Source organism: Monodon monoceros, unplaced genomic scaffold, assembly GCF_005190385.1.
Source record: "Monodon monoceros isolate NGI ecotype Baffin Bay Population unplaced genomic scaffold, NGI_Narwhal_1 Super_Scaffold_7, whole genome shotgun sequence".
NCBI lineage: Eukaryota > Metazoa > Chordata > Mammalia > Artiodactyla > Monodontidae > Monodon > Monodon monoceros.
The window spans coordinates 87,446,837-87,735,194 of NW_021703784.1; the positions used below are offsets into that span (position 1 = coordinate 87,446,837).

The 288,358-nt window shown below is 35.4% G+C and overlaps 1 pseudogene; it reads right to left on the reverse strand.

The window, feature by feature from the left end:
• Window positions 1–38,519: 38,519 nt before the first annotated feature.
• Window positions 38,520–206,115, reverse strand: LOC114887595 (annotated as a pseudogene).
• Window positions 206,116–288,358: the final 82,243 nt, after the last annotated feature.

A 288,358-nucleotide genomic window follows, 5' to 3' on the forward strand; every position in this document is an offset into this window, starting at 1 on the left:
TGGGGAAACATGAAGCCAGATCTAGATTTAACATATCAAGAACAAAATTCTAACTTTTGAAGAGTGCTGTCTCATGTGTTTGAATTTAAGCAACTCAAATGTGATTCGCAATCCTAATCAAGGAACTAACATTTTGGTTATAATAAGGGCCAGTATGTTCTACTTTATATTATTGCCTTCAGAAATGTTTCCATCAATGGTAGGTTATTCTGGGAAAACTCCAGTAAAGAAGGTAGAAATTGTTATTGATTTATTTTGACATGAGATCTTTCTTATCATAATTGAAGATTGGGAGATTATACATTTTAAAGGAGAAATGAATCTATAATTTTAGACATGAAAGGGACTTGCTAAACAGTTAATCTGATATGTCAGCTTATTTTACAAATGAGAAAGTCTACTCCACTGAGGTTAAGTGATGGTCAAAGACTGCAACTATTACTGAGTAACACAGGAGAATCCATAACCTTCTGTGATTTTTCCTCCGGTGCTTTTTGCCATGAACTTTTTACTGAGATTCTCACAGGGTTGGAAATTAAGCCATTTTGGATGTTTATCTGTGTTTCAGTCATCCAGCAAGCTTAACTCTTTCTGTTTGTATGAAGCAAAGACAGAAACCTAGAAAATGGCAGCAGAATTTGCTTCTTTATATATAACACCAGATGGACTTCTTTACTAGCCAACTGTTTATGCATTAACTCTTATTTCAATAGAAATAAGACTGCTTTCAGTGCAGCGAAAATTTTGAAATATTCCTAGAGGTAGGAATATTTCTAAAAGCTCCCCTTTAACACTGCTACTTCAAAGTATGATCCTTTGCACGGCATCTCTTTGTGAACTGTATGTTGCTGGTTTATACGAAACAAGTACAGAAATTGGAAGAATGTATATAGAAAATGTATAACAATTTGTATCTGTTGCAACTTCCAAGTGTATTATCAGATACACTTTTATTGTAGAGCAGAGTATAGAATAATTCAATTGCTGTTGAACTCCCCTGATGAGGTATATGTGGTAGTCATGTGCTGGAGGACTGTTTTTTGGTCCATTAAAGGTAGAATATATTTTTTAAATGGTCCTTTACTGCATCGTTTGAGCAGCACTGGTCTAGAGAATTGAGAAGTCCAGGCCTGGTAGCTTCTTGCCACTGACTGCTTAAATATTTGTTTGGTTTCAATTCCCCACAGCCTTGTCTTCTCAAGGTAGCACACAGTTCAGCTCTCTCTATAATTATGAAATTCATTGCCTAAAGGACAGAAAATGCTAGTGACTATGGTCTTATTTCACCTGTGAGCCGAGCAGAAGTTACCTACTATTAACGGGTATGTTGGTTGAGAAGGTAGAAAACTGTAACACAACCCAAGAGACTTGTTTTGATTTTCTTCCAGACTGGAGGAAAGGAAACAATGGGAAAATATTGTATTCATTTGCTAATTCCTAGGGGAAAACATACACTTTTCCTGGGAGGTGGGACATATTAAAGCATTTGCAGCTTCTCAGCAATGTAGTTTTTCCCAGGGGAGAAAAGAATGGGGAGAGAAAGGCAGAAAGGATTCCCCTCAGGGACAACACTAAATGCCTTTTGAGATGACCCTGGAAATCAGGGGGTTTGAAATATGCAAGCCACCTCTCATCCATCTCTAAAAATGAGCTCTAGGGATTTTGTAAGGTTTCAAAATATGCTCTTGAAAAGAATAGGAAAATAAATAAATAATATCTTTCATCACCAGAGAAATATTCTATAATCACTGTAAAAGTCAGCAGGGAGGGTCAGAGAAAGTGATGGAACATTTGTGTTAGAGCTGAGAGGGTTGGAAACATGTTTTGCTTGGGCAGCAGGCACTTTTAGGGAAGTTGTTGAGGCTGTTTGAGCTCATTGTTTATGTAAAACTCTAAGAAAGAGACCTCAGGACGGAAAATTCAGGGTAAGGATGTAAGAGAGACTTTATGTAAGATCTAAAGTTTTCCTAAGCTCTGTAAGAAGAAATGCAAAATTTATAATAATAAATTTCATTTGTATGCCTCATTACAGTTTGGAAGAGTGTTCATGTTGATTTTTCTCATTTCCTACAAAAACAGGTAAGTAAGAGAGTTATTTCCATTTCACCGATGAGGAAACTGGATTACCAATATGAATCAAAGAAGCAGGACTCCACAAACCAAATTTTGCTGTGTTTTGTTTTTTTTTTCCTGTAATAATCTGCAAGGGGACATAGACTGTGTTATACTTTCCTTACCCCCCTCTCCTTCTTCCAAATTCAGGACACATGGCAGGTGTTGGTGAATAACCGTTCCACTATTAAAAAATATGTAGACTAACCTTGACCATTATTTTTTGAATTCTTATAACTTTTGTCAAGGTGTCCTGCTTTTAGTCACAAAGCATTCCTTCTAAAGACATTCTAAATATATTCAGTCAACTATAGATATTCAGTCAATTTGGTGACAGACCAAATTACATGTCATGTTTCACTGTTTAGGTTGCCTTTATTGTTTTGATGTCTTTACTTCACAAGTTAGAAAATGGTAACCTGAATAAGTTCAGGGATGTTTCAAGATTATTTGAAAAATCAAAGGAATATCAGTATGGAGATACCTGGGAATTTATCAGAACATAAGTAGAGGAATAAAATCTAGCAGTTCTACCAAGTTAAATGATAATAGGATATAATAACTGTTATGTTTAAAGGTTAATTGGGAAGTTATAAATATTACACAATAGAATTTAGAAATATTTCATTACAAAGGAATTCACAAAACTCTGGCTTATTTTTTGCTTTCATTTTTGAGTGAATCTTGAAATAGGTATTACATGTGTTCAAAAAGTAACTCAGAAGCATAAATGATTTGATTGAAGTCAATAAAATCTAAATGGTGTTTTTGAAATTCTATGGGGGAATTTTTGCTTTAGTTTATCTCATATGATTTATGATATTTTTGATAGTCATTGATTGTGTTACATTTTTAAAATTTTGCTGTTAGCTCTAATCATTTTCCTTGCCTGCTAAATGTACTACTTCCATGTCATTCTTTCTCCCCTAACTATACCAGTTTGGTGAACTGCTTTGAAATCAACATTACCAACATGCTAGCTATCCCCAGCTATAAAAAACTATTGCATATTTTATGATTAATATATCTACCCTCAAGATACATTTTCAACAGGTAGAAAATATATGATGGGATGTTTCATGGATAAAGTCAGTGAGTATCTTTTCCCAATGAGGTAAAATTGATTCAGATCCTTGCTCTCATCCCTTTCATGTGGAAAGTCGTGGTTAAGGACATTCTATAATTCCCAAGGAATGTTTCTGAAGTCTTTTTTTTTTTTTTTTTACAGATACTTGCTTTTGATAGTGACCCATATGGACTGTATAGAGTCAAAAGCAAAACCCTGGTGTAAAAAGAGCAGGGAAAGAGAGAAAGAATAATATGTTAATAGGAAGTGAAACCCAAAGAAGAATAGACAGAAACCTGTGAATGGGGAAGAGTTGCTAGAAATGTTCTGTCTTCCATTTGGAAATCACAATTCATTCTTCCTGCAAAATATACTGACAGTCTATTCTGTGGTAAGCATTGTGTTGGAAAATAGAGGTCCACATTCAACACAGTGCTTTTCCTCAGCCCTTATATCTAGTCAGGTGGGCATTCATAGCCATCCTACTTTTATCCATCACTGTTATTTCATCCACTGTCCAATCCTTCATTATCTCTTGAATAGATCATCATAACTCCCTATTTTTTAATTCTCCACCATCCTCCCAATTTTAATCTTCCCATCCATGATAATTTTTCTAAAAGGCAGATATAATCTATATTTAGGAATATAACCTAGTGTTCAGATGAACACATTTTTTATAAGATCCAGGTCACACTCTTCAGTATTGCATCTGAGGGCTTTTAAACCCTATCCTACATATTTTTTGATACCTCTGCCACCTCATTTCCACATATTTGTCTGCTGCTGCTCTCATGTATTGGCCATAGGTAGATTGGGGTCAGTGCCTTAGGAGCCATGTATACCTTTTTTTTTTCTGTTCTCATGACCTTAATAATATTGCTCTCTTTGCCTGAAATAGTTCCCCCCCCCATCAGGCTTTCAAAAGTATCCTCTTTTCAGTGAATCTTTCCTGACTTCCTTACACAGAGTTAATTGCTCTCTTTTACGGACTCCATCATAATTTTATCTCCACTATAGCAAAACACATTGTGTTGCAATTATACTGCCTGACTTCTGTGAATTTTTGTAAGTTGAAAACTCTGTATTTTCTTTTAGATTGCATATATCTAACTTAGTGACTGGCCTATATCAGATACTTAATAAATATAAAATAAATGAATGAACATATCTTGACAGTAGCTTTAGCTTTTATGTCTGCATATGTCAGTATACCATAAAGAAAGTATATTAATCTTTATGGGTTTTATAAAGCATGTAATTGAGTTTAAGATACAGCTTTTTTTCTATGTAGAGAGGAAAAAACAAAACAAAACCAGTAAATCTTTCTGCATGTCTTACCCTACCCACAGACAGAGACAAACACGCACACACACACCACACGCACACACACACACACACACATGCTCATAAGAAGCACCATTTGGAGGAGGCAGTTTCCCCAGGTTAAACTATCAATCCCAAAGTCTTGGACAGTGAGAGGGTAGAGAATTGTCTGTGTTGGGGAGACCAGTCAGCCCACAGCATTCTTCATTTCTTTCTCCAGCAAGCCTTTTATGTTGCCCTGACAACATTCTGCCCTTGCCAGGAAAGCCACTGGGCTGTTGCTGGTGATTTCCCTGATGAAGAAGCATGCGGTGATTGTCTCAAAGTAGGAGAGGTGAGAGGCAAGAGAACAGAATATAATAATTTTCTTTCAATTCATCTATTTTCCCTTCATCTTTCATCTGCTCTAAGTAGCAGGCACCACCCACCTGTCCCCACGAAGCCAAGACACACATCAAATTCAAGTTGAATTTCAATCTGTTCAATCTCTGAGGCCCATAATTGTGGACCTTAGGGATCCATAATTGTGTTTCACTTCTCTAATTTCTTCAGGGATGCATTTGATGGGGGAACATGACAGGCCCATGCTAGATTGCCAGTCTTGAAAGAAACAAACCAAACTGTTAATTATGAGGTAGGCGCGGAAGGATCTTAATGAAATTCACATATTTGATTTTTTTAAAACAATATGATATTACGACGAATCATTATTTCTCAGTTTCATATTGTGTGCTAAAAGGTTCTTTAGGGATTATGGAGTTGAGCGTTTCATTTTGTCTATAACTAAGCTAAGGAGCAAAGGGATAACATTATTTGAAAAAGGCCGTGGAACTAGTTGATGGCAGGGCTTGTGCTTGATTTGGGTTTTCTCCAGCTGGCCAAGAATACTTTCCACTGCATCATATTGCTTTCATTAAAATGAGATGAATTCTTGGAATAACTAATTTAACTTAGGTGAATAGGTGAAGTATGAATTAAGCAACATGAAGCTATATGATATCCTTAGACAAACAGGCCCTATGTGATCCAGGTCAGGAAAATTTTAGCTGTCTTGGACTGTGCTTTAATGAAATCTTTAGGCTGAAAGGGACCTCTTAATTTCAATCATTTCAAATACATAAGATCATTTATTTTGTTCAACCTATGGGATATGAACAGTATAAAATTAGAGCCACTCAAAAATTATGATAAAAACAGCTTTGTTCTTGCAAATTTAACAGTTTAAAGTGACAGTATCATCAGATGATGAATTGAATAAGCATATGTTGTTCAGTGCAATTACCATCTATTTTATATGATAAGGTGTTTATATGGGTTTAATTATGGGGTTAAGAACAATTAGAAATCCTGAACTAGGTTATTGCTGTCTATTCCGCTGGTGTCTTTTTTTCTTACGGGGTGCTGTGGGGAGGTGAGGGTAACAGGAAATTATCAACTTGCTCTTTTTTATTAGGTGCACAGACCTCCAGCTTTTGGTTCATTGGCACTGATTATATTTTATACAAATTACTATGGAAAATGATTCTTTGATAGGTGATTGCAATCAGGATGATAATATATAATTTTGAATAATCAAAGAAGTTTGATTAATTTCAGTGTTGATCGTAGCATAATCTCACGCTAGAATGAAATGCTGTTTACTGTCATTTGAGATGAGTAATATCCCACGGTGAATTGAGCCCTTGAAGTTCTCCAAACTTTGAACTGAAGTTATCTAACATTTCTAGTTATTTCTATTGATGATTATAAAAAATGTTTTAGTGCTTTCAAAAGTCTAAATCCTCAAACTCATTATAATATATAATAGCTCTCTAAGAAGGATATCTCCAAAAAGTACTGTTAAAGACGATTGTTTCCTTATTTCCTTCCACCAAAACCTTGCATATCCACAGTGTTATTCACTTCCTCTTGATATGATTGGATTTTTACTCTATTGTGTTTAATTAATTCATAATTTTTATCTACAATCACATTGCAGTTTTTATTTCACTGGTGTTCACATGTGACTTTCATCTTTTGAGGCTTAAAAGTTAGATGTCGTTAACCCTAACCATTAATAATCAACAAATCAACTTTGCTTTTGGTTGACCCTCATCTCTGCTAGACAGTCCTTTTATTGATTTTTGGATATAACCTGGGTCATTTACCACTATATCTATTTGAGCATTGCTTATATTTTTATTTTTATCAGTCACCAGATTCTCAACTAATGACCCAGTTTTCTACCTTATTCAAAGTGGTTGTGTCCTGGATGATCCCAAGGCCAGATCTTTTTCAGGGTAAAAATACTTATTGTGTTGCTTATAGTAAATACTTAATTCGTCCTATCAGCACTCTAGCACAGATTTTCCTGAAAGGGAGGTAGAATCGAGCTACCTCCCTTTCATGAGGTGAAATGAGGTGATGCATGAGGTGTGTGGGTTGCTGAGGAGGCCCGCAAAGTCACTAACACCACTTCATATACTCGGTGACTCAGTAGAATGAGGACTGGGCTGATAGAATGTGAAGAGAGAGAAAAGGAATGTGGGGTGAGGAAAATACAGGCCCTGGCTAGTACCTTTGACTGCAGGTTGGAGGAAAGAGGGCAGGAGACTCACCCTGCACAGAAGGGCTGGAACTACACACGCAAGCTGTGAACCTTATTGTGTAGAGAGAATCAAATGAGCCTCTCTCCATCTGTCTTGTATTAGGACCCCCTCCCCAAGTGCTCCTTTGTCACCTCTGTTCTTTTTTCCCAAATCTGTATTCCAAATTTTGCAGTTTGAACCCAAGTTCTGTCTTCCGTCATTATTTATCTAAAGCATTGCTTCTCTTCCAGTTATCCACACTGTAACACACTGTTGAATTGTTGTTTCAGCGCTTACCATTTTCCATAATTAGTGCTTTTATTAATTTTGCATTTGTTTGTATTTGACTTCTCCATCTACGTATTAACACTGTGAGTGCAGAAAGCTTTCCTATTCTGTTTACTGCTCTATTTCCAGAGTCAAGGAGAAGATTTCATCTATAATGGATATTAAGAAAGAAACGTGTTGAATGAATGAGTAAATGTTCTAATGTTCCCTTATTGACCCTTACTTTTATTTTTATGATTCTATCAAAGATTATCTGCTTTATACTTCTAACAGGATCTGCAGATTTATTCAGTCTAAGTTCAGTGTACATGATCAATCCCAGGCTCCTAAAGATAATGACCTTCATATGATATTTCCTTTTTTAAAATGTTCTTAAAGCTCTCCCTCTCAATTTTTAAAATAGAGTTTACGACATGGACACTGAAATCTTACTGCTTGGTATCGTCTCTACAATTTCACAACTTCCTAGCTGGGGCACTTGGACACATTCCTCAGGCTTCTGGCATCTCAGTTTCTCATCTTCTTTGTTGATGTTAACAGCGCTACCAAATCGGTTTATTCTGGGAATTAAGAGTTCAGTCATGATGGTTCTCAGAAAACCACCTGACTCATAATAAATTCACATTAAATGTGAGCATTTTTATCATAAGAAACTAATTCTTATTTTACTTTAAAATTTTTCAATAGACAGGGAGAAGCTAAGAGAATTTGAGAAAATATTTAGATGACTTTCTTTTCCATAGTGTTAGTACTTTCCTATGACCGATCTTTATTCCTCCCTTTTGGATACATGAAATAACCGTGTATGATCATAATATTCTCTTATTTTTAGGCCAGAATAGTTATGATTTTTTTTTAAGTTGCAACTACAAGCATCTGAACTAAACAACAGCAACTGGACTTTGTTTAAAGCCCTATCCTTTCAGTTTATCATTCCAGCAGTCTACATTACCAGCTCTATTTCCTTATCTTTTTACCCTTACTCCTAACATCTAGCTTCTTCATCCATCAAATTAATTTTTCTGGTAAGAGTGTCATAAAAGTCTTCCCTGAAAACCCACAGACAACATCCTTCTTTGTCCTATCAGAAGGATAATGAGTACCGGTTAATGCATGAAATAACTGGAGAAGAAGTAACTCTTGTAGCTCCAAGGCCAGGAAAGAAACCACAGGGCAAGGCAAGACAAAGCTGAGGCCCACATATAGAAGTAATTTTGAATTAAACATACTAGATTCTATTCGTATGGTTTCTTACTCCACAGGCGTATGAAAGATGAATTCCTAGAAACAAATGCGAATTAAGAGTCAAGTTAAAGAGCTGCATTGTCTCCATACAAGATTACTGAATTAATTAATTAAAAGGCAAAAGAAAAAAGAAAAATCTTGGAGTGCAAAACAACAGTATTCAGAGACCAAGTTGTAGAGTAGAATACAGATACAGGTGAGACTGATCTTCCAATTCAGCATGATGATTTTAGCTAACTCATACGGAAAAGTGGCAAAGAATATTATATAAGGAAGATGGGAATTGATGGTAGAACCAACTCCATTATTGCCTGAGAGATAGGACAGCATCAGCATTTGCTCTCAGAAGTCAATGGATTGGGTTCAGAGCAAAAGGTAAGCAAGTGTGCAAGAGGAAAAATTGCACACAAGAGAAACACTGGTGACTATTTCAAAACAAAATCAATACATTGAGTAGAAACATTAATTTCAGAGAGAGGATTGGGATCAGTGAGTATTTGGACTCGGTTGATAGAGCCTGAGCTAAATGTTACATTTTATTGTTTTAACTGTAACTCTTTTTTTCCTCATACTTTCTCCTTCATCCTGGTGCAGCCTAACAGTCAGTTAGCAGCCTAACAGTTGCTATTTGTCTCTCTTCCCTTCTGCCTAATAATAATTCGTGGACTTTTTCTTTGTCTTCATTTTATTCCCTCTACTAGAATGGGAAATGTCTGAGACCCAGGCCATAGTAATTTACTCTTCTTTCTCTTATGAAAATTAGTCTTCTCGTGCTTCAATCATCATCCCTGAAGAATGGCTACCACACTTAAATTTATGAGTCCGATCAAGTCAATGATTTCTAATTGTGTTTGGTCTATTGTCAAGAATCTATTTCTTGCACAATGAAATATGTCTAATTGTTTCCTCTCTTAAAATCATTCTCTGTTTTCCCATTTCTGCTAATTGCTATACTATACTCTTTTCTTTCTTTCAAATCAGAATCCCTCGACTCAGATGCCTTCCCATTTTTTTCTCTTTAACTTGCTACTCATCAGCAATCTCATCAAATCATCTTCTAGATGGTTTCTCAGATTTGTCTTTTCCATTCCATTTTGCTGTTTCATGAGCTGTTTTCAAATCTGAAATGTTCTCCTCTCTTCTAATACATTCAATAATTTCAATTCTTGAAATTTTTGTCTATGCTCCATTCTTCTTAAATATTTTTCTAACCTGCCTCCTAATCTAGCTTCATTTTCTCTAATTCCTTTTGACTTATTGATCTTATTATTAACATGTTATTTATATGTGTGATCTTATTGCTGTCCATGTCAAAGAGAGTAAAATTTCTTTGTGGGTAGATCCTTTATCTTAATTTTTTTTATCTTCTCTTTATATTGGATAAAAGCTGTTAAGAGAATTACAGTAGTTCAAGGATTTTAAAATGAGAAAACAGGCAAAGATGTACTTAATGGTGGTAATCTCAGTATAAAACTATTTATTCAAGCCCATTCATACAATCAATCATTAGTTAATATAAATACACCCATTTAAAGATTCATTCATTTATTTTTGAAAAACATGTTTATGTTGAGCACGTGTTATGTGTCATGCACTGATGCTGGCACTTCGGGTATTAAGAAAAGAAAGACATAGTCCCTGACCATATGATCCCCAATATCTAGTAAGGAAAACAGTAAAAAAGATTTTATACTATCATCATAATTGATATGATACAGTTAACACATGTTCTGTGAATAATACATAGGAAAAATATTGAAACTTCAGATAAGCATATTACTTTACAAACTTTATAAGCATATTACTTTATCAAACTTTTGATGATCTCTAATTAAAATAACATTAGTAAAGAAGTCATCGCTATTTTTATCTTAGAAAATACATGTACAACTATGGATATAGTTTCTGGCAATAATTGATACCAGTACATATTGTTTTAATGTTACATGTTTATAATATTATCATAGGTGAAATGAGGTAATTAATGAGTTAACTAAAAAATTAAAACATAAAAATACTATCATGGTAAACTTGATAATACTATGTGAAAGCTTTACTTCTGTTTGAAATACTTATAAATAATCAAACAATTATAAATCAGAGAATTGTAAAATCTACTTTCCTATAATTATTTAATAAGAATTTTGCTATTACTACTTTAAAAATTTTTATTAAACTGCTTGTAATAAATGTAATAATTGATTTTTTCCAGTAGAGAATCTGGCTAATAAATTATAGAAATTTGTGTGATTAAAAACAATATGACTTGAATATTAAAGTATCTTTATTTGTTTCTAAATAATAACATATTATAGTTGTACTGTCTCAGATTTTACACTTATCTGTATGTTGACTTTTACTAAGTAAGCTAAAGGAAATTGAGGCATGTATTATGTTTTGACTCCAATAATGATGCAGTTCCAAGAATTTCTAAATAAATGGACTTGTATCCTTTTTTCATTTTTGATAGAACCAATTTACAGAACATTTTTCCCCATCATTTATCTTTTTAGGCTCTTATTCTTGTTTTAAAATTGTTTAATCTTATGGTTTCTAGTATCTCCATCATGTTAATTTCTGAAGATTTATCCTCTTAAAAAGTATCACTAAAAAATCCTCTCTGACTTATTTATATTCATTATGTGTGGTTCTATATCAAATGAAGACTAATGCTAAGTAAAACAAATGGGATCTTTCGATCTTCATCAGCTTTTTCATGCTAAAGGCTATGTTAAAGAAAGTGAAATGTATCCCATGCAAAAGTTATTTGTATAATGTCTCATTAAAGATGAAAAAAATAAAGATTTGTAAAGAAAATAACTCATTATAAACAAAGAAATTACTTAGAAAAATATTCTTAGAATATAAAAGTTATTTTCTTGGACATCTAGATATAAACTTTTCAAGGTAAAAATGATTCAACCTGGTTCTCTTGGGTATTTTATACTGAATTTAACTTACTGTCATTCTCCATCTTCAAAGTTTCTCTCTTTTTCTTCTACTTTAACTAATTAATGAGTATTGATTAGTCAGATTATGATATTATGAACATAAAGCAACTCTCTTCACCTCAAATCCAGGTTTTCGCTATTCAACAAATCCTGATGATGTTGAGTTTCATTTTATTTGTTGGTGAAACTTGGCGTTCATCAATAGAGACCATCTAACTAGTATTATCCTTATATCTAAGAATGGTTTATAGAAATACCATAAAGATCCTTCCTTTGAGCAAAATTTTATAGAAGTTAAGTGTACTTTGAATCCATTAATAGGCATGGAGTTTGTTTTCTAAAATATCAGATGAACTTATTATGGGCTAGTTTTATTTTTGGCATGTTCCACAGATCGATAGTACAGTAAATTCCTACTTTATTCTTAAAAGTGACAATCCAGGGCTTCCCTGGTGCCACAGTGGTTGAGAGTCTGCCTGCCAATGCAGGGGACACGGGTTCGTGCCCCGGCCCGGGAAGATCCCACATGCCGCAGAGCGGCTGGGCTCATGAGCCACGGCCACTGAGCCTGCACGTCCGGAGCCTGTGCTCCGCAGCGGGAGAGGCCACAACAGTGAGAGGCTCGCGTACCGCAAAAAAAAAAAAAAAAAGTGACAATCCAGCAGAATAAAAGTGTTTTGTTAAATGTCATTTAATTATATCTTCAAGGAGATAAAATGCTAGTTTAGAAGCTTGGTTTTTGATATAAGAAAAAGGGAAAGGGCTTCCCTGGTGGCGCAGTGGTTGAGAGTCCGCCTGCCGATGCAGGGGACACGGGTTCGTGCCGCGGTCCGGGAAGATCCCACATGCCGTGGAGCGGCTGGGCCCGTGAGCCATGGCCGCTGAGCCTGCGCACCTGGAGCCTGTGCTCCGCAAGGGGAGAGGCCACAACAGTGAGAGGCCCGCGTACCGCAAAAAGAAAAGAAAAAGACATAATATCACTGTTAAAAAAACTAAAATAAGAAACTTAGGATTTCACACACAAATGGATATGTCTTTTTTCCACATGTTTTATTTTAGTTTGGAGCTGCTGTTTCCTTGAACAGGTGCTTGTCAAGAAAAGAAAATGATTTAAATGGATATTTTACAATTTAAAAAACAAATTTAATTGCATTCTCAGTGCAATAGTTTTATGAATGCTGTATATATTATCTTAAAAGATAAAATATAATTGAACACAGAAAAAAGTCTTTATGACTAAATTATAACTAGAAAATTGGCATACAATTATATTAAAACATTTAGAACTGTTTTTCACCCTCCACACCATGAAATTCATAATTTTAGCTGAAAGTACAATGTCCTTTACTTCAGAGAATCTTCCACCTCTTAATTTGCAGACAATTTCACTAGAAAAATGTAAAGAACAATTAACTACAATTAAAAGTTTAAGAAAGTACCTCTATTCACATGATGTGTCAATAGAATCGTTTTCAGCATTACAGTAAATCCTCCTTTAAAGGAAGAATATTTGATGATATCTTTAGAAACCAAATCTATTATCTTAGTTAATATATTGGGTTTCCTATTGTTGCTGTAACAAATTAATACAAATTTAGTGGCTTAAAACAATGCAAACGTATTATCTTATAGTCATGGAGGTCAGTAGCATGAATTGGGTTTCACAAGGCTAAAATCAAGGTGTTGCAGGCTGTGTTCCTTCCATAGGCTCTAGAGGAGTGTCCATTCCCCTGCCTTTTTGCAGGTTCTAGAGGCCGCCCATATTCCTTGGTTCCTGGGTCCCCTTCTTAATCTTCAAAGCCAACAGTGTAGCACCTTCACAACTTCAAACCCCTCTCTGACCCTCCTTCTGTTACCATATTTCCTTCTCTTATTCTGACTCCCCTGCCTCTCTCTTTCCCTTATTAGGACCCCTGTGATTACATTATGCCCACCTGGATGATGGAGGCTAATCTGCCCATCTCAATATCCTTAATTTAACCACATATGCAAAGTCCCTTTTTCAGATAATATAGTCGCAGATTCTGGGGATAGGGAGGTGGACATCTTTGTGGGGGAGTCATCATTCTGCCTACTGCAGTTACATATGTGGAAAGGTTATTTAAGAATCCCAATCTGTTTCATTTACTTAATTTTCTTTTCTGGTAATACAGTGACAATGATGAAAAGGAATATTGTCATTTATATTGTTCTTATATTCCCCAGCTTGTGACCTCAAGAGGATTATGAATTTTAGTGGCTATATTAATGTCCTTGTAAATTGCAGACAAACTAAGTCAATAGAGCCTTTTTGAGGAAAGGAGATAAAATATTATTAATAGCAATTAATTATTGACACTAGGATTATTTTAAATATTTTTAAAAATTGGCAAGGATTGTTCTAAATATTTTAAACATTTTACCATTATTCTCCCCATATTACAGATGACAAAATTGAGGCTTTGAGAGATTAAGGAACTTGCTCATCAAACTTACATTTAATAAGTGTCAGGCCTCTGTCTACTGAACCTGAGTTTCGAACAACTGCAGCATATTTGTTAATTTGCTGCTCATCTTCCTTCTGAATTTATTACATCAGTGAGAAATCTTAATCACTTTTGTAATTTTTCAGTCTATGGTCAATACATTTGCTGATATTATCCATTTTGAAATGTCAAGTAAATACCTTTAAGTCCTTTTATATTTGAATACTTATGTTTCTCCAAAAGTGATCTTGAATTAAATGCAGAGGAGTTACTGTTTTTGATTTTATGATTATGATTATTTTCCTAACAAACTTTATCCTACCTGATAAGCCAGAAGAGTATAAAATATGTCAGTTTTAGAGTTAGGAAAGATGTACTTTCGTACAAATAATTTAAAGATGACATTAAGGAGAGAGATCACTACCAACCAGTTAGGAAAATATTGATTGAACACTGACTGGTATTTGGCACGTTCTGTGCTCTTTGCTTGTACCGTACTATCTCATTTAATCCTTCACACTCTCATAGATTAGGTACCAAAGGTAGCATCATCTTATATATGAGGAAATTAGGGCAAAAATAATTGAAGTAGCTTATGTAAAAACACACTGTTACTAAGTGTCAGTGCTGAGATTTTAACCCAGGAATTTGGCCTCAGAGGCCATGATTTTAACCACTACACTCCTGCTTCCGAGTTTCAGACCTCACACTCAGAGGAGCATGGGTGAGGAATAAGGGTTTGTCTCAGGGAAGTTGTGCAGATGGAGGATGTGTCAAATGCAATGGTTTGTGGACCATACCAGTGTCCAGCCCACAGTGAACATTCCTAAGGGTTCAATTTGAAGACTCACTGGACTCACTTTTTGCTAAGTTAAGTAAGAAATTAGTTGGGAAGAAATGCCTCATGTAGCGTATGTAGAAAGACAAGAGGAATAAGAATAGAAAAACATGTAAAGAAATAAGACACTTCTATTCAAAACACATGTCTCACTTACCACATAAACTCCCATCATTTTTTAATGTATGGCATGTGTTTTAATAGCATGGAAGGCATTCATGCAGGGCCAGCTTCATGGGCCTGTGTCTTATGCAGTCTCAAGACCCTGCATTCAGAAGAGCCCCACACTTGGTTTAAGACTCTGGTGTCTCTATCATGAGTAAAGTCAGATGGGGCAATTGAGCATGTAAGTGAGCAGAAGAGATCTGTCCAATGCATGCCTGCTACCATTCCTACCACCCTCTTCACATAGAGCATTCGCAGTGCCCCAGGAGCAGAGAAATCTGGTGGACTCACAATGAGTAGGGGTCCATCTAGACTCAAACTGAGTACAAGGTGTGTTTGTATCACTCAGTGAGTAAGCTGATAGCCCCAAGAGGCTGTGTTTTCTGTTATAAACAGAACTTTCTTCAAATGCAGTAAGAAGGCAATGGAGCACTGAGAAACACAAGCAACAAAGGAAACTTGCCTTAGTCTTTCTTATTTTTTGTTACTTTTCTGTGTTAGCCAATCATGTACACTGAGAATGATGATAAAAGAAAGGGAAAGATAGCACAACTGAAAGTTCCTTTTCCTTTAAGTCCTTCCTTACTCATCAGTAGGGCAAAGGTAGAGTGTGTTGATGGAATATGTGTGTATTAAGACATGAAATAAAAACATTTGAGTTATTTCTATGCAGCGCTTTCATGGTTCTGATAAGAACAAAATATGTGTGTTTGTTGGAACTACTGTGTACATACTGTACAATATTGGTGATTCCACATATGAGTTAAATTCTCTTATATTTGTGCTTAAAACTGACCTTACACAGTGTAAAGATAAAGTTAAATTCATGTTAATAATTTAAAATTTAATTTTTTCTTTACTTACAATGACATTAAATGAAAAATGGAAAATTCCATGGCAGTTAGAGAGAGGTCACAAAGAAAGGAAAAATCTTTATGTTTTTGTACCTTTAACAGAAGGTTTTTTGTTTTTGTTTTTGCTTTTGGGGTTTTTGTTTGGTTTGTTTTCTGTTGTTGTTGTTTTGCATTTTGAACGTCTTTATTTTGCACCAGGCCCCACAAATTATGTAGGTGGATTTGCATCCAGGGAATGCTGAGTGGCCCAACAATCTCGGGAGAATACCTACTCTAGTAGGTCTTTCCATGGTCATGAGGAAACTGCAATAAGTATTCAGAAAAAGGAATTCTGAATGAAAGAATATTCTGCATTTTTAGCCACTCCCACAGAGGACACAAACCAGCAATTTGTAGGCATGGGGATTCACACAGCAGCAGAATTGGGAGGGCTGGATCAATGGGAAAGAAGAGGGGGAAGGAAGGGGTTTCCTAGCCACCTAGTAGGTTTAACAAGTTTTTTAATTCTTTGGTTTATTAATATAATAATATTTTGCAAGTATATATATATGTATATATGATGGGAAAATATCACCAGCTTTAGTGATATGGAATTTCACTAAATTAATTCATTACAAATAAATAGCTTGCCACAAAGTAAGTGCTTGATAAATTTCAGTTATCACATCATGGTCATTATTATTTAACTCTCAAAATAACTCTGAGGAAATTATCATCATTATCTTCATTTTATAAATGATAAAGCTGAAGATTAGAGAGATTAAGTACCCTATCCACAACTCCATGTCTAGTCATGGGCAGAACTGAACATGAAACCCATATTCATAAAGAAGACTCTTTTGCCTTCCTTAAATGCCTCATTTCTAATGATGTTGTCCTTCATGCCACCTTAGCCACTGACATCTGTGTTCATATTGTAGATCTTAATAATAGCAGATCGCACCTCCTCCATAAGCAAGATTTTAAGTACCTTACTCTCTGACCACTAATTTCTAATTTCCTGCTCTTTCGCTCTAGGTATTACTAAAAATTCTTTGTAACCACCCTGCTTGATAAAATTTAGAGACAATTCTATAATCTTTTCCTGTTCATTCGCAGTCTCATGGTCTCACCTCTTTTTTGTATACAATTATAGTTCACTTACAACTTTCTCCCTCAATTACACTCAACCTCACAAAATTTCAACTGTCTTTTAAATCTGAGTCATTGCTGCTACACACATGCAACATAACCCTAACCCTAACCCTAACCCATCATGCTTTAAATTTGTTTTCTTGAATTTCAAATTTCCCCTCAGTGATTTCTGACAGTCTTAGTTTCCTTAGTTAGTTCATTCTCCCACACTCCAGAGGTGATCAGTTCACCCCTTGTGTTTACTCCTCAAAATTCCAAAGATACTCCCATTCCTGTCTTCCTTATTCTTGGTTGTTGACCTTGATTCTTGAAAGAAAATATGAGCAATTAGAAGAGCTGTTCCACATGCTGCCAGGACTATCTAACCTCCCTGCATCTAGTCTGTGCCCCGTGCCACACCTCCTGCTTCTGTGGATGCTGCTGCGCCTCTTCTTCCCTCCATTTAAAAACGGAGGAGCGGGGCTTCCCTGGTGGCACAGTGGTTGAGAATCTGCCTGCCGATGCACGGGACACGGGTTCGTGCCCTGGTCCGGGAAAATCCGACATGCCCGGAGCGGCTGGGCCCATGAGACATGGCCGCTGAGCCTGCGCATCTGGAGCCTGTGCTCCGCAACGGGAGAGGCCGCAACAATGAGAGGCCCGCGTACCGCAAAAAAAAAAAAAAAAAAAGGAGGAGCCCTTCCCTCCAGAGCTTTATTTTTGAAATAGTTGAATCTTTTTCTCTTACATTAACTTATTTTTCCCTTTCTACTGGATCGTTTCTATCATCAAAGCATTAATCTCTGTATTGTAAAAATAAAAACAAATTAAGAAAACAAAACAAACCCCTTATTTAACCTCACATCACCTTCCAGTTACTACTGCATAACTCTTTCCTTGTCTACAGTATAAGACTTTGAGTTTGGAAGTCCACTTTCACACCTCCAGGTCGATCTTGAATCCACTAAGATCCAGTTCCTATCTCAAACATTCTACTAAAAGAGCTTTTGTAAGAGTTATTGATAATCTCCACGTTAGTAAATCCAAGGTACGTTTTGTCTTCATTTTTCTAAACTTCTCATCAGCAATGGAGAGAGCTGATCGTTTTCTCATGTGATATTCTCTCTTCCCTTGAATTCTGGGTTCTCTTCCTACCTCTCTGGCTTGTCTTTCTCAGCCTACTTTCTTGGTTCAAATATCAAATTGCTGGAGGGCCAGAGAGCTCATTCTTCAGAACACTTTTTCTATGTATCACTTCCTGCCTAGACAATCTGATCCAGTCTGCTTATTGTCTTTAAAGATTATCTTTATGTTGACGACTCCCAATTTGCATCTACAGTCTCCTCCTTTACCCTGACCTACAGAAAAACATATCCATTGCTGACGTGACCTTGTATTTAGATGTCCACACAGACCCTGTGAGTGCAACCTCATTTGGAAATAAAATTTTGCAGATGTAATTAGATAAGATAAAATGAGATTATACTGGATTAGGGTAGGGTCAAAATCTGATGTAACTGATGTTTTTATAATGGGAAATTTGAACACAGAAACACAGACTCTCAGGGGAGAAAGGCATGTGAAGAGAATGGTTGGAGTGATGCATTTACAAGGCAAAGATTGCCAGCAACCACCAAAGGTAGAAAAGGCAAGGAAGAATTTTTTCCTGGAGCTTTTAGAGGAAATATGGCCCTGATGACACCTTGATTTTAGACTTTTAGCCTCCAGAATTGGGAAGATACCTTTTCTGTTGTTTTAAGCCTTTCAAAGTTGTAGTAATTGTTATGGCAGATCTAGGAAACTCATTACATCTAGATATAGACATAGATATAGATAAACTAATTATATATATGTGTATAAACTAGTTATATGGATAAATAATCTCCTATATATCTCAGGTTTAACCTTCTGTGACTTTTTGAACATTAGTTTTTAAAAATTGTTAATAATAGTAATTAGCAATAGCAATTAATAGTTAATAAATATTAAACATACCAGGTTTTTTGATAAGTTCTTTTACATGTGAATGTTACTTAAAGGTAACATTGTCAGCTAGAGAAGAAGCTGTTATTTTCACTTTTTAATTAACCAAATTGCGATTTCAAGTAGTTAAAGTAATTTCAGAAAACCAGCAAGTGGCAGAGCATGGACTCATATTCTGGCCTCTGTTGTTCCAAAACTCAGGTTCCCTATAGTAACACTCCATTTGAAGTAAGATTTTCAAGGTACAGTTAAATATTCATTTTAACTGCAGCATGTTTCAATATATTGCCACACTTAACTTTTAACAAAAGCTAGGCACATTTAGGCCATCTATAAATATTTATTGAATGAAAAAATACACCCAGCATTGCAGGATTTTTTATATGATAATATTTCTTTAAAAAATTGTTTTGGCTGCAATGTGTAAAAGTACATTTTAAAGTGGGAAGAAAAACTGATTTTATGTCATTGTATCTCTTACCCAAAAACCAGGCTTTTTTCCTAATGAAAGCAGCTGCTTCCAAAAAGTATAGAAATCAACACAAACGTTTATAGGGGCCTCTAAGACCCATAAACTACGCACCAGGCACGAAGAGCTTTTCTTCTAAGAATGCTCAAATGGATTATAAAACAATACATTACTTTTATGTTCTCAGGGCCCATTAAATCTCCTTTAATGCAGTATTCTTTTGAATCAGTAAGTTTTGAGTATGCAAAAGCAGTGGCACTCGCTCTGGTTTTCATTGCAGTGGAGAGTTATTGCTCATTTGCTTCTATCTTTGATTGTTACCTCCATAAACAGTGTTAATTCCTCAGTATATAAACATTGAAATAAGAATATCTATTTTTTTTTTTTTTACTAAAGCAAGGAAAGAGTTTTAGTCTTGTTCCCTTGAAAAAAATGTGAACTCTGACTCTATGCTTATGCCTACGGTCAGAAAAAGTAGCATGCAACTGATCAAATGCTTGACTTCCTGAATATCATGGATTCAAGAATCTAAAAGTATCTCACTTGGGAATTTAACAAATAAAGGAAATGTCTGATGTGAGGTGAATTATATCCCCACAAAATATATTTTGAAGTCCTAAGTCCCAGTACCTATGATTGTGACCTTATTTGGAAATGGAGGTTTTGCTGATGTAATTAAGATAAAGTTATACTCCACTAGGATGGGCCCTAAACCAAAATGACTGGTATTCTTATAAGAAGAGAAAACAGAGACAGAGGTGAGTGCCATGTGAAGACATAAGAGACATAGAGGGAAGATGCTTATGTGGATACAGAGGCAGGCATGGAAGTTATGCTGCCACAGACCAAGGAATGCTCGGGGCTCCAGAAAATGGAAGAGGCAAGGAGGGATCTGCCTGTAGAAGCTTCAAAAGGAGGAGGGTCCTGCCAAGACCTTGAAATTGAACTTCTTGCCTCCAGAATTTTGAGAGAATAAATCTCTGTTGTTTTAAGCCACTCAGTTTGTGGTAGGAAACTAAAACAGCATCTAAATTTTTGCCAGTACTTCCAGGCTGAAGTGATTATACACGTTAAGAATCTTAGTGTGTATGTTTCCTATCATTCTAAGGAATGTAGGGCCTTAAATCTAACTAAAAGAGTTTGTAGCTGCTGAAGAATTATTCATTTTCAATAAATGAGTAGATATTTATTACACAATATTGAGGCCTCTGGATTGACTTAGCTGCTATGAGGGAGCAAATATAAACCATGGATCACATTCCTCAGAAAAATCATGAGAGGCATACATGAAACACTTGAAACATGCTAATTTTTTAAAAATCAATTCCCTTAAGTAGTTATTCTGACATATTGCATGTGGCACACTGCCCTCTTCCTGCAATCTGGACACCATCTGCAATCTAATATATTGAACATATGGTATTACTTCCAATTCAGTTAGTAGAAGATACCTATTGCTGTTAATATCAATCATATTATTTGAATGTTGTAGTTGAAAGATGTCAGGGTGATTGTGGCTTGGTAATGCCAGCTACTGATGTCCAAGGAAGACAAACTGTATACAAATTTCAGTCTTTGACTAAGCTAGACACATCTTCCAATCTTCCAAACAATGTGTTTCCTACTTCTGATCTTCATATGGCATCTAAGAAGGAGGCAAAGTCAGCCCTAAGTCTTAAACCAATGGGTCACAGTTCTTAGTAAATCTGCAGGATCTTAGCAAAGGCACATGGACCTCAGCAAAATCAAGGGCAGAGGCACTCTTTGAAGGTGGAGCTGAGCAAAAGTAAAGGCTAGCTTAATTGTACACTACAGTTTAGAGAAAGGGCATACTTTTTGCTGTTGTTTTTAATGTAGTTGACCACCATGGAAGTTATCTTTGCAGAAACAGGACTTGGAAACAAAAAATACTAAAGCAGTTCTTTCCACGGTTAACATGCAAGGCAGCTGAGTCTCATGTGCTCAGTCTATAGAACAAACTTTGTTTTAGCAAAGTTTTAGGTTTGAATTTTATGACTATTCAAGATAAATAGCAATACCTCAGCTGATCCAAACTTAATTCTTTATTTAGGATCATAGTGGAAACTTTCTAGAGATGAATTTTGCATTCAGGTTGAAGAGGCAACCTCACAACCTGATTTTAAGATAGCTCCTGATTTAAGTTAGCTTGGATGGAAAAATCACCCTTAAGATGTAAGTTTCTTAGGACTAAAGAACTGCATAGCAAGAAGTAATAGAAACACTCTGTGGCATGGGATGGAAAATACCCCCTCACAATCTAGTCATAGTGCAAAGCAGAAGAATTGAGGAATTTGACTCACAAGACAAATATGGGGGAAAAGCATTCAGTCTTTGACCGTTAAATATGTTGTTGGTCCTGTAATTTCATAACATGATGCGTGCTTATTTCATTGTTGTTGCTTTTGTTTTGTTTTGTTTATGAAAGGGTTTTAGATTTTGTCAAATTTTTTTTCTGTATCTGTGGAGATGATCATGTGGGTTTTGTTCTTTTTTTCTTATTAATATGATGATATCTTACATTGCTTTTTTGTAATTTAAGCCAACTTTGCATTCTAGGGATAAATGTTTTGAATCCAGGATAAAAGATGACTTAACTGATTGATGTGCAACCCTTTCTATACGTTGCTGAATTTGATTAGCTGGTATATGGAACATTTTGCATCCATATCCATAAGATATGTTTATATCCATATCCATTACTTTTCTTGGTTTGTCTTTGTCTGGTTTTACTAAGGTAATACTGGCCTTATATGATGAATTGGAAGTGCTCTAGTTTTTGTAAGGATTTTGAAGGATTGGTAAACATTTTTTTTAAACATTTGGTAAAATTTATCAATGAAGCCATATGGACCAAGATTTTTTTTTTTTCAAGAACACTGCAGAGTAAATTGAAACACCACAACTTCCTATATCAATGGGAAGTATTTTATTTACTAATTCAATTTCTATATTTTTATAGGTCAATTTAGATTTTCTATTTCTTCTTCAGTTAATTTAAGTAGATTGTTTCTTTCTAGGAAACAATTTTTCTAATTTTGTTGCATTGAGTTTTTTTCTATTGTTTTTCTATTCTCATTTCACTATTTTTGCTTTAGTCTTTAATTTTTCTTTAGTTCTGCTTGCTCTGGGTTTAGTATTCTCTTCCTTTTTTAGTTTCTTAAGATGGAAGTGTAGGTTATTGATTTGAAACCTTCCTAATTTGTTAATAGAGACATTTACATTAATGAATTTCCTTCTAGACACTGTTTTAGCTACTTAAGCTATATATATTATCATTTTCACTCATATCAAAGTAATTTCCATTTACCCTTGTGATTTCTTTTTTGATCCATTTGCTATTAAGGAGTTACAACGATTTGACTGTTAAGTATTGTGCTGTTTGATTTGAACATACTTGTGAATCTCCTAAATTTCCTTCTATTAACCATTTCCGTTGTGATGAGAGAATACACATTTTGTAATTTCAATACTTTTTAGATTAATGGAGGCTTGTTTTAAGACCTAGCATATAACATGTCCTAGAAAAAGTTTATGTACCTTGGAGAAGAATTTATATTCTGCTGTCATTGAGTGATGTGTTCTACAGATATCTGTTAGGTCTAGGTGGTTTATGGTGTTAAGTCTTTTATTTCCTTATTGCTCTTCTGCCCAGTTGTTTTATCCATTGAAAGAAGAGTGTCAATGTCTCTATTATTTTTAATTATTTATTTCTCTCTTCAGTTCTTCCTTTATGCTTTATGTATTTTTGAGCTCTGTTTGGTTTTTGTTTGTTTGTTTGTTTTTTTGTGGTACGCGGGCCTCTCACTGTTGTGGACTCTCCCGTTGCGGAGCACAGGCTCCAGACGTGCAGGCTCAGTGGCCATGGCTCACGGGCCTAGCCGCTCCGTGGCATGTGGGATCTTCCCGGACCGGGGCACAAACCCATGTCCCCTGCATCGACAGGCAGACTCTCAACCACTGCGCCACCAGGGAAGCCCTGAGCTCTGTTTTATATGTGCATAAATGATTACAATTGCTATGTCTACCTGATGGATTGATCCTTTAACATAAAAAAAAGCCTCTTCTTTATCTCTAGTAACAATATGTCTTAAAATCTATTTTGTTAGTTTTAGTTATTTGATTTATCTTTTTTTATTTGTCTTTCGGTACTAATACAGTGACTATTTCTTTCGTTTGCTGTTTACACAGTATACATTTTAAAAAATTTTGTTTTACTTTAAATCAATTTGTCTTTGAATATAAAGTGTGTTTCTCGTAGACACTATATAGTTGGATCATTTTTAAAATCCATTGTGTAGGGGCTTCCCTGGTGGCACAGTGGTTCAGAGTCCGCCTGCTGATGCAGGGGACGCGGGTTCGTGCCCTGGTCTGGGAGGATCCCACGTGCTGCGGAGCGGCTGGGCCCGTGAGCCGTGGCCGCTGAGCCTGCGCGTCCGGAGCCTGTGCTCCACAACGGGAGAGGCCACAACAGTGAGAGGCCCGCGTACCGCAAAAAAAAAAAAAAAAAAAAAAAAAAAAATCCATTGTGTAAATTTGTCTTTCCATTGGAGTATTTAAGCCACTCCATTTACATTTAATGTATAATAGTTACTAATAAGATATGATACACATTTGCCATGGCTATTTGTTTTCTATAGGTCTTATATCCTTATTGTTCCTTTATTACTTCTTTTCTGTGTTTTTATATTAAATGCATATATTTCTAGTGTACTATATATTTTAATTTCTTCTCATTTTATTTATTATGTTTTATGAATTATTTTCTTTTTCAGTGCCCTGGGGTCACAATTAACACTTAAATTTAATACAATTTAGCTCAATTTAACAACTTAAATTCAATACTATATAAAACTTTACTGCAGTGTAACTCCATCCCACCTTTTATGATGTTACTGTCAAACAGATTACATCTTTATAAATTATAAGACCATCAACATATTTTTATAGTTAATTTGTTACGAAGCTACGTTCATATCATATAGGGGAAGAAAATAGTAACAAACAAAATACATGTGTACCACATGTGTACCCATCCCTTATATTTTTATATTTACAAATGTAGTTAACTTTACCACAGCTTTCTATTTCTACTTGTGGACTTGGATTACAATCTGGTGTTCTTTCAGTTAGCTTGAAATACTTCTTTTAGTATTTCTGGTAGGCAGACCAACTGATTTCTCTCAGTTTTTGTTTGGGGATTTCTTAATTTCTCCTTCCTTTTTGAAAGATTGTTGTGCTGGATATGGAAATCATTATTGATGGTCTGTTTTTTTTCTTTTAATTTTTATTTATTTAAAAATTTTTAAAAGTTCACCCATTTATTTCACCCCACCATCCCCCATACCTTGTTCCAATAATATTTTGAATAAAATTAGTGAGAGTAAACCTCCTTGTCTTGTTCCTGATTTTAGAGGAAAAGCTTTCAGATTTCACCATTGAGTATGTCAGCTGTGAGTTTGTCATATATTGCTTTTATTATTTTCAGTTATTTCCCTCTATACTCACTTTGTTGAGAGTTTTTATCATAAATGGATGTTGAATTTTGTCAGAAGTTTTTTCTGCATCTATTGAGATGATCATATAATTTTTATCCTTCATTTTGTTAATGTGGTATATCACCTTCTGATTTGAAAATGGTGAACAAGCTTTGCATCCCTGGAATAAATTCCACCTATCATTGTACATGAGCCTTTAAATGTATTGTTGGATTCAGTCTGCTAATATTTTGTTGAGGACTTTTGCATTTATGTTCATCATGGACATTGGCCTGTAATTTTCTTTTTTGTGGCACCCTTATCTGGTTTTGGTATGAAGGTAATACTGCCTTCTAAAATGTGTTTGGAGAAAGGACAATAAGTGGCGCTGGGAAAACTGGACAGCTACATGTAAAAAAAATGAATTTAGGACACTCCCCAACACCATACACAAAATAAACTCAAAATGGATTAGAGACCTAAATGTAAGGCCAAACACTGTAAAACTCTTAGAGGAAAAAAACATAGGCAGAACACTCTTTGACATAAATGGCAGCAAGATATTTTTTGATCCACCTCCTAATGAGAATAAAGACAAAAATATACAGGTGGAATCTAATTAAACTTAAAAGCTTTTGCATAGCAAATAAAACCAAAAACAAAGCAAAAAGAGAACCCTCAGAAAATATTTGTAAACAAAGCAACTGACAAGAGATTAATCTCCAAAATATATAAACAGCTCATGCAGCTCAGTATCAAAAAAACAAAGAACCCAATCAAACAAATGGGCAGAAGACCTAAATAGACATTTCTCCAAAGAAGACATACAGATGGCCAAAAAGCACATGAAAAGATGCTCAACATCACTAATTATTAGAGAAATGCAAATCAAAACTACAATGAGGTATCACCTCACACCAGTTAGAATGGCCATCATCAAAAAAATCTACAAACGATAAATGCTGGAGAGGGTGTGGAGAAAAGGGAACCCTCCTACACTGTTGGTGGGAATGTAAATTGGTACAGCCACTATGGACTGTAATGGAGTATGGAGGTTCCCTAAAAAACTAAAAATAGAACTACTGTAAGACCCAGCAATCCCACTACTAGGCATATACCTGGAGAAAACCATAATTTTAAAAGATACATGCACCCAAATGTTCATTGCAACACTGTTTACAATAGCCAGGACATGGAAGCAACCTAAATGTCCATCAACAGAGGAATGGATAAAGAATATGTGGTACATGTAATGGAATATTACCCAGCCATAGAAAAGATCAAAATAATGCCATTTGTAGCAACATGGATGGACCTAGAGATTGTCATACTGAGCGAAGTAAGTCAGACACAAAAAGACAAATATCATATGATATCACTTATATGTGGAATCTAAAAAAAAGGGTACAAATGAACTTATTTACAAAACAGAAGTAGAGTCACAGATGTAGAAAACAAACTTATGGTTACCAGGGGATAAGGTCAGGGGAGGGATAAATTGGGAGATTGAGATTGACATATACACACTACTATATATAAAGTAAATAGCTAATATGAACCAACTGTATAGCACAGGGAACTCTATTCAGTACTCTGTAATGGCCTATGCGGGACAAGAATCTAAAAAAAAGAGTGGATATATGAATATGTATAACTGATTCACTTTGCTGTACACCTGAAACTAACACAACGTTGTAAATCAACTATACTCCAATAAAAATTAAAAAATAAATAAATAAAATTGTGTTTGGAAGAGTTCCCCCCCATTCTGTTTTTTTTTTTTTTTGGACAAGTTTGAGAAGGAGTGGTATTAATCCTTCTTTTAATATTTGGTAGAATTCGCCAATGAAGCTGTCTGGTCCTAGATTTTTGTTTGTTGGAAGGTTTTTGAGTAATAATTCAATCTCTGCTAGTAACTGGTCTGTGACAGTCATCTTTTTTCTATACTTTCTGTATAGAAAAGACATACTTTCTGTATGCCTTCCCACTGGAAGGAGCTCTCTGGTGTCCATGAATTTTGAGGAAAAAATACATGTTAATCTTATTGAGGATCCCTTATATACAATGAGTCATTTTTCTTTTGCTGCTTTCAACATTCTCTCTTTTTTTGGCCTTTGACAGTTTGACTGAAATGTGTCTAGGTGTAGATCTCCTTGACTTAAACGTACAATTTTATCTATTTTTGGGTCAGACTTTCCTATTTCTATGTGTGTCTCATGTATGTTTTTTGGTGAAACTGGATATTTTAAATAACACAATATAATAATTCACATTCCAGTACCCACCCTTCCCAGGTTTTTTTGTTGTTGTTCCAGTTTACAGTTGTTTCTATTTGTTTACTGACCTTAATAGGTGAATTCTGTTAAGTCTAAACTCTTTGCCATATGTGGACACTGGAGTCTTTGCTTATTTAGCTTATTGGTCAGCTAATTATTGGACAGAGCTTCCCTTTACTATTTTAAACCAATACACCTCCCATCCTTTGCCAAGGGACACTCAGTATGTGCACACACAGGTGCATGCCCCTATACCCCTGAGATGTGTGCAGCCTTCTTCTACACCAGGAATACTTCAGAGCTTTTCAAAGCCTTCTATGAACATGTCGTTTCCCAGATTTTCCTTTTTTTTTGGCTAGCCCCTTGTATGCCACGGCTTCTATCACTCCCTTAGTAGCTGCAGTGTTAAACAATTTCTGCTCATTGTTTTTGACAAACACCCTGGAAATAGGGTTTTTCTCACTGATCTATCTCTGAATTAGATCAAATCAAGACAATATCCATGGATGTGGCATGTCAAAGGACTAGTCTGAAAGGTTAAATCATGATAATCTCTGAGAATAAAACTTGCTGGGGCACTGTTGACCTCTTTGGCTCCTAAAAAGGGCTTTGAGGCTGTTCTTTTCACGGATAACCTGGTCTGATGCTCCTGGTTTTCAAGACTACTACAGAGCAAGTGGAAATACCACAAAACTCATTATTTTTACTGCAATTCAACCAGTATTTTCTTGAACAAACATTTTCTGGATTGTTATATCTTTCAGCTAATTTCTGAAAAAGCTGATTTTGACAATTCCTCCAGTGTCCTCATTACTTTTATGAAGCAGCAGATTTTTAAAATGTAAATTCTGCCATTCTAGAAGTGCTTCTGACCAGTGTTGCTAGAATTTTAATATTGGGTTTGTTTTTACATGTGTTATTTTTTTGCAAAACTTTATGATGTCTTTTGAGCCCACTGCAGTGCACCTCTGATAAGAAATATTGAACTTGTGGCCAAACATAAGATGCTGTGTAATATCAAAATCAGGGTAAATATTTCAGTTCTAGGTATAGAATGGCCTTAAAACTGATATCATTTTTGAAATCGTTTGATAAATTTTGGAGTTTTCTGAGAGAAAAATGTATATCAATCAACAGTAGACCAAGGAAAATAGCTTAAAGAATGGTTAATATTAGGGATTAAACTTATATGTCAGCAGGACTCTCATACATACCTGCCCGTATCCTCCCTTGAGAGAGTGACCATTTATCTGGAGAACAATTGCCTTGAGGTTACCAACAATGGATTAAGAGAGCCTAACCTTGAGAATGTTATTTGGGATTATTTCTTCCCAACTCATGATATTTTCTTCTATGTGAAAGTATTTCTATTTATGGAACACATCTGGCCCTTTTTTAAACCAATTTCCTAATCATTACATCTGAGAAGACGAGTAACTTAGCTGATTATTGGGTTTGGAAGGAGAAACTATGCATAACAGCCCATGCCTCTTTTTCATCCTCTCTTTTAGAAACAGTTCTGCCTCTAGGAATCAAGATCTGTTCTCTTCCTCCAAGCTGTGAGTTTTATTAGAAAGTTACTCCTTGGGAAAGCCCTTCAGGAGTGAAAAAATGGTTGCCTCATTATTACTTGCTTCTGTATTAATAAGTCTAGTTGGCTTTAGACAAAACATTACATTCTTATATATCACTGTTTTCAGTTTATTCAGAACTTGTGCAAGAAAGTGGGCCATTTGTTTTGGACCTCTTCAAAGTCCCACTGTTAAAGTCTGTAGTCAATATGCAAAATAAAACTACAGACCCACAACCAACCAATGTTATCAGACTTCATAAAAATTATAATAATCTTGAAAATCTTCTGTTCACAAAGATATAAGCTTGAGAACAAATCCTGCATCTTACTAGTCATGTGACTGAGCAGTTCATAGGAACCCTTCAAGTCTCCAGTTTCATCATCTTTCACATAAGAATATAGTGACACTGACTTTATCACATTTGGGGGTTATTAAAATGAGATAATGGTTCTAAAAATATGTTTTGATATTTAACAAATACCGCAAACAAGCATATTGGCTCTGAGAGTTGGTGGATAGAATATACCCGGCCAGAAATGAATGAAATGGAGAGTTGTCAACAAAAACATTGATTATGCATGAACAGAGGATATGAAATGGGAATGGTAAATCTAGGTAAGTTGGAAAAGAGGCATAGGTCTTAAGGAATAATTGTCCCATTGAACTTTAACTCTTTTTTTAATGTTTCTCTTTCCTACTAGACTATGAGCAGAAATATCTTACTTATCATTATTTTCCCAGAGCCTGGCACAGAATAGGCACTCAGTAAATTTGGCTTCATTGAATTGACTGACTGAAGGTAAATAATCTGGCTAATGAATGCATGCCAGATCCTTTTTACCTGTAGGTTAAGCCAGGTAGAGAAGCAATTATAAAACAGACTAGGAATAATGCCAAGCTTCAAAAAAAAAAGGTAGGAGAGGACTCGTTTATCCTGTGATCTTATGCTGCCTATTCTCCAGTTTTAATTTATTTTACTTATCTATTTTATTTTAGATACTGTGTCAGGTACTGAACATACAGGGAAGATTGAAAGGCATCTTTTGACCTTAAAAAGCTTAGATTCTTGTGATATAGAAATTGTACTAAATGAAATATCCAAAATATGCATGAGAACAGCAATTTACCAAGCAGTTTTTGTGTGCCACACCTGTACATGGACATTTAAAGGATTATCTCTTTAAATTCACACAATAAGCCCATGTGATTGGTAGTTAATACACTGTTTTACAGATGAGGAAACTGAGGCTTAAAGAAGTTATTTAATTTTCACCTAGGGTATGAAGTTTTGGAAATAGCTTTGCCAACAATTGAAAGTAGGTTTGTTGAACTCTAAATTTTAGCACTCCTTCTAATGCTACATACTGTTTCCCATGAAGAAATCATGAAGTGCCTTGGGAACATAGAGATGAAAATGGGAAAATATAGGTTTATAAACTCAATGATAGGAAAAAGTAGCATGATTATATGTAATCATCCTCAAGGAATATGCATTTTAAAACAGGATCATGGAGAAATGTCAATAAATATGATAACTATAGATATATTTGTGATAGAGCTTCCTTGATGAGGCTGTCAAACCATTTCATATGTAACCAGACCCTATCATAGACCAGCCCTCTGGGAAGCAGTGGTGGTAAAGAGGATGAGGGGAAGTCACATTGCCTCCTACATGGTTCCGTACCATAGAGGTGGCTCATAATCCCTCCTGGGAAATACTGGTAGCCAGAGAACAGTGCCAGAGGCAAGAAAAGTCTCTTTCTGAGCCCTGTATAGAGGATTCCTTCCTGGATTTCCTATGACCATAGCTGCCCCATGGGAGAAATTGCCCATGGGGTCAAAGAACCATGACCATCTTGTCACATGACTTCTGCTTCTAGACTTTTAGGGGACACCTAGAATTCCCAGCCTGAAGAATACTTAGCTCACTGCCCCAGAGCCTCTTCTGAGAAAATAGGCCATCAAGCACATCTCTAAGCATAAGAAATGGCCAAGGAGCAGTTAGTTATTTGTGGAGTATGTGAGCTTGGATGAGTGGGCTGTGGTATCCATGCATGTACCTGAATCCCCTTGCAGTATTGAGTACAGTTCATGAATAGAAAGAGAAGGGGGCAGTTGAGTCAGGGGCTAAATTAGCTGTCCTTGTGTTACTACAGAAGACTTTGAGAATTCTAATCTTGGCCTTTCAAGTTATTTTTAAGATGTGTTTTTAAAATATTTTAAGATTATTGAGATAAGATTACATTAAGAGAGAAGAACATTTTATTAGAACATTTTTGAACATTTTATGTATATTTTATATACATCAACTTTATATAAGTATATGTAAATATATGTAGATATTTATATATATATATACACACACTAGTTCCATGTTGTCCTAAATGTCAGGAGCAGAACTATTAGAAAGGATTCTGCGGAGTCCACTAAGGAAATCTTCCCCTGAGCCCTAGAATTTGAATTGGAGAGCCATTGTATTGAAATGTTAAATGCCTGAAGGGGAACTTTCTTAATTCTTCCCTCCCTCTAGGGCCTAAAATTTAAACCTATACCGGGGCAGAATTTCTTGTAATTTAGGTTGTACCATTTTACGTTTATTTCACTTCTACATTCTCAATTACTCTTTCCTCGGATTAATTTTTAATATGTTATTTACTTGAAAATTAAGTGCAGTGTAATGTAGTTGCTAAGAAGTAGGCCAAGGGATTGAGTGAGTAGTAGATTTTCTGTTAACAATTCTGCATGATATGTAGCATGGAAAAGTAATCAATTTTGATTGGAGATATTGTCTCCAGGGAAGCTAGTAAAAATGAGCTTTCTTTGCTTCTTGAAGCAATATTCTTGAAGCTACTGAGATTAGGATCAAAAGAAGTTCTTGGTTATACTTTGGGGGCTTCCTCCTCATTACATCTAACTCTACATATCTTTTCCAAATGTGTACTTGCTGCATTGTTTCAGAGGACTTCAGCATTTCTCAAACAGAATATGAAAGAGCTTGTGCCTTTCGTTTTTATTTCCCCTTACATATCAGAGGCAAGGACATATCAAAATGGAAGTATTTACTGTAACATAATTTGTGACTAATGCTTGAGTTATCGCTGTTAGAGTATTAAGATTTTACAAACGTGACATTCAAAACATCTAACATTAAACACAACCATAAGAATAAGAGAATAGTTACATTCGTTCCAGTTATCTGTCTGGTTAGTGATTATCCATTTAGGCAGGGTCTGTACATTGAATCTTGCACTTCTCTGGAGACTTGGTCAGCATCAGCTTCACCTCATATTTTACTAAAAGGAGGCTCTTTCTTTGCTTATGCAGCATCACATATCTTCCAGTTTTCTTTACGTCATAAGACCTAAGATACAAAGATTTGTCTGAAATATATAAAAGACCTAGGCTTTGCCTCTGACTATAGTGTGAGCAGTTTGGGGGACCAGGTTTTTTCTTCACTGTACTCCCCATCTCCAATAGTAAAATCAGGGAATCCTATAATATTACCTTTTAAGTCTCATCTAGGTAGAAATATCTGATACCAATATTTTTTTCTCTCTAGATTAAGTAACAGATCTTGAGATGAACTTATGCATGCCTACGCATACCTTGAGAGTATATTTTAAGAAAGCTTCTGTTATACAATTTAAAAACATGTAAAAATGTTTGATTTGCATTTAACTGATGTAGGATATAGTCTTGCAATCCTTATTAGGCAGGAATTAAGTAAATTATACTTGCTTAGGTCTTTAAAGGCTCTTGGTCTGGTTTAACCTAAATTTCTATTCCAGTACTGATAGTATTGGTGGGAGGGGCAGGAGTATTGTGGATATTACGATCATGGTTGGTAGGAGGGTTATTTGTTTTGTAGAGTCAAAGTGCCATTTTATTTTCATGTTGTTTGTGGAGGGGAACATGGTCAGTGCTGTGGAGTATGTGAGTCGCATGTAGAAGTACAGGTTAAGTAGTGCTGTGATGGCTAGATTTGATAAAGATTTGATAAAGGACTGATAGAGGCGCAAGTTTTTGTCATGTCAACAGGATTAGGCCTGCCCTTAATGGGATGCCTTGTGTTACCTCGGGCACTCAAAAGTGAAAGGGGGATAGTCCTAATTTTATGTCTAGGGCTAATACTTTTGTATTCATTGGCTGGAATAGAGTAAGTTAATGATGACTGCTATTATAAGTAATATGGATGTGATGGCTTTTATTAAGAAATACTTAGTGGAGGCTTCTATGGCTCACAGGTTAAAGTTTTTTATTATAATGTGGATAATGGCTAGTATATTTATTTCAAATCCAATTCAGCCCAGCAATCAGTGGGAGCTGGTTATTACAATCTTAGTCGCTAAAACGACAGTTGTTAAAATAATGACAGAGATAATGAGGTTTATTAGTACGGGAAGGGTATAAACTAGCATTTTCAGGGTACAGGCCCTATAGCTTATTTAGCTGACCTTACTATAGAATGGGGTGTAATATGGTAGCATGGAGAATTTTTTTTTTTTTTTTTTTTTTTTTTTGCGGTACGCGGGCCTCTCACTGCTGTGGCCTCTCCCGTTGCAGAGCACAGGCTCCGGACACGCAGGCTCAGCGGCCATCGCTCACGGGCCCAGCAGCTCTGCGGCATGTGGGATCCTCCCGGACCGGGGTACGAACCCGTGTCCCCTGCATCGGCAGGCGGACTCTCAACCACTGCGCCACCAGGGAAGCCCGCATGGAGAATTTTGAATTCTCAAGGGTAAGTTCGATTCCTATAATTCCAGAAATAAGAGGGCTTGAACTTCTATTATTTATTCTATCAAAGTAACTCTTTAATCAGACATGTTTCTTATGTTTGTGGGGAGATGCTTGCTATTATGATGGGTAGTGATACGTGTCATATGCACAGGGCTAGTGTTAAAGGCAGGACATTTTTTCAGAGTAGGTGTTTTAACTGCTCATACCAGAATCGAGGGTAGGATGCTCGAATTCATAGGAAGAATATTGTTAATAATAGTGTTTTGATGGTGAAGTCGACTGTATACAGCTCTGGTGTCTGTGGGTTGTGAAATGCTCCTAGGAACAGAATTGTTGTGAACAATTTATTATAATGATGTTATCATATTCTGCTAGGAAAAATATACCAAAAGGGCCTGCTACGTATTCTACATTAAAGACGGATAAGAGTCCGGATTGTCCTTCTGTCGGGTCAAATGGGGCTGGGTTAGTTTCTGCCAGGGTAGAAATAAAGCATATCTTGGCTAGTGGCCATGATGGGAAGATCAACCATAGTTGTATTGTGGTGAGGGTCGATAGGATGAAAGACCCATTTATTAAGAGCACAGATAAGAGAATAATTGCTAGTGTTACTTCATATCAGATTGTTTGTGCTACTGTTCGTAGGGCTCCGATTAGTGCATATTTTGAATTGGAGGCTCATCCGGATCATAAGATAGAGTATATGGCTAAACTTGATATGGCTAGTATGAATAATACCCCTAGGTTTATATTAATGAGCAGATATGGCATGGGTAGAGGGATTCATATTGTTAGGGCTAGAGTCAAAGCTAGGATTGGTGCAATAACAAATATGGAGGTGGAGGATGTAGCTGGTTGTAGTGGTTCTTTAATGAATAGTTTGATTTCATTGGAAATGGGTTGAAGTAGACCATGTGGTCCTACAATATTTGGTCCTTTTCAGAGTTTTTGCTCTACTAATGTTAAAAATGCTACGGCTAAAAGAATAGGAATAACAAGCGTTAGGATATTGATTATAAACATTTTGTTAGGGAGAGGGTTTGAACCTCTGAGTATAAAGCTTAAGTTTTATGCAATTACCGGGCTCTGCCACCCTAACTAAACCCTGGTCTCGCGTGGTTATTTTGTGTTTGCTTATGAAATTGAGATTACATCATTAATTGTTTTGAAGGCACTTATTCAAAGTGGGCCTTATTTCTCTTGTCCTTTTGTACTGGGAGAAATACATAATAGATAGAAACCGACGTGGATTGCTCCGGTCTGAACTCAGATCATGTAGGACTTTAATTGTTGAACAAACGAAGCTTTAATAGCGGTTACACCATTGGAGTGTCCTGATCCAGCATCGAGGTTGTAAACCCTTTTTTCAATATAGACTGTAGAATAGGATTGCACTGTTATCCCTAGGGTAACTTGTTCCGTTGATCAATTTTTTGGATCAATAAGTAATATTATGCTTTGACTAGTGGGTCTAAGTTTTAATCACTCGGAGGGTTTTTGTGGTTCGAGGTCACCCCAACCAAAATTGTGAATCCATGTGAAATTTTGTTATCTCTTGGTGGTTTAACTATGTTTTTTTGGATTGATTAATTGAAGCTCCATAGGATCTTCTCATCTTATTTTGTCATCTCCGCCTCTTCACAGGGAGGTCAATTTCACTGATTAAAATTAAGAGAAGTAAAACTCTCGTGTGGCCATTCATACAAGTCCTTTTTTTTTTTTTTTTTTTTTTTTTGCGGTACGTGGTCCTCTCACTGTTGTGGACTCTCCCATTGCAGAGCACAGGCTCTGGATGCCCAGGCTCAGCGGCCATGGCTCACGGGCCTAGCCGCTCCACGACATGTGGGATCTTCACGGACCAGGGCATGAACCCATGTCCCCTGCATCAGCAGGCGGACTCTCAACCAGTGTGCCACCAGGGAAGCCCCATACAAGTCCTTTTTTAGAGAACAAATGATTATGCTACCTTTGCATGGTCAGGATACTGCGGCCATTTAACAATTCTCACTGGGCAGGCGGTGCCTCTAATACTAGTGATGCTAGAGGTGATGATTTGGTAAACAGGCGGGGTTTGTGTTTGCCGAGTTCCTTTTACTTTTTTTAAATCTTTCCTTGGGTGCACACCTGTGTTGGATTAACAGTATGTTCAATAAATAGTCTAGTGTTGGGTTATATTTGTTTACTCCTAATTATCGGTATATTATTAGTTGCTGATGTAAACTTGTGAAAGGAGAAATACTTCTTGTTACTCATATTAACAGTATTGCTTCTATAATTGTATAGATTAGTCCAGTAATAAGACTAGGAGCTGATTTATTTAATATTGAAATTAAGATATATTGTCGAGCTTGAAGGCTTTCTTAATTGGTGGCTGCTTTTAAGCCAACTATGGTGCTGTTTATTTTTACTCTTTAGTTAAGGTTGTACCCATTTCTTAAAAGCTGTACCTTTTTAGACTAATGTTTAAATATACATTAAAACTTATAAGGGGTTCTTAGTATTTTTAACATTGAACTGAAATTCTTTTCCTGGACAGCCAGCTATCACCAGACCCGTTAGGCTTGTCACCCTACTTATAAATCTTCTCACTATTTTGCCACATAGATGAGTTTTTTCTAGTAACTATTCATAAGTAGCTTGTCTGGTTTCGGGTAGTTTAACTTAAGTTCTCTTTTTTAAAATTTTGCTAGTTAAATCATTATGCAAAAGGTACAAGGGGTAAGCTTTGCTTTTTGTTACTTTTAATGTTTCTTTCATCATTCCCTTATGGTACTTTCTCTATGGCTCCATTAGTATTTAAATTTCTATCTCCTATACTTTAGATGTTAGGTGAATGTTTTATTTGATTGGTTCGTGCTAGTATGATGGAGGGTTGTGGGCTAGATTTAGTTCAAGGCATTCATAGGCTATGAAATCTTCTAGGTGTAAACTCGGTGCTTTATTTAAGCTATGCTTTGGTTTATCCAAGCACACCTTCCAGTATGCTTACCTTGTTACGACTTATCTCCTCTCATGTAATTGACTAGCATCTGTTAATAAGTTGTGGTTTTGTCATAATACTTGAGGGAGGGTGACAGGCGGTGTGTGCGTCTTCATGGCCTTATTCAATTAAGCACTCTATTCTTAATTTACTACTAAATCCTCCTTTGGTTTTTAAGGATTCATAAAAAGTTTCGTGCAGATAAGAGAGTGTTCTTTGTGTAGAAAATGTAGCCCATTTCTTCCCACCCCATGGGTTACACCTTGACCTAATGTTTTTACATGCTATAGTTGTTCTTACTTTTACTCCTTTTTAAGGTTTGCTGAAGATGGCAGTATATAGAATTAGCAAGGGCTGGTGAGGTTTACCGGGGTTTATCGATTATAGAACAGGCTCCTCTAGAGGGGTGTGAGGCACCGCCAAGTCCTTTGAGTTTTAAGCTGTTGCTAGTAGTACTCTGGCGAATAATCTAGTTCTTGTAATTATTTGGGTTTAGGGCTAAACATAGTGGGGTATCTAATCCCAGTTTTGGCCTTAGCTGTCGTGTAATCAGGATATGCTAAAGTCACTTTCGTAGTCGACTTTTACTTTAATTATGGTTTGTTATAGCTAAATTAAGATTTAACTTTATTTTGTATTACTCTTTAACACGCTTTACGCCGTATTTCTATTAACTTGGGTCAATCGTATGACCGCGGTGGCTGGCACAAAATTTACCAACCCTAATTAATATGGCTTAGTCGAACTTTTGTTTATGGCTTAATTTTTATCACTGTTGTCTCCCATGGAGGTGTGGTTGAGCAAGGCGTTGTGGGCTACTGACATAGTGTGCTTGATACCTGCTCCTTTTAATCTTAGTGATTTAGAGGGCATTCTCACCGGAGTGCGGACACTTGCATGTGCAATTCTATTAAAAATTAATAGAAAGGCTGGGACCAAACCTGTGTGTTTATGGGGCTAGAAAGCCCATCTAGGCATTTTCAGTGCCTTCTTTAGAGGTTGTTTAAGCTACATCAACTTGCTGTGTACAGGTGGTATTTATATGGCTGTGTTGTGCAGTTTGTGTCAGATTTAGTATTAAATTTTTGATAAAATGGCTAATGAATCTGGGGGATGTCTGTCTATATGGGTGGTGAATATCTAAATACTTTATTGGTATGATGGGAGTGTTTTTGAGGCTAATCTGTTTTGATGGGAGTTTGTTTTAGATGGGGTGGGGGAGAAGAGTGGAATGCTATTTCTATTGTACATGTATACACATATAATATTGTTATGTTCTGTAACCAATGACTTAATTACACACCATGAATTACTGATGCTAGTAAGTAACTTTCAGTTGAAGTCCAGCTACAATTTGCTTGACTGTGTTAAGACCTTTTAAGGTCATAGCTGAGTCCAAGCATCCCCCCTAAAGCTTAAAAAATACCAAATGCATGAAATCACAGTTATGTGTGAGCATGGGCTGATTAGTCATTGGTTCATCGAGATGTCTTATTTAAGGGGTTAGAGTGGGCGATTTTAGGTGAGATGGCCTTGAAGTAAGAACCAGATGTCTGATAAAGTTCATTAATAGAAACCCCGACAGATTATGGGCCCAGAGTGAGAAGAGGGGTACCTGCCAAGCGGGTTGATGGTCCTGGTGATTAAGCTTGTGGTCTAATGGACGGGAAATGCATGTTGACTGGAATTGATTTGACTTAATGTACTGTGTACGATTAATTATATGTACTATGTAATACTAATAATAGGATGTGAATGCTTATAAACATGGGGTAAGTAATGTAATGTACAATTATATATATAATGTAATGTACGTATAAATGTATATACTTATTAATGTGGTAATACAGGTATGTACTATGTACATAATAGTTTATGATAAAATGGGCTGTTTTGATACTGATATAGTACTTAACAATTCTGTAAATGTCTTATAATATAATTTCAGGGAATAGTTTAAGTAGAATTTCAGGTTTGGGTTCTGGCAGTGAAGCTCGGGGCTTCTTCCTTGAGTCTTAGGGAGGTGTGTTGTTCTCCTTTTCTAGATTACAAACCAGGGTAATATGATATATTACAAAGACTCTTCTTTTCGGGAGATTATTTTCAATGATGCTATTTACTGGTATTAGTACTAGAATTAAAAGGAAGTATAAAATAGATGCGAGTTGTCCAGTAATGATGAAGGGATGTTCTACAGTTTGTCCACCAATCCATGTTAGTATTAGTAGGTTTTCCACTAGCACACAAAATAAGAATTGGCTAAGGGGTCGGAATGTTACACTTCGTTGTTTGAATGTGTGAAGTATTGGGATAAATGCTAGAATTAGGATTGAAAGTAATAGGGCTAAAACTCCTCCTAGTTTTTTGGGAATTGATCGTAGAATTGCATATGCGAATAGAAAATATCACTCTGGTTTAATATGCAGTGGTGTGTTGAGTGGGTTTGCTGGGGTGTAGTTGTCAGGGTCTCCTAGCAAGTCGGGTGAAAATAGGACTAGTATTAGTGAGACTAGGATTAGTAGTAGAGTGCCTAGGATGTCTTTAATTGTGTAATAAGGGTGGAATGGAATTTTGTCTATGTCAGATGGGATTCCTGTGGCGTTGTTGGATCCTGTTTCATGGAGGAATAGTAGGTGGACAGCTGTTAGTGCTGTAATGATGAAGGGGAGGATAAAACGAAAAGCGAAGAATCATGTGAGTGTTGCTTTATCTACGGAAAAGCCACCTCAGATCCATTCGACAAGAGTGGTACCAATATATGGGATTGCTGAGAGCAGGTTTGTAATGACTCTTGCCCCTCAGAATGACATTTGTCCTCATGGTAGTACATAGCCTATAAATGCAGTGGCTATAACTGTAAGTAGTAGAATAATTTTCTACTTAACAATCCCTGCTTTAAGATGAAACATCAATCTCAAGGACAAAAAAAAAAAAAAAGAGAGAGGAAAATAGTAGCAAGCATGCTCAACAGCATATAGTTAGGGTATGAAAACAAGGAATTATCATTAAGAGTAAATGAAATCAAAGTTAACACAGAGCATTTCTGCAAAACTATCTGAGAAAAAGTTGATAATGGAGATTTAAAAATTTGGAGGGGACATGAAATCCATAATTATACTAAATACTGATGGTATCAAAGAGTTTTCAAAAATTTATCATTAATTAAAATGTCAAAAATATGCTTTAAAATAAAAAATCTATCTTTCCCAATTATAATGAATATGGAATAGATAAAATAACATAGCACATTTAGAAAATTGAGAAGAATGCCCGCATCTCTGGTAAAACTAACATTATGACCTATTAGGCAAAGAAGGCCTAAAATAATTAAATCAATCATTTAAATATCTAATTGACATTAGATAAATAAACAAGGGTTATGTCTATACTTAGGGCAATTTAATATTAGTCTTTTCAAAATAAACATTATATATTTATTTTCCTTTTATAAAAAAGATGTCCACTCATTCATACTTAATTCAACCATTTATTCAACAAATATTTTTCAAAGACCCAATGGGTGTCATAAAATATGAAGAATATTGAAAATTCAGAAGTACATATGATTATGACAAAACCATACCCCTAAGAAGTTTCAACACTATTAAAGAAGGAAAGAAAAACAGAAGATGTTAAAACAAAGTAGAAAAAATGAGAGAAGTGCCTCCACAAGGAGATTCTACCACAATATTACAGAAACTAAGAAGATGAGTAGCTAATGAAGAAAGCAATTTTGAGGCAGAACACTTTGAAGGATGAGAAGTCAAGGTGGGGATTGGGGGTGGAAGAGTAGAGGTAAGACTTTCCAGGAAAAAGGGATTAGTTAAAAGCATTGGTACACATATTTTGCATTTGTAGCCCATTTTAGAATACTAGATATTTTTTTAGTAGCACATGTAAAGTGATTAAAAATCTCATAAAAACATTATATGAGAGAATAATAAAGAGAACACAATCACCATACACTGTAACAGCATTCCAAATTGTCTATAAAGGTATCCACAGTTATTGCATTGTTGAATTGGTGTTCCTTCAATATTGTATTACTTTTTGAGTTGAACTGTTTACTGCCCTGACCAAGCTTTCTTATATACTTACAAAGCAATTATTATTGATCCCAGGGAGCAAGGATTTGTCTTTGGTGTGGTTTGACATTACATTTCTTACCTCTGTCTTATGGCAAATCACATTCTGTTCTACCCCACTTTGAATGACCTCTGCTAAATAGTCTCTCTAACAGGCCTGATCATAACTGCAAGTATTTTTAGTTATATCAAAACACATTTTTTAAATGCAGCAAAATTTGGCCACATACCTTTGAATTATTTGCTGCTCACTGATGAAGAAACATTGTACTATATTTAATGAGTGCTGAGCTCAGCTCATCTGAAACCTATCAGAAACTGAATGGTTGAAGTTCACCTAGAGTATATATGAAGTTGACTGGTAGAAGTTTGGGAATAAAAAGGGTTCAGATTGTAAAATTTCTTGAATGCTCCACTAAGAAAATTAAGTTCTCTCTACTAAGCAATGGGAGATATAATCAAGCAAGGAATCAATCTACCCAAACTGTGCTTTAGGAAGATTAATCTGTGAAGCTAAATATACTATGTAAGCCAAGATAAAATGGAGAGATCAAAGACAGGGTGTTCCATTAGAATGTTGTCTTTGAGAGCAAGTACCAATGCTATTAGCTTAAATAGAAGAGATGGCTGAGGGAATAAAATGAAAGGGAATGTCTATAAAAGTTAAAACGAACCATATCCAACACTACCTGTGATGTAGAAAATCTACAATACGTTCTCTGTTTGGTAACATTTGCTATGATAATTAAGCAGGAGGTGACATCACTTTTATCATTATCAAACCATCATTTTAATTATGTCTAAAATTTGTCTAGATTATAACCAAGTTTGAGGATATCAGTAAATTATGTCCAAGAATATTTTTCTATTATTCTTCAGAGTGAGTTATTAGCTGCTCTGTGTCTTGGGGAATTGCTAATCTTTAAGACTGCCTATGCATTAGCTATTATGGAATCTAGAAAACTATAAGTTAATAGCATTGTTTCCTCTGTTTAATGTGATTTAATGGTAATCAATGTCACTCACCAACTCATTAAAAAGCCTTCTCCACAGCTCATCAAAAACTAAAACCTGGGGGATTTGAAACTTTCCAGTCAATTAAAAGACAACAGTACCCAACCGTTTTTTCCAAATACAATTTAAAATGAGCATATAAAAGCATAGCTAAGTGAAAATATTTATTAGTATTTGGAAACTCTGCTTTAATTTGATATCAATTTTTATAAAGAGGCTTAGTCTTAAAAAAGAACAATATATAAATTGAAGCCTATTGTTCAAAGAAAGTTTGAACTTTTGGCACTCACAACTTAAACCAAGAAGTTTAGAACAGTCATGCAAAGTTAACTCTCTGTCAGGGAGGGGAAAATTTCTCTTTAGTTCTTGTGGCTGGACTAATAAAAAATTTGGCACAAGACAGATTAACAGGAGAAAAAGAAATACATTTCAATTCATGTTCATGGAGGTCCCATAGAAATGGGACCTAAGAAGTGGCCAAAGCAGGCAGCTTTTATACTTTTTAGACAAAGAAACAATAAATTTGTGAGCAACTGATAGGGCAAAGAAACCTAGGTTTTGGGTGCCCAATTAATGAAGAATCTGAACAGAGTTTGGGCTTGAGGAAATAAATAACAGGTTTGTTTATATAGGCTACTTAGCCCCAAATTCCCTATCTTCCTATCTTTGGTGACAAGGGTATCCTTCTACCTTTAGATGCAGGGAGTGCACCTTTCATATAGGAGATTTCCTGTTTTTAGGGAGACAGAAAAGAGGGTCAGAGTGTCCCTCTTGTACTGGCCATTTCTTAAGTCACTTTAATTCAAAATAATAAGTATGCCATTTTGGGGTGGCCTCCCTGGACCCCAATACTTCTAAACTGCCAAAAAAAATCCTCTTCTCATTCTTAAGGGCATTTCCAGTTTGATCTTCTTCAAAGTAGGGAGACAGAACTAAAAGACTATGACTCAAAAGTTGTATAATAACCTACTATTGGTAAAAGCAAGTATAATACAACCTCCACCCCAAAATCTGAATTAAATTTCTTGATTAATTCAGTGAAGTTAACTTTTTCATTGTTTTGGCTTTATTCCCTGTTTTGTCTCTGTAGTCTATAATACCATACAACCTACCATATTTTCTTGGAAATGTGGTCTTAACTAGAGGGAATATTTGTGAGTTTTGTGGGAAAATTAAGTAAAATTTACCTTTTCCTTCCCATGAGTTTTCATGAACTTTTTCCAGAGGAAAACCATTTTTCAAAGGGGTAAATAGGGACTTCCCTGGTGGTGTAGTGGTTAAGAATCCGCCTGCCAATGCAGGGGACACAGGTTCGATCCCTAGTCCAGGAAGAACCCACATGCCGCGGAGCAACTAAGCCCGTGCTCCACAACTCCTGAGCCTGCGCTCTAGAGCCCACAAGCCACAAGTACTGAGCCCACATGCCACAACTACTGAAGCCCATGTGCCTAGAGCCTGTGCTCCATCACAAGAGAAGCCACCGCAATGAAGCCCGTGCACTGCAATGAAGACCCAACACAGCCAAAAATAAATAGATAAATAAATAAATTTTTTAAAAGGGGGTAAATAAAGGGATTTGAGAGCTATATAACTCAGCTACTCTGTGTATACCTGAACACTCCCCACTGCTTCCAAGTGAAGAGGACTGCTGGAGGTGAAGTAGGAAGGGGATTTTTTTCCTTGTATTGGAAGAGCATGCAGTTCTACAGCCAGTTGCACTGGAGCAAATCTTCTTGCTTTATTTGTAGGGAAATTTTAATTGCCAGAACATATAGGAAACTTGTCCTGTCTCACCAGAAAAACAAAACACAACAAAAAGCAACAACAAAACAGGATTTCCAAAATAGCATTGATTCAATGTCACAGAAAACTTTCCACTTATAGGCTTTTATTCTATTTCTAGCCAACAAAAGTTTAAAGTAAGATATAGAAGATACTCTTATAGTAATTGTGTTGATATAATTCCATGTTAGAAACTTGTATTGGAATATTAACTTGTAATAATTCCTTTCTTGGCAAATGTAAACACATTTTTATTAAAGATCATGAGTGGTAACTCTCAGCCCTCTCATGGTATGTCTTAAGAAAGAACTAGTCTTTTAGTCTAAACTATTTTTGAAGAATGGGAAAACACTAGAATGTTTTTAAAGTTATCACTTTCTTATTTCTGTTACAATAGAGGTTGTAAGGAAATATTTTCTGACAGTTTGAAATTAAATATAGGCTGCTGGAATAACTAGTTCAAATTTCTTTTTGTGTCTTTTCTGGTAATTAGGATAGAAACAAATATCCAAAGGGGAAAACATACATATTTCCATTTGTACATACATATTCACAACTGGTGTACTCTACAGAGCCAGTTAGAGGAAATGTCTTTAAAAATCTCTTCAAATTCCTGCTAAACTCTCCTGATTTGAGTAAGTTCACTAGCTAAAACAAAAATTCATAGGCTCAGATAAACAAAGTTCATATTAATGTAATGCTAATATACAAGCAAAATTGTGATTTCTTTTTGTTCTTGTTATTGTACATAACTACATTAATTATGGTCTGGAGAAGTAGCCATTGGATTTGACATTTTCTAGTCAAACAAGGTAACATTCTCTATGACAAGTGGAGACATAGTTATCAGCTCCTCTACTATCATCCTTTCAAATTGGATCACACCCTCCACTGTAATGAATTTCATTATTCAACAAGTTGCCTCCATTGCACATATGCCTCTGTCTGCACAAGGAGTGAGGGAATGGGACAAAAAGAGAAAGACTATCTCACATATGACTAAGGTTGAGGAATTAAACGTTAAAAGTTTTTACCACCCCAAATATTTCCACCGATGATGTATTTTTTTGTTTCTTTTCAAGTTATTACCAGAAAAATGTAGTCTACTAAAATATGTTTATTAAGTAACATTCAATTTTGTTTCTTATTTTCTCTTTGTCAAAGCCTTATGCATCTGCCTATCTCAGCACTTGGTCAGAATGAGATCGCCACTTTTGCCACCTCAATTAAACTCCACCATCAAGTATGATAATACCAGCTGATAAATACCAGCTGATAAGAATCTTATTAATTGCAAGTAAATGCAATATTTTAGTAAGCCTGATTGATCATGAAAAGAGGGAAATAAAAACATAAGGAACTGAAAAATAGCTCCTCTGTGTGACAGGCACTATGAAAAGTGATGATTTCATTGAGTCATTCCATCAACCAAATGAACCAAGTACCGCTTTTATACAGATTTTACAGTTGAAGAAATTGAGTCTTAGAGAACATATCTTCTAAGATTCTGGAGATAGTGAATGTGGGATACAAGCTTAACATGCATGCAGTCTGATGACAGAACCCCACACTCTTACTCAGTAAGATACATTAATTTGAACAGATTTATCACAGATAAGTATACTGTTTCCATTAGCCCTTAAAAACTCACATTATTAACTTATAGTTCTTAGGAGAATCAATGCTATAAACTGCTAAGTAAAAGAACTGCTAGTCCCTAAACCCTCCTTTCTCACTGAAATAATAAATTGGTTTAAGAGATGATCTGTAAGTTCTTTATTAAGATTTTTTTGCTTTTGTTAGTGTTTTAGTTTTTTTACGTGAACAAGCCAATGACTGGGCAAGGACACGAGTGAACAAGATTTAAATGATGTAAATTTTTTCCTGCAAAAGTTCACTATGGAGAGAAAAAGACTAAAAAATCAAATGTCTGTAATTTATATAATTGGAGATCCATTTTACAAAAATGTAAATAGCTTGAGCAATTTTTAATACTGCAACTCTGCTCTTTTAAAAAATTTTTGGCCTTTAACGTGTTGCTGAAGAGATCTTCTGTTTCCACAGAAAAGCACTTGACATAGGTAAAACAATTTTACTACAACAAGACATCTCTATTTTTTATTGTAATGTCATTCACTTTAGATGCAACTTTAGTGTTTACTTTTTTAAGACAATCTTTTAAACCAAATATGTGAAAAGCTAACAGGGGCTTTGATACTAAAATATGTTCAATATAACCTTAGTAGTGACTATAAACCATTTTGTTCAATTTAACTTTAGCTCTAGGATATATGGAGCACTTATTCATTTGTAAGTCATTAAATAATCATTTATTGATCATGTCTTAGTCATTACGCTAGACAATGGGGATACAATGAGGTAAGAAATTAAAAATAAAATCTGTCGTTCATGATCATTATTGTTCTATAGAGTAGACAGATAGTGAAACAAACAATTATCATATAATATGTTCATTCTATAGTAGAATTTGATATAGGGTATCATGAGAACATTCAGATGAGGGGAGCTGATTTTGTTTAGTGTTTGTACTAGGTTGCATAGTGCTCCTTCCCTACCCCCCAACTCATGTCCATCTGGAAACTCAGAATGTGACCTTATTTGGAAACAGTCTCTGCAAATATAATTAGTTAAGATGAGGTCATACTGGATTAGGATAGGCTCTAAATCCAGTGACTTATGTCCTTATTATGGAGGGGGAAATTTGAATACAGAGACATAGAGAGGGAAGATAGCCTTTGAAGAAGGATGTAGAAATTGGAGTTATGCTGTCCCAAGTCAAGGAATGCCTGAGGCCTTTGGAAACTCGAAGAGGCAAGAAAGCTTTCTTCCTTAGAGCTTTGAGACAGAACCTGGCCTTGCTTATATCTTCTAGCCTCCAGAACTGTGAAAGAATAAATTTCTCTAGTGGTAAGTCTCCTAATTTTTGGCAATTCCTACAGTGACCCTCAGAAACGAATACAGATCTTGGTACCAGAAGTTGTATAGCTATTTAACAAACACCTAAAAATGTGGAAGTAGCTAGGAATTGGCTAGAAAGGCTGGAAAAATTTTGAGGAGCATGATTAAAAAATCTTAGATTGCCTTGAGAAGGCGGTTTATAGAAATATGAATGTTAGAGGCAAATCTGGTGGGAGATCAGAAAGAGTAAAGAATAAACAGTAAGTTAGAGAAATCTTCTGTTGTCTTAAATTACATATATCATCATTCACAGAATCAACAGGTAGAAATATGAACATTAAAGATGTTTCTAGTGAAGTCTCAGAAGGAAAGAAGAAACTTATTACTGGATATTAGATGTCAAGTGATCTTTGCTATAGTGGCAGAAAACTTGACTGAATCGAGTTCTAGTATTGTGTGGAAAGTATAACTTGTAAGCTATGAACTTGGATATTTAGCTAAGGAGATTCCCACCAAGCTCTGGAATGGGTGGCCTGTTTGCTAATTTAGTTTATAGCAAAAAGATAAATTGAGAAAAGAACTGTTAAGTAAAAATGAACCAGTACTTGATGATTTGGAAAATTTTCACCCTATTGAGATAGAATGCTTGGGAAACATGTCCATGGTTGTGCCTTAGTAACTTTTGCTGAGGAGATTATGTGTGTGACACACATTATGTGTGTCACCCAGCTCATGGGTGGTGGGTTATGGAATAGAGATGGGTTATGCAGGCACGATCTTTAAAGAACCTTCTTGTTTAATGGTATGGATTCCTTAATGGTATGGATTCCTTCAACATACATGGTAAACTGACAAGTTTTTTTTTCACATTCTCATCAATTCATGGAGGGAGGGGAATGAAAATACAAAGAGAAAAAGGAAACATGCAAACTGTCTATTAAAGAAGAGCTTGTTCTTGTATTTTTAAATGCATCCTAGTATCAAATCATGGTGGTGTTAATACTTCCTGCATTATATTTAAAATATGATGTGACCCGTTTTGTTTTAACACGTTACTATTTACAATATGCCAACCCCTGCAATGATTGTATAATGGCAATGGTGTTAGATGCCCACTTGAAAACATGCGAGGGTTACCTTGCTTTCCATAAATTCTCTGAGAGGTGCTCAAACAAAACGGCCCAGGGCTTCCCTGGTGGCGCAGTGGTTACGAATCCACCTGCCAATGCAGGGGACACGGGTTCGAGCCCTGGTCCGGGAAGATCCCACATGCCGTGGAGCAACTAAGCCTGTGCACCACCTGACAAGATTTTTGAGAATGTTTCATCAACAGAAACACTGTGAGCTTGAACTGAAGGGGATAGAAACAGCATGAAATGAAGGAAGGCTGTTGGTCTTCTAGGATTATAGGCAGGAAACAAGTTGAAAAAACTATTCAGGTACAGTCATGAGCTACCCTTCAAGCAAAAGCAAAATTACTTTGAGGGAAGAAGCAGAAGCCAGATAGGTCGACCCAAAGGCACAAATAATGGACTTAGTTCTGTAGGCCCAGAGGATGAGCTGTTGAGGCCTCCTTACACCCAAAAAAAGACCTTCCATAAATCCAAAGGGAGATCAAACCAGAGAATTATTCTCAAATTGTGAAACCTAATGGAATTTACTTTGCTGGATTCCAAAAATGCTTTGGGTCAGTAACTCCTTTATTCTTTTCATGTTCTCCAGTTCAAAATACAAATGTCTATCCCATGCCAGTTCTATAACTTGTACTTTGGAATCAGATAATTTTTCCAGTTTCACAGGTACAAAGATGGTGAGAAATTTTCCCCCAGGATTAATCATATCCAGAATCTCACCTGTAGATTATTTAGATTATTATTAACTTTTTAAATTTAGAGTACTTAGATAATGAAATTTGAAAAATTTTAATTTGATATGTATGTGAGATTTTGGTATAGAGTTAATGCTCAAAGAGATTAAGACTTTGGGGATATTGGGATTGAATGAATGTATCTTGCACGTAGGATGGATGTGAATTTTTGGTGGCCATAGGGTGGACTCTACTGGGTTGAATAGCATCTCCTAAAAATTCATGTCCACCCAGATCCTCAGAATGTGACCTTATTTGGAAATAGGGTCTTTGGAGATTTAATTAGTTAAGATAAAGTCATACTGGTTAAAGTGACTCTAATTTCAGTATGACTGGTGTTCTTTTAAGAAGAAAATTTGGTTAGAGAGAAAGAGACACACATAGGGAGAAGACAGCCATGTGAAGACAGAGGTTGAGATTGGAGTTCTGCTGCCCCAAGGTAAGGAATGCCTGAGACCACCAGAAATTGGAAGAGGCAAAGAAGGAGTCTTTAAAACCCTCACAAAGGACAGGTCCCTGCCAACACCTTGATTTCAGAGGTATAGCTTCCAGAACTATGAGATAATAAATTCCTGTTGTTGTAAGACAACAAGTTTGTGGTCATTTGTTTTAACAGCCTGAGTAAACTAATACCATGTAGAATAGATCAGGGAAGGCTTCACAGGGAAGGAATATGCAAACTGGCTTTTGAAGAATAATTATGTTTTTTTACAGGCAGGAAAGACTAAGATGTTTAAGAAATAGATGCCCAAGTCTTAAAAAAAAAAAAAATATGTTTAATTTCTAAAGCAAATGGTGGCTTCAGGAGTTTCACAAGAGTAATACAAAAGTGATAACATGTCAACTGTCAGATTTATAAGATTGAATACCATTGGGGCAAATTTGTCATGAAACACCCAGTGATACGGCCTTTGTATGTCGTAACTTTTTAAGAAACTGCCGAACTGTTTTCCAAGGTGGTGATATAATTTGAAATCCCCACCTGCATAATAGTTCCAATTTTTCCACATCCTTGACAATTCATGATATAGATAGTCTTTTCAATTTTAGCCATGGAGATAAAGTGGTATTTTATTGTGACATTAATTTGCATTTTCCTAATGACTAATGATGTTAAACATCTTTTTATTTTTGCTATTTAAAAACAAAATAAAGTAAGTCGAATTCAATGACTTACTTTAGGTAAGGTAGGTCTTAAGGTAAGACTCCGACCTCATTAGAAATAAAGGGAGACAAATTCATCTTTCACAAACTACTGCATTACTGCATATTTTTGTTTGAACCCCTCTACTCCTGATCTAAACTGTCCCTAGAGTTTAGTAAAAAAAAAAAAAAAAAATGAAGACACGTGCGAATATTTTTACAAATATTTTTGATCTTAAAGACTTGCTCTCCTTGGTACTCACTAAAAGATCTTATACTTAAATTCTCAGTTTCGGCCCTTTCTGCTAGGTTTTCTTTTTTTCTTCCTTAGTTGCTTCCAAACTTATTTAAAGCATTCTTTTTCTCCTTTAATATTTATTTTTTATTCATTTATTATTTTTTAAATAAATTTATTTATTTATTTTTGGCTGTGTTGGGTCTTCATCGCTGTGCACACAGTTTCTCTAGTTGTGGTGCACGGGCTTCTCATTGCGGTGGATTCTCTTGTTATGGAGCACAGGCTCTAGGCACGTGGGCTTCAGTAGTTGTGGCTCTCAGGCTCTAGAGCGCAGGCTCAGTAGTTGTGGCACACGGGCTTAGTTGCTCCATGGCACGTAGGATCTTCCTGGACCGGTGCTAGAATCCGTGTCACCTATGTTGGAAGGCTGATTCTTAACCACTGTGCCACCAAGGTAGGCCCAATTTTTATTTTTTTATTTTTTTGGCTGTGACACACCTCTGGCGGGATCTTAGTTCCCACACCTGAGACTGAACCTGCGCCCTAGGCAAAGAAAGCATGGAGTCCTAACCACTGGACTGTCAGAGAATTCCCCCTTTTTTTTTAAAATTTAATTTTATTTATTTTTTTAATAGCAGGTTCTCGTTAGTTATCCATTTTATACATATTAGTGTATATATGTCAATCCCAATTTCCCAATTAATCACACCACCACCACCACCACCCCCAGCCACTTTCCCCCCTTGGTGTCCATACATTTGTTCTCTACATCTGTGTCTCAATTTCTGCCCTGCAAACTGGTTCATCTGTACGATTTTTCTAGGTTACACATATATGTGTTAATATACGATATTTGTTTTTCTCTTTCTGACTTACTTCACTCTGTATGACAGTCTCTAGATCCATCCATGTCTCTACAAATGATTCAATTTCATTCCTTTTTATGGCTGAGTAATATTCCATTGTATATATGTACCACATCTTCTTTATCCATTCATCTGTTGATGGGCATTGAGGTTGCTATCATGTCCTGGCTATTGTAAATATTGCTGCAGTGAACATTGGGGTGCTTGTGTCTTTTTGAATTATGGTTTTCTCTGGGTATATGCCCAGTAGTGGGATTGTTGGGTCATATGGTAATTCTATTTTTAGTTTTTTAGGGAACCTCCATACTGTTCGCCATAGTGGCTGTATCAATTTACATTCCCACCAACAGTGTGAGAGGGTTCCCTTTTCTCCACACCCTCTCCAGCACTTGTTGTTTCTGGATTTTCTGATGATGCCCACTCTGACTGGTGTGAGGAGATACCTCATTGAAGTTTTGATTTGCATTTCTCTAATAATTAGTGATGTTGAGCAGCTTTCCATGTGCTTCTTGGCCATCTGTATGTCTTCTTTGGAGAAATGTCTATCTAGGTCTTCTGGCCATTTTTGGATTGGGTTGTTTGTTTTTCTAATATTGAGTTGCATGAGCTGTTTATATAGTTTGGAGATTAACCCTTTGTCCGTTGATTCATTTGCAAATATTTTCTCCCATTCTGAGGGTTGTCTTTTCATCTTGTTTGTAGTTTCCTTTGCTGTGCAAAGGCTTTTAAGTTTCACCCATTTGTTTATTTTTGTTTTTATTTCCATTACTCTAGGAGGTGGATCAAAAAAGAGCTTGCTGTGATTTATGTCAAAGAGTGTTCTTCCTATGTTTTCCCCTAAGAGTTTTATAGTGTCCGGTCTTATATTTAGGTCTCTAATCCATTTTGAGTTTATTTTTGTGTATGGTGTTAGGGAGTGAATTCACCTGTGAAGCCATCTGGTCCTGGACTTCTTTCTGTTGGAAGATTTTTAATCACAGTTTCAATTTCATTACTTGTGATTGGTCTGTTCATATTTTCTATTTCTTCGTGGTTCTGTCTTGGAAGTTTATACCTTTCTAAGAATTTTTCCATTTCTGCCAGGTTGTCCATTTTATTGGCATAGAGTTGCTTGTAGTAGTCTCTCAGGATGCTGTGTATTTCTGTGGTGTCTGTTGTAACTTCTCCTTTTTCATTTCTAATCTTATTGATTTGAGTCATCTCCCTCTTTTTCTTATTGAGTCTGGCTAAAGGTTTATCAATTTTGTTTATCTTCTCAAAGACCAGCTTTAAGTTTTATTGATCTTTGCTATTGTTTTCTTTGTTTCTATTTCTGCTCTGATCTTTATGATTTCTTTCCTTCTGCTAACATTGGGTTTTGTTTGTTCTTCTTTCTCTAGTTCCTTTAGGTGTAATGTTAGATCGTTTACTTGAGATTTCTCTTGTTTCTTGAGGTAGGCTTGTATAGTTATAAACTTCCCTCTTAGAATTGCTTTTGCTGCATCCCATAGGTTTTGGATCGTCCTGTTTTCATTGTCATTTGTCTCTAAGTATTTTTTGATTTCCTCTTTGATTTCTTCAGTGATCTCTTGGTTATTTAGTAACATATTGTTTAGCCTCCATGTTTTTGTGTTTTTTACATTTTTTTCCCTGTAATTGATGTCTAATCTCATAGTGTTGTGGTCAGAAGAGGTGCTTGATATGATTTCAATTTTCTTAAATTTACTGAGGCTTGATTTGTGACCCAAGATGTGATCTATCCTGGAGAATGTTCCACACACACTTGAGATGAAAGTGTAATCTGCTGTTTTTGGATGGAATGTCCTATAAATATCAATTAAATCTTTCTGGTCTATTGTGTCATTTAAAGCTTGTGTTTCCTTATTAATTTTCTGTTTGGATGATCTGTCTTTGGTGTAAGTGAGGTGTTTAAGTCCCCCACTATTATTGTGTTGTTGTTGATTTCCTCTTTTAGAGCTGTTAGCAGTTGCCTTATGTATGGAGGTGCTCCTATGTTGGGCGCATATATATTTATAATTGTTATATCTTCTTCTTGGATTGATTTCTTGATCATTATATAGTGTCCTTCATTGTCTCTTGTAACATTCTTTATTTTAAAGTCTGTTTTATCTGAAATGAGTACTGCTACTCCAGCTTTCTTTTGATTTCCATTTGCATGGAATATCTTTTTCCATCCCCTCACTTTCAGTCTGTATGGGTCCCTAGGTCTGAAGTGGGTCTCTTGTAGACAGCATATATTTGGGTCTTGTTTTTGTATCCATTCAGCAAGCCTGTGTCTTTTGGTTGGAGCATTTAGTCCATTCATGTTTAAGGTAATTATCTATATGTATGTTCCTATGACCACTTTCTTAATTGTTTTGGGGTTTTTTTTGGACGTCCTTGTCTTCTCTTGTGTTTCCCACTTAGAGAAGTTCCTTTAGCATTTGTTGTAGAGCTGGTTTGGTGGTGCTGAATTCTCTTAGCTTTTGCTTGTCTGTAAAGCTTTTGATGTCTCCATCGAATCTGAATGAGATCCCTGCATGGTAGGGTAATCTTGGTTGTAGGTTCTTGCCTTTCATCCCTTTAAGTATATCATGCCACTCCCTTCTGGCTTGTAGAGTTTCTGCTGAGAAATCAGCTGTTAATCTTATGGGAGTTCCCTTGTATGTTATTTGTTGTTTTTGCCTTGCTGTTTTCAGTGATTTTTCTTTGTCTTTAAGTTTTGCCAGTTTGATTACTATGAGTCTCGGCATGTTTCTCCTTGGGTTTATCCTGTATGGGACTCTCTGCACTTCCTGGACTTGGGTGGCTATTTCCTTTCCCATGTTAGGGAAGTTTTAGACTGTAATCTCTTCAGATGTTTTCTCGGGTCCTTTCTCTCTCTCATCTCCTTCTGGGACCCCTATAATATGAATGTTGTTGTGTTTAATGTTGTCCCAAAGGGCTCTTAAGCTGTCTTCATTTCTTTTCATTCTTTTTTTCTTTATTCTGTTCCACAGGAGTGAATTCCACCATTCTGTCTCCCAGGTCCACTTATCCATTTTTTGCGTCAGTTATTCTGCTATTGATTCCTTGTAGTGTATTTTTAATATTGGTTATTGTATTGTTCATCTCTGTTTCTTTGTTCTTTAATTCTTCTAGGTCTTTGTTAAACATTTCTTGCATCTTCTCGATCTTTGCCTCCATTCTTTTTCTGAAGTCCTGGATCATCTTCACTATCATTATTCTGAATTCTTTTTCTGGAAGGTTGCCTGTCTCCACTTCATTGAGTTGTTTTTCTGGGGTTTTAGCTTGTTTCTTCATCTGGTCCATAGCCCTCTGCCTTTTCATCTTGTCTATCTTTCTTTGAATGTGGTTTTTGTTCCACAGGCTGCAGGATTGTAGTTCTTCTTGCTTCTATTGTCTGCCCTCTGGTGGATGAGGCTATCTAAGAGGCTTCTGCAAGTTTCCTGAACCCATCTTTTCATTTGGGCGTGTTCATATTATGATCTTGTGTCTAGGGAGGCCTGTTACCCATTCAAAACTTGCCTGAGAAAGACTGGTACTAGAAGACAATAGACATGTATGACCTCATGCTGTCCTCTGCTGGTTTCCTGCACAACTGCACATCTTGGATGGGGACAATTTCCATTCAACACAAATGGTAACTCTTCTGTTTCCAGCCCTGGTAGTGTTGTAGGTCTCCTGCAGAAGTGGGGGAGTGGCTGTGGCTCACCACAGGGACAAGGACACTGGCAGCAGAAGTTCTGGGAAGTACTCCTTGGTTTGAGCCCTCCTGGAGTACATCATTATCTCCACCCCCCCTAGGGTTTTTTTTTTGTATTGCATCTTGATTACATGCTAGATTTAGATTACATTAAGAAGTAGGGAAATTATCCTGAAGTATTTTGGTGTCACCTCTCTTCCAGCATTAAACAATGCTACAGCCCCCTACAGTTCTGTATTAACAATACTATGGTTCCCTAGTATACATTTGAATAGAACCACTAGGTGATATTATCTTGGCTTTTTTAAAATCCCTCTATTGCATTTTTGGTAACTTAGATTGACTAATGCAGGAGTGACCTAAGTGTTATCACTTTGTGACTAAATATGGGAATGCTGATCAAGATTCCCTGGTTTCAAATTCCATCTCTACCATTTACTAGATGTGTGACTTTGGGTAATTTGCATAACCCCTCTGTGCCTGGGTGTCCTCATTTATAAAATGGAGATTATAATGGTATCTTCCTCCTATGATAATTAAGCATGCTATAAATAAATAATATATGTAAGTCACTTAGAATATATAATATGTACTAAGTACATGGTATAATGAGTCTCTGTTATAGAAAATACAGTTAATGATTTTACCTTCTGGACACCAGTGTAGGATTTAATAAAATAATATAAGCAAAAGTACCTGGTCCATGGTGTTTCCAATAAGTGAAGCACCCTTTTTCTTTAATACACCATTTCCAATGCAATAAATTCCAAGAGGTTCTCAAATTATGTTTTTGTGGCTGGTTATTGAAAATCTTATCAATATGAAGAAATGGTGATACACAATGATCTATATTTTTTTTATTATAAAAGTTACTCGAATTATAATAAGGCAATCTTGGTAGATTTTCGTTATTCTCTTAACATCGTTTCAGTTCAGCCATAAGGGGCCAAGTGCCTATTCCAAAGTATTTCCTGGAATGTCAGATCAATCAAAATGCCTAGTGTTCTCTCCACTTTTTTGATTCATATATATGGACACTAGAAACAAAATAAATGAATAAATGAATGAAGTTTCTTGATTGCTGAAGGAGTTGTAGCTTTGCATTTCTTAATTTCCATACACTTTTAAAGGTCAGCCACAACACTATGTATGAAAGGATGAATACACACACTAAAATGATCTGTGGTTAATTAAAATTAAAAGGGTTGAGAAATTTAAAGTTTTACTTTTTAACTGCTTAGAGTGTTCTCATCTTTTAATACGTGGTTGGGACAAATGCTTATTGATGCTGGTTGATGAAGGCATTGAAAGAGAGAATGACCTTTATTTAAGGGAAAAAACATTTCTGATGGAAATACCTCATATTGTTTCCCCACAGGTAATTTTTACTTACAAAGAGATCTGTAAAAATGTATTTTCCCTATTTTAATTATATGACCATTAAGAAGAATGGCTTTCTTTTGCAGGCAGCTAAGAGAATTTCTAGTGCTTTAATGTATTTGGAGAACCCAAAACGAGTTATTATTTTATTTTTAATTCAAACTTGGCTTTAATTTGGTCCTCTAGGAGACATACTGGAAGGCATTTGGTTTTGAAAAAATAATAATAACAATATTAAGGGTTTATGTTGTCCACTACTTGTTTTTTTTCCCATCCCCTAACGGCTGAAGAGGCCTCTTGGTGAATTTTCCAAATGTCTGCAGGTGCCAAATGTGTCAAATTTGCACCTGCAGAGTTGCATGATTGTGCTTCTGTAAGCTTCATGCTGAACAGTATATGGTGAATGCAGTAGAAACAGAGGGACTGAGGGACAGCTGGAGTTTGTGAAGAAAAATGAAAATAACAACAGAAGTAACAACAACAAAAATCTGGCAGATATATCAATGTAGTTCTCATCTTTCATTGGATTAGGAAGTGCAGTATGTATTTTTAAACGTAGAATCAGCAGCGGTTGAATTATAACTAGGAGAGAAATTGCACAGACTTCTCAAATCAACAGTGTAACTAAAGTAACCTGGAATAATGATGTATAATTCCAGGTGCCTCTACAATAAACTAGGCACAAGTCTCCCAGGGTCAGCCCTCAAACCCCACCATCAGTCTTGTCTTCCCTAAATTCATTATCTGTTGTATACTTTCATCAAGTTCTATAGATTCTCGCTTCAACTTGATCTGCTAATTACAGAAAGTTCCCATTCCCATAGCCAGCAATTAGCCTCCTCATTATTTTAAACCTGAGTTATTGCACAGATGTCTTGCCACTAGCAAGATAGGCAAGATAATGTAATAGAAATCATATATATTTTTTAAATATAGTTCTGATTGTAACTCTATCACTTATTTGTTTAACCCCTCCAAACCTTAGGTACCTGATATAAAAATAAGACCAACAATTCCTTTCTCTAGAACTGTGTAACAATCAAAGAGATAAGACAAATGAAGTTTAAGTTGACAGCTAGTAATATACTAAACTATGGGTTAAAAAAAGAAAATAAAAACAGTTTATGTTAACAAATCCAGTATAGAACCTAGTATCTTATGAAGATTCCCTCTTACTTCTGACTCAAACCAAAGGTTGATTTCACAAAAATATTCTGCATCTCACACACATGAAAAGATGCTCAGAGTCACTAGTCATCAGGGAAATGCAAATCAAAACCATCTCACACCTGTCAGAATGGCTATTATCAAAAAGACAACAAATATAAAGTGTTGGTGAGGATGTGGATAAAAGGGAACCCTCATGCACTGTTGGTAGGATGGTAAATTGTTGCATCCACTATGGAAAACAGTATGAAGGTTCCTCAGAAAATTAAAAAGAGAACTTCTATGTGGTCCAATAATTCCACTTTGGATTTGAAAAGATATATGTAACCCAACGTTCACTGCAGCATTATTTACAATACTCAAGATATAGAATAAACCTCAGTGTCTATCAATAGCTGAACAAATAAAGAAGATGTGGTATATATACACAGCCATAAAAAAAATAAAATAAAATCTTGTCTTTTGTGATAATGTGAATGGATCTAAAGGGTATTATGCTGGGTGAAGTAAGTCAGACAGATAAAGACAAACACCATATGACTTCACTTATATGTGAAATATAAAAAACAAAACAAATGAACAAACAAAACAAATCAAAATCAGATTCATAGATACAGAGAACAAATGAGTGGTTGCCAGAGGCGATGGTGGTGAGAGGGCAAATAGGTGAAGGGTATTAAGAGGTACAAACCTTCAATTATAAAATAAGTAAGACATAGGAATATAATACACAACATAAGAAATATGGTCAATAACATTATCATAACTTTGCACAGGGACAGAGGGTTACTAAATTTATTGTGGTGGTCATTTCATAATGTATATAAATGTCAAACCACTATGTAGTACACCTGAAACTAACATAATATTGTATGTCAACAACAAGAAAAAATACATTCTACATCTTTTTTTCCTTTGAAGGTTGAAAAAATCCAAATATATTAAATATTAATTAGGGATGTAACGACGAATGTTTTACTTATCTTCCACTGCCTCTCCAGATCCATTCCCCATCATTAGATAAACTTCCATTGCCCTGAAATAGAAGTGAAAGTGTCAAGACCAATTAGAAGGATATTGTCATGATTTAGACAACAGATAATGATAGCTTGAACTACAAATGGCTATGCTGAATTATGGTCAAATTCTAGATATTTGAACATTGAAATAAGAACCCATGCAATATTAGGGAAAGAAGAACAAAAACACCCCAAAGTTAGCAGAAGGAAATAAATCATAAAGATCAGAGCAGATATAAATGAAAAAGAAATGAAGGACACAATACCAAAAATCAATAAAACTAAAAGCTGGTTCTTTGAGAAGATAAACAAAATTGATAAACCATTAGCCAGACTCATCAAGAAAAAAGGGAGAAGACTCAACAGAATTAGAAATGAAAAAGGAGAAGCAACAATCGACACTGCAGAAATACGAAGGATTATGAGAGATTACTACAAGCAACTAACTATATGCCAATAAAATGGACAACCTGGAAGAAATGGACTAATTCCTGGAAAAGCACAACCTTCAGAGACTGAACCTGGAAGAAACAGAAAATATATACAGACCAATCACAAGCCCTGAAATTGAAACTGTGATTAGAAATCTTCCAACAAACAAAAGCCCAGGACCAGACGGATTCACAGGTGAATTCTATCAAACATTTAGAGGAGATCTTAACACCTATCCTTCTCAAACTCTTCCAAGATATAGCAGGGGGAGAAACACTCCCAAACTCATTCTACGAGGCCACCATCACCCTGCTACCAAAACCAGACAAAGACGTCACAAAAAAAAAAACTACAGGGCAATATCTCTGATGAAAATAGATGCAAAAATCCTCAACAAAATACTAGCAAACAGAATCCAACAGCACAGTAAAGGATCATACACAATGATCAAGTGGGGTTTATCCCGCCTGAATGCAAGGATTCTTCAATATATGCAAATTAATCAATGTGATAAATCATATTAACAAATCGAAGGAGAAAAACCATATGATAATCTCAATAGATGCAGAAAAAGCTTCTGACAAAATTCAACACCCATTTATATAACATCCTCCAGAAAGTAGGCATAGAGGGAACTTACCTCAACATAATAAAGATCATATTTGACAAACATACAGCCATCATCTTTCTCGATGTTGAAAAACTGAAACCATTTCCACTAAGACCAGGAACAACACAAGGTTGCCCACTCTCACCACTCTTATTCAACATAGTTTTGGAAGTTTTAGCCACAGCAATCAGAGAAGAAAAAGAAATAAAAGGAATCTAAGTTGGAAAAGAATAGGTAAAACTCTCACTGTTTGCAGATGACATGATACTATACATAGAGAATCCTAAAGATGCTACCAGAAAACTACTAGAGCTAATCAATGAATTTGGTAAAGTAGGAGGATACAAAATTAATGCACAGAAATCTCTTGCATTCCTATACACTAATGATGAAAAATCTGAAAGAGAAATTAAGGAAATACTCCCATTTACCATTGCAACAAAAAGAATAAAATACCTAGGAATAAACCTGCCTAAGGAGACAAAAGACCCGTATGCAGAGAACTATAAGACATTGATGAAAGAAATTAAAGATGATACCAACAGATGGAGAGATATACCATGTTCTTGGATTGGAAGAATCAACATTGTGAAAATGACTATACTACCCAAAGCAATCTACAGATTCAATGCAAGCCCTGTCAAACTACCAATGGCATTTTTCACAGAACTAGAACAAAAAATTGCACGATTTGTATGGAAACACAAAAGACCCTGAATAGCCAAAGCAATCTTGAGAATGAAAAATGGAACTGGAGGAATCAGGCTCCCTGACTTCAGACTATACTACAAAGCTACAGTAATCAAGACAGTATGGTACTGGCACAAAAACAGAAATATAGATCAGTAGAACAGGATAGAATGCCCAGAGATAAACCCACACACCTATCGTCAACTAATGTATGACAAAGGAGGCAAGGATATACAATGGAGAAAAGACAGCCTCTTCAATAAGTGGTGCTGGGAAAACTGGACAGCTACATGTAAAAGAATGAAATTAGAACACTCCCTAACACCATAGGCAAAAATAAACTCCAAATGGATTAAAGACCTAAATGTAAGGTGAGAAACTATCAAACTCTTAGAGGAAAACATAGGCAGAACACTCTATGACATAAATCACAGCAAGATCTTTTTTGACCCACCTCCTAGAGGAAGGGAAATAAAAATAAAAATAAACAAATGGGACTTAATGAAACTTAAAAGCTTTTGCACAGCAAAGGAAACCATAAACAAGACAAAAATACAACCCTCAGAATGGGAGAAAATATTTGCAAACAAATCAAGTGACAGATGATTAATCTCCAAAGTTTACAAGCAGCTCATGCAGCTCAATATCAGAAAAACAAACAACCCAATCCAAAAATGGGTAGAAGACCTAAATAGACATTTCTCCAAAGAAAATATACAGACTGCCAACAAACACATGAAAGGATGCTCAACATCATTAATCATTAGAGAAATGGAAATCAAAACTACAGTTAGGTATCACCTCACACCTGTTAGAATGGGCACCATCAAAAAATCTGCAAACAATAAATGCTGGATAGGGTGTGGAGAAAAGGGAACCCTCTTGCACTGTTGGTGGGACTGTAACTTGATACAGCCACTGTGTAGAACAGTGTGGAGGTTCCTTAATAAAGTAAAAATAGAACTACCATATGGCCCAGCAATCCCACTACTGGGCATATAACCTGAGAAAACCATAATTCAAAAAGACTCATGTACCACAATGTTTATTGCAGCTCTATTTACAATAGCCAGGACATGGAAGCAACCTAAGTGCCCATCAACAGATGAATGGATAAAGAAGATGTGGCACATATATACAATGGAATATTACTCAGCCATAAAAAGAAACAAAATCGAGTTATTTGTAGTGAGGTGGATGGACCTAGAGGCTGTTGTACGGAGTGAAGTAAGTGAAAAAGAGAAAAACAAATACTGTACGCTAACACATATACATGGAATTAAAAAAAACATTTGTTCTGAAGAACCTAGGGGCAGGACAGGAATAAAGACACACATGTAGGGAATGGACTTGAGGACATGGGGAGGGAGAAGGGTAAGCTGGGACAAAGTGAGAGAGTGGCGTGGACATATATACACTACCAAATGTAAAATAGATTGCTAGTGGGAAGCAGCCGCATCTCACAGGGAGATCAGCTTGGTGCTTTGTGTCCATCTGGAGGGGTAGGATAGGGAGGGTGGGAGGGAGATGCTAGAGGGAGGAGATATGGGGATATATGTATATGTATAGCTGATTCACTTTGTTTTAAAGTAAAAACTAACATACCATTGTAAAGCAATTATACTCCAATAAAGATGTTAAAAAAATTTAATAAAATAAATAAATAAATGCATAAATTCATATTCAAAAAAAAAAAAAAAAGAGAGAACCCATGCAGTTTGAGAAGATATCCACTGCCTGGGAAGAAGAAGGTGAGGGAGGAGCGGCAAGATCCAAAGATGATTCCTAGGATTCTTGTTTGAGGAACAGAGTAAAAGGCCAAGTGCTTTAGGAGTTTGAAAAGCCTAAGGGAAGAACAAAATTTGGGGAAGATATTCATAAAGTCTGGAAGGAAATAGAAGAAACAATTAGTTTTTCATCCACAATGGCATTATTTTAAATAGAGTTCATTCCATTCTTCATATATCTGAACTTCCTGGATTTTAATTAGGAGGCATGCCTTTTATATTAATATTAACAATTCATCACTTTTTGTGCTGTCCACAAAAAACTGACTCAGCACAAAGATAAAACACATTAAATATAAATAATAAAAAATATGCAATAAAAACACTAATCAAAAGAAATCTTGAGGGACTATGCTAATAAGTTAGACTTTGGAATGATGACTATTACTAGGGAAAAAGAGGACTACTTCATGTTAATACACAGGCCAATTCATCAAGAGAATATAGCAATCCTAAATGTGTATAACCCTAGAAACAGTGCTTCAAAATATATGAAAATATCAAAATATTTACAAAAACTGATATCGTTTGAAAGGAGAAATAGAAAAATCCACAATTATAGTACAGAATCTCATCACTCCTCTCTCAGTAATTGAAAGAACAAGTAGATTAAAAATCAATAAGCACATAATACACTTGAACACACCAGCAAGCAACTTGACATAATTAATGTTTTTAGAACACTGTAGCTGCCCATCAGAGGATGTATACTTCCTCTAATACACATGGAATATTCACTAAAATAAATCATATCTTAGGCCATAAAAGTAAGTCTTATTACATTTAAAATAATTAAAACCATTAAATTATATTCTCTGACCACAATAAATCAATAGCAGAAAGATGACTGGCAAAACTGAAATACATTTAAAAATTAAACACCATCATTTAAAATAAGACATATTTTAGAGAAAAAATCACAAAGAAAATTAGACAATATTTTGAACTACATGAAAATGAAAACACACCCTATTAAATCTGTGGTATTCAGCTAAAGCATGCCTTACAGGGAAATTTGTAGTAGTGTTTATATTAAAAAAGAAAAAAAGAATTAAAATTAATTATATAAGCTTCTACCTTAGGAAACTAGAAAAGGTGAGTAAATTAAATTCAAAGTAAGCAGAAGGAAGAAAATAATAAAGATAAGGGTAGATACTAATGAAAGATAAAACAGAAAAAAACAACAAAGAAAATTAATGGAATAATTGGGTTGGCAAATGGAATTGTTTACAAGGGACATGAGAGTGATTAAAATATTTCTAATCTTTTTTGTGTTATTTGTTAAATTATTACATACCGTGGTCAAAACTAATCAAACTGTATCCTAAAATAAATCTAAACTTTATCTTAAACTTTATCCATCAAAAAGCATACTTTAAAAATTATTTACATTATCCAATATATTCCAAATACAAGGCCTTTATTGTTTATGTGTATATTAAGATATCCTTAATTCAATGACTGGACTTTTTACTTTCTTGGAATATTTGTAATAAGCTTTTTATTTTAGAATAGTTTTAGAAATATAGAAAAGTTGCAAAGAGAATTTCTATACACCCCACATGTTGTTTTCCCTATTGTTAGTATCTTACGTTAGTATGGTGCATTTGTCACAACTAATGAACTGATTAGTGATATAGTGTCATTAATCAAACTTGATACTTCATTCATATTTCCTTAGTTTTTACCTAATGTCCTTTTCCTGTTCCAGGATCTCATCCAGGATACCATGGTGCATTTAGCTGTCATGTTTGCTTAGGCTTCCCTTGACTATGATGCTTCTTAGACCTTGCTTTTGATGACTTTGTCAGTTTTAAGGAGTACTGGTCAGTATTTTGTAGCATGTCCCTCAATCGAGATTTCTCTGACGTTTTGCTTGTGTCTGGGGTATGTATTCTTTGGAGGAAGACTATAGATGTAAAGTCCCATTTTTATTGCATTATATCAAGAGTATATACTATCAACATGATTTATTCTGTTGATGTTGACACTTATCATCTGGCTGAGGCAGTGTTTCTCCATTGTAGAATCATTCTTTTTCCTGTCTTTCCATACTGTACTCTTTGGAAGAAAGTCACTATGAGCAGCACACATTCAAAGAGCAGGGAATTGTGCTCAGAATCCTTGGGGGCAGATTATCTCTATAAATGTTTTGGAATTCTTCTTGACAAATCTATTTTGTCTGCCACCATGCTATAATATGAATGTTTGTGTCTCCTCAAAATTCATGTTGAAATCTTACTGCTCAATGTGGTGGTAATAGAAGGCGGTATACCTTTAGGAAGTTCTTAGGTTGAGTAGAGCTCTCATGAATGGGATTAGTGTCTTATGATAGAGGTCCCAGAGCTCCCTAGCCCCTTCTGCCATGTGAGGACACAGTGAAAAGATAGCTGTCTGTAAACCAAGAAGTCCTAACCAAACACTGAATCTGCTGGCCTCATCATCCTGGACTTCCCAGCCTCCAGAACTATAAGAATAAATGTTTGTTACTTATAAGGCACCCAGTTTATGGCATTTTCTTATAGCAGCCTGAATAAACTAAGATACCCCCATTTAGTTATTTATGTATTTTATCATTTATTTATGTAATAGCCACGGACTCATGGATATTAATTTTAAACTTTGGGTGACCATCCAATGCATTAGTTATTTTGTTGCTTACATTGTTACAGCTTTGGTCACTGAGAAATCTTTCAATTTGCTCCTGTGCCCTTTTGACATAGTCTCTTGGTTGTGTGTCTTTGTTTGTTTGTCTGAGTGCCTTCTTATTTTCTGGCACTAAAAGATGGCCCAGGCTTATCTTGTATGTTCCCTGTCTCAGCCCTAGAATTAGCTATTTCTCCAAAGAACTATGTTTCCTTTTATTGAAGAATGATATTAGAAACCAAGATCTGGGCATTGGTTATACTCATTTCTACCAGGATGTGGTTGCTTTTGTCAGAGCAAGAAAATATGAGTGTCTTTGTGAATTTTAATTAACAGAAATTTATACTTTTAATGTCCAAGTTTTAAATTTGTTAATCCTCTGTTTAATAAATCTTTCACTTTTGCAAACCCAGGGTATTTATACTATGATTATTTTTTAAAAGCATGTTGTTTTATTTTCCACACTTATTTACGTTTTGATTTTCAATATGTCTGACTTTGTTATTTGTGTATATCATGATTTATGAGTCCAATTTAATTTTTTTCCATATGGATATCTAATTGACCTAGAATAATTTATTTAAAAGACTAACCATTTTCCATAAATAACTGGTAATGAGTTTGTATCCAGAATAAAAGAGAACTCTTGCAAAGCAGTAGCATTAGGGACAATAACCTAAATGAAGTCTTGTCACAAAACTTCAATTTTTTTTTTAAATTTATTTTATCTATTTATTTTTGGCTGTGTCAGTCTTCGTTGCTGTGTGCAGGCTTTCTCTAGTTGTGGCTAGCGGCTGCTACTCTTTGTTGCAGTGTGCGGGCTTCTCATTGCAGTGGCTTCTCTTGTTGCATGCAGAGCATGGGCTCTAGGCACACGGGCTTCAGGAGTTGTGGCACGCAGGCTCAGTAGTTGTGGCTCGCGGGCTGTAGAGCACAGGCTCAGTAGTTGTGGCACACAGGCTTAGTTGCTCCGCGGCATGTGGGATCTTCCTGGATCAGGGCTCAAACCCGTGTCCCCTGCATTGGAAGCAGATTCTTAACCACTGCGCCACCAGGGAAGCCCTTGAATTTTTTTAAATATGAATTAAGTGTTTATTACAAAATACAAAATATTAGTTTCTCATTGTCAGTGATTCAAAAAAACAAGGCCATGAGCCCCGGGTGGAGCTGGGGGTTAAAACAAGGATACCGAGTCATAAAATAACTGTGATGTGAAAACTTCCTCTATTTTATTAGTTGTCAAGTAAATGAAAATTAAAACCATAATGACATACCATTACATGATGATCAGAATCGTTAAAGTTTAAAAGTCTAAAAGTATGTAGCGGTGGATATATGGAGCAACAGGAATTTTTACTCACTACTGGGAAAAACTTTAGCATTATCTACTAAATTTGACATACTTAGTTATATACCTTGTAGAAATGGTGCACCTGTGACCAACAGACATGTACGAGAATGGTCATAGCAAGTTTAATTGTGTTATAGTCATACAATGTAATACTAAAATATGATGAAAATAATGAGTAAGATGTGCAGACTTTAAACAATATGTACATTATAATTTTACTTAATAAAGTTCAAAGATAAGTAAAACGTATATTGTCTTAGGAATCAGGAGAGTGTTTTCTTTGGGGCAGAAAAGAGACATGCTTAGGAGGAGGCTTGTCTATCTTCTTGAGTGTCGGTGTATTTCTCACCTTTGGTGGTGTTTACATGAGTGTATTTAAGTCAGTGATAATCCATAAATCTATGGGCTTAAAATTGTGAACTTTGTGCACATGATGGTTCAATTAAAAAAATGAAAATGCATTGTGTAAAAATAGGAAAACCTGGAATTAGAAGATCTAGAAGCAAGGTGGTATGCCTTCTGTCACTGAATATTATGGGATTTGCCTCATCTGCAAATCAAAAAATTGTCACTTGGAATAAAGATGAATTTTGGGCTTTGTGAGGCAAAGATGCCAAAGGCATACTATTTTAGAGGTAAGTTGTGCCACAGAGAAAAGTGTCAGGAATTAAAATAAACAACAAGTATATTCTGATTTGAAGTGTGCTTGTTTTAAGGACCTGGCAAATGTTACATTCCTCCCTTTAAAATGACTGCTAGATACAGAGAACAGCAATAAAGGCGATAATTACAAGGATTTTTTCTTTGTAAATCCATATTTCATGTGCATTAATACAACTTAATTTATAAGGATTAAGGTTATTTTGATGAACACCAAAGCTATTAATGATTAATCTAGTTATTTTAGAGTGTGTCTGCTTGAGATAATGTTTTGCAATCCTGACATTAGCACAATCCATCTGGCTCTTATTTATGCATATTTAGATGGAAGTGCCTAGAATGTTGTATGCTGAACACTAATCATGTATTTAACAAATGCATTATTGCCAAGTGACATATTTTTACTCGCTTGTTAAAAACATGTCTCTTAGTAAATATCTTCATCTTTTTATTCCTTAGGTGAGTTTGAGTTTATTTTGTATCATGAATTTAAGAAGTACAGCACTTTTATGTTTCTACTAAGTTCATTTTTCCAATTTTTACCACCTATGGCCTAAGCATGAATAATTTCATTTGGATATTATTCTGTACTATAATAGTAATCCCTGACTTTATTTAACAATACAGTGAAAGACATTTCTTCTGATAAATGCTGAAGTATATATGATTGCTTGTTCCACAATGCAGATAGGACTTTTGTCATTTTCTCCAATATCTCCATATTTTATCACTGTAACATGAATATCACGAATAAACATCCAAGTTCTTCCAATCTCTTATCAGCAGTAACATCTATAAAATGGAGTGGAACTATTTAATTAAGAATGATAAATAGTATGAAAGTTCCTCAAAAAATTAAAAATAGTACTACAATGTGTTTTAGTATTCCCACATTGGGGTACTTATCCAAAAGAACTTAAATGAAAATCTGGAAGAGATATTTGGACTCAGGTTCATTGCAGCATTATTCACAATAGCAAGATATGAAAACAACGTAAATATCCACTGATAGATGACTGGATAAAGAAAATGTAGCATGTACATACAATGGAATGTTATTTAAGTAAAAAAAAAAGGGGGAATTCTGCTGTATGCGACAGCATGGATGAACCTTGAGACACTATGCTAAGTGAAATAAGCCAGTCATAGAAGCGCAAATATTGCATGATTCCACTTACGTGAGTTATCTAAAATAGTCAAACTCATAGAAGAATATAGTAGAATGGTGCTTGCCAGAGGCTGGGGAGGGGGAGATGGGAAGTTGCTGTAAAACAGGTACAATGTTTCAGTTATGTAAGTTGACTCTGCTGTAGAGACCTGCTATTCAACACTGCTTATAGTTAACTGTACTGTATTTTACACTTACACATTGGTTAAAAAGTTAGATCTCATCTTAAGTGTTCTCTGAACAATTTAAAAAAGGATAAATTAAAAACTTAACGTACATAAAATTATGACTCAGAAAGCAAAGGACCAATGACAACATTTGTTATGCGCAATGCTAATTACATGCATAGGAAATGCTTTTAACCCACTTCCAATCACTGTTTCTAGATACAGCCCTGTCACTGGAACAGAATATGCAGTCATTGTACCTGCCATATTATTATTATTTTTAAGAGTTACTTTTTAAATTTTTTATTTTATATTGGAGTATAGTTCATTTACAATGTTGTGTTAGTTTCAGGTGTACAGCAAAGTGATTTAGTTATACATATAAATATATCTACTCTTTTTCAGAATCTTTTCCTATATAGATTATTTTAAGAGTATTGACTGGAGTTCCCTGTGCTATACAGTACGTCCTTGTTGGTTATTTATTTTATATATAGTGGTGTGTATATGTTAATCCCAACCTCTTAATCTATCTCTCCCCTGCCACCTTTCCCCTTTGGTAACCCTAAATTTCTACTCTAAGTCTGTGAGTCTGTTTTGTAAATAAGTTCATTTGTATCATCTTTTAGATTCCACATATAAGTGATATCATATGCTATTTGTCTTTGTCTGACTTACTTCACTTAGTATGATAATCTCTAGGTTCATCCATGTTGCTGCAAATGGCATTATTTCATTCTTTTTTTTATACCCACATTTGTGTCTGTGTTACAGTTGTTTGATGTTGCAGAAATCCATCTCTGGATAGATGTACACATACTTTCTAAAATGATGAATTCTTAGCAAATTCAAGACTAAATATTAATTAAATTTCTATAACTTTTCTGAATTTATCTAATTATTATTTGGATCAAAATAATGTGTTATTTTTGTCATATCACTAAGTTGAGATTTCACAAAATAGATTGAATTTAAAATCTATAACAGTCTTTATGCTATATGACCTAACATAAATTATCAAATATATTCCATATTTTATTTTTATTAAATAGGATTTATTGTTTGTTTTTCAGATGATGAAAGACTGTCTCAAAGTTTTAGCAAATTGCCGAAAGTTTCTTAACTAATACACTGAAGAATTGGCAATGATTCAAAGATTGTCTTACCAAAGACAATGTCCTTTTCACTATTCCATTCTATTCAAAAGTATGTTTGTAGGTCATTGGTACTTCTGGATATTCCACCCCCTCAAAAAATCAAATATATTTAAGAAATGATGCATACAGCCTCGTCCTCTTGGAGACGTACACAACACGAGTATTATTAAGTTTCAGAGAATTTCCGCAGTGAAAAACTTAACTTTGTTTAACCAAGGGATTTCCTAACATATTTTACTCCAATCCCTTTTCACCAATTAATATCCTAATAGAACAAGTTTTCTAAGGAAAATGCTAGAAAACTTAGTGTTACATCACAGTTGCCTGATTTTTTTAAAAAAAATGATTTATCATAATCGTGATTGGAATACTGATGCTTGGTATAACATAGATGAACTTGAAATACTATGTTAGGTGAAAGAAGCCAGATGCAAAAGGCCATATATCTTATGATCCCATTTGTATCAAATGTCCAGAATAGAGAAATAATACACAGAGATAGAAAGCAGATGAGAGGTTACCAGATGCTGAGTGAAAGGGGGAATGCAGACTGACTGCTAGGGAGTATCGTGTTTCTTCTTTTTGTGGCTATGAAAATTTTCTGGAATTATATAGTGGAAATTTCTTATTTGAGGATTGTATGTCAATAATGCTGTTATTAAAAATTTAATAGAAGCAAGAGGAAATATACATGGTTATTAAGCATAGTAGGAACTAAATAAATTCAAATTCAGGTTGATTGGTAACATTTTTATTTAAAAAATTAGGGAGTTTGAAAAGTAACTACATTTTTCACCTATCATGGCCTTGTGAACCAGACTGATCAAGTTATGATATTAAGCCCAATCAGGCCTTAGCGCAAGAACCCAAAGCACTCCACCCATGAACCCTAATAAAGGCATGTGCCCCAGGTCCTATCTGTCTCTCTGCCTATACCCTGCCTTGACCCCCTGTGTTGCCCCTCAAACCATGCCTAGTACTTCTTCCAGGACCAGTGAGTAATACATCTTTCTATTTCAGTTTTTCTCATGGTCTTTTGTTGAACCAGGGTTTAACATCTTGCACCCCAGGGCTCTACTTAACACATGTTAATTTAACAAATTCATAACATAGGTGACTTATAATGATAAAATTGGAAACAGACTAAATGACCAACAGTAAGAATCTGATTAATCAAGTTATGCTTTATTTACCAGATGCACTATTATGCACTCATTAAAATGTTTTTTTAATATGATGATACACCAAAATGCTTTTTTAAAAACTACTAAGTAGATAGTGATAATAGAGAAGTTTGTGTATATAATGACTTAAAATATGTAAAACATTCATGAAAGACATGACTGAAAAAAACCTCACAAAGTTACCAAATTCAAATAGTGATGATTTTTGATTGATGAGACTGTGCTTTTCTCTTGCTTATTGATAAATTTATTTCTAAAATTTGCCCAATAAGTATGTATTTTATAAATACATAAAATATTTTAGATACTAAATAGAAGAGTTACAATCTAACATAAGAGAATCTAGTAGGGTCAAATCAGATATGTTTTAGCAAAGTTTGAGAAAATAATGCCAAATGCCAATAAAAATAAAATAATGTCAGTGATTTACATTTGCACATGTATTAAACTATAGATATATGTTCTAAGAGGTTTATATGCATTAATTATCTAAATTATGACAACCACCTTATGACATAGTACTGTTCTCAACTTCATTTAACATTTTAGGAAGATGAAGCAATTTATGAATACGAAAATTTCTCAGCTAGCAAGTGTTGGTGTCAACATTCGAACCCAGGCAGTCTGGCTCCAATACGCTAAATGCTGCTAGAATAAAATCAGCAGTGTTTGTGCTCTATGTATTCTAGTATCCCTAATAACTTTTCTTACAAATAAGAAAAAACACTAACAGTATTTTAACCTTCAGAGCTTTAGTCAAAGAAATGAAGATTTATACAAACACAAATATAAACATAATGATTAATTATCATGACTTTCTAAATGCCCTTTGTGAATAATTTACAATGAATGACTTATTTGCTCTGCAGAAAAGATTTGCAATTGTTAATTAAACCTGACTTTATTTATATGACTTATATTTTAAGGGTAAAATTTTGCCATAGAGGTTGTGATAATCAAGGCATTCAGAACCTAAAGATGGTGCCTTGAAAAAGGTAAGGACAAAATAAAACAGAAAGGTTCGAATATATTCAAGCATCTATTCTAGACAATTTGAGTCTAGACACATAAGAATCATTATTTTAAGTCTACAGTTCCTTTATTTATTTACCTAATGTGTTTTCCAAGGACTTTACATCACTAAGTTCTCCGACAATCCTCCTCCATTCTAGATGTGAATTCTTGCCAAAAAAAGTGATAAAACAATCTGAAATTTCCATTATTTTAAAGAAAGTTCCAGTTTTAAAGTTATTAATGTCACATGAAATAGCTTTTCTTAATAAGCAATTCTTTACCACTTAACCTTGACTCTTACTCAAAACACACACACACACACACACACACACACACACACACACTTCTAGATACAATTGCCTTTAAAATGCTCTAGTAAATGAGGGGGGTTATGTATAGAATTCTAGTAGTGGCTAATCTCAACTATTAAATATATTATCTTTCTTTTGTACAAAAAGCAATATGATATTGACTTTGAAAGTTTGTGCATATATTTTATGTCTGTAAACACGTACAGTGAGATACAGCAATGTGTCGTGTAGAGATTAAGAACCTCTTAGCAGCTCTTCTTTGAGTCTTTCTTTTGGATTGTTTTTCCAGATCTAGCAGTATTACTTCATTTACTGAACTAGTTATTGTCTAATAGGGCTCTAGAGGACTGAAAGAGTTAATAAAGCTTCCAAATGACACAGAATCAGTAAAAATTTATTACCAGTTGAAAGATTCTTACAGACTACACATTCCTAAGACCTTTATGGAACAGCACTTGATAACTTATAAGCAGCCAACTCTCTAAGCAAAGCAGGTCTATTCAAATAAAAGTATGATTTGTTTAGACAAACCTTGCAGCAAATTTTCCAAACTTATAATCCTAGGAAATGCAAACGTTGCAGAAAAATTTCTGAGACATTTAATTCACCATATTTTTTTTCTGATATTAGTGTTAATTATGGGCTATGTATGCTACCAAATTTTTACCCCACTTTTACTGACTGTATGAAATACTTAGGGATACAGAGCAACACAAATAAAATATCCCTTTGTAAAGAAGTGAAGAAAATCTGAAGCCAGATTCTCAGTTTTGTGATACTGAAAAATAATTTAATTATTCTGGGCTCTATTTTGTCATTTCTTTTATAACATGGTTATTTCTGTGTTCTTTGCTAGCATTAACATTCCAGTGATTGTAATTGGGTTTGTGTGTGTGTGTGTTTCAGCTCCTATTTTTAGAAGTTGAACATTACATTAGTCATTGTCAAAACTGTTCTAGATGATAAACTCATACAATTAAATATCACATCATGCCACATCAACAACACTGGTCACCTTGCTTGCAGCAGTATGATAGGGTTTATTCTTCTTTGTCAAGCATGGTACACTCTATTTAAAACTCTTTTATTGTGTACCTCTTTTGAACACAGCACTCCCCAAAATGACGAAGAAGCCCAGTATATATATTTATGGTGTAGAGTCTTATTGTAATGTTGGATCAAAAAGTCAGGTAAACATTTACAGAATACCAAGTAGAGAGGGAGAAAGATATAATGCACACAAAAATGGCATGGTAATGAAACAGGCATGAATTGAAATTCTCACTTGCTGTCTTAATTGTGTAAACTTAGATCATTAACCTCACTTATTCTTGGTTTCCTCTGTTATAAAAGGTAGATGATAACAACTGAATTATAAATTTTTATGTAAGGACTAAAGGGGGTAATGTATAAAAAGTGTTGGCATATAATAAGGATGTTGCTTAGAATTTTCCTGATTTTCCCCATTAGAACCTCCTCTTTCACATTCTAGTAAATGGCAACTGCATCCTTCCAGGTACTCAGTCCAAACCTGGACTCACTACTGACTCCTCTGTATCACACATATTGCATCCCATGCCCCCAGAAAACTTGTTTCACTTTCTCTGTATTTCTCTCTATCCACTACAATTACCCTGGCCCGAGCAGCCCTCATCTCTTACTTAACTGTCTTCTTTTCTACACAGTTTATTCTCAATACAACCATCAGAATGATGTTTTAAAAAAGTAAGTCTGATCAAGTCACTCCCTTTCTTAAATCATTCTACCATCTTCTCAACTCATTTAGATTGAAAATCAAAGTTCTTAAAATGGCTTATAATGCTCTAAAAGGATTAGACTTACACTCTCAGTGTATCCCCACCTTTTTTCTGGTCCCATTATCTACCATGTTATCTCCCTGCTTCTTGTTCCAGCCAACATGGCCATATTCCTGAATATGCCAAGCAAGCTCCTGCCTCAGGACCTTTGCACTTGCTCTTCACCTGCTTTAAAGACATTTGCCTGGTATTTGTACGGCTCACTTCTTTCTGGTACCACTTTAAGCACTACCCTTTAGAGAACTCTTTTCTGATCATGTAATTTACACTAGTCACATGTCCTGTAATCACATTTTCTTTAACTGGCCTTAATTGTCTCCATAGTCCCACCTGACACAGCAAACATGTCCTTACTGGTTTATTTTCTGTCTTTTCTACATTAAATATGAGTTTCACGAAGGCAAGGTCTTTTCTTTGTTTTGCTTTCTTCTGTAACCAGGCATCTGATGAACATCAATAGATGATAGGAGCATGATGAATAACTCTTTAAATAATAAATAAGTGAATAGATCATACAGTAGAATGTATGTTTGTAATAATGTTCCAGGTGTAAAAGAAAGAATCTGAAGCAAAAGAACTAAGAAGAGGAAGTGATTGTCCTTGCAAAACATATTCAAGGGAATTCAGATTTTAGAAGAACTGGTGCATCACATAAACACGCAGAGACACAGTGACACACACACACACACACACACAAAACTGAAATAGTATCTCCTTCCTAAACATTAAACGGAGTGCTACTAGCACAGAAAAGATGCTCAATAACAATTTGCTGAATGGATGGGTGAAGTAAAAGATGAATGGAGACGGATGGGTGGATAGATGGATGGATGGGTGGATGGATGACAAATAGAAGAAAGACACTAAACTAAAATATTGTTGTGTTTAAAATAAGTGAAGAAGAATGTGGAGGCATGCTAGCTACATTATCTCACACGAATAAGAACATGACCTTAAGGTAGTCATGGACATAGTAAAGATACTATTTTTCTTACTGGAGGAAGTTTATAATAACAGGCACTTAGAGAGACCTTCAAGATGGCGGAGGAGTAAGATGTGGAGAGTACCTTCCTCCCCACAAATACATCAGAAATACATCTACATGTGGAACCGCTCCTACAGAACACCTACTGAATGCTGGCAGAAGACCTCAGACCTCCCAAAAGGCAAGAAACTCCCCACATACCTGAGTAGGGAAAAACAAAAAAGAAAAAAACCAAGACAAAAGAATAGGGACAGGACCTGCACCTCTGGGAGGGAGCTGTGAAGGAGGAAAGGTTTCCACACACTAGGAAGGCCCTTCACTGATGGAGATGGGGGTGGCAGGGGGAGGTTAGCTTTGGAGCCACAGAGGGGAGTGCAGCAACAGGGGTGCAGAGGGCAAAGCAGAGAGATAACCTGCAAAGAGGATCGGTGCCGACCAGCCCTCACCAGCCCGAGAGGCTTGTCTGCTCACCCACCGGGGAGGATGGGGGCTGGGAGCTGAGGGTCGGGCTTCGGAGGTCAGATCCCAGGGAGAGGACTGGGGTTGGCTGCATAAACACAGCCTAAAGGGGGCTTGTGCACCACAGCTGGCCAGGAGGGAGTCTGGGAAACAGGTTGGAACTGCCTAAGAGGCAAGAGACCATTGTTTCAGGGTGCGCAAGGAGAGGGGATTCAGAGAACAACCTAAACGAGTTCCAGAGATGGGTGTGAGCCATGGTTATCAGTGTGGACACCAGAGACGGGTACGAAACTCTAAGGCTGCTGCAGCCACCGAGAAGCCTGTGTGCAAGCACAGGTCACTATTCACAACTCCCCTCCCTAGAGCCTGTGCAGCCTGCCACTGCCAGGGTCCCGTGATCCAGGGACAACTTCCCAGGAGAACACACGGCACTCTTCAGGCTCTTGCAACGTCACACCGGTCTCTGCCTCCGCAGGCTCGCCAAGCATTCTGTACCCTCCCTCCCCTGCCCCTGGCCTGAGTGAACGAGAGCCCCCTAATCAGCTGCTCCTTTAACCCCGTCCTGTCTCAGCGAAGAACAGATGCCCTCAGGGGACCCACACACAGAGGCGGGTCCAAATCCAAACCTGAACCCCTGGAGCTCTGCGAACAAAGAAGAGAAAGGGAAATCTCTCCCAGCAGCATCAGGAGCGGCGGATTAAATCTCCACAATCAACTTGATGTACCCTGCATCTGTGGAAAAGAATTAAACAAGATGGACTTAATTGATATTTATAAGGCATCCATCCAAAAACAATAGAATACACTTTCTTCTCAAGTGCCTCTGGAACATTCTCCAGGATAGATCATATCTTGGGTCACAAATCAAGCCTTGGAAAATTTAAGAAAATTGAAATCATATCAAGTATCTTTTCCAACCACAGCACTATGAGACTAGATATCAATTACAGGAGAAAATCTGTAAAAACTACAAACACACGGAGGCTAAACAATACACTACTTAATAACCAAGAGATCACTGAAGCAACCAAAGAGGAAATCAAAAAATACCTAGAAACAAATGACAATGAAAACACGACGACCCAAAACCTATGGGATGGAGCAAAAGCAGTTCTAAGAGGGAATATAATAGCAATACGATCCTACCTCAAGAAACAAGAAACATATGAAATAAACAACCTAACCTTACACCTAAAGCAATTAGAAAAAGAAGAACAAAAATCCCCAAAGTTAGCAGAAGGAAAGAAATCATAAAGATCAGAGCAGAAATAAATGAAAAAGAAATGAAGAAACAATAGCAAAGATCAATAAAACTAAAAGCTGGTTCTTTGAGAAGATAAACAAAATTGATAGACCATTAGCCAGACTCATCAGGAAAAAAAAGGGAGAAGAGTAAAATCAATAGAATTAGAAATGAAAAAGGAGAAGTAACAACTGACACTGCAGAAATACAAAGGATCATTAGATATTACTACAAGCAGCTATACGCCAATAAAATGGACAACCTGGAAGAAATGGACAAATTCTTAGAAGAACATAACCTTCCGAGACTGAACCAGGAAAAAATACAAAATATAAACAGACCAATCACAAGCAATGAAATTGAGACTATGATGTAAATCTCCCAACAAACAAAAGCCCAGGACCAGATGGCCTCATAGGCGAATTCTATCAAACATTTAGAGAAGAGCTAACACCTATCCTTCTCAAACTCTTCCAAAATATAGCAGAGGGAGGAACACTCCCAAACTCATTCTATGAGGCCACCATCGCCCTGATACCCAAACCAGACAAAGATGTCACAAAAAAGAAAATTGCAGGCCAATATCGCTGATGAACATAGATGCAAAAATCCTCAACAAAATACTAGCAAACAGAATACAACAGCACATTGAAAAGAACATACACCATAATAAAGTGGGGTTTACCCCAGGAATGCAAGGATTCTTCAATATACACAAATCAATCAATGTGATACACCATATTAATAAATTGAAGGATAAAAGCCATATGATCATCTCAATAGATGCAGAAAAAGCTTCTGACAAAATTCAACACATATTTATGATAAGAACCCTCTAGAAAGTAGGCACAGAGGGAACTTACCTCAACAAAATAAAAAATAAAATGACAAACCCACAGCCAACATCGTTCTCATTGGTGAAAAACTGAAACCATTTCTTCTAAGATCAGGAACAAGACAAGGTTGCCCACTCTCACCAATATTTTTCAACATAGTTTTGGAAATTTCAGCCACAGCAATCAGAGAAGAAAAAGAAATAAAAGGAATCCAAATCAGAAAGAAGAAGTAAAGCTCTCACTCTTTGCAGATGACATGATACTATACATAGAGAATCCTAAAGCTGCTACTAGAAAACTACTAGAGCTAATCAATGAATTTGGTAAAATAGCAGGATACAAAATTAATGCACAGAAATCTCTTGCATTCCTATACACTAATGATGAAAATCTGAAAGAGAAATTAAGGAAACACTCTCATTTACCATTGCAACAAAAAGATTAAAATACCTAGGAATAAACCTACCTAAGGAGACAAAAGTCCTGTATGCAGTAAACTATGACACTGATGAAAGAAATTAAAGATGATACAAACAGATTGAGAGATATACCATGTTCTTGGATTGGAAGAATCAACATTGGGAAAATGACTATAATATCCAAAGCAATCTACAGATTCAATGCAATCCCTATCAAACTACCAATGACATTTTTCACAGAAGTAGAACAAAAAATTTCACAATTTGTATGGAAACAAAAAAGACCCTGAAGAGTCAAAGCAATCTTAAGAAAAAAAGAACAGGAGGAATCAGGCTCCTGGACTTCAGACTATACTAGAAAGCTACAGTAATCAAGACAGTATGATGTTGGCACATAAACAGAAATATAGATCAATGGAACAGGATAGAAAGCCCAGAGATAAACCCATGCAAATATGGTCAGCTTATTTTTGATAAAGGAGGCAAGAATATACAATGGAGAAAAGACAGACTCTTCAGTAAGTGGTGCTGGGAAAACTGGACAGATACATGTAAAAGAATGAAATTAGAACACTCCCTAACACCATACACAAAATAAACTCAAAATGGATTAAAGACCTAAATGTAAGGCCAGACACTATCAAACTCTTAGAGGAAAACATAGGCAGAACACTCTATGACATAAATCACAGCAAGATCCTTTTAGATCCACCTCCTAGAGAAATGGAAATAAAAACAAAAATAAACAAATGGGACCTAATGAAACTTAAAAGCTTTTGCACAGCAAAGGAAACCATAAACAAGATGAAAAGATAACCCTCAGAATGGGAGAAAATATTTGCAAATGAAGCAACTGACAAAGGATTAATCTCCAGAATTTACAAGCAGCTCATGCAGCTCAATATCAAAAAAAACAAACAACCCAATCCAAAAATGAGCAGAAGACCTAAATAGATATTTCTCCAAAGAAGATACACAGATTACCAACAAACACATGAAAGAATGCTCAATGTCACTAATCGTTAGAGAAATGCAAATCAAAACTACAATGAGGTATCACCTCACACCAGTCAGAATGGCCATCATCAAAAAATCTACAAACAATAAATGCTGGAGATGGTGTGGATAAAAGGGAACATTCTTGCACTGTTGGTGGGAATGTAAATTGATACAGCCACTATGGAGAACATTAAGGAGGTTCCTTAAAAAACTAAAAAGAACTACCGTATGACCCAGCAATCCCACTACTGGACATATACCCTGAGAAAACCATAATTCCAAAAGAGTCGTGTACCACGACATTCATTGCAGCTCTATTTACAATAGCCAGGTCATGGAAGCAACCTAAGTATCTATCGACAGATGAATGGATAAAGAAGATGTGGCACATATATACAATGGAATGTTACTCAGCCATAAAAAGAAATGAAATTGAGTTATTTTTAGTGAGGTGGATGGACCTAGGGTCTATCATACAGAGTGAAGTAAGTCAGAAAGATAAAAACAAATACCATATGCTAACACATATATATGGAATCTAAAAAAATAAAATAAAGTGGTTCTGAAGGGGCAGGACAGGAGTAAAGATGCAGGTGTAGAGAATGGACTTGAGGACATGGGGAGGGGGAAGGGTAAGCTGGGACTAAGTGAGAGAGTGGCATAGACTTATATATACTACCAAATATAAAATAGCTAGTGGGAAGCAGCCGCATAGCACATGTAGATCAGCTCGGTGCTTTGGGACAACCTAGAGGGTTGGGATAAGGCAGGTGGTAGGGAGACGCAAGAGGGAGGAGATATGGGGATATATGCATATGTATAACTGATTCACTTTGTTATAAAGCTGAAACTACCACACCATTGTGAAGCAATTATAGTACAATAAAGATGTTTAAAAAAAAAGGCAAGAGAATAAAAAATACTGGCAAGGATGTGGAGAAAAGGAAACCCTTGTACAGTGTTAGTGGGAATGTAAACTGGTACACCCATAGTGGAAAACAGTATGGAGTTTCATCAAGATATTAAAAATAGAACTACCATGTGATCCAGCAATCCCACTTCTGGTCTTCCAAAGGAAACAAAACCATTAACTCAAAGAGATATCTGTATTCCCATATTCATTACAGCATTGTTTACATTAGCCAAGGTAATGGAAACACCTAAGTGTCTGTCAATGGCTGAATGGATAAAGAAGTTGTGGTATGTACATATACAAAGGAATATTATTCATCCTTAAAAAAATCCTGTCATTTGTGACAACATGGATGAAACCTGGGAGCATTATACTAAGTGAAGTAAGCCAGACAAAGACGAATTGTGCATGGTATCACTTATACGTGGTATCTAAAAACAATATTAATAACTCAAACTCATAGAAATGAAGAGTAGAAAAGTGATTGTCAGGAGCTGAAGGTGGGGAAAATAGAGAGAGACTGGTTAAGCATAGAAACTTTCAGTTATAAGATGAATAAGGTGTGAGGATCTAGTGTATAACATGTTGACTATAGTTGATAACACTGTACTGCATAATTGAAAGTTGTGAGGTGATGAATGTGTTAATTAACTCAATGGGGAGAATCTTTTCACACTGTATACATACATCAACTCATCACATTGTATACTTTATCTTACAAATTTATTTGTCAATTATGTTTCAATAAAGCTGAAGAAAATCACAGGGTATGTGTAACATAATCAACTTTTAAATTATTAAAGCATAATAAGAAGTTTAAATAAAATAAAATGCCTACAGGAAAAAAAAACAGGCACTTAGGCATAGAAGAAAAGGTATGGGCTTGGGATCTAAGTCAATTGGTTTCATTTTACAGGTCTCCAAATTTATATCTGGATAACTGTAGGTTCATTTCTCGACCTATAAAAGCCTGTGTTCTCGTCTGCAAACATAGGTATTTATGTTATATTATTGTCATAAGGTCTTGATACAATGTATGAGAGGTGCTGAAATATAACAAGTATTTTTCTGTTGTAAGTAATACTATTTGGTGAGGGCAACCATTGCCAATACTCTGTTGTCTTTGGTAAACCACCTAGCTTTAAACACTATGGTGCTGCACCTTCAACAAACTTTTTAAAAAAATTTAATGACATCAGTGCAATGTCTAGTTTTTAGAAAACAAAACTCATTTAATGTAACTCTACATTTTTCTGAACTGTTTGAATATTGCACTACTTTAGGGAATATGATATTTTACACATCAGCTAGTTCCAGGTTAAAATGTAACATATTGGTTAAAACAGAGCCTTTATAATCAGGCTTGCATTTCATTTCCTGCTCTGCCACACACACGTTTGACATTGGGCAAGTTAATTAACTTTCTAAGCCTCAATGATCTCATCTCTAAAATACAGATTAAAAACACCTATATCTTAGGGTTGTTGTGAAGCCCGAAATGTACATTTTATTCAAAGCTCTAACCTTATGTAAATGAGCTTACACTCAATTATTCTTCACAACAGACTCTGAGGTAAGTAATATTATTATCCCTATTTGCAGAGGAAAATAGAAGGCACTGAGTGAGGAAGTAATTTGCTCAAGGTCACAAACCTAAGGAAGTGAAAGGACTGGATCTGCGCTAGAGAATCTGGTTCTAGAATACTCTTAACCACTTCTCCATGCTTGTCTTGTAAGAATATGCAATGACATTGAAGCCTTTTGAAAAAGGCAGGAGGTGCGTCATTTTTTATATTCCTAGAAACTGGCAAAAGCCCCACATGTACTACATTAGCTAAAGGGCTATGACTTTTAAATTCAGGCTAAGCTTCTCTAACAGAAGATAGAAACTCAGAATAATGCAGATTGTTTTTCCCATGGGAAAGTATTTTCCATTTCATCTTAGAATTCAAAGGAATAATATGATTTACTGTAGTAAGCTGTGACTTTCATTCAACAGCTGGATTTTATCTAGTCTGTAATGTGACATATTTATACTGGTATGTATAGTATCTGGAAAATGGGAAGTGGCAGGTTTTGAAGGAAACTCTAACAAATTTAGTTTTACGACATTTGAATTTATGGTCATATTTTACTGTTTACCAGCTCTGTGACTTGGTGTGATTCATATCTTTGATCTTCAGTTTCCTTGTGGGTAAAATCTGAACAAACACTTGAGTCATCAAATGCAATCAACGTATTCTAACAGTTTTCAAAATGTAAACGCTGACTGTTACCATGATTAGTGATAAATCATTCCAATATGAGTTTTGAATAAATAACATATTCACCCCATAAATGAGACTTTACTCCTCCATCTTTGGAAGATGAATTTTTACCTGTGCAACATTTCCCTAAAGATTCATTTAAGCCATGAAACTTAAAAGAAAGGATAGGCTATTTTCCCCCTGGGAGATATTAACCTCTAATACTGGACACACTGTCATGCCTCTTTAAACATACTATATGGAACCTAACTTAGCTTTTTCTTAATGACTCATGGTTACGAGAAACAGGTGTGACTCACCTTAATACATGTAATGATCATGTCAGAGGTGATGAAAGTGAGGAAGCAGCTGCATGATACTAAATACCCTCTTGGTGTAGTCTTCACTTTTTGTATCTTTGATCAAGATGTCACTAATTTCATCTCCTGGGCCTAGAATCTTTAGTACTCAATGTAGCTTTCTGTCAGTTCTTCTGACTTATTTTCTATAATCTGCAATGGAAGAGAATATTTCAAAACAAGTGCATTAAGACGATTACAAGAGTCATTAAGTTTGGAGTGAGAGTCAAGAGTGTCTTCTAGAATAAGGCGTGTGGGTTTTGGCAAAAAAGAAAAAAAAATGTTTGTTGGCTGGTGAATCACCATGGAGATTGGGTCTTAGCTGGCTGGATGTTTTTGCAGGAAATCTTATCTTCAGATAACGGGGTGTGTAATGCACTCCCCAGATGTTGACATCATCAAATACATTGGTGCGGTGAAAAAAGTCTATGGATTACTCTTATGAAAGATTGTAAAATCGTTCAGAAAATAGACAAAAACCCTAGGCTTCATTATTAAAATGACTCAGTTACTTTAGGCCAGAAAGAGTCCTGACATTTAGGGTATTCATAGAATACCCTGCTCCAGCTGAAGGTTGTTGCTTAAAAAAGAGACTAATTTAGTCTTTGTATCTAGAAACAGACCTTAAAAAAAAGAAAGAGTGAATAACTGATTTGTTTGAATATGTATGCTGCCTGCCTTAAAAACAAATATTTTTAGATACTGAAAACATCATTTTCAGCACATTTAGATATTTGGACTTAATATATGCAAACAACTTTCTGAGTTCCAAAACAAGGAAAGCAGGGAAATATTTCATTTAAAAATATATTTGACAAGTTTAGATTACTGGGAAGAAAACCTCTCTTCTGGGCTTTCAGAATTGTCTGCAGCATATGCCTAATTACCCCCTCTACATATAGAAGGAGGGTTTTGTTTACCCATATTTACAACGTGTTCTTACTTCCAAATTACACGCTTAACCACAGAAATGATAAGGCACAGTGAAGGTTACGTTGCTTTCATCCCAAATAGAGAAGGGAATAAAAAAGTCGATGAGTGCATGTACAATAGCTCAGTTATCAGGCCAAGTTCTGCTACTTTGTTTTTCTACAAATTCTACAAGTTCTTCTGTTATGCTCCATGCTTATCTACTAATGGAATATTACAAAGCAAATTAATGTTTGTTTGTCAGGATTATTTTAAAGGTACAGTGAAGCTAATGTGACTAATTTTCATTATAAAAATAGCTTGAACGGCAGGAATGATCTGAAAAAGTTTTCAGATAATAAATGGACCACAGATAAAATCTTCCTCACTAATGAGAGAAAGAAATTCTAAGTTCTGCTGACCTGTGGTGGGTTTTATCTTCCTTCAGGAAAAGTGACTTTACTTGCATTTACTTTTCAAGCTGTTATTCATTATTAACTTTGAAAGATTTTGGAAATGATTATATATGTTTTGAGGTCACTATATTCTTAGAAGATGTCGAGTTACCTAAAATATAATAGAACAAATTATGTAAAACTATTGATGTCACAAATCATTGCATCTCACAGGTATTAGTCTATTTGTGATTGGTCAATAATGTAGAAGTACCTCATTTCTCGTACGTAAATCATTCACTTGATAAAAATGGAAGTTTTAATAAAATTTTTGAAGATGGTGGGTGGATAGGTGTGGCTACATCTGCCCTTGCATAACCAATTTTGATTGGAAATATCTTTAGCTGCCCTTGCAGGCCATCTCTGTAGTCATATTATGTCTGCTTTGTTAAACAGTTATTTAAGCGAGTGTAAAGGTGAAATGATGAAAGAAAAGAGGTATATTGAGTTCCTCATTATTATTCTATCTGCTTCCTTTTTCCTTTCAGAATACAAGCAAAGTGAGATTTATCACGTGCTATAACCCTCCTGGAAGCATGGCAAACACTGAACTGAGGAGTACATTCTAAGAACATTTTATTTATTTAGTACATTAACATTTAATATTAGTTCAGTTTTAATTTTTGTCTTTGATTTCTGCCAGAAGTTTTAAGGATTTGAATTATTAGATAAGTAATTTCCCACTAAGATCATGTAATTGTAAAATTAAAGCTACAGAATTTACTGTTTAAGTCACAGCAAAGTATGAAACGATCCTCCTTACTTTTCCAATATTTATTATAGAAATGCCTTTTAGTGATTTTACAACTTAGCAATTCTTCTGCTGATTCATATCATTAACCTCTTCCAGATTGATCTTCCCCAAATACAGCTATTCTCAAAACAGAATTTCTCTGATCAAATGTCTTAAGATTCCCACTATACATTAAACAGACTCTAAAAAATTAGCATACAATCCAAGTCTTCACTAATGTTGTCCCAATTTATTATTCTATCCATATTGACCATTACTCCTTTTCATATCTACTGGCTCTCCAGCTAAGTCAAGATACTTGCCCTCTGCAAATATACACTTTGTGTGTGTGTGCATTCTGGTAATTCTACCTGAAGTTTCCATACTCTATATTTCATAAATCATCTCATCACATATATATGTAATATATGGATATATGAATATGTGTGTATATATGTGTATGTTACACATGTGTGTATATATATCTGTGTGTGTATATATATACACACACACACACATATACACAGAGATTTGTCTTCATAACATACACAACCTATTAGTCATGTTCAAAGACATATTTTCTTTATGCTTGGCTCTCATAGAGCCTAACATTATCATGGATATAGGCATGCAATAAATAGTGAGTGAAGTAATGAATGAATAGCACATAAATAAATTTTAACAAAGAATATTTTGATACTCTTTTCCATATCTCAACATATGATCATGTGTCAGAGTGAATGATCTGTTTCCCTTCACTGAATCATTGCTCCCTGATTTAGTGATTCGAGTATCAAATTTTATGTTGTATGTTGAATGAGAAACAGGATAGCATAATGGTTAAAGGTGCTGGGTCTGAACTCAAGGTTTAAATTCTGGTGGCTCTCCATAATGTGTGAGTGTACTTGTGTCACTTTTTTTTTTTTTTTTTTTCCGCCACGCGGGCCTCTCACTGTTGTGGCCTCTCCCGTTGCGGAGCGCAGGCTCCGGACGCGCATGCTCAGCGGCCATGGCTCACGGGCCCAGCTGCTCCGCGGCATGTGGGATCTTCCCAGACTGGGACACGAACCCATGCCCCTGCATTGGCAGGCGGACTCTCAACCACTGCGCCACCAGGGAAGCCCCTTGTGTCACTTCTTTAACCTCCTTGTGCCTCAGTGTCCTCATGTAGAAAATATAATTAATAATAGTATTTACTTTATAGGGTCATTATGGCTATTAGGGGAGATAATATATGTAAAAGTCTAAGGATTGTGTCTAACACATACAATATGCTCAATAAATGTCAGCCATTATTATTATTGCATGTCATAAATTAATATTATTTTATATATTGCATATATTTCACATGATTTTTATGAAATAAGTTTAGTACTTTTATTTGCATTGATGTACTTGTCATCAAATTGTTTTATACAAATGTCCTCATGAAGTATTTACACATAACCAAAAAATACATTCTTGTAAATTTGTAAGAAGTTTCAAACAGCTAACTGTGAGAAAAAAATTGTTTATGTAAAATTTTATCAAAAGTAAATACCACTTTACTAATAGACATGCTAGGAAAAACAAAACCCATGCACATATTGAGATAATCATTAGCTAAATGCAAAAATGCTAGTTTGCAACAGAAACTGTCAGCCCAAACATGTATTTAAAGGCAAACTACAAAGTTCCAGATGTTCTGAAGTTATGTGAAGCCACTGAGCTCCAGATGCTGCGGTGCAACCACCCATTTCCCAGCTGTGTCATCACACTTGTGGCACATGTAAGAGAGGCCGACAGAGCTTCATGTTCTCCACGGCAGGACCAGCTCTTGGGCCACCTCCAACACCAGACCTCACCACTGTGACCTGTCTGCTATAATGAGAATAAAATATCCTTATTTAATTGCAAGACAATTAAGATATTCTTGTCTTACATACTTATTTACCCCAGTCCTGACCCAGTGCTCTAATTCCTCACCTGGATTTTTGTCCCCTGTCTACATCTCCTAAACTCAGACTTTTCCCCAACTCCTAGAACTGTTCCATGATGCCCTCTAATATATGTGGTCTATCACCAGCCAGATCTTCTACCCCTTACACCTCCTCTCCAAATGTTCTTTCTCATAACACCTCTCAGTGAAAGCTGAGGGACGTTGCCCCTATAGCTCCCTTCAGGGTGGCTGCTTATTTCTCTGACACCACATACCTTCCATGGGGCTGGGGCTGGAGGTGGAAGAGTGTTCAACATGCTCCTCATTGCTGGTTCTACATGGTTTCTTCTCATTACTCCCTGCCTTAATTAACTTGAGCTGTTATAACATAGCATCATAGACTAGGTGGCTTAAACCACAGACATTTATTTTTCACAGTTTTGGAGCCTGGGAAGCCCAAGATCAAGGTGCCAGCAGATTTCGTTCTTAGTGAGGACCCTCTGCTTTGCTTTCAGATGGCTGCCATCTCACTGTGTGCTCATATGGTCTCTTTTCTGTGCACTCAAGAAGAGAGAGGGTACCAGTGTCTCTTCCTCTTCTTTGTAAGGGCAGTATGCCCATCATGAAGGCACCACCCTCATGATCTCATCTAACCTTAATTAACTTCCAAAGACCCCACCCCCAAATACCGTTTCAATGGCAGTTAGGGCTTCAACAACTGCATTTGGGGGGAGACACAAGCATTAAATCCTTAACACTCCCTTAAATCCCAATTCCTTTGAAACTCATGTTATCTGACTGCACTATGTGCTATTTCTAAACTTAGTAGTCAATATAAAACTTACGTTTTAACACCTGCCATCCTTCTCTTTACTGCTTATAGTGTTGTTTATTATATGGTCTTCAACATCTGGTAAGTCAAAGGTGCATTGGGAACTTCAGATCCTTGGTATCCTCATTTGAAATAAGTGTTTCCTCCATCCTACGTATCCACCACATTTCATAGTCATTTCCTGGACTTTTGTTTTTACTACCAATAAATAAATGGCATCTAGAATGCTGATTTAAGGGAAACTTTTACTACCACCTTCTAATGTTTCAACTCACTTTGTACACATTTCAAAAATTCTTTGATTTCCCTGAATCATAATCCATTGACTTTATCACTTTTTTTTGAATGTCTACCACCATCCCCAGGTTTGCAATTTATTCTTGCACACAGCTTATGTTCTTTTGTTCTTATGCCTAAGAATTTCTTGCTTAATACACTCAAAACAAATAACCCACTCTTCCTCTGTGTTTCTCAACTGGCAAAACCCCAACTATGATTACATCCAAAACTATACCTAATTTGCAGAAACAAGCAAAGATGCTGACTTGTCTCCCTTTAAATTTGTGACTACAAATTTGGCATGCATGATCATAGGAGTCTGTCAATAACACTTATTTTCATTGGCAATTCACTTTTCCAGTATAGAGACAATAATTCTACACTTTCTCCTCTCAAGGAGAAATTCTCAGATTGACTCCTGGAATTACTTGTAAATGTGCAACAATATTTTCTCCATGGGTTTTGGCATTGTGATTTCTTCTCAGTCTGTGTTTCTGAAGATTATGTTGTATATACTCTTTATATTCTGATTCTAAACATTTGTAGCTCATTACTAATATCTTTCTTCCACATGCTCTTCTCTTTCTCTCTCTCTCTCTCTGTCTCTCTCTCACTCATCCCATTGCATGTGGAACAGGAGAGACAGTAAAATTATTTGTTTAGAACATATTGAACCAATTCTATTCTTTCTGGATTAGACATTTTGTATACTTTGAGCATAATTGTATATATGTAGATAACCCTAAAATCATATTTTGAGCTTTGATATTTTCCTATCCTTCAGGCCCTGCCTATTGCACATCATTACTTAGGTTTTTCCTGTCATGTCTTAAACTCAGCATATCCAGAGATAAATTCATTTCTTTCTTAAACTTGTTCCCTATTTTAAAAAACTACAAATTTCAAATAATTGCAGTATGTTCTACCCATGTGTCCATTACAGAAATCTAGTCTGAGCAACACAATTGATGCATCCTCTCCATCACCCTCAATTCTCACAATCAATCAATCAATCCCAGGCCACTATCATATATTATCATGTCTTACCTGGATTATGGAAACAGCATCTAATCGATTCCCTGCTTCTAGTCTTTCCCTAACCTGGTCCATTTTTTCTAGGCATTTAGAACTACTATTCTGAAATAAAAATGTATCAAGTTAATATTCTACTTAAAAGCTGCAAGCCATTTTAATGCTCTTAGTGCACCATGAAAAGCATTAATGAGTGTGTAAACAACAGCTATTTCTTTTATTTTTCTTACCAACAGAGCCTATCTTCCACTGTTCACTGTGAATGCCAGAAAGTTCCTTTCCCAGACACATTTGCAGCTTGAGAGTAAGCAAATAACTCCATTTTGGCCAACTGAACCTGAGATAGAACCTGTTAGAGAGCTTCTTGCAAACATTTTCCTCCTTGACAGAATGAGAGAGATGAGTAAAGATTATTGTATTAGCTCCTACTGCCTCTACTGGCTCTGTCCTTGCTTCTCCTCAGTCTTTTCAGAATATGGCAGCCATTTAAAAAGGAAGTCCTTGAAAAAGAAGTCAATCACCCCTCTACTCACAGCCCTCACCTGGCTTCCTATCTCCTGAATAGCAGTAAACATTCTCATAGTAGCCTATAAATCTCTACATAGCACACACTCCCTTGTCCTTGCCCTGTTTTAACTCTGTGACCTCACCCCCTGCTTCCCTCCTCCTTTCTAACACTGCTTCCATTAACAGCATTCTCTTTACTTTTCCTCTAACTTGGCAGGAATGCTGTTCTACCTGTTGGACACCTCTGCCCCTTGGTGACTGCAAGGTAACTTCTCTAATCTCCTTTAAATCTTAACTGCCATGTCATTAATCATTAAAACCTACCTGCGTTATACTATCCACAATGGCAACTCACCCCCTCTACAAAATTGAGATGTGCACACACTTCCGGTTCTCCTTTATTTTTTTTTCTTGTTGACATTTTCACTAACTAGCAGACTCTATATTTCACTTAGTTTTCTTTTTCTTTTTTTCTGTTTCTTCCTACCTCAAATATATATGCCTTGAGCATGGGATTTTGGTCTGTTTTGTTGACTGAGATACCCTTAGTATCTACAACAGTGCCTGACCACTGATTTTGAGGAATGAAAGAAAAGCTCATCTTGTTCTGATTTTGGGTGAAGCCATGTGAGGATGAGACACTTGGAGCTGTCTCAGGCATCTCTACCATGTGGGGAGATATAGCTGATACTTTAAGAATGGCAGACAGAGTGGAACGTTAGAAAAAGCCTGTGTCCTTGATATTGCTGAGGGATTTAACAAATCCTTATATCATCTACCTTCAGCCACCTTCTTGTTATATGGGATTTACTAATAAGTCCTATTTTTTTATACCACCTTTACTTGTGGTTTTTGTTTTTGAAAACGAATCATGACGTAACTCACAAGACTACAGTGGGCACAGCTGAAGAGAGAATTAATGACATGGAAAATAGTTTACAAGAAAATATACAGACTGAAACAAGGGTTGTCTTGCTTGATTCACCACTATAAATATAACAAGTAGTATAATTTTTTAACACAGTAGGTGTACTACTGCTTCTACTACTAGTACATATTACTAGTACTTACTGTTAATACTACTACTACTGCTGCTGTTATTTCTACCATCAAAATTATCAGTTAATAGTTATTGAATGCTCACAGTGAGTTCAGCCTGATTATAAAATCTTGAATATTTTAATATATTTGATTTATACTGCAATCTTATTGAGTGAAAACTAATATTGTTTCCACTTTATAGATGAGAAACTGGAGCACAAAGGACTAATTAAGTTGTTTCAGGTCCTGTATTTAGTGAATAGTCAATGTCAACCCAATCTCTTTACTATACTGATTCTCAGAAAGATACATTTTGATAAGGTGATGAGAGAAAGCAAAAAGATTTGGCAGCAGAGAAGGTAGGAAAGTGAGGGGGAAGGATGCAGACCATTTCTTGCAGCCTCATTACTTTCTGACTTATCGTTTCAAAGTTTTCATGTTTCTCTGTCTAGAAAGAAGTGTTCGTATGAAAGTAAAATCTTGATCACATTGACTGCGTATTGGTTTAGGATGGGGAAGGGGAAAATGGAATTGATCTATATTCCTGACTTTGCCACCTATAATATTATTTAACACATCATAATTTCTACAACTTTCAAAAATTAACAACTTAATACTAATTGTTACTATGGATTTTTGTACTAGGAATAGACTCACTTTTCTATGACTTGTTAGAAAAGCTAGAATATTAATGAGCTAATATTGATACAGCATGTAAAATACAAAGCAGACATTTGAGAGACGCTAGATTTCTTTAAAAACAAGCAGAGTTCTATTGAAAACACATGGAATATATGCTGAGATTAAGTAGTGACAGTATCTCCTAGGTTCTTAGCATCCCCAACTTTGAATTTACAGTTCTGAAAATTAGAAAGTCATGGCAAAACAAATAATTTGCATTTCTACATTTTATGCTCTGAAAACATTAGTTTTTGGAATATTTCATCACAGTGTTTAAAATTGTGGACTAATTGAAGAATACAGAGAGCTACAAATATCACTTAAATAACCTATGTGACTAATGTTTGGGTTGGGGGCAGTACAGAGGCTTAAAATTTCCAGGTCTCATTCAAAGAATCATATTTTATATTCCTTGAAGCCTAAATACATGACTTCTATTTTTGTTGACTTTCCTAAAAGTATCTACTCACTTCCAATTTTTTAACAAACCATCATTAATAAAAGAAAGAGCAGTGATGCTCTCAGAAAAGTGCTTGTAAAAGATTTTCTTGACTTAAATTATATCAGTTATATTCATTGTATTAGATATCCATAAGTCATTTTAAAATAAATTTTCTAAAACAGCTAAATTGGAAATATATAATTAAATGAATAAGGGTCACTATATTATACACCTAAATAAAACTAAACATATAAATAGGCAAAGTACAATTTAATTATACAAGCAGAAATTTAAGAAAAAAATGAGTGAGATCATTTTACTCTTTTTATAGTTATCAGGATTTCAAATATACACATATTTAAAACATGAAAAATGATTAAATTCTTACTGAACACTATTCATAACACTCCAGTTATGTTTTTAAGTCATTTCATGTGTTAATCATAAACAACATTATTAATATTTTCTATGCTTCTGCATGTCCTAAGGTCAAAAGAGGTGGTAAAAATTCCTGTTGTGTTCTGTTTCTTCTAAATTCAAAAAATTAAAAAAAAATTTTTTTTGGAGTATAGTTGATTTACAATGTTAGTTTCTGCTGTATAGCAAAGTGAATCAGTTATACATATACCTATCTCTACTCTTTTTTAGATTCTTTACCCATATAGGTCATTACAGAGTACTGAGAAGAGTTCCCTATGCTATACAGTAGGTCCTTATTAGTTATCTATTTTATATATAGCAGTATGCGTATGTCAATCCCAATCTCGCAATTTTGATTAATACTCAGAATCAGTATCTCACAAAAATATCCAGTTTTCTAAGAATTTCCTCAAAAAGCTTGCTCCTTATTTCAGGAAATATTTTTGAGAGCCTATTATTATGTTAGTAACTTTTTAGATCCTGGAACTCTAACAGTAAATAATACAGGGAAAGCTCTGCTCTCATAGAGCTTATATTCACTCAAGGAGAAATAGACATAAAGAATTAAGTGTTATGAAGTCTGTAACCAGGATAATGTGAGACAGTGTGAGTTGGGTCAGGGTCTAATTTAAATGAAATGGTCAGGGAAACCTTTCAGAAATGGTGACCTGTGAGCAGAGAATAGACTGGCAAGAAGAAACCAAGCATGTGAGTGTGTGGTGGCAGGGCACCTCAACTAAGGAGCACCTAAAGGAGGTTTACATGTTTAAGTAATGGAAAGAAAGACCCTATGGCTAGAGCACAGAGAGACAGCTGTATGGAAAATGGATTATAGAAGAACAAGAAAGGCAGCAATTTTTTCTTTTGCCCTACCCAGGTACGTGGGCTAACACACCACTGTAAAGCAATTTTACTCCAATAAAGATGTTAAAAAAAAGAAAAGAAAGAATAGAGTGGAAAAAAATAGTACATATGACCTGGAGAAGGTAAATAAAAGTTTTTAAAAATCCACAACTCAAAAAAAAAAAGAGAAAGGCAGCAGTCAGAAGATGTAGGGAGCTCTTGGCATAGTCCAGGTGAGAAATGATGACACATGGACCAGGTGGTAATAGTAGAGATGGAGCAGGGTAGTTGATATGCAGAGCAGACTCATTTGTTGACCTTTAAGTCTTTAATTAAATTGAACCTCTGCAAGTATTTGCTGTTGATATTACATTTTTAGATTCTAGTGTATCCCTTCAATTAGTTTTGATTTCTAATTAATATAATTTATTTGTTTTTCATTTAATCACTGACAGTATTTACATGTTGGAAAAAATACATCTGGATCTTAATAAAACAGTAAATCTGAGACTATTGATACTTTAACTTCTAAGCATGGCAATAGAAGAGGAGGAATGCAATTTTTAAAAAATACAATTTTCTTTCATATAAATTAACTATGGTGAGTTTGGCAGCTCTTTAAATTTTGGAGGCCAATATGCTGAATAATTCTTCTGACAAACTGGCTGAAATTTGAAATATAAGCAAAAAAGTTATTTGTGAATTTTTAGTTTTTTCCTTGAATAAAGATTTCCAAATGCTTCTTTAAAAACTCTATCCAATAGGAAACAGTTTTAGTGAACACATTTTATATGTCAGTATTTTACTGTATATAATTCTACTTTCCTATAATGCATGTCAATGGTCCATTCTTAACTTTTAATATTAAAAGATAGAAATTCACATTATATATGAAAGAAAAACGGGCTATGCAGATACAATATATATTCTCATGCAAAAGACCAAAAATCTTGTATTTGGAGATCTAAAATCAACTTTAAGTTTTTCTCTACTCTAGTCCCCTTCTTTAAGGCAGAACTTTCTTCAAGCCATTCTAAATAGTTTTCTACTTTTTCTCAAGTTCTGTAATGCTTATAATAATAGCCATATACAGAATAATAGAATACTAAGTCTCCTTAACTGGCTTTGATTTTTTAAAAATATTTAATGAAATAGTAAATTTAGGATAAGAGAATGTCTGGACAAAAAATACATTTTTAATCCAAGCCGTCACTTTTATAAAGCTACCATTACCTGCATCTCCCACATCCTCAATATTTCCTAATAATTTAAAGTTTCCATAAAATTTCAACCTGATCTATATTTTTAACTCATTTCAAGCTAACTTTATCTAGACTTTTTGTCCAATCTACTCAAACTTTTCCAGAAAAAAACAAATACTTCAATCTCTGACTTGGTGCACTTAGGCAAGGCTTTCACCTCAGAATATCCCGTTCCTCTAAACACTAATCTGTCAAAGTTGGACTATGTTGTTCCTCCCATATGACACCTTTCTTGACTATTCAGTCAGTTGTATCTCTTCCTCTTCTTTACATTATTTATTTTATAAAATTCATGTGAGGCTTTACTGATAACTGTCCTTTTTTCTTGTTTGTTTTGGTATATGTTTTTCTCCCACTTCTGTACTAGGAGACTTCATTTATTTTAATTTAAATGAATTTAGAAGGGACATACACTCTCCATTTGAGCAGAATCCCTAATACCTCACATTGGCTTATACTCATTTCATTTATTTTCTTTCTGACCACTGTGGGTACTTGATTTGAAGACTCTATTCTGTACCCATTCCTTAGAGTACTGAGTGGAGATATTTCTCACGCAACTAAACTTGGAGATGGAGAGAGTTTTACACTTCTTGTCATTATTCAGTATGACAGAAAAATGAGTGCCAGAGAGATGAAATGTTTTGCCCAAAGATACAGCAAAGTAGGGTAAGAGTGGGGACTAACCTGATCCTATCTGCTCCTTGCTTTTTGCTCATACTCTTAATGTACCATTTGTCACACTATAAGTACTTGTTAATGTGCCTTGTCTCTCCATTAGAACAAAAGCTATGCAATCAACTTTTTATCAGCCCAATGCCCAGCATATAGTAAGTATTTTGTAAACAAGTGTTGAATTAGTTTTCCACTCTATCAGGTGGAAATTAATTTGCTTCAATGTTCCACTCATTCTCTCAGTTTTCCCTTTTAGTTATTGTTTGCTTCCATTTTAAAATCTTTCTTTTTCAATTTGTACTATATTTCCATTGACTTTAATGTGGCAAGGGAACAAAAAAGAAGATTGTTAATTTATTTGGGGCCTTTCATCATCTTGGTGCATCAACTGGAAAAGGCCAAATGCAGAAGTGCTTGCCAAAACAGCTTATGTATTCCTGTCAATTTCTCCCTGCTGAAAACATACTTCTTCCACAGCAGCCAGCAATGAAGAAGTTTGGAGCCAAAAAGCAATGAGTCTGCCTTCCTTTCCAATTGTATCATGTTGTGCATTTGGAACCAAAAGCTAAGATATTTTATTCATCTTTTGTCACCAAAAGAAGCTTAACTGTTTTACGATGCCTTTCAATGCAGGCGATTGGTGAAGTTCAAAGAACTGTTAAACATGAATTGACCATGAAGTTTTGAAACATTTCATCAAGTTTTCTGAATATGCACTGTTTCTGAAAAGAATGATCCACTTAGCAACCCTTAAAAGACAGATTCTGTAAAACCTTCTAATCAAGAAGAAAACAAGGGCTTCCCGGGTGGCGCAGTGGTTGAGAGTCCGCCTGCCGACGCAGGGGACACGGGTTCGTACCCTGGTCCGGGAAGATCCCACATGCTGCGGAGCGACTAGGCCCGTGAGCCATGGCCGCTGAGCCTTCGCGTCTGGTGCCTGTGCTCCGCAACGGGAGAGGCCACAACAGTGAGAGGCCCGTGTACCGAAAAAAAAAAAGAAAAGAAAAGAAAACAAGTAGGCATTATGGGCATGCAAATCCCAAACTAGGCTGTAGTTCCAATATCCCAATGATCAAATCCATGTGCTGATATCTATTAAGTAACAATAAGCATGAATCTGACAAGTGAACACCATATTGTGACTCTGAAAATAAGCGAGCTAAGTTTAACATTAAAAATGTTTTGCTGCATATATACTTTTAACAATTACAAACCATCCTCTAGGACCAGTTCCAATAATTCTATCTAACTGAAAACTATACAGCAGAGCCACCATGTTTGCCAGGACAGTGTGTATTGCTTGTGTGTACATCACCCCCGAAGTATGGTGATATGGTAGACTTAATAGACAGAAGACAACATCCAAAAAGCTTATCCTAAAATATTTTGGCTTTTAAATATACAATCTCTCTTCTCTCTCCATAGATATAGATATCGATATATACATATACATCTACAGATAGACATAGATATATCTATACCTGTATCTTACCTATAACTATACCTATATTTATATCTTTATTTATACCTATACCTGTATATCCCTATCTGTCTATATCTATCTATTTATCTATCTATCTATCTATCTCTCTATCTATCCTGAGAACCAAGCATCCTGTTTACATTTCAACCTAGGAGACAGTAGCTACTATATTTTCCATTTATTACTATTTAAATGACTTTATAAAGAGTTGCTCATTTAAATTAAGTTGCTTATGAATTTTATTCAACACATTGTTATTTTCATCAAGAATTTAGCAATAGTAAATGTAAAATAATTGAACCAGAATTTTAATGGCAGTTATAAATAATTACATTTCTCTAAGTATTTATATTAATACATTCACCCAAATATTTTATATATAATTTTATTATGTTTTATTATCCTTTACACCAGTAAATTTCCCCTCTCTTTGCCTTTAGACTTAGCATTTTGAGATAAAAATTTAAAGGATAGACTTAAGAATATTGTACGGGAATGAATCACTGAAACTTGGGAGAATTAAAACTGCAACAAATGAGGTCAGTAAGCTTACAGATAAAGTCAAGAATTAATTCTTATGAATGTTAAAACTGCTGAGACTAAATATTAACTTTATTTCTCTTAGAGTGCTTAAGAACTAGAGTGTACGTTCATGTATTAACTTGCTTTGTTTTGTTTGTTGAGTCTACAGAAAGGTATAGGTTAATTTTTTGCAGTATTAAGTAAATTGTTAGTCCAATTTAAATATATATAAATTGCCACATTGAGAAAAAGAGGACTGTATATTTCACCAAACATGTACTTGATTTTCCCCAAACCATTAATGAAGTTTTATATTTTTCCCCTTTACTAGTTTTTTGTTGCCTGTAGCCTCCTAAAATTTGATGAAAGATTAATTTAATATCATTTACTATCCAATTAAATTTCAAGATAAATAGGATTTTATGAATACATAGCACCTTAGTGTATTATTCAATGTTTGTAATAAACCTATGTGTCTGTGGAGAAAAAATGAGTTGGATTAGTGATTCTATAATTGGTCTCACACCACCAGCAATGGTACCACCTGGGAAACTGTGAGAAACACAAAGTATTTGGACTCATTCAAGATCTGTGGATTCCAGAAATCTGTCTTTATAAAAAGAAGACCCTGATGTGTGGTATTTACCTATTTCTGTGGTATAAATACTCCCACCATGGTCAGCTAGAAGATGCAAATGTAACATTCCTGAGTGCAGAGTTGAGAAGTGATTTACAGCACTGCATGTAGATGATTCTGATGCACACAACAGTTTGAAAATCACTAAGTTGAAATATGGGGAAGCGGCTAAGTTGAATTACGGGGAAGTGGATAAGAGCACAGGCTTGGATGTCAAACAGATTTGGGTTTGGAGAGGTCTCTGCTACTTACTGGATTACTAATTTAGTCTTGGTCAGGTTACATTACATTTGTGAAACATTAATTTCCTTTTCATAAATAAGGTCAATGAATGTGTCTACCTGAAGGTATGACAATCAAAGGACTTAGTTGGATTAGATTGGAGTTAGGTGTAGAACTTAAGTTCTAAAGTCAGTGTTTAGGGCATAATTGTCTAAAGACCAAAATCACCTTAACAAATTACTTAGCCATGTCTGTACAACAAAGACAGCCCCTGTTCCTCCACTGCAAGAAGAAATCTCTGTTTCCTCAATCAAGCACCAAGTACAACATTTAGCTTGTATTTAAAGACTGTATGATATAAAAGTTACTTATTTTTAACACTAGAATAACATAGAGTACAGCATAATTCTCATTCTGTGGGAGGCCCATGAACTGAATCCACTGAGCGTGCAATCAATTCAGAGCTTCCACTCTTGGTTCACTCCTGGACATACTGGAATTGAAATTATTTTTAACTATTGTTATAATTATTGCTGTTGTTGGTGTTGTGTTGTTATTTTTTTTTCTTTGATTCTTCTCCTTTTTAGAGAGTGCAGAGTACAAATTTTGAAATTCACTTAATTTAAATCCAGATATTGGGATTCTTTACACTGAAGTATTTAATACAGTATTATTAATGCAGTTTCATTGCAGTTTGAATAACACATAGTAAGCCTCCCATATCTTACTTAATATTATTATGGTTTTTGTTGGCAGATGCATCTTACATGGAATCTAGAATGAACATATTCTCAGCCATTCCTCAAAGAACTTCGCCTCTCCCCACAAAAAAAAAAACTTGTAAAAACAGTAACAATGAAAGCATAAAACATCCAGGTTTTGCCACTCCTTGAGTAAAGTTTAACACATTTCTTAGAACTATGTCAGTTCATTTTAGTTTTACTACATTCCTACAAAGATTACATCTATCTTACATTTCAGATTTCACCAAAAATATGCTTTTTACTATATTTCACCCCAATATTCACAGCTGTACAATACCTTGTGCCAAAATAAGTGGGTCTTTTACTCTGACATTTGCTCTATTCAAATATGTGTACAAATATGTGTACATATTCCCCCTTTGGCTTAGCTGTAAAGACATTTTCCCTTTCATCTTTCCTGATTACACAGCCCTCTAATCAATTTTGTTGCTCTCATTTCAGAGCTAAATTCAATACCTTCTATAATTCAACTCTTGTGAGAGAGTTGACTGGACTGAATGTGATGCTTTTTAGTCTGAATTGGAAGGTTTGGGGGCACACTTAAAAAACCACTCAGTACTGTAAATGTATAATGGATATAAACCTGAAAAACATTGATTTTAATCTTGATATACATCCTGAAGCTCACTAGTGTTTGAACACTTGCAGCTCCTGTGTACCTAAAAGTAATAATATATTTTTCCTTGCCTCTCAAGAATCAATGAAGCATCCAATATCCATCATATTTGAGCAAAGTCAATAAACCTCAGGTTTTTAAGGCTGCTGTAATGCCTGTCAGAGATAATGGCTATTTGGATGTTTCTTGCTTGATCACTGGATTTGACAGCTAACGATTCTCAAGAAACTGAGAGGCAAATACAACAAGGAAGCTTATATAGTAATTAGTAGAGCTTTATAATGAGATTTGTATGCATTTTATTTTATATGGAAATAGAGGTATTTGTTGATACCTAATTTCTAGATCACCAAAAAGAAAAAAAGATTGTAATGGTGTCTTGTAACAAAGGTGTCCTGAGGCCTATATCTTTTCAACAAGAGTGTGAAATTTTTTATTTCTGTATATTTTGTTATGATAAAAGACAGCTTCCCTCTTTTAAAAAATATCTTTCACTAGCCATCAGGAGACTTGTATTTCTAACTCCTTCACTAATTGTTCATATGTTAGTGGGTAAGTCACCACCTAACTAAAAACAATGACCTGATTCAAGACATCTGTTAAGAAAAATTTCTCAAATTGGTTCAAGTTGGTGGAGTAGAAGGACATGCTCTCACTCCCTCTTTCAAGAACACCAGAATCACAACTAACTGCTGAACAATCATTGACACAAAGACACTGGAACTCACCAAAAAGATACCCCACATGCAAAGACAAAGGAGAACCCACAGTGAGACAGTAGGAGGGGCACAATCACAATAAAGTCAACTCCCATAACTGCTGGGTGGGTAACTCACAAATTGGAGAACACTTATACCACAGAAGTCCACTCACTGGAATGAAGGTTCTAAGCCCCACATCAGGCTTCCAAACCTGGGGGTCCAGCAATGGGAGGAGGAATTCCTAGAGAATCAGACTGTGAAGGCTAGCGGGATTTGATTTCAGGACTTCAACAGGACTGATGGAAGCAGAGACTCCACTCTTGGAGGGCACACACAAAGTATTGTGCACATCAGGTCCCAGGGAGAAGGAGCAGTGACCCCAGGGGAGACTGAACCAGACCTACCTGCTAGTGTTGGAGGGTCTCCTTCAGAGGTGGGGGGGTGGCTGTGCCTCACCATGAGGACAAGGACACTGGAAGCAGAAGTTCTGAGAAGTACTGCTTGGCGTGAGCCCTCCCAGAGTCCCCCATTAGCCCCACCAAAGAGCCTGCGTAGCCTCCAGTGTTGGGTCGCTTGAGGCCAAACAATCAACACAGAGGGAACCCAGCCCCACCCATCAGCAGACAAGCGGATTAAAGTTTTACTGAGCTCTGTCAACCAGAGCAGCAGCCAGCTTTACCCACCACCAGTCCATCCCATCAGGAAACTTCCACAAGCCTCTTAGATAGCCTCCATCCACCACAGGACAGACAGCAGAAGCAAGAAAAACTACAATCCTGCAGCCTGTGGAACAAAAACCACATTAAAAGAAGAGAGACAAGATGAAAAGGCAGAGGGCTATGGACCAGATGAAGGAACAAAATAAAACCCCAGAGAAAAACCTAAATAAAATGGAGATAGGCAATCTTCCAGAAAAAGAATTCAGAGTAATGATAGTGAAGATGATACAGGACCTCGGAAAAAGAATGGAGTCAAAGATCGAGAAGATGCAAGAAATGTTTAACAAAGACATAGAAGAATTAAAGAACAAACAGAGATGAACAATACAATAACTGAAATGAAAACTACACTAGAAGGAATCAATAGCAGAATAACTGACACAGAAGAATGGATAAGTGACCTGGAAGACAGAATGGTGGAATACACTGCCATGGAACAGAATAGAGAAAAAAGAATGAAAAGAAATGAAGACAGCCTAAGAGACCTTTGGGACAACATTAAACACAACAACATTCGCATTATAGGGGTCCCAGAAGGAGAAGAGAGAGAGAAAGGTCCCGAGAAAATATTTGAAGAGATTATAGTCAAAAACTTCCCTAACATGGGAAAGAAATAGCCACCCAAGTCCAGGAAGTGCAGAGAGTACCATATAGGATAAACCCAAGGAGAAACATGCTGAGACACATAGTAATCAAACTGGAAAAATTAAAGACAACAAAAAATTATTGAAAGCAGTTAGGGAAAAACAACAAAAAACATACAAGGGAACTCCCATACGGTTAACAGTTGATCTCTCAGCAGAAACTCTACAAGCCAGAAGGGAGTGGCATGATATACTTAAAGGGATGAAAGGCAAGAACCTCCAACCAAGATTATTCTACCCTGCAGGGATCTCATTCAGATTCGATGGAGACATCAAAAGCTTTACAGACAAGCAAAAGCTAAGAGAATTCAGCACCACCAAACCAGCTCTACAACAAATGCTAAAGGAACTGCTCTAAGTGGGAAACACAAGAGAAGACAAGGACGTCCAAAAACAAAACCCCAAAACAATTTAGAAAATGATCATAGGAACATACATATAGGTAATTACCTTAAACGTGAATGGATTTAATGCTCCAACCAAAAGATGCAGGCTTGCTGAATGGATACAAAAACAAGACCCACCTGTATGCTGTCTACAAGAGACCCACTTCAGACCTAGGGACACATACAGACTGAAAGTGAGGGGATGGAAAAAAATATTCCATGCAAATGGGAATCAAAAGAAAGCTGGAGTAGCAATACTCATATCAGATAAAATAGACATTAAAATAAAGAATGTTACAAGAGACAAGGAAGGACACTACATAATGATCAAGGGATCAATCCAAGAAGAAGATACAACAATTATAAATATCTATGCACCCAACATAGGACCACCTCAATATGTAAGGCAACTGCTAACAGCTCTAAAAGAGGAAATCGACAGTAACACAATAATAGTGGGGGACTGAAACACCTCACTTACACCAAAGACAGATCATCCTCTTTGAAGAAATCAAAGAGGAAATCAAAACATTCATACAGACAAATGACAATGAAAACACGATGATCCAAAACCTATGGGATGCAGCAAAAGCAGGTTTTTTTTGTTTGTTTTTTGTGGTACGCGGGCCTCTCACTGTTGTGGGCTCTCCCGTTGCAGAGCACAGGCTTCGGACACTCAGGCTCAGCAGCCACAACCCACTGGCCCAGCCGTTCCGCGGCATGTGGGATCTTCCCGGACCGGGGCACAAACCCATGTCCTCTGCATCGGCAGGTGGACTCTCAACCACTACGCCACCAGGGAAGCCCAGCAAAAACAGTTTTAAGAAGGAAGTTTATAGCTATAAAAGCCTACCTCAAGAAACAAGAAAAATCTCAAATAAACAAGCTAACTTTACACCTAAAGGAACTAGAGAAAGAAGAACAAACAAAACCCAAAGCTAGCAGAAGGAAAGAAATCATAAAGATCAGTCCAGAACTAAATGAAATAGAAACAAAGAAAACAATAGCAAAGATCAATAAAACTAAAAGTTGGTTCTTTGAGAAGATAACAAAATTGATAAACTTTTAGCCAGACTCATCAAGAAAAAGAGGGAGAGGACTGAAATCAATAAAATTAGAAAAGAAAAAGGAGAAGTTACAACAGACACTGCAGAAATATAAAGCAACCTAAGAAACTACTACAAGCAACTCTATGCCAATAAAATGGACAACCTGGAAGAAATGGACAAATTCTTAGAAACGTATAACCTTCCAAGACTGAACCAGGAAGAAATAGAAAATATGAACAGACCAATCACAAGTAATGAAATTGAAACTGTGATTAAAAATCTTCCAAGAAACAAAAGTCCAGGACCAGATGGCTTCACAGGTGAATTCTATCAAACATTTAGAGAAGAGCTACCATGCATCTTTCTCAAACTCTTCCAAAAAACTGCAGAGGAAGGAAAACTCCCTAACTCATTCTACGAGGCCACCATCACCCTGATACCAAACCCAGACAAAGATACTATAAAAAAAGAAAATTACAGACCAATATCACTGATGAATATAGATGCAAAACTCCTCAACAAAATACTAGCAAACAGAATCCAACAACACATTAAAAGGATCCCATGATCAAGTGGGATTTATCCCAGGGAGGCAAGGATTCTTCAATATACGCAAATCAATCAACGTGATACACCATATTAACAAATTGAAGAATAAAAACCATATGATCATCTCAATAGATGCAGAAAGAGATTTTGAAAAAATTCAGCACCCATTTATGATAAAAACTCTCCAGAAAGTGGGCAAAGAGGGAACCTACTTCAACATAATAAAGGCTATATACGACAAATCCACAGCACACATCATTCTCACTGGTGAAAAACTGAAAGCATTTCCACTAAGATCAGGAACAAGGCAAGTATGTCCACTCTCACCACAATTATTCAACATAGTTTTGGAAGTCCTAAGCCATGGCGTTCAGAGAAGAAAAAGAAATAAAAGGAATACAAATTGGAAAGGAAGAATTAAAGCTGTTACTGTTTGTAGATGACATGATACTTTACATAGAGAATCCTAAAGATGCCACCAGAAAACTACTAGAGCTAATCAATGAATTTGGTAAAGTAGCAGGATACAAAATTAATGCACAGAAATCTCTTGCATTCCTATACACTAATGATGAAAAATCTGAAAGAGAAATTAAGGAAACACTCCCATTTACCACTGCAACAAAAAGAATAAAATACCTAGGAGTAAACCTACCTAAGGAGAAAAAAGACCTGTATGCAGAAAACTATAAGACACTGATGAAAGAAATTAAAGATGATAACAACAGATGGAGAGATATACCATGTTCTTGGACTGGAAGAATCAATATTGTGAAAATGACTATACTACCCAAAGCAATCTATAGATTCAATGCAATCCCTATCAAATTACCAATGGCATTTTTTACAGAACTAGAACAAAAAATCTTAAAATTTGTATGGAGACACAAAAGACCCCGAATAGCCAAAGCAGTCTTGAGGGAAAAAAACAGAGCTGGAGGAATCAGACTCCCTGACTTCAGACTATAATACAAAGCTACAGTAATCAAGACAATATGGTAATTGCACAAAAACAGAAATATAGATCAATGGAACCACATAAGAAAACCCAGAGATAAACCCATGAACCTGTGGTCAACTAATCTATAATAAAGGAAGAAAGGATATACAATGGAGAAAAGGCAGTCTGTTCAATAAGTGGTGCTGGGAAAACTGGACAGCTACATGTAAAAGAATGAAGTTAGAACACTCCCTAACACCATACGCAAAAATAAACTCAAAATGGATTAGAGACCTAAATTAAGACCAGGCACTATAAAACTCTTAGGAAAACAAGGGAAGAACACTCTTTGACATAAATCACAGCAAGCTCTTTTTTGATCCACCTCCTAGAGTAATGGAAATGAAAGCAAAAATAAACAAATGGGACCTAATGAAACTTAAAAGCCTTTGCACAGCAAAAGAAACCATAAACAAGATGAAAAGACAACACTCAGAATGGGAGAAAAACTTTGCCAAGGAATCATCAGACAAAGGATTAATCTCCAAACTATATAAACAGCTCATGCAGCTCAAATTTAAAAAAACAAACAACCCAATCCAAAAATGGGCAGAAGACCTAGATAGACATTTCTCCAAAGAAGACATACAGATGGCCAAGAATCACATGGAAAGCTGCTCAACATCACTAATTATTAGAGAAATGCAAATCAAAACTTCAATGAGGTATCACCTCACACCAGTCAGAATGGGCATCATCAGAAAATCTACAAACAACAAATGCTGGAGAGGGTGTGGAAAAAAACTAAACGCTTTTGCATTGTTGGTGGGAATGTAAATTGATACAGCCACTGTGGAGAACAGTATGGAGGTTCCTTAAAAAACTAAAAATGGAATTACTATATGACCCAGCAATCCCACTACTGGGTATATACCCAGAGAAAAACATAATTCAAAAAGACACATGTGCCCCAATGTTCATTGCATAACTATTTACAATAGCCAAGTCATGGAAGCAACCTAAATGCCCATCGACAGATGAATGGTAAGGAAGATGTGGTACATATATACAATGGAATGTCACTCAGCCATAAAAAGGAACGAAATTGGGTCATTTGTAGAGATGTGGATGGATCTAGAGACTGTCATACAGAGTGAAGTAAGTCAGAAAGAGAAAAACAAATATCGTATATTAACACATAAATGTGGAACCCAGTAAATGGTACAGATGAACTGGTTTGCAGGGCAGAAATTGAGACACAGATGTAGAGAACAAATGTATGGACACCAAGAGGGGAAAGTGGCGGCGGGTGGGGGTGGTGATGTGCTGAATTGGGCGATTGGGATTGACATATATACACTGATGTGTATAAAATGGATGACTAATAAGAACCTGCTGTATGAAAAATAAATTACATTAAATTAAAAATAATAATAAAAAAGAAAATACTCAGATGAGAAGGATGATTAAAAATTTAAGAAAAGAAAGAAAAGTTTCAAAGGATTTTAGTAGTTGTTGTCACTGGGTAGAACATTTTCACTTTTGCGACCAGCTTTGAGAATGTCTAATTCATAACTGGAGAGTAACAGAATTAGTGTGGTTATAATGGAGTGAGTATAGTCTTAAAATCAGGCTAACCTGGATTTGAACCCTTCCTTGGTTCTTGCTAGTTATGTGATCTTGGATATATAACTTAGATTATCTGAGTTAAACTTCTTCTTTTAAAAAATATGGATAATATCGTTTATCCCATATACTTGTTAAAATGATAAACAAGCAAGGTTCTGGGATACTGGTTTGCCCCTGATATTTATTTAACAGACATGAACTGTTTATTTATCTCTTTCATGTTTTGTTTGTAATTTTTTAATTTGATGAAATGCTGGATCAAATCTCTGAATGAAAAATAGAAGCAGAGATCTTCTGGGCAGTCAGTTAAGGAAGACAGGAGAAGGTAAATTATAAAGATTCCCAATTGTTGACTTTACTTTTGTTCTTAAGATGGTTCCTGAAGAAGGTCAGTGGAACTCCTGGGCTCAAGGAAATACAGTTATTACATGCATGATCTCAAGTACCTTCTGCAGCCTTCCATGGCTGATATAATCTCCTCCTTGACTGAAATTTTTACTACTTTCCTTCTTGCTCCTCTGCTGCTTTGCTCTTCCTGAAACATTCCAATGCATTATAATCTCACAGCTGTTGTATTTGTCTCCCTGCCTCCCACACTTTTCAAGGTATTTTCATGGCTAATTTCTTGATTTAATTCATGTTTTTTCTCCAATATTTTCTTTTCTTAATGGTCTTCTATAAATAGCCCATTTTAAATGACACTCCACTCTTCTATCCCAATACTAAACTCTAGTTATCATTAAAGTGCAGGTTTTGAGGATAAAGCCTATCTCAACTTTATATATATCAATATATTCCCTGTACCTAGGCAATTGCCTGAAACAAAGTAGGTGTTCAAAAATCTATATCACATAATCATATTTTCATAAATAATTATATAATAGTGGAGGGATTGGGGGCAGATACATCATTTGTTTATGTGTTTGTGTATGTATATATGCATACCTGCATGTATTTATTTGCCACTCAGGACTAAATACAATCCGGCTTGATATACACTCTTTATCAAAAAAAAAAGGAAAACATTTATTTAGGTGTAATCTACATATCATAAAACTCTCCCTTTTTAAGTGAACTTTTTAGTTTTAAAAATACATATACTCATATATCCATCACCATAATTAATAAATAGACGATTTCCATTACCTCATAAAGCTCCCTTGTGGCTCTTCCCAGTTAATCCCTACTCTATGCCTGGTTTCATGCAACCACTGATCTCTTGACCCTATGGATGGTATTTTTCTTTTAAAGAGAGCCATATAATGGAATCATACAGTATGCATTCTTCTAGGTCCAGTTTCTTTCAATCAAGCCTACCATTCTTGAAATGTATCCACATTTTTGTGTATATGTAATTCATTACTTTGTATTGCTTAGTAGTGTTCCAGGGAACCAATATTCTACCTTTGTTTATCCTGCCAACAATAAAGGAGATGTAGGTTGTTTCCAGTCTTAGGATATTATGAAGAAAACTGCCATGAACAATCATGTATAAATCTTGTACAGACATGTTTTTGCAGTTAGGATATTTCCAGTAATGCTGGATGCTGAGACAGAGTCAGAGGTACAAAAACATTATTGGGAGGTAGTACCTGTGAAAATAAAGGGTTATGTGGGTGGGGGGATTGTGGAGGGGAAACATTCAGACTGCAGTGCAGAGCACAAACTTTTAAAGAGGAAATAAAATAAAACTTGGCAGGGAGAGCCTCAGACTAAAATATAGATCTGACAGTTTTTCAGCCCACCCAATGGGAAAGTAGTGGCCCAATGATTTCCTGTTAGTGAAGCCATGCTGTATTAGGTTAGGTATTCTGAGAAGCAGGTGCCAAGACAGAATTAGACACACAAAGATGTATTGGATCACCTAGATTAGGTGGCAAAACTCTTTACACTTCTGCCTGGATCTGATGCAAAATTCTTTCCATGTTAACTAATATATCGGCTGGAACATAATTCCCAGATGTGGTATGTATATATATATATGCCTCTGGAATTTATGCGTGCATACCAGGGATTTTGCTTCCCTTATTGTAGCAAAGGATGTACAATTCAGGATTTTTTCTCAATTTAGAGTGGCTACTCTACAATTGGACTCCTAAAAACTTTACGTATGTTGCAGGCTCCTAAATAATCAAAGGGTTTACATTCCACCCTCTGGGGTCCATTTGTCTCACCAAGGCTGCTCATCCTATCCAGTCATCCTATGTCATGGATTTAATGATTCAATGTGATTTCCAAATCTCTGCATTATGACAGAGCAGGAGATGTCTATAGACCTGGAGCAAAACTCTAAATGTGTTCTGATGTCCCTGCTGTGCCAACACCAATTAATTATTTTTATCATTTTCTTTTCATTTTGATCAGTTATATTGTTATACTCTAGATAATAAAATTGTCCCATTTAAAGTGTACAGTTAAATAGATTTTACAAGTACATATGGTCAGTTAACCATCACCGCTAAAGATTTATAACATTTCTGTAACCACAAAACATTTCGTCATTCCCTGTTAAACTCAAACTCATTCCCCCATCCTAGCCCCAGGCAACCACTAATCTGGTTCTGTCACTGTAGACTTTTTCCAAATTTTATATCAGTTAGATAATATAATATATAACCTATTCTGTCTGGCTTTTTTCACTTAATGTAAAGTTTTTGTGATTCGTTCATGTTGTTGCATGCTTTTTTACTGTTAAATAGTAAACCATTGTCTGAATACAACACAATTTCTTTAGTGATTTACAAATTGATGCCACATTCACTTTTCCAGAAGATTAATGTTTTCCATTAATGGCTATTAAGAATAAAGCTGCTATGAAAATTTACATAAAATTTTTTGCATAGACATATGTTATCTTGGGAAAAGACAAAGGAGTGAAATTGATAAGTCAAATGATAAGGATATGTTTAACTTTATAATAAAATGCCAAATTGTTTTCCTATAAGTTATATATGTGCGTTTTACTTGCTTCACATCCACGCTAATACTTGGCATTGTGAGTTGTTTTAACTTTTCTAATATGTGTGGGCATAACTCATTGTAGAATACATTTGCACTTCCTTAGTGACTAATGAGGGTGTGCTTCTTTTTGTGTACTAGTTTGTCAGCTATGCATCTGTTTTGAAAAAGCATCTGTTTAAATCATTGCCCATTTTTTATTAAGTGGTTTGTCTTCTTTTGTTGTTGTTATTGAATTGTAAGTGTTCTTTATATATTCCAGAAATACGTTGCATTTGAGATACATGTTTTACAAATATTTTTATCCAGTGTCTGAATTGCCTTTTCAATGTCTTACGTGTCATTTAAAATATCTTCAGTGATGCATAATTATAGTACAGTAAGCTACACATTTTTAAACTGTGCTATTGTATCAGTTTAACAGATGTGTCTACACACATGCAACTATGAAACCATGAAAATCAAATAATAAACATTTCTATCACCCTCAAATTTTTCTTTTGTTCCTTTGTAACCCATCTCTACTCCTACCCTTGTCAGCAGGTAAACAATTAAATTAGCTTGCATTTTCTGGAATTTGATATAAATGAAATCAAAATATATGTATGCATTTTTACCTGGCTCCATTCACTGTGCATAACATTTCTGAGATTCATCAGTGTAGTTTTGTGAATCAGTAGTTCATTTTTAGAGCAGGGCAGTATTCCATTTTAAGTATGTATAAAAAGTTGTATATTCATTCACATTTTGATGGACATTGGGTTGTTTCAATTTTTTTCCTATTACAAATGACGCTGCATGAATATTTGCACGCAAGTTTTTGTGCATATATACGTTTTTATTTGTGGGCATATACCTAGTAATGAAATAGCTGGATAATATAATAAATAAATGTTTAATTTTTGAAAAACTCCTAAACAGTTTTTTTTTAAGCATTAAGACCATTTTACACCAAAGATGAATGGGATTTCCTTATACACACTTGGTATGGTTTTGTCAAAAATTTTAATTATTATAAGGGATGTGTACCCATATCTCCTTGTATTCTTCATATGTATGTGTGTTTACTTTTAGATTTTGTTAATTTGTTTAACATTGATTTTTCTTCTTATTTTAAAATCATCTTTTTTTTTGCGGTATGCGGGCCTCTCACTGTTGTGGCCTCTCCCGTTGCGGAGCACAGGCTCCGGACGCGCAGGCTCAGCGGCCATGGCTCACGGGCCCAGCCGCTCCGCGGCATGTGGAATCCCCCCAGACCAGGGCACGAACCCGCGTCCCCTGCATCAGCAGGCGGACTCCCAACCACTGCACCACCAGGGAAGCCGTCATCATTGTTATTTTAACTGCATTTATCTTATAATGTTGAGTGTCTTTTCATGTACATATTGGTCATTTATATATCTCCTTTTGTGAAGTATCTGAGCAAATCTGCCCATTATTTATTTTCTTATTATTGAGTTGTAAGAGGTTTTCATATATTCTAAATTCAAGTCCTTGTATGATTCATGTGTTTGAACATTTTCTTCCAGCCCATAGATTACCTTATTGTATTAGTGATGGCATTTAATCTTGATGAAGTCCAATTTTAAAATTATTATTTTATTATTTGTTAGTTCTGCTCTATCTAAGAAATCTTTACCTAAATCAGGGTTAGGAAGAGTTTCTCCTGTGTTTAATTCTAGAAATTTTAGCTATAGGTTTTGTAGTTTGGTTTGTAATCCATTTTGAGATAATTTTTTATTGTGGTAAAATATATATAACATCAAATTTACCTTTTTAACCATTTTTAAGTGTACAATTTTGTGATATTAAGTACATTCACAGTATTGTGTGGCCATCATTACTATCCATTTCCAGAACAGTTTCATTATCCTACCCAAAAATTCTCTACTCTTTAGATACTAACTTCCCATTCCCCCTCTCATCAACCCCTAGTAACTTCTACTTTCTGTATCTATGAATTTGCCTAATCTAGGTAACTCAGGTAAGTGGAATTATTCAATACTTAACTTTTGTGTCTGGCTTATTTCACTTAATACAATGTTTTCAAAGTTCATTCGTATTATATCATGTATTAAGATGTAATTCTTTTTTAAGGTTGAATAATATTTGATGTTTGTATATAACACATTTTGTTTATTCATTCATTCATTGATGAAAATTTGGATTGCTTGCACTTTTGGGGTTTTGTAATAATGTTGCTATGAAAGTAGTGTACAAACATATGTTTAAGTCTCTGATTTTAATTATTACTGAAGCATATAGTAATTCTATGTTTAATTTTTTTGAGGAATTGCCATACTGTTCTCCATAGTAGCTATACCATTTCACATTCCCACAAGCAATGCACAGACATTTCAGTTTCTGCATGTCCTTGCCAACACCTGTTACTTTCAAAAATCAACAGACAAACAATAGCCATCCTAATGGGTGTGAAGTGGTATGTCATTGTGGTTTTAATTTGCTTTTCCTTAATGATTAGTGATCTTGAGCATCTTTTCTTCGGCTTATTTGCCATTTGTATATCTTCTTTGAAGAAATGCTTCCTCAAGCCCTTGGCCCATTTTTATAATGGATTGCTTTGTTGTTGTTGTTTTTGACTTGTAGGAGTTCTTCATATATTCTAGATATTAATCCCTTATCAGTTATGTGATTTGCAATTTTTTTTCCATCCTGTGGGTTCTCTATTTTTGTGTGTATGGTATGAGGTCAGAGTCAATGCTTGTTTGTTTTTTTCCCAGCTAAATTACAGGTTTCTTTTTACTTTCCATAAACACTTCAGTACATATATTATTACCTAGTGATCAATATAGATTTATTAATTCTATGTAAAATTTACACACACTGAAATGCACACATTTATGTTTGCTTAGTTTTGGCAAAGACATGCACCTGTGTAAACGCAACCTATTATGATATAGAATGTTACCGTGATCCAGCAAGATTCCCTGATGTTCTTTCCCAGTCAGTTCCCACAATCTTGCCCCCAGATGTAACCATAATCACACTTTTTTTTTAACCATAAATTTGATTTGACTGTTTTAGAGCTTTAAAAATTTTGAGGAAAAAAGAGAGCATGCACTCTTTTGTGCAAGGTTTTTTTACCACTTAGATTGATACATGACTTTCAGATTCACCCATGTTGGTACATATAATCAATAGTCTGTGCCTTCAAAACAATGAGTAATGTTTCCTTCTGTGAATATCTCTCTATCTAAATGGAAACTTGGGACAGTTCAATTTTGGGGCTCCTATAATCACTTTTTGCAATTCTTTTGTTAACACGTATCTATTTCTTTTGGATAAAAAACTAAATTTTGCATTTCTGGTCATAGGCTAGGTATATTTTTAATTCTGTAAGAAACTGACAACTTTTTTCAAAGCCGTTGTCCTTTTCAATATTTGCACAAACAATATATAAGAGTTTCAGTTTCTCCACGTTTGATGTCATTGTTAAACTTCGTCCATCTGACATCCTAGGAGGTGTGTAGTAGTATCTCGTTGTGGTTTTATTTACATTTCTAACATGAATAATAATATTGAACACTTTTTCTGGTGCTTATGGTCCATGCTTACATCCTCTTTACTGAATTGACTATTCAAATCATTTGCTTATGATTTTACTATATTTTTTCCACCATTTTATTATTGAATTGTAAGAGTTTTTCATATACCCCAAATAAATTCACTTCACCAACCCTCCCAGGAAACACTTTATAGATGATCAAGAAGATTTTTAGTGCAAAAAGAAAAATAAAAGTGTACTACTCTGGAATTAATAGTTAATCTGAAGGATCTATAATATTTTGAGTAGATGGATATAAAAATTTATTTGCTTTAGAATTTTAATATTAGCAACAGCAGGATGAAGCACAAGCAAAATAACAACAAAAGCAATGAAACCCAAATTATTTCATTTTATGTAAAGTAACTTTAGTTTTTATTCAAATTGTCACCTTATTTATTGCTTATAAATAATATTTTTGTATAATGACATATGGAGGAATCCTCTTCAGCTGTATTTTATTTATTGCTTTCCCACTAATAAAAGCTATCATTTATTAATTTCTAATGCCAACTATTGTTTTAAGCATGTACATTATTACTTATTACAAATAACAACATTTTACCAGTAGGTTTTTAATAAGTAAAAAATTGCTCCATTAATATAAGCACACTATTATTTATTTCTCATGAACTTAATCCTCAACTTGCCTTGCAATCTAGTTATTGGATTTTAAATTATGTTTATTGGTTTTATTCTATATGTGAGCAATAATCTTATAAATACATTAAAGTTTACAATCACTGTTTACATGGCCTAAATTGCTGTATTTTTTCTAGTCTTTGGAAATTGATCCTCTAATTATGGGATAAGTACTATTCAGTGATAGGGTAATTATAGAGTAATTGCTAAGTTATTATTGAGTAATAACATTGTAACACCATGAAATTACAGGGTAGATAAATGCTTGCCAATTTTTACATACTAAAGCACAGTACAAAAACTCCAATAATTATATTTCATCGCATTTAAGGAAAGCGTACACTAAATCACACTAATCAGTTTTCAGTATTTATATATATTAGCAAAATTGTTTCAAAGCTTTTCTGGTGAAAGCAAGTGGCTTAATTTTTGTGGAAAAGTTAGTGTTGGAGACAGAGTGTGTGATAGGAGTTTATGTTTTCTCTTTCAATATCACTGTGCATGCTACCTTTCACATTTAAGTAATCACAAATGAGATTTCTTAGGGAAAAAAAGTGCTATTATTTTAAATGTAATTAGAATTCTATCATTCTAATTTATATACTAAATTTACATACACACTCCCTCTTATATGAAACAAACAAACATGCTTCTGTGAGAGGAATAGATTTTGAAACTTCAATTACATACTTTTGTATGGCTTCAGTGTCAGTGTCATAAAAGACAAAAAATTCTTGGGGAAATTATTCTAGATTAAAGAAGAATTAAACCCATGACAAGTAAAAGTAATAAAAGATTCTAGCTTAGGTCCTGGTCATAAAAAATAACAGATATATGATATTATTGAGAGAATTCAGGTTATATATTAAGCAAAAGTATTTCATACATGTTAAGCTTGCTGATTGTGTTCATTATATTGTTTTATGTTGGAGGATATACTTGTTTGTTAATAATATATGCTTTACTATTAACCACGATGCTCTACCACTCCATGAAAAATATGTGTCTATACACACATACACACACTTAAGCTCACACACACTTAATGGAGACACAGAAGGAGAGGGAGGGAAAGAAGGAGAAAAAAAGAGACAGCAAAAATAACAAAACCTTGACAAGAAAGAGAAAAATATATGAATGATAAATACATAAATGCTCACTGTAGTATTCTTGCAACCTTTTAATTGAAATATAGTTGATTTACAATGCTGTGCCAATCTCTGCTGTACAGCAAAGTGACTCAGTTATACACATAGAGACATTCTTTTTTATATTCTTTTCCATTATGGTTTATCACAGGATATTGAATGTAGTTCCCTGTGCTATACATTAGGACCTTGCTGTTCATCCATTCTAAATGTAGTAATTTGCATCTACCAACCCCAAACTCCCAGTCCATCCCTCTCCCTGCCTCTCTCCCCCTTGGCAACCACAAGTCTGTTCTCTATGTCTATGAGTCTGTTTCTGTTTTGTAGATAAGTTCATTTGTGCCATATTTTAGATTCCACATATAAGTGATCTCACATGGTATTTGTTTTCTCTTTCTGAATTACTTCACTTAGTATGATAATCTCTAGTTGCATCTATGTTGCTACAAATGGCATTATTTTGTTCTTTTTTATGGCTGAGTAGTATTCCATTGTATATATGTACCACATCTTCCTTATGCATTCATCTGTCAATGGACATTTAGGTTGTTTCCATGTTTTGGCTATTGTGAACAGTGCTGCTATGAACATAGGGGTACATGTATCTTTTTGAATTAGAGTTTTCTCCAGGTATATTCCCAGGAGTGGGATTGCTAGATCATATGGTAATTCTAATTTTAGTTTTCTGAGGAACCTCCATACTGGTTTCCATAGTGACTCCAACAGCTGACATTCCCATCAACTGTGTAAGAGGGTTCCCTTTTCTCCACACCTTCTCCAGCATTTGTTATTTGTAGACTTTTTAATAATGACCATTCTGACTGGTGTGAGGTGGTACCTCATAGTAGTTTTGATTTGCATGTCTCTAATAATTAGTGATGTTGAGCATATTTTTATGTGCCTACTGGCCGTCTGTATGTCTCCTTTGGAGAAATGTCTACTAACGTCTTCTGTCCATTTTTCGATTGGGTTTGTTTTTTTGTTGTTGAGTTGTATGAGCTGTTTGTATATTTTGGAGATTAAGCCCTTGTCTGGTGCATCATTTGCAAATATTTCCTCCCATTCCATAGCATGCCTTTCTGGTTTTTTTATGGTTTCCTTTGCTGTGCAAAAGCTTGTAAGTTTGATTAGGTCCCATTTGTTTATTCTTTCAACTTTTTAAGTTTAATTTTTTAATACAAAGTTATTGATATAGTCTGGACCATGACTTGATAAATCTTAGAACTGCAAAAGAAGACAATAAATGAGGAAACCCAGATGTTTCATGTATAACTACCATATCAGAGATGAATCAGAGGGTACCTAAATATGCAGCATTCTTTACTTAGACTTGTTTTGTCATATGTTGTAGTACATCCCTTAATTTGACTCAAGTTCCTTCCCATATTCCACATACATGCACAAACTACATACCTACACAGTAATATATGCAATAGATGTGTATATACACATATAATGTCAACTTTTCTTTGAAAAAATAGTTGGTGAGTTTGGTAGAAGAAAATGTATATGCATGTTTAAGGTATTTCTCTTCCCCTCTGTCTTTTTCTAATTTTCATATTTCTTTTGAGACTAAATTAACCCCCTACTGAAATACACAGACACCCCCCCCACACACACACACACGAGAGAGAGAGAGAGAGATCTAGAAAGAACATTCAGCAAACCACCTGTGTCTTGAAAGAAGTAACATGTCAGCTTTATAATATCTCTAAAAATATGAGTCCCAAATTATAAAGAAATATAATACTTTTCAGTTGAATTAGCTCTAGCAAAATCAAATTTTGGAGATTCAACCGTTTTTTTTTCTAATTCTCATGGTGTCATTCAAATCAAAGAGAAAGTCTGGTTTCTGAATAATTTTGTATTCATTACTTGATATAGATGTTCATATATTGTGGGAAAAATATATCATAAAGTTGACTTTCTATTGAAAAATATTTTCAGAAGAAAATAAAAACTTGAGAAGAGTTTTGAAAAAGTGGCATATGAAATGAAACTCATTTATTGAAAAAATAACACTCAGTCTGATAATACAATCATAAGCATTATAGAGAGTATTATCCATCCAACCTCACATCAAATTTCTTACATTGGAAGATGAGAGACACACTTGGTTATTACGTAAAGACTTCAGTAGTGAACTTAATTATAAAATATTACTGATGCTAATTTTACTGCTCCATCACTTAGCGATTATCTTGCTACCAAATACATATTCAGTTTCTATCACTTTTTCCAATTCATAGTAACAATGTTTTTAAAGAAAATAGGACAGTTTTTCAAACTAAAAATTCCCCATGTAAGATAGAAATAATAAGATCCACTTTTTATTTTTTAAAGGCAAGTTCTTCACAGTGAATGTGATGTCCTGAATAATTAGTAATTACTATTAAATATCATTGTTAATAATTTTTATTTAAATGATTATAAAATACACATTCAATGTTATGTGGCCTTATGAGATTAATTTGATTCTGTTTTTAAAATAAAATTGCTTATTAGTAATATTAATTATCCAAGTTCTATTTCTTCTTTAAAATCTCTGTCATTTTTTTCTACACAGACACAAAAAAACTTATTTTACCCCCCCCGCTATATATCTCATGCATACTTACCCTCTTTTCTTCATCAACTCAGCAATAATAAACTGATATTTTAATTTATTATTTTAAAATAATTTAATTAAAATCATCTTTTTAGTATTGCAAAAACTTTTAGGAATGTATTCTATCTAACAAACTACATTATTTCCCATTCAAACTTATATTAATCTTGCACATACCACAGAGAATGCTAGAAGGAGCTTAATGTGTGTGAATTCTATGAATTTGTCAGCTCTGTGCTGTCATAGATCTTTTAAAGTTCTTCCATATACTATATTTTCTTTTTAATTGTGAGATACATATATAGAGAGAGTTGTTCAATTTTGGATTTATCCATTAACCAAAAATAAACACCCACTCTGTGTGTGTGTGTATATACATACATTCCCACATTCCCACGTACATACATACATATTCATATATAAAACACATTTTCTCTGTATTAATAACTACCAGATACTGGAGATCTTTTGGATCAGAGATGAAGTTTATGAAATTTTCAACCAGAGCAAATTATCTTTCAAGAACGATTAAGAGAAAACTAACAACATCATTATTAGTAACACTTGCAACCAATCATAATTTTTTGAAAATTTCCAATCAAAATTTGATTAAGTTGTTTCTGTTAAGTCAGAAAAAGAGCCCAAATACACTGAAAATGCTTATTTGGATGTCAACTTTTTTCAAATTTAAAAAATAAAGTCATTCAATTCAGAGAAAATTATGTCAAACATCTTTTGCTCTTTCTTTGAGGATATCAGAGTTTTTGCCCATCATACAGAAAGACGATATAGATCTGTCCTATTCATATTTCTGCCTAGTGTACTAGGCACTACAGCAATGAATAACCAAAAAACATATAAGACATAACACCACCCTCTAAGAAATATAATTCATTTGGGGAAATACCATAGAGAATGCATTATAATTAGATAGTCTTTAGATGTTCATAAATGTTTAACTGGTGGTTTATAAAATTTTTATCATTTTTGAATTCCTAATAAATGTTTAGGTAGTATCTATTTTATATTCCTCAGTTTATGAATGTGGAAAGAGACCCAATAACTCTGTACAGTCACACAGCCAGTTATCTACTGGCTAAGCTAAGGCAAAAACTTAGGACTCTTGAATCCTAGGCAGAATGCTTCCGGTTATGTTGCTCTGAGATATGAATAGCATCAAAAATTACTTCTACTGTGTATATGCTTTTGTTAATGCTATTGTTAATATTCATAACAGGAAATAAAAACTGACAAATTAATGAAATTCTTTTCTCTAGTATAGCTACATATTTGTTTAATAAAGCAAAGCCTCATTCAAGATAAAAATTATTACCATCCTTATCAGAATTTTTAAATAATGAAAGTCTCTCTAAGAGAGTAAGACATCCTAAAGGATGAGGACTACGTCCACTTCTGCATTTTAGCCTCAACGCGTGGCACAAAGTAAAAGGTAAATATTTGTTAGGCAGCACTGCACTCTTGTCTAAGACTGACTGACTCCTTATAATATTCAAACACACAAAGTATTCATATGCATTCACCAATAAGTATAATTAGTTTGACACGCTAAAGGAAGGTGTGTTTGCTTATTTAGGTAAAATATTTCTTCCGTGAATTAGCAGAATAAATGTTAACTATGCTTTGCTATATGTAACCCAGAAAGGAAAATTTACCAGTAGGTGAAAGAGGTATTGCTTGCATTGTGTGATTTCATCTGCTTCATAGTGAAGTATGTTTGGGATTTTAGCAATAAAGAATTATTCTTTTAATAAAAGATATCTACTTCTGCCCAAGAGCAAGCAGCATAATAATCCATGTCCATCATGCTTGTCTCTGTGTCAGATCAAGAATCAACCTGATCTTAATAATCACCCTAATCTATATAAGGTAGGAAAATAACAGGTTTTGGAGATCTCGACTCTAATTGTTTCTCTTCTTTTACTAGCTACTAAATAACTTCATCTCTTTGAGAAACAGTTTCCATATAAAATGGAGAAGATAAACCTACCTCTTTTATAATTTATATAAATCTTATATAATGCTTTTGATTAGGAGATAAGAAAAAAAATCATGGCCTATGTGGTGTAAATAGCTGAACAATGATGGTAAAGGGAGTGCAAAAACAAAAATTGTTGCTACATTAAACAAGATTTTTTTTTCTTTTTGTACAAGTTTTGTGGTCTATATTTGAGAGACACAACGGTAGAGTTGGGGAATGGGAAAACTGGTCTATGTAGTCACCTTGTGACACTAGGCAATTTTTTAAACATCTCTAAGCAGGATTGAGAAAAAAATGGTTATAAAATAAATGAAAAATCCACTGTGGGACTTAATTAGATAATAATGCATGTAAGCAATTTAGAAATTGATACAGAGCTGGCAAATGAAGGATTGACCTTTTCTTGTTTTCTTTTTTCTATGTTTTAGTTTATTTTAGATCTACAAAGTGATAATATTTTGTAATTCAGATAAAATTAGTACTCAAATTCTGACCTTGAAGAAGAAATCCATCTTACTTTTTTGTCTCTCTACTGAACATGATATATCCTGTCACTTGATGTGTCTGTGCAGTACTGATTCAGTGAATGTTAATGCTGAAAAATAATTATAAAGCAAAATTTTTAAATAGCTTAGTTTCCAGAAAATGCACCCTATTTGAGAAGAACATTTTAGATTAAAAAGTATCTTAAATATATTCATGATATTATTTTTTTTAACATCTTTATTGGGGTACAATTGCTTTACAATGGTGTGTTAGTTTCTGCTCTATAACAAAGTGAATCAGTTATATATATACATATGTTCCCATATGTCCTCCCTCTTGCGTCTCCCTCCCTCCCACCCTCCCTATCCCACCCCTCCAGGCTGTCACAAAGCACCGAGCTAATATCCCTGTGCCATGCGGCTGCTTCCCACTAGCTATCTACCTTACTACCTTTGTTAGTGTGTGTATGTCCATGACTCTCTCTCGCCCTGTCAAAGCTCACCCTTCCCCCTCCCCATATCCTCAAGTCCATTCTGCAGTAGGTCTGCGTCTCTATTCCCGTCCCACCCCTAGGTTCTTCATGACATCCTTTTTTTTCTTAAATTCCATATATATGTGTTAGCATACGGTATTTGTCTTTTTCTTTCTGACTTACTTCACTCTGTATGACAGACTCTAGGTCTATCCATCTCATTACAAATAACTCAATTTCGTTTCTTTTTAAGGCTGAGTAATATTCCATTGTATATATGTGCCACATCTTCTTTATCCATTCATCCGATGATGGGCCCTTAGGTTGTCTCCATCTCCGGGCTATTGTAAATAGAGCTGCAATGAACATTTTGGTACATGACTCTTTTTGAATTTTGGTTTTCTCAGGGTATATGCCCAGTAGTGGGATTGCTGGGTCATATGGTAATTCTATTTTTAGTTTTTTAAGGAACCTCCATACTGTTCTCCATAGTGGCTGAACCAATTCACATTCCCATCAGCAGTGCAAGAGTGTTCCCTTTTCTCCACACCCTCTCCAGCATTTATTGTTTCTAGATTTTTTGATGATGGCCATTCTGACTGGTGTGAGATGATATCTCATTGTAGTTTTGATTTGCATTTCTCTAATGATTAATGATGTTGAGCATTCTTTCATGTGTAGGCAGAACACTCTATGACATAAATCACAGCAAGATCCTTTCTGACCCACCTCCTAGAGTAATGGAAATAAAAACAAAAATAAACAAATGGGACCTAATGAAACTTCAAAGCTTTTGCACAGCAAAGGAAACCATAAACAAGACCAAAAGACAACCCTCAGAATGGGAGAAAATATTTGCAAATGAAGCAACTGACAAAGGATTAATCTCCAAAATTTACAAGCAGCTCATGCAGCTCAATAACAAAAAAACAAACAACCCAATCCAAAAATGGGCAGAAGACCTAAATAGACATTTCTCCAAAGAAGATATACAGAATGCCAACAAACACATGAAAGAATGCTTATTCATGATATTATTAAAGAAAAATGATGCTGCCAATTCATAAGAGGTGGTTGAAAGATTACACTGTATTGCTGACAGTGTCCTAGTCCATTTGGCCTCCCATACGAATTACCATAGATTGGGTGGCTTAAACAATAAACATTTATTTCTCACAGTTCTGAAGGCTGAGAAATTGAAGATTAAGGCACTGGCAGGTCTAGTGTCTGGTGTACACCTGCTTCCTTGTTCCTAGATGGCTGTCCTCTTGTTGTGTCCTCACCTGGCAGAGAGCAGAGGTAGAGAAAGCAAGTTCTCATGACTTTTTATAAGGATACTAATCCCATTCATGGAGGCTCTACCCTCCCTCATGACCTACTTATCCCTCACTTCTGAATACCATTACACTGGGGTTAGGATTTCATCATATAAATTTGAGGGGAGACACAAACATTAATTCTATAACATATAGCATCAAAAAACTAAGACAAAACAAATAGAAGCAAAGGCTAATAAAGGGAATAGATTTTGGTAAACCATTTTCCTCTTGGTCTCCAAAGGCTCAACTGTGGAGTTGAATGGAATAAAATCAGCCTTCATACATAGTAAAATCTATTTTGAAATAATATGAATAGCCCAGAAAAATCTCAAACCGTACGATTGCATTGTTATCTAAAGTTTCTAAAACCTACGGGTGACAGGCAGAAGTTAAACAAGTATCCTTTCCTAGAGTAAAATAATATCACAGGTGACATCATCCTAATCCTCAAATTACTTCTACAAATATTTTTTCAATGACAGTATGTTGCACACACGATCAAATGTAACCACACAAAGAGGTGGCAACTGAACATGAGCAAGAACTTTAGAAATGAGAACAAAGAGATGTATAGAAATTATAAATATTGGAATCATCAGACTCAGACTGAAGATAAAAACATGCTGAAGATAACTGAAGATAAATGCTGAAAACAACTGAAGATAAATACATTAAAGGAGATAAAACCTTCAACCACTGGGCAGAGTACAAGAAATAATAAAAAGGGACTTAAGCATATTGAAGAAAAAATCTTTATAGAATTTATTGCAGTGAATAATATAATAATCTAAAACAAGGGCTCAATGAACATACTTAATAGCAGATTATACAAGATGAAAAAGAAATAATGAAATGGAAATTTTGCCAGAACAAACAAGAGCTGAATGCAGCATTTGGAGACAGAAATTTGAAAAAAATTATATAGGAGAAAAGAAACAAAAAGGATCTAGAAGAAGCAGTAGCATATGTTTCAGAAAAAAATTAGAGTTTCAGAAGTAGAGAAGCATGTTAATGAGACAGAAGTAAAATAGGAGGTAGCATTAGAGAATTTTTCAAAATGCACAAATAATATTAGCCCGTTGTTTCAAGAAATTTTATGATGTTAAGCAGGGTGAATGCAAAGAAATCTATACATAAACTATCAAAATAAAACTAGAGAAAACCAAAATCAGGCCACCCATCCATACTGGGCAGGAGTCCTACAGGAGTGTAACATTGTGAATGGGTGTTGGTAGGATACAGAGGCAGCGCCCAGAGACCAGTCCAGCTGGAAAGAAGTTTTGTACTGCAGCCAGAGCCTGTGAGTGGTCAAGAGGAGGCCGCTGGTGCGGGAGGGCACCTCGTGTTCCCTGAAAGTTCAGACAAGGAAAAGACAGTGCCCTCAGACCTGGCCAGCTAGGGTCTGCGGAGACTGGACCAGTCTTACCTCCTGCCTTGCAGGACACTGGGGGCTGTTTGGAGGGGAACTGTGGCAGCACGTCTGACCTGCCTGCACCAGATTCCCAGGTTCTGCCTGTCCTGCTCCTGCTGTTGGCTAAGGGCCAAGGGCAAGTGCCACTGGGGCTCAGAGGTGCAGGGATGAATCCTCAGTGTACCAAAGCAGGCTGGGCCCAGGGTGCTATTTATTGACTTTCACACCCCTCTGCCTTTCCAGGTGTGGGACCAGAGCCTTCCCCAGACCCCTGCAAATGAAACCAAAACTCCACCTGCTGTGTTCATTCCTTCCTGTCATTCAAAGTATTTAGCCTTCTCTAAGGCCTTGTGTGTGTCCTGTTTGTATGTTTTGTGTTGGTGAATGAGGTCAGGTTTGTGCAACTTTTGATAAATAAATACATAAAAGTGGACAAAATATCATTGGTAGTGGCAAAAAAAAAAAAGACGGGGAGGAAACTAAGACATACAAAATGAAAACAATTACGTGATTTCAATTATATGAGATATCTAGAATAGGCAAATTTATAGGACAGAAAATAGATTAGAAGTTACTAGGGACAAGGGGAGAGGGGGGAATGAGGAATTATTGCTTAATGGTTACAGAGTTCCTGTTTAGATTGATGAAAAAGTTTGGAAATAGTGTTGATGGTTGCATGCCATTGTGAATGTAATTAATGCCACTGAATTGTACACTTAAAATGTCTAATATAGCAATTTTTATGTTATGACATTTCACCACAATAAAAATATACATAATAAAAATAGTCCTATAACTATTTCTATAATTATCTGTAATTTAAAATCTTGTCACAATAAAAACTCAGAGCTTCATTGTCAAGTTCTGCCTAATATTTAAGGAATAAATAATGTCAATGATACTGATTTACAGATTCTTCCAGAAAAGAGAGCAACAAGATATATTTTCCCATCATTTATAAGCTAACATAACCTTGATCCTAAAACCCAGCAAAGACTATAAAACACACACAAAAATTCATTCTAATGTCACTCATAAAATTAAGTAAAAAATCCTAACTCAAATATACAGAGTAAATATGACAAATATATAAAATAAAATGCATCAAGACCAAGTTAGAGTTATCACAGGTACACAAGTGTTTATTTAAATAGGGAAGCAATACATAGAATTCACCACATAAACAGAATAAAGAATATAAAGTCATGTGAACATACATAATACATGGGAAACAATCTTATAGCAACTAGGAATAGAATAGAACTTTCTTATTCTGGTAAAGAATACCTAAATAATACTTCCGTCACTAACCATAGATGATATGGTTGTGTAAGCAAACCGGAATGTAAAAGATAGAAATAGAAATATCTTTTATAACATAAGAAAATATCTTCATTAATCAGGACAAGGAAATACAATCCATAAAGAAAAGTTTGATAAATTTGATCAAAAATCAAGAATTATCTCTCCAAATAACACCATTAGAATCACTCAAATACATGAAAGAAGGTATTTGCAACATATTTGCTAATAAAGAAATCATACAATAATATATAAATTGATATGCATAAATTCCTTATACATCAGTTAGGGAGACAATGGAAAACCCAATAGAAAACTGGGCAATAGACTTAAACAGGTACTTACAAAAAGCGGAACTATAAATGGTCAATACATATAGGCAAAATCTTATCATAAAATTCATAGTTATAGTGATATACCACCTATTAAAATAGATAAAAACAAATGACAATGCCAAATGTAGATTATGATATATAGCAACAAGTACTCCCATCCATGGATCTATAGTTGATGGGTGGGTAATTATCCTAACTATTTTGGAAGATAGTTTGATATTGTCTAGTAAAATTGAAGATACACTTAATCCTATATTGTTTCAATCATACTACAATGTTTACCCTACAAAACTGAAAGTAATTTTGTACCATCATACGTAAACAAAAATAACCAAACCATATTATGTGTAATAGTTCCTTAATAGAAATTATCTAAAAACTCAAGAATAATATAATTAATAAATAGTGGTATATTAATCCAGAGACATACAATACAGTATAAAAATGAGTAATTACTACTACAAGGAACCCAGTGGATAAATCTTGAAAACAAAGAATGAAGAAAAGAATACAAGTAAAAGAAAATTCCTAATGTTTGATATAATTTACATAAACTTTAAAAATTGGTAAGACTAATTGGATGAAGGTGGTCAAAATGTATATACTTTCAGTTATAAGATCGAGTACAATATGATGTACAATGCACAATGTATAATATGAGTAATATAACCAACACTGCTGTATGTTGTACATGAAAGTTGTTAAGAAAGTAAATCCTTCTCATCAAAAGGAAAACTATTTTTTTCTTTTATTTTGTGTGTGTGTGTATATATATATATATATATATATATATATATATATATATGATGGATGTCCACTAAACTTGTGATAATAGTTTCATGATATATGCAAGTCAGATCACTATGCTATACACCTTAAACTTATACAGTGCTGTATGTCAATTATCTCCCAATAAAATTAGATGAATAATTAATTAGTTAATTAAAAATAGGGAAGACTAAAGGAATGGGTTTAAGGATGAATAGTTAAGTCATAAAATTATAGAAAACAAACAGATTAAGTAGTATAAAACTAAGGATATGGAAGAAGGAGAGGGTATGTTGAGATGGGCATGAAAAGAGGTTTCTGAGATGTTAGTAATGTTCTTTTTCCTGGATATGATTATACGAGTGTTCTCTTTATAACAGTTTATTAAGCTGTACATTTATATGTTTTACACTTTTCCATGCATTGTACTTCACAAAGAATAAAAAGATAGGCACACAATTACACATTCTACTTATACATATCAGTGTGTGTTTGTGTGTGTGTGTGTGTGTGTGTGTGTTGTGTAGTGTGTATCAAGCCATTACAGGTAGCAGATTCCAAAAATCATGAGGTAAATGTCATGGTTTTATTTTGGACAGTTCTTAAAGAGATACATGACTGAATTAAATTTGAATCATAGGTAAAGTATGTCCTCTTTTATCAGATATGTCTCATTTTTCACTAGTCAGGGAATTCTGTTCACTCCTGAGTATGAAAAAGTTTTTCTCTTGATGTTCTGATTTCAATGAAAGGCAAACACCGTGTTTATAACCCCAACCCATTTAACCTGTCATTTCTGGCTTCTTCCAGTATCTTGCTGTTATACTCTTAACTTGCTCTTACACTGTTCCAAAGTCAGTTTGTTTGCCTGCATATTGTCTATGTGACATCTCTGACCTGTTTTCTATTCCAATTGCCATTCTGAGTTCAAATTCTCACCACCTTGTTACCAACCTCGTACTGCTTGCCACACAGCAGGCCAGTAAATCGAGAGACAAGTTGTTGGGGCAAGGAATAATGACTTTATATGGAAGCCAGCAGACTGAGAAGATGGTGGACTAGTGTCCCAAAGAACCATCTTACCTGAGATAGAGCTCAGGATTCTTTCTAAAAGGGGAGGGGGTGTGGCTGGTTGTTACAAACTTCTTGGTGTTGGAATCCTTTGTTCTTGCAGCTGTCCTGGTAGGTCTGGTCACAATGTTCCTATAAGCCTCCAACAAAACAATTACTGTTATCTGTTCTGCAACTTTTTATCTGTATGAATGGAAAAGTGTTATACCTTTAAAGGTCAGAACCTTGAGAATGAGCTATCCTGTATATTTCAGGCTATAGGCAACATACTTTTACAAAGATGCAGAGCCAGCATGACTAAGCACAGGCAGCAGAGCACAAAGGTTAGAGCTAAAGGAATAGATCCAATATGGAGTCAGGTTTGTTCTTCTCTGTTATAGCCTCATATCTTAATTTCTACAGTGGCCTCAGTCCCTGACTCCAAGATCTCTATACTGCCTAAGTATCCTACATATCAATATGAATCATTTTATTAAAATTAATATTAATAGCATTCATCCTTAAAAAACTTTTAAATGTCAATTTCTGAGCAAAGTATTTTATACTTCATCTTACTGAACTTTATTTAATCTTTATATCATCCCAATGATGTTGTATTTACAAGTCAGAAAAATAGTCAAAGAAATATTAAGTAAATTGCCCAAATTCACACATTTGGTAAATGATAGAGCTGGGAATCAAACCCAAAGCTCATGCTCTAAGTAGCATCTTTTCCCCTCCTTTTTCTAATTAAGTCCTTAGTGCCCAGCCCAAGTCAAGCCCATAGTAATTACTCAGTAATATTTCTGGGATGGTCAGTAATATTTCTTCAATGGACAAGTGCAATGATGTCTTCAGTAGCACCCTGAAATGTAGGGGCTCATAAATAGATTTTCATAATGAGAAGAGCACACTATCCAAAAATTCAGGTAAGGTTTAAGCAGAACAGAATTGTTACTTTATAGGTTTAAAACTGATCTGATCTCACTTCCGTTCTAAGTAATGGAAAATATGCAGGCCTATCTAAATGGGATAGGACTATCTATCTAAATGCTGTTACATAGAGAGCAATCTCCATGCATCAGGTTTTATTTATCCTGTCTGAGATATGGCTCCTCTGGTAAGGAAACATAAAGCTAATGCATCATTCTATTTCTCTTTTTATCCAATTTTCTTCCATTCTGTTTTTATCTACATTTCATATATTTGCTAATATCTGCCTGCTTCTCTTTTCACTGTCACTTACTCAGCAATATAATATTTATTGCATTGTAATAATTTTAATACCTTCCATATGTAACTTGCAGGACTTGCTCATCAATTACAGGATTTGTACCCCTGACATATTTGTATTAACACCATTTTTTCCATCCTGGTTTCTCTACCTGTCTTTTCCTTTTTGTGCCCCTCTATCTTATCTGCCAGCTGGTGTTTTACTAATGTTTTTCAGTCTTTTCTGTCTTTCAGAATAATCGAGATATCTCCTCTTTCCTTGTAAATTTTCCAGCAGTGCGTTTCTAATAGTTGAAGCTCAGTCACAGGCATTTTAACTTGAGGCCTTAGAGTGAAACTAGGCAATAGAGCCATATACTCTTAAAATGGTCTTGGATACAGCCTCAGATACACTGGAGATTCTTGGGTGGGGCTTCCTTTGTTGTTCCAACTTCAGTGGTGTTTTTTGTTTTTTAAAAACATTCTTTATTAGCCATTCATATGACATCTTTTTTTTTCTAAAACTACACTTAAACAGTATTCAACTGGAGTCTGTTCCCTTTTGCCCCATTTTTCCTTTTGACCCATTTCTCTCTCTGTCTCTTTTTTTCTTAAAGAAATATGTTTTCTGCACTGACATAGAGTGATACAAATAGCACTCTATTAGTTTCAGAAGAGGCATGACTTTTACAATTTCAAGAAAAAAAATTAGAACTATTCTAATAAACTCTGTCCCCTCTAGGACTAACGAAGTCTAATACTTCAAGAAAATGATAAGGAAATAAATACATTTTCATCTCTTAGGAAAAGCATCAATAATTACAATTTATGACCAGATTCTATGTATGGAACATAACTGCATTGTAGGGAAACTGAGATGAAATATGGTTCAAATGTAAGCAAATGAGAATTGAAAGAAGCCTCTGACATAATAAATCTAATAGCCAAGAAATGCCAAAGACCCAAAGTTTACCATTCATGTGGAACTAGGCTCAAATAAGGATCCTCAAAAAGTCACAGTTGAATTGTGGGTGTCAAGAAAGTTGTTCATCGTGCCTTTAAAATTGGGGAAAGGTTGATATGCATTGAGCAAATAGAAATCACCGAGAGCTCTGGAAGAAAGGATAAATTCGGCAAAGTCAAAAGACGTTCTAAAGGTTCCTTCTCACCTTTATTCTCCTGGTCCCCCCTTCCATTTCATCCTTACTTTCTTCTCCTCTCCTCTACCTCCTCTTCCTATTCAGTCTCTGTCTCTATCTCTTTCTGTTTCTCATTGGTTAGAGTGTTATGAAGCTCCATCCAATTTTAATTTCTGGGAAACTTACTTTTCAAAGCCGTCTACCCTAAAGTATAAGCTGAGAACTAAACCCAAAGCAATTTTCATACCAATGCAGTTGATTTCCCTTGGAATAAGAGACAATGTTATGTTAAGTTTAAAAATAGCTGTGAGTCAAATGTTGCTTTTATAATTTATTGAAATGGTTTAGTATTCTAGTGTCACAGGTTTCTCTGTCCGTCCCTTGTTGATTATTGCACTGTCAGTTGAAAATGAAGCCAGCTGTGGCAATTAGCCTCATTTACTCTATGGGTGATATCTCAGTTGATAAGCTGGTATCATATTCTACTTCATACTTACTGGAATAAAATCCTTTTCAGCAATCAATATGTGACTTTTTACAAGTATATTCTGTCATTATTATTAAATTGTCACAGAAAATTAGTTAACATTTTTCTGAAAATACATCTTTGCTTTTTCCAATCTCTCATGCAAGAAAGAAGTGAAATAATAATTGAAGACATATAATTTTATAAAGTAATCCTCAAGTAAGACTTATTTCAGCTAAAACTTTTGTAGTTATACCTCCCCTGATAATTTCATTGTATTTTATAAATTTCAAAAATATATTTTTTTCAAATTACCTATTTTTTTAAAAACAGTAATACCAAAATTCATACTGTATATAACTTCTAGATCTACAAAAAAATACCTACTTTAATCTCATGTACTCAGTAGTTGCAGTGTATAAAGTATTTACTTATTATACTTAGTCTTCATAGGGGCTAATATGGTAGCTTGGTTGCAAATGGACGGGTCTAGAAAGAGCCAAAGCCTGGAAATAAGACAGGTTTCTGTCAAAATGGAATATCCTGAAATTGCCAGCAGACAGAAACTGTGGTTAGTAGATAGGATACTCTCAGAGTGAAGAAGGAAGGGAATATTTTAGCAGTAGGGTATAGATAAGAGTTGAGGATGCAAAGGTGACTTTTTTTTTTTTTTTTTTTTGCGGTATGCGGGCCTCTCACTGTTGTGGCCCCTCCCGTTGCGGAGCACAGGCTCCGGATGCACAGGCTCAGCGGCCATGGCTCACGGGCCCAGCCGCTCCGCGGCATGTGGGATCTTCCCAGACCGGGGCACGAGCCCATGTCCTCTGCATTGGCAGGCGGACTCTCAACCACTGCGCCATCAGGGAAGCCCAAAACTAACATTTTTTGATGGTGGATGTCTTATGACAAAACATAGGAACTCAATAAGTGATTTATAAATTAATATGCTCAGTAGAGAAAGGCTGGATCTTAGTGTAGGATGAAATTAGGTATCAAGCAAGACTCCAAGAGTAAAGGAAAATAAGGTGGAAGGTAGTTTATCTGCTTTATAAATGGAATAAATTGGAGCTCAATAAGTTAGGCTGGCTCTACAGCTATTATGAGGTAGAATGTGGATGTTAATCCGTATCTTCTAACTAAAATCCCAGGTCAAAATCGATAGTATCAGTTGTCTCTACTTAACAATAACAACAACAATAATGGTTACTGAATAAAAACAAACTCACTATTAGACATTTCATATATTCTGTATCAAATTTGTATAATGACTCCGTAAGAGATGCAACATTATCTCCATTTTGAAGATAAAGAGACTGAAGATAAGAGAAGTAAATAATTAAATCTATGACCACCTGACTCCAGAGGCCAAGCTCATAATAACTTGTAATAAAAATCTCAGGTTAGTAAGTCTCTGGACTAGAATTTAAGTGTGGGTCTGCTATGAAAATGCAATTTGTAGTCGTGCCTTTTAATATGTGCTCCCCTTGGCTTGGGGCAGAGTTTGCTGGCTCTTTTAATAGGGTCAAAATCACCTCTTCAGTCCCTGTAGTCCCTACTACATCATCGGAAGTACTCCAAGGAGCCCACTCCCCTCGCTTCCCTTGTTCTCATCAAGTGAATTTTCTTTATAACACTTTCTTTTAACTAAAACGATCTTATTTAGGTATTTACTTATACACCGTGTGTCTCTCTCAACTAAATGTAAGCTCCAAGAGAATCATATCTGTTTATCCATCATTTATTTTACCAGTGCCCAAATGACAGGCACTCACTAACACTAATATTATTGAGCAAGTAAAAAGGAAATATAAAAGGTCATCAAACAAGATAATTTTTCACTCAATACTTTAGAAAAATTTTTCAAGTGATAACATTCAATGTATGGAAGTATAGGAAAATGGGTACTTATATCTTGCTGGAAATGTAGATTGGTAAAATTATTGTTGTAAAACTAAAGTGAAAGTATAAATTAGAATTGTTTAAATATCCATATGCTTTAACTCAACTTTTTTTCTAAGAATCTTCCCAGATAAATGAGATAAAAAATTATAAGATATATAATAAATATATATGTATTACAATAAAATTTATACTTGTGTCTTGTAGAACTTGAAATTTTAAAAGAAATGAAATGTGATAAATGACAATTGAATGGAACATAGTTGAATAAACTATATGCGCAACTATGCAGCCATAAAAAAACAATAGAACATCAGAAGATGCTATTCTTACTACTCCATGTTTTTCTTAGTAATATGCAGTAGAAAAAAAATTATAAATATTTATGAGTAAGAAGACTAAAATACCAGAATAGATTTCAACTAATTTTGAAATTCTAAGGTACTTTTTATATAAAGTATACTTATAGAGTTTGGAGGATTGTTGTAGGAGAAACATGTAAAATTAATTACAAAATTTGTCTGTATTCACCAACAGTATTTATATGACATAACAGCCAAAGAAAAAAGTGTGTAAGAGGAGAAGTATTATTTTGACTAGGGACAGAGATGTAGAATAGATTAGTCCTAACAGTATCAAAATTTGTACAACTAAACTAATTTAAAAGAGATGATACTGACATAGGATAATAGGAACTGAATACATATATTTGAAACAAATCACATAAAATGATTTAATGTGGAATATGATAAAAACATTTCACATATGTGGGCAAGACAGCTATATAATAAACGGTTATTGCAAAAATAAAACATTATGTGATATCAAAAATCAATTCTAGATAGATTAAAGAGGGAAATAATAAAAATAAAAATCTTTGAAATATAGAAATATTTGAATAATTATGAATCTCTAGAGAAAACTGTCCCAAATTTTAAAACAATGAAGAAAATTATAAGAAAAACATTAATAATCATGTATGTCTAAAAAACAATGACCATTATTAATTAAAAAGATAAAAAAAAGGAATATGAGAAATTTTACCAAAAATAAAATATATCCTAAAATAAAACAAACATATCCAATTCCCTGCTTATAAATTATCAAAGATAAAAAGTAAAAATATTTAATGTTGGTGTGATAAATCTAGCTTCATTGTGGGCAGGTAAGTTAGTATAACTACTTGGAAAAACAATTAGGCAGCACCTAGCAATGATCTGAGCTTTTAACTCCATTACATAAACACTCGTCTAATAAAATAATTTAGAACTAGAAAACAATCTTCATATCCAAGATGTGGTTTGGGAGGTAATTTATAATTAATACAAAAGGGAAATACCATAAGTATTTAACTATAGGAGAATAGTTAAGTGATGATGCAGAAGCATACTTTATCCCAACATAACTGATCCCCAAATTATTATTTTACAGGAATAAATGTGCTTTAATATTTAAAAAAATAAAAATAAAATAGGACAGAGTTTGACATAAAGTATAATGAAATAAAAAACTCTATAATTGTACCAAAGTGTTCACAGTGGTTATCTATGGAATGTGAACTAAGATATATATATATTTTTTCTTCTCTGTGCTTTCCATATATAATATGGGTATGACTAAATTTAATTTTTTAACCTAAAATTCTTAATATTTTGGTAACATTTATAGCCAGCATTTATTCTTATGTTTACCCTCAAGAACATCTTTTTATTTTGTGGGCATATTATGTGATTTTATGTTAAGGGGTCTGCCACAAACATATTATAGGGAGCTCACCAACAATATCCTGATATCTAAAGGCTGGATTTTCAGTTTATGATTTTGGCACATAATTGTAGTTTATGCCATAAGGATCGGGTGCACACAATATGTTTCTCCTTCTGTTAAAATTTTTGTGTAAGTGATTATTTATCTTTTCCATTACAATCAAGGTTAAGAAACATTGGCATCCGTTTCGTGAATCCCTGCCAGTAGAAACTATTTCACATTTGTGTCTGACTAATGTTCTTGTCACTTAGATAATTTTCTTAAAAAAGAAGTGAGCATTCTAGAGCCATATTAGGAAACTACTTAATATAACACATGAATTAATACACCTAATTGTGACTGTCTTAAACAGGGCACACTTATCTTTGTTCCCTCTTTTTATTCTGATATTTTGTCTTTGTTATGTCATTTTCATTCTAGTACATTGTCACTGTAGAGAAGAAATAGAAAAGAAGCATATAGTATATCCAATGGCAATAATATGGTTATCTAATTCTATGGGTTGAAATTAACTGAATATTTGGAGTTACACCTCAGAAATACCCAACTCATCTCAAGACTTCATGGTTTCCTACAAACTAAATTATGAAAACCAAATATGGAAAAAAAGCTGTATCCCAAAGTTTAGAGTTATAGTGGGTGATGGAAAATGATATTGAAGAGCCTAGAAATTAAATTTAAGTCAGTGGAAAGACTAGAAGAAATGAACAGAATATTTTTATAGAAGATACATGTAATAGCTATTTGGAAAAAGCTAGATGTTTAGATGACTGATTATCATTGAAGTAAAATATTTTTATCTAATGTAATTAAAAGTTATTTTTGAAACTGTTTAAATATAATATCAACTCAGCTTTGGAAAATAAATGTTAAAATTATGTAAGTTATTTGTACTTTATAGTTTTAATACCCAAATGTTGAAATTTTACAAATAAAATAATAGATACAAATACTTCTAGGAATATGATGGGCTGTAAATTTCTAAGGTGACTGCTCACCTTTTCCCTTCCTCAAAAAAAAAACTAAAATGTGCTTCAGATTGCTCACTTTTATGTCTGTAAAAATAACTTTCCAAATAAGTGGTGTCACAAGCAATAATTTCACAGACCAGAGAAGAGATATAAAATGGAATCGAATCGAAGATTTGATAAATAACAATTTGACACACAATCAAAATAGCTAGTTTCTCTTGGAGAAGAAAGGAAGGACAAAACCTTAAATGTAGGAAAAACAGTCCTCAAAGCAAACATACCCCTTCCTTATTTAGTCTGAAAAATTCATAGAACAGAGACCATGGGAATTTATAGAGTGATTTCCAGAGGCTAAATAAGTTTATCAAAGACTAAGGGAAATAGGCATTAGAAGTGTCCTTCAAATAAGCTTATAGTTCTAAAACTCAATAATTTGAATTCCCTTAAGGTCAGTAAGAGATGTAAATGACAATACAGATGGTGGTGTAAAATGCAAAGCTGTTGTGTTATGTAGCTATAGTTAGATTTTAATTTAACTGGGAGATATAAAACCTAACCAAAATATATTTTACTTCATTGGAAACTTTATTGGTATTTACAATAACTATGATAAGAAAGTGAGATTTTTTTAAAGTAATAATTCAAGATATTTAATTTCATGTTTTTTAGGAGGACAGTTATATGTGCTTAATAAGTGAGAACAATTTTGGGCAAGCCATTTACTTCTGATTATTTACTTCTGTTTCTTAGGACTTTCTCTCTCTATACTTCCCTAGGGAAGTATTGTATACTAAGTCCTCCAAAAAACTAAGTTAATGAAATTCATGGTGGTATATGGTATCATATAGTGATGTTGAGAATGACTCTGGCAATATGATTTTTACTAACATGGCCAAAGGAACTGTATTATAATTCTATAATAAGCAACCTGAAGAAAACTTATGGTCATGAATTGCAGAAAATACCACAGAGAAAGGAGTTTGAAGATTGCTTAGGGAAAATCCTTCACATGAGTGCACTCAAATTTTATTTAATGGTAATTTTTTTTTTTTTTTTTTGTGGTATGCCGGCCTCTCACTGTTGTGGCCTCTCCCGTCACGGAGCACAGGCTCTGGACGCGCAGGCTCAGCGGCCATGGCTCACGGGCTCAGCCACTCCGCGGCATGTGGGATCCTCCCAGACCGGGGCACAAACCCATGTCCCCTGCATAGACAGGTGGACTCTCAACCAATGCACCACCAGGGAAGCCCCTAATCATAATTTTTTATTACAAATGAGATCATTTATTATTATGGTAATCTTTGTTGGATGGAATATTAAGATAAAATGGTTATGTCAGAGAAAGACGTTAAGTTAGGACGAGAGTGTTCAAACTAACATATATATATGTGTGTGTGTGTGTGTGTGTGTGTGTGTGTATGGAATGGAATGTGGTAAAGCTGACTCCTGAGGCCTTAAGTTATGGAAGTAGAGTTCAACTTCAAAGAAACACATAGTGATGAAGAGCTACCAGATGACCAGTGTGATCATTCTTTATGCATTTTTATTTTTTCAAGCATACTATAAAATTTAAGGGTTTTGAAACACACTAAGGATTAAGAAACTTTGAGAGCTACTACATGAAAATAGTGGTAAAGAAGTAGAACCAGAGAAATCCAGAAAATATTGTCGTGAATATGGTTAAAACTAGCAAAAACAAAAACCAGACACAAACAAACAACAACAATGACATTCTCCTTTCTTGAGGAATTTCAAATGAAATGAAATGTACAGGTTTTAAGAGTAACGATGTGTAGATGTGTGATTTGGTGACTGGTCTCAGAATGAAAATAAAAGGTCTAACATGGAGGGGAAAAAAAAAAAGGTGTGCTATAGTCAAAAACCATGTAAGTGGGAAGATGGAAAGAAAGAAACCATTAAAAGCTACACATACGCACACACGCACTCACACTCATAAGATCAAGAATGATAGCATCAAAGTAAGTAGAAATTGTTTCAAACCAGACCTGAATTAAATTGGCTTATATTAATTAACTTTATCAATAAGCTTTGTAGTAGAGTATCTGTCCTGAATTTCAAATATTATCTGGAGAGCTGAGGGAAAATTGTATGCCAACTCTGTGGCATTCCATGATAAAAATTACCTGTGGAAATAAGTGTAAAATTAAATAACCTGCTGGGATTTTGATTGAGATTGCACTGAATCTATGGAACAAGTTATTTTGTGAATATTGACAAACCGATACTAAAGTTTATATGGAAAGTCAAAAGACCCAGAATAGCCAACACAATATTGAAGAAGAACAAAGTTGGAATTGACACTACTGAACTTCAAGACTTACTATAAAACTACTGTAATCAAAACAATGTGGTGTAGGTGAAAGAATAGGCAGATCAATGGAACAGAATAAATAATCCAAAAGTAGACCCTGATAAATATAGTCAACTGATCTTCGACAGAGAAGCACAGGCAAGACATTGAAGCTAAGCTAGTACTTTCAAAAAGTGGTGCTATGCCAAAAAAATAAAAAAAGAAAATCTACACACAGACCTTACACCTTTTAAGGAAATTAACTCATAATGGATTGGAGATCTAAATGTAAAATGCAAAATTCCTAGAAGGTCATATAGGATAAAACCTAGGTGACCTTGGGTTTGGTGATGACTTTTTAGATAAAGCATCAAAGGCACAATCCATGAAGAAAAAAATTGATAAGCTTAACTTCATTAAAATTAAAAGCTTCTGATCTGTAAAAGACAATGTCAAGGGAATGAGAACACAAGCCACAGAGTTGGAGAAAATATTTGCAAAAGACACATCTGATAAAGGAGTGTTATCCAAAATATGCTAACAACTCCTAAAACTCAAAAAAAAAAAAAAAAGATTTTAAAAATGAGCCCAAGATCTTAAAGGATATCTCACCAAGAAGATATACAGGTGGCAAATAGACATTTGAAGAACTGCTCCACATAATATGTCATAAGAAAAATGCAAATTAAAACAACAATAATACCACCACACAGTTATCAGAATGGTGAAAACCTGGAACTCTGACAACACCAAATGCTGGTGAGAATGGGAGCAACATAAAACAGAAAGAAAATAAATGAAATGAGTATAAGCCAATGGGAGGTATTAGGGACATTCACAAAAACTCACACATCATATGGATGTTTATAGCAGATTTATTCATAGCTGTCAAAACTTGAAAGCAACAAAGATGTTCTTTAGTAGGTGAATGAGTAAATAAACTCGTACATCCAGACAATGGACTTTTATTCAGCACTAAAAATAAATGAACTATCAAGACATGGAAAAGCATGAAGGAAACTTAAACGCATATTACTAAGTGAAATAATTAAATTTGACAAGGTTACATACTGTATGATTTCAACTATATGACATTCTGAAAAAGGCAAAACTGTGGAAACAGTAAAAAGATCAGTAATTATCAGTGGATGAGGAGTGAGAAAGATGAATAGCACAGTACAGAAGGTTTTCAGGGCAGTGAAAATACCCTGTATGATATTATAATGATAGATACATGCCATTATACATTGTCCAAACCCATAGAGTATACAACAAGAGTGAACTGTGAAGTAAACTGTGGACTTTGTGTGTGTAAAAGGTGTTGGTGTAGATTCACCAATTGTAAAAAAAAAAAATGTACCTATGATGGGAGATGTTTATAATGGGGAAGATTATGCATGTGTGTGGGGCAAGGGTATGTGGGAAATCTCTGTACCTTCCTCTTAATTCTTTTTGAACTTAAAATTTCTCTAAAACAATAAAGTCTTAAAATGTTATTGTTAATTGTCACTTGCCATGAATATCTCCTATTTTATAACTGGTATTTTTCTATTTCTTTATCTTGTTGAGGTCTGCCCATACTGGAGATTCAAAAACAAGAATTCTAAAACCAGGTAAAAAAACTTTGATTAGGAGTTGAATTGTGTTTTTCCAAAACCCATTATGTTGAAGTCCTAACCCCCAGTGCCTCACAATATGATTTTTTTTGGAAGTAGGGTTATTGCAGGTGTATTTAGTTAACATGAAGTCATACTGGAGCAGCATGGATCCCTAATCCAACATGACAAGTGTAAAAGAGGGAAATTTGGAAACAAACTCATGCACAGGGAGAATGGTCTTTAAAGATGAAGGCAGAGATCTACAAGCCAAAAAATGACAAAAATTGACAGCAGACCACCAGAAACAGTGAGAGAGGAATGGAACAGGTTTTCCCTCACAGCCCACAGAAGTAACCAACCCTGCTGATGCAGTGATCTTAGGCTTCTGGCCTCCAGAACTGTGAGACAAGAAATTTCTGTTATTAAAACTACCCAGTTGGGCTTCCCTGGTGGTGCAGTGGTTGAGAGTCCGCCTGCCGATGCAGGGGACACGGGTTCGTGCCCCGGTCCGGGAAGATCCCACATGCCGCGGAGCGGCTGGACCCATGAGCCATGGCCGCTGAGCCTGCGCATCTGGAGCCTGTGCTCCGCAATGGGAGAGGCCACAACAGTGAGAGGCCTGCATACCGCAAAAAAAAAAAACCACCCAGTTTGTGATATTTTGTTATGGCAGCCTCAGGAAACTAATATACAGGCATAGCTCATTTTATTGTGCTTTGCAGATGCTGTATTTTTTACAAATTGAAGGTTTAGGGCAACCCTGAATCAAGCAAGGCTATCGAAGTCATCTCTTCCAACAGCATTTGCTCACTTCATATGTCTGTATCACATTTTGTAATTCTCACAATATTTCAGATTTTTTTATTATTATTATTCTATTATGGTGATCTGTGATAGGTGATCTATGATGTTACTCTTGTAATTGTTTGGGGGCACCCCAAACCACACCCATACAAGAGGTGAACTTAATCGATAAATGTTGTGTATGTTCTGACTGCTCCACTGATCAGCTGTTCTCCCATCTCTCTCCCTCGCCTTGGACCTCTATTTCCTGAAACACAACCATATTGAAATTAAGCCAATTAAAATCCCTCAATTACCTCTAAATGTTCAGGTGAAAGGAAGAGTGTGCAAAGTCTCTCACTTTAAATCAAAATCTAGAAATGATTAAACTTAGTAAGTTAAGTGTGTTGAAAGCTGAAATAGCTCAAAAGCTAGGTCTCTTGTGTCAAACAGTTAGCCAACTTGTGAATGCCAAGGAAAAGTTCTTGAAGGAAATTAAAAGTGCTACTCCAGTGAACAGAAAAATGATAAGAAAGCAAAACAGCCTTATTGCTGATATGGAGAAGGTTTTAGTGGATGGGAGAGAAGATCAAACCAGCCACAACATTCCCTTAAGCCAAAACCTCATCCAGAACAAGGCCCTAACTCTCTTCAATTCTGTGAAGGGTGAGAGGTGAGGAAGCTGCAGAAGAACTTGGAAGCTAGCAGAGCTTGGTTCACAAGATTTAAGGAAAGAAGCCACTTCCATAACATAAAAGTGAGAGGTGAAGCAGCAAGTGCTGATGTAGAAGCTGCAGCAAGTTATCCAGCATATCTAGCTAAAATAATTAATGCAGACTCAATGTAGACAAATCAGCCTTATATGGGAAGAAGATGCCATCTAGGACTTTCATAGCTAGAGAGGAGAAGTCAATGCCTGGCTTCAAAGCTTCAAAGGACAGGCTGACTCTTGTAAGGGGCTAATGTAGCTAGTTACTTCAAGTTGAAGCCAATGCCCATTTACCATTCTGGAAATTCTAGGGCACTTAAGAATGATGCTAAATCTACGCTGCCTGTGCTCTATCAATGTAACAACAAAGCCTGGATGACAGTACGTCTATTTACAACATGGATTACTGAATATTTTAAGCCCACTGCAGAAACTTACTCCTCAGAAATAAAGGTTCCTTTCAAACTATTGACAATGCACCTGGTCACCCAACAGAGAAGTAGACTGTCCTTTGACAGCCTTTATCCAGTTATCCAAATATTTTAAATGTATATTTTTTTTACTTTACAATTTCCATCTTCTCCCATTACTTCTTGAGAAACAAACATTTGAATACAGTAGCTGGAAGTGACATTAGAAGTCATCTTGTCCAAGTCATACCTTTTCCAAATGAAGAAACTGGTATGCAGAGATACTAAAAGACTAGTTTATCCTAATGAAAGCAATTCCAAATAAGGAAATAAATTAAGTATAAATATATTCAACACAATAATAATGGTAGCAAAAATTTGGAAAATACCAAAAATATTCTATAGCATCGAATAATAGATAACCATTTAAAGTGAATGAGTAATCAATTATGTATTTATCATTCATTTTTAATCAGTTATTTCTTATATTTATATTATTTATTTATATTTTATATTATCAAAATTTTATTTAAAAACGGAAGAGGAAGAGTGACCGGAGCTCACACTCATTCTGTCATGTTATGATTCAACAAGGCAGGCTAGGCAGAGATCCCTCACCAGAACCCAACTGTGCTGGCACACTGATCTCAGCCTTTAAGCCTTAAGAACTGTGAGAAAATACATTTCTGTTGTTTAAGCCACACATTCTATGGTAATTTTTTATGGCAAACTGAGGGGAAAACTTTTAAAGAACCTAGAAGTAACAGTGACTATAATAACATAGATGTAAAACTTATACACTAGTGGAAAAGGGCAGTATAAACTAATAAATAAAATGACAATGGTAGAAAACAAAATTACATCTACAATGTGTTTATAATTGTGTGCTGTATTAGTTTTGTAGACTGTTGTATCAAATTACTACAAACTGATAGCTTAAAACAACATAAATTTACATTCTTGTAGTTCTGGAGGCCAGGAGTCCAAAATTAGTTTCACTGGGTCAGAATCAAGATGTCAGCAGGGCCACACTCCCTCCAGAAGCTCTGAGGTTGCATTTGCCCCTTGCTTCTCACAGCTCCTGGTGGTCATCAGCATCCCTTATCTTGTGGCCACATCACTTGATTCTCTGTCCCCATCATCATATCATATCAGCTCCTCCCCTGTGTGCCTACTCCCCCCACTTCCTCTTCATATAAGAGAGTACACACATGATTGCATTTAAGGTCCATGTGGATAACTGAGGATCATTTCCTCAAGATTCTTAATTTAAACAAATCTACATATCTACAAGTTCCTCTTTTTTATATTTTGCCATGTAAGGTAACATTCACAAGTTCTAAGGATCAGGACATGGTTATATTTGGGGAGGGGAAGCTTTTTTTATAGCCTACCACAAGTGATTTGTATGTGTGTATGTGTTTGTGTGTGTTTTAAGATACTCCTAGGAAATACTACATGTTTATATTGTTATGAATGGCTGTAGAGATTTGGGGGGATTTTTAGTATTTTATTTTATTATTTCTCTAATTTTCAAATAGCTGTCACTTTTTAAATTAAAATAATAACAAACGTTTTTACTTTCAAACATATTCTTTACTTTCATGATCCAAGTCTACTGGCTAACAGAACTAGACATGGAATCCAGATAAAGTCATGTAATCTTTCTATTACAATGGCTTAACTCATATGAAAAAGTTACCCAAAAAATCACATAAATATATTTATTTTGGACTCTGAATATTACCTTTAAGATAGCTTAACTGATAAAAGAGTACTGAAACATTTATTCTTTTAGATTATAATGGAAAACATAAACTTCTTACTGAATCCTACATACCATAAGAAAAGACAACTAGAAAAAGACCAGGAAATAAGAGTAGACAAATGTAAATACTGTCATTTAAGAATAAACAGAAGTTGCTGTTTTGTTTTTGTTGTTTCTTTCTTTGGTTTTAACTTTAAAATCCAAATATATAGAGAAAATTTTATATATAAAATGTCAAATAAAAATCTTTTTAGTTTGGAACTATGTTCACACCAGAGCTTTCTTCAATGACCTTCACCAGAAAAATACTTAAAACTGTACCTAAAACAACATGCAGGTGAAAAATATCTCATTTTATTGCTTCAGTAACTCCAAAAATGGAGAATGGAATTTCACCAAATTTTCAGTGAAAATCCTCATTTAGTAATGAAGAAGAAAATGATGATGAATTTCAAGCCAACACATTTTGAAGGCTATAAGTGCCTGCAAATAGGACTTATCAAGAAATGTCTCCTCAGCTCGAGCAACAGAGCAATGGCATAAAGCTGTAATAAGCACAATCAATTTTTATTAAACAAAAATGGAAAAAACCTGTAAGTTATTTTGTCAATCACACCATTACTGGAGTCATCCCCAAGATATATAATCCTTTGAATATAAGTGATTTTCTCCACTTTTAATAATATAGCTTTCACTAAGCTTTGTTAAAAACAAACCTCCCAAACTCACTTTTAATTAATAGAACCAGTGATCGTTTAGCGTTAACACATTGGTATAAGTAACAATTTGCCATACCTTTAATCGTTATCTGTAATGTATATGTTTTTTGTTACCTGTCTGAAATAACAGCATAGAGAATGCAAGAGGTTGGACATTGGAGCCTTAAACATTATATATTGATATTTATGCGTTATTTTGTGTTTTTAGCTGTATATAAGTATCACTATTTTTTTCTTATCTGGTATCATCATCATCATTATGATCATCACTGCTGAAGTACTTAAATTATGCTTTTTATATTTGCAAAGTACGTTAATAATTGTTTCTATTTGGTATCGAAGAACACTAACATTAACGTACCAGGACTCTAGTCGTGTATGTCAAAGGGAAACCAATGAAAACATCTAGTTAATTAAATTCACGTCAAACAAACAGCAAACTTGTTTCAAGTGTCAAAGAAAAATTGCACCAGATGAAGTTAAACAGGAGAAGACTTTTATCAAGACCATTACAATACGCTTCAAGACTATTGCAACCGGGGCAAGAGATTGAACTCAATTCCTCTGAAACAAAAGGCAGGAGGATTTTATTTTATTTTTGCAATACGTGGGACTCTCACTGTTGTGGCCTCTCCCGTTGCGGAACACAGGCTCCGGACGCGCAGGCTCAGCGGCCATGGCTCACGGGCCCAGCCGCTCTGCGGCATGTGGGATCTTCCCGGACCGGGGCACGAACCCGTGTCCCCTGCATCGGCAGGCGGACTCTCAACCACTGCGCCACCAGGGAAGCCCTTATTTAACAAACTTTCTAAAATTCTTGGTGCCATTTTTCTGTGAACTACACTGAGAAAAAATGATGTCATAGGTAAAAACATAAAGTTGGGATCAGACTACCTTTGGGTTTTAACTTCACCACATTATTAAATGTGTGACTTTGGAACTTTCTAGCTGTTATTTTCATCAACTATGAAATGGATTAAATAATAACTGCTTTATAATTTTGATGCTGAAGTCAGGTGATATATGTAAATTATGTGACAGAAAGTATGGTCGACACTATTTTATAGATATGAACATAGTGGAACCAAACTTTTTAATAAATATAATGAGAAAAAGAGGACAAATGCAGGATGTAAATCCCCAATTACCCTAAACTCACCTCCTGAATCTGCCTGATTCCTTCTCACTATTCCTTCTAGGTATCAGTTATCCATTCCCCACCTGTAGTAATTCATATAAACTGGATTTTAGATCTAATGTCTTAATTAGATTATGTTCAACATATTTGGAAACATGGAGAATTGAAAGACATAGGAAGAAAACATTTTAATTCTCATTCACATGTGTTTCTCCATTAGCAGTCAGCATTATGAAGTATCTGTTAGTGATTTTATTATAAATCCCACCACCAACAGCCACCTGGCTACTAGTTCTTCTTTCCAGTTGCAAAAACGGCTTAGTCTTGAAAACAAAACAATGATAATAGGATTTGATGACTCCAAGAAAGGATTACAAATTTCCATAGAATCATAGAATAGTAGGAATACTACTTCCTAATAATACTAGGAATAATATTTAAAGTGAAAATGAAATGAAAATGGTTTTAGAATTCACAGCAGGGGGTTTGACTTACATAAATATAATTCTCAGAAAAATTAGTGTGAACAATTAAGTTCCTTTCTATGGAAATATAGAGTGAATCATTATTTTTTGCATGTAAATTAGTTTGTTTCTACCCAATAGTGGAAAAATAAAAAAAATAATTTCTTAAATTGACATACACTCCTATAATTTTACATTAACTGAATCAGTAACTTTGGAATCAACTTCATTAAATATTTGGTCAGTTTCATGAGAAAAGTGACATTAAAAGGAAAAAAATTTAAGAGTAATTTGAAATCCTGTCTAACTGATTTTCAAAGTAAGACACAGGCCCATATACATAGGTGGATTTCAAATACCCTCCTGATAAAACACCAATTGGGTAAATAATTATATCTCTTCCATTTTTACTGACAACTTATGCATAATTCCACTGTCATTCATTCTTCATATTACAAAGATTTACTTACTGGTGAAATAAGTTATTAGTTGCTAAAATATAATATTCTTAAGCTGAAATAATCAGTGAAGTGCTTAGATTGTTTTATATGTTTTAAATAATATCGAGACCACTATATAACTTATGTTAACTTATAACTACTATAAGTAAAGTTTATTAAAATTATTAGGTTATTGTTATATTGCATTTTTTCATAATATACATATTAAACAATTCACATGTGTTTCTCTCTAATTCATTGGTATTTGAGTTATTTTTCTACCGAGACAAGGTAATAAGTGTAATAGGTATTCTGAGTTGACAAAAATTTTTTAAAATGAGTTTACTATTTCAAATTTTCATTTTTTAATATAGTTTACAGAACTTTATTTTTAATACAAATTGTTTATAGTACTAATAATATAATCCATTTTTTATGAGAATTGACAAACTGAATTGGGATTTTTTTTTTTTTTTTTTAAGACCTGCCTGTACCTCTGTATGACAGTGTGAGCCTTTGGGCAAAGAGCTTTAATTTTCTCCCTTTAGGAGTGAGTTTTCTCACATGCAACCTGAGGGGATTGAATTAAATGATTTTTGATCTATGTTTCAGAGACACTATGGATTCACACAAAATGCATCAGGTGGGAAAAAAAAATCAATCTAGCTGATTAGATAAGCTTAATGAGATACTAACCTCAGTAATGTGTTGTCTTCACAGTTATGATATTGCTGCCACAATCTGCTTCTCCCTTTTAACCAAACTGCTTGATTTCAAGCTCCTGTAAAGACAGCAATATTGTATCTGATTGCAAAAGATATCCCAAGTATAAATTCTGAAAGATGGTGACAAATACAGAGAGAAAACATGTAAGAAAGCACAAATGAAAATATCAAACAAAAACAAGACACCAAAACTATTTATTACCAGCAATCAAATGTGACACTTTTCAGTTCTTATCAAAATATTATGAACATTAGTAGACATTTTGGCAACAATTTAATGCCATGCATCTCCAACTGGGGCAATATCCCCGGAAGAAACATTGAATTACAATATGGAGTATCAGCTAGGAACATCAGATTTTCAATAATTCTGCAGTGAAATTTTGTACTTCTGTACTCCTAAAATTAAATCAGGAGTTGAAATCGGTCAGGCTTTCTTTTATTTTTTTTGAGGGGGAGGCATGGTTGGATGTCTGTATGTGCTGTGAGTGATGGCAAATGATGGTACTTTTATGAATTTGGATGACTTATTGATGGAGCTAAGGGCCCATTGAGAAGATAAATGTTTCTCAGCACTTTTCAGAGGCTTATCTAGCTTGTTACTTTACTAACCTGTGAACTATTAATTTTTTATTATACAAAATCTGCTGCTCCAGAGAAACCAATTTATTTTCTTGCTGAACTAATGCTTGGCTGAGGTTTAACTTCCAAATATGGGACCAACTGTAGCCTCATCTCCCAACACAGTGAATCCCTTGATAAAACAAAAATAATACAAATTCTGGAAGATAATTTCTTTATTTCTTATTTTTGTAACCTTCCTAATTTAACCATTTATAGTATTATATGTTTTAAATTATAATTTCAGTTAGAAATTTTGAAAGGTGAGGGAAGGGAAAATAGAAAGATGGTAGTATAAGTTTGAAGCCAGTAAAAAATGTATACATATATATATCAGAACAACCTGAAATCATTGAGAATTTTGACAGGCATGGCAATGTCCCTGAGGCTCCACATAGTAACGTTGACAATGAGATGGTGATATACACCAGAGGTGAATCTGTAGTAAGCCTCAGCAGACACTCCAAAAGCTTAAGATATACCTTTTAGATTTTATATTTGAGAAGAGTCAGGTGGGTGTGAACCTTGCCAATTTTTGTGAGCTCTCCTGTAGTGACATATAAAAATTACACATACACATTTTGAATACAAATGATTAGATCTGTTTGAAACTAAAATGAGAATTCTTGGCTAGGGACAAGGTGAAAAGATTAAAACCAACACTTTTTATTTATTTATTTTTTAAACATCTTTATTGGAGTATAGTTGCTTTACAATGGTGTGTTAGTTTCTGCTTTATAACAAAGTGAATCATCTATACATATACATATATCCCCATATCTCTTCCCTCTTGCTTCTCCCTCCCTCCCACCCTCCCTATCCCATCCCTCTAGGTGGTCACAAATCACCAGAGCTGATCTCCCTGTGCTATACAGCTGCTTCCCACTAGCTATCTATTTTACATTTGATAGTGTATATATGTCCATGCCACTCTCTCACTTTGTCTCAGTTTACCCTTCCCCCTCCCCGTGTCCTCAAGTCCATTCTCTAGTAGGTCTGAGTCTTTATTCCCGCCCTGCCCCTAGTGCTTTTTTAATGTCACTTTCTAAATCATCCTTAAAGATGAAAAATGAGTCATTGGAGAAAACTTGGTGAACCTTGCTGCTCTGTGAATATGCACAAATATGTTTTGACTCAAAATGAGGTGTATGCGGTTTTAGCAGTATTTAACAGTTATAAAGTATAACCAGTATACTTTAATGTGCATGAAAGTCATTTTGAACAGTTGGTACAAAGGTTGGATTTAACTTAGTTATTTTATATTTGAATGAAATAGAGACATTCATTTTTATTGGTCAGAATGAAGAGATCTATGAAGATATGTTTATTTGCTAGTATATCATGATAAAATAACTGAGGAAGAATTTTCCAAATAGATAAGTGAATATTTTGGTATGCAAGTGACATGCAAAATTAGGGGAGTAGTAGTCTGAATCAATTAAACTATACCCTTGAAGATATTTTCAGTCATTTCATTGTCCATAATTACTTTGTCTCAAAAATCTTTCTTTTCTGGGGGACTTCCCCGGTGGTGCAGTGGCTAAGAATCTGCCTGCCAATGCAGGGGACATGGGTTCGATCCCTGGTCCGAGAAGATCCCACATGTCGTGGAGCAACTAAGCCCGTGTGCCACAACTCCTGAGCCTGCGTGCCACAACTACTGAAGCCTGAGCGCCTAGAGCCCGTGCTTCGCAATAAGAGAAGCCACCACGATGAGGAGCCCGCACGCTGCAACGAAGAGTAGTTCCCCGCCTCCGCCACAACTACAGAAAGCCCCTACGCAGCAACGAAGACCCAATGCAGCCAAATTAATTAATTAAATTATTTTAAAAATCTTTCTTTTTTGTTCTCTCAGTGTGCTCAATGGTGTGGAAAGCACGGTAGAGTTATCAAAAAAAAAAAAAAGCCCAAGAGTTTGTGGTTTTTTTTATTTTAAGCTAATTTGTAATAAAATTGAAAGCTTACTCTGTTAACCATACATACAATGCTTTAGCTAGGGGGAGACAGTTACGCTGAGTGTTTGAGATCAATGTTCAGTTGTTAATTTTCTTACGAGAAAGAAAAATGAGCATAGTATGTAAACATCTAGCTTAGTTAAATAAACACATACTCACATTAATGATAAATAGTGGCTTACAGAGTCACTGTAAGACATTTCCCCACAAGGCCAGATACTGTCAAGCCAAATCAACATGGCAAATCTGTTCATTTTTGACACTTTATGGCAAATATACATTTTTGAGAGTTGAATAGAGAGCAAAATATTTTATTAAGAACTTAATATGTGCCAGGCTGTATAACAGACACTAGAAATAGAAAGATAAATAAGACATAGATATTATTTAAGAAATAGGTTTCTTCTATTTAATCTGAGAAATATATTTAAATTAACACTTCTATATTAAATTAAAAATATATTTAAATTTTCAATATAGTACAAACACTATAATGATAAAAATAGTTATAAGCAGAACAGAGCTGATTGTTACAAACTTTGTCTTCAGAAATGACTGAATGAGACCTTCAAAGGAGCCATTATAAAGAGCTGATGTTGAAGACTTTATTGAACTAGACAAGGGGGATACAGAGGAGAACGTTTTGCGAAACTGAATCAACAAATACATGAAACAACCAGTATTTTTTAGGCAGTGAAAATTATTTTTTTTGTGGACTAGTGGGCTCAGGAGTAGAAGCCACAGACTTTGGGGAATAAAGTCTGAAAAACTAGTAAACTTAGTATCTCTGACATGTTAAGGCAGCCAAATGCTGAATATGGTGGGAAAAAAAAACTGACTGGCTGTAAGTAAGGAATAACATAATCAGGTTTGCATTTTAGAAAGATCATTCTGCCAGCATTTAGAAGAGCATGAAGTGGGAGCCTGTTCCAATCACCCAGTTAAGTCCTCCTATACTCTACCTCACTTAGCCTTAGAGACTTTACAATGGGCTTATTTACACCCATCACCATGGCAGTAGGCTGCTATAACAAAATAATTAATATAGGGACTCTTTTATGTAGTTACACTTTAGTCCAATAGCTCATGGAAAAAAGATGTATTGATTGATTCTTTTGCATTTTACAAGCCTCTGGTAGCCTACATAAGACATAAATCACATGACATCAGCTTGGACAGAGTTAATTATAAAAAATGCTTTAAAATATGATTAAGGACAAATACTAGGGGTTTGATATGATTAATGCAATATGTATCATAATGTAAAATATTTGAGAAACAGAAACTTCAATTAAGTAGAGTCAGGAGACCAGAAAGTAGAGCTCTCATGCCCAGTGATGATAGCAGAGCCCAGCAGAAAGACACTTCTCCTCTCCTGGCAAGGACTCAGCCAATGAAAAGCCATAGACTGTTTGTTTACTATGGCCATCCCAACCTCCTTTTTCCCTCTATAAATGTGTTCTCCTTCCCTTGCCTAGTGGAGACTTGCATTTATCTTGCTGTGGTTACAGACCCCGAACTGCAACTCTCTGCTGATTCTGAATAAACCCATCTTTGTTGGAGAGATATCTGGCAGTCTATTTTTTTTAGGGCAACAATAGTTTTCTCTTTATTTTTCTGTTTTACAGTCTTGCATTGGGAGTTATAAGGATCAATATGTTGCACAACCCCACCCTAGACAAAGTCTCTTCCACCCCATCTGCCAACCCAAATTTTAAATTGTGGAAACAATGGCCCTCTTGGTAGCCAAACTATAGCAGTGGTTTTTCATCAAAACATGAACTATTACTATATAATGCAGTAGACATCTGGTATTCAGTCTGGAAAAGCAGAGCTCCAAAAAAGGAGAAGTGAGAACAAAAAAGAGAGGGAGTTGGGTCTTCCCTGGTGGCGCAGTGGTTGAGAGTCCGCCTGCCGATGCAGGGGACACGGGTTCGTGCCCCAGTCCGGGAAGATCCCACATGCCGCGGAGCGGCTGGGCCCGTGAGCCATGGTCGCTGAGCCTGCGCGTCCGGAGCCTGTGCTCCGCAACGGGAGAGGCCACAACAGTGAGAGGCCCGCGTACCACAAAAAGAGAGGGAGTTGAATAAACACAATAAAAATATATTAATGTCGACCTATCATATTTCAGTGTTCCTTTCTAAAAATAAAATCACTGGAAATCAAGTGAGTCCTCAGCCCAAGAGAGAGTTAGTTAAGGCTTCATAGAGCCATAGTCTGTACAAGCAATCCATTTTCAGGTCCTTTGAGCCCTGAACTGAGCTGTAAAGCTGTAACAAATGCTGAAATACTCTTAAATTGTGGGCATTGGTATCAGTTAGAGAGGACAACCTGTCCTGGCCCGTCTTGGTCACAGTTGCTCCCTGTCCCTCCCATTTAAAGGGACATATTCCCAGAAGATGCTGGTCTGACTCTGCTCATGAACTAAGAATTCCAGTGTAGGATGGGGGCACCAAAAGCTGATGGCTCATGTCAGAGTAGTTGTGAGCCAAAAACGATATTAAAAAATCAATCATATTACTGACTTCCAATGTTTTGGAAATTACAAAATACAATGGAAAAAAATCAATGAGAAGACTTGAATTGTAGTTCTAATTCTGGTCTGCTACTTTCTAAATTTATATCTCTGAGAGAGAGAGATACTTGTATAGCGTTATATTTTTTTGTAGCATAAAAAAATACATCTGTAAAGCTTAATGTAGTTAATTTTAGATCAAGAATTAATATATGCATATGTATTTTAGAAGTTAAGAACATACAAGGACATAATAATTATTATTAAATGACAGAAGTTTTGTATCTTCAATATAATGTTGAAGCTTGATTTAAAAATTCATTAATAAATTTGCTAATTATAGTTTTTTCATATTGAACAAAAGTAGCTTGCTTATATAAAATAAAGGACCCACAAGAAAGTACAAAAGACCTCTAAAAGACATAACAGAAAATATCTTTCAATGCCTCACTGAACTTTGACTTTTCTTCATATTAGTTTCGCAATCCATGAAATATTCGAAGCATTAATTAATTCATTTATTTGCTTCTTTATTCACTCAGCCATTTGCCAAATTCTTGAGTGTTCACCATGTGCTGTGACTGATACAAAACTGAATAATATTATTTCTTTGATGAAAGCCACATTGACAACTCTGACAAAAGAAAGCCGCTAGCAAAAGAGTGGAGACAAAAAAAATATGTATTTTAAAATTAAGAACAAGACACAAAGAATGTAACAAACAAAGAATTTGGTTCAAGGATGAGAAAGGTATTCACATGTCAATATATAATGAGTGTAAACTTTCATGTAAAAATGTGTTCAACTGGTTGTTAGCTTAATGTAGGTGTGTATGTAACACAGGGAGTAGCATTTATTTAGAATCTACTAGGTAGCACAGATTTCATTTTTCTTACTAAGTTTCAGAGAAGTTAACAATTTGCCCAAAGTCTCAAATCTACAAAGGAGGGTCAACTAGTATGAAAAATCTAACCATTCTGATTTTGAAGCATCTGTCCTTTTGGCACTTTGGCTCTTAAAGGAAGAGGAAAATTCTTTGATATTTGTCCTTATCAGAAGAATGCACTTACATAAAATGCCTTTCCCTCTGACACTGCCAGATAAAATAAGATAATAACAAGAGTTTTTTAAATCTCTTAAGGTTTAAAAAGGGAGTGTTTGTCAATGTGAACACTTGTGCTTCTGCTACATTTATAAGTTCAGTGTAAAAGGTTTCGTTTAATTTCTAATTGGGCTTCTCCTCTGACCTCTGGCCTCTTCTCTTTCCCTCTCTCTCTCACCTTTTATTTTTTAAATAATTTTAGATTATGAAAACTTTGCAAAAGTAGTGAGAGTTCCTGCAAACACTTCACTCAGCTTGTCCTAAGGTTACCATCTTAAAGAACTGTAGGAAAATTATCAAAACGAGGAATGTAACGTTAGTACAATATTACTCACTGCTAAACTACAGCCCTTATTCAAAATTCACTATTTTTCCCTCTCATTTTTTGTTGTTGTTTCAAGATCCCACATTGCATTTAGTTTTATGTCTTCTTCGTCTACTTCAATCTGTGGCAGTTCTTCAGTTTTCCTTGTCTTTTGTGACCTCAATGCTTTTAAAGAGTACTGGTCAGTTATTTTGTAGAAAGTTCCTTAATTTGTGTCTTTTTGATGTTTTCTCATGATTAGACTGGCATTACACTTTTGAACAAGAATATCAAAGATATAATGTTGTGGTCTTCTCAGTACATCATATCAGATATGATATTGCTATTTATGTTGTTAAACTTGATCATTTGGTTAAGGTATCATCTTATGGTTCCTCCACTGAAAGTTTCTATTTTCCCTTTATTATTAAAAAATATCTTGAGGGAATATACTTTGAGACCACACAAATGTCCTGTTTCTCTTCAAAATCTCAACTTCATCCCTACACATATGAACAATTTTGAACAAATTACTTAAGTTCTCTGCCTCAGTTTCCACATATTTAAACTAGACATAATAATTATTTCTTTTACATAGACTCTTATAAGTATTAAAACGTTCATGTAAAGAGCTTAGAAAAAGTCTAGGGTACAGTAAGGATTTAATAAATGATTTTTTAAAATGTAAATGTTGAGGGATCTCTAGGAGGAAAAAGAGTTAAAAAGAAAAGGAGTATCAAAATTCCAATAAAGGGACTAGGAATAGTAAGCAGTAGAAATCATGTCATACTTTAAAGCCTGAAAGAAATCTGAAATGGTGGAAAACAGAGACAGAGAAAGTGTTAGAGGGTAAATCTGTAGAGTTTGGAGATATCTTGCAGCCATACTAATGATTTGAGCCTTTGTCCTAAGGCTGTATTGTATTCTAAACAAATATAAAAGATCCTAAGGATGGCCTTTTACCAATTTTAAAATGGAGCAGAAACATGGTCTGATATTTAGTTTAAAAATACTCTGTCTATGATCTGGGTAATATTTTGGAGGTGCAAGAGGAGGCTTGGCAAGACTACTTAGGAAATCAAAATATTGGAGATTAGACAGGAATGTTTGCAACAGAGACAGAAACATAAAACAGAACTAATCATCTTTCTTTACATCCCTTTCTCTTTAGGCATTTTCTGCTTTTCAGAAGAATACCAGCCATTTGCTTACACTGGCCAACGACGTGTTATCCTACTATAATTCTTTCTGAATATAAAATTTGAAAAGTCAGATTTTTAAAATTTTACCTCCATAGCAACCCCATGATATAGGTACTTTTATTGTATTGATTCTACAAACAAGAAAACTGAAGTTCAAAAAGAATAAGGAACCCAATCTAGTCCAAACAAAACCAATCTAATCAATCACTAAATCTTGTTCATTCTCTATTCTAAATATTTCTTAAATAATGTTTCCTTTCCTTCTCCACCACCAGCAGCTTGGCTCAGGTTTCTCCAATACATATGCCAACTTCCTTCTAACTGGTGGATTGCCTTTAGCATTGCCTTTCTCCCTTCCATTCCATATTTGCAACACAGTGATAACCGTAAACATCAAATCTGGGTATCTTCCTCCCCTGCTTAAAAACCCTTGTTGCTTTTCCATTACTCACAGGGTAAGGAGCAAACACCTTAGTACTAAAGAATTTACTGTCATTTCCTCTCTAGCCTCTTCGATCAGCAGCCTCACACCCCCACCTCTACTTTTATCCTCATTCCTCCCACCTTATTACTTTTTGCACCAACAAGTTATAATAACTTGCAGTCCCTCTAGCACACCATACTCTCAGCTGCTGCCGTTTTTGCATGCCAGTAACCCTGTTTCTGACACTTCCTCATCCCATTTCTTTGCTTGGCAAATCTTTTAGTTGACCAGGGTTTAGGGAAAATTTTTCCTCTTCTAGGAAAACTTCCATTTCTCGAAAGACTGAATTTATGCCTTTTATGTATGCCTATATGCCTTATACTTACATATATTATTGCACTTAATACCATATATTTCCTATATATTCTTCTAGAAATCCTATTCTTCTTCCTTTAAATCATAACTTCTTTGACAGCAGAGTGGTGTCTATCTTTTTTATCATTGTATCGTTAATGTCTTGTGCAGTGTACATCCTATGATAGGTGCTTAATATACAACTATAATGTTTCAGTTCATGAATTAAGATGGCCAAATGAATAAATGAAATAACAAATATACACATGAAATGTTTGCAGTGTTTGCTTTTCAATAACAATATAAAATGGCAAAACATTAGTGAAGTTAAGAAAATTTCCAGCAATTTTGTTAGTATAATATATATATATATATATATATATGCATATAAATAAGTTGTAAAAACCAATTAAATACATATTTATTTGACTATCTGTAATAGGATGTACTTTTCGATTTCTTATTCTAATCTGGTTCATGAATCTCTACTTATATGTTACTTAAGCAATAGTAATGATGACCATCATTAAATTATTATGCCAGTCTTCAGTATTACATAGATACCTTAATTTTTTCTGTTTTTCCTTCTAATGATTTAGAGGAAGACTACTTTAGCTCCAGATTCATGGCTCTCTGTTTTTATTGGATTCCCCTTTCCAGACACAAGATCTAGAGTATAATCAATCATGTTTAGATGATCTTTAGCCCCAGCATTTCATAATTTGATTGCTAAAAATGCTCTTATTTTCCTGGAACAGGTAGATTTTGAATGTGTTCCTTGGCTTATTGGACATGAGCATAAAATGGCGTGAACAAGAGGGTACATGGAGAGACAGCAGGTTTGGCATTAGAAGTGGCAGCATCAGCAGTCTCAGCAAGGGTGACAGTATTTCCAGGCACTTCCCAAGCATCATGTCATGAGTCCAACCTGTTCAGGTCTCTCCTGCCTAGAGAGGCTGGTTCTTGATTGATTAATATCAAGTCAAGTGTTTTGTCCTTGTAAGGTTTTACTTAGTAAGCCTGAGGTTAAAGATGAGTTTTCCTTTTATCTGTGAATATTTTATCTCCCATTTATAGACGGAAGACCTTTTTCCCCACAGGTGAATTCCAGTATGCTAAATCTCTTTTGATTTAACAGTTGTCTATTAAAAAGGATTAGATGAACAAGATAAACACAATGAATTATAGGTGAAGGTAAAATAATTTCCACTCGGTGTTCATGTCTAAGAGTAAAATTGAGTTTCTCTTCTAGAGTGGGTTTTAACATGTACATAATTTTAATCATTCACTGAAGCCACGAGAACATGTGCCAATATTGCGACTTTGATAGCAGTGATATGAACAAAACAGAGTAGCTGTTATATACATGAGCAGAAGTCTTGAAGTCAGGATATTGGGTTTATGGCTAATGTCACCTCTGACTGTGTAACCTTAGCCAATTCACTCAAATGCTCTGAACCTCAATTGCCTTGGCAATAATCAACTATGTTCCTGTTGCCAATAACAGACAGATACAGTTTATCTTTGATGATGGGATTTTATTATTAGGCTCTGTGGTGAAATGACATGGTACAGGAAACTGGTAGCATTTTATAATAGCCCCAATCCTGGAGTTTAAAAACTAGAATGATGTAGTTAAGGCAAAAATAGAAAAATAATTAAGCATCGTATAAGATAAAACCAGAAGTGTAGTATTTCACACTCTCCATATGAACCTGTTATTATAATTGGCAGGATATATCATATGACTAGGTAAGTTTATCAGCATGCAATGTGAATCACACCAATTAGAAACAATTTTGGGCCACGCCACCTCAAAGGCAACTGGATTTTATTATGATCTGTCTAACCAGCTTCACTTTGGCTCACAAACCAATTCTTGCTATAATCAATAGTGGCCAAAGTAGTAGCTTCAAATTCACTAGATGAACATGATATATCATTATAATTTGGGGGAAATTTCTTTAGAAGAGAAGGGAGTATGTTTTCCTTCTGATGAAAATTCCAAACATACATATATGAAAATTCATATATTTACATGTATGAATAGTAAAATATTAGGTAAAATTAAGTGATTACTATATCATGATAAACAAGAGATCTTTTAGAATTTTATGTGTTTTATAATATATTATGTATTATCAGCTGTGGGTAAAGATACATTATTTAGCTAATTAAAATACAGTCAAGTATTAAGATCTCAATTAGAATCAGTTTTTAAGTGAAAAAGATTTTGTGGAAATCAATCATATGATGTTATTTGCCCAATCCAATCAATCCTCATTATTCATGGTTTCTGTATTTGCAAATTCATCCACTCTCTAAAATTTATTTGGAACTTCAAAATTAATACATGTGGTACTTTCAAGTCATTCACAAACATGAACAGAGTGAGGAAACTTTTGAGTTGCCCTGGGCATGCATTTCCAGCTGAGGCCAAACAAGGCAACTCTGACCTCCTTTTACAGCTCTCATACTGTAAACAAATATCTTTTTTGCAGTTTATTTATTGTCACCTTTTTTTTTTGCATTTTTGTGCATTTTCTTGGTAATTTTGTCATTTGAAGTGGTCCCAGGCTTAGTGCTGAAGTGCTGTCTAGTGTTCCTAAGTTCAAGAAGGCTGTGATATGCCTTATAGACAAAATAAACATATTAGATAAATTTTGTTCAGGGATGAGTTATAATACACTTGACTGTTAATCCAATGTTAATAAATCGACAATATATATTAAATAAGCATCTTTAAACAGAAACACATATAAATATGGTTATATATTGATTGTTTGATGAAAATATTGTGACTAGAGCTTCACAGGAACTTAACCCTGTATTCCCCCTAGCATAAATGATTCAGGATTCACTATCGCAGTGTTTGCAGTAGAATATTACTACCACAAATTTTAAAAACTTGACTGTATTTATTTTTCCTGCTCTGTTTTATGTTCCTACATGGCATAGAATGAGAGAGGGAACAAATGTGTGATTTTTAGAAGAAATTTGCCCTCATGAACTAAGATTTAGGCTTAATTTATATAACAGAAACACTCTAGCAGCAATCATAATCATGAAAGGAAACTTTGGGGAGAGACGGAGCAGAACAAGGTAGAGTGTTGAGTGGGGAGTTCATTCCCCTCCTCAATGATTGTGTTCCAACCCAACTTCGTGTAGAACTCAATGAAAGAGCCAGTTTTAAGTAAGTATTTGCATGTCTGTCTCACCTCTTAAGAGCAGAGACCCTACCTGACTTGTAAAATCTGCATATATGCAAGGCCACACCAAGATAGAAGTGAAATCAGTATTATGACCCAAGCCATTATCCACAGTTCAATGACTCTTATTCTGCTTGCTAAAACCATCCCACAAGTGTGTCTGAGAATCCTGACGGCTGTTACACATGAGCTCATTAACAGTTCTGGCTCACTAGGGTTACCACAAGGCCTCATTAGTTTATTTTCACTTGTTTGGCTTGATTCTCTTTCCCTATGTATCACCCTCTGTTGACTCTGCTCAATTTTCTCACATCACTACAGATTCTGCTGGTTACTGACATATCTGACACCGATGCAGCTCTGTCTGGGCAGCGTCACCCCAATCCTGGGCACAGTTCACAAACTGGCCGAAAACCTCCATGACTTTCCGTATATGGACACTGTTGCTCTGTTTTCCAGTTATGGCTTCTCCAGCCAGACACCATACCCAGAGAAGTCTTTTAGGTGCCATGTTTGAGTGATCTTCTGTGACATTTTTGAAGTACAATACACCTCTGATTTAGTTTATTCATTCCATTAAACAGGCAATATAGAATTGCTTCTTGAATCCCAGTCTTATAAAGTTTTCAGCAAAAAAAAAAAAAAAAAAAGTCCTTGCTTTTATTCGTACTGCCATCTCACTAAAACTTAGCAGAAGTTTATGGGGTATGACAGTGAAAAGGAATTGTCTAACATTATGCTCTACAGAGAATTTTTTTCTAACCTTGGATTATGACATCTGACATCCTGTTTCTGGTCCAAAATTGTATGGTATTGTGGTTAAGAGTGTAGGTTCTCAACCTTATTGACTGTATTTGGAGGCTGACTCCACAACATAATTGTTGAGTGATCTTTCACAAATTATTCAATTTCCATGGGCCTCACATTTCACATATATAAAATCAATATTACAATAGTATCACCTGCCATTTAGTCAGTGGGATTAAATTGTCTAGCATGTGTAATCAGTAGCATTTAAATAAAACTGGCATTATTAACCATCAGTGGGTTTTAGTTATTATTTTTCCTTTAAGATGTGCTCTCACCTCATACAAATTGATGTGAATTAGATTTACCCCATCAGTTTTTCAAACAAGTCCAGATATGTCTTCATAGTAGGTTTGGACACATACATTCCTGATCTTTCAGTACCTAGTAGCTAGCACATATTAAGTGGTGGCTCAAGAGCTATTTGTTGAATAAATGGTAAGTACAGATAGAGGCATTGAAATGTTCAGAAAGAGAATATGTTACTAATACACAGTAGTGGTTTTAGCAGGAGAAAGACAGGAGAGCTTATCCTGCCTAGGGATAAGCAAAGTGCCTCATAACATTTCTTAAATGAAAAATATCCTACACTTACTGAGTAATTTTTCATGCCATGCACTAGCATCTATTATCTCATTTAACAGTCCTTTGTTGTGTGTTCTGTTCACTATTCCCATTTTGTGAATGAGGAAACTAAGGCAGAGAGGAAGTAATTTGTTCAAGATGACACAGCTGATATGGAGTAGGGTGGGGAATCACATGTTGATAATCTGAACATGAGAGCATGGTCTTTTTTTTTTAAAGGAATCTTTTTATGTTTTTATTTCTTTTATTTTTTAATTGAAGTATAGTTGATTTACAATGCTGTGTTATTACTGCTGTACAGCAAAGTGACTACATTCTAAGGGCATGGTTTTAGTTACATTCTGAACAGAAGAAAAAGGTGAATGAATGAGAGTTTAACAAGGGTTGTAGATGTTAAGACTTAAGCACTTGCATCAACGTGTATGGATTTGAATACCAGTTACCTTATTAGTTAAATGAGTAGTTAACTCATTTTTCTGTGCCTCAGTTTCCTGACCTATCAAAAAGTCACAAACATGATATATATGTAACCAGTTGTTATGAGGATTAAATGGGAAAATAATATAAAGCACTTATCCAGTGCCTGGAACAGGGTAACTGCTTAATAAATAGCTACAATTATCATTGTTTTACTTGTTCTTAATTTTATTACTTATATTCTTATTTTAATATTTTATTTGCTTAAGAACAAGGTGAAACAATCAAATTGGAATTATGATACATATTTATATTAAATGTTACCCTTTCAAACTAGTTCTAAAATAGTTTGGTGGGTAAAAATGTAGGCTTCAATTCCTTGGAACGTTAACTGAAACCTTTCATTATCTAATTATTTTAGAGAAAGGGAGGTTCTATTCAATTCTTGTGGATGCAAGTGTAATAGAAGAAATACAGACATACCGCTTGGATACAATCTGCCTTTGAAAGAGCTAGAAAAAGAAATCAGTTTCTTCTGAGAAAGCTTTGTGTGAGAATAATAGCGGAATCCTAAGGTGTCATCTGTTATGGTCATGACTGTTCCTCCAATAGCACCTTAAGTGAAGTAACACATTTTACAAAAATGGGTTAAAAGAGAAATAATATATTTTCTTCTGGGAATTATACAGAACAAGAGAATATTTATTATCTGTTGTTAGTATTTTGATCATTTTTCTTTACAGTATAGACAGTAGCAAAGATGCCAACTTGCAACAAATGATTGAATATGCTTTCTGGTTTGGAGAAGTAAAGCAATTGTTCCAAGATTTTCTGAATGCGGCCTGCAAAAATCAGCACCTCTTTCATGGCAGATGGATTGTAATAATTATTCCTCAGCTACTATTGTAAAATTGTACTATAATTGATTTTTTTTCTAAATATAAGTCACATATACTTAACTAATAGACTTTTATATAAATGGATGTTCTAATTTAAATTCTAAGTCATAAATTGAGACCAAGTTTTTAAATACTGCAAGTCCTTTTTAAGCCCGCAATTAATAGTTCTCATTATACGTAATCTTTGAGATCTCTGTAATCAGTCTTTTAAAGTTTTTTTATAAATATGTTTTCTTAGCACTCTTTTCATATCATTAGTTGTCAGATGCATTCAAATATTTTATTTCTATTACTCTAAGAGCACCTCAGGGAAGGGGACCTGTCTTTTTCTTCTAAGAGCTAGTCCCTTGTTTGACACATTTGAGGTGTACAGTAGCTCTTAAAATTAAATCAATAATGTCATAACTAGTTAATTTATGCCCAACGGTAAATTTATTTAAAATACTAAACATTTTTATATGACCTCATATATATATGTATATAGGCAACATATTACTAAAAGCAGATAAGTTCTAGAAGCTTATGCCATCCTATAGCTTGGTCACGGCACAGCTGGCCCTTCCTATCACTGATATGATACTTTTACTAATAACTATTACAAAGCATTTTTCAAAACATTTTTATCTCTTAAGGTATAGATAGACTCCGTTATGAACAGGAGGCACTTCTGCATGAATCAATACATCAAGAGGCATATGCAGTTAAATTAAAGAAGTGATAAGTAATGTGAAGAAAGACGAAAGCGAAGTCAGGGAATAAAGAGTGGTAGAACTGTGGTGGGTTTTCTATTTTGCATATGGTGGTCAGGGAAGCCCTCTATGAGGAGGAGATATTTGAGGAGATCCCTTGATGAAGAGAGGGAGGGTAGGGAATCCTGTAAGCATGAAGAACATTCTGGTGTAGGAAACACAAGTGAAAGTCTTTGAGACAGGAAATAATTAGATATGTCTTAAGGAGCTGCAGGAAAGTCAGTGTGATCAAGGCAGAGTCAGCATAGCTGAAGCAGGAAGGAGTCTAGGTTGAAAATTAAATCACATGAGGCTTCGAACCTGAGTCAGGAAGTTGGATTCTGTTCTAAGTGTGATGCAAACCACCAGAAGATTTTGAGTGGTATGAGAGTGATATGATCTTATCTACAATTTTAAAAGATGACTCTGATGGCTACATGTAGACTAGACAAGATTAAAAGAAAACAAACCACTAAAGTTGTCACTGAAGTAGATCCCAGAGATGATGGCGGCTTGGGCTTGTGAGCTAGTGGTAAAAATGAAGACAAGTGGTCTAACTTAATACATCCTGAGAGTTGATTTTTCAAGACATATGAACAGGGTTCAGGATGATAGTGAAAATAAAAAGAATCGAGGATGACTTCTAGATCTGAGCAATTAGATACATGATGAATGCCGAGATGGGGAAGCCTTGAGTTCATTAACACTGGAAAGTAGAGCTATGTATTGGATATGTTAAGCTCATTTAGTAGAAGCTTTAACAGATACTTAGCTGTAAGCTTCTTAGTTGTAAGGCTCTATAGCACATCAGGCTATAAATTTGAGAATGAACTATGTATAACAAGACTGAATGAAATCATAAAGAAGTAAGATATAAATAGGGAAGGAAGGTAGTTGGAGAACTGAGCTGGGTCACCCCAGCATTCAGGAAGAAAAAGAGAGACTCCAACAAAAAGGATGGAGAAGGAGTAGCAAGGCAAGGAGGAGAAAAACACATCAGAGAGATGCATATAATAAGCTCAGTGAAAAAGAATTCTAAGAATGTCATCAAATTTATTGAATACTACTGAGATATACAAGAAGATAAGGACTGAGAATTGATCATTAAATGAGAAAGGGTTATTACTGTTGATCTTGAAAATAGTGAGTGATGATGACAAGATTCATGGAGCAGAACCAAGTATGAGTTGATGAAATAGATACAGAAAATATAAATATTCCATTGACAGGTTTATCACTAGGTAATATATATGAGTGAAACTAGAGAGGGTATATGGAGTCAAGAAAGGTGTTTGGTTGTGTTTTGTTTTCTGTGATTCTGTTTTTTCTAAAATTGGGATCTGCTGGAAATTGAATTTTCTGTCATCGGCACCATGAATACAGGGCATTCTTGCTGCTATACATATGTTAGCATTCTTAGAAATAGCTCATTTTGAACTTTGTATCTACCTGGTAATTTCTCTCAATATCACATGTTCTCTGAATCCTACATATATACACTAAGAATTATATTTCCCTGCCATCTCAGGGAAGCCCTCTTTCAATATTCCAGACATTGTAATCTCTCTATTAAGTGAAAACACTTTTTCAGTAGTTTTCTTATCCTTATTAAATATGGCATTTTATTATTATCTACTTGCTGACATGTTCACCATATCTAGACCATTAATTCTATGGGCTCCAAGGTAGATTGCCTGGGTTGAACCTCTAGTTCTGATATTATTACTTATGACAACTTTGGCAAGTGTCTTAGCTTTCTAAGCCTCAGGTTTCATATATCTACAACTATAAAAATAATAGTAAGCATATTCCAAACTTCTTTTGAGAATTCCACAAGACAGAAGCATCAGCACAATGTAAATTTCAGTAAGTGCTCACTTTTATTATTGTACAGTTTTACTTTATTATATTGTTACATAACCTTAGATCCCCAGATCTCTGGATAATGCTTTTAACAGAACAAATGATAGTTAAATGAATAAATCAAATTTTCCCAAATGTTCATTTAACTCTTTTATTCAACTAGTATATTTTGAGTATTTATATCTTCCATTCATTGTTCTGGACACTTGCTAATAGATCAATAAAGAACAGAAACAGCAACAAAATGCCCCCCAAAATGGCTTTGCTGGGGTATCAGCAACTTTATACATACTAAAGACTCACTTATCTACAATTTCCAAACCACAAATTTCAAAACATGGAAAATTGATACAAAGTGCAATAGAACTAAAATAAGTCTGTTTGTGTAATTATTTATCCCAGAAGTGCAGGGTGCTAGAGTTGTATATAATGTGCAATATATGACTGTATTACCTTAGAAAATTTAAGAAATTCTGAATTCCAAATAATGTCTGGCCCCAAAGATTGTAGTTAATTCAATGTGGGCTTGTACTATCTAGCCTTCAACTGAGTCCACTTATTAGTTGTTTTTCAAAAGATGGTTATTAGAATGTTCATTAAAAAATTCCCATCCTATTCAAACATATCAAAATTTTTCTGGCAAATGAGGTAACTGCCTGAGCTTTAATTTTGACGTTTAAAAATTTTGAAATTATGGTTATGGCACAAAAACATGGTGTATATTTTAGATTTCAGAAAGGATTTATAGAAAAAAAATTTAGAACAAAATCATAAGCCAGTTTATTCTGAAATTTGTTTAGGATTATACATGTAAAACCCAACAATATTCCTTTATGGAGCCACTTTTTAGAGAATAAATATTCACAACAGAAAATAAGCATTCTGGTGGAGAGCGGAATCAAAAAGGATTCCATATGGAAAAGATTTACTGCAGAAATTTGAGAACACCCATAGTGACAATGGCTGCTATCCTAACCAAGCCACAATTGTTATTCACATAACTCAAGATGAGAGGAAGGTCTTACTTTTCCTTACAACACTGAAAGAGAGTGTGCCACCTGTGTCTCACTGCATATCTGTTCATAACAGATTGCACCAATTATGTTAGTGTTCTGTTGTTGTGAATTAAAATAAAATGCAGCAGTGGGAAAGATTTATAGGAAAATGCCTCCTTTAGAATTCTAAAGCTGATAAGAGAGAAGTAGGAATTATTAAACTGAATAGAAGCTTTATAGAAAGGCTTGTAATCAAGCTTTGCTTGCACAAAACAAGAAATCTGTGACTAATTTCAAATAATCTTGTTTGCCTAACAAGATGGGACATTTAAAGGTCAACTTTGTAATGAAAATCTGATTTTAAGGAAAGGAAACACTGTTACTTTAGTCTTATATTTTGCTTAGAATAGACGTCATATTGCATAAAATAAAACACAGGTCACCTCTAGAAGTTAAATGTTTCTGGTGATAGTTTACAATGACTTTAAATATATGCTAGACAGTAATTGAAGAAAACCTAAAGGTTAGACCTTCACATTTTAAGCTAAGATAGCCAAAGTTAGATAAACACCAGGTTTTGTCTTTACTTTGAGCTAAAAACACAACCTCCTAACAATTGTGCTATTACCTTAGTATAATTAACCCCTCTTCAATTTTATTCTAGGAAAAATAAATTGAGGCAGATAATCAATGATAGGGATGGAAAAGGAACTCATAATAGAGCAATCTGAGACTTTATAGCTTTGAGCACTACAGTAGGTATATTTATTAAGAGAAAATCTTTTTCCCTTTCTCACCAGTGCTACTACTTAACTCTCTTCTATATCTAAATATCTGGAACAGATGGAATGTCAGGGTTTTTTGTTTGTTTGTAGTACCCACATTAAAAAAAATAAAAATCTCTTCTTTCATTTCTTTTTTATAAAAAGTATTTATTTATTTTGTTGCGCTAGGTCTTAGTTGCAGCATGTGGGCTCCTTAGTTGTGGAACCTGAGCTCCTTAGTTGTAGCATGCATGTGGGATCTAGTTCCCTAACCAGGGATCAAACCCTGGCCCCCTGCATTGGGAGCTTGGAGTCTTAACCACTGCACCACCAGGGAAGTCCCTCTTCTTTAATTTCTGATTTCAGAAATAAAATTCCAATTTCTGAAATCAGTAATGAAAGAGGAGATATTAAACTGATACCACAGAAATACAAAGAATCATGAGACTACTCTGAACAACTATACACCAACAAATTTGTCAACCTAGGAGAATACTGATATTTTATTAGAATGTGAGGAACATTCTGTAACAAGTTAAGCATGAATTTTTTATAGGAAAGTGATTTTGTGCAAGAAGGGAAAATAAATTAAAAGGTAAAAATACAAGAAGAAAGTATAGGAAGATGCCCAGGGAGACAAAAAAATTTAGATAAGGGAAACAATAAATTAATATAGAACTTAAAAGATAACATACCAAAATAGAGGAGAGTAAAAAAGAAAATAGACTCCCTGTTATTTATCCAAAGTACTAGAAGGTGGGCAAATAAAGATACTAAGATCTTGAACACATTCAAAGAAAAATTTGCCTTGTTTATAAACAAACAAATAAATAAATATCCCTATTCCTATACTGCTTTTTAAAAATATATAGTTCATCACAACCTGCCTCATACCCTTCAAAATCCACAAAGTAAAATGTATTACGCTTTTAAGGTGCATCAAGCTTTAAGTTACTCAAACTAATGTAGTTCTCCGAATTTCCCTAAAATCTGGCTGTGGCTATAGAGGCAAAGTGAAGAATTTCAATGCATTAAGGCAAAGTAAGTTAATTATATAGATTTATATGTACTATTTATTCTGAAACCCAAGGAGGCCTATTCTAACATGGATGCTTTTCTCTCTTACAAAGAGGTTTAGTTCTAATGTCACATCTGAACCTAAACACCATGTATCCACAGATTATCTGGTTTTGTTTTCTTTGCATTATGTCATTGGTTGCAGTATTTCCAATACTTATGCATATCACTGTAGTTCTTGATTTCAGAATTTTGTAAAGTAAAATAATAGATTTGTTGTGAATTACTGAACTCATAAACGAGACCTGCATTATTATTGATATGATAGGTTGAAAAAATTACCTTAAGATCTGGCACCACAATTAGTCTCAGAATTCTTGTTTTGAAAATTGAACTCCTGTACTGTGAGAACCTCAAGCCCCAGGGAGAGATCACATGGAGGAGAACTAAAATGTTTCTTTCTACAGAACAGAATTCCCAGCCAACAATCCATACCCACCGCTATCCACTTAGAGCCCAAATAGAACTGCAACCTCAGCCAACAGTGACTATACCTTCCTAAGAAACCAAGAGAAAACTGGGTAGGTGATTCTAGATAACCCAGACACTGTAGAAGATAAATAAAATATTTCTTGTTTGAAGCCGTGAAGTTTTGATGTGGCCTATTTTGCAGCAATAAATAACTAAGTCATATGCATTTCAGGCAAAGTATCATGGCGTATTATTACCACATACCTCAGATTTAATGTGCAATTTTATTAAATGTTTCTTATGCAGTTAAAATAAATGTATATTCTGCAGGTGTGTGGTGTGTTCTATATATGCTACTGAAGTTAATTTAGCAAATTGGGTTGTTTAGATCCTTTTTTGTCCTTTCTAATTGTCTGCTGATTCAATCAGTTGCTGAGAGAGGTGTGCTCAAGTCCTCTATTTTGGTTATGTATTTGCTACTTCTGTTAGTAGTTGCTTTAATTATGATACTACGTTATTAATTGTAAACAAATTTATGATTGTTACATCTTCCTGGTTTACTGACCCTTATACTATTTTGAAGCATTTCTCTTTATCTCTAGAAATAATTCATGCTAATGGTCTATTTTACTTGATATTTGTATGGCTCCACTAGATTTATTTTTTTTTAAGTCTTTGCATGACAAATCATGTTCTATAATTTTATTTTCAACATTCCTATTTCCATTAATATAAAATGTCTTTCTTTCACAGAGAATACGATTTTTCTTATCTGTAAATTTATAATAGAGTATTTAGTTTATTTACATTTGATGTAATTTATTTATTGATTGATAGATTTATAATTAACATCATTTTATTTTATTTTTCCACATATTCTATGTTCTCTTTTTTCTCGTTTTGTAAAATTAAAGTATATTTTTTTTTCCATTTTCTCATCTATTATGTTGTTTACTAAGAAATACTTTACTATTTGTTTAATGGTAATCCTAGGAATGTACTACAAGAAATCTTTTTTAAAAAATTTATTTTATGGAAGTATAGTTATTTGTACTGTTGTGTTAATTTCTACTGTATAGCAAAGTGATTCAGTTATACATATATAGATATACATTCTTTTTCTTATTCTTTTCCATTATGGTTTTTCACAGGATATTGAATATAGTTCCTTGTGCTATACAGTAGGACCTTGTTGTTTATCCATTCCATATATAATAGTGTGCATCTCTTAATTCCAAACTCCCAATCCATCCCTCCCCCACCTCCCTTCCTCCTTGGCAGCCACAAGCCTGTTCTCCACATCTGTAGGTCTGTTTTGTTTTGTAGGTAAGTTCATTTGTGTCATATTTTAGATTCCACATACAAGTGATGTCATATGATATTTGTCTTTCTCTTTCTGGCTTACTTCATTTAATATGATAATCTCTAGGTCCATCCATGTTGCTGTAAATGGCATTATTTCATTCTTTTTATGGTTGAGTAATATACTGTTTAATACAGAGACCACATCTTCTTTATCCATTCATCTGTAGATGGGTATTTAGGTTACTTCCATGACCTGGCTATTGTAAATAGTGCTGCTATGAACATTGGGGTGAATGTGTCTTTTTGAATTATGGTTTACTCTGGGTATATGCCCAGCAGTGGGATTACTGAGTCATATGGTAATTCTGTTTTTAGTTTTTTAAGGAACCTCCATACTGTTCTCCATAGTGGCTCTATCAATTTACATTCCCACCAACAGTGCAGGGGGGTTCCCTTTTCCCCACACCCTCTCCAGCATTTGTTGTTTGTAGATTTTCTGATGATGCCCATTCTAACTGGAGTGAGGTGGTACCTCATTGTAGTTTTGATTTTCATTTCTCTAATAATCAGTGTTGTTGAGCAGCTTTTCATGTGCCTCTTGGTCATCTGTATGTCTTCTTTGGAGAAATGTCTATTTAGGTCTTCTGCTCATTTTTGGATTGGGTTGTTTGTTTTTTTGATATTGAGCTGCATGAGCTGCCTATATATTTTGGAGATTAATCCTTTGTCAGCTGCTTCATTTGCAAATATTCTCTCCCATTCTGAGGGTTGTCTTTTCGTCTTGCTTATGGTTTCCTTTGCTGTGCAAAAGCTTTTAGGTTTCATTAGGTCTCATTTGTTTATTTTTGTTTTTATTTCCATTACTGTAGGAGGTGGATCAAAAAAGATCTTTCTGTGATTTATGTCAACAGTGTTCTTCCTATGTTTTCCTCTAAGAGTTTTGTGGTCCCTGGTCTTACGTTTAGGTCTTTAATCCATTTTGAGTTTATTTTTGTGTATGGTGTTAGGGAGTGTTCTAATTTCATTCTTTTACATGTAGCTGTTCAGTTTTCCCAGCACCACTTATTGAACAGACTGTGGCTGTTACCTTTTTGAATATCAATTATTCCCATCTTTCTCTTCTCTGCTTCTGATAATTCTTTGAAGTTATATATTTTCACAATATCCCACGTCTCTTGCATTTTCTCTCTTCTTCTCCTTCCCCTTCTCCTCCTCCTCCTCCCCTTTCCTCCTCCTCCTGCTGCTTCTTCTTCCTCTTCTTCTCTGTGTTTCAGTCTGGATAGTGTCATTAACCTATTCCATTCCAGTTCAACAGTCAGCTCTTCACTTTTTCTGTATGCTTCTAATCCCATCCATAATGTTTACATTTTACAGTATTAACCCATTTGGTTCTAAAATTACCATCTTATTTTTTAAATATATATTCCAGCAATCTAGCTCGATTCTCCATTGTGTTATTCATTTTTCTTGACATACTAATCACACTTAAAGTTCATATCCAAAACTTCAGTATATGGGCTACCTCAAAACTGTTTCTATTACCAATTTTTTTTCTTAGTCCTTCCTTTTAGAATGCCTGATAATAATTCACTGTGTGTCAGGCCATTGTGTTATGAAACATGATAGAGGCTTTGGATGATGTTATCTTCCTCCAGAGAAGGAAGGAAGTCCCAATCCTGACTCAAACTTCTAGAGTAGAGGAAGACCACCTCAATCCATAAGCAACTAAGCTGACTGAAGGCTGTTTTTCATGCATTTTTTGCTTGATCTATTTCAGGTGCACTCCCTTCCAACTTTATTTTTAGGAAAGCTAAATATTCAGCATTGTAAGACTGTCAAAAACTCCATTAAACATTTCAGCTATTTTCCACAAGAATCCTTAGCATCTGTCCCAGAGTATGTTACAATTTAGATAATAATGTGAGGAGAAAGCCAGTCAGTGTGTCACGTTCAGCCTTCTATGCACATCTCTTCTCTCCAGGATCTTGGCTACACTGGCTTTGTCTGCTGAGGTTGCCAAGCCCAAATCTCATTTCTTTTCTCCGTTTCTATGAAATTGCTGAAATCTCTACAGCTTCTCTGCATCACATTGGTTGTCCTCTATCAAGCTTTTTAGCCTCTCTCTCTGTGCCACTTAAGGCTTGGAAAGGGCTCCACAAAGAAAAATATGGTGGATTGTTGGGCTCACCTGAATACCTTTTCCCTCTTTCAAGGGTTATTGCACTTCTTTTCTTGGATGCCTCAGGAGGCCTTGCTGTCTTCATACATACGCATGTTTCTTTTTCTTTTTGTTTTGTTTTCCCAGTTTTTCTTACTTTACAACAAAAACATTGTCCAGGTGCAAGTGATACAAATGTAGCTAAGAGAAGAAATCCTGAGCATCTCTACATTGACTTGAAGAAATTTCTCTGGATACAATTCTATGAAAAAATAATTTAAGTACTGAAATTTCGGCATTATTGTATAAAGGAAATAAATTTCCTCTGATTTTCTATCAAATGCTAACCAGTTATATAGTATCTGAAAGTGACTTAAAAATAATAGTTTCCTTTTTGTGGGGCACATTATCTGAAACTTTAATTTTTTTCTTGAATAGAGTTAAATGAGGGATTAGGAGAATTTTCTAGAATGAGTCTAAGCAAAAAGTCAATTTTTAATTTGTTAAAACAGTGTATATTTGTAGAGGGATAAACTAATTGACTAATGGAACACAATGGAGTTTGTGCCTCTAACAAACTAATGTACATATAGAATGTTGATACATGGTGGAGATGGCATTAGTCACTGGCAAAATAAAGGAACGTTTAACAAATAAAGCTGGAGGTAGTCCCAGAGCACTACCTAATTTATAAAATTTGGAACAAGAAAAACTAGACAAAAAACCAAAGTCACAGCAGTGAATCATTCTATGGGAGGCAGTAGGATGGGACAGGAATTGTTCCAATAAACAAACATAAGTTATTTGAAATATTCTAGCTCTTGGTTTGCATGGTGGATTAAAAAATTATCTTTATATAAATGAATTAATACATGAATTTTATAAGAACATCATGTATGTTTCAATAACAAAAATGTGTTTACTAATCCACTCTGTGTAACTAAGCTTCAAGACAAAAAGTAAGAAGAATTGGGTGACAGTTGTCTTCTAATACCCTAATCCAACCTCCTAACTGCAGCAGGCAGGGCTTTGGGGTTTAATTACTGCAATACTAACCATCGCATAGGACATCTAGTATTTTATATCTGTTGTAAAATTGCATAAAAATGATTAAGAGTAGCCCTGATTAGAAGATCTAGAATGCGTTTTTCCATGACTTTCAAAAGCATATGACAACACAGCTCTCTATTATTTTATTTGTAGTAAGACATAGCTTGCTGACAAGGCTGTAATTAGAGCTCTGTAGCTCTGTGTGGATTCATTGTCCACTTCCTATAGAAAAAAATTAACTTGTGTGTCAATCTTGGCAGTTTAAGAGCTGATCAGGATATCCTAGAAAATGAAAATGAGGCTGTCTCTCCTCCTTTTCCCTCATAAACAAACACTGCACGAAAGCTTTAGGGAATGGCACTAGGAGAAAGAAACTTGGATGATTATCCCATGCCTTTCATAGTTAAGAATTGTTTACTATAAAACATTCACAGCTTTCCATGTGTGTACACAGACAGTTCAATATTTTTTAATTTAGAAAATGTAAAATGACCAAAACCACTATATATTTAAGATTACTTTCAAGTGAAATTCTACTTTAATAATCATGATATCAATTAGATGTATGAAGCATTAGAGCAGTTATATGAGAGACATACATTTATTGACTCTAAAAAACTCTTGATCAATATATTTATACTCAGAGCCCCGAAGTATTAAATCAAAATCCCTGCCAACTTTTGTAACTATAGTAAATGAAAGTGGTTCTGTAGCAAAATCATAAATGTCACTACTTCCTCCTTATATATCAGTATTACGTTCATGACTATTATAGCAGTTTATCAACCAGTCAAAAAATGGGAGGAAAAAAAGTGAGTTATATAATCTATGAGCTAACAGTATATATACACACATACACATGCAATCTGTAAAAATACATCATTTTATAAGACAAAATATAGAATTACGTGTTATATTAGGAGAAAAAGATATTCTTATACTCAAAAGTTTTAACTAACATTATTCTTTGGCTTATATAAGGAAATTTTAGGTGGAAGTTCTTAATATACTTTGGGACTTTTTTTATGAGATATATTGTAAAAACTGTCAAAAATGTTGGGTAGAAAATTGTTGTGGCTAAAAAGACAAAAAATCACTTAAGAACAATAACTGAATATGTTTTCCACAAATTATTGGCAATTTTCCATTAATTCTTGGTTTAGAAACAAATAATTCTAACTCAAAGTGGAAGAGTGTGCTGAAATGATGAGATAATCTTTCCTTTAAAAAAATAATAAAAGCATTTGTTTTTAGGTTTGATGCCAAAGTACTTTATTAAACTTTTTTTTTTTAAGAATGGCAAAAACTCTCAGATTTCCGAGGTTTTTGTTGTACTTCCTAGTGATTTTCTTTTTTTAATTTTGTGGTCCCACTTTTTTGTTTAAAACTTGTTGGAAGTTAATGCGCTAAGATGTTATCTAGTCATTGAAATCCATGAAATTAACAATTATTTATTTATTGATCAACTATACCAATTAACCTCCCCTTTCTTGTATGCCCATTGGCTTACTTTAAATTCATTTTATCACAACTAATTATTTTAGCCTCCATCTACTTCCATTGGATTGGAAACTCCATGAATAATAGTATTTACCTTTGAGCTTTATACAAAGTAGTTGCTTATTAAACATTTCTAGGATTTGATTAATCAATAGTTTTGTTTTAATCTAGGTTGGCTAACCTAAAGAAACAGATGATATAAGCACAAGGAAACAAAGGCATTCCAAATTCTTTTGTGTGATTCCCAACTACACAGATTAACAAAGCCTTTGGAATTCTCAGAGAAAACATTTTCTTGATTTATACATTTATATACTTTGTCTTTACATGTTTTGTTATATGAGGACCTGGGTTTCTAATTACAGATTCGGTGAGAAAGCTACTGAATTATTGCAAAATATTATTGAATTCATATGCAAAAGCTGTGGATTGAATATGATTTTACTCATATTACTATTTTAAGGATAAAATGATGAAAACATATATTTATTGAGCCCTTAATATGTGATATGAATTATTACATGTTACATAATAACTCATTTAATTTCTTTTAGATTAGATGACTATTTTGATTAATAAAACATATTCTTTTAACTGTACTTTTACAGAACTTTTGGATCTTTATTTTTTCTATTGATGGATATTGAGATAATATAAAAGATATTAAGTAATGTGCATAACAATAAAAAGGGATTCTCATATACAAAATATTGAAGAGTACTAAGATTTTCCAGTGCTCACTATAGAATTTGAGGTAGATGTACTAATCTTTTAAAGAAACTCATTTTCTAAAACCTAAATCACTGTATTGCAGTTTTTTAGCTTCAAAATATAGCTAAGTAGATGACATAACTAAGCTAAACAATTACCAAGAAGAAAAACTCTAGTTAGTTGGCACCTCCTGGAATAGACCAGGTTGGTTTTTCTTTTGTATAATCCAATACAAGAAATTCGATCAAATATGTATGTTAAGGCAATAGTTACTCCAAATAAGAAGCTTTTATTAAATTTACTCTTTTTGGTGTATCCTGATTTCTTAAAATAACTATGTAACAATTAAAACATCCATCCTCCAGGGAAAAACTGCTTCAAAGATCTTTTATTCCTAAGTAGGGAGTGTATGAATCCCTAACTATAATGCATTGCTCAGTTTTCTCCACTTACAGTACTTTCATCTTGTGAGGAGATTAATAGCCATCCTTGAGACACTAGCTGCTTTCTATTTATCAAAGAGAAACCAGTGGCTGGCAGCTCTCCTAGAGGACTTAGGGAAGATAACACAGTGAATTAACTGCATATTGGTAACCTGAGTGTGGAGACAAAACAAGGAACTCTAAATGCTGATGAGTCCCCAAGACTGTGCTTGTTTTCTCCTATTTTGGTTAATACACCTATCATATCTTTAATTGTATGCTGCTCATTTTAATTTCTGTGTTTACGGTCTAAAGCCACATGAATATTAGAGTTGTGCCTCACATTGCTTTCATGAGAAGCCATATCTAAGTAATCAAGAAGCTGATTTTATTGTTTTAGCAGTGTCTTTTTTCTTCGCTAAATTTTTTTAAAGAAATTAATTCCTTGACCTCAAGATTATGCAATCTTAAAAATACTGAACATCAGAGAAATAATTAGTCCATGTTCTACAACCAACTTCCTGACTGAAATTTAGTTCTAATGTTGTGCTATAATCACTTCAAAACACATTTGTTAAAAGAAACTCAAGAGAGGTTTCTGGGAAGATGGAGAGGTAGGAAGCACCAGGAATCTGTCTCCCCATCTAGACAAAAATTGTTCTGGCAGAATCAATCTGATATAATTATTTTGGAACTCTAGAATCTGTAGAAAGCTTGCAACTTACAGGGAAAGACTTGGACAGTGAATCAATTTCATTTTTTAACACAATAAGGTTAAATCCACCAGCCCCAACCATCTGGTAAGCAGCTGTGTATGAGTTCCTGGAGCACCTTGCCGGTAGTGTAGGACTTGGGGTGGGTTCTCCAAATATTATGATCTGTTTTCAGATTCCTAATTGCTGCTTTTGATCACAGAGGTGTAGAAGGATAGGTAGGTAGCCATTGTTGCTGCAAGCTCCTCACCCTCTGGATGAATTAACTTCCAGGGGATTTAGAGGATCAGCATCCTTTTATTTCCCCTTCATTTTTTGCTTTTTCCTCTTTTTCGAGCCAGCCATTAAAGACTAAGATATTCAAAAACAACTGCATATACAGGGAAAATTAGAAAGCAAATTCCTAGGGAAAGATCTAAGAAGACGCTAAGTTTACACCTCAGCCTGACACTTAGCGTAGAAACAACAATCCCCCCAAAACAAAACAAAACAAAACCCCAAAACACCCCCAAACAATAAAGGTATATACATGAGCAATTATAAGATGTAATCCCCATGGCCCATGATTACCACAAGAAAAGGGCTTTCAGAAGGAAGACTTTACACAAGGACAAAGATTTTTAAGCAGATCAATCCGTATATGTATATCTATATATAGATATAGCTCCCAAACAATGCTTAGACAGTTGTCAGTGCCCATTCCTTAGTGAGTGCTGAATGTGAATAATTTACACTCTTCCAGCACAACCAGGTAGGTATCGTTTTCTTTTTATCTGGAAGGAATTTGCAACACAAAGAGATCGCCAAATTTTCCCAATCAGTAGCAAGTAAGGACAGTTATAGAACACAACATTCAGGCTGTTTGGGTGTAAAATTAATGCCTACCCCCACTCTGCTTTTAAAGTAGAAATGTTGCTCCTTCAGCAGCAGAATGTACACAGTCATCTTATTGGCAAATTAATTCTAAATTTGCCAGAAGAGATTAGAAATACAGTAGACAGGAAAGGACTGGTAAACACCTTTTATAATTCAAAGATCCAAAGAATTAACCTAGACAGAAAGGTCTGAGTAGGCTTAAAATTGAAATAGGTTTCTTAAATGCAAAATCTAATAAATCAGAGAGTAGGACATAAGGGAATTTAAAAACACAAGAAGACTACTGGGGCAATGTAACACAGTTCAGGGTTCAACCATCACTTACAGGCATCGTATAAAAATGGAATATGAAGGTTAAAGCTAAGACTTCTAGAACGCATAGATAAGAATTCAAAAGCTATTTAGTCATGAAACTCAGTCTGGGTGTTAATTATGATTTGAAAGAAGATTTTAAGTTTTAAAGATTTTAGGCAGAGTTTTATATTATCCACTTGACAATACAGAATGCTATCACCTAAAAACCAAAGAGAAAATAAAAGAGAATAACAGAGAGAAGACTTTTCTTTACCTATCACTCTTTAGAGTGAATGTTTTACATTTCTATAATCCTACAACCACGTTAGAGTAACGCAAGACTGAAATTACATAGATAAATCTGGTCCTAAAGTAAAAGTTAATAACATTACTGTATAAATTCTTATATATGGAGGGCTTGCATCAGAGAGTCAATAAAGCATACCCTCTATTTCATTTATACAACTGCTGGAAATATGCGAAAACACCATTCATGGGAAGGAGTATGAAATAAGGGTAGAAATTTTCATAGATTCAGATCCTATCCGTTTGATCATATATTTTGCGGGGTGAGTATTTGAAATTCAATTCTACTTGATTTATCTACTATAATAATATATTCAATGTCATTTTAAATTGTGCTTGGTATTATAGAGTAGGATATGAGCTTCCTGGTCTTGGAAGATAGCTATATTGAAAGATTTTAGCAATCATTATATGTAGTTGTTTCTATTAAATAATTTGTGTTGATTTGTGAAAAAGACTTTTAAATAAATATAACTCATGTGCTATAATAAAACAGAGAATATTGGCTGTGCTCTGTGATATAAGAAATCTCTGTCCTAAACTAATTCCAGACCCTGTCTGCTACTGAGGAATTGGTTCAGAATATGCATCCACCAGCCTTGGACCCCACTGCCTCATTGATTGGGCAGTAGTACACTGAGGTGGGCATCTATTATCGCTATAGGCTAAGGGGGGGGGTGGAAAAAATGGAGACTGACATCACTTTTCAAGTGAGACATTATATTCATTTTTAAAGATTAATAAACACAGGTCCCCAAAACTTAAATGACATATTTGAAGTTAAACAGCTGTGAGATAGTCAGTTTTATCTTTGAAACAATATCATTTTATTTCAAATTTTAACATAGCTGTCTCTTGCCATTGTAATTATGGACATTAAAACATGAAATTTTAGCTCATTCTAGGTTTCGCTGTAAAATATTAGTGTGAGAACTGTAAATACTTTTGTAAAAATCCAATTAAAATCTCACGTATTCAAATCTCCCTATCTTCTTAAGATAAAAAATTGCTTAAATAATATACGTTTTAGGACGTTTTCTAATTTTCTTCTTGTTGTAGTCAGGGCATAATTTTTAGCATGGCATCTATTATCATAGTGTATTCTCCATTGGAATATAGTGTGTAGAGTAGTCCAAAACGTTCTTCCCAGAGTACCATATCAAGCAAATTTTTCCTAGATGAATTCTAGTTTAGAAATACTGGGGGTAACGGGTCAGTAATTCAAAAAGAAGTTTCCAAGAATATATTTTTCAAGCTCATTCTACTGAGAGCGAATTTCATATGTTACTATCATGTCATGTTTGTACCTAACTGGAACTAAGAAAAATTTTCTAAGAGGAATGTGTAAGAGTTTTTTCACTTCTTTGATCTTGTATCTCTGAAGGGAATATTTTTTGTACATAGACATGAAGTCAATTTTTTTTTTTTTTTTTTTTTGTGGCACACGGGCCTCTCACCGCTGCGGCCCCTCCCACCGCGGATCACAGGCTCCGAACTCGCAGGCCCAGCGGCCACGGCCCACGGGCCCAGCCGCTCCGCAGCACGCGGGATCCTCCCGGACCGGGACACGAACCCGCCCCCCCCGCATCGGCAGGCGGACTCCCAACCTCTGCGCCACCAGGGAAGCCCCATATGATCCCTGTTATTTGATTCACTTTGAGCCCTTCAGTCATGAGCAATGTCCACTGAACTGCAGATTCTCATCAGAGAACAAGGCCACCCATGAAGACTAACCATGATGTCTGGCACTGTTACCCTGAGGAGCTGACCTTGGCACTGGTGATACCCAAATTAGTATAAAATCTATAGCTCATCTTTCATTAAATATCATCCCTTATGTGTCACAACTTAGTCCAGATGTTTGGAAGCTAAGTGAAATTCAAAACAATCTCTTATCTTTAGCAAATATGAACTGACCCATATAAAATTTAAGCAAATAGAGAATCTAGGGGAAAAAAAGAACTTAATCTAAGGTTATTTTTATTACTTTTTTCCCTTTTTTGTACTCAACTCCTAAATAACTCCACAATAATATTATCAATTATATAATTCATGGTACATGATTTTAACTTTCTTTGTTGTTGTAGAACAAAAACTTAAAAGTTTTTGCAAGTAGATTCCATTATACTTGAAGTGGTCTTTATTTAATAATTTTTTAAACAACAAATTATGAGAAGAAAATACACAGCTTCTAGAAAATTGTCCTAGTTGATTTACCCTCAAAAGTACCCTCCATTTACCTTTTATATATGTCCTGCAGGAATAAGCTCAGGACAACTTTAATTTTTCTCTTTGTGTACGTGTGTGTGTGTTCCTTTCTGAAATCACCCTAGTCTGTCCAAGATACCATCTTAGGTACATTATGTCATTTGATCTGTGCAAAAGCATCACAAGGTAGATGTGCTTATTATTCACACTTCAGATGATGGAAATGAACCCTGAGAGGTGAGGGAACTTATTTCTTTGTCATGCATGTAGTTTATGAATGATGAGCACAGATTTAATTACCAGGCTATATTACTCCCAAGCTGCTATCAGTATAGTGATATCTGACTAGAGAAAAACTTCGGTAAACATATGCAGATGCTTCATTATAATGAAGTGTCTTTCAGGTATAAAGAAACTTTGAAATATGGGAGTGTTGTCTACTCCATCTAAAGCAGCCTCTTCAATAAGTGATGCTGGGAAAACTGGACAGATACATGTAAAAGTATGAGATTAGATCACTCCCTAACACCATACACAAAAATAAGCTCAAAATGGATTAAAGACCTAAATGTAAGGCGAGAAACTATCAAACTCTGAGAGGAAAACATAGGCAGAACACTCTATGACATAAATCACAGCAAGATCCTTTCTGACCCACCTCCTAGAGTAATGGAAATAAAAACAAAAATAAACAAATGGGACCTAATGAAACTTCAAAGCTTTTGCACAGCAAAGGAAACCATAAACAAGACCAAAAGACAACCCTCAGAATGGGAGAAAATATTTGCAAATGAAGCAACTGACAAAGGATTAATCTCCAAAATTTACAAGCAGCTCATGCAGCTCAATTACAAAAAAACAAACAACCCAATCCAAAAATGGGCAGAAAACCTAAATAGACATTTCTCCAAAGAAGATATACAGACTGCCAACAAACACATGAAAGAATGCTCAACATCATTAATCATTAGAGAAATGCAAATCAAAACTACAATGAGATATCATCTCACACCTGTCAGAATGGCCATCATCAAAAAATCTAGAAACAATAAATGCTGGAGAGAGTGTGGAGAAAAGGGAACACTCTTGCACTGCTGGTGGGAATGTGAATTGGTCCAGCCACTATGGAGAACAGTATGGAGGTTCCTTAAAAAACTACAAATAGAACTACCATATGACCCAGCAATCCCAGTACTGGGCATATACCCTGAGAAAACCATAATTCCAAAAGAGTCATGTACCAAAATGTTCATTGCAGCTCTATTTACAATAGCCCGGAGATGGAAACAACCTAAGTGCCCATCATCGGATGAATGGATAAAGAAGATGTGGCACATATATACAATGGAATGTTACTCAGCCATAAAAAGAAACGAAATTGAGCTATTTGTAATGAGGTGGATAGACGTAGAGTCTGTCATACAGAGTGAAGTAAGTCAGAAAGAAAAAGACAAATACCGTATGCTAACACATATATATGGAATTTAAGAGAAAAAAAATGTCATGAAGAACCTAGGGGTAAGACAGGAATAAAGACACAGACCTACTGGAGAACGGACTTGAGGATATGGGGAGGGGGAAGGGTGAACTGTGACGGGGCGAGAGAGAGGCATGGACATATACACACTACCAAACGTGAGGTAGATAGCTAGTGGGAAGCAGCCGCATGGCACAGGGATATCGGCTCGGTGCTTTGTGACCGCCTGGAGGGGTGGGATAGGGAGGGTGGGAGGAAGGGAGATGCAAGAGGGAAGAGATATGGGAACATATGTATATGTATAACTGATTCACTTTGTTATAAAGCAGAAACTAACACACCATTGTAAAGCAATTATACCCCAATAAAGATGTTAAAAAAACCCAAAACTTTGAAATATGGGAGTGTTGTCTACTCCATCTAAAGCATCTCACATTAACTAAATAATCTGCCCTTTTTTTTAAAAAAAATAGCTTTTCCAAGTTGGTTCAAACTAAAGTAAACTTTCTGGATCTGATCCACTAATGCATAATACAAAATACAAGGAATGAAAGCTTACCCTCACTTTTCTCCAGATGGATTTCTGGATGTGAGTTTCATCTCTTTTGACATCAAATGCTAAAACCTCTAGTAATCACAATGCAGATGTGAAACAAGACAATTTTAGCTACAGCCTCTTGCATAAAATGCAGCTTGACTTATGAAAAAACGTTTGGAGGAAACATGTTGGGATGTCTGTCTATTTACATTTTAATGGGATATAGGTCCAGGGCTATATTTTCTATTATATGGAACTAGTTTCTTAGCAAAGTATTGTTAATCCTGCTGACATTTTGCCTTAGCGACTCTTGATCATTTAAATATAACGTTTGAGCTTATATAATCTTAGAACATATTTAACTTTCTTCTGAGGCTCACAAAATTAAGCCCTAGAGAATAAGTGCAACATGTAAATAAGTGTTTCACAAAATACCAAAAAGAAAGGATCAATGCCAATATAATTAAAGAAGTATTTTAAGATTTTTTATAACTATTTACAAAGCAGTTGGTAAAGAGCAGCCTGATGGCAACTAGCCATCTCTGTCTGCATCCTTGAATCTGGGGGATATTTAAAATCATGATATCTCTAATACTTTTTAGTATGCTCCGTTCCAGTTAGAGCCTTTGTTTTTTTCCAAAGTGTAAAAACCTATAAAATCCTCTTTTATAAACTCACACTTCCCTTTAATATCTAACATTATGAATTTTTAAAATAATTTAGGTAATGTGCATCTTATTTCTTCCCCAATATCATTGACGCCTCACTAGGTGTTCTCTCTTCATCACTTCTTCCTCCAAGAGAAAGCCACAATCTTGAATCCGGTGCTTGTTTTTACATGAATATCTTTATAATTTTCTTAATCTATATGGTTTTGAATGTTTTAATGTTATTTTAAATGGCACAGCATTTTATACATACATGTATTCTTATATAGATACATAAAATTTTGTAAATTTCCCGTTTTTTGTTTTTTGTTTTTTTGCTGTACGCGGGCCTCTCACCGTTGTGGCCTCTCACGTTGCGGCCTCTAGTTCTCTACCAGGTTAACAAGTACTAAACACACAGCTTCTGTAGTCAAAATTTCTGGGAAATGTTGAGTTCATGTAAACAAGTTTTCTTACTTTAGTACTCAGAATCACTAATGTAATAATGTAATTTTGATACTTAAAAATTAAGATACGATATTTAAAATTTTCCAAATTTGTTCTCTCTAGAATCTATCTTTTCCAGGAAAAATTTTGGGTCTACTATTTGGGAAGGAACATTTTGTGAAAAACTATAACAACAAACCTGAGAGTATTATTCTTATTTTTACAAATGAGAAAATCAAGTACTGAAGAATTTGATTGGTTGTTCAAGGTCACATAGCCAGTTTCAAACTCTAGTCAGTCCTTTTCAGTGTTTGAACTCACGAAAAAGAAGGGATTGGCACTATAGGTGCACGTGATTTCATGGGATAAGCAGAAGAAGCCAAACAAAATGCCCCAGGACCTGGCCCTAGATCCCTAGTGGGGAAAGTGGAACTACAGAGCATTAGGAGAAGCAAGCCAGAGTGTGCTGTTTGAATCTACTTAGTTCTGACTTAAAAGTTTAACTAATAATGGCTGTATAACTCAGAGTGTTGCAGAGAGCTTGAATACCTTTGAACTAGCATGGAAAATTGCCTTCTAACATAGATAAAGTTACTCTGTGTATCTTTAGCCACAGTAGCCCTGAGAGGTGAGTCAAAAAGATAAGTTCTATCCATTCGGATAAGGATCAGGTGGTGGCAGAATAGTGCGAAGTGATAAATACCCTTGCACAAACAGAAATGAAATAATGAGCCGTTCAAAAGTAAGCTTTGAGGAAATGATTGTTCTTTTTAATAGTTTTGAAACTGTGTTTAATTATTATCCTAGAATTGAATCTCAAATATGACATGAAGTCACATGGAGGTAAAGGGACATAAAAGTGGGCTGCAAACTGAGCCCCCTCAGTGGCTCTTACTGTTGTTAACAAACTATTGCATAGATTTTAATTTTGAATCTTAAACTGCAGGCTTTTTGCTAGTAATGTACCAAGTGAGTGATTAAGGGTTACTAAAATTTCCTATTCATAAAGTTTAGCACATTATTAACATTTATTGGTGGCTTTAATTCCATGTTCCACAAACAAGATTGGCTGCCATGCAACGACTGGCAAAGCGTCAAAGCTACATCTGTGAATGTACACCTGCAAACCACAGAAGTACTAGAACATTTAGTTTGCAGATAAGTTATACGAAGTGATATCCTTTAAAATTATATAACACTATGTTTATACTCTAGACTGTTCAGACTCTGCAGGATAACAAGGGTGGCTCATTCATTCTCCAGCCATTTCCGTACTCACCCTACAAATTCACCTTAGATTCTAAGCAGTTCTAGGCTCTACTTCCTTTACTACAGAGACAAAGTAATTTACAAGGAATTTACTCTAAAAATATACGTTATGAAATGAGCTTCTTGATCTGTGTGAGGTTATGGATAGTGACTCCTGGAGGTGAAGAGTGTTTTGATAGGCAGTCTAACACTGCAGCTAAGAGTAGATGTTTTGATGTCAGGAACACATGAGTTTAAATTCTGGCTTTATCAATTTTTATCTAAGACATCTAGGAACAGTTATTTAACTTCAAGTATCAAATTTCTACGCTGTAAATGCAGATAGGAAAAATTGCCTCATAAAGTTTTGGAGTTAAATTAAAGGAGAGAAGTCATGTAAAGCACTTAGCACATTACACAGGACTCAACTGGTAGATGTCAGCTAAAGAAGAAATTTTTTTTTTATCAGTTTGTTTATCTCTAGTTAATTCATTTTATTACTATGCAGTATTCCTTTGTATGAATATATCACAATTTGTTTATCCATTCTCCTGATGATGGACATTTGGGTTACTTCCAGTTTGGGGATATTGTGAGTAAAGCTGCTATGCACATTCTAGTCATGGTTTCTTGGTGGGCACGTATAGTCATTTGTCTTTGGAATTTGCATAGGAATAGAATTTCTGGGTCATTGGTTGGTATATGTTTAGTTTTAGTAGATAATGTCAAATATAATTGCAAAGTTGTTGAATGAGTTGATACTCCTACATTACAGTCAAATTTAGGGATGTAGTAGCACAATCGATTTAAAGGCAATATACAACATGATTATTAAGAAACACAACTTATTCTCCAGCAGAATCAGGGTAGACAGTACCAGACAGCATAATCAATGACAGTATTTGCATGGAGCACTCACTGCTCTAAGAAAGAGGGAGAAAAAAGGTGAGAGAGTAGATTTCAGGTGCTCTCATCACACAGAAAACTATGTGACTAGATATATTAATTAGTTTGACTGTAGCTATCATTTCACTATATATATTTATGTCAAATCATCATGTTGTATACTTTAAATACGAAATCTTGTTTTGTTGTCGTAAATCTTGAGATTCTTGGCGGCTGACATTGTTGGTTCTACCTAAAGGGAATTTAAGTCACTTAAATATATTAAACTTACTGAAAGTTCTATGAAAATGAGCTATTTAACATATTTTAAATCTGACTCAGCTAGTTCCTGTTCTTGACCCAAAGATGACATGGCTCACATGCTCATGGGAAAACCTGACTGATAGTCACTTGCCTTTAGTTTTTAACAAGGTCATCATCCTACAGCTCTGCTAGTAGGCTGCACTGCCTGAAGGGAGGGGCCATACCTTATGGCCTCTGTGTTCATTACAAAGTCCTAAACTACCATGGTAAATTTCAAAAGCCCTGGTATTAAATTTTCCTTTCTGAAAGACAACTAGCAAAGAGGTAGAGAACAGGAAAGAAAATTATTTTTATAATTATGAGGAGTATAATAACATAAATGGAAGTTGATTCAGTGTGTTAAAGGATCAGAGTCAAAAGTTAATTTTAATAATGATGTATCTGCTTTTCTTAATATGACATGAAGTAATTACTATTATTTTATTTCTGCCACTTTCAAGGGAGTGGATAACCTTGGGTTTAGATTGAAGGAACAAGTAGATAAGACCCAGCATTTGAAGGAAATAATTAGTAGGTAGTCATTGTGGCTCATTTGTTCAATTTATCTAGCTATCAATTCAACCCCATGCTTAAGAATAAAAGCAGAATGGGTCCAAACTAATGTTCTAGAAGTAGTTCAGTGGGATAGCAAATCTATATGCTTAAAGTTAGAGGGAGGCAAGCATACCACAGTTAGGGAATGTTCAGAGAACAAGGTTATTATAAGATCAGGCCAGAGTGAAGGAAGATAAAATAGGATACGGAAGGGTAGAGTAGGATGAGTGGCCTAAGTCCAAGGCAGTAGTCTAAAAAAAAAAAAATCTACAATAGAGTGTGCAGGGAAAATCAAGCAAGATATCATATTAAAGTTACTTTATGTAAAAGTAATATGCTATCTTTTAAACAAACCTACACTTCCAGAGTAATTTTCATCATAACTTCTCAAAAGTGGTCACCAAAATCTCTGGGCAGGTCCAAGTGCCTCCCTACATATCTTTAACAGAAGTTATTCCTTGGATTTTAAAGATTTCTTCAAGGAAATGGATGATTTTTATTTTAAGAAAGTATTTATTAGTACTGATGTTTGAGTTGTTTTTCCACGTGGTTAAAGGAATGTCTTTAAAGTTAAGAATTATGCACTTATTCTAATGACTGTTATTTTCAGCAGTATCATTCACATTTTGTATGTATCAATTCAAAGACAGGTGCAAACATTTGCTCGTCATTATTAACCATCAGTGAGAGGGTTCTTCAAACCCCATTAAATTTTAAAAATGTAAGAGGAAAGAAGGAACTAAAGGGAAATAATTTTCTTTTGTTACACAAGTAATTTTAGGATAATAAAATACATAACAAAATACAATTATCAAAAATAAAATTGTCAGCAAAGAAAGTTTAAGCCATTTTATAGTGGAGAACCACACTTATTCACTATGGTTGAAAGCCCTTCCGACTTAAAGGCAATGTATTACTTCTCCCACTAGAATTCATGGAAACATGCAGCTCTCAGGTCTAGTTTGCTCTATTTCTTGTGACAGCCCAGACGTATAAAAGTTAGAGTCTCACTCAGCTAAACAGAAGTTCTAAATTGATATTTCCTTGTGTTTATTTATAAAGTTTCTTGGAACCACATCTTTTTTTTTTTTTTTTTTTTGCGGTACGGGCCTCTCACTGCTGTGGCCTCTCCACTTGTGGAGCACAGGCTCCGGACGCACAGGCCCAGCGGCCATGGCTCACGGGCCCAGCCGCTCCGCGGCATGTGGGATATTCCCGGACCGGGGCACGAACCCGTGTCCCCTGCATCGGCAGGCGGACTCTCAACCACTGCTTCACCAGGGAAGCCCTCTTGGAACCACATATTACTATGTAGGTAGTTAGCAACGCTTTTTTGTGTTCTGAATTATCAGGTCTTGTTTCAGTTTTGTCAATTCAAAAGAAAGGGAAACATTTATTGGGCACTCTGTTCTGTTTGTAACAGAACAAATGGAAATTTAAGAATGGAAAGAGACATTTATTGCATGAATTGTCCAATAAATTTTAATAGCAGTTTACAGCTCCTAAATTAGGTTTAATAAATGGTATTAGAAATATCAAAAATCTTTCCATTATGTATTATATCCTATAGGTTATGTTACTGATTCACAAGGGCACTACAAAATATATTAGCATTAAGTCAGACCAGTGGAGCAACTCACTCAGTCTTAACTTGGCTGTGGCAATACAAGTCTCTATTGACAACAGTTTTAAAGCATGAGTATCTCAATTACTCCCTATATCACTTCAGAAAAATCTTAAACTCTTTAGCATGATATACGTAACACTCAATGACTAGATTGGCTCTACCCTCAGTTTATTCACCACCTGCTCCAGATCTGTAAACTTTCTCCTCTTTCTAGCTGGAGCCCTAGCTCCCTAGCAACTGCTTATATTGATTTCTCCATCGTCAAGTCCGGTTGCGTGGAAACCTGTGCAGGGTGCCGACTGGCAAAGACAAGCTACTGCTGACCAGCTGGTCAGATTAGATGTCTACACTATACTATGTCACTAAATGAGTAAATAAGTGAATAAGCAAATGAGCAGGTGAGTAATAATACCATCAACGTTCTCTTAAAGCTTGGCATTCACAATTGCAAAAAATACTCCAAGTCTCATGCACTATTGCTTCCCCAAAATGAAAAAAAGCTTCTCACACAAATCATCTCTACTTCCTTTAACAGTGATACCAAGTATTGAATTGATTATATTTTTGAAGTACTATATTAGCCTGCTTCCAGTGACTTCTAGACTTTTGCCTTGACCTTGTAAAGTAAAAGAGAAAAGTTTATCATTGTGATAGTGTTTGGACTATCTTTTTCAAATGTTTTGCTGTACACTGTGCTTGTTCTCACTAGAAAGTACACATTCCTACAAACCAAATCTACTCCAAATACAGCTCCAAGGCTTATTCTTAGTTACTTGACGCTTCCTCACACCAAACTCCATTCTAATGTAAGTCTGGAAATTTCTAAGTAAAATAGTTTTATCCAGATCATTTATAAGAAATGTTAAATGAGATTGTTCATATTGCTTAATCTACAATGTTTACCTTTTTATATTTAAAGATTTTTCCTGAGCATATCATAGAGTGATGCTACAAGTAAAAAATGAGAAAACATATATAAAATGACCATAAAGAATTAAAGTATTATTCTAATGCAAAATATGATCATTACAATTATAAATATGTTTTATAATTATAATTGTATAATTATAATTATATGTATAGTTATTCTCTAGATATGCTTTAATCCAGGTCTATGAATAGGCTAAAACTGCCCCAGTTTTTCAAAGCTCCTTATTTTTAAGACATGATGAAAGTGCATTAAATTCATTGGACCTGCTTATACATATTCTATTGACCTTTGACGATTTATTAGACAGGTTTTCTATTAATTTCCACTCTATTCAAGCTTCCTCTCTTTATCTGTACACATGTGATCTTGGGTAGAGGTTTTCTGAGCTCTTTCAGCTAAGAGTCATGATGGCTGAATGAAGTAAGGTCATAACAGGAAGAATATGGGTCAAGGGTCAGAACCCCTGGATTTGGATTGTAAATTTTCCGTTTTCTGTTTGTGTGCAATCACTTCACTTCTCTGAGCCTCAGTTCCCTCATCTGAAAATTGGAAATAATGATACTAAATTCATTTCTCTTCAGAATAAGAAAGATATGTAGCAAAATGTTTTGGAGTCTGTAATATATAAATATTACATGTTTTTTTCTTCTCCAGTCTCAATGTAACTTTGAAAATTTGAGGATATACCACAGGCCATCTAAGTTATATGTCAGATTCATTTCATACAAATGGAAGCAATCATTTAGTGCTTAAAATATGCCAGGCTCTGTGCTAAGCACTTTACTTGCATGATCTTATTCAAAACTCATTAAAAACCTCAAAGAAAAGTATTATGATTCCCACTTACCTTGAGGAAGCTGAGTCACAATAAGCTTAAGTAATTTGCCCAAATGTTGGAACTGTCATATTAAAATGAATTGAACCTTATTTTATGGTTACAGGTGAAGACACTGAATTCTTTTGACAGGCCAGGAAAAGAGAAGTGAATCTTTCAGAGCAACAATGACTATCTTCAAAATTTAAAAAAAATCACACATATTGACAGTGTAGAAAGACAAAAGAGGAATGAAAATAAATTAAATGCTTTGATATAAAAGCATAAAAACAAACAAGGAAACAAAAAGAGGATGCCAGTTTCTAGGATTTAATTTGCATATGCAGGTGTCATCGAATCAGGAATCTCAAGGTTTGCAGGTCTTTAGGTGGCTGGTTCAGTGCTACTGTTTTTAGCTCATTGTCTCATCCCCTTAGAAACATTCTCTAGAAATAAACTTCTAGATCGCTCATCTTCAGCTGCTCTCTTTCTCTCTGCAAAACATGATGAATGATATTCACAGTCACAGTAAACACACATGGACCTAAGAGCTGAGACAATGGAAAAAATGCATGAGTTATGTGTTATTCTAGCCAAGGTGGTTATTAAAATACTCCTCTTACTCCCAGCTAAATGATAGTGATGTCATTATACAAAAACCCTATATTTGTCCTTATTTTAAATGGAAACGCTTCCAAATTTTAATAACTCAAACTATAATACTAGCAAATTCCTCCAACACAGCAGGCTGTCATGATGCTGATCTTAAAATTCTCTTCCACCCTGCAATTCTGCAACTTAAGTGATGGGTTATATAAGTTTGCTTTTGGTTCAGAGTGACATAAAACTTAACTCAAAGTCATATAAATAAAAATTGAAAATTGACCTTTTCATATAGTCACCAAGTCCAGAGACATGGCTTCCTTCAGGTATGATTTGATCCAGAGGTGCATCATGGCATCAGGGCCCTGGCTTCTTTTGTGTGCTGGGCTTTTCTGACTTTACTCTTCCCTGTGCCCACTTCATCCTCAGATTTTCCCCTCCTCACACTATGTAGCAAAAATATTTGCACAGTTTCACACACCACATTCATTTTCATACACATTGATCAAAGACCACGCACATTTGAACCCCAAACTCCCAGAAAAGATCCTGAGACTCACAGTGCTTGGATCAGTTTATGTCACAGGCAAACATGAACCAACCACTATGGCTTAGACTAGAATGCATTGATTGGCTTAGCCTTGGTCGCATGGTTTATACCTGGAGGATAAACTTGGCCTCCCAGAAACCACAAAAACCCCTTCCCCACCACACACACTCAGCGGCCATGGCTCACGGGCCCAGCCGCTCTGCGGCACGTGGGATCTTCCCAGACCAGGGCATGAACCCATGTCCCCTGCATCTGCAAGCGGACTCTCAACCACTGCACCACCAGGGAAGCCCTGTGGATAAATCTTTTAAGATTCCCTTATCTTAGTTCAATCATTCTTTTAAAAGGGTTGTGCCTTTCCCACACCAGCTCTTGTCTCATTTTTCATGGAAAGAAACTCTCTTATTTTTCTGTAGTAGGAGGGGATTTTGACCTTAAAGAAGACAAGAAACAAGCCTAAAACCTAGGACGCTTCTTAGAGTGTTGCTATGAATTACACTGGTTACTAACCATGGAAGAATATTTAGAATTTTACACTCGTGTTTTTCTTCATCCCAAACCTGACAGATGAATTGATAGATGTGAGACAAGCCATTTTATTTTATTTTTGTTAACAGATGGTGTGTTCCCATTAGATGCTAGTACATTCTGAATTGTGATAGGTCTACTGGAAGGGAAATTTGTGGTGCCTCAACCATGAAAATAATATTCTAAATTCGTTTTGAATGAAGTGCTCTTTTTGATTCCTACTGCGGGTAGAATCAGTGATCAAAATGGTCTTGCATACACACATACACACACACACACACATACCACATACTTTCAATTAAATTACCAAATTATTGTAGGAAAGATTCACACATTTCATTATATTAGGCATGGCACTTACTACGAACAACACTGAAAACTTAAATCACTTAACAATTTATTAGGGAAGGAAGACATATTATAAACATGAGTTCTAAGTGTTTAAACTGTCATAAATGGAAAGTGGACACCAGCTGGACAACTTAATCTTTGAAGACAGTTGGTTTAATCCAGAATATACTGATAACCACATTTTAAGTTGGCAGCTTATTGCTATTAGGTTAAAGGATGATTATTTAAACATTTTTGTGGCTTTCATATGTCTTTTGAATTATCTATTTTATTTATTTTTTGAATTATCTATTTTAAAAGTTTAGTTTTTAAAAGAATAGATAAGATGATATGATAGTCTTGTCTCATTAATAATTAACACAAATATTAAAATTTCAGATTCTTAGACATGGTCTCTATTATTTCCTCCTAACAGAGACAGTGAAATATATATAATAATAAAATTAACATGTCAGACTTCCTGATGAAATACCATTCTTTACATGTATAAGTCTTTATATAAGACCTAAAATAAATGATTTAGACACCTTGTAACCACAAATTTGCATTTTGTCTAATAACATGGATTAAAAGGTATGTACAAGAAACCAAAACTAAAGTATCAAAACTAAACCAAAAACCAAAACTAAATTAAATATCATAAAACTAAAGATATGTTCTTGAGGTTTTTAGCTAACAAATATGGAAAATAACATTATTTTGTGAACTTTCTAAATGTTATGAGTTGAATTATGTCCTCCAAAAGCATATATCGAAGTCCTAACCCCCAGTACCTCAAAAAATTATCTTATTTGGAGGTAGGATGGCTGCAGAGGTAATTAGCTAAGATGAGGTCATACTGGTAGAGGGTGGGCCCTTAATCCGATATGATGGGTGTCCTTATAAGAAGATAAGAAAACACGGGGAGAATTGGGTGATGGAGTCAGAAATTAGAATTACACTGTTGCAAACTAAGGAAAACCAAGGATTGCCAGCAGCGACACCAAAACTAAGAGAAAGACATGGAATAGATTCTCCCCTAAAGCTTTTGAGAGACTATGGTCCTGCAAACACTTTGATTTGGACTTCTAGCCTCCAGGACTCTGAAAGAATACATTTCTGTTGTTTTAAGCTACCCAGTATGTCACACTTTATTATGGGAACTCTAGGAAACAGGGCAGATTTTAAAGCAATATAAATGTACTGTTTCACACTTCTGGAGGCTAGCAGTTCAAAATCAAGGCTTTGTCAGGGTCATGCTTTCTCAGAAACCTCCAGGGGAGGAATGTTTCATTGCTTCTTCCAGCTTCTGGTAGCCCCAGCGGTCTGTTGGTTTTTGGCAACATAACTCCAATCTCTGTTTCCATCTTCTCCTGGCCCTCTTCCTTCTGTATCTCTGTGTCTTCACATGGTGTTCTTCTCCCTGTGTCTCTCTTTTCTTTTCATATGAAGGCACTAGTCATGTTGGAATAGGAGCTACTCTAGTTCAGTATAACCTCATCTTAGCTTGATTACATTTGCAAATTTTCTACCTCTGTATAAGGTCACATTAACAGGCACTAGGGTGGGACTTCAACACATCTTTTGGTATGCTGCAATTCAGCCCATAACATTAAGCGTACAAATTTAAAGTTAAAATGCAATTGCAATATGTTAGGTTCCAACTGTCCATGCATTTCTAATGTATGCTCTCCAACACCCTCTTTTAAAGGTAGCATAATCTAGAATCTAAATCATACTTCATAGACTATAAGATAAAATTGATTGCCAGTCACATGTTACTTTATGTACCCTTTGAAAGGAGGAAGAACACTGCCAATTAACTACAGACTGCTTTCTCAGCATTTAAGTTATATGCTTATTGAAGCCTTCTTTTAAACTTACTTGGGCATGGATGTTTTTCATACATTACTTCTGTGCAAACATCAAAAGAAAAACAGGGCTTCCCTGGTGGCGCAGTGGTTGAGAGTCCGCCTGCCGATGCAGGGGACACGGGTTCGTGCCCCGGTCCGGGAAGATCCCACATGCTGGGCCCATGAGTCATGGCCGCTGAGCCTGCGCCTCCAGAGCCTGCGCCTCCAGAGCCTGTGCTCTGCAACGGGAGAGGCCACAGCAGTGAGAGGCCTGCGTACCGCAAAAAAAAAAGAAAAAAAAGAAAAACAAAAGCACATCATTTGGTTAATGAATTCTAAAATTTCTACACTCCTAGTGAAGCTGAGCAGGACCCTATGGGACCTTCCTGGGACAGGCCTTCCCCCCATATCCTCTGCTTTAGCTTCTCTCTGAAGTAGCTAGATAAGAGTATTTGATGCACATTTCCTGAGTTGTGAAATGTGAAAACCCCCCACCAAATGGATGATGTTAACAACTTGATGACCATGAATACGTAGCCACAGGCCTCCTGGAGCTGAGGACTGATAAGGTTAACCCCTGTGACTCTGCCCTGTTACTTCACCTTCAGCCAATCAGAATTGTGCATGAGCTGATTGCATACCCTGTGACCCCCCTCCCTAAACTGGCTTTTACAAATGCTTTGCCAAAACCCTCCGGGAGCTCAGGGGGTTTTAGAGCATAAGCCACCTGTCACCTTGCGTGGCACTGAAATAAACCTTTCTCTGCTCCAAACCTGCTGTTTCAGTTTGTTTGGCCTCACTGTGCATGGGGCACATGAACTTGCACTAACACTAGAATGTTATCATTTTGAATCAACGAACTTACAAGTCAAAGATGCTTATTTTTTTCACACAAAATCATCCTCTGTGTATCCACAGCATTGGCAAGAGAACATCACTAACCTACTAACGTTACTAAACATTCACCATGAACGCCCTTCTTCCCACAGCTATTTGATTCCTGGGAGGGGACACGATTATCTTTTAATTCAGTAACAACTATTCTTTACGTTTAATGCTAACAATTTCTGATGATCAGGAATGCATGGAAAATAATAATTATAATAGTAATTTTAAGACAGTATGACATGAAAGAGACATACTAATCTCAGAGATGTTATAGTGTGAAAAGAAAATGTTCCTAAGAAATAAACAAGATTTCTGCACATCTTAATGACAGAATATTCAGAATTTTAACAAATAGTCTATGCTTTAGATAATTATCCAGCTTAGAAAGCTTTCCCAATTATTGAGCAAAATCTAACCCTGGAGCTTTAAACTGTTTCTTTCAGGTCTACCTCTTACTATGTTACCAAAACAACTTAGTACATCTTAATAGATCTCATAGAAGTTCTGTTGAAACAGCTTAATAGATCTTCTAAAAGAAAGTCCTTCAATTATTTTAAAAGATTACTCATTATCTACCCTCCTCCCCCAAGAATCTTCTCTCAGGCTAACCACATTCATTTCTTAAAAATTTTCCTCATATCAGTGATTAAGTAAGTACTTACTGGATGAGTCATATATGGCAGGTATCCTGTTAGACACTGGGGAAGCAAGCTTTGACACCTGTGTGTGTGGGTGTGCGTGTGTGTCTACACCCATCTAACTGCTTACAGGCACCTTTACACATTCTCAGGAGCACTGAGGTGACTGGTCATACTGATGCTAGGGGTAAAGGGAGTGGAGTGTTCAGGGACAGAGAGGAGTGCGTTTAGAGGCCATAATGCAGGAAGGTGTTTGGTGCCCTTAGAAATCAGATAGAAGGCTTTGTGAAAGATCCTCACAAGTTTAAGATTTAACTGTAAGACTAAGATAAATGTAATTCATTTAATGCGGTGCCAGCCTCTATTGACTGGCATTCAGTATGCGGCATAGCTTTAAGTCACCTGCCTGTCCTGTTTATATCCCCTGAAACTTCTTCCAATATCAGTGATCTTTGAAGAACGTGACATCTGACTCTGCATGCAGTCCTGCCAGTGCTTTCTGTTCAGAGCAGAGCAGAAGGTGATTTTCACTACCTTGCACTTACAATGTTAGAACTGTGAGTTCAGTCTTCTTGTATTTAATTTCTTCTGATTTGCCATCCCAGACACTTGAGATTTTTTTGGATTCCGAGTCTTTTATCCTTCACAGCCCAAACAGTTAGTGTTCCCCGTCATCGTCCTACCACCTGCTGATGTCTTTTCATATGTTTAAATCATTGATTTAAAAAAAAGTCATGTGGGACACAGTTAAGGACCAGGTCTTACAATGTTACTAAAACATTTCCTGCATGCTAACATTGATCAGTAATTCAATATTTTGGGGCCAAGACTGTTCAAAAAATTGCAAAATCATCAATTTACACTATAATAAAGTCATTTATCTTCATTTTTTCTTCAAAGACATCATAGGGAAAGTTTATAGAACTTATCATATTGCATAATTATATTATTTAGTTTTTAAATCATTTTTTTCCCCTGTCCTTTGTACTAAAATGTGAATCTAAGAGAAAGTTTTAAAAGTTTATGATTCATTCTAGGGGAAAAAATGTGCTATGTTAGTGAATATCTTCAAAAGAAATTGCCCTGAAATTGAGTTATTTAGTCTGACGGCACTAGAACTTTACTTGTTTACTTGTGACAGTCATGGAGGTATCAAGAGATGCTTCTGCAGGGACTTAACTGGAGGCTGAGATTCCTTGGTACCTTCCATAAAATGAGGCCATGTTCCCAGCCATTTACCGAGCATGTCAGGGTATAGAACTCTTCAACATAGAACCACTCTATTGGGCAATCCTTGCTTGGGGACCCCCAATCATTATGCCCAAAATTTTCTCAGAGCTGTGCTACTGCCTGTGGCTCTTTTAACAACAACCTCTCTCTTTCCATCATTTATTTCACAGGTCAGGTCCACATCAAGGTCCGAAGAGAAGATTCTCTTTACCTATAATTGCCTGCTTTCCTCTTTATCATGAACAGGCATTACCTCAAAAAATTCTCTTTCACATCTAATTCTGTCCTAGTGTGTGCTTCTTAGAGGATTCAGACAGATGAAAATATTTCTAAAAGACTATCAGGATTTAGTTCACAGTGCCTCCCAGGTCTGCTTACTCTAATCACTGCAGGAAAAGTAAGTTTTTCTTCTTTATTCAATTGTCTTCTAAACGTTCACTCTCATTCTGTTCTCTTAAGGTGACTAAATAATTCACCCATATATTCCCTTTCTTGTAAATCTTTTCAGTGTGCCCTCTGGATCCCTTAAACATGATCATCCCATTCTCCTGCATCTCAACAATACCTCATAATATTCCCATTAGCTCTTTACTTTGGCAGAAATGTGGCTGCAGCCAGGGAGCACTGCCTTCTCGACCACCTCCTCAAGTGCTATGTTATTTCTTTTACACAAACTGGTAGGATAATTATATCCCTTGTTCACCATTTATATTTCAAAATGGTAACCTTCTACCTTCTCACAAAAAATCCTGCTTGCCTGATATCCACAACAGAGACACCAGGCTCTTCTCCTCTTCATCTATGGACTTCTTGGTCTTGCCCCTTGATTTCAACAGGTATCCCCACTCATTCAATGAAAATTTTAGTCCCCAGTTTGTCTTTCCCTACCAACTCTAGTAATTCTTCCTGGAGCCATAAGCATCATTGTGAATGATCTGGCCAATATTCTGGTCTCATTGTACTTACTTCCCTATCATCAGTTGTCATGGACATTCCCTCTCCCCAACACATTCTCTTTCAGACACACAAAGGTCACAGAATTTATCACCACCAAATTCTAAATAATGGCAAAATCCTAAAAGCATGCGTTCTATTCTATCACCACACTTCCCTATCCTTCCTCCTTACTCAAGTATTTCTGCTTAAATATTTTTGAACATATAATGACTTCCACTTTATACATATCATGAATTTCTTACTATCAACAACCTCCTGTCTTCACTTGCCATTTTATCCAGGTTAGTCTATGAGCCATCATATTTTTTAACACCCAAATCATATAACCTATCAGACTGGATTCACATTAAAATCATAATTCCATGTGTCAGATGGACTCTAAACACAACTTGGTAATCTTAGTATCATTTATCGTAAGAAACATCATATTTCCTTCCCGACTTCCCAAACTACTCCACTTTCAACTTCCTGTCAGTATATCTGCTGATGACAAAATTAATAATTTAAGGAAATTAAAATATATAACAGGCACACCTCTATTTTTCTGTCTCCAACTAAAAAACTAGCTGTGCATATTTTCACCTTTATCCATCATTTCATTTTCAAGGAAGATTTTTTTCAGTAAAAGGTCAGTTGCTCAATATATAATCTTTATCCCATTACCTCTTGCCATTTGAAGGATTTTGAATCTTAATCTATACCTTATTAATCTCACTAACCTTTTAAATTTTCTTTAATCAGAACATAGATGTATGCTAATGTCTATTATCCTAAAGAAAAACAAATGAAAAAATATTTAGTAAATGTGGCTTCCAGTTACAATCTCATTTTTCCACTCTCAGTTTCAAAGCTTTCAAGATTTTATACATAAACTTTATCCACATTCTTATATCCTATTTACCTCTTGACAAACTACAGAGTAGCTTCTGTTCCAGCCAATAAAATGAAATAGCTCTTCGTTTTACTGATGACCTCTAGGATTTCAAGGTCAGATGTTAAGGCAGAAATAGTAGGTACAGAGACAAGTACAGTAGTAGATACATCTGATTCTTCTGGGCAAGTGTAGCAGAGTTCTTGGTTTTCTCACCCTAATGCCATAGATGCCATATGAGTGAGATGCCAGTTGTAGAGTGTGAAGATGAGTTTGAGTATTTTCTCTGGTTAATCTCTTTAGGCCTGTTACACATCCATGCTCAATTCTGTTATCGTCCCAAAGATACTGTAAACCACATAATATTTTTGATAAATCCCTTTTGGCTCAAACAAGTCAGAGGAAATTTATTTACCTTCAATTGAGAACCCTAACTGTTAGTTTCTGTGATGCCACACTCTCTTGAATGTTTTCTTATAACTATGGACACATCTGGTCTCCTTTCAAATCTCCTTATCTTCCTCCACATTGTGAGAAGAGATGTTCAAGCCATAAAGAGATACCCTGGATGATGAGATGCTTCAAAGAGAGAGAGAAAGGCCAAAGAGGCTAAATATCCCATCACGTGATGAAGTCACCTTTGACGTGGCACCTCCATCCCTAATCACTCCAGCTGACACTACGTACATCAGAGACAAATGATCTAGGTGAGTTTTTCTGAAATCCCTTACCCTCAAACTTATGAGGAAAATAAAGTGGTTGTTTTGATCCACTAAGAACTGGGGTTCTTACTTACATTGCTATAGATAACAAAATAATTAGAAAACTAGGAGTATTTCAGGGAGGGAAATTTTCATCACTTGTAGATGTTTGCTTTTTTTCCTCTATAGCTATGTTAAAAAATACTCCAGTTGTGAAGAGTTGGACTGCAGATATTCTCACTGTAAATGCTTCCATTTCTATCAAGTGGTGATTGTTTAGTTTGCTAATGCCAATTAAGCAATTGCCTATAAAATGAAGATAAAGAGAATGACTGCTCTACAGTGTTTTACGATTTTTAGATATGGAAAAGCAAGATAATGTAATAAACAGACTCACATTGTATTTGGATATGAATTTTAAACAAAGCTAATTTTACACATAACAGTTGTTCCAGAAAGATTTTATTTGCAGAGTTTCTGCGGTTAGCAAGCAGCTATCAGCTTTATCAGCTTACCCAGTGGAAATATGCAGTTACAGTCATACTTAACAAACAAATAGTATCAGTGATAGGTGATGTGCTGTATTTGTCAAATAAATGAAAACTCTTCCTTTTGAATGTTAATTTTGAACGTGGCTAAATGGGCAGTCATTATTTAGTAAGGACTGCTGAAAATGAATAATTTGAATATCTAAATGTGTATATCAATTAAAACCTTAGTGAAAACAGAGAAAGCCTTTGAACTGATATAGGACTTTTAGAAAAATTGCTTGACACAGTGTTCCGCTGTGTCCTATTTACTTGAGATAAGCCTTCGAGAAGGCAAGTTAAGAATAGAGATGGATTGCCTGGGTGCAAAGAAAATAAGAGCAACACTAACAACTAAAATATGAGACTGCTGATAACCCAGTAAGGTGTGTACAGCAGTGGCTTGAAAGGAGGGAGGAGAATCAGTAAGCTGGGCTTTTCTCTGAGCGTTCAGAATACTCTTCAGACTTTGTATCATCTTCTGGATGAACACTGCACGGCTTAGATGGCAGCCGTAGTAGCCAAATCCATTCCTTTGATTGGGGAGAAGAAGTTTTGCCATCATCACAGAGGTGTGAATCTGGAGAGAAAAATCTTTAACAGGAGAAAGCAAAATATTTTTAGATTTTTGATTCGCCTGTGAAGAACTCTAATAAGAACACTGGTGATGCAAAACTGAGACTCTCGCGTAAGTCACTTTAATACCATCCTCACTTAAATGGGGGTGGCTGTGACATGACTGAATAAATCATTTTCTGCTAAGAGCAAAACATTTCGAGTGCTATTACGGTAGGTTCAGGTACTCAGTGACAAGGAAGAGCCCAGCAAGACTATGTAAACTGTATTCATAAAATACGATTTATACACCAAGCCCAGAAAAAAACATCTAAACTTCACACTTGGTAAAATACAGTTGGATTGTTTTTTTCTTTACTGCAAATAGGGGAATAGCTATTCACTAGGAGGTGCCAGATCTGCAGTTTTGAAAACTCACCAAAGGTAGGACACAGCACTTTTCATGTCAGAGGGGATTTAGTGAGAGATTTTTGATGAGAGAGGAGTCACCCTAGTCAAGGTCTCATTGTGGGAGACCGCCTTGGTAAATAGCAATCAAAAAGTACCACCTCTCACTGGACATTAGGTCACTGATGTGGCATGAATCATTCATCCAAGGTCTCTAAAGCCCCTGCTACCCTGGGGTTGCAGGACCTCATGGTGAATAGGAAATGAAATAAGGTTCCTGTCTAATTCCTCCTTTAATGCCCATAGAGCTTTCCTTGGGCAGGTTTAAGCAATATTGGCTGGGCCTTGTCAAGACAAAACAGAAAATGCTGCTGCTTATACAGCTCTTTTCTCCATGAATAAAGAGAATTTTTCTTTTCTCTTTGTCAATTTTATGTCTTTCAAAAGCACAGTAATGATGTAGAGAAAATAAAGCTTTTTTTACTGATACAGGACAGGAAAAGATAATAAAGACAACTACTAAAAAGGGAAACAGCAGTTTTTGGTTACATTTCTTCCTCTTTTTTATGAGTCTATTTTAACAACACATTCATCTCTTCCTTCAAATGAATGTCTTGGCCATGCTGAGTTATAACCCCTAGCTTCTAACCTTTGCCCACTAATCAGATTCAGAATTTTAAAATTAGTCCTGGATTGATGCCAATATTTGGCACTTAGAAGTATTGGTCATCTTTAGATAAATGTCAATTCCATGGAATCCCCAGTGTAGTATAGAGATCTAGGTGTGTGAAAAGTGTATGAGGTCAGCTTTGTTCACCCTTGGCCTAGAAGATCCTGGGGGTCCGGGGTTGGGGGGAGGGGTGCTGTCTAGCCTCTCAGAAGACTTGTCCTTTCAACTTATCCATGACTTAATGAGCATAAGTCATGCAGCATGAGCAGCATTCCTTAATCCTTAGCACCAAGTACATCTTATAATTAATATTTATCTAGCACATTTGAGCAGTGCACACTTAACAATTGGATAGGAGACAGTTTGCCAAGGGAAACAGATGTTAGATTGCACAATTTATAGCGATTTGTGTATTGATTATTCTTAACATGCTAATTTCTAAGTGAATGATGTCTCTTTCATTAACACCTTCCCCATATTCCTTTTAGTTGTGTTTCACCAGGCTAGCCTCTCCTTTATATTTCAAACTTTTACATGGAATACAATAACCTTCATAAGATGACCATGTTTCTAATCTACTAAAACAAATCCAAGTTTAGATCAATGAAGCCAAAATGCTAAATCCTCCTGAATTAATGAGGGATTATATTAGTTCTTAAATTTAAAAACTAAGTGGGGAAGTAAGATTCTAAATTCAACTAGCATCTCATATTCAACTAGTGTCTGAACTAAACTAGTAGCTCAGATTAAACATAAAAATGCATTTAATTGTCAAGTCATTTTGGATCTTTTGTAAAAGACATGAGGTATTGTCATAGTGATAATTATTATATTTTGTAGAACAGTGAAAACTAGGAAAATAAGAATTTTGGCTACTTTCCCAAAGTACTCCAAAAGAGAATGAAAAAGCCGTAGTGGTTTCACTCCTTTAACAACTTGAGAATTTCCTTTTAAAGGATTCTCACCTTCAAAATTAGAACTAAATGCCTAATCTTTAGATATAAATAGGACTCAGCTTTATATTACAAGTCAATTCTGACGTTATACAAAGACCTAGTTGTATATAAGATAAAACAGATGATGCTGGAACTGAAGTTAATACTAGTGTGTTAATACAATACTCAGATCAAATACTAACAAGAATAGATTACATATAGATACATATATAGATGATATAGATATAGATATAGATGTAGATATATACACATTATCCTAGATAGCTTCTAAGGATATTGACCATAAATGACGTAACTTCCTGGTTTTTCAAGGATATGCTGCTTGGCTAGAATTTAATGATCAGAACATCTATGAAACATTCTCCACACTAAACCCTCCCAAGGTTCCTGTTGCTCTCTGATCCACAGTTGCATCTTCTGGAAAATGGCAGAAAGCAAGTAGCCTCATAGAAACAAGCAAGGCCAGATGACCCAACCTTCTCTGAAGATAAATGGCAGAGGATTCCATCATCCTCCACCCATAAAGATCTTAGGGTAGGTCTTGCCATGCATAAGTCTCACCAGCAGAAGTCCACTTTCTAGTTTGCCAATGTGAGTTGTTTTGCCTAAGGTTTACTGGAATTCCAAGTGGTGATAGACACTCTTGAAGTGAGGAGGAAGAGAAGCACAAAATTAACTCCTGGAAGAAACAATAGAATGAAGAATCAATAGTCCTTAAACAACACACAAATCAACCAGAATGAGAGAGGGCCCAAGGAAAAGGAACCGCCATACAATTTTATGCAGCGCTGGCATAAACTTATCAGGCACTGGCATGTGGGGCTCAGAAGGATTTTTTAATTTCTTAAGGATATTCAACGTAGGGAGGAACTGGAATTTGTAACTTAGTTTCTTAGGCCAGTGCTGTTCCCTGAAATTCTTATAGTCTTGGCTTTTGGGAGCTCAGTTCAAAGCTCCTTTCCCTCTCTCCTACCTGTTTATTTAGAGTTTCCTATAAATTCCTTTCTTCTTAATGCAATGCTTGGGCCTGGAGAAAAAAGAAGTCTTGAATAGCTTAAGACATCACTTGGTGGTTCCTGGAGATAGTAGAAGAACTTTGGAGGAAGATGTCATTTTAGATCCAGAAACCTACTCTGAAGACAGCCATCAGGGCTAACACTGGGATTAATCTTTCTGGATTGCCAGAAGGTGGCTGGGAAAGATGGTTCTCTCTCTTCCAGCAGGAGAGCCTAAAACATCCCCCATTGCCTCCAGCTTTTCTTCCCCTAAACAGGAGGAGCCTCATCCAAACTCAATGTCCTATTGGTTCAGCAGCCATCAGGTTATACAGAGGGCTTCTATAAGCAATCCTCTAAACCTCTAGAACCAAAGATCAGACTGTCTAGCTACTCAGTTCAAATTGTTTCTGTGTCCCCATACCACACAAGTCTTCTCTCAGTCATAACCTATGAAAAAGGGAGAAAAGTGGGAGGTAGAGCAGCATCCTTCTACTGAAGCCCATGCCCATGACACAGTCAACTCTTTCCAGGCCTAAGCAGGCCTTTCCATGAGTTACCAAGAGAAGAGAAAACACTATATCACATTGACTCTTCTGCCTCTGAGCCCAGCCTATACCAAGTAATGTCCTGGTTTCACCCTTGAAATGATTCTGATCAGTTCAAATTCTGGGGCTGTCTGTGCGTTGGTCTCTTTAATAGGGACTCATGGCAAAGAAGATTAAAGGGAGCATGATACAAATGCTGCATTATACAAAACTATTCAAAATTAGGAGGTCTATTTCACCCAACAATTGTTCTTCTGAAATTGATCTTAAATAATTAGGTAGAGATAGATGTAAGAGAAATAGAGAGAGGTTGGCTACAATTTTCACAAAACTAGAAACTAGAAAGAGAAGATTGCCTTTGAAAATAAATTAGAAATATTCAACTTATTTAGTGCATTCATTTAGCTCCAGCCATATAAAAAACACATCTGGTCACTGAAGTAGTGAAGGGCTAGATAATTATGATGATGGAACCCTACGTAGTCAATACCATTCTTACCTTAAAGAATATCTGCTATAGTAAAACATATATATATGTATGTTTACATATATACATATATATTTTATAACTATATGTATTTATAACTATATATGTAGCAAGATACACATTTATATATTTACTACTAATTCCTTTTAAAAATATTTAACAAAAGCATAACAACAATATAGGGAGTAAATACAACAAAGTATTAACAGTGGCATCTCTGGAATTACGTATAACTCTTAATTCTATCTGCTTGTTTATGTTTTCCAAATTCCTGGTAATAAGCATAAATTATATGTTTCTTACATTTATTTATTTATTTAATCTGCCTCTGTGGTGGCTTCTCCTCTAACATTGATAGGATAGCCTAATGGCCAAGCAATAGATTTTTTTTTAACATCTTGCATCCTGGGTTCAAATCCCATTTCTGCTTAATATTAGCCTTGTGACTTTGTAAAAGTTAAACTGGCTTCTCGGTGCCTTCTTTCCTCATTTGTAAAATAGAAAAAATAAAGTGTCTATGTATTAGACATGTAACCTTGAGAAAGTTAATTGACCATAGTTTTCTCATTTGAAAATAAGGGAAATAAAAGTATCTAGATCATAGGGTTCTCAAGAAGTTTAAATTAGTTAATATACCTAAAGTAATTCTTGCCTAGCACATAATAAACCCTCCATACATGTTACCTCTCATTTTTATTGACAAATACTGAGATATAAATTAACCTGTATTTTATGTAATATTTAGGTACAAATAAGTTCTTATCACAAAACGATATTCAAAAAGTTCAAAAACCCCAGAGAATTTTATTCTAAAATTTGGCACTGAGCTGTGTCACAGTGTGACACCAAAGAAGAGTTACTGTGATTTGTGAGTGCGCTTAATTCCATCTGTGCGTGATAGTAACTAAAATAAGAGAGAAAACCTTCTTTAATCCTTATGGTGAAGGAAAACTTTTATTACAAAACTTAGTGATAAATAAAAGCTGTCCGTTGGCATATGAAAATGAGTCTTGAAAATATGAATGTTTCTCATTGAATATTTCTAGAATGAATGGAAGCAAAATTTTCTCATTTGTTCTTCACATCAATGTTGTAAGTTATTTTCAAATGAATTTAATAAGAAAGAAGACTCACACAGGAATGCATGTTTGTTTGCCCCAGGTCATATAGCAACCACGTGTCAGTCTGAATTTGAACCTTGGGTTCTCTGGTTCTAAACCAGAGGATTTCCATGGTTAAGATTCCACTCTTTCTCCAAACTGAAGCATATTATTTTCTTATTACATTGATTTTGGGGGGCCCAGAACCTATTTCTCCATCTGCTTGAAAGGGCTCTATGATTTCCTTTGGGGAATTCCAGCTGTACCTCTGTGGAAAACCTAGGTGGGCCCAACACTGAAGCTTCCTGCACTGCCCTAGTGATGTTGTCAGCCTATGATCTAGAGAAACCAATCAAATCCTACCCTGAGAATTTTTATCTTAAGTAAAGTTAAAATCTATGAAGAAGTATATGGACTCCAGTAATAGCAGTGGTCACCACATGCTATAACTGTGGAGAGTGGTTGTTCCTACCTATGCATGCCTGGAAATAATTCAGGGAGAAAAGACCATTGATTTCATGCTTATTCTAAGAGCTTTAACAGACAAGTTGGTCTGTTAAAGACCAACTGAAATGATCCAATCCATTCTTATAATTCCATATGACATGGAGAATGCTTTTTGCAAGTAGAGTTTTAGTGCTAGGGGTGGGAAGAGGGTATTCATGGATATTCCTATAGGCTCAGAGGTTGAATCAACCAATACTGCCTCCACATAGCATTAAAGTCCTGATAAGGTATGTAAAGCAGAGTCCTTTTCAACTCTCAGCTATGGGGAGAATTCATTTTAAGAGTGCAGGCAGGCTCTCTGCTTGGCCAAATTTCAAATTACAGCCAAGGTGCTTAATTCAGAATGTAACACCAGTTTCTTATTCCTTTAAAATAACTTTTATGAAACTATTTATATTGTACTTGTTGTGAAAGTCTGAAATGTCAAAGGGCTTTTAAAAGAATTTCAAAAGTGTGATTTCATCACATGGTGATAAGTGCATTTATCAGAATGTTAATGCTAAAAAAAATGTCTCTCAAAAATAATCAATCTTTTAAAAAAATGAGTTAAAAAAATGGCTTTGGCATTCATTTGCCTGTCTTCATTCAAAGCATCTACTTCAATCACCTGATTTTCCTTTCTCATTGCTTCTCATCTGCTTCCCTTTCTTCATATCCCTATCTCCCTTCTTTATGTAGGATGAATATATTCTTCTCATTTTTTTTACTCTTAACTGTCTTTGCTCTTCCTCTCCTCTGTGATTACCAAGCTTCACAAACAGGACTGAAATATGAGTGAAAATGACTTAATAAGGATTTTCTATTCAGAAAAATTTGCCTTCAGTGGTGTTTGATGATTTCTCCTGAGAAAAAGGCATTCAAAGTCTTACCCTAGGACTTCCCTGTTGGCGCAGTGGTTGAGAGTCCGCCTGCCGATGCAGGGGACACGGGTTCGTGCCCCGGTCCGGGAGGATTCCACGTGCCGCGGAGCGGCTAGGCCCGTGAGCCATGGCCGCTGAGCCTGCGCGTCCGGCGCCAGTGAGAGGCCCGCGTACCGGAAAGAAAAAAGAAAAAAAAAAAAAGTCTTACCCTAGTCGTCTCTGAGCAAAACATTTCAAATTGGCCAAGCACCTACATAAATGAGAACTAGAAGCTGACAGGAACAAAAAGATTTCCTGCAGCGGTAAACACAATGATGCTTTTATATTGATAATACTCTGAGGGCAATTCCTGCATTTCTAGCGAAGGCTATTTAAAGTGCAGGGTAACAATGAGAAATGTAGCCCCTTTAAGACAGCATGCATGAATAACATGTTGGTTTGTATTCATCAGTTGGCTTTTAGATTTTTCTATTTTGAAAAGCAGAAACAGTATAACTTGTGCCATTTGAAATTCCTATGCGTTATAATAAGTTGTCTTAAAATTTAACTTGGTTGCTTTTCCAAGGGAATGAAGTTTTATTTCTTACAAGAAGCTCTAATTGATGTATCAGAGAAAACAAAATGCCCTAAAAATACTTCTCAAAACGTTTTACCCACTGCTATGCTCGTGAGAAGAAAGGGAATATGTAACCCTCCTGGGATCCGGCCAGTTAGTGAGAAATTTTTTTAAATGTATCTTAAAGATTCAAGTGAATTTGCATTCTGTTCTATCCACATATAATTTTAAAATTATGTTTTAAATAATTAGCTTAATTTTCCCTCCAATCTTTGAGAAAAAATAATAGCTGCTCAAAAAATGATCATTGTTTATCACTTAGTAACATGCATCCTCCTGGGCTGCTAACTCACATCCCAGTTTAAGAAACACAGGCCAAAGAAAGTATCCTTTCAAGCAACTAAACAGAAGGCCATATTGTTATTTTGGACGAGATACAGCTTATCTCCTTCATGTATTAGATTATTGCGTGTGACTTAAAAGATACTCATTTCTTCAGTTAGTCAACAATTACATATTGCATGTTTGTTTTGGGTCCATTCTGTGGATGAGGCTGGCAAACAAGACAATTACTAAAGTTGCCCTCATGTTGCTTGTATTTTATGGAAATACTGCAGGCAATTAACAATGTTGATAAATAAACAAGCCATTCAACCAATTTACCAACCAGATAGTTACAGATTGCGATAAAACTCCAGAGGAAATACATAAGATGAGATAAAATTCTGGGAAGAAGCTAATTTGGATAATATACCTGAGAAAGCCTTTTTAGAAGACAGTGATTGTGGTACTCTCCGAAAGACAGGAAAGAGACAGCTGTGCATACCAGTGAATCCTGATTACATTTTTTTATGGGTGAAAAAGGTGGATTTTAAGCCAGAGACACTTTTTAAGAAATTGATTATCAGGTCTCTTTTGCTTCTTGGTTTAGAGATCAGCCAGAAGCAGTTCTCAGTTCTGATTGCTCTATTCCTGGTTTCTATGTGCAAAGCTCAGCTTTCTGCTAATTTCATTTCATAGATATGTCACACTTTCTGGAGGAATGCACCTTGAATACATTTCTATAAAATCTTTAGGATAATTTTTTACATTCTAGATATTAATCCCATTAGCACAGGCTTTACTGGAGGGTTCATATTTCAGAATCTTCTTATACTTGATTTTGGTACATACTGATCATTATGCATGTATTCCCAAGGAAAATATGAAAAGAAACAATGTTGTTTTACCATCCACATTGAAAGAATCCTTTTTACTCCTTTCAGCAAAAATTTAAGTGTACACACAAACACACACACACGTTCAACTACAGGAAATTTTCTTCAAATGGAATTTCACACAGAAAACAAATGCTACCAAAATGTAGTAACAGAAAAATTCTGATTGAATACATATTTGGAGGCCAGGTTGCTTCCCAAATGGGCCTTTTCCTGCCATGTTTCATGTTCCTCACCTCCTTTCTTCAGCGGCAGACCCTCAGCAACTTCACATGTACTTGTTGTAATTGTGATGACTTGTAATTGTCCACACTGGGGCTCCTGGGAGTAGGATGTAAAAATAATTTCCTAGAATGATACAAAGGTACATAACAACTTTTCATTTCTTACCCTTATGATTTTGAAAGGAAGCATAGGATCTATTAAATGTTATGAACTTCAACCACATTGATGCCTTGGGAATTGAGACTACATGAACACACTCTTAATTCTGCTAATAATTTTAGCAATGTATTACAGCAGATGTTCCACAAAATTTTACCTTCTACATCTCATGTTAGAAAATCCTCTTTTCATTCTCTCAAGGTCTAATTCTAGTTTTTTAAATTGTTAGCTTAGAATACCTGATAAAGTCACCTTTCCAAGATATTAAAATATTTCTAATCATTCTCCTTTCAAGGCAGAATTTTTCCAATCTTCAAAATCTACCATTGGATATTGACCAAATATCCACAAGTGAGTCTTATCACGTTGTTATTAACAATGATGTATGAAAGACACAATTTTAAACATGCCACCAAATTTACAGGTTCCTCAAGGGAAAAGCTCCTCTTAGAAATGTTTTTTTAATAGTTTTCATTCCATGAATAAATGTTTTAAAGAAGAAAAACTCTGTCATTTGTTCCACTACTGTATCTTGTTCAAAGTAGTCTTTACTAGCTGGTCTAGTTTCCCAACTCCTAAGTATACTGTTCAACTAGAATATTGTTATAGACACTCGATATTATCTAAGGCCACACACTGCTTTTTTATCAAGCATCTCCAGGTGCTTCTAAAGTATCCTCACACTTCAGAGAAGCTGACCTAAACTGTGTATTGGTTTATGATTATTGCAACCAATCTTACAGAGGAAAAATTATAAACGTAAACTACTTTCAATAAAAGAGTTTACTCAAGTGTGGTTATGTGGCTTTCCATAGTTGGAGGGTTGGTAACCAGCTTAATTTCCACATTGGAACAGGTTTAAGGGATGTAGAAAGTTGGAATTGCCTTATCAAAATAGTGTAGTTCATTCATTATACATATTAGAGGTTCCTTGATAACAACCTTATGTGCAATAAAACGACTTTTTAATTTTTTATTTAAGGCTAATCACTGAATTTTAAGGATGAGTCCTAGTTTTCTCCCTTAACCATGTACTGTCTTTATTTTTTCAATGAAAATATATACATTTTTCCTGATGTGGCACAGGAAAACTATATAAGCTTTCTTTATAAGTAAGTGTAAAAAATTGAGTCAGAAAAAATTTTTTAAATGAATAACTTATTTTGAAAATTCTCTTTCTTTGTCTTTGCAGGATTTTCTTTCTGATTACTCCATACAATATGCTAATTTTTGTACACACCTAATATAAGCAAGAATGCTTATATAGTTTAGAATATTAAAGTATGTTAAAATATTTTTTCTCCAAATAATTTTTGACTAAGTATTTTCAGAAAAGAATTAAAGAAAATGTTATACAAATTTCCATTGCTGGACTGAATAGAAAGGGATGAAATAATTCAGTGGAACAGGAAAAATTTAATGCAATTTTTTTATTATTACTCTCGCTTGTTGTATCACGCTTTGTCTATCTACTGATGTCTGGGGATGTCTGGGTCAAGATTTTTATTAGCAACCTAGGATTCCTGGATTAAGTAAGCCACTTGTTCAATACAACTAGAGAATCTTCAAGTGTATGATGGTCTATTTCTGGGAAAAAGATCCCAGTTCAATCAATCAATATAAGGTAATTGTCAAATTTTATAAAAACCTGATTTTCAAAAAGTCAAACAATTTACATGGTATTTGAGCACCTGAGATTTTAGTAAGAAAATATTTTTTATTGAAAAGAGAAACGTGGATCAGAAGAAAGAACAGAAATTATTAAACAATTTTTGCTTAGTATTTTTCCAAGTTTTCCTTATTTATTATTTCAGCAGCTAGAAAGAACAAGAGACCCCCATAGAGCTTAAAATTCTTCAAAAGCTTGGTCTGCATAGATTAACTAAATATTTGGGACCCACTACTGACATAAATAGTCATTTTCAATCTTAACTTTCAGAAGCATATACCTATGCTTCTGAAATTTCCAAGGTAATTTCAAATATGCTGGTGTATTTTAAGTAAAACAGCATCTGCTTTTTTTTCGTTAGTAAAGACAGAAGGGAGTTAAAAGAAAGAAGGAAAGACATAGGGAAGGAGAAAGGGAGAGATGGCAGAAGTAATTTGGATGTACTAATGAAAGCTGAGAGCCTCCAGGGAGGGGTTCTCTAGAACTTTTGCATAAAATCTTGTGATTTATGGTAGAGGTACTAGAAATAGATTCCCACCTTATCTGTTTTCCCAAGACTAGTTTTAGTTTCTCTAACAATGTATAATTCTGGTATTGAATTTTTTTCTTTTGAAAACTTTATACCAGTTGCCCAGAAGATCATAAACCTGAATTATCTTCTAACAGATTTCCTTGGTTTATGTAAAACTATTCTTGGGAAGAAGATCTGGAGTAAAGAAAATGAGAAAAAGAAAAAAAAAAGGCCTTTAACACAAGAAAAGATTTAAGAACTAGGCATAGAAATTACTTAAATATTCAAATTCTATGTCTTTCTACAATTTATTATGCAACCTATACAAAAATAAAGCTGAGGATATGAGTACATCCTAATACCCTAACATTTCCTTGTGACTTTCCAAGAGGCATTATTGGAAAGAGGTGAAAGCTGACTTCATAAATGAAAAGGAATAAGAATGTAAATAAAGATCTCCTTTGAATATACTATACTAAACACTAGAGCTTGAAGCATTATTAATTACCCAAGTGTGTAGGAGGATTAATGGTGTAACTATTTCCCTACACTGTTATTCTAAATATTTCAGTTTGAAATTTTAACCGTTAAGTATTTCTTGGAAAGAAAAAAGAATAATTTTGAACTGGCCTATATTAGATAAACTGAGGCACGTTAAACATTTTAAGAGTCTGTTTAAACAGACATCGATTCCAATTGGGCAGCGCCAAGCTGAAAGTGGTTAGGAGTGCTCTGTGGACAGAAGCTTAGGGAAAGGCTTTTATACAGCAGACACAGAAACAAAACAAAGACATTATTCGATTGGCTATAGCTTAAGCAGTTGCCTTATTTGGGAAAGATTCGTTGGCTGTTTGTGATTGATTGTTCTTAAATTTTATTTTCTTGGATACAAGTGCATTTATAACCAACTTGGCTTAGGTTTCAAGTTTGCTAGTGTAGGCTACCAAGGAAGGCATTAGAGCCACCTCAATCTAATGACGTCCTTGTTTAATCACTTTAACAATTCCTCTTTTTGGTGATCCTCTCATACATGAGGGGCTGACCAAAAAGTTGGCATTAGTGCCATTCTCCAGTCATCATCTGGATTAAGTTATTCTCACCTCATTATGAAACTCATAGGTTATGATGTCAAATTCATGGAAAGACTTTTTGTTGTTGTTCATCTCATTGTCCATCTTGTTTCTGTTTCTTCAAGTGCAGTGAGAACATCTGATGTACTGCTCATGGCCTTGAACACATATTTAAGGCACCTGAGAAAACACAGTGCACCTGGGAGGCTACAGTGATGCCCAGCAGGAGGACAAGATGAGAGACTGAAGTATCCTCCTTACCCAGGGCCCCCGTTAACCAAACCAGTTAGTGTCAAAACAAAACAAAACAAAATCAAAGGATGTACCTAAAGAGGCATCAACCTGCGTTAGCCAAGTGGCTTGTTTGTTAATTTCTTGTATTTGAGTTGCTACCATACCAGAGGTGTTGGTCCCAGTGCGCCAGAAGATATTTGCTATGGCACAGACTCCTTGTTGTTAACAAGTAATCCAAAGCAATTCTATTATCTAAAAACCACCTTCGAAAGAAAGCATAGGGACTTTTGTTGTGCAGTTATGGCCTTACGGGTAGAATCAGCAATAGTTGCCAGAGTCGAGAACACGTTTCTTATCATGTTTTCATTTGCACTTACTCCAAGCTGAGGAAAGCGGTAGTCCACACGTGATGTTCATCCGGAGGGGATTAGCATCTGCTGGTAAACTTCTTTTGGATTAGAAATACCAGTTTAGAGGAATGGACCACTGCTGGGTTTCTGATTTGTTTTGTAGTGACAGTGGTGCTGCTAAAATTCCTAATTCACGTTAGCCTGCATTGGCCAACCATTGAGACAGGCTGAACCATGCATATTTATAACAGTTACCATCACAGACAAAAATCATATCCTGGCAGCAAGTACAGCAAGAAGAATGATTGACTATATAGGATCTTTTTAAGTTTGGTTTGCTGGAACTTTTCATAAGGAATCTCAGAATAGATTTTTAAAAGCCTTTTGAGGTTAAGAAGCCAGCAAAGAACTCACCATTAGACTTTATCTAAAATGCCTATAGATTTGAATGAATTGCTCTCTTCCTGATGTTCCCAAAATATCCTGAGTTTTCTGTGCACGCCAGGAAGTAACCTTCCTTACTTATCTCTTAAGGCTGCCAGGAATCCTGTAAGCAGGGTACCAGATGGTTTTTACAAGGGTCTTTTTTGGCTCCATAAATTCAACCTTAGTTCCTTATGACTGTCTAGTCATATCTGATTCTGCGCACATCTCTCTCAAATATGGCATTCCAGTCAAAGCCTTGGTAATACAACCAATGTTCCCAATTGTGTCCTGTTACGGGCAAGCTGATTCTTACTGAAATTATGTGAATAACTATCTGTATGGCCATGAAAATAAAAATACTAAGAATTTTCTGAATTCTGGAGGGGTTAGATAGGGAGAAAGAAATAAATGTTTCAATTTTGTTTACAAAGGTATAACTTACCAAATTGCTGTAAGTTATAGATAACTTTAAAAAAAGTTTCCCTTAAGTCTGGAAAGCAAAACTTTAAAAAAACAGCAATATTTCAAAAAAAAAGGCATAAAATTATAATTATCCCCAACAGTTCATTCAATCCCAGATAATTAATTCTTATTCTGCTTAATCTTATGTTAGCAGTATATGAATTCAGTTATTCCATTAGAGTTTTAGAAATTCTTACTGAGTTCAGTGGTATGATTGTAAAGTTATCAGAAACCTATATTTGTCAGAGTCCTTTCCTTGAATCTCTTTGAAGACAAAGCAGTTTTGCAAAAGCATCAGAGTAAAATAACTGTAAATGACAAAAAAAAAAAAAGCTTAAAAATAGTCTAAGAAAACTGTCCTTTTAACAGATGAAAGAACTAAATTTTCATGTGAACTTGAAAATTTTGGGGGTTACTTTTTGTATTTCTGAGAGAATCTGTAATTTATGTAAGTGTTTATTTTTCTTTAAGCCAATTAAATAGAGCTCTTTTACAAATTAATTTTGGCAATACCATCTGGAGGTAAAAAAAAAATCACACATCTGTAACATGTGTATATTGCCATATAGAAACATACAGACAGATACAAACAGAAATCTTATAGTTTTTGTTTTAAAATTTTAGCTATGAGACAGGTACCATACTATAAAACTCACTGGTTTATAGAAAGAACATTTGAATCCAAATTGTGTTTCTGGTGGTGGTAATAAAAATTAAAATTTCCCACTAACATGACTAAAGCTTTTCACTAATATTTGTGGAGAAGACTTTCAAGATGTTTTCATTTGCTTTTTTAAAGAATCGAGGCAATTTTTGATTCTTTTAGTCTTAGAAGCTTCTGCATACCAATCAAAAACACATCCCATTATTTTGGGGAAGTTTGGAACCCCTATTCCTCTGTGTACCTCATAAATGGTTAAGCTCATCTAGATTTAAGTTCCCCAAAGTGGTCACAGTAATTCAAGATTATCTTTGGTAATGTTAACCCACTTGTTCAGACAAACACATGTTCTGTACCTATGGTTTTTATACATATATTTAGCTAGAGTCCCAGATGGAGAGGTCTCAGACTCTTTGGACTTGGAGGAACCCATTATCTTTTTCCTTTCTTTACAACAAAATTTTACCAACCTGAGACCTCATACTGGACCCAGCTCAATTTAAGTAGGATGCGGTCTAACTTCAGAATCAATTCGGAAAAGAAATGTTCAAATAAATATAGAGAGCTCATAACACAAAATCAGTGTGAGACAAACTTACCTGCGACCCTCAGGCATGGTGCGATGAGCTCAGGAGGTACCATAGAGAGGCTCCTTTCAACAACAGAATTGTTGAAAGATAAACTGAAGCACATTAAAGTTTTCAATAGTTTATTTAAAGAAGGCTGGTTTAAATTGGGCAATTCCAAATCAAAAGTGCTTGGGAGGGATCTTAATACTTACCCCCAGTGGTTTGGCAGTCCTACCCCCCAAAATGTCCATAGCCTAATCTTCAGGACCTGTGAATATGTTGCCTTCCAAGGCAAAAGAGACTCTACAGATATAATCAACGTTTAAAACCTTGACATGAAGAGATTATCCTGTATTATTCAGATGGGCTCAATTTAATTCCGTAAGTTCTTAAAAGCAGAGTCCTTCTGGCTGCAAACAATCAGAAAGAAAAAGAGCCTATTTTTGAAAATGATCAAGAGCAAGTTCTTAAAGGAATAGAGTTTAATCTGTCTTTATTATTTCTTTATCTTTGGAAAAATAATTTCTAAAGAAAAAGAATAAATTAAAAAAAATAGAAACCCCAGTCAGTGGTCTTAATAATTTTTTCTTTAACTCAAGTATTTTACATAGTGAACAAACAAACATTTTTCAAAATACTCTAATTGTTTTTATAATCTTTGTATTAGAGGGAACCACAACATGGTAAAAACATTTAAACATTATTAAAATAGTTGACTCTTTTGTAAGAGGGATAATGACCAAGCATTGACAGTTTAGCTAGTTTAGTTTTGAATTAAAGTTGACTTAAGTAGGGATGCTTACATCTCTGAACTGAAAATTTCTGGCCTTTAGAGGAAGTAGAAGCCTTAGGAGAAATAGTGTAAATAATTGCACTTCACAAAACATGCCTAAATATTCATGCAGGCAATTACATACATCACTTGCCTGTCCCACATATAAGTGTATTCGGTTTGCCTGCTTCCAATATTACATAAACTTGGTTTATGTCATTGCATTATTTTCTTTCTTTCTTAACCCCTTCATCCAATGGTAAACTAATTCTTAATGGAAAGGAACATTTTATTTCTGTTTTGTTCCCCTACACAATAAACACTCCATACATCGTTGACTGACTTCTCAAGTTAATGGAAGCAGAAACCACATTTTCAGAGACAAAAATTTTTCTTGAAACCTCAAATACAATATTACTTTATCTACACTGAATTCATTTAGTACCTTTATTCCTGGGAGATAAAGCCAACCTACATTGACTGTGAAGCATCTTCACACCTGTGTGATGTGGAGGTAGAATGTAGGGCACACGATAACAATATGCTTGCCTTAATAACACAAATTCTTGTGCAAAATTTTAAAAAGATATTTCAAGTAGGGCTAGGCAATGGCTCTCCAACTTGAATGTGCCTAACCATCATATGAAATATATAGAATATGCAGATTCCTGGGTCTCCAGCTTCAGAATATGATGTTTCCAATACAGGTTGTCAGGGGACCACACTTTGATGCCAAAACCAAAAACAAACTAAACAAAACCAAGTGAGTAGACCCAACCTGGGGGAAAAAAAAAAAAAAGCAGTTGAGTGAGGTAGATCATTTTTCTATAAGAAAAGTTTACCAGATAAATCTTACCCAAGGTAACAAGCATAATCTTAATCTCTAAGGGTTTTTTCTCCCCTACTGTGTTTAAAACACTCTAAGATGTCTTCAATTTCCTTCAAGGAAAACCATGTGTGTTTGTTGCATCGCCATGATGCCTCTCTATTATAGACTAGATTGAGCTCATCTGTGAAAAGTTTTAAGCCATGAGCTGAATTGGGCAGATATGAGAATATGAGAGCCATGGGGCTAAGGCACTATCCCACTGCAGACGCTGATCTGGGAAGGATAGCTATGTGCTCTAAGACAAGGATTCTGTTATCTCAAGAAGGGAGGGACTGAAACCCCCAGTGTTTTTCTGTGTAGGCACAAATGTGTGTGTGATTTTTCTGAAAATGGCATGGCAGACCAGAGTATGCAAGCAGAGAGGACCATATGTGACACCAAAATAAAAACCAAAAAACACTACCAGTTTTTCGTGAAACATGTGTGTTTCCAGAGTGAGGATGAGTTTACAGACATCAGAGGTCATCTTGTCCTGATTCCACTACTCCTCTAGCAATGAAGTATGTGGTCATTAGCAAATTGTTTTAAGCATGATTTTTCTTCTTGTAAAAATGAAGGTAATAATAAACAAGAAACAATTTATCTGGATGTCTAAACACTGGAAGCATCACCAAAATGGAATTGTCCTAAAAAGTTTTCTATAAAAATAGCCTTATGCAAAAAATCTTTAAAGGTCACAGGCTAAGTAATACCCTCTTATCCCTTACAATATGCTTCACAAGGTTTATTAACACAAGAATAAGTTTAAATATGTGGACATATGTATAATGCTTTAAATTAGAGCAAGTTTCTCCTTTAGCTCCACTGATTTCATTTGAGTTTATAGTTACTGCTCATTATGAGCAGCATCTGCTTTATTGAATAAATCAAAAAATCAATTAGGACCACAGAGCATGAGCTAGCAGAATAGCACAAATTCCAAAGCTTAGGGAGGTGTCTGTGAATTCTTCTGGTTAATTCTAAGGAAATGTAGTAAAAAGAGCACTAAATTGGGTATCAAGAGACTTGGGTTCTTTAGCTTCACACCTGTCATGGACTTCTTGGGCAAGTCATTTCCAACAGAAATATGAAAAAGAAGCTATATACGAATGGTTTACATGGATTGTTATGGAACAGTAGTTCTTGTTTTCCAAAGGAAATCAAACTCATTTCAGCTGTAAGAGTCAGAAAATGCAGGACCATACCTTTATTTAGGCTAGGATCCAGGGAAGTGCTACCTGCTGTCTCCCTTTCTCCCCTCCTCCTATTCTTCCATAAAGCCTCACCACCCAATGAAAGAGACATCTGAGGCAGATCAGTGGGATCCTACACATTACTTTTTGAAAACAACTGTTAATGTCTAAAGCACTGTTCATATCTAATTTTGATGATTTTTGGAATATTTAAGTTAAAATATTTTTCTGTCCGATATTTTATCTGGATAACTTTATTTATACAGCATAGTGTGGATTCACATGTTATTACACACACACACACACACACACACACACACACACACACACACCCTTTCTCTCTTATTAACGGAACCCCTACATTGGGAAAGGGGAGGCATCCGGACTGTGTTCAACTCAATTCTACATTTTCTTCCCAGCCTTTTAGATATAGCTAGCAATGAGATGGAACCAGAACTCACGATTAACCCTGAGAAAGCACTTTAAATAGTCGTAACTCAACTCAAAGTCCTGCCCCTGCTGACATGTAGTGGAAGCAATGGCCAGGGGATTGGGGCCTTCTTGAAAACAAGGGGTGATCTTACAGATGGAAGTCAGACACTAAGGAAGGGAGAGAAGATAGGAGGGGACCAGAGCCCACTGAAGGTGCAGCAGGCAAACCTCACATCTGTATCAAACTGCCTACCTCTAGGCTTCTCTTATGAAACTTTATCTTGTTTAAGCCACTGATATTAAGATCCAGCCTCCTTACTCCGACACTAATGTTTTCTAGACCAAATATAGAGAAGTATAGAATTGCACGGACTACTTCTACTTTTTTTTTTTAATTTGAAATACTACTGCTGAAAGAGCCTCATGACTTTAAAAAAATGGCTCAAAGAAAACTGATGGGCTCACATAAGAGGAATAAAAAACCCTGGGCAAATGAGGAACAGTTTATGGACTATGTGGAATGGTGGATAGACACACTGACAAAGGAGAAAGGCAGAGACACAGGTCACAATTGGGATGTGTTTTTATGTTTTGCGGAAAAAATAATGACACCTAGGTTTGAAAGCTCGCTGGACCACTTAGCCATTCTCTCTTAGACATGCACATGACCGTTCTGATTCTTAGTTCTCTCACCTGTAAAGTGAAGATTATGTTATTACCTCACAGAATTGTGTGATAATTCAATGACCTAATTCTGCACAGAACATTTTAATCCACCCAGATAGTAAGTGCTCAATAAATTGAAGCCACTTTTGTGCTCACTAGCATCAGTGCACTCTCTTCCATTAGTTAACTATAGTCTGTGCTTCAGGTGACTGATTCAGGTGGAATGAAAGGTGCTTCAGGTGAATGAAAGTTGGAAACAGATGACTTATAATGCTGCCTCACAAATCAAAATTCTCTGACCCAAGGCAGATATATATGATGTATATATTAGCAGTGTATGCTAAAGTATTTTCCCTCTGGCTGCTTGCACATTTTCTACTTGAATTTTTATAGTGCTTCAAATTCTAACAATTTGAGATTTCTTGTGCTCTTGATTAGAAATAAAGGTAATGCAGGAGTAGTCAGGGGTTGTATATTCTACAGTGTGGTGGGCATCAGATGGCTTTATTCTGATCCCTACTTGGCCTATGAGCTTTGGTGTTATGAAATAAAAAGAGGTAATCAGGAGGAGTAATGAGTGAGAATGAATGGAGCTGTTTGCAAGGGAGGGGCTGGGTTGAATAGATTTGCAGTTGAATATAGCTTATTAAGTAAACAACGATAATGAAGGGTTTTAGAGAAAAATAATGTATAACCTCAAAGTGTCCTGATCTGAGTAAGGATCAGAGAGATGAAATAGCTCCCTAGACAAAAATCTTCCCAAAGACTGAGATTATCTCTGTGTTGTTCATTAATATATCCCCGGCAATTAGCACAGGACATCAAAAAATAGCCGATGAATGTTCAACAAATTTCCAGTTTTCACAATACTAAGTTTAAATGCCAAAGAGAACCAAAGTTTTCTGATTATAACTCTGGTGGTTTGTTTTTTTTTTCCATCCTTCGCACATTGTTTTAACTCCACTGCTTAGCATACTAAATATCTGGTGGATGAACGAACAATGAACAAATTAATGAATATCCTTCTCTGCTTTTGTGATATGCCATGGTCCAAACCGAAGAAAGACAGAAGATAAAAAAGGAGAAAGCCGTCTCTGTCTTTTCTCTTTCTCTGTCTCCACCCACTCCAATACCCCCACATAGTTCAAGCCCAATCCAAAAAATTTCTAAATTAGAGCATGCCACGCGGGAACAAGAATGAGGCATTTGGCCTTGGTATTTTTGTTTTAATAAGTGTATTTGCAAAGGACAAAAGAAAGGTCAGAAAACAAACAATGCAGAAAGCAGTTGGAAAAAAATAATAATTATAGGGGAAAATAGGGTTCTCTCAGACAGTAGTGACTAAAGATGAACAAACGCTGAGCAGCTGTTGTCAAGGGGATTCATCTGAACCACAATTCGGAGGAGAGTTCCAAAGTTGTTTTGTGGCTTAACACATTAAATACGCACAGAAAGGGATGAGAATAAATCATGCCTCATTGCAAGAGCCGTAATATGTGCCAGCAGGGGCTGCCTGAGTCAGACATACTCCAAAAACCACATTAAAAATGCTGCGGGAAGTCAAAGTTGGATGTTGCCTGTGTCTGATGGGGTGGGAACCATTCGCTAGGGGAAAAGGTTTTTTAGCTGAAACACATGTATGTGGGAGTTCGGTGCAAAATGATCTTGCACAAGAGAGAAAAAAAGAAAATAAAAGGACAGCCTTTGGAGAAGAGGCAAACTGCTTCAGAACAAAGATAAGGCCTTTTCAAGAATTAAGCTGCTGGGAAAGTGCAGATTTTCTCCCAGGAATAGCCCGCCTCTCTCTCTCCGTCTGCAGCAGGCTCCCACTGCACTGCAGTAGCTCACCAACTGTTTGAAGCTCTACTATAAAAGACGATATTTAAAAAAAAAAAAAAAGTGGAGGTGGAGGAAGATTCAGGGAACTCCAAGCTCACTTTCTCTTTCTAATTCTTAATAAACTCGAGGTGCCTTTCTTTTGCCATAGCTTTTATTTAAATAATATTACTTGCACTGTTATGATTACTAAAACAATGAATATTCATAAAAGGCAAAATGGAGTAGTGCCAAAATCCAGTCTGCTTAAATTACTATTTTGATTGTGATCATTAATATCTAGGTGACCTTGAGCATATCATTTAACCTCACATGGCCTCAGTTTCTTCAGCTGTAAATTAAGAATATTAATAGTACCTAACTCAGGATTACATGAGGACTAAATGAGCCAATTTATGAAAAGAATTTATAACAGAGCCCTGGCATATATTAAATGCTTTGTAAGCGGTAGTAGTTATTGCATAAAACAAAAAAGATGGTAATAATATTAAAACAATAATAGAGATAAGCAGGAAATAAAACTTATCCCTGGTCTCCTCCAACGAGAGACAGCCATTGTAAAATTTCAGTATGTTGCTTTACTCATATTTTGCTACCTTATATATTTTGAAAGTTCTTTTTTCTGATACTGATATTACTAACCTTATTATAACCATAACACGAACATCATATATATATTTTTAACATCTTTACTGGAGTATAATTGCTGTACAATGTTGTGTTAATTTCTGCTGTATAACAAAGTGAATCAGCTATACGTATACATATATCGCCATATCTCCTCCCTCTTGCGTCTCCCTCCCACTCTCCCTATCCCACCCCTCTAGGTGGTCACAAAGCACCGAGCTGATCTCCCTGTGCTATGTGGCTGCTTCCCACCAGCCATCCATTCTATATATTTGGTAGTGCATATATGTCCATACCACTCTCTCATCTTGTCCCAGCCCACACCTCCCCCTCCCTGTGTCCTCAAGTCCATTCTCTATGTCTGCATCTTTATTCTGGTACTGGCCCTAGGTTCTTCAGAACCATTGTTTCTTTTTTAGATTCCATTATATGTGTTAGCATATGGTGTTTGTTTTACTTTCTGACTTACTTCATTCTCTTTGACAGACTCTAGGTCCACCGACCTCACTACAAATAACTCAATTTCGTTTCTTTTTATGGCTGAGTAATATTCCATTGTATATATGTGTCACATCTTCTTTATCTATTCATCTGTTGATGGGCACTTAGGTTGCCTCCATTTCCTGGCTATTGTAAATAGTGCTGCAATGAACATTGTGACATATTACTCTTTTTTGAATTATGGTTTTCTCAGGGTATATGCCCATAGTGGGATTGCTGGGTCATATGGTAGTTCTATTTTTAGTTTTTTAAGGAACCTCCATACTGTTCTCCATAGTGGCTGTATCAAATTACATTCCCACCAACAGTGCAAGAGGGTTCCCTTTTCTCCACACCCTCTCTACAATTTACTGTTTGTAGATTTTTTGATGATGGCCATTCTGACTGGTGTGAGGTGATACCTCATTGTAGTTTTCATTTGCATTTCTCTAATGATCAGTGATGCTGAGCATTCTTTCATGTATTTGATGGCAATGTGTATATCTTCTTTGGAGACATGTCTATTTAAGTCTTCTGTGCATTTTTGGATTGGGTTGTTTGTTTTTTTAATACTGAGCTGCTTGTATATTTTGGAGATTAATCCTTTGTCAGTTGCTTCATTTGCAAATATTTTCTCCCATTCTGAGGGTTGTCTTTTCGTCTTGTTTATGGTTTCCTTTGCTGTGCAAAAGCTTTTAAGTTTCATTAAGTCCCATTTGTTTATTTTTGTTTTTATTTCTATTTCTCTAGGAGGTGGGTCTAAAAGGATCTTGCTGTGATTTATGAAATAGGGTTCTGCCCATGTTTTCCTCTAAGAGTTTTATAGTGTCTGGCCTTACATTTAGGTCTTTAATCCATTTTGAGTTTATTTTTGTGTATGGTGTTAGGGGGGGTTCTAATTTCATTCTTTTACATGTAGCTGTCCAGTTTTCCCAGCACCACTTATTGAAGAGGGTGTCTTTTCTCCATTGTATATTCTTGCCTCCTTTATCAAAGATAAGGGGAACATATGTGCATGGGTATATGTCTGGGCTTTCGATCCTGTTCCATTGATCTACCTTTCTGTTTTTATGCCAGTACCATACTGTCTTGATTACTGTAGCTTTGTAGTATAGTCTGAAGTCCAAGAGCCTGATTCCTCCAGCTCCGTTTTTCTTTCTCAGGATTGCTTTGGCTATTAAGGGTCTTTTGTGTTTCCATACAAATTGTGCAATTTTTTGTTCTAGTTCTGTGAAAAATGCCATTGGTAGTTTGATAGGGATTGCATTGAATCTGTAGATTGCTTTGGGTAATATAGTCATTTTCACAATGTTGATTCTTCCCATCCAAGAATATGGTATAACTCTACATCTGTTTGTATCATCTTTAATTTCTTTCATCAGTGTCTTATAGTTTTCTGCATAGAGGTCTTTTGCCTCCTTAGGTAGGTTTATTCCTAGGTATTTTATTCGTTTTGTTGCAATGGTAAATGGGAGTGTTTCCTTAATTTCTCTTTCAGATTTTTCATCATTAGTGTATAGGAATGCAAGAGATTTCTGTGCATTAATTTTGTATCCTGCTACTTCACCAAATTCATTGATTAGCTCTAGTAGTTTTCTGGTAGCATCTTTAGGGTACTCTATGCATAGTATAATGTCATCTGCAAGCAGTGACAGTTTTACTTCTTTTCCAATTTGGATTCCTTTTATTTCTTTTTTTTCTCTGATTGCTGTGGCTAAAACTTCCAAAACTATGTTGAATAAGAGTGGTGAGAGTGGGCAACCTTGTCTTTTTCCTGATCTTAGTGGAAATGGTTTCAGTTTTTCACCATTGAGAACAATGTTGGCTGTGGGTTTGTCATATATAGCCTTATTATGTTGAGGTAAGTTCCCTCTATGCCTACCTTCTGGAGTGTTTTTATCATAAATGGGTTTTGAATTTTGTCAAAAGGTTTTTCTGCACCTATTGAGATTATTATATGGTTTTATCCTTCAATTTGTGAATACAGTGTATTAAATTGATTGATTTGTGTATATTGAAGAATCCTTGCATTCCTGGGATAAACCCCACTTGATCATGGTGCGTGATCATTTTAATGTGCTGTTGGATTCTGTTTGCTAGTATTTTATTGAGGAATTTTGCATCTATGTTCATCAGTGATATTGGCCTGTAGTTTTCTCTCTTTGTGACATCTTTGTCTGGTTTTGGTATCAGAGGGATGGTGGCCTCGTAGAATGAGTTTGGGAGTGTTCCTCCCTCTGCAGTATTTTGATAAATTTACGTGTTAGCTCTTCTCTAAATGTTTGATAGAATTCACTTGTGAAGCCATCTGGTCCTGGGCTTTTGTTAGTTGGAAGATTTCTAATCATAGATTCAATTTCAGTGCTTGTGATTCATCTGTTTATATTTTCTATTTCTTCCTGGTTCAGTCTCGGAAGGTTTTACTTTTCTAAGAATTTGTCCATTGCTTCCAGGTTGTCTATTTTATTGGCATATAGTTGCTTGTAGTAATCTCTCCTGATCCTTTGTATTTCTGCATTGTCAGTTGTTACTTCTCCTTTTGTATTTCTAATTCTGTTGATTTGAGTGTTCTCCCTTTTTTTCTTGATGAGTCTGGCTAATGGTTTATCAATTTTGTTTATCTTCTCAAAGAACCAGCTTTTAGTTTTATTGATCTTGCTACTGTGTCCTTCATTTCTTTTTCATTTATTTCTGATCTGGTTTTTATGATTTCTTTCCTTCTGCTAACCTTGGAGTTTTTTGTTCTTCTTTCTCTACTTGCTTTAAGTGTAACGTTAGGTTGTTTATTTTAGATTTATCTTGTTTCTTGAGGTAGGTTTGTATTGCTATAATATTCCCTCTTAGAACTCCTTTTGCTTCATCCCATAGGTTTTGGGTCATCGTGTTTTCATTGTCATTTGTCTCTAGGTATTTTTTGATTTCCTCTTTGATTTCTTCAGTGACCTCCTGGTTATTTAGTAATGTATTGTGTAGCCTCCATGTGTTTGTACATTTTCCATTTTCTTTTCCTGTAATTGATACCTAGTCTCATAGTTTTTTTGTTGGAAAAGATACTTGATGGGATTTCAAATTTCTTAAATTTACCAAGACCTGATTTGTGACCCAAGATATGATCTATCCTGGAGAATGTTCCATGAGCACTTGAGAATAAAGTATATTCTGTTGTTTTTGTATGGGAAGTCCTATAAATATCAATTAAGTCCATCTTGCTTAATGTATCATTTAAAGTTTGTGTTTCCTTATTTATTTTCATTTTGGATGATCTGTCCATTTGTGAAAATGGGGTGTTCAAGTCCCCTACTATTATTGTGTTACTGTCGATTTCCCCTTTTATGGCTGTTAGCATTTGCCTTATGTATGGAGGTGCTCCTATGTTGGGTGCATAAATATTTACAATTGTTATATCTTCTTCTTGGATTGATCCCTTGATCATTATGTAGTGTCCTTCTTTGTCTCTTGTAATAGTCTTTATTTTAAAGTCTATTTTGTCTGATAGGTGAATTGCTACTCCAGCTTTCTTTTTATTTCCATTTTCATGGAATATCTTTTTCCATACCCTCATTTTCAGTCTGTATGTGTCCCTAGGTCTGAAGTGGGTCTCTTGTAGACAGCATATGTACGGGTCTTGTTTTTGTATCCATTCAGCCAGTCTATGTCTTTTGGTTGGAGCATTTAATCCATTTAAGGTAATTATCGATATGTACGTTCTTTTTACCATTTTTTAAATTGTCTTGAGTTTGTTATTGTACATCTTTTCCTTCTCTGTTTCCTGCCTAGAGAAGTTCCTTTAGTATTTATTGTAAAACTAGTTTGGTGGTGCTGTATTCTCTTAGCTTTCGCTTGTCTGTAAAGGTTTTAATTTCTCTGTCGAATCTGAATGAGATCCTTGCTGGGTCGAGTAATCTTGGTTGTAGGTTTTTCCCTTTCACCTCTTTAAATATGTCCTGCCACTCCCTCTGGCTTGCAGAGTTTCTGCTGAAAGATCAGCTGTTGAAGTTATGGGGATTCCCTTGTATGTTATTTGTTGCTTTTCCCTTGCTGCTTTTAATATTTTTTCTTTGTATTTAATTTTTGATAGTTTGATTAATATGTGTCTTGGCATGTTTCTCCTTGGATTTATCCTCTGTGGGACTCTCTGTGCTTCCTGGACTTGATTCACTATTTTCTTTCCCATATTAGGAAAGTTTTCAACTATAATCTCTTCAAATGTTTTCTCAGTCCCTTTCTTTTTTTCTTCTTCTTCTGGGACCCCTATAATTTGGATGTTGGTGCTTTTAATGTTGTCCCATAGGTCTCTGAGACTGTCCTCAATTCTTTTCATTATTTCTTCATTCTGATCTGCAATAGTTATTTCTACTATTTTATCTTCCAGTTCACTTATCCATCTGTTCTTCTGCCTCAGTTATTCTCTATGTATTCCTTCTGGAGAATTTTAAATTTCATTTATTATGTTGTTCATCATTATTTTTTTGCTCTTTAGTTCTTTTAAACGTTTAGTTCTTGTCAAACATTTCTTATATTTTGTCCATTTTGTTTTCAAGATTTTGAATCACCTTTACTATCATTACTCTGAATTCTTTTTCAGGTAGACTGCCTATATCTTCTTCATTTGTTTGGTGTGGACGGTTTTTACCTTGCTCCTTCATCTGCTGCATATTTCTCTGTTTTCTCATTTTGCTTAACTCACTGTGTTTGGGGTCTCCTTTGTGCAGACTGCAAGTTTGTAGTTCCCGTTGTTTTTGTGTCTGCCCCCAGTGGGTAAGGCTGGTTCAGTGAGTTGTGTAGGTTTCCTGGTGGTGGGGACTGGTGCCTGTGTTCTGGTGGATGAGGCTGGCTCTTGTCCTTCTGGTGGGCAGGACTGCATCCGGTGGTGTGTTTTGGGGTGTCTGTGACCTTATTATGATTTTAAGCAGCCTCTCTTCTAATGGGTGGGGCTGTGTTCCTGTCTTGCTAGTTGTTTGTCATGGGGTGTCCAGCACTGTAGCTTTCTGGTCGTTTAGTGGAGCTCGGTCTTAGCTTTGAGACGTAGATCTCTGGGAGAGCTCTCGCTGATTGATATTACATGGGGCTGGAGGCCTCTGGTGGCCCAGTGTCCTGAACTCAGCTCTCCCCCCTCAGAACCTCTGTCCTGACACCCGGCTGGAACACCAAGACCCTGCCAGCCACACAGCTGAGGGCCGATGGGGGAGGCAGGTGGAAGGACTGAGGGTGCTGAGCAATACCATAGTGGGAGGTGGGAGTTGGGAGATGAGAGAGCGAGTGGCCATTGCAGACAGTCCAGGCTCTTGCTCTCTCCTTCGACTCCCTGCCAGAGCCCAACCGTGTTCAAACATCAGATTTTTGACACTATGTTTCAAATTCTTTATCTTATTTGTTATATAATTCTGATTAAGTTGGTAAATTATTAGCTCAGTTTTACAGATAAACAGATTATACATTACTGTGTTTGCTAGGCAGAATTTTAAGATGATTCTCAATAACTCACACCCTCTTTATAACCCCTTCACCTTGACAGTGGGCAAAAATATGATGCAGTTTCACTCCTGTGATTAAGCTACTTTATATTGCAAAGGTGAAGGAATTTTGCAGATGTAACTAGTGTTCCAAATACATTGATTTAGAGTTAATCAAAAAGTAGATTACCCTGGGTGGTCCTAACATATATAGCTAAGATACTCTCTTGATTTTTAAAAAAAAATTTTTAAATAAATTTATTTATCTTATTTATTTATTTTTTGCTGTGTTGGGTCTTCGTTGTTGTGTGAGGGATTTCTCCAGTTGCAGTGAGCAGGGGCTACTCTTCATTGAGGTACACAGTCTCCTTGTTGTGGTGGCTTCTCTTGTTGTGGAGCATGGGCTTTGCATTTGCAGGCTTCAGTAGTTGTGGCACATGGGCTCAGTAGTTGTGGCTCACAGGCTGTAGAGCACAGGCTCAGTAGTTGTGGCACATGGGCTTAGTTGCTCCTTGGCATGTGGGATCTTCCTGGACCAGGGCTTGAACCCATGTCCCCTGCATTGGCAGATGGATTCTTAACCACTGCACCACCAGGGAAGCCCTCTTGTTGGTTTTAGAGAAACAAAATGCCATGTTGTAGAGAGGGTCACCTGGCAGGGAATGATGGACAGCCTCTAGCTGAAGAGGGCTTCAGTCCTACAACCACAAGAAACTGAATTCTGCCAACTACCTTGAATAAGCTTGAAAGAGGACCTCAATCCTCAGATGAGATCACAGTCTTTTGAGGCACGATACAAAAGACTCAGCTAAGCTGTGCATGAACTCCTGACCCACAGAAACTGCAAGATATAAAATGTTTGGTGTTTTAAGCCACTAAGTTTATGAAACACAGCAAACAGTCTGTAAAACAGGAAGTCTGTAATACAGGAAGGTGAAAGTATAACTAAGTATCTCAGTATGAATAAGAAACAGAACCATCTCTTGAATCCAGTTCTGACTAATGTCAAAGCAAGTGTGCTTCATGGTTATACTGTAGGCTTTCATTTAGATCAATATAATGTATATTTCTTAATTTACCACATAAATATTATTTGCTGAGTTTTATTCCACAGCTTAGGAATAAAACTCCTAAAAAAAAGTATACTTAGAACTAAATCTTCTCTTTCATTTTCTTAGCAAATTCTGTAGAATCCAATTCTCCCAAGTAGAAAGACTAAATGAAAAACATGTGTATTTTAAGACCGTTTACCCTATTCATAATATTGGTATGACTGACAACCCCACTGGGACTGAGTTCAATTACTTTCTAGAATATGCTAGGTAGTAAAATGTATATTATATCAAAACTATAATTGAAAAATCTGTATTTGTAAGAAAATAATTTTACAGGAATCAGGAAAATATAACCATAATTAACTCTGCACAAAAAGTACTTTAAAACCTTTTTGTGAAAGGTACTGGAAAACCAAAAACCTATCCCTTAGCCTCCTAAAGGACATGTACCAATCCCAGAGTAAAGTGTGGCAGCCTATTAATGACCTTTCCTAATTGTTGGAATGTAACCACAGGCAAAAATAAAATCTGTAGACAATCTGAAAATTCTGTCAGAACAAAAATTCTAATCTCTATGCCTGTAAGAAATTTGAATCACCTCTAACAGGTTTTTCTAACACCTGTTTTTCCTTGGTTTTGTCTGTCTCTTACTGGTGGAATAAAATTAAGAGGGAAGGTCAAGGGAGAATTGCCAGATTGAATTAAAGAAAAACATAATGAACCTCCTAATTGAAACCAGATTAGCATACCTTGCACAAAAAATAGAATCTAATATGTCTTAGTAAGAAATGGTTTACATGAGAGAAATAGAAACTTCTAAAGTTTACTATATTAAAAAGAAAAAAGGAACTGTGGGTCACTAAAATGATGAAACATCTCATATCTCACAGAACCTAATATTAGGCAGGAAATATACCTGAAATTTATGAGGAATCAAAAATATTAATTAAGTTCTTTATTGCAGGTCTTCAACAGTTTATTGCCTCTCCTTACTGACCCTCCCTTTCTGAAGAGCCACTGTTCCTACTTTGATGTGCTATGATCATCCACCACCCAGAGCTCCATGATCACAGATTTGGTTGACATGGGTCAACTAGAGTCTCTGTGACATGATTTCAAATTCCCAAGAGTATTAAGTTGATGTGACTTGAGGCAAGAACTCAACCTAAATTTTTTTTTTCTGCTTTTTCCTCCCCCACAACCAGTCTCCTCCCCAGAATGGCACCAACCTGATTCGCATGGTTCTGGACCAAGTCTCGTGAGATCATGGTCTCAACCTCGCTTCTTACAAGGCTGATCACGAGGTTGAAGGTCACATTTCTGCCTCCACTGGGTAGAACAGACACCAATAAGGAGCCAAGACAGTTGCCCAGAATTCATATTTACTCTTAGAATGCATTTCCTTTAAAAAACTTACAAACTCTTCATCTTAGGTTTTTTGGTTTTTTTTTAAAATTTTCCCCTGGTGAAAATGAAAGAGAAAAGAATGATTTTTTTTCCAACTTAAAAAAATAATAATTATAGATTCATGGGAGGTTGCAAGAAAATATACAAGGAAGACTGGTGTGCCTTTCTCCCAGCCTTCCCCAATGCTAACATCTCACACCACTATAGTACAATATTAAAAAAAAAAAATTGACATTGATAAGATCCAGACTTTGCTCAAGATCCATCATATTTACATGCACTCATTTGTGTCTGTTTATGTATTTGTATAGCTCTTTGAAATTTTAACATGGGAGTAGCCTTGTATAACCACCACCACAATCAAAATATTCAACGGTACTGTCATCACAGAATTCCCTCTTACCCCTTTCAGTCACACTCATCCTTAGCCCCTATGCCTAATTCCTAGCAACCAATAATATCTTCTCCATCATTATAATTATTATTTATGAGTTTTATGAAAATGGAATCATGTAGTATGTATCATTTTGAAATATGCTTTTTTATTCAGCATAATTTCCTTAGGATTGTGTAACTTGTTATATCAATAGTTTGGTCCTAAATATAGTTGAGTAGTACTCCATGGTATAGATGTACCAAAATTTGTTTAACCATTCATCCATTGAAGTACCTCTGAGTATTTTCCAGTTTGGGGCTATTATGAATAAAGCTGCTAATACATCCATGTGTACCTGTATGAAAATAATAATCTTCATTTCTCTGGAATATGTGCCTAAAAGTGAAATTTCTGTGTCATACTGTAACATTATTTTTAGTCCTAAAACTAACTTCCAAACTATTTCCAAGTGGCTATATCATTTTACATTTTCACCAGCAATGTATGAATGATGCAACAACATTTGGTGTTATCACAATTTCTTATTTTATCCATTCTGATATGTGCATAATGATATCTAACTGTGGCTTTAATTTATATTTTCCTAATGAATAATGTGCTCAACATCTTTTCCTGTGTTTATTTTCCATCTGTCTGTCCTCTTTGTTGAAATGTCTATGCATGTCTTTTGCCCATATTATAGTTCGATTGTTCTTTTACTGGTGAGTTTTTTTGTTTGTTTGTTTGTTTGTTTTTACTGGTGAGTTTTGAGAGTTCTTTATATATACTAAATACAAGACTTTTGTTGAATATTTTCTTTGCAATATATTTCTCCAAGTCTGTAGCTTGTTTTTTTTTTTATCCTTTTAACATAAGGTGATTCACAGATGAAAAGTTTTTATTTTTGTTGAGTTCAAATTTATCAATGGTTAGTTTATGGATTATGGATTATGCTTTGATGTTGAGTCTAATAATTCTTTGTCTAGGCAAAGACTCTGGAGATTTTCTCCATATTCCTCAACCTCATAAAGAGTATCCAAGGGATACCTACTGATAACATCCTATGTAATGGTGAAAGACTAAATGTTTTCTCTCTTAAGATCAGGGAAAAGAGAAGGATTCTGCTCATGCAACTCTTGTTCAATATAGTACTAGAAGTTATAGCCACTGCAATAAGTCACAAAAAAGAAAAAAATGAATACAATTTAGAAAGGAGAAAATAAAATTGCCTCTATTTGCAGATGACATGAGGGTCAACATATAAAAACTTAGGAACTATTATTCTAAAATTTATATGGAAAGTGAAAAGTCCAAGAATAGCCAAACATTTTTGAAAAAGAAGAGCCAGGTGTTAAGAATCTTTCTTCCCAATGTTAAGATTTACAATATAGCTGTAGTAATGAAGATAGTGGGTACTGGTGGTGGGATAGATACAGAGATTAATAGAACAGAATAGAGAACCCAGAGATAGATCCACACAAATATGCCCAATTAATTTTTGACAAAGATGCAAAGGCATTTTAATGGACAAGGGATAGCTTTTTCAATAAATGGTGCTAGAGCAATTAGACATCCATTCACACACACACACTCACACACACATGACCTTGACCTAAACTTCACACTTAATACAAATTTAATTCATATCATAGATGTGTAAAGTGGAAAATTATGAATCTTCTAGATGATTTTTTTAACCTATCAAAGTCTAAAATTGCTTGCATATGGATACAGTTAAGAAATAAAATAGATTGCTTTCAATAGAGTCAGAGTATTTTAAGCTGTTTTGAACAGGTGCCTCCACATTTAAAAATTGCAAATGATGTTAGTAAACCCCTCTTTAAAAGAGGAAACATAAAATAAGCTAATCCTTTGAAACATGAATATTCTAATCAGAGAAACATTCCTGATTGTGACTCAGTGATAATTTTCCCCTTACTCTTTCTTAATTTTTCTTGGAAATATCCAGTAGGTCAGGAATAAACTAGAAGCATGATATGTAAATAGTTTCCTTTGCCACAACTAATCTATGTAGAAAAATATGAAACAACAGTTGTGTCATGGTAGAAGAGCATTAGCAGATTGAACAGTAAAATTTCCCGAGATTGAAAATATACGGCTTTGATATGTGTCTCCAAAGAACAGATAGAGCCAAGAAGGATAGGATGGTATACACTGAAGTTCTGCATAAACTCAATTTCAATAAATTTTTAGTTTCTGAAGGGCACAAAGTAAAGAGACAGGGGGAGTACACTGGGAGTGAATAGTGTAAAACACAGCTGTGCCATGTAGGCACTCTAATCTTTAGCAAATCATTAAACTTCTTTAATTCTTAGTTTCCTTATTTAATATATAGAAATGTAGTATTTAACCCATAAACTTGTGAGGATTAGTGAGTTGTGCAAAGGGCTGGCACCTGGTTGGCACTCAGTGAATAGACGTTATAGGTATTGATAATATTGTTATTAAAATCCAAAGAAAATCATATTTTAAATCTGTTACCATAAAAAACCTATTAAGAAGCTACCATAAGGGTGATTTTAATTGTCACCTTTTCTCTCTTTGCTTGCCCTCTAGCTGACTGCTAATTACCCACATGCCTATAACAAGTTTCATTTTAAAACTTAAATTTCTCTCTCTGTTGCTCAAGGTGTAAGAACTGACTAATTTCTGACCTCTCCTGGCCATGAAAATTCTCTGATGCCATTTTCAGCTTTTCTTAAATTAATATTTATCAGCTTTGCAAAGCACTGGAGTATAAGCTTCCCAAAGACTTTGCTCTGATTACCACAAAATGCCAACTCCCAATAACAGCATCATATCCTCTCCTTTATGCCATTGCTATTCGCTTGCTAACAATTTTCTTTTTAAACAGTAGAATGAAATCCTGACATATCCTTTAACATATCACTTGACCCCATGTACTTGACATTTTATATTACTCATTTGAATTAATGAATCCATCTGCTTATTCAGGAAGTTGAAAAACATGGGGCTCCTTTAAGTATGTTTTCTTTATACAGGCATCTCTTCACGTGATTCTCAAATGTTCTTCACATAGATAGGCGGGAAGAAAGAAATTGTGTACCTGGTTCCTTCATGGATTCAATAAATATTGAGAATCAACATTTATCTAAAATTGAACTGTATGTAAGAGATATAATAATGAGCAATACATCAAGATATCTAGTCTCCTAATGTAGGTATTACTTCTCTATTATTTATGTCACATTAATTCCACAAACTTAGCTCCCTAAAATAACACAGTTTTATTATTTCAGTGGGTGTGTGTAAGGAGTCCAGACATGGCATTTCTTGGTGCTCTGCTTCAGGATCTGATCTGAAAGCTGATGCCAAGGTGTGGTGAGTCTCCCCTCAAAGCTTCAGTGGCAAAGGATCCACTTAAAAGATGGCTTAACTATTGACAAAATTCACTTCCTCACAGACTGCGGGACTGAGGGCTTCAGTTTCTTGTTGGTTGTTGACAGTGATAACACACAGTTCATTGTCACAAAGATCTCTTCATAAGGAAACTCACAATATAGCTGCTTATTTCCTCAAATCCAGTGAGAGAGAGATACTACTGGCAAGACAAAAGTCACAATTTTATATAGCCTAATCACGAAAGTGACACCAATCACCTTTGCCATGTTCTGTTGGGAAGAAGTGAGCCACAAGTCTTGCCCACACTCAACAGGGGAGGAATATACAAGGTGGAAATACCAGGAGATGTAAAAAATTGAGGAGCATTTTGGAATTTGTCCACCAGAATATAACATCCATAGACGTTTATAAAGATAAGTGGGCTATTACAATATAGTTTCACATCCAACCTACTTAATAATCTCAATTACCCTGATATCTAGGTATTATTATCTCATTTAACAGATGAGGACACAGAGCTTCAGTGTTATATTTACTCAATTAGCAGCCAGTAAAGTCAGTATTTGAACTTAGGTTAGGTTTATTTAGAGCTCTAGCTGTGCTCTTAAAACAATGGTAATAAAAGAGTATATTCCTAGAAATCCTATGGATGTTACAAAGATAACAAACAATGTAAAATATTTTATGGCAATAAATTCAAGTTATTAAAAAACTGGAAAATTTCTTGAAAACAAAATTTACTGAAAATTAAGCAAGAAAACACAGAAAAACTAAGTATCGCATAGTGGTTGAAGAAATTGAATGTATAATTTAAAACACTCACATGATAAAAGTTGTAGACCTGCATGATTTAACTAGTGAATTCTATCACACATTTATGGAATAAATAATATTAGTCATAGATAAATATTTTCAGAAAATAGAAAGGAGGAAATATTCAAAACTTATTTTATTAAGACAGAATAACTCAATATCCTTAACATTTGCAAACCAACCAATGCAATTCACCACACTAACAGAATAAAAGAAAATATCCACATGATCATGTCAATACGTTAAAAAAAAGCATTTGACAAAATTCAACATTAATGATAAAAAGTCAACAAACTAAAAATAAAAGGAAATATCCTCTTTTTGACAAAGGGCATCTACAAAAAAATCTACAGTTAACATCAAACTTAATGGTGAAATATTAAAAAATTCCCTATTAAGATTTGGAGCAAAGTAAGCATGTCAGCTCTGAACACTTCCAGTTAACACTATATAGTATGTCTTATCCAGTTCAATAAAGCAGGAAACAAATATACTTGTTGGAAAAGAAGAAACAAAACTGTTTTATTTTCAGTTGATATAATTGTGGTGATAAAAAAATAACCTACCCAAGAATTATTAGAACTAATAAAAAATTCAGCAAAATAGCAGTCAATTTACAGTCAGAATACAGTCAATATACAAAGATCTATTGTGTATTTATATGCTATCAATTAGAAAATAATATTTCTAAAAGTGACATGTAAAATATCATCAAAAATCATAAAATCTTAAGAATAATTTTAACAAAAAAATTGTGTAAGACCTGCACACTAGAAACTACAAAATATTGTTGATAAGAATTAAAGAAGATCTAAGTAAATGGAGACATATAGCATGTTTATTGATTGGAAAATTCAATATTTTCCAGATATTAGTCATTGCCAAATTGATGAATGGAGTCTATGCAATACTAATCGATATCTCAACTTGTTTTTGGTAGAAATTGTAAAACTGATTCTAAATTGGTATTGAAAAATCAAAGGGCCTAAAATACTCAATGCAATTTTTAAAGAGCAGAGCAAAGTTGAGGATTTACACTTCCTGATATCGTTTCACTAATTAAGACCATGTGGTATTGGCATTAAATATAGACATATAGGTCACTGGAACAGAATAGAAATTCCAGAAATAAAACCACACTTACAAAGACAAATGATTTTTGATGAAGTTACAAAGGGAAAAAGAAAGCATTTTCAACAAATGCTGCTGAATAAACTGGATAAATTTATTCATAAAATAAATTTGGATCCACTATTCATATCATATATAGAAATTTGTTTGAAGCAGATGAGATGTACACATAAAAGCTAAAACTGCAAAGTTTCTAGAACAAAATAAAGGGGACCTTGCAAACTTGGGTGAGGCAAATAATTCCTATGATACAAAAATCACTAAATTGGTAATAAAAGAAAAAATATTTTGAAATACATTTCATTAAAATAAAACATTTATTCCTTCTAGGAAACCATTAAGAATATGAAAAAGGCAGAGCCTGAGAGAAGTGAATCATGATATATATTTCTGACAAAAGACTTGTGTCCAGAATATATAAATACTCTAATATTTTAGAAATCAATGTAAGAAATGCATAATATTGCTTTTAAAGGGGCAAATTAAATTAAAAAAAAACACTTTCCAAAACAAGAGATATAAATTGCCATTAAGCACCAAAAAAAAAAAAAAGTCCTCAAAATCATTAGCAAAATGAAAAGGAAAACCATAATAAGATGACATTTCACAATTACTGGAATGACTAACATTTAAAAAAAAATTGTTACCGAATATTAGCAAAGACCTGTATTGACAAATATGCAGAGCAACTAGAACCCTCATACGCTGTTGGTTAGAGTGTAAAATAATTCAGATGTTTTTGAAAGCTGTTGTGCAGTGCCCTATCATGGTTGGCAGCCTCTAAGATAATTCCCAGTGATCTACATTACCTTGAGTTTCATGCCCTTGTGTAATCCCTCACCTTCAGTGTAGACTGGACCTGGTGTCTTGCTTCCAAAGAATAGAATACAGCAAAAAGGATGAGATGTCATTTTCAATATATGGTAGCTGCAACAGTGTTCTGGTACCTATGAGCTTGAAGTTTATATTCACATTTCTCCTTTGCTTTGTGTCACCTCAAATTTCCCTTCAACTAAGATGTTTTCTTTGTGATATCCACCATAGCAGTAGTTGGAGAACTAAACAGATGGCAGATTTTCTTTACCTTGGTTCATGCTCCCACACTCTCTTTCAGGGTGCCCCTTTGAAAGTATTTAACTTTTTCTGACATCAGTTGGAACACCTAGGAACTGTTACATTAATATATCAATCTAGTGAGGATGCTTATAAACAAATTAAAGATTGTATGGCCAAGAATTTTTACTATTATTCCAATTTCTGCTGGTGCTTGGAGTCAGAAAATGAGAAATACTTTACTCTCTGGCTTTGTACTAAATTTATTATAATATAAAATTCTTCCCTAATAATCAACCCACATCTGGCCATTTTTGCAGCTTGATTCACACAGGAACCCAATGTGATCACATCAAAATATAAATAAATAAATAAAAGGAAAAAGAGGGAAATCTAGCAATTCTATACTTTTATTTTCTTCCTGTCTTCATTCTGATCTATATCTATATTCAATTCTAGACTAATTGACCTTCAACTTGGAACCTGTTCCCTTTGAACATGGTGTTTTGGAAACTGATCTACTTGGTATGTGAATTTCCCCTTTATCTTTGGACTGTGACTTATGTCCCCAAGTTCTCAGCAACCCCTGTTGCCAATCCTAGGAAGGATTCTTAAGTTAGATATTAATGTATTCCAAATACTGTATGACACATGACCTATACTAAAAAAATTTAAAAATTAGTGTTTTATTATTTATCAAGAAATTCAAATTTAGCCAGATACCCTCTTTGTTAGCTAAATCTGACAACTCTACCTATATGGGACTTGGTGTTATGGGAGAATCAACACTAACAAATATGAATATCAACTTAGATTTGATCCCAAGAAACTTAGCTCTCCTTCTGTGCTCCCATAGTTACACCTAAGTGGACCAAAGGGTGAATAGAATGAGTCAGTCCAAATTTCACAGATTTTTTGTACCTTAAGCAAATGAAAGCCTTCAGAAACTCAGCATAGCACAGAGCATATAGATCTCTAATCCAGGAAGAAAACAAAAACAAAAAACCCAAGGAAATATATCCATTAGAGGGCACTGACCTCATCTTAGCTATGCCCCATTATCAAATGGCCCAGAGCAGTTGTTCCTAAACAGTGGAGATAAGAGTGCCAGAATTGGTTTGAGAATATTGTGAATTCCTGTGGGCACTAGTCTACAAATAGGATAGAGATTATGTGTTACATATATCTTTTAATTTGTGTATAAATGTTGTAATAAATGCAATATGAAATCATGAAGACATACTGGATTTATCAGAGAATTTTCTTCTTCTTTGAGTTTTGTTCAGGAATTATGTCATGTGTCTACTCAATTTGTTTTTCTCGAAAGCTTCTAATAATCGAACAAGTTAAATACCATTTGCCTAAAGTTATTCAAAGAGGTAAATATACATGTTCAACTATGTAAATATCACTTTTTAGGGTTTAGGTTCAACCAAGACATTGACTGTCCAGGAAAGTGAGAGAAGGATTCATCTGCACTACTAAGAAATAATGCATAAAGTGAAATTTGTTTTCAAAGGAATATAAAACAGCCATTTAAACATGGGAGGCACAGGGTGGGATTGCATCTGCTTCCCATTGCTCTTTCCTTTTATAAGAAACTCCACTGCAGCAAACACAGAATGGGGACATCAGAGGAAGAAATGAGAGGGCGTTTGGCTCTAAAGCTTTGGCCAGCTACACTCTTACTTTAAAAAAAGGAACTGGGGCAGACAGCAATCATAATAGAGAGCAAAATATAAAGCAAGCTTCTTTTAAAAAAAAAGAACTGCACTACACTGGAAAGATACAGATGAAATCAATTCTGAGCAGCAGCTGAATTCACTTTGCACAAAATCCTATTCAAAGCCAGGTTTGCCAATCATACTAGATAACTGAAAAAGAGACATGATTGTTTCATAAAAAACTGCCTCCCCCCACCCCAATTTCATCAAGACCATCTACATTTATAAGGTGGGGTAGGGGAGACTTCTGGTTGTTTATGTCATGGTGATAATTCTACATGTGTCTACAGTGTCTCTTTGTGTGTCCAAATTATCTCTTCTAAGGACACCAGGCAGTCAGATTGGGTTAGGGCCCATCCTAAAGGCCTCATGTTTACTTAACCACTCTTTAAAGGCCCTATATCCAAATATAGTCATATTCTTTCCAATCTTGATTCCTTTTATTTCTTTTTCTTGTCTAATTGCCCTACATGAAGGCTCCAGTATAATGAGGAATAGAATTGGTGAGATTCTATTCTTTTGTGTTTCTTTTGATCTTTCCAGTTTTTCACCATTGTGTGTGATGTTAGTTGTGAGTTTTTCATAGATGTCCCTTATCAAATTGCAGTTCCTTTGTATACATATTTTTTTGAGTTCTAATCAAGAGATGGTACTGATTTTTTATGGTTTTTTTCTACTGCATTTATAGATATGATTATGTGGTGTGTTTGTGTGTATTTTCTGTTGATAAGGTATATTACACTAATTGATTTTCTGATATTAGACAAACCTTGCACTCCTGGGATAGGCCACTTGGTCATGGTGTATAATTTTTTTAATACACTGCTGGATTCAGTTAGCTAGTATTTTGTTTAGGATTTGGTGTCCATATTAATAATAATTATTAGTTTGTAGTTTTTTAAAATACTTTTTAAAGTCTTTATTGAATTTGTTACAATATTGCTTTTTGTTTTATGTTTCTGGCTTTTTTTTGGCTGCGAGGCATGTGGGATCCTAGTTTATGTCACCAGGGATCAAACCCATACTCCTTGCACTGGAAGGCAAAGTCTTAAACACTGGACTGCCAGGGAAGTCCCTGTAGTTTTCTTTTCTTGTAATGTTTTTATTCAAATTTTTGCCAGGGTAATACTGACCTCATAAGACGATTTGGGCAGTGTTCCCTCTTATTCTATTTGGGAAGAAACAACATTAATCATTTTTGAAATTGATGAAATTCAACTGTGAAACAATCTGGGCCTGCGCTTTACTTTTTGGATAGCTTTTGGTTAGTAATTCAGTCCCTTAAATTGTTATAGGTGTATTCACGTTGTTTATTTCTTATTATATTAGTTTTGATAATTTGTGCTTTCCAGGAACTCGTGTCATCTAGGTTGTCTAATATCTTGATATACAATCTTTCATAATATTCTTTTAATCCTTTGTATTTCTGTAATGTTGATAGTAAGTCTCCTCTTTCATTTCTGGTTCCAGTAGTTTGAGTTGTCTTTCTTTTTTCTTGGTCACTCTAGCTAAAGTTTTTTCAGTTGTATTGAACTTTACAAAGAACAAGCTTTTGGTTTTATTGATTTTCTTTATTGTTTTTATAATATCTATTCCATCAATTTCTGCTCTAATCTTTATTATTTCCTCCTTTCAGTTTCTTTAATTTTAGTTTTCTCTCCTTTTTCCTAAGGTGGAATGTTAGATTGAGATATTTCTTCTTTATTAACAGAGACATTGCGGAACCAAGATGGTGGAGTAGAAGGACGTGCTCTCACTCCCTCTTGCGAGAACACCAGAATCACAACTAGCTGCTGGACAATCATTGACAGGAAGACATTGGGGCTCACCAAAAATGATACCCCACATCCAAAGACAAAGGAGAAGACACAATGAGATGGTAGGAGGGGCTCAATCACAGTAAAATCAAATCCCATAACTGCTGGGTGGGTGACTCTCAGACTGGAGAACACTTATACCACAGAAGTCCACCCACTGGAGTGAAGGTTCTGAGCCCCAAGTCAGGGTCCCAACCTGCGGGTCTGGCAATAGGAGGAGGAATTCCTAGAGAATCAGACTTTGAAGGCTAGTGGGATTTGAATGCAGGACTTCAACAGGACTGGGGGAAACAGAGACTCCACTCTTGGAGGGCACACACAAAGTAGTGTGTGCATCGGGACCCAGGGGAAGGAGCAGTGACCCCAGGGGAGACTGAACCAGACCTACCTGCTAGTGTTGGAGGGTCTCCTGCAGAGGGGCACGGTGGCTGTGGCTCACCATGGGAACAAGGACACTGGCAGCAGAAGTTCTGGGAAGTACTCCTTGGCATGAGCCCTCCCTGAGTCCACCATTAGCCCCACCAAAGAGCCCGGGTAGCCTCCACTGTTGGGTGGCTTCAGGCCAAACAACCAACAGGGAGGGAACCCAGCCCCACCCATCAGCAGTCAAGTGGATTAAAGTTTTACTGAGCTCTGCCCACCAGAGCAACACTCAGCTCTACCCACCACCAGTCCCTCCCATCAGGAAACTTGCACAAGCCTCTTAGATAGCCTCATCCACCAGAGGGAAGAGAGCAAAAGCAAGAAGAACTACAATCCTGCAGCCTGTGGAACAAAACCCACATTCACAGAAAAATAGACAAGATGAAAAGGCAGGGGACTATGTACCAGAAGGAGGAACAAGATAAAACCCCAGAAAACCAACTAAATGAAGTGGAGATAGACAAACTTCCAAAAAAGACTTCAGAATAATGATAGTGAAGATGATCCAGGACCTCGGAAAAAGAATGGAGGCAAAGATCAAGAAGATGCAGAAATGTTTAACAAAGACCTAGAAGAAATAAAGAACAAACAAACAGAGATGAACAATACACTAACTGAAATGAAAACTACACTAGAAGGAATCAATAGCAGCATAACTGAGGCAGAAGAATGGATAAGTGACCTAGAAGACAGAATGGTAGAATTCACTGCTGTGTAACAGAAAATAAAAAACAATGAAAAGAAATGAAGACAGCCTAAGAGACCTCTGGGACAACATAAAACGCAACAACATTCACATTAGAGGGGTTCCAGAAGGAGAAGAGAGAAACAACCCAAGAAAATATTTGAAGAGACTATAGTCAAAAACTTCCCTAACATGGGAAAGGAAATAGCCACCCAAGTCCAGGAAGCACAGAGAGTGCCAAACAGGATAAAACCAAGGAGAAACACTCCGAGACACACAGTAATCAAACTGGCAAAAATTAAAGACAAAGAAAAATTATTGAAAACAACAAGGGAAAAATGACAAATAACATACAAGGGATCTCCCATAAGGTTAACAGCTGAGTTCTCAGCAGAAACTCTACAAGCCAGAAGGGAGTGGCATGATATACTTAAAGTGATGAAAGGGAAGAACCTACAACCAAGATTACTCTACCCAGCAAGGATTTCATTCAGATTCGATGGAGAAATCAAAAGCTTTACAGAGAAGCAAAAGCTAAGAGAATTCAGCATCACCAAACCAGCTCTACAAAAAATGCTAAAGGAACTTCTCTAAGTGAAGAAAAGGACTTCTTCTCTCAAGAGAAGAAAAGGACCTACAAAACAAGAGAAGAAAAGGACCTACAAAACAAGCCCAAAACAATTAAGAAAATGGTCATAGGAACATACATATCGATAATTACCTTAAACGTGAATGGATTAAATGCTCCAAGCAAAATACACAGGCTTGCTGAAAGGATAAAAAAACAAGACCCATCTATATGCTGTCTATAAGAGACCCACTTCCGACCTAGGGACACATACAGACTGAAAGTGAGGGGATGGAAAAAGATATTCTATGCAAATGGAAATCAAAAGAAAGCTGGAGTAGCAATACTCATTTCAGGTAAAATAGACTTTAAAATAAAGAATATTACAAGAGACAAGGAAGGACACTACATAATGATCAAGGGATCAATACAAGAAGAAGATATAACAATTATAAATATATATGTACCCAACATAGGAGTACCTCAATATATAAGGCAACTGCTAACAGCTATAAAAGAGGAAATCGGCAGTAACACAATAGTGGGGGACTTTAAAACCTCACTTACACCAATGGACAGAACATCCAAAATGAAAATAAATTAGGAAAGAGAAGCTTTAAATGACACAAGAGACCAGATAGATTTAATTGATATTTATAGGACAATCCATCCAAAAACAGCAATTACACTATCTTCTCAAATGTGCATGGAACATTCTACAAGATAGATCACATCTTGGGTCACAAATCAAGCCACAGTAAATTTAGGAAAATTGAAATCATATCAAGCATCTTTTCAGACCACAACACTATGAGATTAGAAATCAATTACAGGGAAAAACATGTAAAAAACTCAAACACATGGAGACTAAACAATACGTTACTAAATAACCAAGAGATCACTGAAGAAGTCAAAAAGGAAATCAAAAAATACCTAGAGACAAATGACAATGAAAACAGGACGATCCAAAACCTATGGGATGCAGCAAAAGCAGTTGTAAGAGGGAAGTTTATAGCTATAGAAGCCTACCTCAAGGAACAAGAAAAATCTCAAATAAACAATCTAATGTTACACCTAAAATAACTAGAGAAAGAAGAACAAACAAAACTCAAAGTTAGCAGAAGGAAAGAAATCATAAAGATCCAAGCAGAGATAAATAGAATATAAACAAAGAAAACAATAGCAAAGATCAATAAAACTGAAAGCTGGTTCTTTGAGAAGATAAACTAAATTGATAAACCATTAGCCAGACTCATCAAGAAAAGGAGGAAGAGGACTCAAATCAATAAAATTAGAAATGAAAAAGGAGAAGTTACAACAGACACCGCAGAAATACAAAGCATCCTAAGAGACTACTACAAGTAACTCTATGCCAATAAAATGGACAACCTGGAAGAAATGGACAAATTCTTAGAAACGTATAACCTTCCAAGACTGAACCAGGAAGAAATAGAAAATATGAACAATCACAAGTAATGAAATTGAAACTGTGATTAAAAATCTTACAACAAACAAAAGTCCAGGACCAGATGGCTTCACAGGTGAATTCTGTCAAATATTTAGAGAAGAGCTAACACCCATCCTTCTTAAACTCTTCCAAAATTTGAAAGGAAGGAACACTCCCAAACTAATTCTATGAGGCAACCATCACCCTAATACCAAAAGCAGACAAAGGTACTACAAAAAAAGGAAATTACAGACCAATATCACTGATGAATATCGATGCAAAAATCCTCAACAAAGTACTAGCAAATAGAATCCAACAACACATTAAAAGGATCATACACCACAATCAAGTGGGATTTATCCCAGGGATGCAAGGATTCTTCAATATATGTAAATCAATCAATGTGATAAACCATATTAACAAATTGAAGAATAAAAACCATATGATCATCTCAGTAGATGCAGAAAAAGCTTTTGATAAAATTCAACACCCATTTATAATTAAAACTCTCCAGAAAGTGAGCATAGCAGGAACCTACCTCAACAAAATAAAGGCCATATATGACAAACCCACGGCAAGCATCATTTTCAATGGTGAAACACTGAAAGCATTTTCTCAAGATCAGGAACAAGACAAGGATGTCCTCTCTCGCCACTATTATTCAACGTAATTTTGGAAGTCCTAGCCAGAGCAATCAGAGAAGAAAAAGAAATTAAAGGAATACAAATTGGAAAAGAAAAAGTAAAACTGTCACTGTTGGCAGATGACATGATAGTATATATACAGATTCCTAAAGATGCCACCAGAAAACTACTAGAGCTAATCAATGAATTTGGTAAAGTTGCAGGATACAAAATTAATGCACAGAAATCTCTTGCATTCCTATACACTAATGATGAAAAATCTGAAACAGAAATTAAAGAAACACTCCCATTTACCATTGCAACAAAAAGAATAAAATACCTAGGAATAAACCTACCTATGGAGACAAAAGGTCTGTATGCAGAAAACTATAAGACACTGATGAAAGAAATTAAAGATGATACCAACAGATGGAGAGATATACCATGTTCTTGGATTGGAAGAATCAAAATTGTGAAAATGACTATACTACCCAAAGCAATCTGCAGATTCAGTGCAATCTCTATCAAATTACCAATGGCATTTTTTACGGAACTAGAACAAAAAACCTTAAAATTTGTATGGAGACGCAAAAGACCCGAATAACCAAAGCAGTTTTTTTTTTTGCGGTACGCAGGCCTCTCACTGCTGTGGCCTCTCCCGTTTTGGAGCACAGGCTCCGGGCGCACAGGCTCAGCGGCCATGGCTCATGGTCCCAGCCGCTCTGTGGCATGTGGGATATTACCAGACTGGGGCACGAACCTGTGTCCCCTGCATCGGCAGGCGGACTCTCAACCACTGCACCGCCAGGGAAGCTCCCAAAGCAGTCTTGAGGGAAAAAAAACAGAGGAATCAGACTCCCTGACTTCAGACTATACTACAAAGCTATAGTAATTAAGACAATATGGTACCGGCACAAAAACAGAAACATAGATCAATGGAACAAGATAGAAAGCCCAGAGATAAACCCATGCACCTATGGTCAACTAATCTGACAAAGGAGGCAAGGATATACAATGGAGAAAAGACAGTCTCTTCAATAAGTGGTGCTGGGAAAACTGGACGGCTACATGTAAAAGAATGAAATTAGAACACTCCCTAACACAATATACAAAAATAAACTCAAACTGGATTAGATACCTAAATTAAGACTGGGCACTATAAAACTCTTAGAGGAAAACATGGGAAGAACACTCTTTGACATAAATCACAGCAAGATCTTTTTTGATTCACCTCCTAGAGTAATGGAAATAAAAGCAAAAATAAACAAATGGGATCTAATGATACTTAAAAGCCTTTGCACAGAAAAGGAAACCATAAACAAGACGAAAAGACAATCCTCAGAATGGGAGAAAATATTTGCAAAGGAATCATCAGACAAAGGATTAATCTCCAAAATATATAAATGGCACATGCAGCTCAATATCAAAAAAACAAACAACCCAATCAAAAAATGGGCAGAAGACCTAAAAAGACATTTCTCCAAAGAAGACATACAGAAGGCCAAGAAGTACAATAAAAGCTGCTCAACATCACTAATTATTAGATAAGTGCAAATCAAAACTACAGTGAGGGATCACATCACACCAGTTAGATGGGCATCATCAGAAAATGTACAAACAACTAATGCTGGAGAGGGTGTGGAGAAAAGGGAGCCCTCTTGCACTGTTGGTGGGAATATAAATTGATAGAGCCACTATGGAGAACAGTATGGAGGTTCCTTAAAAAACGAAAAATAGAATTTCCATATGATCCAGCAATCCCACTACTGGGCATATACCCAGAAGGAACCATAATTCAAAAAGACACATGCACCCCAATGTTCATTGCAGTGCTATTTACAATAGCCAGGTCATGGAGGCAACCTAAATGTCCATCAACAGACAAATGGATAAAGAAGAAGTGGTCCATATATACAATGGAATATTACTCAGCCATAAAAAGGAACGGAATTGGGTAATTTGTAGAGACGTGGATGGATCTAGAGACTGTCATACAGAGTGAAGTAAGTCAGAAAGAGAAAAACAGATATCGTATATTAATGCATATATGTAGAACCTAGAAAATGGTACAGATGAACCGGTTTGCAAAGCAGAAACTGAGACACAGGAGTAGAGAAAAAAATGTATGGACACTAAGGGGGGAAAGCGGTGGGGGTGGGATGAATTGGGAGACTGGGATTGACATGTATACACTGATGTGTATAAAATCGATGTCTAATAGGAACCTGCTGTATAAAAAAGTCAATAAAATTAAATTGTAAAATAAATAAAATTTAAAACAGATTTCAAAAAAAAGAAAAAGCAGATTAGTTTCTTTGGCTGGAGGCAGGAGATGTGACAGAGATTCCAGGAGTGAGAAGGACCTGATGCACTGCAGTTGGCTCTGATGGAGGCTCCCTGCGTAAGGATGGGGAGCCCTCAGGTTGCTCAGGGCAGCCCCAGCTGACAGCCAGCAAGAAAGCAGAGATTCAGTCCATAACTGCAAGGAAGCCAATTCCACCAACAACCTGAATGAACCTGGAATCAGATTCACCCCCAGATCCTGCAGAGAGGAACGCAGCCCTGTTCATCAGGCATTAGGCCATCTCCAACTTCCCTCTGACTTATATATGGGACCAGACTAGGCCACTTTGGCATAAGGATGATTTTGAGCTGGAGGCAGATGAGAATCAACAAGTGCAGAAGGATGCCTTCCTGGAACCTCCCTCACCTGACTTAAAGCAGAAACGTCTGAAAAATGGGTACTGCCATGTATCCCCTCTCCTGGGAGAGCTTTATGGCCACAAAGAAGATGGAAGCTCTGGGCCAAGATGGACCTGCACAAACCAACATTACTCCATTAGTTTCCCTGTATATTTACCTTCCCACAGTTTGCTGCTCTTGAAAGCTTAAGTCCCTTTTCCTTTCTCTTCTCACTTCTCCAAAGATTTATTATTCTTTTCTTAAGATGCTGGGGGCTTCCCTGGTGGCACAGTGGTTAAGAATCTGCCTGCCAATGTAGGGGACACGTGTTCGAGCCATGGTCCGGGAAGATCCCATATGCCGTGGAGCAACTAAGCCCGTGCGCCACAACTACTGAGCCTGCACTCTAGAGCCCATGAGCCACAATTACTGAAGCCTGCGTGCCTAGAGCCCATGCTCCACAAGAGAAGCCACTGCAATGAGAAGCCCGCGCACCACAACGAAGAGTAGCCCCTGCTCGCCACAACCAGAGAAAGCCCGTGTGCAGCAGCAAAGAACCAAAGCAGCCAAAAACAAATAAATAAGATACATTTATTAAAAAACAACCAAAACACAAAAAACATAGACATTTAGCTATAAATTTCTCTCTAAGCCCTGCCTTAACTGTGTCCCATAAGTTTGGTATGACATGATTTTATTTTCATTTATTTCAAACTATTTTATAATTTTTCTTTTTATTTCTTCTTTGACCCATTTGATTATTGGAAACTGGACACTTTAGAACATATATTTTAGCAACTCTGACTCTCCTCCCACCTTCAAGTGCTTATTAATAGTATTTGCTTGTTAAATGTTTAGTGACTGGATGGATTATTTTGGTGCAATCTACCATCCACTTATCTCCACAGACATGGTGTGAAGCATCCCTGTTGGTTGCATTTGCCTGGAGCTTAGCCTCAGAAACAGGTAGTTAGAGGCAGGGTAAGAAAGGTTGATATCCTGCCCCTCCTTGTAGGACAGTCCTCTCCCTGAAAGAGGGAATTCTTTGTTCTTGGTTATACCAGTCTGGATTGGAGACTTTACCTCACTGAACTGGGAGGGAGGAGTGAGGGTTTGGGTGTTTGTTCAAAAACAACATATTCTCACAGTCCTTATGAAGATTTAGCAGATTTTCTTGAGCAAATGCTTATTCAGTTCCTGTATGCCCTTGGGACCATTTATAGAGAGTGAGATAAATATATATATTCATGTTTTACCAGTTTTGCTGGACAGAGGGTCCAAGGATCTCCTTACACTCTCATGCTTGATATCAACCCTGCTGAATTTTTTTTTTAATTTAGATATTTCAATGTGAATTCACATTTATTCTTATGAAGATAGGGAAGAATAAGAGTATTAATAATAATAAGAGCACTTATTCTTAAACACTGTGTATGTGGAAACATTATTCATATACTGTGCATACTTATCAACCCTATTAGGTAAGTATTGCTATTTCTATTTTACAAATAAAGAAATCAAAGATGAGAAAATATTTTAACCAAAGTCATTTAAGAGTCCATGGAAGAATCATGTAATCTACTCAAGTCTCTCACTTTAATGCCATTGTGTGTAATTAATTATCTGACTTGTAGACAGTGTAGGGGAGCAAAATTTTCCATCCCAAAATGTGTCTCTTTGAAATGAGTATTAATTTAGTTTGATTATCTTTTAAGAACTAGAAGACCAAGGGAATTTTTTTTTTAACTTCTCCATTGGCTACCTAAAGAAGGCCTATTTCCATAATGGAGCTATCAACAGAGATATCTGAAAAGAATATGAATTAAGTGTGGTGAGGCAAACTCAGCAGGGCCTACAGGTCAGAGTCCACTCTGTGTTCCATTGTCTCTGCATGGCCCAGCAAACACTTGTATACCAAACATTTGCTTTTCTATCTCCATGTGAATTACCCTCCCCCCCTTTAAAGTCCCACACCACTACCCCCAACATCTTTTTTTGTCTTTAGCTGAAGATGGTATTTAAGGTGAGGGCTTTGGACATTTTGGTGAGTTACTTAGGTTTCCTGAGTCTCTCCCATATATATATATATATATATATATATGCTATTAAATTTATGTTTGATTTTTTTCCTGTTAATCTGTCTCATGTCAATTTAATTCTTAGATCAACCAGAAGAACTTAAGAGGGTAGAGGAAAATGTCTTCCTCCCTGACAGTTGGTGTAGCTGACAGGATTCAACTTTACTGGCTGGATACTATTCACCCCAAGGCTGCTGCAGCTTAAGCGATCCTGGGACAACTGACAAAAGTAGGCAGAAGGTGAGAATTTGTACCATGTTAGTCAGCCTCTTGGAATTCTGCCTGCAGGGTCTGTTGCAAACAACAGTCCTTTTTCTCTTTTTAAAAATTAAAGTAGCAAAAGAAATATTTGTAAAGCTGATGCAGAATGCTTGGCCCCTGTTCACCAGTGCTGAATCGAATCTCGAGACAGAGTTTTGGGTGAAGTGGAAAAGAATAGCTTTATTGCTTTGCCAGGCAAAGGGGGACACAGTGGGCTTGTGCCCTCAAAACCATTGTGTCCCAACCCGGGGGCATTTGGTGAGGAGTTTTATAGCAATGGTTCAAGGGTGAGGTTGCTGATAAGGATCAGGGTGTGTGCAGGGCCGGCACTCCTCTAATCTGGCCTCAGGTGGTCTCCTGATGAGCTTTTGAGTTTATCAAACTGTGACCTTCTCTCTGGAATGAAGAATGGCTCATCAAGTTAGTTAACAACTTCCATTTGTTGGGGGTTTTAGTTCTGCAGAAAAGCTCAAAGATATTGTTTTGTGTATCCCTTGAGGAGGAACCAGGACCCTGTCCCAAGGCTGCACTATTGTTTCTTGACTGCTCCTCCATCATCTCCACAAACCTTCCCTTTCCTGATTAGCAATTGTTTGAACCTGCCCTTTGGAATTCAGGGAAGGTCATGCAGGCTGAAGCCTATTTCCTACAAAAGGAACCAGGAGACACAGAAAGGCTTCCATGCCCTGGAGCCCCACAGGGTCTTGTTCAGTTTCAGAGCTAGTTCCTTGGACTTAGCCACTCTTGGGAAATTTGCTAGTATACTCTTGGCAATTGATCCACTTCTTCCCAGAGATGGTTGCTGTTTTTCTTTGTGTCTCTTTATTGTATTTTTGGTCGCAAGAAGGAAATTTCATAGGGTCAGACACAGGCATAGGTCCTATATTCCTATTGTCTGGGCCAGCTCTGCAAACTGGTGAGTTTGCAGGTCTCATCACACTGACATCTCTTTAAACCAACTTTTCTGTGGATTAATACCCACAAGTAAAAGCTATTGTTACGAGATGTCTTGGAAGCCAAAGCCGCAAAATTGGTGGGTAACTCTCAAGCATTTCAGACATTAGGGTGATTGCCACCTCAAGGTGGCACCCATGAAAGGATAAGTTAGTCATGGAATGGGTTTGATTGACACTGTATCACCCACCAACCTCAAGAAAATCTCCATGCAGTGAGGTTCTCTGTAAAACATCACACAGTCTCCAGCCCTGCAGCACATTCCTCTTAGGTATTAATTTGGCTGCAAGAAAATTTACTTTGGCTAAATCTGTTAAAGTGCATATGTATGGTCAGGCCACTCAAGATGGTTGTTCTCTTGCTCCCTGTACATCCCCTGCCTGACCAATGCCCGATTCACCTGTATCTTACACACATGACTGACCTTCCTACATACTTGCCCCAGGCCCCAGCTAGTGACTGTTCTTATCAAAGGGGTGGTGAAGGCAGTGCCCTTCAACTGGTCATTAAACCATTGATGTCTCTGTTGCTGACTTCAGGCTCTTTCTTTGGCCTTGAAGCTGGGCAAGCACAGGCCTTATAGGCCTGTGGGGTGTAGCCCAACAGCATATAAGAAGAAAAAAAAAAAAAGATGAGGTTTTTTTCTTCTATATTTTTATATGTTCTGAGAGCTTGGTTTCTTAACCAGTGAGAAAATTCTCTCTGGGCTCTGCCATCCTGAAGGTGTACCTACTGGTGTGCATTTGGCAGCTAGTCAAATAGACTAGGATTCCAAGCAGCTGTAGCTGGTTGGTCAGAAGCATACAGAACAACCTGCACTTGTGACTGGCATCTCTTTGTCCCGCTGTGCCAGCTCTTAGAGGAGTTTGTCCTAAGGGGTCCCAGTCCATAAGGGGCTTTTGTCATCTCAATCCTCATTGCTTGGTTAGTGCTGGCACTATGCCATCCTTACTGCCCGTGCAGCAAAGGTCTTTGCTTTCTTAGTCTATTTTTTGGAGTAAACTTCTGGATCTTGTGAGGGCTACATCCTTTGCGGTCTTTTGTGGGATGCCTCTTTTGTCCATGGTTAAGCCATAAAAGAACTTATTGGTTTGAGTCACTAGTAAGATTCTACTTGTCAGTGGCCAAGAGGATGGATCCTTTGAATTGGAAAAACTTCTAAATTGGTAAATTTTTAAAGAACTCTCATCACAAACAAACAGCTGATTTATTGGTGCCTATGGAAAGACAAAATTAAAAGGTAGATGCAAAGAAATACAAAGACTAACTTTAAGAACGGCCGTAATTAAAAAAATGGCTCAGGAAAACTTACGGAATGTATCTGAACAACTTGTTATAAACTTAAGACAGATCATCACAAACAGCTCGTATTTAGACAAACTTCATGCCTGCTTCTGTGTAAGCCACTCAGAAAGTTTACCTGAATACCCAAAGACATCATCAGAGTCATTCAAACTTACAAACCAGGAAAATCTGTCAGATGGTCACTGCCTGCCCTCACTCTATCTGAAAATGTTTTGAGCCTGATATCTAGAAATTTTCTCTAATAGTAGCTCTCAGGACTCAGATACTGAGTTTATAATTTGTTCTAAACTTTAACCTTTGTTTTTATTTTGTCTCCATAGAAATGCCTCTTATTAATTATCTGATTGCTTGCACCTTATAAGCCTAACTTCGCCACCCCTGTATCACTACCTCCTAAAATGAATTTAGCTGGACTGCTGTATTGTCAGGACTAAGAGACTAGTTCAATGAGATGGAACAATCTAGGAATTCAGCTTCTTTTTTTGAATTTTATTTTATTTTTATACAGCAGGTTCTTATTAGTTATCTATGTTATACATATTAGTGTATACATGTCAATCCCAATCTCCCAGTTCATCCCACCACCACCACCACCCCCAGCTTTCCCCCCTTAGTGTCCATATATTTGTTCTCTACATCTGTGTCTCTATTTCTGCCCTGCAAACTGGTTCATCTGTACCATTTTTCTAGATTAGGAATTCAGCTTCTGATAGTAAAACTTCTTGGAGAAGTTTCAAAGTCAGGACTGTCGCGGAGCGAAATTTGTCACCCCAAAATGTGTCTCTTTGACATGAGGATTAATTAAAGCTGATTATTTTTAAGAAATAGAAGACTCAGGAAATCTTTCTTTTTATCTCCCCCATAGCTGCCTAAGGAATTTAGATAAAGATTTCGAGTTGTCACCAGAGATATCTGCAAAGGATATGGGTGGAGGAATCTCATCAAGGCTTAGAGATCAGTGTCCCAGCAAACACTGTTTAGCAAACATTTGTTTTTCCATCTCCATGTGAATTACCTTCCTTACCTTTGAAGTCCCACACCACTACCTGCAGCAACATCCTCCTCTGTCTTTAGCTGAAGGTGGTATACAAGGTCAGGGCTTTGGCCATTTGGGTGAGCTACTCACTTTTCCTGGGTCACTCTCATGTATACATGTTATTAAACTTTTGTTTGATTTTCTCCTACTAATATGCCTCACGTCAGTTTAATTCTTAGACCAGCCAGAACTTAGAAGAGGAGTAGGGAAAAACTTCTTCCTCTAAAATATTAGTATAAAAACTTGAATAATAAGTAGGATAGCTAAGCTATCTAAGGTGACCAGAAATCGAACAAAAAAATTAGATTCTGAAATCAGGCTTTGAATTATTTGCCCAGAGGACTTTCACTTAAATTTTAGTTGATTTATGTACACGTATTTTCTAAAGCATCACTGAAGAACCAAACTGGTTTGGTGCAACTTCACAGGATAGGGTTACCCTACTACCTTATATTATCTTTAGTTGAAATCAGACAAAGAACCTATCATTCACGAAACACCTTGAGTTTGCCAGGCACTATGAGGAGAAATTTCATACACATCATCCCACTTATCTTTTTCAGTAAGGTAAGTTTTGTGGCCCCCATTCTTTTAGATGAGAGAATAGACCCCCTGCAGTATGTGGTTAAAGAATGTTTCCTGCAAGGCCGTTATTTCTATGAGGACAAAGCCTGCGTCTGTTCAGAGTTTTACCCCACTTACTTAGCAGTTTTGTTCACAATAACCTGTGATGATGTGATTTCTTTGGGGTTTTGAGTCCTACTCATCTTGTGCAAAACTCATAGGACTTCAGCTATGTTAAATATTTCAAAATGGAGTCACAGTGGCCAAGATTAACACCCACATTAGTTGTTTTGAAGTGTGTGGTATAGAATTGGGAGGGTTTTAGAGTGATAAATTAGGAGTGTTACTTTAGATAAGAAATTTGTTTGGCAACATTGGTAGAAAGACTTCACTGGAACAGAAGGAGCAAATGATAGGGACAAGACCCCCCGCCCCACCCTGGGGATTAGCATAATGCCCTACTGACGCACTCCTTTAAGTGAGATCACTTAGTCCAGAGGCTTGAAGGCCCTTTGCTGGACGACCTGACATTCCGCAGCTGAGAGCTCTTCCAGATGGATGATGCCACAGGCCCTCTTAGAACAGAAGGCGACTTCCCACCACACACTCATCACGAGACCCGTTGCCAGACAAGAGATTGCACTTGTGCTGAGACACCTCTTCTTGGACATCTCTTTGGGGTGGTTGGTTGGTTAGCCCCTTTTCTATTTTCCCTACTTTAATCTGTGGGGTGTGCTAATTGTGTGCAATAAAACAAGTGTAAATTTAATATCTGCTATGCTATAGATGCTATTGCCAATCCCGTGTTTCGTACCTGGCCTTACTGTAGGGCCCTGTGATAACATAACCATTCAATAAATGTTTGTTGAACTGAGTTGAATTGAATTGAATAACACATGTTCAAGTCATATGATAGGGTTTGAATGGAGCCAGAATTCAACCTTAGGTGTTTGAATCTAAAAGTTAAACTTTATAGCCTGTAAAACTTAGTATAATATCTAAATATTTTTTATACTTTCTATTTTGACCTTAAGAGTAAAAATTAATCTAAAAGAATGGTTAAAAAAACCAATTTCTAACAAACGTCATACACACTCAGACTTACAACAATTTTGAATTAAAATGGCAACAAAAGAACAAACAGAAGGAGCAAAAAAATCTCCACAAAACAAAATTAAGGGGGCAGGAAAAATAAACCTTAAAGGTAACAAACCAGAAAGTAAAACAGAGCTGGGTATTGGACATGCAGATAAAGCATCAAGAACTGTTTTCTTATATAATTTGATTAACATATAAAAAGAAGTTAAAAAAGACATAATGTTTAGGTTCATCCATTCATTCAGCAAATATTTAAAATGCTTATTATGTGGCAATGGTCCCTCCTTAAGGAGTTCCTCTTCCTATGGAGGAGAAAGACGCAATGAATAGTATGCATAATATTCACAGCTGAGAGCTCTGGTACATGCATGATATTATGGGAGGGTGAGAAAATGCAAAGGCAGGGCACTTGATGATGTGGGGGAAGTACAGAAGAAGGCTCGGCAGTAGAGATGCTGCTCCAGGTGATGAGAAAATGGTTAGATAGAGAAGGGAGGGTATGTCCCAGTCTGAGAGAACACATTTTAAAAAGGAGTAGAGATCAAAGAGAGAATGGCATATTAAGGCATTCTTAAGTTTGTTAGTTTTCTGTGGCTGAGTCACCAAGTCAAATATAGTTGAGTGATTGGAGATAAAAGCTGAAGAGGGAAGGAAGAGGATCCAGCTTACCTGGTCTGGAGATCTGGAAATCTGAGCAAACTGAACTCAAAGCAGGGGAAGAGTGCCATCTATTGAGTCTCTGCTTCTACTTGCTGCAACCCGTCTGAATCTTTCACTGTGCCTGTAGTCTGACCTTCCCAATCTTCCACAAGCCTAACAAGCCTAGAATTTTGTTAACCAAAGTGTGCTTTGCTTATGCCATTCTTCATGGGCCATATTTATGTGGCTGTTTTTCAAACTCTCACTTAATAATGACAAGTATAACACAGTTGAAAAACCTCCATAAGGTTTCACATCCATAGAAACTGTTGTATATCTTTTTAAAGTAGATCTTGCTTGATTTCCTTTTTTCTTCTTTTGACAGTGGCACAAAAATCCTGTTCACAAAAATGGTGAGTGTTTTTTAAAGTGCCTGCTCACTTTGTAAGTGAACTTTGAAACATGCCTGAGACATTACTCTTTTCTTGTCGAGTTCACTTATGCTTGATATCCTTGCAAAGTCATTTTGAGTCTGTTCTCATAACTCAGTTTGGAAGTAAGAAAATTTTGTAGTACCTTAATTCTTTTTCTAAGAGAAAGACAGAGGGAATTTTTTTACTATAATCAGAAACCTCAGATATTACTATCTCCTTTCACCTTTTCAGATACCTAAATCTTCCACCACTGTCATGACCATTGTATGTTACCTAACATGATTTCAGTTGTTATTCTATCAGTATTTCACTCTACTTTTCATAGATTGCCATTTGTTTGTCCCCAGAATTCAAGTTGAAAATTAGCTTTGTAAAATAATATTTGCTTGAAAATACTTATGAAGGAAAATTAAGCTCCCACTATTAATATTATTATTAATGATATTATTATCATTATTATAGGGGTGGTGGTACTAATTATTAAGGGATAGTGAAGCTGGTAGTTTTTGAATGAGATTAGACGTTCTGATGGATGAACATGTACAGGAGAAAAGTAACAAGGAGAAAAAGCAAAACAAAGCTCTTATCAATTTGTCACTTTTGTGAAGAGATTTCTGCTGGGCAGTCTGAAAGCATTCACCTAAACAAAAGGACATGACTGACAGATAAATAGAAACTTAATGCTCTTCTTAACGCCTCTTTTAAAGGAAAGCAAAATTGTTGTGCACTTTTCAGAAAGCATAAAAGGAAAACAGCGGTAGAGTGTGCTTCCAAGAGTTTGAAAATGATTAGGGCCCTATTCTACTTCTTTATGAATGCACTTGAACATTTGATTCTGAGGGTTTTATTCTATTGAATATCAAAGCTTGTCTATGGAATACCCTTTGATGGCAATTTACCAAAACACAATAGCCACTGAAAATTCAAAAGACTCAAGGAAGAAAATCTCTATTTCTAAACTTTTAATTCAAAATAGGCACTTTGGAATAATTTACCTCGATTTTTAAATATATTTGGATTATCTTAATACCTTCCTTATTACCTACACAATAAATGCAAAAATTCGTAGCAAACTGCATAAGCGACTCCACTAGCATCTGAGTAGCACTAAGCATCAGTTCATCCCAGTTTCCGGTGACTTATCTGTGTGAACCCACAAGTCTGGTCAGGATGGTGTTTTTGCTGCCTTATTAAGTTTACTCTTATTTCTATTTCTCTCCTACTATCCAAACTGGTATTTCTCCATACCTCTCTAAATGTGTGGGCTTTTGTGACATCTATGTATCTATCTCCTATCCCGATTTATCTATCTATCTATCTATCTGTCTATTTATCTATCTATCATCTATCTATCAACTGACATACTCAATAAAATCTCACCTCCTCTTTGAATCCTTTTTTACTGCCCACTTGAAGGTAATCTCTTCTCTCTGAACTACCATAGCATTTATTGTTCGTTTCCTATTGATTCCTGCCTAGAAGCCTTTATTCAATGGTTCAAAATTAATAACAATAATTTAGCTCCCATAAGTGACAGGTTCTTTTTAATATATAAGTGGAACATGTATGAACTGTGCTTTTATTCTTTTTTTTATTTTTATTTATTTATTTATTTTTTTGCGGTACACGGGCCTCTCACTGTTGTGGCCTCTCCCGTTGCGGAGTACAGGCTCCGGACGCACAGGCTCAGCGGCCATGGCTCACGGGCCCAGCCGCTCCGCAGCATGTGGGATCTTCCCGGACCGGGGCACGAACCCGTGTCCCCTGCATCGGCAGGCGGACTCTCAGCCACTGCGCCACCAGGGAAGCCCCCATGCTTTTATTCTTGAGGGCAGTATCTTGATGATAGTGATTGTTTTATATAGTAGATACTTGTACTTGTAGTATTTAGCACAAAACCGTGTTCACATTAAACAGCAAATATTTATTATGTTAAAATTTAAGAGCCCTATTTTTCCTTTTCATTGTATATTCTATATTGAAATCAGAATGTGTTAAATCTTACAAAATGACATTGCATAATGGATTCTACAAGTTCACACACAGGCCAATTTTAATCTATTCCTAACCAAGATACTAGTTATGGGATGCTATGCTGTGAAGGCAACAACAATAACAAACTCCAAATATATTATAGCTCAAACTCAATTAAGTTTATTCTGCACTCATGTAGCATTCCAGGTTAGATATTCCTGGTCAGCAGGAGTACAAGATAAGGGGTAGTATGAACGTTGCTCCTCCATGTGTTCATTTAGGGACTTAGTCTGATTGAGGGTCTGTCATTTCATCACACGCCTACCTTAATGGTAGGCTCTGTCTTAGTTAGCTAGAAGGGGAGAAAAAATTGTGGAGTTCTCAGCCATAAAAAAGAATGAAATCATGCTATCTTCAGCTACAAGGATGCACCTAGAGATTGTCATACTAAGTGAAGCAAGTCAGAAAGAGAAAGACGAATACCATATGATATCACTTATCTGTGGAATCTAAAATTTGACACAAATGAACTTATCTATGGAACAGAAATATCATTGACTTTCTGAAGATAGTGTGGATTCAATCCTCTTTCATGTTTTAAGTGTGGATTCAAAGCAAATCTTCATCATCATGTTCATCATACTAGGTAAATATCAAAAATGTTTGAATTCTAAAGCAATTTTGAAAATTAAAATCGTAATTATCTTTCTTCTCAGTCTCCAATTGCTAACCAGTAAAGCAGGAAGAGAGGAGGAAAAATATTTCCATGTAATTAATAAGGATTTAAATATCATTACTCAGATTAAGAAAAAAAGAAACAAACTATTTTCAGTGAAATATTCTGAAAACTACTTAACCAAAATTTGTCCAAATAAAATAATTTAACTGTAAATCTGGTGGGAAAGTTTCAAATATTCCCTTTTTGTTTGTTTGTTTTTGTAGTTTAAGCAAGGATTGTCTTGTCCAACCTGAATTTTATTTAGGACATAACATTTTTTTCTGCATGAAACAATTCTTGTGAATGTAAATGCAACATGGCTGATATTAACATATTCTAAATACAATTATTTGACTACAGAGTTTTTAAAAAAAGCAGATATTTTCCAAGTCAAGTTTTCATTTTTATCAAGTAAGGTAATACCTCCCATCAAAGAAAGGTCTTTTTAGTTTTAAAAAATTTTTGTTGTAGACAAGAATCATCTTTGACAATCAAATGAACTGGAAAATTCTACCTATGACTTCCCGTGAACACTTGGTGAAATTTTCATTATTGCAGTAACTAGCAAAATCTCTTGAATCCAGGAGGAAAGACACTTTTTTTCCTTCATAGTACTAAAGTTAGTGATCAGCAAATTAACCTTCTGAGATGAAATAAACAAGAATTAATATCAAATTCTGTGCTTCGACTCAAAAAATGAATTTCATATAAAAAGAATGGAGGAGATGCTGTTTAATTGCAGTGGATGTTAAGAAAAAAATCGTTTAAGAATATAAGGGACTATAAGCTAAATATGAATCAAAACGATAGCATAACTGTTTTAAAAATGTAATTGTTGTTATCAACAGAAGATTGAATCTTTGCAAACTAGATTTTGATAAATATTGCAACAATGAAATCATCTGTCTCATGAAATATTGAGTCACCTCCCCCTAAAGTCTCATGAAATATTGAGTCACCTCCCCCTCTCCTCTAAATTCTAGAGGAGACTTTATGTTAATCTTTAGGAATAATACATGAAGAAATCTTGTTTTAATTTTGAGAGTAGTTTTATTCTAATATTTTAAGATTCGGTATATTACTGTTTGGTCTTGTTGGGGAGAAAGAAAACTTTCCTCTATCCTTCTAAGTTCTTCTTGCTGGTCTAAGAATTAAATTGACATGAGACAGATTAACAGGAGAAATAAAAATTTAATTTTGTATGTACGGGAACCCCACAAATGTAAGAGGGTCAGAGACAAGAAGGTAAAATGAGGTACATATTCTACCCTAAGCTGAGGAATGGAATAGGGGCTTGGGGCTTCCAAGGACAGGAAGGTCATACACAGGATGAAAGGGAGAAGAGAAGATGTTAAGTGAGTAGATGTTTGCCATGCTATATTGATGGGGCTACTGAGATAAAAGTTATCTCCAGTAATAACTTTTTTGAGAAGAAAAATCCCCAATTTAAATTTTTCTAGGTAGTTAAGGTGAGTTTCTCCTGAACCAACAGGGTCTCGATTGTCTTTACCTCAAACTATTTCTCATGCAAAAGTGGCACATTTTGGAGTGGTTCTGAACCCTACAATCTTTTGCATTTCTGTATGTCTTGCAAAGAAGATAGTCTTCTCCTTTGTTTGAGGCTATCTTTTCAAATATGTTTGCATAGCAAAACATCTTTAGGAAGTAAAGTTAATATTTTCCTCCAGAGAAATGGGCAGACATGCTCAACTGTCCAGTATAAGAATGATAATATTTTTCTGCAGGCAAAATCAAACATGCTCACTATCTGTTATAAAGGATTCAGGTTCCCTCAAGTCAGGATCCCCTTCTCTAATGCAGTTCTGTTGGAAATGGGCTTCAGGGAACTAATGTGAAAATGATCATCCTGTGCTCAGCATTGCTGTGAGTAATAAGTTGCTAATAATCTTCAACTCAGGAGTCAAGAGTCTTCTACCCATATCCACGAAACTATGACAAGCTAGCTCGTTAGCTTGAATGACAGCTTCAGAGTTCTTTATGCTTACCTTGGCCAAAATGACACAGCAATGTCAAAATGCGCTCTTTTTAGATCAATGCCTGTTGGGATATAAGGCCTAGTTATTGAGACACACCTATTGACTTAAAGCCCAAGGTCACTTTTTTAATGAAGATTTCCTGGACATCATGGAATTAGTCTTCAGTAAGTAAGTCTTTACAGTATTTTGTGCTTCTACAAGATAAAATATTGGTTATCTTGTATCCTTCTCAAAATAGGTTAGAACCTTAACAATGGCCTCAACATTTTTGATAGATTAATATAAATATAATAGCGTTGAGGTAGACTGGGACCAAGCAGGGATGATGCAGAGGAGAAAGACAGTGAGATCTGTTATAACAGAGGTCAACTGAGGCAGTGCCTTCAATGGGTAGCAAATCCAATTCTCTCCATGGCTAAAGTCCCAATTCTTGAGCTCTTCTCTGGAGCATAGGTTCTGGAGTGGGAAGAGAGATGCTAAAATGTATACTGTCATCTTCTCTAGGAGCCTTTATTACTGTGCAGTAAAAACAAGGAAAAGGAAACAAGATGGGGGCATAAAACTAGTCTCTCCAAGAACTCAGATAACTGAAAATATTAGGAAGCCTCAAGAATTTCAGAAAGAGTGGACTAAATAAGGAAACTGGTTCCTCTCCCAACCCTGCTCTTTACAAGATGGTGTTAGTCTTAGAAGTAGGAATCCATGTTCATAATACCCAGGTTGGCTGTGCTCACATTTTCTTCTAGAAATTGACAGGCTATGAAACATATACTTGGATTAACCATGCAAGTACGTTATCACACTACCTGTGCAACAGGTAGAATCAGTTCAAAGACTGACAGAGATTGTTTCCTTCATATTGCCATTTCTGTGCCTAGGATAGAACAGACACCAAATATATGCCTACTGAATGACTGAGTTAATTTATATTTGCTTTGAAGAAAGGAATTTCATATGCCAATGAATGGAAATTGTTCCAGTTATATTAGCCCTGCCTGGAGCTAAATGTATTTTATTCATAATATAGATGCACATTTTACTATTGTAATAGAAAACATTGACTTCCATGCATAGCAACACAAAACTGCTAGTGACATTGTCATCTGAACTCACATATAACCTGATTTTCTAAAAGAAACAGGTTTTCATATTTAAAGTGCGATATTAACAGATATATATCAGAACTCTGGTGAGACAGTCTCTTTGAATATGTACAATATTTATCTATTGTTGACATTTTATATTTATCTTTCTCGAAAAATCCATTAGCTTGCCATATTATCAGGGGAAAAATAGTCTTTCGACATTAAACAAATTTGCAGTATTAAGATAGGTATCATTGTAGTAAGGAATAAAAAATGAAGAAAAAGACAGTAGACAAGATTGCTTACAAGAGAGACAGATTCTTTGAAGATTTTATACTCTTGGTGCATAAATATTTGAGTAGCTCTCTAGTGAATATATATACATATATTCTATCTTATGGCTATATTCTCCAAGGTACAGCTATTCATCACTATTTCTTGGAAGTTAAATCTTATGAAAGATGATCTACATGAATACCTCATTTCTTAGTGGAAAGTATGAAGATTTTCTCAAATTCTTAAGCTTTCTTGTCTGGAAAGACTATATTTTTCTCACTTTAATGTATACAATCTTTCCATTTTAGAAGTTTGAAAATAAAAATCAAAGAAATAGTGAGTCATCTATTGATAGGAATTCATGCTGTGAGCTTTGTCGAGTCATCCTCAGTTGCATACTACAGCACCTAAGATAATGTGTAATATGGAAACAAACCACAGGTAAGCATGGTATACATCTGAAGATCATGCATCACAAGGACTGGCCAAGGGAAGTATATTACTTCATCCTATCCTGACCACAGACCTTGCAGTGAAGGCATACTAATCCCTGTCTTACAGAAGAAGCAATTGAGGCCAAAGAAGGTTAAATACTTTATTCACGATTCCATGTGATGATTATAAAAGCGGTGACTTAAAAACCGAAGTTAATGTTCTTTTTACCAGATCAGAATACTTCTGTGAAGCTGTTCACGGACACTAACTATGCACCTAATGAGGGCATAAAGCCTCATGGTCTTCAGTCAGAGTATATATTTGACTTTGCTACACTTAAATTACTGAGTTTTTAAAATCATGTTTATAAGAATGATACTGAGTAAGCTTCACACAGTATTGAAATTTTCATAAATTTACACAAATATTAACTACCACAACCGACTTCTTATCAACCCACACGTCCACAAGGAATTTCTGAGCCATTTGGTCTTTTTTCACTCTTGCAGAGTGAAATATTCTAGTTGAGAGTTTTGTCAATTATTTTGATTTTTAGAACTTATTTTTTAATTTTAGTTTACCCCAGCTTATCTCAAACCCTCATATTCTACCTTTTTCTCCCTACACACATAGACTTCTCCCTGCCTGCTACAGGTTCTACTTACTTGTAGAGTGGCTTTGCTTGCATTATTTGTTGTATTTTTAACATATATCTCAAGTATATCTCCACTGAAGAAATACTATCTATTTTTCAAGACTCAAAATAAATACTAGATGTCTTCATCATTTCCTGATTTCCCCAACTGAGCTTTTTTGTGCCATAAGTTATGGATACAACATAATGTAGTAAATGTTGTTGTTATGCTTCCGCTTTATTTATTTTTATTTTAAAATTTTATTTATTTACTTATTTTTATTGAAATATAGTTGATTTATAATGTGTTAATTTCAGGTGTACAGCAAAGTGATTCAGTTTTATATATATATATATAACCATTATAGGTTATTAGAAGATATTGAGTATAGTTCCCAGTGCTATATAGTAGATCCTTGTTGTTTATCTATTTTATATATAGTAGTCTGTATGTTTTAATCCCAACTCCTAATTTATACCCCTCTTTCCCCTTTGGTAACCATAAGTTTGTTTTCTATATCTGTGAGTCTATTTCTGTTTTGTAAGTAAGTTCATTTGTATCCTCTTTTTAGATTCCACATATAAGTGATATCATAAGATATTTGTCTTTCTCTGTCTGACTTCACTTAGTATGATAATCTCTAAGTCCATCTATGTTACTGCAAATGGCATTATCTCATTCTTTTTTATGGCTGAGTAATATTCCATTGTGTATATATGTTCCGCATCTTTATCCATTTATCTGTCGATGGACCTTTAGGTTGCTTCTATGTCTTGGCTATTGTAAATAGTGCTGCTATGCCTCAATATTAAATGTCCGCAGCTTTAATTCCAGTTTTGCCACTTACTAGTCATGTTGCCTTGGACAAATTTCTTAATTTTCTAAACCACACTCTCCCCTTCTGTTTAAGGTGAATGTTAATTTCTACTCTAGCCAATTTACAGAATTGTTGTGAGGAACAAGTGGAGTAATTGTGTGATATTACATTGAAGTAACATTAATGTTATCGTCTTGGCTAAGTAGTAAAAGGCTAAGTAGTAAAGGCTTGAAATTGAAAGCCAGATGGAATCCTAGTCTGGCTGGAATGTTCTAACCATTTTCTGTGTGACCACTAATGAAGTTGGATACAGCCTGAATCTCAGTTCAATTGTCACTCTGCAGAAAAACTACTAGTCATACACAGATCCACATTTTTCATCTGTCCATCTCACTCAGGGTTTTGAACATGGTAGATATTGAAACAGATATTGAACAGGAAAGCCCTGTGCTTTCAAAAGTCTCACAAATTACAGATTACTCATGTCCAAAAGTGATGCTTCAGAATGTGGTGAGGATTTGAAAAGCAGAAGCTTTTAAGTCAAAACCAAATTGATTAACCTGTCAGCACAGATCGATGGATACAACAGGTTATTTCAAGTAATGTAACATTTCCTAACATGACTGAGCACCCATACTGTTGCTTCTATTTGGGTTCTAACTCATGGTTATAAAGTTACATAAGAATTAACACCATCTTCACATGGTGCCTGAAGAATATTTTGCCATATTAAACAATTCATACTGCCTTTAAAAGTCTGTGTGTGTGTAAATATGTCTAGACATAATATGTGAGAAGTGTGATTCTAGTTCTTTCTCTACATCAGCAGCTAGCTGGTCACTGAACACTAGCATTGCCATTATTTGGTATAAAAATATTTAACATTATTTAATTACATTTAAAAAAATAAAAACATTTCAGTCTTCTTTAAATAATTTAACAGATTATTGGGGGCAAACATATGATAATGGTGATAATATGATTGGTAATGAAAAGGTATACAAGGAAGACTTTTGGCTAAAATCCAAAAGAACTCTGGTTATGAATCGCCCACAACTTGAATATTTTACTGGAGACAGAACATCAACTATGCCAGTAATGTTGACATCCTTTGGAACAATTCAGAGATTATATATGAGATTTTTCTGTATCTCTCTAAAGATGGAATATATCGATGAAACACATTTCAAATTTGACATGATGGGAATGCTGACTGAATCTTTTTTTTAATGCAATTATATTAAATCTAGAGAAAATATAAGTTGTACTAGAAGAGCGCAACAAAACAACTAAAGATTCCCCAAATAAAGAGCTAACCATGGTTAGCAGAAAAAATAAAATTTTGAATTTCTTTTATCCACAGGACTGTTTTTTGCTAGTAAAAAGTCTGGCAAATGCTTAACAACAGCAACAAAAAATCTCAAATAGATATAAATTTGATTATATCACATACTATATTGAATTACACACAATTTTTGGACTCTCCTCACTATACACAGTACTCCACTGAGTACATACATTACAAGATATAAGTTGCTCCCAGGGCTTATACTTTCCAGAGATAATATTGACGTTAATTTAAGAAGATATAAAATTTTATATCTTGTCAAAACTATACCAGATCTGGACAAGTTCCTATTTCCTGTCTTATATTGACAAATTCTATGCTCTGCAATGGAAATTACTTTTCCTACTACCTGATTTATGTTCATATTTTCTTTGTTAAGTTGGCCTTGGGACATACCGTCAATGATATTTTTTGAAGTTTGTAAAATAATCATCATGTAAAATCAAGCATGACATATTTAGAAAGACAGACCTCTCTTGATTGTTCTGATAGATTTCTTTCATCTCATTCTATTCTGGAGCAGTTACATTTAATTATCAGAAATCATAATTTAATCTTGCCTAGAGCTACTACATACCTATAAATGTAACCTTACAACCATAAATTGGTCTTAAAAGAGAAAACAGTAAGAATCCATACTTTTTTTAGTGCTTTATGATTTACAAAGTACGTTCATCTACTCTCCAAGCTGACTCATGTAATTATCTAGTGAAATAGCACAGGTCATTTTATAGACAAGAATGGTGGAGATAAAAGATATTAAATGATTTCTTTGTCATCACTCAGAGCAAGAAATAAAAGAAGGAAACAATGTCTCTCTTGCTTTTAATAAGAATAGTTCTACTTATACGTTTACTAAAAGAAGGAAAATAAAGTAGCTTTATCAACATGCAACTTTTGATAATATTTAGTCATTTGCTTATTTTGTTCATTTTAAAAATAAATTCTAATGATTCGTTTTAAGACTATAGTTTTTTATTCAACATCTATCAATATCTTAGCATTACAAAATGATCACTAAAATTCTGTGGGTATACAAAAACAGTGAGTGAAATGAAAGCTATATGCTTATCTAACATGAAGAGACAAAAGAAACGAACATTGACAAACATAAATAAAAACAAAATTTTTCTAGTAAAACTATCATCACCTGATGTTGGCCTTTTTAATTGAATTTTTCATAAATTAGACATAGGTGTACATGTATCTATAGTTGTAGATATAGTTGCAGATGTAGATATAGATAGATACAGATACAGTTATAGTTGTGGATATAGTTGTAGATGTAGCTATAGATATGGATATACTCTCTCCAGGGCTTCAATGGTGAACAAGGAAAGCTACTACCTTTGGTCTTATGGCTTTTTACATATCAGTTTTATTTTCTTGGCTGGTTCATACCTAAAATGTTATTGTATACTCAACTCTTTTAGGATTTCTTGCACAGGTATGCTTAATCACCGTAGTTCATCCATACAGAACCAACATTTCTCATGAACCTACACACAACTCTAGATTGCAGTGCAGATATACACTATAGTGGATCTGAACCAGATGAACATGGATTAAAATGCAGACTACTTCTTGTTGACTTACCTGTCTGAATCTCAGTTTCCTTATTTATGAAATATATAGTAATAATTATGTTTTATTATTGATGTAAAAATTAGAATTAATATGTTAAAATAACTTACCACAGAATCTGGTTTACAATAGGTGTTCAGTTTTTATTAGCAAATAAAACTTTACAAAAGCTCCACTGCTCTTCAGTGTTTTTATTTTCTTACACCTTCTTATCTTTTGGTGATTGATATTTTTGGTGATATATACGTTTCGTGCTTGATACATTTGGTGCTTATACAATAAGCTCCTTGAGGAGCTATGAGTTACTTATCTCAAATTCCCTCACATAGTCTAACCCAGGAGATTACTGGTGGTTAATGCTCAATAATTATTCATCTGATTGGATTTTATCTATTAAAGTGTATGAGAATGATAAGTAATACCCAATACAGACTAGGAAATCACTGAATATTTTGGGTATCAGTACAGGTCCTTGATTATGGTTATCATGTATCATAAATTCTACTTTTATTTAAACAAATAATGTTATTGGCTTAATAAGAAATACTTGATTTGGCAAGCCCATTATCTTCAACTTTAAATTTTGCTAACTTTACTAAAGTCTCAGTACCACCCAAAATTCATGAACATATGTAATAATAATGATGATAATGTAATAATAATAATAGTAATGACAACAACAAAACTACTTTTTATTCCAATGGAATTTTATTTATAAAGCACTTTGAAAACTTTAATCTTATAATGTCTCCAAAGTTTATGATGTAAGCCAGGCCAGGATGAAATAATTTATAAACCTCAGCACTGGAACTGTAATTTAGACTGTTTCCTTGATCTCCCCCATTGGACTGTAACTTTTTCCCTATACTTTTGTGAATTTTGTCTTTAGGGTAGACTATCCATAGTTCCAGATTTCCAATAAATTGAACGCATTACACCAAGGGTTGTTTGGAACACAAATTCTAAAAATAGAATTTGATGTTCAGCCCCAACCTTCAGAGAAAATGTGAATAGCTGAGAATATTCAAAAAGCAGCTAAGTCATCTAACCCATGTGAAATCAAGTAGTCACGTAATCTGTAAGTCACTATACTGGTTTGTCATGCTTCCATAAATTTGGTTGGTAAAGATACAATAAGCCAAAGTTGATTTTGATCATTTATTTCTCACAGCACAACACAGAGCAAAAGCTTCATTGTTTCCCCTTTCCTCCCAACTTCTGCTGAGAGGTGATAGATGACGCATGTGGATGCTGCTCTTCGAGGTGTGTCTGTTTCACAGGTGAGGAACACTGAGCTTGGAAAGGGCTACTAGCAAACCTGCCTTACTTTTGTATGGGAGGAAGACATTACCTTCATTACCCTGGAATGTAAGCAAATCTCCTCTAGAGAAAGGAAGGCGACTTTACCATCATGGAATAAAATAATCTGCTCTCTGACCCAGATGTAAACACTATGATTGATCAGTGCCCTTTGTTCAGAAAATGTTCAGAAATCCCAGAATTATCTCCCAAAATCCACAGCTAGATTTTAGGCAAAAACACTTCCTGAGCCACTCCAACCAGACAAATTAGTATTAAAATTTTCAAAGACCAGGTGATCTCACATAGTTCTCTAGTACGGTGACAAAATGAATCTGTTGGATTGTTTTCAACAGCTCATAGTAGATGTTAAAAAATGTGATCATTGTAATCAATATGATTCAGTACTATTACAAGTATCAAAACAACAAAATTTACAATAGGCACTCCATAGGTCAAAGAGACAGAATCTAAAATAGGCACTTTATAGATAAAAGGAGGTAAAGAAAAAGGCAGTGCCGTTTGTTGGGCATCTATTTCTAACCAGTTTCATATTTGACTTTTTTTTCTCTCCCAAGAACTCTTTGAAGTATGATCCATTACCCCATCTGGTATATTAATAAACAAATGGGCAAAAATCTGGACTCAAATTAAATTATGTACATTACTCAAGATTACCTTGCTGCTAAAAAGCAAAAAACGATGTGTTTTCAGCTGTAGATCCTATACTTATCCCAGGCTATCATAGCTGCCAAGCTTATATCTATTAAGTTATTTGAATTAATTCAGTAAATAGCTTTATGGAAGAAACTGAAATAAAAATTTAAACTAGAACTGAACGATTGTAGTTTTAGACCATTTACAGGCATATCTTGGAGACATTGCAGGTTTGGTTTCCAGACCACTACAATAAAGCAAATATTGCAATAAAGCCAGTTTCCCAGTATATATAAAATTGTGTTTACACTATACTGTAGTCTATTAGGTATGCAGGAGCATAATATCCAAAAAACAATGTACACACCTTAATTTAAAAAATAGTTTATTGCTAAAAAATGCTAACCGTCTTCTGACCCTTCAACAAGTCATAATCCTTTGCTGGTGGAGGGTCTTGTCTCAGTGTTGATGGCTGCTGACTGATCAGAGTGGTGGTTGCTGAAGGGCAGGGTGGCTATGGGAATTTCTTAAAATAGACAACAATGAAGTTTGCCACATTGATCGACTCTTCCTTTCATGGATGATTTCTCTGGCACTTGCAATGTTGTTTGATTGCATTTTACCCACAATAGGACTTCTTTAAAAATTAAAGTTAATGCTCTCAAACCTTGTGACTACCTTATCAACTAAGTTTATGTAATATTCTAAATTCTTTGTTGTCATTTCAAATCTTCACGGCATCTTTTCCAGGAGTAAACGTTATCTCAAGAAACTACTTTCTTTGCTCATCCATAGAAAGCAAGTCCACATTCATTAAAGTTTTATCATGAGAGTGCAGCAATTCAGACACATCTTCAGGCTCTAGTTCTCTTGTTATTTCCACTATATCTGCAGTGACTTCCTCCACTGAAGTTTTGAACCCCTTAAAGTCATTTATAAAGGTTGGAATCCATTTCGTCCAAATTCCTGTTAATGTTGATATTTGGATATCTTCCCATGAATCACCAGTGCTCTTAAAGGCATCTGGAATAATAAGTCGTTATTTGAAGGTTTTCAATTTACTTTGCCAGATCCATTAGAGGAATTTCTATTTATGGCAGCTAAAGCCTTCTGAAATGTATTTCTTAAATAATAAGACTTGAAAATGGAAATTCCTCCTTGATTGATGGGCTGCAGAATGGATGTTGTGTTAGCAGGCATGGAAACAATATTAATCTCATTGTACATCTCCATCAGAGCTCTTGACTGACCAGGGGCAGTGACAATGAGAAGTAATACTTTGAATCTTTTTTTCTGAGCAGTAGGTCTCAACAATGGGTTTAAAATATTCAGTAAACAATGTTGTAAACAAATGTGCTGTCTTCTAGGCTTTGATGTTCAACTTATAGACACAGGTAGAGTAGATTTAGTGTAATTCTTAAGGTCTTAGGATTTTGGGAATGGTAAATGAGTATTGGCTTCAACTTCAAGTCACTAGCTCCATGAACCTCTAATAGGAGACAGCCTATCTGACCTTTGAAACTTTGAAATCAAGCATTGACTTCTCCTCTCCAGCTATGAAAGCCTAGATGGCATCTTCTTCCAATAGAAAGTGATTTCATCAACATTGAAAGTCTGTTGTTTAGTGTAGCCACTTCCATATATTATCTGAGCTAGATTTTCTGGATAACTTGCTACGGCTTCTGCATCAGCACTTGCTGCTGCACCTTGTACTTTTATGTTATGGAGATGGCTTCTTTCCTTCAACCTCATGTAAACCAATCTCTGCTAGCTTGAAACTTTTCTTCTGCAGCTTCCTTACCTCCTTCAGCTTTCATAGAATTTAAGAGGGTTAGGGCCTTAGCTCTGGGTTAGTCTTTGGCTTAAGCAAATACTGTGGCTGGTTTGATCTTCTATCCAGACCACTAAAACTTTCTCCATATCAGCAGTAAGGCTGTTTCCCTTTCTTATCATTCATGTGGTCACTGGAGTAGCACTTTCCATTTCATTTGAGAATGTTTCCTTTGCATTCACTACTTGGCTAACTGTTTCGTGCAAGAGGCCCAGCTTTCAGCTATCTTGGCTTTTGACATGACTTCCTCACTAAGTTCAATTATTTCTAGCTTTTGGTTTAAAGTGAGAGATGTGTGACTCGTCCTTTCCCTGGAAAACTTAGAGGCTATTGTAGAGTTATTAATTGGCCTGATTTCAATATTGCTGTGTCTCTGGGAATAGGGAGGCCTGAGGAGAAGGAGAGAGATGGGGGAACGGCCAGCCGGTGAAGCAGTCAGAATACACACATTTATTGGTTAACTTTGCCATCTTGTATGGGCCAGGTTTGCGATGCCCCAAAACAATTACAATAGTAACATCAAAGATCACTGTTCACAGATCACCATAACAAATATAATGAAACATTTTGAAATATTGTGAAAATTACCAAAATGTGGCACAGAAATAAGAAGAGAGCAAACGCTAGTGGAAAAATGGCCCTGATAGATTTGCTTAATGTAGGGTTGCCATAGACCTTCATTCTGAAAAAAAAAAAAAAAATCCTCACAGTATCGGCAAAGTGCGATAAAATGAGGTGTGCCTGTATTTCACTTCTATCAGTGTTTTCAGGAATAATTTTGGATCTAAAATTGCTATTCAAATACATTTTGCATTTTGGTATTAGAAGGTTCACTGCTTGAAAGTTAAAAAATATGTTGCTTTATATTTAAGCAAGTACACAATAATTAATATACAATACACTGCTAGCATTGTTATCAGGTTTTTAAGAGACATAAAAGCCAGAGTAAAAGTATTAAGTATTTTGTGATGTGGGAATAGGGCATGTTAAGAAAGAAAACCACACACCAAAACAAAAAGTAAAGACGAGTGTTAATGATAGTGTTAAATCACTCAAACTTGAATTCAAATTGTGAAAACAATAAAAACCTGAGCTGTAATGAAAGGTGTCTTGCTACAATATTCTACACTAAAATAAAGTCAATCATAATCTAGAGAGAAATCACCTATTTAAATAACACTCACCATGTGCAGTAATATCAAATTTATGCGAAATTGACTTGGAGTCACTGATTTTTTTTACAAAGAAACTTATAACTGATCAACTATTTTTAAAGTCTGTCCATTTAAAACAACAGACCATTGGGTCCCATTAAACATATTTTTCTCTCTCTAAATATCTGACTTATGATTGAGTCCAATGGATTTTGTTCATTTATAAAACTCTTAAGTCATTTCTGGTATACAGATTATCCAGAATTTACATTTAGCTAAAACACGTGATAATGAAAAATTCACAAGTCTTCATACAGTTTTGAAAGTAATAGGAAGATGTAGTCAGGGAAACTGTGGGAAAGATGATAAGAGATAGGTTCAGAATGAATAATTTTTCTGTTGCACAAATACTTATATTAAGGTTAGACCTCCTGGGGGCCAATGGAGAGACTAAATTACTTTCTCCATAACATTCCTGCCTAATAGAAAAAAAATAAATGCATTTTTCAAGTCTGGAATGACAAGGTCGAAATGGATAAGGTAAGTTAGAATTTGCTCTTTTGAGTTTAAAGAGACAGTTATAATAGTCCTACTACTATTGTTTTCTTGCACTGTGGCAGACACTTTGTTAAATGCTGCTTTTTATAAATTAGCTTATTTAACCTTCACAAGAATTGATGAAAGACATACTATTCATATCTCCATTTTATTAAGGAAAAAAGACTTGGAGAGTTCAAGCAACTTGCTCAAGCCCACATAGCTGGTAACTAAAACAGAAATAGTACAAGAAATCATGATCTGAAACCAATTATGTCTGAGTCTACAACTTATAAACACTAAGAGATATTTCCTCCTGAGAAATCAAAATGCTGACTAGTAAATGTATAGCTATACTACATGTCAGTTAGTGCTCTTATATGATACTAAAACCCCAGGAGCTGCCTTCTTAAAACTTACAATTTGAGATATACTGTCATACAGTATATCATACCACTAAGGAAAGTTGATTGAACCACAGCATGAGGTCTTGTGGCTCACTTTCTACTTAGAGACTCCCTGGATTAATTCCATTCTCACATTCTTGTTTATATTAGTCATTGTCAGAAGCCAGAGTCTCCCCGTTATCAAACTCAGTTGCTTATCCTCATACTACTCTATGCATCTCCTACTCAGATCCAGTTCTCTACCATCTCAAATCTTTCTACCAGGACTTTGTGATCATCTACTCAGGATAGCAATTGTGTTAATAGTTTCTGAGAATTTGTGCCTTTTACCCCTTTACTGAAATATGGCTGGTCTGTAAAGACACTCCTTTTCCTATTCTCCCTCAAGATGAGGCTTGTTTGTATTTCTTCAACTCTGTACCTCAGAGATAGAAGAGATAGAAGATTGGGTTTGTGTCACTTTCAAAACATTATTCCCCCTTGTATAAAAACTTCACCTCTATAGTCTATTCCAAAACTGAAGAAGGACATCCCTCTCGCTCCTTATAAATAGACATGGTGTGTGTGTATGTATGTGCACGTGACAACCCACAAGTCCTATTTGTTGCTGTCATTTGCTGATGTTGTCTCTCTCTCCATATTTATGAAGCATTTTAAATCCTGACATTTCTATGTAAATCATAATTTTTCAAGACTCCAGATTTTAAATAGTTAAATCATCCAACATCCTCATTCACTGACCGCCTTATATAGAATTACCATTTTTCTTAATCTATCTCAAAAACTTACTCTAATGTTCACAAGTTTTATTTCACAGACCTCTTATAAAACTCAATTTCAAACAGCCTACCACCTACTTTTGATTGTTGTTCCTCAAATTCTCTAGACTTGCTGACTTCAAGACATTAAAATCGAGTCTTTGTATAGACCTGTGCTCTCCAATAGAAATATAATGCTAAAACATACATAACTTTAAATTTTCTAGTATTCATTATTTTAAAAATTAAAAGAAAAAAGATGAAATTAATTATATATTTAATTAAGTTTTTCAAAATATTATAATTTCAACATATAAACAATATAAAAATTATTGAGCTATTTCCCCTGAGAAACCTAGTGGACAAGTTCATTTCAATTTGGACTAATCAAAATCAAGTGTTCAGATGTGGCTATCATATTAGGGCAGGGAAACTCAATGTATGTAAATAAGTTGTAGAAGATTTAGGTAGATTAATAGCAAGAGTTATGATAATAAAATTTTAGTTTTTCCTTCATTATAGAAGCTGGACACTTCTGTCCTTAGTTGCAATACCAATAATCTTATGAATAATATATGTAAATGTTACCATTGGTTCCACCTTTTATAGATAGGAAAAGGCCTCAGCCAACCCCAAGGGAATATTTGGAGCTGGACTGGCCCTTCAGGTCTGTGCCATGTTGGGGTGAGCTGCTGGGTCTTTATAGTCCTAAGCTGATCATTCATCAGAGTGGGCTGCCCCTGGGAGGAGGTGTGCACTTGAGTGAAGCAGTGTTCTTCAGCTGATATAATTTCCAAAGAAGGATGAGACATGAGATCTGACTTCTGGCAGCACTTCCAACAGCTTGGGAAATAAGTTCTTCATTTTTAAGGGGAATCTGGGCAGGGCTGCTGGGCACCCACCACACCTCAATTTTTTCTACTTATCTCAGCATTCCTTAGGCAAAATACACATCCGCCCATCCCAGATTAGATTTCAATATCATATAAGCTAAATATACACTGTATAATTATACACTGCATTTTTTTTTCTTACAACTTAAAGAAAAATGAATGTAGTTAATTATTTCTTCCTCACTACACTGCAAGCTTCATGAAGTCAAGGGCCCTGTTTGTTTGGTTCACCATGCTATGTCTAGGATTAGTAAATGGCCTGGCATAATGTAGGGTTTAATATGTGTTTGTTTCCTTCATGTTGAATGATTTAATTTACATTATTGATGATTTCTCTTATTTAACTATATCAAAACTGGTAGAATGTAAAAGTCAACTATCTAGCCCTTCTGTCTCTAAATTACATGAGGAAGGCTACATATTTATAAAAGAAAATTGAAGCCATCCAAGTATTATCGTTAAACTTCATCAGTATTTAAGAACCCTGTATCTAAGATCCAGTGTAGCTGTAAAGCAACAGTTATCTATCATCTATATCTATCTATCTATCTATCATCTATCTATCTATCTGTCATCTATCTTTAGTTATTTGTAGAAAGAGAGCCAAAAATTCATCCTGTGTAAATCTAGATGGTACTGGTATCATCTTGTGTTTTGTAATTAATATAACTCATCTCAATTGCCTATCTCAATTCTGGTGGAAAGTGAAAATCTCTCAGCAAGATTTCCAAAATTTCAAGAAGCTTATATTTTCATGTTATTGTTGTTGTTTAGAGTTCTTGTTCTGGTTAAATTTCAACCACTAATGCATGGTTATTTTCTTTCCCTCTTCTGTAAAAACACAGAAGTGAAACCTATCTCCTCTGCTTAAATTTCTTCCAGAAGATATTTGTAAGTATCCAACTTAATCAAGTTTTAAGACAACGAGAATTGTATCAACACATTTTAAAAATAACAGTCCTAGTACATTGTACAAGTCTCAAGTGGCAGGACAGAAATGTGTTGATGTCCGGCACTCATTCATCTTCCTGCCTAACTGTTCAGCACCAAGGATCGATCTCTCTCTCTCTTTCTCTCTCTCTCCCTTGCCTGGCGGTATACATTTGAGGATTTTTGCCAATACAAGACAATTTTTGATACTTGAGTGTACTGTACATTATCTTTCCAGGTAATGCAATATATCTTTCTCCTCTTGCATTAACAATTAACATATGCTTCCAGGAATCCCTGGGTTTTCTAAATTTTATATTAAACATTTTGTATATTTCAATAAATTTCTGATGGCAGCAGTCTTTATTTCAGTTAAAAATGAGCTCCTGGGAGGATAAAATAACAGTGTGTCTATTTTAATGCAGGCTGCTTTCACTTGTTCTTCGAGTGGAATTTACATTCTTACTCAAGACATGTGATGAATCTCAAAGACTCTTCTTGTATTGATCTCAGTCTTAAGAAATAGAGTGAGATCTAATCTAGAGCTACTATCCTCAGTTGTCCACTCTTAGGGTTTTCCAGGTAGTCACATCCATAGCTACCCTACCAAGGCAAAACTAAGTAAAATAAAATCATGCATGCCACCAAGGTTTCATTGCTTTAAAACTTGTCATGGCCTACCAAAATCTCTACCAAGCCCCACCCAAAATCTAGGCCTAACTCTTTGAATGTGACCCTTATGCTTTCAAACAATAAATCCTTATTGAGCCTTATACTAGGTCCTTGGAACTGTAGTGAGCCTGCCCTTGAAATATGTGTATATGTGTGTGTGTGTGTGTGTGTGTGTATACATATATATGTATACACACACACACACACACACATATATTCTCTTTCATAGATGTTTGTGAGGGATTGGTAACAGGTTGAGAGAAATTGTATTATTCTGCTCTCTCTGTAGTTAAGCAGTCAAGCTTTAGGTATACGCCTAGAGTCAAGGTGTCAGTTTCCTTGATTCTAATGCTAGTAACTCAGTCTGCTTTCATTTTTCTCTTTGAAAACTGCAGCTGAAGACTTCTACTTCCTCCAAAAACCCTATGAAGTATAATTCAGTTTCATCAAGTAATGCAGAGTGTACTGTGTACCAAACAGGGAGTCTGGTGATTTTCATATGCCCTATTTCACTAATTCTAATGTTTTGCCTACATTTTAGCATCTCAGAAATCAGGACGAATTACTTAATTCCTGTTTCTTCCTGTCTCTAAAGTAAGCACAGTATGCTTTTTTCTAATTTATTTATTTATTAATTTCAAAGGTTTTATTGATAATCACTTGGGAGGAAACAATGAATGGTTTTAATAGAGAATCTGGGAAGCTAAAAATTCTTATATCTACAAATTGAAGTATGCCCTTGAACCTTAATAATTATCTAATTTTTATTCTTTTGATTGAGAATATGAAGTTTTTTTAAAAAAAGTCACCTTATAAGAGTAGTTTAAAACCTCCACTCAGGATAGGATATACTAGTTAACATCCCTTCAGTAGGTGATAAACCTAAGACAGTACTTTGCATTTCTGAAAACCTTCAGACAGGATGACACAATTAATATGGCTTTTACCTCGGTATGCTCTCCACATTTATGATTGTCCTCTTTAAATTTGTAGCAATTTCGTTTGACCAGAATTCTTCTTTTAAGATTTTAGGCTTTCCCCAAGTTTTATTTTTTTCTTTTTATGATTTTACTGACACTTAAGAGGATAAAAATTGTCATTTAAAGTTGTCATGCAAGAAGCCAAGTAGACAATGAGGATAACTCATTTTCCTGTTGGAGGGAAATGCTTTTCTAACTGGTTAAACCATGCACACTTTCTTATGTAAGAAAGCCCAGCCAAGAGGGAGGAAGGGTCATCTGGCCCAGTCAGGACATCTTTGTATTGTCTGTAGATAAAGGCACAGCCAGATCTTTAACACTTGACCCAGCTGGCCAAAGCTGTCATGAACTCATTCCTCATAACCTATGTGTCTTCCATTCCTAGGGCAGGGCAGGGCTTAATTGATTAATATATTTTGAATACCTCTTTTGTGCTGGATATTGTACCAGGCATTTTATTTTATTTTTATTTACTTATTTATTTATTTTGCGGTACGTGGGCCTCTCACTGTTGGGGCCTCTCCCGTTGCGGAGCACAGGCTCTGGACGTGCAGGCTCAGTGGCCATGGCTCACGGGCCCAGCCGCTCCTTGGCATGTGGGATCTTCCCGGACCGGGACACGAACCTGCGTCCCCTACATTGGCAGGCAGACTCTCAACCACTGCACCACCAGGGAAGCCCTCTCTTTCATTTTGAACAACATCATAATATATTGTCATGTCTGTGTTTCCTTTAGACTGTGATGTCTAAGTTCTCAGTGACCCCTTTATTCCTTATTTATCTTGTTTTCATTATCACTGTCAAAAACAGTATTTTTTCTTGGGCACTTTACCTTATAACATGGGGTTTCAGATTTTGAATACCCTGTATTATGATTACCAGGTATTTTGGTTAATTCTATCACTAATCATGAAACAGAGCAGGACCCTATGGCTCTTGTCCCCCTCCCTCCCATGTTCTCTTCCTGCCTTTTGTCTGTGGGAAATCTTTAGCCAAAGAATAAGTTGAATCTGGGAAGTTAGAAAATGCAGAAGCAAAGAAAAGGAAAGACTAAATAATAATAGTTTAGTCATTAAGCTAAGTCAGGGACTTTTAGTTCCTCCTCAAGGGCTACAGATAATATTCTGAGCCATATCCTGTGAGCTGTCTCATAGATACTGAAACCCCACCGGGTGGAAGAAGTTAACTACATGATGACCAGACTGTAGCCATGACATAAGCTGCCACAATTCCGAGAATTGGCCTCAAGGAAATGGGAACAAACCGACCCTGGAACTGAAGATTCACTGTGATTAAAACAATCAAGATGATGCTGATCAGACCACCGATGACCAATTTCAAGATGACTGTCAGAGCTCACTATGCTGTTTCTACATGTAACCTCCTCCTGCCACCCATAAAAGCTGTTGCCCACTGACTGTCAGTTGCAGGAAGTCGGCCTTCGGCCAGGAGTCTGCCATTTGCCCCCCATCCCCAGGATGCTGGCCTCCAAAATAAAGCAAACTTTCCTTTCCACCAACTTGCCTCTTTATTGGCTTTTGAGTGGTGAGAAGCTGGACCCCACTTTCGGTAACAATCATGTTTCATCCTGATCCTATTGTTTCAGATACCTATACTTTTAAAACTCATTTGACTCTGTGTATCTTAGGACAGGCTGTTATCTATCTGTGTCTAGCCTTTTTAGTTAATTCCATTAAAAGATTATTCTTCTCTGAAAAGAAACAATATTCTATTTATATAGTTTGCTATTTCTATTTTTAATAGTTCTGGAACATGGTGGAAGAGGAGGTCTTGGGATTCCATTCCCCTTCGACTCCTTTCAAGCTAAATAGTCTTTGGCAAATTACTTAACTTTTCTTAGTGCCATATCTTCAAAGTTGGTATAGGAACAGATTTTTATTGTGAGGGGGAAATGAACTCTGTAAAGCACCTAAAAAAGTACTTTGCACACGGTTGGCTCTCAAATATGGCAGTGTCTTTTCTCTTTTCCCACACAGATGCAGAAAAAGAGATAATGTCTAAGTTTCTCACATTGCTGGCTCATCCTGAACTGCTGCCTCCTTGGCAGACAAAGCTTTGAAGATTTTTCCTGGCTGCCATGTCTAGGTTACATATTGCTGTTCATGACCTGGGGACCTCTTCATCCGCTGAGATTTTTCCCTAGTTTTCTTGAATTCTGAAAGGTGGCAGTTATATGAGGCAAAAAAGAAACTTTTGCTCAGACACATAATAAAAATAAGGTAAGATGCCAACAGCAATCTTCTTAGGAAGGTAATGTGAAGCATATATATTTGCATTTCCTTTCTGAGTATATTTCATCAGTTTCTATAAGACTCTAGTGTGTGGAGAATTTCTTTTTTGAGGCAGGCCTGAGTATCCTTTAACTTATTGATCAAAGAACAATAGACACTGAGAAGGATTTGAGATATATAATGCCAGTGAACTCATTCATCTATTTTATCATTACAAATTTGAATAATCACTTAGTAAACAATATTTTAGACCCTGTATATACAAGGATAATAAAAACGTCAATTAAGGTTCATCTCCTCATGGAGCTCAAATTCGTGTGAAGAAGAAAATAATTAACAAATTAAAAGACAAAAGCCATAACTTCAGAGATGTTAAAAGTTATGAGGAAAATACCATAAGGTAATGTGATAGATTTTATACAAAAATTGTCCCAATTCTCTAGCTCTCCATATATCAACACTCTTTGTGTTATGACTTTGTAGTTCCTCCCATCAACAAGTATGGTCGTTTTGTCACCTTTTGACTCTGGGTTGGCTTTGTGACTTGTTTTGGCAGGAGGCTGTGATGGAAGTGACAGTGTGCCACTTCTGTGAATGGGTCTCAGAACCTCTCATGTGCTTCCACTAGCTCTTTTAAAACAAGCCTGGCATAACCTGCTGGATAATGAGGAATATATGAGCCTGACACCAGCATTAACCCATGCATCAGCCAGTGAACCACCAGATATGTGAGTGAAGTCATCCTAGAATAGTCAGTCCCCAACCAATTCACCACTTGATGCAGGAAAGAACCTAGCTGAGATCAGCTGAATCTGCCTGGCCTTGATGATTAGAATTACTCATCCCCAAATCCATAGAATTGTCCATAGATTTGCGGGAAGTAATGAATAGCTGCTGGTTTAATCTTCTAAATTTTAAAGTGGCCTATCACACATCAATAGATAACTGATACAGATGGAAATGCCTGGGATAGAATATGGATGTTAGATACATAAACCAAAGAAGGGACATCAAAGGGACATTTGAACTGAGAAAAAAGGACAAAAAGGTGTCAGCCATGAAGGCATTTGGGATCTGTCCAGGCATAAGCTACAGAAAGCACCAAGGCACTAAGGAAGCACTAGAGATAGTTCCTTATAGAAAAGGGAAGGCCAGTATGGCTTTAGAAACATAATCAAGAAGAAGATGAATAAAAAACCTCTTTGGTAAGATAAGCAGATATCTTTCGTGCGAATTACTTTGGCCTTTTATGAGGGGTTGGACTAGTGAGGGTTTAAGGTATATAAATTAAAGAGGATACACATATATTTGAGGCCAAATCATCTTCTTGGAGTTAATGACAGCTATTTGTTTATCTGACTTAGCTACTGCAAATCTATCATTAAGATGGCAAGAATATTTCTTTGTAGTATTACAGAGATATAAAACTTCAGCAGCACATTTAATTCTAGAGATAAAAGTCTCTATGGAGTTATAATTTCTTTTGATTAAAAAGACAGCAATTTCCAGAATCATGCTGTGCATGGCTCCTTTTCCTGACTTAAAGTTTGGTATCATTAAAATGATCTGGGTGATGTGATTATGGCTGGTGATGCTGTTGCTGTGAGATGTGTCAGGCAGTCCACACTGAGAGCTACACATTCTTATTTCAGGAGGTTGCCTCTCATTCAGCGCTCTGTATCTAAAGTGAACTACCTAGATATTAATCCTCAGCGATTAGAAAAGTATAATTAATGCTTTCCAAATTTGTCGTATAACCTGAAATCATACACCTAGTCTGGATGAAAGACTGTATTTAACCAATGTATTTTATTTATGTATCTATCTATCTATTTATTTATTGGCTGCATTGGGTCTTCATTGTTGCACAAGGGCTTTTCTCTAGTTGTGGAGAGTGGGAGCTACTCTTTGTTGCAGTGAGTTGGCTTCTCATTGTGGTGGTTTCTCTTGTTACAGAGCACCGGCTCTAGGTGTGTGGCCTTCAGTAGTTGCGGTACGCAGGCTCAGTAGTTGTGGCTCATGGGCTTAGTTGCTCCGCGGCATATGGGATCTTCCTGGACCAGGGCTGGAACCCATGTCCCCTGCATTGGCAGGCAGATTCTTAACCACTGTGCCACCAGGGAAGCCTCTAACCAATGTATCTTCATAGGGAAAGCTCTGCAGAGTCACGACTGAGGAGTCTGACTGAGACATAAGTGTGGATGGCTACAAAGTGATACGACTGTCTTATGGTAATGGATCGCCTTGGTGGCAATACAAACTCAGAGATGGAATGAACCAATAACCCATGAAACCATAAATAAATAAAATTGATTCTTAAAAAAAAAGTTAAAAAAAGAAAAGAATTATAGATGCAAGTTGCTACCAGTCTAGGAAAAAATATTATTCCTCTGTCCCATCTTTAAGACACAACAAAACACAGATCAATTTTTTAAATTATATTATCACATAATATTTCTGAATTATGTTAGTATAATAAGAATACTAGATATGCTTTGTAGGGTTTAACAACAGACTATCAACTCTGCTACCAGTTTTGAAGATAGAGTGTTTCATCTTTAATCAGCAGTAACAGAAAATCTGTTCTTCAGATACCAGATAGAATTTAATCTCCAATTATGTACTCCTCAGTTCTTATCAAATGTCCAGCTGAGAAAAATGATAATTAAGATAGTTTAAGGGACATGAAATATATGCCCTAATATAAATGGCCAAAGTTCTTTGACTTATTATGTAATTGGCTTTTATAAGATATTATTCATCACTATGATGCCTTTGAATAATAATCACCATATCTCTTTAGGAAACTATGGATCTCATGAATATTTCAGAGATGAATTATTAAGCATTAACAAATAAGTTATCAACAGCTGAGCCATGAAATGCTTGGAAAAATGTAGTTTTCATTCATTAAAACTTAATTTTTTGTCATATATTTCCAAGTGAATATATTTAGTGACTATCTAGAAGATCCTTTCTAGTAAAGCTAGTTTGGGAAAAAAGTACAGAAATTTTCCACTTGCTTTGCATACTACTGTATTCAAAGCCACAGAATGACTAGAAATACCATTACTTTTGCATTGAAGTACTAATTTCATATAATATAAATGCAACTGATGACGCTAGTTTCTTTGAGTGGTAGTTCTCGAAATGTAGCCTAAGATCAGCAGCATCAGTGTCACTCTGGAACTGTTAGAAATGCAAGTTTTTAGCCTCCATTTGCTAAATCTAAAACTCTTGGAGACGGGCCTCTCATAATGTATTTTTACAGCCCCCCCTCAAAGTGATTAAGAGGCACAGGAAAGTGTGACAACACTCTGTAAAGTCAACAGTGTTGACTCAGCCGAAGAGCAGTAATTCATGTTGACATCTTATGAGAAAAGAAATGAATGACAGACAGAAAACAGTGAGAGTTGTAACCCATCTCAATTTCAGGAAGGTACCTTTTCAAATTACAGTCACATCAGCAACATAGGAAAATGATAATTACTCCACAGAAGTTAGAGGGATAAAGATCTGCTTTCAAGGACATAGTTAGGATCTACCCAAATTCCTTACCCACATTATTCCCTTCTATGGAGTTACAGGATACTTAACTAAATGCCTAAAATAAATATGTAGCACCAACTCTATGCTAAAATATTGGACTAGCTAGAATTGACCTTTGTCCTAAATATACATCTATCTTAGAATTTTGCTCTCAGGGCCATAACCTTATTCCCCTTTACTCTCTGCCTTGTCCCTGATTCAAAATCTTATCTTTTTCTGGGAGATTTTTGTACCTCATGCTTAATGATATACCTTAAAAGAGGTTGGCTTTCTCCACATTCCTAAGATGTGCCTATATATAGCATACTTCCTGGATCTGACTTATTTGTATCTACATAACATTCATTTCTGAAATTGCCATTTGTTAAACCCTCTGAACTATAGTTTTCTCAGCTGCAGGAAAATAATTATGGCCTCCTTCCCCTTGACTGTCCTGAGTTGTTAAAATTCAATGAGCAACATTATGTAAGTAATTTTTGTCCATTAAAATAATAAATACCATGATCACAGCAATGCCAATGACAACAACAACAATAATAATAATGATGATGGCTTTTTGCGTGCTAAAACTGTCAGTACAAAGTATATTTCTGGGTTTGTCCTACTAGGATAAATTTCTATCCTTATGCAGTAGGTTGAATGTTTGTTTACCCCAAAATTTATATTTTGAAATCCAACCATCAATGTGATGGTATTTGGAGGCAGGGCCTTTGGAAGCCAATTAGGTTATGAGAATTGAGCCCTCATATATGGGATTAGTGCCTTTATTAAGGGACTCCAGAAAGCTCCCTTGCCCTTTCCACCATGTGAAGTCAAACAAGAAGACAGCCATTTATGAACCAGGAAAGGGGCCCTCCCTAGGCATTGAATCTGCTGGCATTTTGATCTTAGACTGCTTAGACTCCAGGACTGGGAGAAATATGTGTTCATTATTTAAGCCACCCAGTCTCTGATATTTTTGTCATAGTAGCCTGTATGGACTAAGTCTAGTCTCCTATCAAGAGTCTTCTAGTTCTTCTTTTTTCTCCTAAGATTCACCTCTTCATCTATTATGTCACACACCCAGCACTAGATAGTCCTGACAAACTGGAAAACAAAACAGATTGAGATTTAAACAGGAAAACTGAAGGCAGTAACCTCCTGAATTACAAAGAGTGAAAGGGAGAAAGAGAAAGAAAGGAGAGAAAGAAAGAAAGAAAAAAGAAAGAAAGAAAGTTTTAAAAGAGATAAGGAAAATCTTGCCAAATATAGCAACTGGGAGAAACTATGGAAGAAAGAGAAGACACACTGGCTACAAAATAAATGAGTAAGTTGTAAGAGCAAATAATGGAACAGAATTTATATTATTCAATTGAAAAAAGCTCCTTATTATATTTTCTGTTAAACATTACTCAGCAAAATATTAAATTGGTATACTTCCATAAATTAATCTTGAAAGCTTTAAAGGATTCTATTCTCTCTGTAGAGTCATCTTCCCTTCCTTCATCTATTCACAGGTTCTAGAAAGAGGCAAATGTAACTGAGGCAAACAAAGGTAGGGAAAAAAACCCCTCTGCAATCAGACTTACTTCATCAACTCCAGTCATTAATGGGAAGATGACTCTTTCTCAATTTTAAATGTTTAAAACTAAAATAAAGCAAGATGTCTCTATTCAGCCCAAACCCCATTTAACTATCTATTTTCTTTTTTTTTCTTTTTTATTTATTTTTTTTGCGGTACGCGGGCCTCTCACTGTTGCGGCCTCTCCTGTTGCGGAGCACAGGCTCCGGACGCGCAGGCCCAGTGGCCATGGCTCACAGGCCCAGCCGCTCCGCGGCATGTGGGATCTTCCCGGACCGGGGCAGGAACCCGTGTCCCCTGCATCGGCAGGCGAACTCTCAACCACTGCGCCACCAGGGAAGCCCTATTTTCTTTCGATCAGATTAAAATAAATGTTTAATTTTCCCCCTTCTCTACTAATCCCTTGGCTGAATGAATGGTTAGATTGGATTAAATCTTAAATTTACTCCTAAAGATATAAAATCTTTCTTAATTCAGCTATTACTTCTGCTATTATATTCCCCACTATCCTTTCCTTATTAAAAAATGTAATAATAATAACTGAGAGAATAGTAGGAAAGATCTAGGTGAGCTCATTTGAAAAGAAATCCCGTTTTAGACTTTAAGGCACTATAATAAAAGTGATAGAGTCTTATTTATGATAATAATTTTATTCCTTATAGACAGAAACTAAATACTCAAACTTATTTTCTGCTGACACTTCTATGTTTAACTTTTATAAAATCAATATGACACATTTATAGGCATTAGAAAATATGGCTTTACACCCGGAAAATGAAAAAGAGAAACATAATTTCACCTAAAATATAAAGTTCTGAATGGCGACTTGAAGCAAAACCTTTTTATTATGTTTTATTTCCAAAATGTCAAAGAAAAGAAACAGTCATGGAAGAGATTTTGGTAAGATATATGAAAGAATCTATTGATCACCACTAGTGAAAAATACTTAAATCACATATAAGTTAAAGTTGTGAGGCCTGTTTCTTTAAAATATTTAAAAGGAGAATAGAACATTTTCCAGATGAAGCGCTTAGAATTTTACCTGCCTAAGAGCAGGAGGAGGAAAATTAACTTGCGTAACATCTACTGGCTTTACAATTCAAAGATGAAGATGACATTATCAATATAGTCAAAAGAACCATTGCCTCAAAAAACAGAATTGAGTCATATATCTAAAGGCATGGTTTAGTGAAATCTAATTGGTCACAGACCTCTATCTGTGACAGCCATGGCTATGGTCATGAGCTGTGATGTTTTAAACAAAGAATCATTGACAGATTGGTAGAATTCAGGAGAGAAAAGAAATTATGCCTAGGAGAAAAGCATTCTTTCAAATAAGATCATCTGCTCAGAAGTGGAAAATGCTCAATATTACTGGCAGAGTAAATTGCATTTATCTAAATGTTTAAAACTTATGCTTGTTATACGTGTGAAAGAGTAAAATATATTCTACTTTATGTTTAAAAAAACACTAAGGATTTTTTCAAAAAGAATGGACAATCACTTGATATCCTAGCCAACAAAAATTTAGTTATTCCATTACAAAAACTTCATACATCACCACCCAGTTATTTAGAACCCAAGAAGCCATGGAGTTCATTCCTTTGCAGGGATAGGATATTTAACACTGTACAGTATACCTCTTGGTGCTTTTCTCTGATTGTTTAAACTTTGTTGTTAGTGAGTGAGGATCCAAATTACTCCCTGGAAACCTCAAGAATCAATACAGCTGTATGTTAAATCATAGTATGGCTCTGAGCATTTCAATAAATAGGTATTGATATATTTTTACCAAATCCACTAGAACAGCGTACATTGGATCCACCTTATTCTCTACAACCAAGCAACAGCTGAAGTAAAAACAAATGGCAAATGCAGGCAGTATATAAAAATAGGCTAGATAGGTTTGTCCTCAAACCCAGTTTCCTGAAAAGAGTTAGTCACATCTTTATTTTCATGAAAATGATACAGTTTCAAAATGCTTATGTAAAAATGGATTCAGGTCTTTCAATTTTCTGTATAGGTTGAATTATTCAAGTATATTCTTCAATAAATTTTAGGCCCAATACACATCTGGCCCATGAATTCAAGTGAAAGGTAGCACTGACTATTCTTTTCAAGGTGGTATTCTGAATGCTTTGAAATAGATTCTGAAAAAAATTAATCTGGTATCCAGATACATGTGATTACATTAAATTATCCATGAGGACTAACATGGTGATGCTTTGCTTGATATAGAAAACCACTAACCAAGTAGCATTTTATTCATCAACTTCAAAACACTAAACACAAGCAAAAAGGGAACTAAAATTTACAAACACACAATAAAGCTAACTTCATTTTGTTTCTATTTGTATCATCAAATTTGTGTGAATATTAGGTCTTACTTTCTATCTAATACTGCAACTAAAAATGATATAAAGGGCTTGATGTCTTCATGGGAGGAAAACAGTCCCTTAAATTATTACTTTATTTTACTTCTCTAACTGTTCTCAATGATTTTTTCAAGTGCAGTCTCAATAACATGCATGATGTGCATTAGACATGGTTTCTGACTTCAAGGCATTTATGATGTACCAGAAAAGCAAAGACATAATCAACATAACACACATGTGGACCACAGTAATACTTAGTGTAAAGGTGATTTGGTGATTGTGTTGCAAGTTTACTTAGTCCTATTTAAAATGAATTATATATATACATGTCACAATTAAAAATTTGTATTGTATGGCACAGGAAAACTAATGCAAATGATCTTGAAAATAAAGGAACAATTTTTGGTGCAAGTGGCCAAAAAGTCTAGATGTTGTGGCTTAATCCATCAGCTCAAACTATGTCACCAAGGATATGTGTTCTCTTCTCTCTGCTTTCCTTGGTGTTGACGTATTTTTATTCTCCACAGTGTAGTCCCACATCATTTTCCCTTTATATTTCACACAGGTCAACAGGAAACCTTTCTACTAATAAAAAAAGGAAAGGATTTTGATCACAGAAGTCAAATAAAAGACTTGGATCTGGCTCTCATTCAGTAAATAGATAGTAAGCATTAAAACATAATAATAATAAAATGATCTTCTAAGGAAGCATTAATAATAACACAGAGCTGGCACTGTATAACAGGAGAAATATATGTAATTATTATAAGACCATAAGTGTAAGATGCCTGGCTTACTGGGATCCACAGAAAGTCACATCTCATTTAGTGTTAATTTCTATTTCTGCTGTGAAAAGTTGGCACAATATTAGCATTTTAAAACACCACAAATTTATTTTCTAAAATCTCTGTGTGTCGGAAATCTGGGTGGGCTTGACTGGGTACCCTGCATAGAGTCTCACAAAGCCAAAATCAAGGTGTCAGCTAGCTGGCCTGTGCTCTTATCTGGAGGCTCTGAGGGAGATTCTGCTTCCAAGCTCCTTTAGGTTGTTGATGAAATTAGGTTCCTGGTGGTTGTAGGACTATGGTCCCTATGTCCTTGCTGCCTGTTAGGTCAGAGACCTCTCAGCTTCTTAGGCAACATATGTTCCTCATTCTGTTGCCTTCTCTGCCTTCAAGCTATCAATGGTTCACATCATCCTTCTCTTGCTTGATTCTTCCTGATTCCTCCTCTATTGCATCTCTCTGACTCCAGAGAAACTTCTGTTTTTAAGGGTTCGTGTGATTAGACTGAGCTAATGTAGAAAATTCAGGATAATTTTAAGATCTTAATGGTTGTAACCTTAATTATGTTGGCAAATTCCTTTTTCATGTAATGTGAAATGTTCGTGGGCTTACACCAAGGGTCAAAGATCATGGGGGTCAAAATTCTACCTACAACATACCCATTGAGTGATAAATGCCATCTACAGCAGAGAATTGCACACGGTGCTATGGGAGCAGGGGTAAGTCTGTGAGAGAGGCTCTGGCACATTGAGAGATGAGAGCAGACTCTAATAATGGGGAACCAGAAGCTGAAGTAATATGAAGACAATTCATGTTTTCAGTGGGAAGACATTGAGGAGTTATCTTCTATAAAATGTCATGTGCATAGTACTAGAAATTGCTATAAACTTTAAACTAAAAGGGCAAGATATCTTGAAGTCTCTGGGACAACATGGAAAGTCAGCAAAGAAAAAGAATTCTATAAAAGAACTCTCTTTCCACCTGCCATATAATTTTGCTACCTTTTTGTCTAATCAAATCCATATAGTAGAGCTTCTCAAACAGAAATTGGAGCAGAAGAGTGAGGAATATCCTACTCAATTTGCAAAAGCCTATGAAGAAAGAAAAGATGCCACGTTTTTATCAGCTTCCTTAGTAGCTTTTACATACAATAATTGCCCTTATCTATAATTTGTTCATCTTCTGGTGGAATTGAATCCTTCATTGGCTCCTTGGGTCAGTCTGATTAATATAGTCCAAGCTAACTGAAGTTCAGAATAACTAGAGAAGTAAAAATAGCTAAATTTTATTCTTATAACCAGATCCATTGAAAACAAGAATACATTCATGTTATCATTTTTTAACGTCTTTATTGGAGTATAATTGCTTTACAATGGTGTGTTAGTTTCTGCTTTATAACAAAGTGAATCAACTATACAGTGGCATGGACTTATATATACATTCATGTTATTTCATATTGGGGCACACTACTTTACTGTGGTTTGATTGACAAATATTTGGAAAGGAGGCACCTACACCCTTTAGTTCACAGGCATATAAGGAGATGTGGTACACAAATATTCCTAAAGAATGGTATCTGTGCACAGAACTATTAAACATCAGTTTCATGATAATATTTTATATTTTTGGTACTATTATACACACCTTTTAGCCAAAAAAAAGTTTTAATCCAATTAAAGGAAAAGGACACGATGTATCTTTCAGAAACAGTTAAAATCAAAAAGCTTCCCACTGACTAATGTAGCTGTACAAATTAAAAAGCATCAAAAATCCAGTAGCAATTGTTGAAATGCTGGATGTCAACTAGAGGTTCATTGCTAGAGATGGCTTTGGACTGAAAAATATTTAGGCAAACAAATGGATAGAACAGCAGGAACTCTTTATTAAGCAGAAAGATATATTTCCTTCAGTTTCTTTGGTGCCATTAATTGCGAATGCTATGTCAAGTTCTGGTGGCTGAGGGAGGTGACCCACCTTCCCATGTGGGTGAGACTGTAGCATTCCGTGATAGATGAAAAGGGTGGTCATTAATTAAATGTTTTACAGAAGAGAGAGAGCATTATGGTGTAGATAGCTGCTTCCTTTGCAATCTATTGTAATCTAAATACCCAAGAATATTCAAATGAGGTAGTAAATTTTTAAAAACATAGGGGTAATTTATCCTAAGAGTGAAACATATACATACTTATAACTCTAAAGCCATCTCTTTCCCTTGTCAATGGTCTGATGATACAGTTGGGTTGCAGAGGTCAAGACTGAGCTAAAGGCAGTGGAGTCTAAGCTTTGGTGTACATTAGAAACACATGAGGAGATTTTAAGACTTCCAATCCCCAGACTGAACTCCATGCCATTTAAATCTGAACGTCTAGGGTTGGGACACAGACGTCAGTATTTTTTATTAAAGATGCCCAGTTGATTCCAATGTACTGCAACATTTGGGACCCAGTGAGGTAAAGATGAGAATCTGAGTAATCATGGGTGTATTATTAGGCTCTACAGATCTATGGGTTCCTGCAAATAAAAATGATAGCTATTTAGAAATGTAAAATTAATCAAAGGGCAGGTAATGTTTATGCCACTAAGACCTTGAAGGATATTAACATTCTGCAAATCCCATATTTTGGCAGGACTCCATATGAATAAATTACCTTGGGCAAGGAACTCAACATACTCTGAGTCTAAGATGGAGAAACAAAAAGTGGCTTATTCTATCTTCCTTACTTCTCAAGGAAATGAGGCTCATAATTGTGAATAATCTTGACTAAGGGCATTTCTATAGTACTTAGAATATATACCTGTAGCATGCAGGAAGGGACTATTACAAGAGTTAGGATACAAAACTAAGACCAGCCAATGGTAAAATAGCAGCCAATAAGTAAAATAGTATATAAGTCCAATTAGCCTCTACTGCATAGAAACTACTCCAAAAAAGGTGTGGGTTAAAACAATAACTCTATGTAACTCACAATTCTGTGAATAGGCTAGGATTTTTTTAAAGTCTGGAGTGATTCAGCTAAACTCTACTAGGCTTACTCACATGTTTGCAGGGAGCTGGTAGGTCTACTGGTGGTTGGACGATCCAGGAAGACCTCACTCACTTATCTGGTGGTTGGAAATCTGTTTGACTGGGGAAAGTGTTGACTGGCCCATGTGTCTGTCTTCATATAGCAGGTTAACCCAGACTTATTCACATGGAAGTGGCAGGTTTCATGGGAATATGAACAAATGCTATAGGGCTTCTTGAGGCAAGGCCAAAATGCACACTTTCACTTTCTGCACACCTGTTGTTTTAAGTGAGACCCACTCACATTCAAGGGGTGAAGAAATAAACTCTGCCTTTTTGTCTGAAAGCTACAAAATCAAATAACAAAGGGGCATGAACATAAGAATGAGAAAATGTTTTCAACATTATCTGTAGTATATAACCATAGGAAAGATATTTTTGTTCACAACCATGAATATCCTTTTTAACATCCCTTTTTTCATTTCTAATCACAGCCATAACCGTCTGCACCCTAACATCTGCCATAACTCTTTCTGTCCTTCTTTTTTCCTTTTGAAAACACTGCTTTTATCTCTTTCCAGCTGAAAGTTCTCTGGGATGCTTGTTTTCCACTAATGTGGAAACTTTGTTCTGAAAGTCAATATAAACAGGGTAATACTTTTTCCACAGAGGCTCTGATACAAGTTGAAGCTGAAGTCCTTGCATAGGTTAGGCCTAGTGAGTAAGATATTTTAAATGAGCCAGTTTTTAAATTTCTTAAAACACATTACATAAGCAACATCAATTATCCTCCCCGTCCACACTCATACACGTACTTTAGTATGACACTTCCTAGCATTTTGGAAATGCTAACTTGTACAAGAGGAACTGCTTACACTGCACTGTTCCTCTTCCCCAACTCTCTCTTCCTGCCTCTTTCCATTAAGGGAGGATTTGAATAATTGAATCTGACTAACCAGTTGGAAGAGACCGCATCTACTAGTAGGAAGAGCCACTGTGTTAAAAGACTTCCCATTTTTTCCCTCAAACATTGCAATACGAAGGTCTTTTCTACCTTTAAAAAAAAAATGAATTTCTTTCTCCATGGAGCTGCCCTCAGTTTAATCCAGAGACTATCATTACTGCTTTGATTACTTGTAACACATAACCAACCAAAATATGGTACAACCCAAGATTCAGATTCAGATTTAGGCATGATTAGGCCCATGATTAAGCATGTAGGTCCAAGCCAGGTATTGCAGATAGCCTCTGAGATGGTTCCCAGTGATCTGTACCTCCTGGTATTCATGCCTTTGTATAATCTCTTCCTGTTAAGCGTGGGCTGGACCTAGTAATTCACTCTAACACATGTAACACTGTGAAAGTGATGAGATGCTACTTCTGAAATGAGGTTAGCAAAAGACGGTGGCTTCCATTTTAGATGTTCTTACTCACTTGCTTGCCCTAAGGAAACCAGCTGCCATGGTGTGAGTTGCTTTATGGAAAGGCCCAGCGGGGAAGGAACTGAGGGAGCCTTCAGCCAACAGTCCAGGAGAAACTGAGGCTTTTAGTCACATAATCAGGGAAGAGCTAAATCTTGCCAACAACACCATGAGTGAACTTAAAAATGGATTATGACTGGAATAGCTTTCACATGGAATCACAACCTCAGTCGACAGTTTAACTGCTACTTCTAAGACACCTGAAGACAGAGACACCCTACTAAGCCATGCCTGGTTTCTGACCCAGGGAAATCATGAGAAAATACATTTTTTTAAGCTCCTAGGTTTTACGGCAATTTGCTATGTAATCATAGGTAACTAATACACCAAGTTTATCATAGCTCTATAGCTAAAGTCATTGAACATAGAAAACTACTTCCCTCTACCATGGAAATAATTTTTCCACAGATCTCAATCAGGATGTAGTATATTACTTATATTAATCATTTGGGACTAATTATATAGAGATAACTCTTATCTCTATGTAAGACAAGAAGACTTCTCATTTAGGTTATGAAAATAATGGCAGTCTCCATTTGAATTCTGTGATTGAAATAAGGGATTTCCTGTTGTTTGTGTTACACACAAAAATTATGAACCACAAAATTTGTCAAATTCTACAAATTAAAATTACATGTGGATACAGAGGCACCAAAAATAGTGTGAAAAGGCAATCCATGATATGGAAGAAGGTATTCAGAACACACATGAATGGACAATAAATAGGACCCAAAGTGTAAAAACAATTGCTTTGTGACATTAAGAAAAATTAAAACAAGGTACTCGAGAAAACAATCCACAGAGGAGGAAACCTAAACAACCAATATACATAAAAAATATTGACAACCTCATCAATGAGGAAATTGCAACTTATAACCACAATGAGATATCATTTTACACTCATCAGTTTGTCAAAATAAGTCTAGTAGTACAATGTTGATCCAAGCACCTAGAATATCCTTTCACTGATGTGGAAATTTAATTGCCGAAACCATGAGGGTAAAAATGTGCAATTTTCTAGTAAAGTTGAATAACCATACATAATGTCCTAACAATTTTATTTTAAAATATATACTCTAAGGAAAACCTTGCATATGTTCTACGGTAGAGATTTTTAAGATCTTTTATAGCAGCAATGTTAATAATGGCAAAAATATTACTAGAAAAAAATCGAAGGTTCAGAGTTGCTAGAATGAATAAATATTATATATCCATGTCATAGAACAGTATTAGGCAACACAAATTAATTAAAACAGGTATTTGCAACAGTATGTCAATCGTAAGGTTGTGGTTAATTTGTTTTGATTTTTCATGTTTCAAAAAGTTTTAAAGCTACTATATCATATTATCAATTCAAAACAATCCCTAAAGAATATTATCCAGTATAGTATAGATTTCTCTATGGGCTGATTACCTCAGCATTACCTGTCCAAAACTCTGAAAGGACATGGAAAGGAAGGACAATAGTTAGAGGCAGAAAACATAATCCCCACCTGTCTTATCTCAGGCTGCTATAACAAAATAGTATACACTACTTGGCTTTACACAAAGGATATTTACTTTCCACAGTTCTGGAGTCTGAGAAGTCCAAGATCGTGATGCCAGCATGTGTTTTGGTGAAAGTCATCTTCCTGGCTTCTTGCTGTATCTTCATATAGTGAAGAGAAACAGAAGGCTACCTTCTTGTTATATACTCATTTGTCAAAGAAAGAGAGAGAGAGGGAGGGAGGGAGGGGGAGAGAGAGAGAGAGAGAGAGAGAGAGAGAGAGAGAGAGAGAGAGACATACTGATCCGGTCTCTATCTAGTTCTTCTTATAAAGATACTGAATCCCATTGATCCCATCATAAGGACCCCATGACTTCATGACCTCATATCAACCTAATTACCTTCCAAAGGCCCTATCTCCAGATGCCATCACATTGGGGATTATGTTTTCAATATATGACATTTGGGGGTCACAATTGAGTCCATAGCACCAACTTAAACTTGGATAACTTTCTGAGATCTAAAGCAAGCACAAATAAAACAATCAAAGTTCATTGGAAGTTGTGCAGCACAAGCTGTGGATGCTGAAACTTTTTGAGGAGGAATTTAAATTATTAATCAAACATATTTATTGAATACCTGATATGTAACTGTGTGCCATACAAGATAGTAATAACGAGTAAATGTGGCAGAGGTGGAAATGTTGGGATTTGAAAGATTGGTTGATTGTAGGTTTGGCAGGATGGAGAAGCAGCACAAATGAATGCTTGGAAGGAAAACAGTCCAGAGATCCAATGTGCAAAAAGTTGTGAAGGGTCAATGCCAGGCCTTTCATCGTCTAGCCTGGACCAATGTTTTAAGCTCACATACTGTCTCGTGGACACTTCCACTTAATCATTCCTCTATCTCTAGCATTATTTTCTTTTTTCACAGCAATTTCACATCCCTCTTCTTCTCATGACAGTCTCCAGAACTAAGTATAACTACTTATCTGGACCTTGACCCACCAAAATTGAGGTCTCATGAATTTTCTTTCCTCAGGCACGCTCCTCTTTCCCATACCTAGAGGTCTAAGTTCCATCTCTGAACTTCCCAACTCTTCTAGAATTAGGGCTTTACTTTAACTGATTGTTTGCCAACAATGATTTGTCTCCCATATTTACCTCCGTCAGCACTACCCTTTCTTCAAAACTCATTTTAAATGTCACCTATTCTAGGAGGTCTTCCCAAATTGGGTTAGATGGAAGGTAAACTTCTTCGAGTCCTAGTGGTATTTAACTATAACTCTCGAGAAGCCAAGAGATTTCTTTTTTTAACTCTTTTACACCTTTCTAGAAATATTTGTTGAATAAATCAAGTCACTTTGAATAGAATCAAATTGAATCAAGCTGAATTGAATTGAACTGAACTGAATTGAAATGGATGGTTCTTTTTATGCTTGGGTACCAGACAGGTCATAGGAAAAGCAATTTATTTCTTTGTATTTTTTTCAGTTTCTCTTAATATATGCATCTCTAACAGAAAGCTAACAGAATATTCTACACATAGTCCGTTGAAAAGTTTGAGATAATTCAGACTTAATAGCCACATTCATGTACAGATAATAACATTGTCAAGTGAGGGTCATCATTGACTAAGAAATGTCAGAATTCTTTAATTCTATACTAAAAAATAGGATATATTTAAAGCTAGGCTAAATAGGCTCTGTTTTTCATAGGCCAACTTGTATTCAAAGTTAATTGGATATTGAAAATCCCAGCTTATGTTTAATATGTATCATTTTTCAGAAATCCCAAGATAAAGCTGCTAACTATAAAAAACGAACAAAACTATATGTTTCTTGAGCTGTGGATTTTAACAATCCTCATTCCAGCAATAAAGCCCTCTTTTGAAAATTTTCTTCCTCTATTTTGCTTATCTACAATGCTGTTCTTTCTTATGTAATCTACTTAAGGATATCACTATTTAGTGCATTCATCACTTATTAATACCTGGCCATTATAGGGTAAGGAGTATTCACAAAAAATATTTTAAATAGAAAAGTAGGGAATAGGCAATTGGGTTGAAAACAGTTGCTAAGATTCTTTGCAACTCAAAGATTCTGTGATACATCATCTCGGTTCATTTGTAATCAAAAGTAAAACAATAAAATCTTTACTCCACACACATCATTAATACATTCAGTTTTTTCTGGCCCAACTTTCACTTATAAATTTTAACTTGCAACAACAGAGGTAAAATAAGCCCTATCACAATTATAAACAGCAGTACGTGTGGATCAA